Here is a 247,456-nt window from a genome sequence, read left to right as displayed (position 1 = left end):
GTTTTCTTTAAAAAAAAAGAAAGAAAGAAAGGAAGGAAGGAAGGAAGGAAGGAAGGAAGGAAGGAAGAAAGAAAGAAAAGAAAAAAAGGAATGGGCCTGGAGAGATGGCTCAGTGGTTAAGAGCACCCGACTACTCTTCCAGAGGTCCTGAGTTCAATTCCCAGCAACCACATGGTGGCTCACAACCATCTGTAAAGAGATCTGATGCCCTCTTCTGGTGTGTCTGAAGACAGCCACAGTGTACTTATATATAATAAATGAATAAATCTTTTAAAAAAAAAGGAATGCACATGTCCGGTGACTGATTTTAAGAAGTGTTCAGTAATCCTAGCCAACAGAGAAATTCACATAAGCTACTTTGTGATAGTGCCTCACTGGAGTCAGGTTTTCATCAGGAAGTCTGACAACCAAGTCTGGAGAGGATGTGGAGGGAAAGAGCTCTTACACATTGTTTGTTGGGGTGCAAATTAATGCAGGCAGGCATTGTGGAAACCAGTTTGGATACTTCTCAGAAATTAAAAAGTAGGGCTACTGTATATGTCCCAGCTACTTCACTCCTGGGCATATACACCAAGACCTCCACATCCCATCACAGAGATGTTTGCACCCCTACATCTATTGCTGCTTTATTCATTTAGCAATGACCTGGAATCAGCCTAGATGACCATCAAGAGATAAATGGATAATGAAAATTTGCTGTGTATATAAAAAAAATACCAAATGCACTCACAAAAGTTTCAGGAAAATGGGTGGATTTAGACATAATGAAAACTAAAGTCACACAATCTCAGAAGGATAAACATATGCCTCCCTCATATGCAGAACCTAGTCAATAATATATGTACACTTGTAAAGAAATGTGCATATGGGTACACTGTAACATGCAGAGAAGAGAACAAGAAAGAACATATTAGGAGATGAGGAAGGAATGCAGAAAATGGATGCAAGTTATGAGAGAGGAGGTAAAGCTAACTTCTAGTTCTAACTTTATTACGGATCTTTTGGGCTTGATGGTGGATAACTGCATAAAATATATTCAATAGTGAAAGGGTGAAATCTATGTATTCTTTTTAAATCATTGCTGTCAGTGTGTGCATGGCTGCATAGCCACCCACTGGAACAGGGGCAACCTTTCAGGTCAGGGCCCATATCTGAAGAACACTGACTACTCCTTCCCACAGACATCAACAGTTGCCAATAAAATGGAAGTTAATGCAGAGACTCAGAAATGGTCCAAATGTACAGAATAAGAGACTCTGGAGTACTCAGCCTAAATGGGAATATACGTCACACTCCTCCGTAAGGCTCTGGGATGAACTCAGAAGGAGCAGAAAGAGTGTGAGAACTAGACATAGGAAAGGATTGATTTGAAATGGTCTTCCAAAAATGGCAGGGCTGTTACACACATTCACTCACAGTGACTGGGACTGTATGCACAAGTCCCGCACAAGGTCAGTGGGTGCAAGTTATGAAAGGAAATGTAAAGCGAACTATTCTTCTAGTTCCAACTCAATTATGTATGTTTGGTCTGAAGACAATTGGCCTTAATATTACTACATTCAGCTTCTTAAGAGAAGTGCATTTTAGTGTTGTTCGTTGGGCCATTGATATTTAAGGAACAATATGGTACACACTTGCTCTGAATATAAACAACTTTTTGTTTTGTTTTGTTTTGTTTTCTTGAGACAGGGTTTCTCTGTGTAACAGCACTGGTTTTCCTGGAACTCACTCTGTTGACCAGGCTATACTCAAACTCACAGAGATCAGCCTGCCTCTGCCTCCCAAGTGCTGGGATTAAAGGCATGCACCGCTACTGCCTGGCATAAACAACTTAATTTTTTTTATCTTTATTAACTTGAGTATTTCTTATTTACATTTTGATTGTTATTCCCCTTCCTGGTTTCCAGGCCAACATCCCCCTAACTCCTCCCCCTCCCCTTCTTTATGGGTGTTCCCCTCCCCAACCTCCCTCCATTACCTCCCTCTCCCCAACAATCACATTCACTGGGGGTTCACTCTTGGCAGGACCAAGGGCTTCCCCTTCCACTGGTGCTCTTACTAGGCTATTCATTGCTACCTATGAGGTTGGAGCCCAGGGCCAGTCCATGTATATATAGTCTTTGGGTAGTGGCTTAGTCCCTGGAAGCTCTGATTGGTTGGCATTGTTGTTCATATGGGGTCTCGAGCCCCTTCAAGCTCTTCCAGTCCTTTCTCTGATTCCTTCAACGGGGGTCCTGTTCTCAGTTCAGTGGTTTGCTGCTGGCATTCGCCTATGTTTGCTGGCTGTGTCTCTCAGGAGAGATCTACATTCGGTTCCTGTCAGCCTGCACTTCTTTGCTTCACCCATCTTATCTAGTTTGGTGGCTGTATATGTATGGGCCACATGTAGGGCAGGCTCTGAATGGGTGTTCCTTCTGCCTCTGTTCTAAACTTTGCCTCCCTATTCCCTCACAAGGGTATTCTTGTTCCCCTTTTAAAGAAGGAGTGAAGCATTCACATTTTGGTCATCCCTCTTGACTTTCATGTGTTCTGTGCATTTAGAATATTCAAGCATTTGGGCTAATATCCACTTATCAATGAATACATACCATGGGTGTCTTTCTGGGCAGAGGGTGTTCTTGGTCCAGAAGAGTCCATCTGCAGGTCTGGTCTGCTGTCTCAAAGCTTTATTTATCAGCAGAGGTTAAAGTGGCCTTAGCAGGAGGGGTGGATGTTCTCTTGTTCTCTTGGGGAAGGGAGATTTCTTAGATTATGAGACCAGACCATCCTTTGGGTTCCTTTGTGAGGAGCTGTCCAGATCCTAGAGGCTGGCAGTTAGTATTGGCCTGTCCTTAGTTTAGGAGACCACACGACTTCAGGCTTCCTTATCAGAGGCTTCCAGGATCTGGGCAGTCTTCAGATCTTAGTAGCTATCAACATTCCTGCTCAGGTTCCTTAGCAAGTCTTAGGCTTTTGAGCCCACTGGCCCTTTAGTTATAATAAACACCTTATCAGAATATCTGTGGGAAATTACCTAAAATCGGACTCAAGATCATGAATGCCCTATACCACAGACATAGATGGACAAGTTTGTATCTTTCCAAGTGTCATAATTTGTTGAATAATAATAAACTCACAGCAGCTTTGTCAAGTGATCCCAATTTCCCTTGAGGGATGGCTGTTTGAAAACACAGGTTCTTTTGTTTACTTTTCATTAGTAATATTACTTCTTAGGTCATGCATCACACAAATTATTTCTGTATACATCTATGTGTACATTGCAGAATGGCTACAAAGAGTTAACAAAGGCCACAAAAGTGTTGGAGAGCTCAACTAAGCCTTTCTGGGGTAGCAGAGGAGAGATGGTACAGGTGCAGAGTCTAGAGGAAGCTTGTTTAGTACTTAAGAAACCTTGTTGCGGACACCGCACAGTCAAGCCATAAGGTCACAGGATTGAGCCAAGCCTCTGGGATGACTTAAGGTACAGAAACAACATCAAGATTGCAGTTTGAGAAGGCCTGGCCAGAAGTGGAGATAGCACTGAGCGGAAGCCCTTAAGGCTATAGGAGTCTCTTCCTGGCCTTTGATACACAGATCTGTTTGTTAAGTTGATAGTCTGGTGGGACTGCCATAATCTCTGTGCTAAGGTGCCTTCTTTGGTTGTACTTTAGATTTCCTGTACATGGTGATGTGTTGCCTAAGAACATTTTCATTCCGGTGTATGTTACTTTCTGGACATTGTTCCTTCCTTCCTCCTTACCGTTCTCACCTCCTGCTCCAGTTAGTCTCCTTTGTCATACCAGACAGTTTCACGTCTACCTTCCTGTGGTATACACATACCTGCTTGTACATCTCTATGGAAATTCAAAGAACAGTGTATGAGAGAAAATGTAGGTTACTTATCTTTCAGTCATTTTCCTGCAAACGATTCTTCTTTATGGCTGGAAAAAATTCCATCATGTATATATGCCACGTTTTTTGTTAATTCCTCTGCTATTGGGCATGGAAGTTGTTTTTGTGACTTACGTATTGTGAATAATGCTACAATAAACATCAGTGCTCCAGGCATTATGTTTAGTTGTTGCTCTTGGCTCCGGACTGTTTTGGCTAACTGCTTTCTTTTGTGTTTCAGTATGAGTTTTAAGTTTGTCACTCTCGTTATGGGAAGAATGTGATGGGGATGCTGATGGGTGTTGCACCGAGTCTGTAAAGTCCCTTGGCAGTATAGCCACTTTCACATACTGATTCTTTGAATTCTGAGCATAGGAAGCCTTTCGGTCTTCTTCAGTTTTCTTCTTCCGGGTTCCTAAGTTTTCATCATGCGAGCCTTTGCCTTCCAAGTTTAGGTTCACTGCCATGTATTTTCTGAGGAAATTATGAATAGCATTGTCTCCTTTATTTCCTCCATAGCTGGTTTGTTGGAGTATACGAAGGCTACTGATTCTTTTTATAAGAAATTTGTATCCTGCCAGTTTGCTGAGAGTGTTCATCAGCTCTAAAAGGTTTTGTTTGTTTGGTGGAGGCTTTAGGAACTTTTATGTATTAAATCCTACCATCTGCAAGTAGTGAAACTCTAACGTAGGATTCCCTCCCTTCATGCAGTCTGTGGGAGGGCGTTCCATCTATCTTTAGTAATCTGGTGTGTTTGTTAAGTCCTTGGGCCTGGTTTTCCTACATGGTTTGAATTCCCCTGTGGGGTCATTTAGTCCTAATCTATGTTAGTAAGTTTATAGGGTGGTACTGTTTGACTTTCTGGGGTAAGTACTGGGGACCTGTGCTGGTGCTTATGTGTGTAATGGAATGTGCTCACTCTGCCTTTGGGGTGGGTGGTTTTTATGGTGTAGTTTTTTAGACCAGAAGCACTATTGAAAGAGGAGTGCTTCAGGTCTTATCAAAAACCCAGGCAATATAAATTAGCAAAGAATAACAGATTGGTTTATAGTTTAGGCTACAACTAGCATGAAAAGTTCATTTCTTTTTCTCCAATATCAGTCTTACAACAATTTCTTTCAATATAACAAAAACTAGGAAATATCTATATGTTTAGCTATGGGCTAAGATATTGGAAGTGTGAAAAATATCTTCCTGATGCAGTGGATAGGTCTCCTTTTGATGTTAAACCTTCGAAATGCATCCCAGTGGTGCTGGGGATTTAGCTCAGTGGTAGAGCGCTTGCCTAGCAACCACAAGGCCCTGGGTTCGGTCCCCAGCTCCGAAAGAAAAAAAAAAGACTAAGATTCTTAGATCGAAATGCATCCCAGGCATAGGATTATATGAAGACATTATCATTTTCTAAAGTCCAATTGTTGGGTCCCTGTGAAATTTATAGCACTGAGTGGTGTATGAATTGAAGTTTCCCAGAAAAGCTACAAGTATGTTGGAAGTTCTGCAGATTCGCTCATTACAGGCTCCGGGTTAAGAAGAGTTGGAATGTTGCAGATAATGAACCAACATTATCTTGGATGATCATTATCCTCTTTGTCACTCCCTTCTCTATCTGATCTAACAAACTTCTGACTATCAGGGAAACCTTTGAAAGTAAAGTGACTTAGCGGGCCATTTGCTTCCTCTGATCCAAAAGCTAAGCATGCTCTCAGATAGCATCTGAAACCTGCAACAGATTTCTCTCTGCTCTGACTTCCTGTTGAACTGTTGTCACCACCAGTGTATTTTGTACATGGTTTATGGATTCCTTTTGTTCCATAACTAGAAGAGGTTCATAGAAACACTTCTGTGATAGAATATGTCATTCAGGACAACCAAAATTGTTCCTGAAACATGGTCACTAATTAGTAGAATAAGCTATATCTTTTTCCTTTTGGAATGGTAGTTATGATTTGTGCTGACAGAGGTCAACAAAAATACTGTTGTATGGACCTTCAGAAATCCTCTTCTCCATAAAAGAGGAAACAGTAATACTGCCACAAGTTTTTCAGGATTCTGAAAATTAACTGAAGGCTGACAGTAATGTAACAACATTTATCCAAGTAAGGTGAGATAAGCTAGGAGAATAGCCATGAGAGGCTTTTCTTGTTGCTAAGCTCTCTCCTCAGCTCCAGTGTGGATTTGAAAGCCAACCATCATAATAATAAACCATATCCTGGCAACCACAGGGGCAGCGACAATAGAGTTGGCATGGCTTCAAGGCTTCATTCTTAGAAAATGCTCATTATTTGACCTGTCTTTGATTTTCCTATACATTCTCATTCACAGAGCTTATCTCTTTTGTCTTCATTCAGAGCTTACACTATCTGTTTCCCATCAGATATCCACGAGAAAAAAAAAACCCACCACAGGTAGTTGTTGAACACTTGAGCTATCTGAATCCATAGCATGATATACAGAAACAGTTGCCTACTCATAAAAGGCAAATCTGGAGTGATAGTGATTTTGAAAATCTCTGATATGTTCTGGAAATCTAGAAGGCCACATTTATTTTTCCAGTGGTGTGTATGTTCAGTGATGATCTGGTAGACTCGAATTCTCATTTCTGGTGGGCTTTAGAATTAATGAAATCAGGAAGTAAAGCCCAAGGCAGAGTGCTACACAGCCTAATTCTTAAAGCATGTGTCTTCATTAGGTTTTTATTACTGTGATACAAAATTATTACCAAAAGTAATATGGGGAGGAAAGGGCTTATTTTGCTTTCCACATCACAGACCTCATCAAAGGTAAGAGAACAGAAACTCAAACCAGGTAAGAATCTGGAGGCAGGGGCTGATGCAGAGGCAGACCATGGAGGGTGCTGCTTACTAGGTAGTTCCTCATGGCTTACTCATCCTGCTTGTTTACAGCACCCATGATGACCAGGCCAGGGGTGGCCCCACCCACATAGGATTGGGCCCTCCCACAACAATCATCAATTAAGAAAATGGGCAGTCAAGCTGCAGGAGCCCTGTGGTCCAGACTGCGACTGGATCTGAACTGACCTGGTTAATCAGCTCCCTGCACCCAAATCCCGTGGGAGGGAGAGCTAGACCTTCAGAGGGGCAGACATGCATGGGAAACCAGAGGAGACTACTCTCTGCCCACATTTCTGACTCTAGAGGAAAACACATAGTGCCATCTGGGCCCCCTGTGCACAGGGACCCCGGAGAAGTAGGGGCAGGCCCTTCTGGTTGCTGCCCTCATGGAGAGCTGAAACCCACACTCAAGGAGCGACTTCACACCCAAGACCAGAGGTAAGACCAACTTTTCTTCTCCAAGTGACCTGCCTGGTGAACTCAGGACACACAAAGGCAAAATTCCTCGGGGACCGGACACTTCCAATGTAATGTAACAACATTTATCCAAGTAAGGTGAGATAAGCTAGGAGAATAGCTATGAGAAGCTTTTCTTGTTGCTAAGGTCTCTCCTCAGCTCCAGTGTGGATTTGAAAGCCAACCATCATAATAATAAACCATATCCTGGCAACCACAGGGTGCCCGAACCGAGTGGTTGTCTAGCTGGCAACCGAACCTCACTGATACCGGCCCATAGCTCCCTGCTCCCAAACCCCGTGAGAGAGAGAGCTGATTGCCAAGATATGTGGGCACTCCTGAGACTGCAGGGCAGGAGAGACTGCCACTTCTGCCCACCCCTGCCCACATCCCTGGCCCAAGAGGAAACTGTATAGTGCCTGTGGGAACAGGAAGATAGGGACACTCAAGCTGCAGAAACAAACAAAGAATATTAAAAGCAGTAAGGGAAAAAGATCAAGTAACATATAAAGGCAGACCTATCAGAATTATACCAGACTTCTCGCCAGAGACTATGAAAGCCCGAAGATCCTGGAGAGATGTCATACAGACCCTAAGAGAACACAAATGCCAGCCCAGGTTACTATATCCAGCAAAACTCTCAATTAACATAGATGGAGAAACCAAGATATTCCATGACAAAACCAAATTTACACAATATCTTTCTACAAATCCAGTGCTACAAAGGATAAGAAATGGTAAAGCCCAACATAAGGAGGCAAGCTATACCCTAGAAAAAGCAAGAAACTAATCATTTTCCAACAAAAGAAAAAGAAGACAAGCACACAAACATAATCTCACCTCCAAATAAGAAGATAACAGGAAGCAACAGTCACTATTTGTTAATATCTCTCAATATCAATTGACTCAACTCCCAAATAAAAAGACATAGATTAACAAACTGGATACGCAATGAGGACCCTGCATTCTGCTGCCTACAGGAAACACAGCTCAGAGACAAAGACAGACAATACCTCAAAGTAAAAGGCTGGAAAACAACTTTGAAAGCAAATGATCTGAAGGAGCAAGCTGGAGTAGCCATTCTAATATCTAATAAAATCAATTTTCAACCAAAAGTCATCAAAAAAGAAAAGGAAGGACACTTTTTAATTCATCAAAGAAAAAATCCACCATGATAAACACTCAATCCTAAATATCTATGCCCCAAATACAAGGGCACCTACATACATAAAGGAAACCTTACTAAAGCTCAAAACACACATTGCACCTCACACAATAATAGTAGAAGACTTCAACACCCCACTCTCATCAATGGACAGATCATGGAAACAGAAATAAAAAGGGACATAAACAGACTAACAGAAGTCATGAACCAAATGGTCTTAACAGATATTTGTAGAACATTCTATCCTAAAACAAAAGGATATACCGTCTTCTTAACACCTCATGGTACTTTCTCTAAAATTGACCATATAATTGGTCATAAAAAGGCCTCAACAGATACAGAAAGATAGAAATAATCCCATGTGTCCTATCAGACCACCACGGGCTAGCTGGTCTTCAATAACAACAAGGAAAGAACGCCCACATATATAGAGAGAAGTTGAACAATGCTCTACTCAATGATAACCTGGTCAAGGAAGAAATAAAGAAAGAAATTAAAGACTTCTAAGAATTTAATGAAAATGAAGGTACAACATACCCAAAATTATGGGACACAATGAAAGCTGTGCTAAGAGGAAAACTCAGAGCTCTGAGGGCCTGCAGAAAGAAACAGGAGAGAGCATATATCAGCAGCTTGACAGCACACCTAGAAGCTCTAGAACAAAAAGAAGCAAATACACCCGGGAGGGGTAGAAGGCAGGAAATAATCAAACTCAGAGCTGAAATCAACCAAGTAGAAACAAAAAGGACTATACAAAGAATCAACAGAAACAAAAGCTGGTTCTTTGAGAAAATCAACAAGATAGATAAACCCTTAGCAAGACAGAGAAGGTGTCCAAATTAACAAAATCAGAAATGAAAGACATAACTACAGAGTCAGAGGAAATTAAAAAAATCATCAGATCCTACTACAAAATCCTATATTCAACAAAAATTGAAAATCTACAGGAAATGGACAATTTCCTAGACGGATACCAGGTATGAAATTTAAATAAGGAACAGATAAACCATTTAAACAACCCCATCACTCCTAAAGAAATAGAAGCAGTCATTGAAAGTCTCCCAACCAAAAAGAGCCCAGGTCCAGATGGGTTCAGTGCAGAATTCTATCAGACCTTCATAGAAGACCTCGTACCAATACTATCTGAAATATTCCACAAAATTGAAACAGACGGAGCACTACCGAATTCCTTCTATGAAGCCACAATTACTCTTATACCTAAACCACACAAAGACACAACAAAGAAAGAGAACTTCAGACCAATTTCCCTTATGAATATCGACGCAAAAATACTCAGTAAAATTCTTGCAAACTGAATCCAAGAGCACATCAAAACAATCATCCATCATGATTAAGTAGGCTTCATCCCAGGTATGCAGGGATGGTTTAATATACGGAAAACCATCAACGTGATCCATTATATAAACAAACTGAAAGAACAAAACCACATGATCATTTCGTTAGATGCTGAGAAAGCATTTGACAAAATTCAACACCCCTTCATGATAAAAGTCCTGGAAAGAGGGGGCTGGAGAAATGGCTCAGAGGTTAAGAGCACTGTCCGCTCTTCCAGAGATCCTGAGTTCAATTCCCAGCAAACACATGGTGGCTCACAGCCATCTATAATCAGGTCTGGTGCCCTCTTCTGGCCTGCAGGCATACATGCAGGCAGAAAAGCTACATAATAAATAAATAAATGTTAAAAAAAAATCTTTAAAAAAAAAGTCCTGGAAAGAACAGGAATTCAAGGCCTAAACATACTAAAAGCCATATACAGCAATCCAGTTGCTAACATTAAACTAAATGGACAGAATCTTGAAGCAATCCCACTAAAATCAGGGACTAGACAAGGCTGCCCACTCTCTCCATACTTATTCAATATAGTTCTTGAAGTTCTAGCCAGAGCAATCAGACAACAAAAGGAGATCAAAGGGATACAGTTCAGAAAAGAAGAAGTCAAAATATCACTATTTGCAGATGATATGATAGTATATTTAAGTGTTCCAAAAGTTCCACCAGAGACCTATTAAACCTGATAAACACTTTCAGCAAAGTGGCTGGGTATAAAATTGACTCACATAAATCAGTAGCCTTCCTGTACACAAAAGAGAAACAAGCTGAGAAAGAAATTAGGGAAACAACACCCTTCAAAATAGTCTCAAACAATATAAAATACCTCGGTGTGACTTTAATCAAGCAACCTGTATGATAAGAACTTCAAGCCTCTGAAGAAAGAAATTGAAGACCTCAGAAATGGAAAGATCTCCCATGCTCATGGAATGGCAGGATTAATATAGTAAAAATGGACATTTTTCCAAAAGCGATCTACAGATTCAATGCAATCCCCATCAAAATACCAATCCAATTCTTCAAAGAGTTAGACAGAACAATTTGCAAATTCATCTGGAATAACAAAAAACCCAGGATAGCTAAAACTATCCTCAACAATAAAAGGACTTCAGGGGGAATCACTATCCCTGAACTCAAGCAGTATTACAGAGCAATAGTGATAAAAACTGCATGGTATTGGTACAGAGACAGACAGATAGACCAGTGGAATAGAACTGAAGACCCAGAAATGAACCCACACACCTATGGTCACTTGATTTTTGACAAAGGAGCCAAAACCATCCAATGGAAAAAAATAGCCTTTTCAGCAAATGGTGCTGGTTCAACTGGAGGTCAGCATGTAGAAGAATGCATATCTATCCATGCTTATCACCCTGTACAAAGCTTAAGTCCAAGTGGATCAAGGACCTCCACATCAAACCAGATACACTCAAACTAATAGAAAAAGTGGGGAAGAATCTTGAACACATGTGCACTGGAGAAAATTTCCTGAACAAAACACCAATGGCTTATGCTCTAAGATCAAGAATCGACCAATGGGATCTCATAAAACTGCAAAACTTCTGTAAGGCAAAATACACTGTTGTTAGGACAAAACAGCAACCAACAGATTGGAAAAAGATCTTTACCAATCCTACAACTGATAGAGGGCTTATATCCAAAATATACAAAGAACTCATGAGGCTAGGCTGCAGGGAGACAAATAACAAACCCTATTAAAAAATGGGGTTCAGAGCTAAACAAAGAATTCACAGCTGAGGAATGTCGAATGGCTGACAAGCACCTAAAGCAATGTTCAGGGGCTGGGGATTTAGCTCAGTGGTAGAGCGCTTACCTAGGAAGCGCAAGGCCCTGGGTTCGGTCCCCAGCTCCGAAAAAAAAAAGAACCAAAAAAAAAAAAAAGAAATGTTCAACATCTTTAGCCATAAGGGAAATGCAAATCAAAACAACCCTGAGATTTCACTTCACACCAGTGAGAATGTCTAAGATCAAAAACTCAGGTGACAGCAAATGCTGGCGAGGATGTGGAGAAAGGGGAACACTCCTCCATTGATGGTGGGATTGCAGACTGGTACAACCATTCTGAAAATCAGTCTGGGGTTCCTCAGAAAATTGGACATTGAACTACCTGAGAACCCAGCTGTACCTCTCTTGGGCATATACCCAAAAGATGCCCCAACATATAAAAAAGTCATGTGGTCCACTATGTTCATCGCAGCCTTATTTATAATAGCCAGAAACTGGAAAGAACCCAGATGCCCTTCAACAGAGGAATGGATACAGAAAATATGGTAACCTACACAATGTAATATTACTCAGCTGTCAAAAACAATGACTTTATGAAATTCATAGGCAAATGGATGGAACTGGAAAATATCTTCCTGAGTGAGGTAACCCAATCACAGAAAAACGCACATGGTATGCACTCATTGATAAGTGGGTATTAGCCCAAATGCTCGAATTACCCTAGATGCACAGAACACATGAAACTCAAGAAGGATGACCAAAATGCAAATGCTTCACTCCTTCTTTAAAAGGGGAACAAGAATACACTTGGCAGGGAAGGGAGAGGCAAAGATTAAAACAGAGACTGAAGGAACACCCATTCAGAGCCTGCCCCACATGTGGCCCATACATATACAGCCACCCAATTAGACAAGATGGATGAAGCAAAGAAGTGCAGGCCGACAGGAACCAGATGTAGATTTCTCCTGAGAGACACAGCCATAATACGGCAAATACATAGGCGAATGCCAGCAGCAAACCACTGAACTGAGAACGGGACCCCCGTTGAAGGAATCAGAGAAAGGACTGGAAGAGCTTGAAGGGGCTCGAGACCCCTTATAAACAACAATGTCAAGCAACCAGAGCTTCCAGGGACTAAGCCACTACCTAAAGACTATACATGGACTGACCCTGGACTCTGACCCCATAGGTAGCAATGAATATCCTAGTAAGGGCACCAGTGGAAGGGAAGAATCCCTTGGTGATGCCAATACTGTACCCCCAGTGAAAGTCATTGTTGAGGGGAGGGTGGTAATTTGGGGAGGATGGGGAGGGGAACACCCATAGAGAATGGGAGTGGGAGAGGTTAGGGGGGATGTTGGCCTGGAATCTGGGAGAGGGAACAACATTTGAAATATAAATAAGAAATACCCAATTTAATAAGGTTGGAAAAAATGTTAAAAATTTAAAAATGCCCCAGAAGCTTGCCTATAGGCCAGTCTTATGAAGGCAATTTCTCAATTGAATCTCCCTCCCTTCCAATGACTTTATTTCATGTCAAGCTGACAGAAAGTTAGCAAGTACAATTCACCCCTTATTAACTTGACACACAAACATATCCATATTCAGCTACCAACTGTCATTTGTTCCCAATAGCCCACATTAATTTTAATATCACAAATGAAACATTCCTACTTTGCAAATGCCAATCTTTTAAAATTTGAACACTTTAAAAGTTCAGTCTGTAAGTTATTCAGTCACTTTAAAAGTTCGAAGCTTCTCAAAAAGTACCCAGAGTCGGGCTGGAGAGATGGCTCAGTGGTTAAGAGCACCGACTGCTCTTCCTGAGGTCCTGAGTTCAAATCCCAGCAACCACATGGTGACTCACAACCATCTGTAATGAGATCTGATGCCTTCTTCTGGTGTGTCTGAAGGCAGCTACAGTGTACTCATACAATAAAAAAAAAATCTTAAAAAATAAAATTAAAAAAAAAAGTACCCAGAGTCTCTCTAAAATACATTCTCTACAAAAATCTGTTAATTGTGGGCTCCTGTAAAATAATTTTTAAAAAGTAGATAGCTTCATTCTCCAAGAAAGAATAGCCAGAGCACAGTTACAATCAATACCATACTCCAACACCAAATTTCAGTGTTTGACTTCTGGGACCCAATTATGGGTCATTTTCTTTTTCAACAGTAATTGTAAGACAAACCACGAAACAAAGTATGACTCTTACACAGAAAATATATAGTTCATATAAATGTTTGCTAACTAAATAATCGAAATAAACTATCAAAAAATATCAAATTAAGCTTGGTGGTGGTGGTGCATACCTTTAATCCCAGCAGTTGGTAGGCAGAGGCAGTTCTCCCATTGTGGTACTTAGTTCCACGAATGAGAGTTCATGGTGTATTTTAAATTACCAATATTTATGACACCAAAAATTCTATCATTTTTAAGTATTTAAATATTATCTAGGGGGCTAAAAAGATGACATAGTGGTTAAGAGCAACAGCTGCACTTGCAAAGGTCCTGAGTTCAATTCCCAGTACCCACACAGTGGCTCACAACCATCTGTAATGGAATCTGATGCCCTCTTCTGTTCTCTTGGGCACCAAACACACTAGTGGGACATAGACACACATGCAAGCAAAACACCCATACAGAGAAAAATAGAAGAAATAAATCTTTTAAAATATGTAGAATAGGGCTGGAGAGATGACTCAGTGGTTAAGAGCACCCGACTACTCTTCCAGAGGTCCTGAGTTCAATTCCCAGCAACCACATGGTGGCTCACAACCATCTGTAAAGAGATCTGATGCCCTCTTCTGGTGTGTCTGTGGACAGCTACAGTGTACTTATATATAATAAATGAATAAATAAAAAATATGTAGAATATTTTATGTACCAATATTGTTGTATTAAAATATAAAAAATAAAAAGCGGTCTTTTTCCCCACTAGATCCGGCACCGCAGTGCCCCAAGATATCTGGTATATATCTTGCCATAAACACACTTTCCAATTCCGCAGGGGCCCAGTGTCTCTAGCCGCTGCACACTTTCTTACACTTAAATTGCTACATGAAAGACCACACAACACAATAACCTGATCCAATTGATAAGATATAATTGCCCACAGAAGCATACAAAGCCCTGTACACATACATCCCATAGAAGCATTCATAACAACCTGTAAAGATATAGCGTGGAATCTTAACGTCAACTTACATGTTGTCCCGTGGCCACTCTGCCTTCTCCTGCTGTCTCTTCCTCCTTTCCATTCCAGTCTCCTCCCCTCCCCTCAAACTTTTCTCCCCTCATCCTTCCTTCTCGTCCAATGACAGGCCTCGTTCTATCCTGTACCAACCCTCACCTGTATTTTACAAATTAAATGGAGAGAAGGTTCTGAGGAAGTCACCTGAGTACAAAACTAGGCAACCGTCCTTGGGGCAGTGGAATTAGCATCAAAATACAGATAACTCCAGGGCAAACCAACCACAACATACCAACTTCAAAATATTTAAAAGCCTATTAACATAGAAACATGGAAAGAGTGTCAACTTTGACTTCACATTGGAGTTGCCTTCAGAGCTGTAAAATTTATGAATGGCTAAATATCCCTTCTGTAGTATTTTTTAAGATTTATTTATTTATTTATTTTTAATGTATATGAGTGCACTGTAGCTGTCTTAAACACACCAGAAGAAGGCATCAGATCACATTACAGATGGTTGTGAGCCACCATGTGGTTGATGGAAATTGAACTCAGGACCTCTGGAAGAGCAGTCAGTGCTCTTAACCACTGAACCACCTCTCCAGACCATCTGAGGTGGTTTTTTGATCACAATGGTTAGATATATGGCCTATGCACCAGGTAATTATAATACTAGCCATGCTGGGCCACTGAGTTTTTTTTAATTATATTTATTAGCTCATATAAATTGTACCAATAAATGGGTTCTATTCTGTCATTTCCACATATGCATATATCAACCTTTTACTTATTTTTCCTACTAGCATCTCCAAATCCCTTCTAATAGTAGTGCCATTCTTTGAAGGGGTCACTATTTGTCACTCAGGGTCACCACCCTGCTCACATTTGTTTAGTGCAGTTTACTCTCCACATGCTTCCAGTGCTCTGCAACATGATCATCATACTTTTACACTGGGGTTTCCTTGTAATGCTGCCTCTTTTTCTGGTTAATCAATTTCTGTACATTCTGTTTCTTAATCTGCTCCAGAAAAAAAAAACCCCTACAATGTTGATGCTACCATTATCTTCTAGTTCCTTATAAGATGTAAAGAAGTAAAAGTATCAATGTCATAGGTAAAATTTAAATCTATGCAATCTATACTAGAACATTGCTAGCATGTGATATCAGGCTCCCAGAGAAGCCTCTTTCTAATATTCTTTTTTGTATTTTTAATTTTTTATAATATAATATATATATTAATACAATATATATGTAATTTTTTCATACACACCAGAAGAGGGCATCAGATCTCATTACAGATCATTGTGGGATTTGAACTCAAGACCGCTAGGAAGAGCAGTCAGTGCTCTTAACCACTGAGTCATCTCTCCAGCCCTCTCTCTAGTATTCTTAACCACTCATCTTTATTAGTTTTTACCTCATTCCTTGGTCTTTCTTTTCTTGATAGGCCAGTTTCTGGTTGCTAGATAGAGACAATTATGAAAGAAGAAAAAAAAAAGGTCTTACCAGATGTCAAAGGCAAATTGTTTGTAAATATTGTCATGTGAGGAACAATTCTTCGTAATCTCTATGGCATAAACAATGAATATATTTGTGATAATAATTCAATGTTTATTGCACATTTTCTATATATATGTACACACACACATATATATGTAAGTTGCTAAATGCTATTATAAAACATTTCTACAAGCATCATCTCATTTCATTCCTACAATACCATGAAGGGGATTCTAGTAGCAGCTCTCAAAGTCTTGAACTTCTGGAAGTCAGTTCTAGGGATGAAGACATGGCTCAGTGAGTAAGAGAATATAGTACTGTGAGTTTGGCTCCCAGTAGCTACCTTAGGTGCACTTAGAACTGTCTGTAACTCCAGCTCCAGGCAATTCTGATGCCATAGACCTTGTGTGCACATACGCACAAATATGCATAGTTAAAATAAAAGTATATTTTATAAAACCTCAGTTCTCTATATCCATGCGTTTCACATTTGTGGATTCAACCAATTATGGGTTGAAAATATTTTAAAATTGTATTCAATGAATGAATACGATTTTCTTATCATGATTCTCTTAGCATTATACTATAAAAAGTACATAACATTTACACTGGATTAGATAGGATAAAAAAGAATTTAGACATTGGAGCTGGAGAGGTGGCTCAGTGGTTAAAAATGCTTGCTGCTTATCAGAGAACCTGAGTTTGGGTCTCACACACACACACACACACACACACACACACACACACACAAACACACACACACACACACAGTCATATATGTAAATAAATGAAAGAATCTAGAAGTCTGTGGAGGGGGATGATCATAGGTTTTATGTAAATATTACATCGCTACTTGAGATTAATGGTATCTGCTGAGGGTCCTGGAAGTAATAGTCTGTGAACACCAAAGGACAGATGCATTTAGGACTGATGCACACACACACACACAATATACATATGTACATTTTCTATTTTTTTGCTAAATGGATTTGTATTAACTGTATAGTAAACATCTTATTTTACTAAAACATAATCATTTACTGGATGCAAAACATATTCTGTAAGCCTCACAACAACCTTGTTAAATAATCTATCTGTGGAACAGCTATTTTCTCCTCATTCCAATATTGCATCCCAGAAAGAAGAAGGAAATATGTAAGAATCCAGAACTTGGTGCTGGAGTGGTGGCTTAATGGTTAAAAGTACTTGTCCTCTCACAGAAGATCCAGGATTGATTCCTAGTACCCACATGGTGACTCACAACCATGTGTAATTCCAGTTCCAAGGGATCTGTACCCACTTCTGGCTGTATGCATGTGGTGCACAGCCATCGTGCATGCACATAAAAATAAATAAATGAATAGATATCTCTTAAAATATCCTAAAGAAAGTACCCAAACTTGATAAGATCATAGAAGTTGCAAGAGTCAGAAGGTATAAACAACTACGTTGGAGGAAATGTTTCTTTGGTGGAGAACTTTGCAAGTTCTACTGGGAGCTCTAAGGATATAGATTTGTGAGTTATCGACCACACCCGGGCAAGCTTTTAAGTGACTGAACTGCCTTTGGGTCACCTATCCTCCTGTAACCGTCACTCATTCTTCTGTAAGTAACCTCAATACATTTATTGGTTCATCGATTTAGACTAGGAAAGGATATTTCTTCCATCTTGCCTCAATCCTCCATCTAGGACAAATAGATATTTGCTCACGTTTCTCCAGGAACATTCATACAGCAGCACCCACCTTTCCACCTACCCCTCCCCACAATACAGGAATAATGAACTAGAGAATTATAGTTGCTGTAATTTATAGAAGGCAGCTTCATTAAATGGAAGCTTTTATGTAACAGTTTCTTCCAGGATTAAAACATTCTACCCCGCAGGAAGCTCCTTAAGACAGAAGGTAAGCTACTCAAAATAGCTTCAGGAAGCCCATGAAACTGGCCAGATTTATTAGGACCCTCCATCCCACAGTAAGCAATACGAGCCAAGAGTCCCCGTCAGATGCAGCAGAGCAAGTTGCAAAAACTCTCAGACAACCCAAGCTATAAAGGATATTCTGAGACCAGCCTGGCTGCCTGAAAAAAAAAAGAAGCAAAAATCAGTGGAACTGCCTATAATATTTTAAACTAATTGAGGCTCTGGGAAAGGACACTTTCCAATCTTTTGATCTGCCTACAGGCTGGGCAATGTGCTCCATTCTTCCCGCTTTTGTAAGTGGTCACTCGGGGTTGGGGATTTGGCTCAGTGGTAGAGCGCTTGCCTAGGAAGCGCAAGGTCCTGGGTTCGATCCCCAGCCCTGGAAAAAAAAGAAAAAAAGTAAGTGGTCACTCATGCTGGGCTGGGTCATTTCTGCTCCTAAAAGGAACCCCTCATGCATACTCCTAATAAAATTTATTGGTTACCAAGTTGTACTCTGCTAGTATCCATACTTTGGTCTGTCAAGGGTTTCATATCTAGAGTGAGTACATATGTGTGTAAGAAGTCTTGTCAGCCAATAGAAGCTGAGATGAATTTACACTTCAGACAGATTTTACTAGAAAAAAAAAGTGATTACATCAAGGCCCCAAGCAACCAAATCTGAATGGAGACTGTGCCTTCTAGGTAGGAGGAAGAGCTTCATTAGGAGATAACCACCAAGGATTGTGGGAAAACATCCTGAAAGAAAAGATCTTTCCCTTCCCAAGGATTAGGAAAATTAACATAATTGCACAGTGCAATCAGATTTTAAGGGGGAAATACAATGACCTTTCATTTGCAAAAAACAAAGGGAGTATCTTGCTCTCAAAGGTTTTCAGTGGGAGGATTTCCATATCTAGTTTGCATGCTAGAAGTCCGGAAGGTGCTGCAGATAAGAGAGAATTACAGTTTGAGTCTGAGCAGTGGGAAGGGAGACTCATTTTGCTAGCAGCTTCAAGGCTAACTAAAATTCAGGTCTGTCAGAGTGCAAGGTCACAGCAGACAGCAGAATCCATGGCCTGATTTCCTGGAAGGAGAGTAGCTAGAAACTTCTGGGAGAGAGAACAGTTCTTCATGTTTGTGGTGACCCCCAATGATAAAATTATTTTCGTGGCTACATCACAACTGTAATTTTGTGACTGTTATCAATCATAATGTAAATATCTGTGTTGTCTGATGATCTTTGGTGACTCCTGTGAAAGAACCCAAGGGGTTGTGATTCACAAGTTGAGAACTACTGGACTACAGGTCTGTAATATACTGGTAGTGGCGTAGTGAAGATGGTATAGCTAAGACAACTTTGAGCTACAGTCACATGGTTGGCTCAAAGATATGGTCTTCCATTTACTGCTTTACCTGGTTAGCTTAGAAAACATATTTTTGTCTCAGGGAACTACTAATGAGATCTTATCACACACCGGCCTCTCAGGAATTCCTCATTCTGTTATTCCTTGGAGGACAAGGAAGTTCTTGCTCTAACACAGGCAAACCAGCCTCTGAGCCTGCTCCACACTACTCTCTCTGTGGCTTTTCTTCTGTTTTTCTCACCATCTTCTTGAAAAAACATGTCCTGTTGCTTTGAGATGGAGATTTGGCCTATTTTGGTTTTGAAGAAGAAAGGCTCTCCCGTCCATCTAGAGGAAAGTCAAGGGAGAAAGCTGGGGTAGAAACTGAAGCAGAGGCTATGGAGGAATGTTTCTTACGGGCTTATAAGATTCCTTTCTTATGCTTCCCAGGGCCACCTTTCTAAGCTGTCACTGCCCACAGTGTGCTGGGCCTTCCCATATCAATCTTTAATTAAGAAAATGCCCCGGGCTGGAGAGATGGCTCAGCAGTTAAGAGCACCTGACTACTCTTCCAGAGGTCCTGAGTTCAATTCCCAGCAACCACATGGTGGCTCACAACCATCTGTAATGAGATCTGATGCCCTCTTCTGGTGTGTCTGAAGACAGCTACAGTGTACTTATGTATAATAAATGAATAAATAAAAAAAAAGAAAGAAAGAAAATGCCCCATAGAGATGCCCATAGCCCAATACAATGGATGTTATTTCTCAACAGAAGTGTCCTCTTCCCAAGTGATCCTAGTTGACAAAATCTAAGTATCCCAGGTCTTGAACTTGATGCTGATGAGATCAGCAAGGAGTCTAGAGCTGCAGGGAACCTTACTGTCTCCTAAGAAATGGTTGTTATCTTTGAAAGAACTCCCAGGTACACAGAACTGAGCTTTGACACTTTTATGCTTTGCATAAATCCCTTATTGACAGATTGCTAGACCTCGTGAAAAGTGGACTTTTCTCTTTGAATCCTTGAATTTTCCTTGGTCTTTTTAACTCGCTGTCAGTCATTTGAATTATTTATCCCAGCAATGAGTGGTATCATCACTGAAGTGGAAACATCACCAGGGGTTTCATGTGCTCTCTCTGGTTCTGTCCTCTGTTGTTCCCGTGTGAAACTTGAGAAGCCTCATTGACTACACTCCTTGTGGATAGCACACAGATGGGGCTGTTATATTTGTTTCTGCCTCAGGCTGGTCCCCTCTAATGAAAGGATTTTGACATTTATTTCTGAATGAAAAAAGTAAAAAGGAAAGGAAAGGACATGACTGCTCCTACTTATGGTGGAGGAGAAAGTTTACTGTAGAGAGGTGGGAGAGCACAGCCAGAGGCAGACACACCTGGGAGAATCCAGAGTGGTCACGACCCCGAGCCATGTTGGGAATGGAGGAATGGGAATGGGAAGGGGAGAGGGGGGAACCAGGTATAGCACCCAAAAGGCCAAAGGTGCAAAAGGGTGAGTACCTGAAATATCTGGATTATATAGAGAAGCTCTGGGGGAAGGGCAGCCCAGCCCCTGGGCTGAAGAGTTCAGGGTCGATAGAGGTCAGGGAATGACAGCTATAGCAAGTAACAGGTGGGGACTAAAGGATGCTGGGAGAACCTGGTGGCCAGGTTGGCTTTGATAGGTTAAATAGACACTACAACAATTTGTTCAGGTTTTAAACTTTATTTTAATTTGGTTTTTCCTCTGATCGCCACAAAAGTACGGCTAGCTTTCATTTTGTTATTTTTTATGATTATTTACTTATTATATATGAATACACTGTAGCGCTCTTCAGACACACCAGAAGAGGGCATCAGATCCAATTACAGATGGTTGTGAGCCACCATGTGATTGCTGGGATTTGAACTTAGGACCTCTAGAAGACCAGTCAGTGCTCTTAACTGCTGAGCCATCTCTTCAGCCCTGTTATTTTTTTAAAAAAAGAATGCCCATATATTAAAAACTTCAGGGGTTGGGGATTTAGCTCAGTGGTAGAGCATTTGCCTAGCAAGTGCAAGACCCTGGGTTCGGTGCCCAGCTCCGAAAAAAAAAAAAAAAGAAAAAAAAGAAAAAAAAACTTCATTCACTGACCATTGGGGAATTCTAAGTATATTTTTTAAAAAATCAAAAGAGTAATGGGGAGGGGAACACCCATATAGAAAGGGAGGGGGAAAGGTTAGGGGGCTGATGGACTGGAAACTGGGAAAGGGTATAACATTTGAAATGTAAATAAGAAACACCCAATTTAATAAAATTTGAAAAAAAAACAAAATATTAAGGAAAATTCACCATATTAAAAAAATCAAATCTTTACCAATCCTACAACAGATAGAGGCCTTATATCCAAAATATACAAAGAACTCAAGAAGTTAGTCCTCAGGGAAACAAATAACCCTATTAAAAAATGGGGTTCAGAGCTAAACAAAGAATTCACAGCTGAGGAATGCCGAATGGCTGAGAAACACCTAAAGAAATGTTCAACATCTTTAGTCATAAGGGAAATGCAAATCAAAACAACCCTGAGATTTCACCTCACACCAGTGAGAATGGCTAAGATCAAAAACTCAGGTGACAGCAGATGCTGGCGAGGATGTGGAGAAAGAGGAACACTCCTCCATTGTTGGTGGGATTGCAGACTGGTAAAACCATTCTGGAAATCAGTCTGGAGGTTCCTCAGAAAATTGGACATTGAACTGCCTGAGGATCCAGCTATACCTCTCTTGGGCATATACCCAAAAGATGCCTCAACATATAAAAGAGACACGTGCTCCACTATGTTCATCGCAGCCTTATTTATAATAGCCAGAAACTGGAAAGAACCCAGATGCCCTTCAACAGAGGAATGGATACAGAAAATGTGGTACATCTACACAATGGAATATTACTCAGCTATCAAAAACAAAGACTTTATGAAATTCATAGGCAAATGGTTGGAACTGGAAAATATCATCCTGAGTGAGCTAACCCAATCACAGAAAGACATACATGGTATGCATTCATTGATAAGTGGCTATTAGCCCAAATGCTTGAATTACCCTAGATCCCTAGAACAAAGGAAACTCAAGACGGATGATCAAAATGTGAATGCTTCACTCCTTCTTTAAATGAGGAAAAAGAATACCCTTGGCAGGGAAGGGAGAGGCAAAGATTAAAACAGAGACTGAAGGAACACCCATTCAGAGCCTGCCCCACATGTGGCCCATACATACACAGCCACCCAATTAGACAAGATGGATGAAGCAAAGAAGTGCAGACCGACAGGAGCCGGATGTAGATCGCTCCTGAGAGACACAGCCAGAATACAGCAAATACAGAGGCGAATGCCAGCAGCAAACCACTGAACTGAGAATAGGTCCCCCGTTGAAGGAATCAGAGAAAGAACTGGAAGAGCTTGAAGGGGCTCGAGACCCCAAAAGTACAACAATGTCAAGCAACCAGAGCTTCCAGGGACTAAGCCACTACCTAAAGACTATACATGGACTGACCCTGGACTCTGACCCCATAGGTAGCAATGAATATCCTAGTAAGAGCACCAGTGGAAGGGGAAGCCCTGGGTCCTGCTAAGACTGAACCCCCAGTGAACTAGACTATGGGGGGGAGGGCGGCAATAGGGGGAGGGTTGGGAGGGGAACACCCATAAGGAAGGGGAGGGGGGAGGGGGATGTTTGCCCGGAAACCAGGAAAGGGAATAACACTTGAAATGTATATAAGAAATACTCAAGTTAATAAAAAAAAATGAAAAGACTAACTTTAATTTTTTACATAAATTTTGTTAAAATTATAATTTTGAATATTTTGAATCCTTGCATAACAGAAATCATAACACATTTGTAAAGGACTGATTTCTGCTTGTCTAGTGATAGATGCAACCTGCCTGGATCATTACATGCTCATGTATTGTTCATTGCTGCTAATGTCTTTAGTATCAGCTATGTTCCCAGAGATGCCACACTAATTCATAACTAAATAAATTCTTTGAAGGTTTTAAAAACTTGTTTTCCCAGTCATTTCTTTCCTCAACATCAGCTTTTCTCCTTACTTTATTTCTAAGTATTTGGGTTTTGATGCTATTATAAATGAAATAATTATCTTAAATTATCACTTTTTGGTAATACTGGACAGCAATACAGTTAACCTTGTATTAATCAGTGAACTACAATTTGCTAAACTTTTCTTGAATCTTTAGGGTTTTCTACATATAAGATAGCTTCCTCTGCAAGCATGTTCCTTTCCCAATTTTATATTCCCTTTCCTGCCTAATTGCTCCAGCTAGAACTTGTGGTCACTAGGACCTAGGGCCTTGTTGACTAGAAGTGGTGGTCATGCTGCTTAAGTTTGAAGTCTTACACATCCCTTGCTGTGCTTTAGTCTTTCTTCCCTTTCCTTATTTCATGATGAATGTGTGCTACATTCTGCTAATTGCTTTCTCTGCTATCATTTGAGGAAAAAAACCTCACAACATTCTGTTTCCTCCCCTCCTTAGTCTATTAACATGACATATACCATAGATTTCTGTATGGTGAGCAATTTATGTATACTGGAAATAATTCTCATTTGATGCATAATATTTCTAATATGCTGTTGAGACCCATTGCATAGTATTGAGTATTTCTATGTATATGAGTGTTTTTGCTCCATTCTCACTAATTGAGCATGTTGTGATGTCTTCTTTCTTCCTTATTTTTGTTCCAGCTCCTACAATATCCCTTCCCTTTCCATAGGATTCCCCAAGCTCTGCCTAATGTCTGGCTGTGCGTCTCTGCATCTGCTCTTATCAGCTGCCTAAGGAAGCCTCTCTAATGATGATTGGGCTACTATGCACCAATCTACAAGTATACCAGAATATCATTAGGAATCATTTCATTGCCGTGTGTGTGTGTGTGTGTGTGTGTGTGTGTGTGTGTGTGTGTGTGTGTGTGTGTGTGTGCGTGCGTGCGTTCATGTGGTGGGTGGGGATGTTAGTCAAGTTTGACTCTACCCTAGGTCCCTGAGCCATTCAGCTTCCTGACAATCCAAGCAGTCAGTATAGGGAATGGATCCCTCTCGTGGGTGGGGGCTCAATTTGAACCAGTCATTGATCACAGCAAGATGTGACGAACCACCAGTGCCCCATCACATCTTGCATGCAGGACAGGTATCAGTTTAGGGTTTTGTAGCTGGGTTGGTGTCCCAGTCCCACCATTGGAAACCTTGCTTAGTTACAGAAGATGGCAGGTTCAGGTTCTGTATCTTCCATTACTAGGAGTCCTCAATAGGGTCACTTCTCATAGATTCCAGGAAGTTTCTACTGCACTAAGTTTTTACATAGTCCTCTAAGTGTCCTCTTATTCCAGGTCTCTCTCCCTGTACTCTCTCCCTCCCTCCCCCACATGAAACCTTCTCTTCCCATCTCCACCTGCCTCCCAGTCCACCCAAAAATATCTATCCTGTTTCCTCTTTCCAGGGAGATACATGCACCACCCTCTCTGAGCCTTCCTTGTTACTTAGCATCTCTGGGTTTGTGGGTTGTAGTGTGATTATCATTTACTTAACAGCTGATATCCAGTTACAAGTGAATAATACTATGTTTATCTTTCTGGATCTTGTTTGCGCCCTGATATTTAATGCAGGCATTTATATGTCTGAACTACCCTAGAGGAGTGGATTTAGAACCTGGAGAGACCAGTCATCAGTTAAAAGCCAGGACTGCCTTTGTAGAGGACAGAGGTTCATTTCCTGTTAGATTATCTCCAAATGATGGTCTGCACTTCTCGTTACGAGCAGAGATTTGAGAGGGAGCAGATCAAAATGGAGAGTGTGGTAATAGAGTGTCTTCTGGATATAAGGGTCCCTCATTAGGTACAGGCCTCATTGCCTTGCTTCTTTGGCCTTTGTCCCAACATCCACTTCTCTTGTATGACTGCAGACATGATGTAGGGAGTCAGTTACTCATCTGGATAGTCCTAATGAAAGTCCTCTGTCATCATAATGACAACCGTCTCAGAGTCCTTCTTACTCTCTGTAGCCAGACTCCAATTTGGGTAGTTTACTGCAGCTAATGCTACTTCTCATGGTTTTACCATGTGTTTCAGACTTCACTTCTGTGTTCAGTCTGAGCTCTTTTATCCTCAGACTTCCAGATAAATGTTTGGAAGGCACTACAAATATCCAAAGAGACATACCAGTATTTATTTTGCATAATATTAAAACAACAGCGTTTCATTTTCAAAGTATTTCTAAAATTCATAGTAATGGGTGAAACCAAAATTCGGTGTATTTATAACTAAATTGGTTGTGTTAAACCTGAAATAAAAGTATTATAAGACCAATATTGGGGTTGGGGATTTAGCTCAGTGGTAGAGCACTTGCCTAGCAAGTACGAGGTCCTGGGTTCGGTCCTCAGCTCCAAAATAATAATAATAATAATAATAATAATAATAAGAGAGGTTTATATTAGGGGTTGGGGATTTAGCTCAGTGGTAGAGCGCTTGCCTAGCAAGGACAAGGCCCTGGGTTTGGTCCCCAGCTCCAAAAAAAAAAAAAAGAAAAAGAAAAAGAAAAAAAAGACCAATATTAAGCATGCTTTACTGTTCAAATTATTAGTATAAAATTTTAAAAGACAAATTATTATTTTGACATAATGAGCATACAAAATTAAGCGAAATTAAACAATAATGACAAGTCAAAAGTGGAATAAACTTGTTATTTAAAATAGGTAAATATTATGATAAGCAGGTTATATTTTAATGAGCTATTTTTAATAAAGAAGGCCTGACAATGTAGAACTATCGATCATAGTCATGACTAAGACAACATAATATAACAATATTAATTATCTAAAATTATTTGTGCAATTTGTGAAATTTCAATTAAAATGCCTTATAAATACTGCAAGGGTAGATTGCAATAAATCAACTAAAGCTTAACATATTCAGTAGAGGATATTTGTAAGCACTTTGCCAAATGGTAGACCCAGCTGGCTATGTTATCAAAAAGTATTCAGGTTTACTATCCTCAGAAATACATGTAGCCCAAGCCTCATGGATGGGCAATGCCAACATGATCTCACACAGCAACAATAAATTCATAGACATCAGTGGATAAAGTGCCTTTTTGAGAGGTTGAGAATTGAAACAGGTATTTCTGATATCTTTGTAGCACTCATGACCTAGCAGAAGTCCTTTGAGAGCAGAGGCCTAACCCGCATGACAGGTTCATTAACTGCTGTCCTATCTCCAGACCCAGAAATAGCTATTCTGTGGACTTAGTTTTCCCCCATTGGGCCTTAGTTCTTTTATGAGAACTATCTGCCAAGACACCTGGTAGGAGCTATGCTTATTTATGCCTTAGGTGACAGGCACATAAATCTCAGTCCTAGCCATAGACCTTGAAATCACCTTGAATATTGACTCTAATTCCTGTGATCTGCAACCTGAGAGTATTCCTGCCCATACAAGAACCCAGATGGAGAAACACTAGCTGAGAACATAAGGAGCAGTTGCCGACATCCTTCTCACAGCAGATCCTAAAATGGCCTTGTGTACTGGGTTTAACCCCTCTCACTTGTAGACAGTGAAGTGTATTGGACAGAGAGGGAAGAGCTTTGGGGATCCACAAAGGAAGAGAAAGAATGCCCAAAGGGATCAGTGACATGTAGGCAGTGTAGCTCCCTGGTGGAGGGGAGGAAAACAACTACTTCCAGTAGTTAACCCTGGTTGTCCTAGGCTCAAGGCAAGCTCATAGCTGACAGGACTCAAGCTCAGTTGGGGTCTTTATGAGACAGTTGAGACAATGACTCCTCTAATGCCTGGGTCATTAATAGAGAGAAATCCCATTTTGTCATATTATATAGCTTGGAGGCAAGGGACAGGTGTCACCTTGAGCTTGGATATTTATAAATATTATTATCAGCATAAAACATTATGTCTAGGGGTTGGGGATTTAGCTCAGTGGTAGAGCGCTTGCCTAGCAAGCGCAAGGCCCTGGGTTCAGTCCCCAGCTCCAAAAAAAGAAAAGAAAAAAAACATTATGTCTAATGTGAGTATTAAAAGGACAAGTAGAACTAAGACAATAAGCTCTGGATCTGATGTCTAAAACATGATTTAAAAGAATTAATATTAATCTGTACTAACCACTTAAAGCGTTGGTGAGGAAAAAGTAATTCTAACATACTCTAGGAGGTCAGAATGACTCTGATATAAAAGCCATAAAAAGGCACTGTAAGAAAAATGTATAAAGAGTCTCCAAAGAAACCAATATAAGCCCTGGGTTCGGTTCCCAGCTCCGAAAAAAAGAAAAAAGAAAAAAAAAAAAGAAACCAATATGAGCCCTTCCTCTTCACCTCATGTGTGAATGTGTGTGTGAGAGAGGGGCGGTGGAGGGGAGAGAGAAAGACAGAAATAGAGACAGAAAGACAGGGAGAGCTTTCTTTCCTCTACAATCTGGCAAAAATAAAGCTAAAAACACAGAGTAAACAAAATGTTTGCATTGGGTGACTGTGGGTACATTCTTATTGCCATTCCTAGACACCTAGACATATAAGTTCTAGTTTGGGTAGAAAAGGCATCATGTATTGGACAGTGATTCAAAGCACATGTATTCCTATGGAGAACCTTGTTCCAACCTTGCCATGCATTGCCTCCTATATATAGTATATAGTATATATAGTATATCGTATATATTCCTATGTGTAGTGTCTTTAAAAGCCCACTCCAGTGTTACATTAAACTAGCAGCTTCAGTGTAGGCTGTCCTTGTAGTAGCAATAATTCCACAAGCATAGAAACGTTGTCACATATGTTCATTTTACAAAATGAGTCATTGATCAGATATATTACTGTATGGGTTCCATAATGAGCTATAAGAATCTAAGTTTATATATAGAAACTCTGACCTAAGTATTGTATTCTAGAAAGATAACTTATTTGGGGGGAACCTTTTATTTTATTTTTATTATGTATAGGCATGTGCATCTCTCTGTGCGTATGTTGATGTGAGAATAGGTGCCTGTAAAGGCCAGAGGCATCCGGTTCTTAGAACTGGACTTAAGAGTTGGTTGTGAGTTGCCTAATGTCGGTGCTAGGAATTAAACTCTGGTCTTCTGGAAAAGCTGACAGTGCCTTAAACTGCTGAGCCCTTAAACTTCCAATCATGGAAAGACAAATCTCTTGAGTAATGCTACAGGTAGTGGGTGTGTCCAGCTCATTCTGAAGGACACAGGGGCTACCTACTCTGTCTTAACCTCACAGTTGGGTCCCACAGTCCCATCTCCAACTTCTGTCATGGGTGGACGGAATCCCGGGAGTCTACTGAAAGAAATAACTTTTATAGTTCCTTTAGATAAAGAACTCACTTTACAGTGACTGCTCCCAATGCTCAACCAACCTGTGTCTCATGGTCAATAATTAGATAGGAAAAGGTATAAAGTTTAAAGTTTATGTAAGTTCTGAGGATATTAAAGCTTCTGAGAATGTGTTTGAAGGTCTGAGAAAGAGTTTGAAGGTCTAGGAAAGTAAATGAGGTTGGTAATGCAAGTTATGAAGGCTAGAAAATGTGAAAAAAAAAACTTCAGACAGTGATAGGAAAGTGATTTATCTTTTTGTAAACTTAAAATGATTCTTATAAGCTTCAGGGAACCCGCCTCTCACAGGTCAAATGGACTCAAGATAATTACTGTCAACAGCCTCTTTCTCTCTCCACATGCCTATTCCTGAGGGAGGGACCTATTCCCCTTCCCTGGTTCTGGGAACCCCCTACACACACACACACACACACACACACACACACACACACACACACACACACACACTCTTTACAAAGCCATGGGCCTAAGAGTTTCAAATGTACACCCAAGAAAAAGGTTTTCTCCTTAAATTCCCTAACTTTCCCTTCTGCTCCTAACACCCAGGTGTTCTCTCAGAACCTGCATCCAGGAAAGCTCCAACACAGTCACCCACGGGTGCTCTGACCAGCCGCCTGCCGACTGCTTCAACTGGGACCATGCACTCCTATCACCAGAGGGTCCCACAACCTGGACAGCAGTGAAAGACCCAGCCCTTCCCAGACTTGGCCAACATTCCAGCTTTTTGCCAACACTCCATAACAGTGCCCCAATGTCAGCAGGAAGTAGTTATAGATGATATTCATTTATTATCAACAAAAGACTAGGATATTTGATTTCAGACCCGGGACAAGGAACTGAGGTGCATATTTTACATTTCAAAGCAGACCTGATCTCCAGGTTCTCCCAGCATCCCTCAGTCCCCATCCAGCATACTCTGCCCCCAACCTTGAACTTTCAGCCCAGGGGCTGGGCTGCCCTTTCTACCAGAGGCTCTTCCTTATATAATCCAGACATTTTGCAAACTCTTCCTCTCTGCCCCCTCCCCCTCCCCACCCACTTCCTTCCCCTCTTCTTATCCTTCTCTATCCCCTCTATTCCTCTCTCCTTCTCTCTTTTTCTCTCTTTCTCTTCCCCCCTCCTCCCTTCCCATGGTGACTTTCCTGGCCTAGGTCCTTAAACCAGCATGTAAGAGAATCTGTCTTAAATTGGCTCATTTCACTAATGGAGAGGTAACATCACACACACACACACACACACACACACACACACACACACACACACACAACACACGTTATGGTCATGGGAAAAACAGTGCATGTTTGGAACAAAGGCAGATAAGACATGGACATGAAATAAATGCCTCTTTGGCAACATTTAGAAAAACACAATGATCTCTTTTGCCTGAAATATAAGGCAAAGGGGCGTCCTAGGAAGATAGGGTTGAGGTCTTGGTGCCTTTCATCCTTCGTGAAAAGATGGAGTAACTAGGAGTCAAAAAGAAGAGCCAGATTTCAAAACTATTAGGAGTGCATTCAGGGAAAAGACTGAGCATATAAAAGCACTGACTTGAAAGCCTAGCAACCTGGGTTTGCTAGCCAAAAGTTACATAAAAGGAGGCTAGAAAACAACCAATTACACAAAAAGACATCCTCTGGCATCCATAGGCACATCATGGAATGAGCATACACACACACACACACACACACACACACACACACACACACACACACTAATAATAATAATGATACATGTTATTTTAAAATATTAGAGGTGAAATGAGAATGACTTACTCTTGATCAGACATTCGAGAGGGATAGAGAACGATGGATGGTGCATAAAAGTTTAAGCAGCTGTGTAAATGGAAGACCCAGATAAGAGACTTGAAGCCCAGGAAGAAAGTCTCAAGTCAAGGAAATTAAGACATGACAATAAACACATAGAGCAATGCTAATGAAAACCATGGATGGTATAAGATCATGGGGCAAGTGTGCGAAAGCAACATCAGGCTAAAAGATGGATGGAGAGGTTGGGAGCCAAGTGTGCCTCATGGGACATTTTTACTTGTGCCATTTGGAGCAAGTTTTTAACCTTTCTGAATCCATTTCCAAATGTTTAAAGGAGACAACAATAGGACTACCCCTCCCTTTAGTCAAGAGGAAATGCTAAAAATAACGCAGGGTTTAAGGTGGATTTCCTTGTAAGAATTCATGTTAATTAATTACACCATTTTCTTGGTGGTGTACTCCTTTAATCCCAGCTCTCAGGAAGCAGAGATAGTGAGGCAGAGACAGGCAGTTCTCTGTGAGTTTGTGGCCAGCCTCATCTATAGAGCAAGTTCCAGGACCGCAGAAGCTCTATTACATACAAAAACTCTATCTGAAAAACCAAATCAAATGAAAGCATAGATTGTGCTGCCGATGACACACACTTCTTCATAGCTTTATTTGCTAACCACTCTGGCTTCTACTGCAAATTAGTGACTTTTTTTGCCATGAAAATATTTCTTAAAAGCTTCCAAGTATAACACACAAAAGAAAACAATTTTATCTTTTAAAAAATGTCAGCTATCACATTTGTCCTGGCTACTTTTTGTCAACTTGACACAAAGTAGAAAGCCCTGTGAGAGGAAGGAACTTCAGCTGAGGAAAATGCTGCCAACAGATTGGTTTGTAGGTCACTCTGTGGAGTCATTTTCCTGATATAGGATCTGGAATGTTCTATAGATATAGGGTAGTATTGATGTAGATATAGAAGGGCCTAACTCACTGTCGGTGGTGCCACTGCTGGGCATGTGGTCCTGAGGTATATAAGAAAGGAAGTCATGGAAAGTGAGCCAGTAAGCCACATTCCTCCATGGCTTCTGCTCCAGTTCCTGCCTCCTGATTTCTGCTCTGAGTTCCTTGCTGATGGACTGTGCCCTGAGAGGTGTATGATGAAATAAATCTTTTTCTCCCCATGTTGCCTTTTTGGTCATGGTATCTTATCACAGAAATAGAAACTCTGAGACAGTACTCATGGTCTACTCCTAATTGTAGTTACTTCTTTTGAAAGATTTTTTAAATTGTGTGTGTGTGTGTCCATGTTCAAGGACAGAGACAGGAACAGGGCATTAGATACACTGTAACTGGAGTCACAAGTAGTTGTGAACCCAGCTCTGCTCCTCTAGAAGAGAAGGAAGCTCTCTTGACCCCCCCCCCCGCCCCCTGAGCTGTCTGCTCTAGTTCTTATAATTACTTCTTAAAGCACCATCTGTCATTAGAAATACAGCAGCAGACAATAAAACCTAACACCTTAGATTGCTTCCAGTTTAAACTATAAGCATGCCTATTTTTCAAATCCTATTTTAGGCAGTATAACTTAAAATAACAGGCATTCACAGTGACAGACATTTAATTCACCATTTTTAATTAAATGGAAAACCTGTTTCAAAAAACAAACTTATTTACATGGGGCACAGAGAAAAAGTCAGGTTACTTAATGACAATGATTCAGTCTCCGTTAATCAGTGACAGGCTGTGAAAGTGTCATTATCTGGAATACGGAAGAGAAGAAACAGCCTGCTACTTTGCACATTTGAATAGCTGCACTGACCAGCACAATCTTGAAAGATATCCTTAGAGAACAACAAAGTTTATCACATTTGCCCTTTCAAATCCCTAACACAAGTCAATAATTTGTTCTTGCAGCTGTCCTAAAGTCCTTTTTCCCCTGGGGAGCTGACAATGGGTATGTTAATCAATTCTGTAAGGCTGCCTTTAGACTAGGAGCCTCTCCAGTAGAAGGACTTGTTTCATCTCTCTGGCATAGCATTTCATCACAGGTGTGTGTAGAATTGACTTCGTCCTTAAATGTGTTCCATAGCCAGAAGTGTCCATGGTCCATTAATATCGATTACTATTATCTTTTTCTTTCTGGGCAGAATTCTGAAAATAAAGTGTCGTTAGTGATATTACTTGACTAGGATTGGCTTACTCTGAACGTTCCCTGGGACTTTCTCAGCAGTTTATTCATTTAAGCATAAGCTTTCTTTTTAACCATTGGAGATCTGTGCTTAAAGCTTAACTTCCAGAGCTTGCAGTCCTGGCATTTGACAAAACTAACGTTTAATTCTGTATCATTCAAGATGAAGAAGAATTGGCACCCACGTTTAGAACTCTTTTCTGTGGCGCTGGGACCTGGCCCTGGAGACTCATGCAAGCCAAGCAAGTGCTCGACTAGAGCTCTAGTCTCTGCCTCATACCTCTCTCTCTCTCTCTCTCTCTCTCTCTCTCTCTCTCTCTCTCTCTCTCTCTCTCTCCCCCCCCCCTCTCTCTCTTGCTTCAACACTAACATTTGCTCTTGAGGTAGGATCGCATTGTTTCAAATCTTTTCTATAGTAATTACATTACCAAAAAGTACCACCAATATCATTCTCAGAAGTCACAAGGAACACAAGTCACAGGATTCTGACAAAGTACCAAGGTATCTTGTTATACTGGCCTAAGTGGAGTGACTATCGTACAATAGTTTGCTTTTCCTTTAGTCCCCAATTATGGGATTAAGCCCTTGGGGTGTTGTTGTTGTTGTTTTTACAGATTTTAATCAAGGAAGATTTTACTGTTTCAAGTTATGTGCCTAATAATGCATATGCTGCTCTGTGAATGGTCATCAGCCAAATTTGCATGTAGTGCCTGCCACTTTGCTGTTGTGTCATGGTAACTTTATCACAAGAAATTGTTGCTGAAGATTCCAGAGGGGAAAAGTGTTGCCTGAATGAACTTTCACCACATAGTAAACATTCATGAATGCCACTTCATTTCCTTTTCTCAAGCAGTGCAGAAACAGTTAGATGCTTGGATAGAAAGGGCCGGAGTTATGGCATATAAACATATCTACCAACATCTATGAAGTCTTCATTTGAAATTACCCCAATTTCGACACCACCCTTTCTTTAATTAAGAACAGTATTCTATGTTAATCAATCTATATTCCCATTTAGTGGCCACAGAGGCAACTACCTGCAATTAATTTTTCTCTTGATTATGTTTTTCTAAAATCTGAAAAAATAAAAAAGAAAGATAAGACCAAGACGAAAATCACAGCTCATTTCACTGATGCAGTGGTGACAATGAAGAAACCTTGGACACATGTCTACACACTTTTTACACCAGAGAACTGAACTCAGCACGGACCACTTTAATGGAGTTTTGCTTTAGTATTATATTTGAAGTCATTCTCCATATCATTAACCACTTTGCATTAACCGTAATACTAAAGACTGCACAACATTCCAACCTTTCTTAGATTGTTTTAAAAACATCAACACAAACATTGCAGCATTGTACCTTGGAACTCTTTGCCCATATTTTTTCTATTTTTTATATTTGCATTCTAGAATAACTTCTTTCAATAACTGTCAAAATGGGGTTGCTTAAATAAAGAAGTAAGGACAGCTAGGAGGTGGTGACAAGGACTTTAATCCTAGCACTCGGGATACAGAGAGAAGCAGATAGCTATATATTTGAGTCTAGCCTTTTCTATAGAGTGAGTTCTAGGACAACAAGGGCTACATGGTGACACAGTGAAGCCCTATCTTGAAAAATAGATACATAGATAAATAAAATTGAAGGATTTTTGTCTTTATGTAGGCAAACTCAATAGTGAATCAAAAAGAAAAAGAAGTAAGGACCCTATGTGTTGGCAATCCCTAGGGCCAGGAGGATCACACAGTTTGTTTCATGAAAGAAGATAGCAAGGTGATTTAGCAGGTAAAGGTGCTTGCTGCCAACTCTGATCACCAAATTCAATCCTCGGAACCCATACAGTAGAAGAGAACTGACTCTTGCAAGTTGTCCTCTGACTTCCACAGAAGCACTGTAGCACATTGCACACACACATACATGCATACACATCCACACAAGATCATCACAAATGATTACAAATTTTAAATTAATTAACTGGTTACTTAACTTACAATGGGTAGAAGCTGCCCACAGCAGATTCCTAGACATGGAAAGGACTATAGCATCAGAGTAAAGATGGTAATGTGAGCCCCACAGTTCATCCTGCTTCTGGACCGGGTAAGCTGAGTGTGTCTTCTGAGTCCTGTGAGGATCCTTACTACAAAGGGGAGCATTTTCTTGACCTTCAGCGATTTTGGATTAATCTGTATTAAAATTCTGAACATAGGATTCAGTGGAAATTTCGGTGTTATGTCTCACGTCAGTGCTTCTGCTTCTTGTAGTCAGACACTTTTCTCTGTTGAAGTGTGAGTGTCTTTCAACATGTTACCTTCCTGATTTGGAATGGAAAAGCCAGCTATCCCTTTGCTCTGTCTCTCACACTTGTCCTGAGCAACTCTTAGGATGCCACTGTCAGACTTGCTTCTCCAGGATGAAAACAACAATGGGCATGGCTTTTGTACTGCAATCTGTGATATAATACTAATACTATTATTGTTATTATTATTATTATTATTATTATTATTATTATTAGAAATCTAGTATACAAACAGAAGTTGATCTTTAATGTAAAACAGGTGCTTGGGTGTATATTTGTGAATTCTTCCCCCTTTGTTCCAAATTAGAAGACTAAATAAATAAAAAGTTTTCTAGGATTGGTGATCCAAGTTTAATCCCTGGAATCCACATTGCAGAAGAACAGAACTTACTCCAAAATGTTGTCCTGTCTTTTTTTAAAAAAATGTATTTTCTGAAAGGCCTCCTAATTTACATCCTTACTATGCCAGCGCAGTTCAGACTGAAATAGTAAATTGTACGGATTTGCTTACATTTAAAATAAAAGAGATGATAAAATGTTTATAGTGGTATACAGACTCTATCTTAAAAAAGAACCCTCTAAAATACACTTAAGATAGAGTCTGTGGGGGTTGGGGATTTAGCTCAGTGGTAGAGCGCTTGCCTAGCAAGCGGAAGGCCCTGGGTTCGGTCCCCAGCTCCGAAAAAAAGAAAAAAAAAAAAGATAGAGTCTGTGTATTCCACGTTAGCTTCAAACTCACAATTCTGCTCCATACACTCCCTGGGAGTCGAATTATAGGTTCATGCCACCCATGCCCCATCTATATTTGTAGAATTCAGATCCCTGGAACCCTTTTAAATGCTGGGTGGGTGTGGCAGCTTGCATATACTTCTAGGGGCATAAAGACAAACCAGATCATAGGTGCAGTCTGACCAGTCCGAGTAGCCTGTATTAGCAAGCTCTTCATTCGTTTGAGATGAACAAAGTGATCAAGGAAGACCCTGGATGCCGACCTCAGGCTTCCAGGTGCACACGAACACAAGTGTGAGAGAAGGGCAGGAAGAAGGTGTGAGGAACCATCTTTGTCCATCTTTAACTTGGACAAAAAACAAAAAGTGGAGAAAAGGAGAAAACTTTCCATTGACGTCTTTTCTCCTAAGAAAAGGCATAAAGTAAAATCTTTATTTAGGACTCTGTGATCAGAGAAAACTTGAAACTTGTTAGATGGAATCAAGGACGTGTAGCATTTAGAGCATCTTTGGTTTCCAAAATGACTGCCTAGGAGGATCAAAAACCAATGAGGGGAAATAGGGCAAATGTCCCACAATTGGAGAGGGATAATAATGACATCAAATGAGAAATGTGAAAAGTTCTAATAATTAGTTATGTTGGTCAGCACCATTTTGTTTTCCTGGGACAATTGATGTTAGGTAACTGAGGTGTGGGGGGGTCATATGCAATTAAGAAGAGACCAGCATTATTGATGTAAAACCTTTCCTCAGAGTCAGTATACAGAGCACGGTCCATAGCAGGACCAAGGCTGCATCTCAAGGTGGTGGATGAACTTGGCAGCATGCAAACTGCAGTATTAAAGGAGCCGGGGAGAACAGCTAAGCCTTGGCATTGGCAGAGGCCAGGAGATACCACTGGTGAAGATACAGTCTCTGTTGCTGTACCCAGAGCCAGCCCCAGAGTTGAAGGGGTCATGGAAAAATGTTGGTGCTTGGCACCAAATAGCATGATTAGAATCCCTACAGATATGCCAGGCCATTGGTGAAGGCGAAGCTTCAATTATAGTGGAGACCATAGCATATCGGAGGCACCAGGACCAGGAGCACTTGCCATTTGCCAACAACAGTGGCAGCTGTAAAGTGGAGCTGGCCTGAGTCTACAAGTCTGCAAAACCAGACAAGTGGGGTGTGGTGAGAATTTTGGTTTCTTTAAAAACACAGACATGTTATGTGCATGTTTTTGTTTTAATCCCAGGTGTGGGATATGGGGCTGCTTCAGATTGTCCACAGATTTGTCTCTTGGTCCAACAGAGATGTGGTTTTGCCAGTTGCAGATAATTTGTTTGGGATTCTAGGGATACTTGAGAGGCTATATAAATGCTCAAACCCCAAGAGAGGCAATGGCTGCTGCTCCCTATCCCCTGCCCCCTGCTGATGTTTGCTGTTGGTTGCTGTTTGTTAAGTAGAACAAATTGGAGTTGCCCCATTGAACTCGATGCCCCTGATCAGCAGGAAGTAGTCTGGTAATAATGATATCTCCTTTCTCCTCTAACTTTCTTTCTCTCCTACCTAGCATGGGGTGTGGGGGGGGACTGGAAGGATAGAGAACGGTGGTAGGGGAAAGAACCCAATAAGGTAGCCAAAAGTCCAGTCTCAAGCCCTTTGGACTCCAGAAACCTGTGAATCGCAGACATCAGACATGAAGTTATTTACACGTCTGGATTTGCGTAATTGCTTTGCTTCGCTTCTGACTGTGTCCTGGTTCTTCCATCTTGAAATATTACAGAAATGGAATATTTCAAAGAAATTGAAACTTGAGGGGTTGGGGATTTAGCTCAGTGGTAGAGCGCTTACCTAGGAAGCGCAAGGCCCTGGGTTCGGTCCCCAGCTCCGAAAAAAAAGAACAAAAAAAAAAAAAAAAAAAAAAAAAAAAAAAAGAACGTGGAAGAAATTGAAACTTGGTATTTGAAGTTTTTTTTTATTGTGCATTTGTGTTTTGCCAGCATGTATGTTTGTGTGGAGCTGTCGGATCCCCTGGAACAGGAGTTACAGACAGTTGTGAGTTGCAGTGTGGGTGCTGGGCCTTTAAAAAAAAAAAAACAGTACTCTTAACCACTGAGTTATCTCTCCAGCCCTTAGCGTTGAAGCTTTAAAGAGCATGGGACTTTAAAAAATTGGAATGTAGGCCAGACAGATTTGGGGTTGAAGGTTTTATGGGTAGATTGAGGTCCCCTCCCCCCCTCTAGAAGTCCTGCCTGGCTACAAGAGTTGGCCACTTCAGTTTCTATATCCCCCTTCCCAATGTGGGTCTCCCACTTCTCTAAGGAGAAAGGGAGAGGACAATGGAGGGAGAGACTTGTAAGGGTAGGACTGGGAGGAGAGGAGGAAGGGGATGTAAAATGAATTAAAAAATTGAGAAAAAAAGCCAAAAAATTTGAATGTGTTTTGCTATGTGGTATTGATATTAATGAGATCTTGGGGAAGAAAGAAACAAAAGGTAATATATTGGTGTGTCAAATTGGCGTGCAGTCCCTGTTAGGTTTTAAAAGGGACCTCAACTGACACAGTACCTCCATCAGATTTCCTGCCTTTTTTTTTTCTTTTCTTTTTTTCGGAGCTGGGGACCGAACCCAGGGCCTTGTGCTTGCTAGGCAAGCGCTCTACCACTGAGCTAAATCCCCAACCCCATCAGATTTCCTGAAGCCAAGTTTGTAGGGCATTTTCTTTATAATTATTGATGTGTGAGAGCCCAGTATATTGTAGGCAGTTCCACCCCTAGGCTGCTTGTCCTGGACAATATCAAAAAGGAGGCTGAACAAATTATGAGGGGCAAGCCAGGAAGTAATGTTCCTTCCTGGTCTCTGCTTCAGTCCTGCCTCCATGTTCCCACCCTGCTTGAGTTTCTGCCTTGATTTTCCTCTAGAGTAGACTGTGAGCTGGACATGCAGACCAAATCAGCACTTTCTTCTCCAAGTAGTTTTGGTTGTGGTGTCTGTAAGACAGTACTAGAAAGTAACTAGGATTCTTCAGAACCAGTCCTCTGAACCATATATAGAGGTAGAATTTATACAGCTTTAGATGTGAGATACAGATTTACGAATACATCAGCTTACATTCAGCACCACAGTACTGTGTGAGATCTCATAAGACAATAGAGAGAGAACAGAAAGTTAAAGGGAAAACCCAGGGTGCTCTAATGTTTAGGGCTCCGGGAAATGGAAAAAAAGCAGTCTGAAGACCAGCCAGTGAAGTAAAAGTAAAATGGTAAGAGTAGTTCTAGATAAAAATCCTGAAGAACCCCAAGAGACTATCACCAGTCAATTAAACTGAATGCTACCAAATAATGAAGAAATTGAAGAACTAGACAATGACCATTGGATTTAGAAACATGGACATTACTGTAGATCTTCACAATCACCATTTCAGTGGAGTCACATGGAAGAGAAACAGGCTGAGTTATATTTAAGAATAAACGAAATCTCGGAGACTATTAAGTTTCCACGAGGAGTACTACAGAAACCGTAGGGAGAGTTTTTGGTTGGAAGCTTCTAAAGGGAAAGAAAACACAAACCTTATGTGCCCAACACAGTTCTTTCCACCTGATGAATGTGCAATAAATATTTCTTGAACTGAACTAAATTACAAGCAGTTTCTAGTCCCTTTCTCAGGATGCTGCGTTCAAGTCAGAGAGGTGGCACAGTTGTGGCGTATTGATCCGGTATGATTTCTGCAAAAGCAGCCAGGCCACATATTAAATGTACCCCCAAAATGCCACCTCTTAGTCATTTATTATTTATTAAGAATAGCCTTGTTGGGGCACCAGTGGAAGGGGAAGCCCTTGGTCCTGCCAAGGCTGGACCCCCCCCACCCAGTGCAGGGGAATGTTGGGGGTGGGGGTGGGAGTGGGAAGTGGGGGTGGATGGGGAGGGGAAACACTCTTATGGGGTAGGGGGAGGGCATAGGGGGCTTATGGACAGGATACTAGGAAAGGGAATAACATTTGAAATGTAAATAAAGAAATATATCCAATTTTAAAAAAAAAGAATAAAACCTAAAATGCCATCCCAGGCCAAAGTGATTGAATACATGAGGGAAATGCTCTGGTAGGGACCACGGTGAGCTCATGAGATCAGAAGACCACAGGTACTGATTATTTCCGACAGATCAATGGTCGATTGTATAACCGTTGTCTTCATAAATGTGGAAAATAATTTCATAGAGAGATTTCTTAATTTTTCAATGCTTGTAACTTCTTCAATTTAACACAGACATATGAATGTATATATAGCTGCACACATATACTGTAGGCTAAACAAAATACATCTGTTGACCACATTTAACCTATGAATTGTGGATTTGTGACCTCTGTTTTAGAGTAGTTTTGACTGTTGTTGCCAGACTGCCAGGAGTCTTTCTACTACAATGCCTGCTCTGATTTTCACTAAAAATACGAGATTGACTTCCTTTTTTTGTTTTTTGTTTTTTTTTTTTTTTACAAGAAATGTTTTGTAGTCAAAGTCTCTACCTTCTTAGCCACCTTAGGGTATACATAGAGAAGCCTGATACCATAATTATTTTCCTCTGTATTCTGTGCTACACGGCTAGTCAGTGATATCTCAGGACCTGGAGATCTCCTTTAAAATACAAATCCAATCTTCTTTCTGAATGAAAAAAGAAAAAGAAATATAAGAACCACATGACTATGGAGAAGATTTTTAATGTAGATACAAGGTTGAAAGCAGAGAGGGAAGAATCCTAGCAGCCTACCTACACGCAGCCTGGGCCAAGGTCAAGGGAGTGGTGTAGCCAAAACGGCAGTATTATGTAGGAATCAGTCTTAGGGAAAGAGAAGTGGAAGACCGCCCCTGGGAGCTCGCGGTTTAGGGGAGGGGGCGGGGTGAGAAATGCTCTATGGAGCCACAGGTACTTAGTAATGCTTCAAACTGGGGGAGCCGCAGGCGCTACTTCTCTCAGAGAACTGGCCTTGACTTCACTTTGATATGTTAATAGGCACTTCAGCCTGCTGTCTCCCGGATTCAGTGACCTAACACTTTACAGTCTAGCACTGCTAGCTGCCTTTCACATCAGTCGAGAATATAATTTTGTTTGTTTGCTGGATGACTAAATGAAAAGCCATATATAGTCAGTTCAACATTGCAAATAGTGCAGATACTGCAGGGTTTGACGATAAACAAGATACAGACCAAACTCCTAAGAAGTTTGTATAATCTAGTAAGGCAGCCTCTAAATAGCTATAGTCTTAAACAAATTGGAAGGTCACAAAAAAAAAAGATTTGAATTCGTTTGGGGCTACTAAATTGGTGGGGGAGAACATTTTTCAATTATTCGTTCATCTATTCTTTTGGTGTGTTTTATTTTTAGACAGGTTTCTCTGTGTAGCTCTGGCTGTCCTGGAACTTGCTCTCCTAGATCTGGCTGGCCTCAAACTCACAGAGGTCTGCCTGCCTCTGTCTCCTGAGTGCTGGGACTAAAGGCTAGTGCCACCACTGCCTGTCTGTCATTATATCTATTTTTAAACATGGTCGACAGAGAGAGAGAGAGAGAGAGAGAGAGAGAGAGAGAGAGAGAGAGGAGAGAATCAAAGACATACATGCCTTTTATAAATAAGTTGCCTTTATTATGCCTTAGAATATCTGTTACTTTACCCTTTGGCTAACGTTGGGGTTAATTGGTAGAAGCTGTGGCCTGCTAACCACGTGCTTTCGGGTTGGCATTTAAGATTTGCATTTGCTCACATAGGGTTCTTAATAGTTCCAGGGAGTAAAGTATTTTTATTGGAAACTTAGACCATCTAAATTAATAGAACCTTCTTTGTAGTGAGATTATATTCTTTCCCACCCCCTAGGATGCATTACTTCATTTAGATGCACAACCTCACAATGAGTCATTGCTATCATCATCATCATCATCATCACCATTATTAGCATTTTCAGATGAGAAAATAGAAGGACTGGGAGGTAGAATTACTTGTCTAAAACCACAACTCAAAGAAGTAGTAAAGCTAGGATTTGAACTTTAGTAGTATGGCTCTGAAGATGAGTACTTTCCCATTATTTTCTTAATGAAACTTGTAGTTAATTACGATATTGGGACGCACAGTTAAGCTAATCTGTTGGCTGTTAATTGGTCAGAGAGGAAAGAAAGGCAAATAAAGGAAAGGGCATTAGGTATGTACACAGGGGACTGTTTGAGCAATTTTATACCCTGACCTTGATGCAAGGTTAGCAAAGGCACTCATTTTCCTTCACCCGTACAGGGAAATAAGGTTATTTAGCACCAGGAAAATATCTTATAAAAGCAAGAATTCTTTAATCTTGTCTTAAGCCATTATCAACATGTTCTCAACTGCTCAGCCATCATATGTTCACTTACAGATGTTACCAGGCCAAAGTCTCCAGACTTCTGCTCGTGAATGCCCTGAATGTTAGCCGCTTATGTTTTTCATCTAGTGTGCTGTTATAAACTTGCAATGTACCTAGCCAAAATAAGAGGCTTCCATAAACTCTTCTCAGAAGAAGGAGTGAGTCTGGCAGTGGTGCTGCACATCTTTTTTTTTCTTTCTTTCTTTCTTTCTTTCTTTTTTTTTTTTTTGTGCTGCACATCTTTAATCCTAGCACACAGGAAGCAGAGGCAGGTGAATCTCTGAGTTGGAAGCCAACCTGGTCTACAGAGTGAATTCCAGGACAGCTAGCCAGAGCCACACAGAGAAACCCTGTCTCAAACAACAACAAACAACACAAACAAAAACATAATAATAATAATAGCAACAACAGTAGATATTATACAATAAATCTGTGAAGATACTGCTCATAATATCTTTAAATAAATATTGGCCTCACACTCTATGGCAAGCCACTATTCAGTATGCTAAGGATATTTAAATTCCTGCGCTCACAAGCCTCTGTTGGTAGAAACTTGCAAATTCCGGGCGCTGTAGATTTGGCTCAGTGGTTAAGAGCACTGGCTGACCCAAGTTCAATTCCTAGCGTCCACGCAGCAACTCACAACTGTCTGCAACTGCAGTTCCAGGAGGAGATCTGACAATATCACACACATACAAACAGGCAGGACACCAATATACATAAAATAAATAAATATACCAATATACATAAATAAACCATCTTTTAAAAAAGTCGCAAGACCTGTGTTCTGTGAGTTAACATTGGATATAGGATATGGAGGGAACAAAACAGAAAGGAAACACGGAGGTCAAAGTATGACACAGATCTTAGCATACTGAACTAAAATCACCAGCCACTGTGAAAAAGGTTGTTTTGAAATTGGTAGGGAGGGAGAGATCTTGTTTCCTGTAGAATGTGGATTCTAAATGCAATGGGAATCAAAGATTTTATAAAAGAAGTACCTCTTGTTCAGTTTGTTTTTTAAAACTGCTCCGCAAAAGCGGTTGTCTAACTAGAGAAGGATTTTAGGGGAGTCAATATAGAAAAGCAAGAGATCTTTGAAGAGACTCATTTAGTTGAGAGTCGGCAGCAGGCCAGAGCCTGGGAGGTATTAGGAACCCACGCACCCAGCAGTGGTCAAATGGACACATTTTAAAGACACAGACAAAAGGATTCTCTGAAGAATTGAAAGTGGCTGGAGAGGAGAACAGGGTCAAAGTTAGGCTCCTCGAGATGTTTTTGTTCTGAAACCAGGTGTTACCATTATCTGAACTGGGAAATGGCAACAAACGTAACTTCTTGTGAGTCACTGTGGGCTTCCAGTTTAAGATGGTAAGATTGGTCCTCCATGCTTTTCTGACTTTTGAGTTGCCTGATCCAGGAGTAGGGGGTAATGGTACTGGAAGGCTTTTTATGATTTGTTAAAGGTATCACACAGATTTCTGGGAATCACTACTGTCTCTTTTTCTAGGCTGGTCAGAAATTTGGAGACTCACATGGATGAAAGGTGAAGACATTATCCTCCCCTCCACCAGGCAGAACTGGAGAAACCCCAAGGCCAGGAGAGCTTTTAAGCCCCTTAAGTCTAGAAAAGTGCACGAGAGTGGGCGGTGCCAAGAAGGGCGTTCGTTACTGGAACTTTCTTGGAGTTCTGGCTGGCTAGGGAAGAGCTTTCACCAGAGACGAAGTTAAGAGACCGGGGTGTGGTGTGGTGTGGTGTGGTAAGGTTGGGCCTGGCTTGTCCGGAAAAGAGTTTGGGTGGGGTACAGTGGGCCAGCTTCAGGCCAGAGGTGGGGAGGGGAGGCCTCCACAAGGAGGTAACCCCAGCTTCAGAAACCCAACAAAAATGTCCGGGGCATTGTTAAAAAGGCCCCAGGATTCTGTCGCCCATCAAAGAGGGAGGAAAAGCTAAGTTGTGTGATGCAGCTTTAAAGGGGCTGGTGATTGACAGAATGTGTAGCAGTGGATGGGGTGGAGCCGCTGGGTGGGGTCTGGGACAGGCAGCTGGGAGAAACCAAAAGGGAAAAAAAGAAAACCATTGCCCCTGAAATCCTTAAGGCTGGGTGAGGGACGCTCGGGCGAATGAGGGGAAAGGAGGGTTTTAGATCTTACCACCACTCCCACCACGGGCTAACTCCCTCGTACCCTTCTGTCTCGCCTTAAGATCAGTAATATCGAGTGTACCGGCATCTCCCTAAGTCTCCCTGGGCTCGGTTCGTGGCGCAAGGCAGCAAGGACCCCGTGTGCGCGCTGCCCCTGGCAGGGGCTGCAAGGAGAGGATGCCTTCGGAGGCTCGGAACCCCAAAGTAAGTCCCTTTCATTTTGCCGGGCCACCACCTCGCCTTCTTTGGCTGCCCTCCCGGGGTCTCGGAGGGGGCGGGGACATGGCCTCAGTTCTGCCGGTGGCTCACTCCAGAAGGAAAGAAGGGTGGGGCAGGGTGGAGTAGGGCGGAGGAGAGGGGTGGAGGGTGGTGCTCTGGTGCCAGAGTGGCCACGCAGCCAGCTCGTGCGCACTGAAGCGTGTAGTGTGTTTACAGCCTCTATTTCCACTCCTGCTGTTAAGGCTTCGCTACCATCCTTCTGGCATTCTTTCTTTTTGTCACACTCCAGCATCCCTATCAGGTTGCTGAAACCTCTAGCTTGTAGCTGGGAGGGCTCCATCTTGCCTGGCTTCTTAAAGGGACAGCGCACAATTTTACCTAGGGGACGTCTATACTTGGACTGGAAATTTAGTTTAAAGAATATCAGTGCCTTACCTTGTTATAACACTACCTGTTTATTGGAAGGAATTTATGTGCCGAGGACATCTCCTCCCTCTCTCAGGTTACCCTTCAAACTTGTTCCTAACATCCAGTGGATTTTTTTGAAGGTGCAATGTGGGTATTCATGCCAATTTGCACATTAGTTACTCACAGAGTCAGTTGGCTCTGTAGTTTTTGCTGAAGGGTAGCATTTCGAATCAGATGCAACATGACTGTGTAGATGACTTTGAGCAAATTAATCAATTCTACAGATATTTATTTAATGCCAACTTCATTGCCAGTGGCAGATCATGCATGCACCTGGACACTGTAAGATTTCAAGACCCTGAAGGATGTTACTACTGACTCCTTTCTTAGCTTATGGTGGCCAAGATCTCCTCCCAGGATAGAGAGAGGAATGTTGAATTTGATTCTAACATTTGCCAACCATCCCTAACATATACTCTCTGAGTTCACATGTATTTCTTTCCGTCAGTGCTGGGAATCCATATACTTAAATCAAAGGAACTGGGAGCTCAGGTTGGAAAACATGTACCAAGTCAAAATGGCTTTAAAAGTAGGTGTGGTGGCGCGTACCTGTCATGAGAGGCAGAGGCAGGTGGATCTCTGAGTTCAAGGCCACTCTGGTCTATGTAGTAAGTTCCAGGACAGCCAGAACTAGAGAATGCTACCTTGTCTTGAAAAGAAAAAGCCCTTGGAAGAGAACAGGACAGAATTCTTCAGAAGGAAAGCTGAGGCCATCCTGAATGCTCTGATTTTCATGTTGGCGTCTTACCTGGTACATTGTTTTGGGAAGGACTGCCTCATTAGCTCCTTCCCATCAGATAAAGAAAGAGTTGGTATAGCAACGATTCATTAGTAAGGGCTTCTATGGACTAGTGACATCTTTTACATGCTTCTCTTTTGTTTCTGCTTAGGGAGGGTGGCAGGATTATGGATGGAACTTTAGTCCACAGACCAAAGAGATGAAAATGTTGTTGAGGTTTGAGGGCTATCAATTCACCATGAAATACTCTGTGTGGGTGTTGGAACGACCCAGTTCCCATCGGTCTGCAGTTAGCTGTCTCTGTATTAAATGTAAAGTCCAGAATCACTTCTCTAATATTCTGAATTTCACTACATCTCCACTACCAGTTCTCATCCAGGGATGGTGTCTGTTGTAGGTTCCTTGACAACATTTTATTTTTATTTTTTTTCCTTTTTTTCTCTTTTTTGGAGCTGAGGACCGAACCCAGGGCTTTTAGCTAGCTAGGCAAGCGCTCTACCACTGAGCTAAATCCCCAACCCCTCCTTGACAACATTTTAAAGCAAAGCAGAGTCCTCTATCCTTGGTAGATCATCTAAACTTGAAAACAGTCTTATTCCAAACAGCCCATATTATTGAGTTTGGAAAGGAATTAAGATAAAAAAGACTCAACATTTTTTCCCTATGGCCTCCTGAAAACAAAGGAAAGCACACATTCAACAGAAACACTCCTAGTTGATTTTAACTGTTTGGGAGTGTAGTCTTGTTATTGAGTCAAAAGCCACTTGTGCATGCCATACCCCTTGAACGGAGGGTGGGGAAGGAACTATGTGTTGATTCCACAGCCAGTATTCTGCCTTTGGTATTCCATACCACTTATTAGGGGCTGATATGCTTCTCTTTTAACATTTGATTGTCTCTTGGTGTTCATGGCTGGTTTGATTATCTTTCTGGGGAATTTCAAGTTGTATATATGGGAACTAGGACACTCTTAGCTGTCATACTGTTGCTGAAATGTGTTTATTGCCTTTATAGGACAAGGAAAGCTTTATGAATGTACTGAGAAGTACTCAAGGAAAAAGTAGAATTTTTCTCCAAGGGGTTTAAGAGGCTTTCCCATAGCACTTTGAATTATTTGGTGTCATTCTGCTTCCTTTTATTTAGGACAAGGCAAAGTGGTTTCATGAGAGATAATTGCAGAAACTAAACAAAAACTATCCAGGGATCGCTGCCTCTCCGTGTCCCTCCCTCCCTCTTTGCCTTCTTCCTTCCCTCTCCCTCCCTATCCCTTTGCCCCTGCCTCTGCTTCTCTCTGCCCTCTATTTCTGTAATTCTATAGCACTAGTTCCAACCCTCAAATTGCCTCTTGGAATGCCTAGACTTTCCTGTACTAGAAAAATGTGGACAGCTTTGGTTAAATCCTATTCTGGTTCTTACTCAGTCCTCAAGAGTAGGAAACTGCAAATGAGAAAATTGCAACACAAAATTATATTGTGTCACGCTAGTCATGTACTCATTTAACAAATGTATGCTAAGAATCTTTTCCTGTACCATTGCACCACCGTGGAGATAGTGAGAGGTGCTCTTGAAGGGGATAGACAGCAAAGATATGTGTTTGGTGAAGATCTAAATTAGTAGGAAGACAGTGTAACGTGTTAAGGAGAGCTAATATGCAATTTTTTAAAGAAAGCCTCTTTGATATGATAAAGAATAATATATCTCATGAAATAAGGGAGATAGCCACAAGAATGTTTGAGAAGACTGTTCTACTTGGTGTATTCCAGGAATAGCAGGGGGTACATATTGGCAGCTGTGAAAGCATATACCTGGTATCCCAGTACTTTGGAAGCCAAAGGACAGCAATTTCAAGGCTATCTAGAGGTATATAGCAAGGCTAAGAAAGTAAGGAGGTGAAGGGGGTAGAGGAAATTAAATATTGGCTTTATTCTGAAGGGGTTAGGCTGCATTTTTTCTGTTCTTTAATATTGTAATTTCCTTTGTTTTTAATTGCAATAGAATTACATCACTTCTCCTGCCCTCTTCCAGGGAATTTCTTCTTCCCTTCTGCCCATCCCCAGGTACTCTTTGTTTTAACCACTCCCACAAACAGATAGTGCCTTTTTCTCTGATTGTTTCTGTTACACACAATATGTATGCATATGCACAAATGTGTAAATATAATTGGCTGAGTACATTTTTGTTGCTTGTATGTAAAGGATACACTTTTTTTAAATGAAAACTGTCACCAATCATTTCAAATTCTACTTCACTAAAGAGTGTTGAACTGTTCTTGACAAAGTTGAAGTAGATTGTCATGGGTTTTGACTGTGATGCTCCTTGTAGAAAATCTTGGAAAAGCTTTTGCTGAATCGTTCATGCCAACTAGGACATAATTTTATAGTGGCTGTTATAAACATAATTATCTGAAGACGGTTTCAAACAAATGTGAAAATACTTAAACACAAATGGCTCCAGTGCATTTTAACAAAAAAAAATCACCATAAATTTATTAGCACTAAGAAAATTCTTAGCTTTAATTACAGAAGTGTCACAGATTTTATAGTGCTATTTATCATAAAAATATGAAGTATTTGCTTGGAAATCTTTTTAAACATTCACTACTGCCAGCACATTATTTCTTTTAAGTTAGTTGTTCAATTTGCTTTTCCCCAAGTCGTCCAAGTAGAAAGCTTCAAATTTAGATCTCTATTCCTAGCCTGGGGAACTCAGAAAGAGAATAATGAGAATGGGGTTAAAAGTGAGAGAAAAAGAACCAGCATCCAGACAGGAAAATGTAGCAAGAGTTTTAGCATCTCCTTTTATAATTTGGAAGTTCCATTTATTTTAGGCCTTGAAAACCCCCTTCTCATTCCAGATCCTCATTAGGGGGAAGGTAGGTATGTATGTTGGATGACTGACTGTATGTTCAATGTACACATGAAGGGCTGCATCTTCCCTAATAATTCTCAATTGGCCATATAGTAGACACAGTTGAGGAGTATATTAAGAAAATTATGATACCTTTGCTTATCGGCCTAAATTCAGATTAGGTTACTTTGGGAGTGACCTGAAAGAAAGGATTGTTTAAAAAATAGTCTTCAGGTAATTCTACTGTGGAAGCAAGGCTGCCCAGCACTGTCTTGGGTCTGAGGTTACTCTAGTATGGTAGCCAGAGCAGAAGCATCTCACCACCTGAAAACCTTTTAAGAATGTCAATTTTCAGCTAGGTGTAGTGGCACAAGCCTCTAATCCAGCACTAGAGGGAGGCAGAGGCAGGCAGATTTCTGTGGGTTTGAGGCCAGTCTGGTCTACAGAGTGAGTTCCAGGACAGCCAGGGTTACACAGAGAAACCCTGTCTCAAAAAAACAAAAAACACGGTCCCCAGCTCCGAAAAAAAGAACCAAAAAAAAAAAAAAACCCAAAAAACAAAAAACAAAAAACCAGAAAAATGGCACTGGAGAGATGGCTGAGTCGTTAAGAGCACTGACTGCTCTTCTGAGAGATCCTGAGTTCAATTCCCAGCAACCACATGGTGGCTCACAACCATCTGTCATGGGATCTGATGCCCTTTTCTGGTGTGTCTGAGGACAGCTGCACTGTATTCATATATAATAAATAAGTAAATCTTCAAAAATATTAAAAAACGAGAAAAAATTCAGGCCCTGCCTTAGATGAGCTGGTTCAGAAATTTTTAGAGGTGGGACCTAGTGAAAGAGATTTGAACAAGCCCTTCCGGTTGCTCATTGCTTTAGAATTTAAAGGTTCGCTCCAGGTCCAACACAACTGAGGAAATAATATACTGCTTTCAGTAAGAGAAGTTCCCGGCGCTTTTGTGTGAAAGGTGGGAAAAGTGTGCCTGTTAGCATCCCATGTCAGAAGCTCATTCCTGTGCCATCAGTGTTTGGATTGTATGCATCATCTGTCCACCCTTCTTTTAGCTTAAACATTCTTTGTTCATTGTGCACTATTTAATTTAATCACCATAATATCTTTGTAAGGTAGTCATTGATGAGACCCAGGAAAGTAAAATACTAAAGATCACATAGCTTGTTAGTGGAACATACATTTTCTCTTTTGAATCCTCTGGGATTTTTGTTCTGTCACCTGATGTCCTCCTGTTCTGTCTTCACTTTTTTTTTGTTCTCCTGCGCATCTGACCATGCCTGCATGATGTACTACCATGCACTAGATTCTCCAGTAAGCACTTTAGGTGCTTCAATACACACTCTCATCACAATAGTCCCTTGAAGCAGGTGCCATCATTTTTCCTGTTTTACAATTAGAGCACAGGAAAACCAAGCAACTTGCCCACGTTTCCAGAGCGTGCCAATGGTAGACAGGCATCTGGTACACAGTGTACAAAGTCTGCACATTGTTGTCTCATACTGCTTTATCTTCTGTGGTAGTTTGAATGAGAAATATGTGTGTCCCAGGGGCTTGGGTATTTGGACACCTGGCCCCCAGTTGGTAGGATTGTTGGCAGGTTGTGGATCCTTTGGGAGATGGAACCTTGTTAGAGGAAGCATATCACTGGGAGCAGGCGCTGAGTGTTTATAGTTTCATCCTACTTTCTGTTCGCTCTTTCTGCATAGTGTTGTGGTTTACGATGTGAATTTGAGCTCACTACTCTGACCACTGTGACTGCCGCTTGCTGCCATATCTCCCCACCATGATGGACTCTTCCCTTTCTGAAACCATAATCCCAAATAAGCCCATTCTTCTATAGACTGCCTTGCTCATGGTGTTTTGTCATAGCAACAGGAAAGTAACTGATACACCTTTCTAGCATATACTTTCTTTTCCAGCCTTAAGCACTTTCCTTGTTAACATACAGATTAATACTCACTTTTTTAAAAAACATCAATTGAAATCCTTACTGAAACTGCTCTTACCAGTTACTATATGCTCTATCCTGCCTAGTGCTCTAGTTTAGAACCTAGTTAACTGCTACACTCAGGGATGCAGGCTAGCCTTTCTTTTAGAGCCTCCTGTTCTTTGACTTTTATGTCAGTATTATTTCTTGGATTGCTACTTGCCGGATTGTTCTTTGCATTCTCTTCTCTTGCTGCTCTAGAATCCCTGTTTCTTGTTGCCACTTGTATGACGGTGTCTTTCTGCATGGCAAGTCTCCATTTTCAAATGGAATGTTTCTTCTGAACCTAGACCATTAACTGGTGAACATTTCAGCATCTTACATGTAGTGTGTCTAACACCTTTTATATGTTACCAAACCTTCCATTTTTGTCCTCTGATCAATGACTTAACAGCATCCATTGCCACTCTCTTTTCCTTTACTTTCCAAATTATGTTTATTTTTTCTTAATCATACCTAATGTGGCATATTAAAAGAGGTGGGTTGCTGTTCTGTCTGTCTGCAATATCTGTGTTCTCTGTTATGGGAGGAGTATATTCCAGCATGTGTTGGAGCCCTAACTTTTTCAGAACTTTTGAATGTGAGTGTATTTGGAGATGGTTTTATTTAAATAGGTGATGGAGTTACAATGAGGTCAACAGGATAGAGCCTAATTTAATGACTCAAAACATTATAAAATGAAAAATTTATACACAAAATTCACCCAATGGTGCAAAGTGGAAAGACAGACAGTAAAAATGAGAAGCTCTACCTAATTCCTCCCTCATAGCCCTCAGAAGAAATTTCTTCACCCTCATGGATTTCAAATTGTCTATGGAACTGTACAACAATGCATTTCTATTGTTAAATTAGTGTGTGATGCTTTTTAATGGTAGTCCTAATAAATTAGGATAGATTCCACTCTGTTTTACAATATCCGCGATTTTTAAACCTTTTCTGTTCAATGTTCAGAATCGTTCAGAGCTGCCCTATCATGGGATTAAATTCATCCCTCTTAATAGTATATTTCCATTCTGTCTACAACCTGTTATGTATATGTGATTTTTTTCCTTGTTACAAGTGTCCTGTTAAACTTAACCTAACAGCATTTGTTACCACTCTCTTTTCCTTTACTTTCCAAATTATGTTTATTTTTTTCTTATCATACCGAATGTGGTATATTAAAATAGGTGGGTTGTTGTTCTGTCTGTCTGCAATATCTGTGTTCTCTGTTATGGGAGGAGTATACTCCAGCAAATCGTATTGCTTAGATATGCCATGTTTTTTCAAAAATTCCATTCCTTATTCTTTGGTAGTCCCTTTATCTTGAATGTCTTTTATGGGCTATGAGCACTCTGTGGTGTTGGAGTGCTTACCCAACATGACCATAGTCCTGTGTTCCTAATAGGTTTCACCAGTGTAATAACCTAGTTCAAGCCAAATCAAGAGTATAAAGGCAGGCTTATTGAGAGGCTGCTCTTGGGCCAGTTCACTGATCTCACGGGTAGAAGTCAATGGAGCCGCATGCCCTTGCTAAAGAAGGGGTTTTTATAAGTCTTGGGCATAGGATGACTACATGTAAACTAGTATCTGTGGTTGTACCCGTGTATGATAAAAAAGCCGAGCCCCTGGCCTGGCACTGCTGTGTGTGGAGATGAGGAGAGATGTGGTCTTCTTAGCTGGAGTTCTCCATGCACACAGGCGGGGTTTGGAGATGAAGACTAAACAGGGTTTTTTAGTTTGGGCAGTGGTTCCAATTACTTCCCATCCTTAGCACTGCAAACAGTAGTATTTGATGTGCCTGACCTAGTTCATTTAATGTAACAACCTTTAAACTCCTCTCATGGTAGCAATTCGTATGGCTTCTTTTGAAAACCATTAATTTAAATCCCTTTCCCATTACTGATAAAGGTTTTGTTTGTTTTCGAGACAGTGTCTTACAATGTGGCTCCTGCTGGCCTGGAACTCACTCTGGAGACCAGGCTAGCCTCCAACTCACAGAGAGCCACCTGCCTCTGCCTCCCAAGTGCTGGAATAAAGGCATGTGCCACTACACCCAGCTTCATTATTAACAAAGTTTTAAATTTTAATTATTTTTTATTTTTGCTATCAAGGATTTTTTTTTTTTGAAATAGGGCCTCTCTGGTCTTGGTTGGTCTGGAGTTCACTATGTAGTTCAGCCTGGCCCCAGAGACATAGCAATCCACCTGCCTCAGCCTCATAAGTGCTGGGCGCAAAGGTGTGTGCTACTATGCCTCAGTGCTGTTGAGACTTTTAGGCTCTATATATTAACTCTTCCTTAAATAGACTGCTTACAAATATCTTTCCACTTTCCTAGGTTGCCTTCTATTGTTTACTTTGCTGTGCATACACTTTTTAGTTTGATGCAAAATCCCACTCATTTCCCTTTTCCCTTTCCATGCTTTTGGGTACCTGTCCGGAATTCCCTGCTTATTTCAATGTCTTGAATTTTTTTTCCTAATGGTTTCAGTTTGGGCTTTTATATTTAACTCTGTAATCATTTTGAGTTGATCTCCAACTGCACATATATTCAGTTTTCCTAGCATTGTGTATAGAAAGACTGTCATTGCTTCAATTAATTCTCTTAGAATGTCCAGCAGAAGTCTGTTGTCTGTAACTCTCTGGGCTGACTTTTATGCTCTCTTATTTCGTTCCATTAGTCTCTATATCTATGTTAAACCATTTTTTAACAATTGTAATGTGTTTGTGCTTTTATTCAGATTACTATAGCTTTATAGTATATTTTGAAGCCTGGAAGTGTGATATCTATTTTTTTCTTTTTCTATAAGATAGCTTTGAGTATTTAGGAATTTTTTTTGTTTACATACAAATTTTATGATTATTTTTCTATCCATGAAAAGAATGTCATTGGCATCCTAACAGAGTTTGCTTTGAATGTGTCTTGCTTTAGCCAGTGTGCATATTTTGATGTTGCTTATTCTTTTGATTGTGATATCTTTACATATTTTGAATTTTTTCACATTCCTTTTCTAGTTTTCATACTCTTCACCTCTTTGGTTAACCTTTTTCAAGGTATTTGAAAATGAGTGTGTGGAAAGCTGAATCTTTTAATAACATGCAGACACACACTCTCTCTCTGTCTCTCTCTCTCTGTCTGTGTGTGTGTGTGTGTGTGTGTGTGTGTATTATGTATGTATGTATGCAAGCACACACATGTGATGGAAGATAAAAGATTAAAACTGGGTCAGAGTTTAATTTCAGTGTATCTTTGGTTTAATTAAATCTACTCATATAGGGGCTGGAGAGATGGCTAATCAGTTAAGAGCACTGGCTGTTTTCCTTGGGTCCTGGGTTCAAGTCCTACATGGCAGCTCACAACTGTCTGTAACTAGTTCCAGGGAATCTTGCACCCTCACACAGACATACCTGCAGGTAAAACACCACTGCACATACAATAGTAATAAATTTTAAAAAAATCTATCATATACATTAACCATTTCTATTTATAATGCAAAATGAAAGAAACATTTAGTCCTTTATTTCATTCATTCATTCATTCATTCATTCATCATACAACAGAACCCTGTAGTTCTTTGCTACAGCTTGGGAACACAAACCTGTAAGACTCCAGTTTTCATCAGATCTCCTCAGCTAGGAGACAGACAATCCTTTATAACTTATTATTTACTTTTTGCTGGAGACCATGCTAAACCCTTTTGCATACTTTTAAATTAAATTTGCAGTAAAGTTATGACTATTGTTTAGATAAGGTTAGAGAGAAATCTGGCTTCTCTCTCAGCCTGTGACTGAATTGCTCTAGTTGGTCTCTGACTAACTGTCGTTCTGTTCTAATATTCTGCTTCCTTTTCATTCTCTGGCTCATTCAGTCTTCACCTGTGTTTAGCGTGTTCGCTCTTCAACCTGTCTCTGTACAACTGTCCCTGTAAAACTGCCTCTTTTTCCCTCTCTGCTCTGCTTCCTTAAGTAGCTTTCCTTTCCTCTCTGTTCTTTTGAGAGTTGGGCATATCCTATTCTTTCAAATCTTTCTTTGATTCAGCAGTTTGTCTGCCCCTCAATTAGACATCACTTTCAAACATGGATACATCCTTCTACAAACTAACTATATGTTCTTTGTTTGGAATTAAAGGTATGTACTAAGGCCTGAGGCACACCAAAACTAGAAGCAAGCTTTTTTTTTTCAGTAAATAGCATAATCTTGGAGTTGCTGTGTGACCAAATATTCTGTAACAAGTCAAGATGGACTACTAACTTTGGATCACAATACCATTTTAATGAAATAATGTGAAGAAATAGTGAGATAGACACTTCTTGACAGGTAACAATTCAAGGACCTATGCACCAATATCTGTGTGCACATGTCTGTGGTTTTAAACTATGTTTGCTCAAAATTAGAATTCATTGTCAATGTATAAGAGCTAGAGTTCCCGTTGGGTGGTGGTAGAGACAGAGGCAGGTAGATCTCCAAGATCAGGGCCAGTCTGGTCTGTAGAGAGTTCCAGGACAGCCAGGGATACACAAGAAACCCTGTCTGAAACAGTAAACAAAACAACACAATACAACACAAACAAAATAAGTGATAGAGTCCACATAAAGCTTTTCTTAAAATCTATCTCATCTCTATGGCTCCATAGCGATAGTTACCACAATATGAGCAGGAGCCTCTACTTTAAACATTTCATTTACTAATTGAAGTTAATATCTTTTGGTTATAATGTGACTAGATCTTTTATTCTTGTTTTTGTTGTTTTAAGACAGGGTCTCACTATGTAGCTCAGGTTGTCCTGGAACTCATTTTATAGACTAAGCTGGCCTGGAACTCACCAAGGTTCATATGTCTCTGCCCCAAGTGCTGGTCTCACTAGACCTTAAGAATGGACTGAGTTTATGAAATGGGAAGTTGTGGAGTGGTGGCATTCCATCTCTGCCTCTTGGCCCACTCTGAGACTGAATTGCTCTGTTTTATCACACACGTCTGCCACAATGGACTGACACCTCTTAAATCACATGAGCCAAGATAAATCTTTCCCTCTAATACTGGTAGTGTTAGTACTAACATTTTTACTAACTCAAGTCACCTGAAATATTTCTTTAAACCAAGGAAAATTCAGATTACATGAAAAGAAACGGGAAGTTGATATGTATCCAAAGTTTCTAATGAATCTTAGCAATCTCTCCATCAATGTCCTCTCTTTTAGATGGTCTTAGCATGTAGTGGGCAACAGATAGCTTCTTTGTCTGCTGAGTTCCTGTTACAGATGTTAATGGTTCATTTACATAGAAAGTCACTGGATCTCATCATTCAATTCCAAACTCACAGGACTTGGTTATACCTGGCTTCAATTACCTAAGGACTGCTCTATGTATCCGGAGGCTTCACCCCTTTGCTAACCAGTGAGGACTTTTCAGGGGATAATTTTCTCAGTCTCTGTTATTCTGTTATAGCAACAGGAAGCAGATGAAAATAAGTCTGTAGTATATAACATTCAAGCAATGAGTGATGTATGCTTGTATTTTCTACACTTTCTCCTGTTCTTTCCTCTTAAAACCTACTTGTTGATGAAACCATGGTTCATTTATCTTTCACTTTACCAAATCTTAGCGCATCTAACACCTCCTCTCCCCCAAGTCCTGCTTGTAATGCAAATTGAGTACAGAGCTCTGGGTTAGAGCCCGGGGAAGTACTTCTTTCTAATGTCTGAGTGGTACAGAAGCCCCTGAATAGATCACCCACTGTGCAGTAAGGACAGAGGAAAGATAACACAGCACCAACCTTGTTTTCTTTAAAGGTCAAGTGATTGCTATTTTAATATGTTGAATGGCTTTCTCAAGGTCACAGAGCTGGTTAGTGTCGGAATCCAGACTTTAATCCAACGACTGTTTCTCATGCAGTCTTTTATAGTCTCTGCTTGTAATCATTTCTGGAAACAGTTCCTTGATTTTGAATTGCTTTTTATAGCTCAACTTACTCTATGAAAGTACAGCAGCCTTTTGGTGTCTTGGTTGAACACAATTTTGTATTGTGGAATTATTACTCTATTTACGTCCAGGTTTCCTTGTAAATAGATTTAAGTCAAATTCTGACCATGTGGGATGATTGCTTTATGAAAGCTTTATATAACTTAGAAGCCAACTTACTACATTATTCATACAGTTTTTATTGGTCCAAAAGGAGAAGTGAGGCTGATTCAAATATTTGGAGATAACAATCATAGTTGTTGATGAGGGAGAGGTAAAAACTATTTAAAATGACCTTTCACTTAAAGCATGCCCACTGTATCTGATTGACACTGAGGTCCTCTTGTCCCAGTGCATAGAGGGGACAGTAGACAATTTACTCATTAGCTGAAGTAGAAAACCCACAGATTTTTACAGATAAGTTGTTCAGACTATTTCTTGCCTGGCCCTTACACTCAGAATACCTACAAGTTGGTGAATTTACTTGAGATCATTTGATAGCCCCACAATGTGACATTTGAGAACTTGCAAAGTCCTCTTCAGCATCGCTGGAATCTACCACTGAGTTCTTCCCTTTCAGCTGTGCCGTGTGGTGCATGTGTGCATGGCATGTTTATGATACCCAGTGAGTGGTACCTTTAATATCCTTCAAACTTCCTCTTGTTTTTAAAAGTGCATTTGGGGCACTTTTGTGTTAAATTTGTCCTTTTTTGACTCGGCCAGGGAATGTAAAATATAATATTCATGATTGGGTAGGTTTAACCTCGGGAATCTAATTTTGTATTTCAACCTCTGGTGGTCAGAAACATCACATTCATGGAGTGGGAAAAATATTCTAGCAAAACAGCCTCTTGTTGAGTAGTCAAGGGTCAGAACAGCACAAGCTTCTGAATGCCCAGTATTGTTGTTTTCTCCCCTCTGTGTAAATGTTATTTTGTTGAATCTACTTTATACAAACCTATGAAATTCCATTTTCCCGCGTTATGAAGTAAGTAAATGTAGAAATAGTGAAGTTAACTAAATTTCCCTGTTTCTTGGTCCCACAAGTAAGTGCTGTGTCATGCCATTTTTACTCACTGAAGTTAGCGAAGTGACAGATGCAGATACAGCAGACCTCTTTTTTTTTTTTTATAAGTATTCGAAGGCCATTCCTTTGCACTGCCTTACAATGAGCAGAAATTCAATCATAGACCTCCCATACCATTAGACTCAGAAATCTCAGAATGTCTTGGTCCTTTCTGCCCTCAGTGTCTACAGTATAAGAGAAATCCAGAAAATATTTGCTGACCGAAGTAATGAATAAACAAGTATATGAATAAATCCAGTTTTGGGGAATCATTGACATAGTTTGTAACATCTTGATAAGTTGTATATTGTTTTACATTTTTGTTGTCAATGCTATATAAATTATTTATGTATCTGTAGACTGATAAATGTATGCATTCAGAATTTGTTATCCTTATATTTACAGACTCACAAAGATATATCACATAAGTGAATATTCTTGGTTTCCTGCTATTGTAAAATCATACCATAAATACAATCTCAAGCTCCATTCATGCTACCAAACTTGGCCTCCTAATTTTCTAATGAAATATACATTCTTTCATGTCTCTTATACATGAACAGTCAGTCTGGTTCAAAATTTCTGTGCATAAATGACCTGTTTCTGTGATTACAGTGCAGGTACAACCTGAGGAGAATATCGATGGCCACAGAGTGGGTAGCCTAAAACAGAAATTCATTCTCATAATTCTGTAATGTAGAAACCTGGCATCAACATGCTGGCAGGGCAGGGGCCCACACAGACCACTCTAGGCTTCATGAACGTTTTTAGCTTCTTATACTCCTATGTATTCGTTGGCTTGTAACAGGATAACTGATGTCTCTGTGTTTTCATTTGTGTGTATTTTTCTCTCTTTTTCTTCTTCTTGTAAGGACATAATCATATTGAACAAAGGTCTGCTTTAATCACCTCATCTTGATTTTATCTGCAAAGTCATTATTTTCAAGTAAGGTCACATTGGCAAGGACTGATATCAACGTATCAAGAACATATTTTGAGGGATACAGTTCAACCTGTAAGGTCATGTTCTCTGGCTCCCCTGAATGCATGTCCTTCATACGGGGCAAATACTCTTCACCTATCCCAGTCTTCTCAAAGGCCTTAACCTAGTCCAAGCATCAGTTCTAAGTCTGAAATGTCAACTAAATAAAATCAGTACAAAAATCCTAAGTTTCATCTGTCATTCATTTCAATAAGATACGATTGGTTGAGAGCCCCCCAGCCCCAGGGGCAAAAATTTTTTTTCCATTTGCAGACTTGTAAAACCTAGAGGAAAGTCTGAGAAAACCAGGATAGGGACAAAACAGGCATTATCATTCCAAAATCCTTCAAACTAAAAGAATAAAAGGGGTCTTGGGGTCAAGGCAGGTCAAGGAACATTGTATTAGAGGTCAAAGCCTGAGAATAATCCTGTGGTGTGTTTCTCTGTCCCCTTGGCTTGGTAGCTTTATCATTCCAGTCAATGGGACGGTGACTCTCCCTCTCTTACTTCTGGAAATGAAGCGTTTAGCCCAGGCCTCTGCAACCATGCCCTGTCCCTTCACTTCCCTCTTTCATTTCTGCTCTTCTCTGTTCCTTTAAGTCAAGACTAACATGGTTTTCCTGGCATGGAATCTTCATAAACCTGTTATATATGTAATCCACAGAGATAGAGCTTCAAGATAGCCTTGTGGGAGAACACAACTCAACCCAAAACAATTGGATCTCTGTAAAGATCTATAATATCCGTGTGCAGTGTAAAGATGAGGCAGGGATCAATAAATACTTCTAGTGTGACTTCCTGTTTCTTGTTCATGCTAAGACATTTTACCTGGACATTGATGTATAGTCTTCTGCCTAACACATCTACTGTCAGTCCTGATGTTCTTAGTCTCCTTTCCTTCTTTGATTTTATACATCTGAAGACTGTCCAACTAGTATATTCTTATTACATATTTATATATTATGTGTATTATTTATATACATATTTGTGCTAAAGTATCCAACTATTATGTATTTATTTAGCTTATTGTTTGTTTCTCACTATTAACTACCCCTTCACAAAGGCTGTATCTTCTGTTTGTTAGTGTTCAATGGTTTTTCTCCAGAACTTGAAATGGTACATTGCCAGCGCACTGTGAACATTCAGTGTTTGTTCATGCAATGAGTGTACAGAGATAAAGAGGGTCTTTCTGGAGCATTAATATGATGGTAGGTATTTTTATCACATCTTTATATATTCATTTTTATTTTGTGTGTGAGTAGTTGTCTTCATGTACATATACATATCAAGTGCATGCCTCGAAGTCAGAACAAGATGTGCTAGATCCCTTGAAACTAGAGTTACAGATGCTTGTGAGCTGCCATGTGGGTGCTAGGAACTGACCCCTAGTCAACTGGAAAAACGGCAGGGACTCTTAATCACTGAGCCATGCTGGAGGGATTTATAACAGCAGATAAACAAGGGAGGACCAAGTAAAAGCATGTGTAAAAACCAGCTCCTTCAGTTTGTATAGTGAGACCAAGTGACATTAGCATCTCCCATTATGGTCAGTGCCAGTGGTTGCATTCAATTCATGGTTGTATTGTAGCATTTCTAATTAAGAAACTGTATGCCTTTTCCTTGGTGAGCTAAGAACTTGGTGCAGAAAGAGGGTAGTATTTCACTGGTTTTGGAAAGAGGCATGGCTATTGGCCAGGGAAAACAGTGAAGGGATGATAAATGTGAGGGTGTGGGTGTAAACCAAGAAAAGCAATGGCATACTGTAGCATCACTATAAATACCCCCCACAGTGTACTACACTATCTTAATCAACAGCAGCAGCAGCAGCAGCAGCAGCAGCAATTGCACCATCTGTTGCATTTACTACATGCCAGGCACTGTGCCAGGCAGTAGGGTAAGAATGAATATGGCTTAATATGTCCCACGAAGATATTTATGGTCCACTCGGGTGGGTGAGGCCCATAAGGAAATAGTTACAGCAGGCAGATCTGAATGCCCCACTTGAAGGGAACAGACAGATGATGAATCCAGGTTTAAGATGATAGGAGACAATGGTTAGAAAAATACTTCAGTGACATTTAAAAGCATATGTTGAGTTTTGAGGATGAAATTGTTGTCAAGGAAGCATTCCAGAGAAGGACAATTTATTTATTTATTTATTTATTTATTTATAATTAATTAATTAATTAATTAATTTTTTTTTGGTGAGGACAAGGATGGTTCTGAAGTCTACCTGCCTGACTCTAGTTGCCAAGAGTGCTAGAACCATGCTTGCTTGTTTTAATACCATTCTTTTTGCTGAATGCATGGTTGGCCACATGAGAGAAGTGTTAGTGCTTGTGGTCGCAGCGTGACACCTCTGAATTGAGACATTTGGATGAAACACACAGTCTGAATAAGTGAGCAGTTAGAAATTAGGATTGATTCTAGGCAGTATTTTGCATAGAATTCTCTTATGCATGATTCCCTTTCGGACACTTCTTTTACAAGTCCTGTGTGTGTGAGGAAACCCAGGCCCAGAGAGGACATCCAGGAGCTCTGCGAAGACTGTCTTTATAAATGCATAGCGTCTGTCATCTGCCTGTGCTTCCCATCCTTCTGTTTACCAAGATGCTCACTTGCCATTTGCTCTCTTCCATGCTCAGTCACAGATTTTCTAGAAATTGATCATTTCCCTTGTATACAGGGGAAATGGGATCAGAGCCTGAGCTTTACCCTTAAAGTATCCTGTATCCCACCCTTTAAAGATACCCTCTTTTGCTGGACACTGATGGTGCACGCCTTTATTCCCAGCACTCGGGAGACAGGCAGACAGATCTCTGTGGGTTCAAGGCCAGATGTGTATACAGAAAGAGTTCCAGCCAATGCTTCACAGAGAAACCCTGTTTCCCACCCCTCCCGCCAAAATAAATACATACAACAAAATAATACCCTGATGTTATTTAACATATAAATTGTATTGCTATACCATAAAATAAAGCACTGTTTGAAAAAAAAGAACATTTCAATAACTTCAACCTTAGAAACATACTATGGCCTTTTAGGATTAAGAGACTATTTGATCTCTTTTTTATGACTTTCTTTACTTAAACCTTCTCAAACTGGGTCAGATCCTTGCCCATACAAATGAACAAGTGTTAAAAAGAATATGAGTATTAATTCTAGGGAGAATGAAAGCTGATGTACAGAGAGGAGTTATAGGTTTAAGAAGTTCCACTGTGGATAGTAATTATAACCTAATGTACTAGCAGACACTACAACAGATTTGTATGATTATGTAGATTATATGCTATGGGCCAATACCCCGTGAATATAGAAGTGATATATGATGCTATTAACTAAACTACAAATTCCCTTTGACTTTCCCCATGTTGTCAGCTAATGTCCTGTTTTCTGTCCAATACCGAAATCCACACTGCATTTAGTTTTCGTTTTGTCACTCAATTTGGGATTATCTGATCTTATCTCTTGATCACATTGAGGTTCTGGATTGTCAGGCAGAGTCACACAGAACTGATAGGCCCTTATCTTTGTGTCATTTCAGACAGCACGTGATGTTACTGGAGATGTAACCCTGAATCACTTGGTTAAAGTTGTGTGCCAGATTTCTACAAGTCACCCATTTTCTCTTTGCCGTCAGAATAAATCCAGCCTACTACTCTAAATCTGGTCCACAGGGTAGCTGCAAAATCACCTGGGAGCCTGCTGAAAATATATAATCTCAAGGCAACTGCAAACCTACAAAATGAGGGTCAGAAAGTTGACAAACTCCCTAGTGTTCTTACTGTATATTAAGATTTGAGCCTTATCTAGAGGAATGCTCACACATGTGCACAAGGAAACCTGATAGAGTGTTCCCAGCCTCAGTGTAACAGGGTAAAAAAGTATAAACCATCTAAACATCAGGAGAAAATATAGTTCTAATATTTTGATAGCATATGAACTATACCAGACAACGAACCAATCATGTGGACAAATTGGCCCACATAATGTACACGCGCATGCACGCATGCACGCAGGAAAAGTTACTACTAAATTGGCTGACCCAAAGCACATATACAGTGCTCTATTTTTCAGAAAAGGAGCTGAATGAAATAAACATAGCTCATAGCAGTGGGTTTGACAAACTTCTAGGCAGTTACATGGATTTTCATTGCTTTAGTTTCTGTATATTTTCAAGTGACACACATGAATGAATGCAAAGCGGCTGAGTATACAGGAGTAACCACACATCATCCCTTCATAGTCCATGAAAAGTATCTTGAAAGCAGGGGTGAATTTATATATCTGCCACAGTGAACAAGAGCACCTTATTTATGTATCTTAGCTTCCTTTTTTATTTTTTTAAAAGATTTATTTATTTTATTTATATGAGTACACTGTAGCTGTCTTCAGACACACCAGAAGGGGGCATCAGATCCCATTGCAGATGGTTGTGAGCCACCATGTGGTTGCTGGGATTTGAACTCAGGATCTCTCAGAAGAGCACTCAGTGCTCTTAACCACTGAGCCATCTCTCCAGCCCGTGTCTTAGCTTCTTAATACTTGCTGTGCTGAATTAGGCCGAAATGGTTCTGTTTACAGTAGAGTTATAAAAACGCAGCAACAGTTGGTATCATGCAGCAACACTGCCATTCATTGACCTTTCATCTCACTTCTTTATACCTTTTTAAAAAGTTGGTTGATCGGGGTTGGGGATTTAGCTCAGTGGTAGAGCGCTTGCCTAACAAGCACAAGGCCCTGGGTTCGGTCCCCAGCTCTGGAAAAAAAAAAAGAAATTAAAAAAAAAAAGTTGGTTGATTGATTGGTTTATTGATTTAGTGTGTGCTTGTCAGAGTACAACTTGTGGAAGTTGGTCCCTTCCTCCCATCAAGTATATAGATTCTGGAATTTGAATGCAGGTTGGCAGGGTTGGCAGCAAGTGCCTTTACCCACTGAGCCCTCTCTTCCTTATTTTCAGAGGTTCATCGTCATGTATTCTATAGAGATAGCTCAAGATTATCTGTCATAGATATGAATTCCCAACGTTCCTAGGAAGCAGAACAAAATTGCAGTAAGCATTGCCAAGTCAATTAAAGCACTATCTTTTGGCTTTATTTTGTGTGGATAAAAAGATTGTGGCAGGTTTATGGGGATACATACATGCGTAAAGCTCTGAAGGAAAGAAAGGAAAGTATAACTACAACATTTTTGTTGCTCGTAAAGAAAGAAGTTCCAAGTCGGGGTAGCTAATGAAGGTGGTATGTGGTGGGTGTTCTCTGAAACACCTTGAGAGTGGCTTAAAGTGATGAAAATTATCCCCCAACCTCCAGGTCTTCTGATATGATTGGTCTTGGGTAGAGTGTGTGAACTGTGGCTGTGATTTTGCCCTGCAGCTGAAGTTGATAGTCATGGCTGTCCAGTCTTGTTTCTATAAGGACCCCAGGTGCATTATTTTGTAATAGCCCATCCATCTGAGACAGTAAAACAATAGTCAATCTGCTCACTTCTGTCAAGGACATGCAATCTCTGAACCAGTGTGAAAAGCACTCTTAAATAACAAAATTGCTGCCACAACTCAAAGGAATTCATTTCTCTAGGAAATATTGACAGCGATTATGTTAATTTTCAATTGATGCTACAACAATTTGCTATAAACCCAGTGATTCAAAACAGCATGGTTTATTTTATCACAGTTCTCAAAGTTAGAAGAAGGCTTCTAGCTTCTAAAAGCTTCATGTTCTTCCGCTGAAAGGCTGCCTTACTCCTCTTCCTTCTCTGACTCCTGCCTTCCAATTTAGAAGTACCCTTTGATTACCTTGGGCCCAGTGGAATAATATTACATACTAGGCTAATCTCAAATTTCCTTAACACATCTCTAAAGTTCCTTTGGCTATGTACACGAACATAATATCTTTACAAAGAAGTTGTAGGACAGGGCCTATAATGAATGTGTTAATGGTAACTCAGTTTACGCTTAGGAGTCAGGTGCGATTATTAGCCACAGAAGAGACTTGTTCAACATCACATAACAAGTGAGTGCTGAAGTTAGATTTCAAGCCCAGATGCATTTGAGTTTAGTGTCCTAACCACAGTGTGTGATTACTTTCCCTAGTATCCCTGACTTTAAGAGCTTAGCTGTTCATTCAGATGATATCATGGTCATTTGAGTACATTCCAAGTGTCAGATACCTTGATGCATCAGTAAACAAGCCAAGGCTTCTTATGTCAGTGGGTTCCTATTCTTGAGGAGGCTCCATGAATGTAAGGACAAAACAAAGTTAGTGAAAAGTGCTGCAAGGCAAACAGAAGCAACTGAGAGTGTACACAATCACAGGAGGGGTGGGTGTGCCATGGAGCTATTTATTACAAAGGGTCAGAGAATGCTGTACATGATTCGCTGAAAGATTAGTCTTAAGTGCCATATTCCTGAAGGCTGAACTCCTGCTGTTTTTCATGTTTAGTGAGTCCCAAAGGGGATAGGAACTTCACAAGAAAGCCAACAGAGTCAACTAATCTGGACTCTTGGGGCTCTCAGAGTGTGATCCATCAACCAAAGAACATGCACGGGCTGGACCAAGGCCTCCCTGCTCATATGTAGGAGATGTGCAGCTTGGTCTTCATGTGGGTCCTGAACAACTGGAGTGGGGGCTGTCCCAAAAGCTGTTGCCTGTCTGTGGGCTATGTTCTTCTAGCTGGGCATCTTAAGAATCACAATCTTGAAAGATTAAAATCCTGAATGTTGAAATGCTGAAAACAGGAACCCCCAAAGTGACAATTCACATGCAAAATAAAAAAAGCTACATGATGGCATAAAGCTGTATTCTGGGGGATTAGCCATGTAATGCAGTAATAAAGAAAAATATTGTTTGTGTCCATTGGCATTCACTGTAGCTGACAAATCTCTGGGAACTTGTATTCGGCCTGAAGAAACATGGAAGTAAGTGACTGGCTTGATGATAGTCCAGTGAGGTAGATTAAGATGAAGCACAATACTGCTGCTATTGAGTCACTAATACTGGGTTTTTAAATGTGTGTTCTGTGTAGAAGTACTTGTGTGATGGGTTTTTGTAAATTCATAACCGTACAGTCATGACACCAAAGATGGGACAAATAGAGAACTCATAGAAGAATCTTAAATCATACAATGAATATTCAGCAATAAACAAGATGAATCTTAAAACATTATATTTAAGAAGCAATGGGTAAATTACATATTACTTGCCTATGTATATAGGATGTCCAGAAATATTAAAATTTGGGAGATAAAACATATTTAATTAGAGCTGTGGGTGGAACAGGGATTCAATTGCGGATTCAGTGAATTGGCAATGAATACAGAAAAAAAAAACTGAGCAATAGGTTACTTTTTCTTTTCTTGAACTTGGGGTTGTACTGAAGGATTATCTCTTCCTCAGCCTGTGTCAGTTTTCACATTGGAATTTGTACTTGCTCTGGAACTCTGCTTAGCTTTTCTCTGGATTCAGTTTGCTGTCTCAATTCTTCCATAATTTCCCAAGCACCATGTTTTCCTAGCCCCCCTCTCTCCTCCTTAATTAATGCAAACATATTTTACTCATTTATTTACCACCTGTTAAATATTTATTACAATTCTTGGTTAGCTATTGCAAATACTGCTCTGAAACTGAGTGTATAAGCTTTTACATGCGATTCTGTCTTTGATTCTTGTATATACATTGAAAACTGACATGACTAGATGATGCCGTAGTACTATTTTTATTATTTATGTTTGAATGTTTTCATACAATGTTTTGATTTGATTTTTCTACTTCTCCAACTCCTCCCAGATCCTCCCCTTTCCTACTCACCCACTTTGTGTTCTTTCTCCCTATTAAAAAAAAAAACAAAACCAAATCAAAGCAAAAAAACAAAAAACAAAAAAAAGGCACATGTAAAACACATGGAGCCTGTTCTGTTGGCCTTCTGCTTCTGAGTGTGAGCTCTGTCATGGGGTGTGGATGCTGATACCCAGTGTCACTCAATTGGAAAATACTGACGTTTTTCCTTTCCCAACAGCTATCAATTGCAAATGGCTTCTTAGCGGTGATACTTTGTGCCATCCTTTTCTCTGTGATTTTGTCTGACTTGAACTAGTACATGCTGTTACAGTCTCTGAATTCATGTGTGCATCAGCCCTTGGTGTGTGGAAAATGCTGATTCCTGGGAGTCTTCTATCACCTCTGGCTCTTAACATTTTTCTGCTTCTTTTTCTCATAGATCCCTAATCCTTGAATGGGGAGGGTTGTTTGGGCCAGATGGACTCAGTAAAGTGTTCAATTAGACCTTCAATGAAGAACTAATAATTTTAGGCCCATATGCCTCATTCTGCAAAATAGAAGCTGGAAAGACATTTTTTCACTCTTTTTATGAAGTCATTATTACCCCGATACCAAAACTGCTCAAAGATTCATGAGCAACCAAAAAAAATGAAGATTAAAATTCCTTATGAATATTGTAGATGCAAAAATTCTCAAAAAGTAGTTCCACACCAAATTTAAGAACACATCTAAAAGATTATCCACCATGATCAAGTTGGCTTCACCCCAGAAATGCAGGGATGGTTTAGTGTATATAAATCAATACACTTAATCTACCACATAAACAGAGTCACTGGATCCCGTAGACCTGTAATTACAGGTAGTTGTGAGCTTCCTAACATATGTGTGCTAGGACGCAGACTCAGTCCCTCTGCAACAGTTGTAAGTGCTCTTAACCACTGAGCCATCTCTCCAGTACCTCAACATTTAGTTTTTATTGATAGGTTATGGTTGTGTTCATTTCTTGTCTTCTAGCTGAGATAAATGGCTCACTACAGGAGCACCTTAAAGAAGGATTTATTTGGGTTCACAGTTCTACAATACAGTTCCTATCATGATGGGCAAGCCTTAATGGTAGAAGGTGAGGCAACACAGATGAGTGCTATGCTGTTTACTTTCTGTTTAGTTCAGTGCAGAACCCCAGACAATGGAATGGTCTTACCTATATTCAGTATGAGTCTTCATACCTCAACTAATTGAATCTAGAAAACCTCTCACAGGGACAAAAATTTCTTTCCGTGTTGACTCAAAAATCAAATCTAGTTGGGAGAAGTTAAGGGGTGAATATGATCCAAAGTGTCATATGAAAGAATTAATTAAGATAAGTGTTAAATTAGTGTTTTTTGTTCACTTGGTCTTGAGAATTTTGGGTACTTTGTAACTCTTTATCAGACATAAGGGCTCTTCATTCAATTATTTCCTTTCCTATGGGTAACTGTTCTAGCTTGATGTACTCTCAGTTTTTCTGTTTTTGCTTTTCCTTGTATTTTCTAAGTCTTATCTAAGAAATCCTTAGAACCAAGTTACGGAATTTTCCTTGTAAGTTTTCTTCTAGTAGCTCTACAGTTTCCATCTTTAGATATAAATTATTCATTTCACTTTTTTCATATGACATGTAAAGCAGACCAGGTTTATTCTTCTCTATTAAGATATGTGGTTTTCGGGCTGGAGAGATGGCTCAGTGGTTAAGAACACTGACTGCTCTTCCAAAGGTCCTGAGTTCAAATCCCAGAAACCACATGGTGGCTCACAACCATCTGTAATGAGATTCGATGCCCTCTTCTGGTGTGTCTGAAGGCAGTTACAGTGTACTTATGTATAATAAATAAAAAAAATCTTAAAAAAAAGATATGTAGTTTTCTCAACATGATTTGTTCATGAAATTATCATTTATTTATACTGTATTTATTGTGACTGTCAAAAATAAAATTGCCCTTAAACTTTTGAGTTTATTATGGTTTTAAAAATATTTTTATTAATGAATGTATTGACATTTAGAGCAGCAGCATATTTTTTGTTCAATAACTTTTTATTGAATACTTTATGTATTTATACTTCAAATGTTATTCCCTTTCCTGGTTGCCCTCTCTCCCATCCTTTCTCCCCCTGCTTCTAAGTGTTCCTGCATGGTTCATAAATGTAGGTGTGCGCGCTTGCACGCGTGTGCGTGTGTGCACGCACACACACACAAACACACACTGATCAAAATAAAACATGAACATTCTAAAATTTAAAATGCATATTATATTTTTCATGCTGTTTGACTTGTTCCCTTATAAGAAGCTAAGTGGCAGAAATTGAGGTGGGTGCTTGGAAGAGTCAGCCATTGTTGCAGCATCAAAGAAGATGCTTTATGCTTGTGAATAACAGTATGTTGTGGGAAGAAAATCTTCAGGCTGTTCTGATCTCTGGCATCAGAAAGGAAGGTTGGGTTAGGGGTATTTTTATGCAGCATTGGGTTTTGTTGGTGTTATTATTTTGGTCCTGTTAGTCCAAGTTCAATATTTTCCATATCCTGTTTAAGTATGTTTCCCCTTTATACATGCATGGAGATATTCTTCAACTAATTGAAATAGTCTTATGCACTAGAGAAAACACACATAATCTGACTAAAAGTTGCTCTGAATTTGTCTAGAAATATTTTGTAAAATTAAAATATCGCCTATTTATATAATAAAAAGAATTTATGCATTGAATAGGGTATAGGATGGATAAGAGTCCTATCATCTGTATAATTTATGATTAAGTGCAATAAGAAAAAATTTGGTTTCAGGTTTCATTGGCTGAAAACCATTTGTGTATTGTTCATTTTTCTGATGGATATTCAAGACATTGTTAGTTTATAAGCAATGCCATACATTAACATAAAACCTGGATAAACATTTTTCAAAAGGTATTCTGAATAATATCCCCCCCACACACATTCCCCCACTACACATCTGTATATGTGTGTCAGGTGCTGAAATGAGTGCTGAGAGACTTCAGTGATCAAATCACACTTGGTCTTTGCATTAATGGATCTTATAGTCTAGTGGAGGAGGTAAGATAGCTAATAAGGAAGATAAATATACAACCTCAGAGCAGTCACCTTAGTGTAAACTGTGAAATGTGTTACAAAGGAAAATAACAGGGTGTAGTGAAGTGGGCTGACTAAAGGGAAGTCATGTCAAAAAGTGCTGAGGCCTTTGATGAAGTAGCATTTGAGTGAGAATTGAATGATAAAAGCAAACCTGCAAGGTGAGACTTGAGAGGAAGATGCTGTTACAGGAAGATTCAGAGCAAGACACTGAGGAAAGAATGAGTTACATATTGGAGGATTTCAGTAGAGACACACTGTGGTAGGAAAGGGACCAAGACGATGAGAAAGACAGGAATATTGGGCTATAGAATTTGTAATGAAATCTTTACTTTTTAATATAGATATTTCAGATTATAAGTATTTCTTTTGTTTTATTCTCATCTCACTGTTTCAAAGTTTTTCTTCACACATAATTTGGAATATGCCTATGACCTTTTATTATTATGGTAAGACGAATGTAATCTGTGTTTGAATGTGTCTGAAAAGGAGACTTTAATATACATTTAAATATAGTTTAAATAAAACTGTATACTTGCACACTCACATTTAAACTTCATAAATTATTCTTTTGAGCTTTATTTTTTTTTTAGCTTTTAGTTGACACAGGAAAAAGTCAGGAATAGAATATACTGCAGAAATTACAGAATTTTTAGTACTTCATAACTAAAACTACCTTTTAGGCAGCATGTCCCCGTTTTTCTAAAGCCTGCAGCTCTTTGCATCTCCGCTATCCACACAAAAATATAGCTCTCACCTCACTTAGAATAAGATATAGTTTTTCCAGGTCGTCCACTGAGCAGCACACTGACAGTTTACTGAAGTTTTTGTAATGGCAACAAAGAAATTCACAAATGAAGACTTTTTTTTAATTAAAGATAAGGTGGGAACATCCAGTAGGTAGGTTACTTCAAAGTGAGCGTCTACTCTAGGCCCAGATTCTATCTGGTCCCCTTAGTAACCTTGGGGTTGATGAAAGCTAAGTGTCTGTTTTTACATTTCAAAAAGGATTTGAATGATAGTCACAAGGCAATTGGGTCAAACACGGAAGTAGGCAATAAATGGCTATTAAGGGCTAAAGATAGCTCAAGATAATTTGGCTCCAGACCTGAAGCATTAACCTCTCCAGAGTCTCAGAAGTTCTCCTAATCAACTTAGTCTTTTATGTTTTCACATAGGACTGACTTCCCCGCCATGGGAAATTCAGTTCATACTACTTTTGTGTGTTTAACTTTATAGATTCTACATGTGAGAGCATGTAATATTTGTACCTGATCCTTTTCACTCAGTACAATGTCTGCTAGGGTCATTTCTTTCTTTTTTCTTTAAAGTAGATACTATTCCATGTTGTTTGTATCTGTGTTTGTGCACTTGCCATATCTTTATATGTTCCTTGATACTTGGATTGATTCTGTATGAATCAAATGAATAATATAACAGGCAGAGGGGGTAGATAATTCCTTTAGGAACTAGCTCAATTGCTGAGGATGTCTAAGCAGGAATGGGATGGATGACTGATATGGTAGTTCCATTTTTAATTTTTTGAGGCAGCTTCAAACTGTTTCTTATAAAGACTATACCAGCCTGAAATGTATGCTAGTAGTGAATACTGGTTACTCCCTTACCCCAGTTATTACAAAAATAAGCCTTCCATCTTTTAGCTACTAGCTATTCTAAACAGAGTGAGGTTCTGTGTATGTTGGTGCATGCTTAGAGAAAGGCAGCAACAACTTCAAAGCTATCAAATTGATCCTCATAGAAAGGCCAGCCAGGTCTACTGAGGAAGACCTCAATCTCAAAAGACCTAAATGAATTAAAATAAATAGCATGAGGTTATGTCTCAATTTTAGTTTTGAGTTGTATTTGCCTTGTGATGAGTGGTGTTGAATATATTTTTCTTGTACCCGTAAGCCTTTTGTATGTCTTCTTTTGAAAACTGTTTTTTCAAGTCATTTGTCCATTTTAAATTTGGTTATATTGTCTTCTTGTCTGTTTGCATTTCTTACATACTTTGAGTAGTAACTCCTTAGCACAATTCTGACTTATAATTTCTTCCATTTTGTAGGTATTTATTTACAGCAATGATTGTTTCCTTGTTTTTGCCGAAGCATTTTTGTTGCATTGAATCTTTTCTGTTTGCTTGTGTTCCATGTGCTTTTATGGCCATAGCCAAAGCACAGTTGCCCTTAGTGATGCCCAAAAGAGTTCTTTTCTTTTCTTTTTTTTTTTTTGGTTCTTTTTTTTTTTTCGGAGCTGGGGACCGAACCCAGGGCCTTGTGCTTCCTAGGTAAGCGCTCTACCACTGAGCTAAATCCCCAGCCAAGAGTTCTTTTCTTTGTGTTCTTTCCAGTGCTTTACATTGCACATTATATGCTGAAGTCTTTACTAGACAGTGACTAGATATTACATTTGAGGGTATAGTTTTATTCTTGTTCATGTGGATATCTAGTTTTTCCAATGCAATTTATTAAAGAAGATGTTCTTTTCCTATTGTGTACTTGACAACTTTATTGATGATCAATTGACCATAAAAGTGTAGATTAATTTCTTGGCTCTTTTTTCATTCATTTATTTCATTGGTCTATGTGTTTATGTATCAGTGTCATTCTTCTTATTGCTGTTATCATTATTGCTTTGAAATTGAATTTAACTTCACTAGTGTAATGCACTCAGGTCTGTGTTTTTATTCAGGATTTTTTTGCTTTAGTACTAAGGCAATGGCTGTGGGAATGGAGAAAGAAGTGTGAGCACGAGAGCCCATTTGACATTTATGTAACAGCTTCTGATAATTAATTAGACATGAGAAATGATCGAAAGAGAAGAGCTAAAATGACTTACTCAGTTTTGACCATGTATAGGTTGCCACTCACTGAAGTAGGAACACAAGGTAAAGGTGCAAGGTACATAATATTTCCATGGAAATGTCACCAGTCTAGGAAAAGTAGATACTTCTAAGAGAGGATAATTCAGTGCTTGGGGGAAATCCATAGTAGAAAGGACTCAAGTGTGCAAATTATTGTATCATCAAAGTACATAGCTGCAGGTTAAAAAGGAAACAAGGGACATTTTAGAATGCTTGATTTGCCTGGAAAACAGAGATGTGTAGAAGGACTACACTTCTGAGTAAGTGTACAAAGGAGGTTCATGGGGGAGTTCATATGAGTGAGTTAATAGACTCTGAATCATTTCCAGGCATAAGGAGAGACTAGATGAACTGAGTGCCTATTCCTAGTTAGGTGCCGTATGTGTTAGCTAATTAATTCTTGGGACAGATATTAACTTCTCAGCGTTTTAGGTAATTTATCCCTCCAGCAAGAATGATATAATCACATATAGGGAATATAGAAAGGGGACATTTGAAACAGGATGGGGGCAATGATAAGCTCAAATTGAGTTGAATTTGGGGGATCATGTTGACATATGCAACGAGATCAATTGTCATTGTCACTGTTCCTTACTTGTCAGTAAAATATTTTGACTATGGCTCCTGTCACTCACTGTTGAGTCAATTACAATGAATAATTGGCTGCTATTGTGGTAAAGGACAAATGATTACAGGATCCTGCATTTTGGTTCAGATTTAATGACAACTGGACTGAGAGTCTTGGTTGACTCAATTATCCACAACTTGTCTTGGTCCTCATTTTTTGGCTCCTCCAAGAAAATGGTGTTTTTGCTCTCTCTGTCAGCTATCAGATAGCTATAGTGATGAGTAGTCATGTTTGGGTCTTCAGCTTTGCTCCATGATCAGCATGTCTGCTTTTGTGCTAGTACACTCCTGTTTTTGTCACTGTAACTCTTCAATTTATTTTAAGATCCGGAAGAGTAATCCTATTGTCATTGTGATTCTTATCATTCTTTTTCTTGGGATCTCCTTGGGTATTCGGGGCCTTTTCTGGTTCCATATGAATTTTACATTTTTTCCCCTCTTTCTGTAAAAGATCGTTGTGGCTACTTTGATTGTCATTGCATTGAATTTGTACATTGCTTTTGACAGAATGGTCATTTTCACAATACTAATTCTACCAATTTATGACCATGGTGTGTGTGTGTGTGTGTGTGTGTGTGTGTGTGTGTGTGTGTGTGTGTGTGTGTGTTTGTAGGTCTTCCATTTTTTTTTCTTTTTTTTTTTCGGAGCTGGGGACCGAACCCAGGGCCTTGCGCTTCCTAGGTAAGCGCTCTACCACTGAGCTAAATCCCCAGCCCACAGGTCTTCCATTTTTTAATGTCTTCCTTCAGAAATTGGAAGTTTTCATCATAAAGGTCTTGGTTAGGTTTATCCCTAGATATTTTATCTTTTTTGATGCTGTTGTGAATGTGTGGATGATTTCTTTCTCATGGTCCTTCTTGCTGGATAAAACGTCTACTGATTTGTGAAAATTGAATTTTGATCCAGCACTTTGCTGAAATTGTTGATTGTTCCTAGAAATTCTCTGGTGGAACTTTTAGGATCTCTTATGTACGGTATCCTATCATCTGCAAATAGGGGTAGCTTACCTTTGCCCTTGCCTATTTCTTATGCCTTTAATTTCCTTTTCTTGCCTTATTGCTCCACTCCAGCGCTTTGAGTATTATATTGAAAAATGAGTGGACAGTCTTCTCTCATTCCTGATTTCAATGAGATTGCTGTAAAATTTTCTCCATTTAGGATGATATTGGCTGTAGATTTGTCATGTCTAGCCTCTATTGAGGTATGTTCCCTCCAGTCCTATTTCTTTCTAGGAGTTTTACTATGAAAGCATGTTGAATTTTGTTGAAGGATTTTTCTACATCTATTGAGAGATGATCATGTGATTTTTGTGTGTAAGTCTATATGATTTATTACATTTATTGGCTTACGTGTTTTGAACAGTCCCGTGTGTCTGGAAAAAGCCAATTTGATTGTGGTGGATAACCTTTATATTAAGGCATATATTCAATTTGCTAGTATATTATTGAGGATTTTTACATCTATGTTCATTAGGCCTATTGGCCTATAGGAGATTTTTTTTCATCTTTGTTTTTGTTTTGTTTTGGTTTTGCTCATAGAATGAGTTTGGGGGTGCTCCTTTTGTTACTTTTGTTTTGGGATGTTTTAGGAAGTATTGGTTGTAGGTCTGTTTTGCAAGTGGTTCTTTTATGATTGCTTCTTTGCATCTGCTCCTGACTTGTAAGATTTCTGTTAATAATGCTGTTATTGATCTAATGTTGTTTTTCTTAAATATAACTTAGGGTTTTTCTATTGTACTTTCTGGAAATTTCTCTTTGTCTTGTAATTTTGACTTGGTAAATCTAATATGTCAGGAGTGAAGGTGTTTCCTGTTAGACCATGCTTATTTGATATCCTGGGGGCCTCCTGTTCTTATATGTTCACATCTTCCTCAAGGTTAGTGAAGTTGTCTGCTGTTATTTCTTTGTGCAATTTTCCTCCATCTTTTACTTTATCCTCTCCTCAGAATGTGGACATTTGTTGCTTTCATAGCATCCTACATCTTAAGGCTGTCTTATTTCTTCCTTTTGTTTTTTTTAAACATATTGAATTTGTTCTTTGACAAAGTACATTATGGTGACTGCCACCACCCATACTGCCCCCGCCCCCCCAGCCTTCCTACTAGTCTTTTTCCCACATTCTTTTTGTTCGTTTGATTGGTATTTCAATATATCGAGCAGCTTTAGATGCAAATATTACTTCCTCTACCTGATAGAGTCTATTGTTGTGGCTTTAAACTCGATCTCAGGCTGCCTTCCAACTGTTGATCCTTTTTATATCATCCTCCTAAATTCTGGGATTACAAATATAAGCCACGACCACTGGGTTGCTTTAAGTTCCCAGTTGCTTTAAGTTGGTATTAACTCCTATGTACTGCAAAAAAACAGCTTCTCTGGTGAGGGCTGAGTAATGTACTGATCTATGGGTCTCCATTAAGAGTCATTTATTTGCTTTGGCGCCTTTAAATTCCTTACCAGGTATCATCTCTCATTGGGTTCTGTTTATATTTCTTGTGCTTCTGTGTTGAAATTTGCATATCTGGTGAATCAATTATTCCTACCTCTTTTGTGGAGTAGGCTTTGTAGTAAATTGCTTTTTTCTAAAGATAAATTTTGAGGTGTCAGTTTGGTATGTGTGTTACTAGACATATTTCGTTCGACTCAGAACAAAAAGGTCTGTTTGGGCGTGCACATTATGTAAAATAACTTTTATTCTCCTGAAGTAATTGTCCTTTCTGAGGTTTACTGCCTCAATCTGTTAACCTAGGCCTAGTCGTGGAAGCTTCTAGCCTCTGTACAATTTTATCTATGCCTAGAATGTTTTTAATCTCTTAGACTTAACTGCTAAATTACCTCACCCTTTCTAGTTGTTTCTGAACCCTGCCTGGCTGTTTCAACTCAGCTGTTCTGGTTCAAACTCCTCTCCAAGCTGACTGATTCAGTATGGCTGTGCTCTCTCAGACTCTCCTGAATTGTTCTGCTTGGCCTCATACTAATTTTGGCAACAAGTTCTCATCTTCCAGCTCATTCTGGTTCATTCTGTCTTCATCGTGTCTAACTTGTTCTCTCTGCAACATGTCTGTAAAACTCCCAGTAAAACTTCTTTTTTCTGCGCTGCCCCTTAAGTAGCTTTCCTTCCACTCTCTTCTAGGGAGAGTTAGGCATATCCTATTCTGTCAAATCATTCTCTGATTCGTCACTTTGTCTGCCACTGAATTAGACATCGCTTTCAAACATGCCTCCTTGAACAAACTAACTTTCCCTTCGTACACTCAGGAATCCTATAAAAGCACTAAAGGTGAAGGCATGATGTGCATAGGACTCGATGAAGACCCCTGCAGGCCCTGTATATTCTGCCTCAGTCTCTGGGTTTGTATGAACTTTGCTCATGTTGATTCTGATGGCCTTGTTCTCCTAGAGTCCTCCATCCCCTCTGGCTCTCACACTCTTTCTATCTCCTCTTCTGTGGGCTTCCCTGAGCTCTGAGGGGAGAGATTTGATTGAGATATCCCATTTACCCCTATGTCTTCCAAAGTCTCTCTCTTTCTATATAATCTGGCTGTCAGTCTCTCAATTTGTTCTTTTTTTTTTTTTTTTTGCCGTCAGTCTCACACTTTATTGTCATTGTCATCCTCTCAGTCCTTGACTGTGTACTTGTACGCAGTGGGTACAGCCGCTCCTTCCACTGCTGCTTCTTGGTCTTCAGCTTCTCTTCATGCTTGGTGAGCCGGCGGCGCATGGCTCCTGTCTTCTTGGGTCGCAGGTCCAGGGGCTTGTACTTCTTTCCCTTGAAGAATTTCCTGAGGTTTTCCTTTTGAGTCTGACTATTGACAGTGAGGACACGGGCAATGGATTTCCGTACGACTCGTATCTTGGAGAGCTTGGACGCGGCGCCACCTGTCACTTTGGCCACGCGAAGCTGGGACAGTTCCACCTTCAGATCATCCAGTTGTTTCAACAGCTCCTCCTCCTTCTTGCCGCGCAGGTCCGAGCCTTAATCTTGGCCATTGCTGTGATGTTCATGGCTGAGGCTGCCCGATTCGAGCTCAATTTGTTCTTACATGCTGTAAGAGGAAGCTTCTCTAATGATGGCTGAAGTAGGCTGATCTATTATTATTTGGTTTTACCCTAGGTCTCCGGGCTATTCTCTGGCTCTTGGTCACCCAAGTAGCATGCAGTATTCTATCTTATGCACTGGGCCTTAAGTGAAATCAGATCTTGGTTGGTTACTCCCATAAGCCTGTGCCACCATTGCCCTAGCCTATCTTAGTCAGGACATCATTGTAGATCAAAGTGTTTGTGTCTGGCTTGGTGTTCCTGTGTCTCCTTTGGTAGTGTGCAGAGTGCCTTTCTGTAACAAAGATGTTTGAAATATAGGGGCGAAAGCTCTATGTAGGCACCAGCATCTCCATGTGAAGATGTTGTCTTTAGCAATGGGGCCTTGCTGTCTGTGAAAAGCAACCTACAATCTTGGCAACACTCTGGGTTGTTTGGGTTTCCCATCAGACTTCTTTGGCCAACAACTCAATTAAATGTAACCTAATCCTAGTCCTAGAAGCTTCCTTGAGTGAAAAGACATACTCTCTCCTCCATTCTTTGTTGATTTAATCTAGATCATATATGCATATATTTTAGGAAGTTTCTACTATTATAAGATTTCCATACCACCATTCAAATGTCCCTTAATTTTAGCTGTTGCCCCCCATATTTCCTCTGTCACTGCCTTCTTTCCACCACTTCCCCACTTGTTCCTGCCTTTCCAGCTCACACCTATGCTCTCATAACTATTCTATTTCCCTTCCTAAAAGATTGATCTTTACTCTAAACTTACTGCTCTGTGGTTCTACGATTGTAGCTTGGTTATCATTGACTCCACAGCTAATATCCACAAATAAGTAAATATGAACTACATTTGTTCTTTTGGGTCTGGGTTACTTCATTCATGATGTTTTTTTTTTTTTTGTTCTATTAGTTTTGTCTGCAAACTTAGTGATGTCATTGTTAAAGAGCTCAGTAATATTCCATTGTATAAGTGTACTGCCTTTTCTTTTTCCCTTCTTCTGTTGAGAGGCATCTAGTTTGTTCCAGTTTCTGACACTTATGAATAGAGCAGCAATGAACTTGGTTCACAGTATCATTGTGTCAGGATGAAGCATCCTTATGCCCAAGAGTGGTATAGCTGGATCTTGAGGTAGGTCAACTGCCATCATCTTGAAGAAGTGCTGCACTGGTTTTCATAATGGTTGTACCAAGTTTGCACTCCCAACAGCCATGGATGTGTGTTCCTCTTACTGCACCTCTTTGTCAAAAATTGCTGTTGTCAACAATTGCCTTGTTTTGTTGACCTTAGCCCTTCTGATGGATATAAGATGAACTCTCAAAGTAGTCTTTGCATTTCCTGGTAACTTAGGATGTGGAATGTTTACTTAAGTGTTTGTCGGCCATTTGAGTTTCTTCTATTAATAGTTTTCTGTTTAAATCTGTGCCCCCATTTTCAATTAGGTTATTTGTTTTCTTAATATCTAGTTTCTTGAATTCTTTGTATAGTTTGGATATTAACCCTCTATTGGATGATGGGGTTGGTTAAAATCTCCCATTCTGTAGGCTGCTGCTTTGTCCAATAGTGTCCTTTCCCTTATAGAAGCTTTTCCATTTCATAAGATCCTGTTTAATTCTTAGTGCTTGCACTAAGGGCATTCTGTTCAAAAAATCTTCTGTACCAGTGAGTTCAAGGCTGTTCCCTGTTTTCTCTTCTATCAGATTCAGTGTACCTGGTTTTAGGTTGAGGTCCTTGATCCATTTGGAGTTGTTTTGAGCAAGGTGATATTTATGGGTTTGTTTGCATTCTTATGCATGCCTATAGTTTGAGCAGCATTGTCGAAGATTCTGTCTCTTTTCCAGTGTGTTTTCTGAACTTTTCTTTTTAATCAAAGACCTGGTATTCATAAGTGTGTGGATTTATATCTTGGTTTTCAGTTCAATTCCATTGATCACTGTACCTGTTTTTTTTTTTTTTTTTTTTTTTGGTTCTTTTTTTCGGAGCTGGGGACCGAACCCAGGGCCTTGCGCTTCCTAGGTAAGCGCTCTACCACTGAGCTAAATCCCCAGCCCCTGTACCTGTTTTTATGCCAATAAAATAGAGAATATTCTTACCATAGCTCTATAGTACAACTTGAAATCAGGAAAGGGTTGTAGGTTTATTTAAATTGCTTATGTGATCTGCAGTAAGCCTACTTGCTTCCCAGGGAGTGTCTTCTGGAGTTGAGGGCTGGGATAAAGCAGTGAGTGGCTGGAAGGCAATTTGGAGGGGAGGTCTGTATGAGTCACTGGAGATGTTTGTAGGGGCAAAAGCTGTTTGTGAGACTGGGATGTTAGATTCCGGCTGTTAATGTTTATGTAGCAGAGCTGTTTATGAGACTGGGATGTCAGATTTGAAGGAGCAAAGGGAGAGGTGATGATTTATAGTCAGCCTACCTGTTTCCCTGGCTGGAGAGGCTTGTGTGTTTAGAGTTGTGTGTTCTAGAATAGGGGGCTGGAATAAAGAAATGAGTTGGGGAGGGAGGTTAGTAGGGGAAGTTACGTGGGGTGTAATGGAGATGGGAGGCTCCAGCAGGTCTGCTGGAGAGCTGAGGTTGAGACTGGGGGGTTGGATCTGAAGGAGCAGATGGACAGATAAAGATCTGAAATCAGCCTACCTGCTTCTCTGGCAGGAGTGGCCTGCGCTTTCCCAGGGAGTGCCTGCTGCAGTTGGGGTCTGCAACAAAGCAAGAGTTGGGGGTGGGGAGTAAAGAGTGAGATAGATGTGAGATCCCCTGGAGTTGGGGGCAGGGAGGGCGGGAAAGGAGGCTGAGCCAGTGGTGTGCTGCAGCACTGAGTATAAGACTAGAGAAGAGGATTTGGAGGATCAGAAGGAAAGGTGGAGATCTGCCATTAGCCTGTTTCCCTGAGCAGAAGCCTGTGCGCTTCCAGGGAGTCTTCTTTCTTCTGATAATTTTAATAAATTAGTATCTTTAAGATAATTTCATAGTTTTATATAAGAGAACTTGTGCATTTATACTTCCCATTGCCCTCTTAATTCTTAATTGTCTTTCTGTTTTTGACTCCATTTCTTTTTTTATGGATTTTTTATTTATATTTCAAATGTTATTCCCTTTCCTGGTTTCCAGTCCATAAGCCCCCTATCCCATCCCCCTCCTCTTGTTCTATGGGGGTGTTCCCCTCCCCAGCCATCCCCCCTTCCCAACCCCCTGATATTCCCCTGGTGGGGGTCCAGCTTGGCAGTACCAAGGGCTTCTCCCATTGGTGCCCAACAATGCCATCCTCTGCTACATATGCAGTTGGAGCACAGGGTCAGTCCATGTATAGTCTTTGGATAGTGGTTTAGTCCCTGGGAGCTCTGGTTGGTTGGCATTGTTGTTCTTATGGGGTTGCAAGCTCCTTCAGCTCTTTCAGTCCTTTCTCTAATTCCTTCAACAGGGATCCCATTCTCAATTCAGTGGTTTGCTGCTAGTATTCTCCTCTGTATTTGTCACGCTCTGGCTTAGCCTCTCAGGAGACAGCTATATCAGGCTCCTGTCAGCATGCACTTCTTGGCTTCATCAATATTATCTAGTTTTAGTGGCTGTATATAAATGGGCTGTATACCCAGGTAGGGCAGGCTCTGCATGGCCATTCCTTCAGTCTCTGCTCCAAACATTGTCTCGATATCCCCTCCTATGATATTTCTGTTCCCCCTTGGAGAAGGACTGACACATCCACACTTTGGTCATCCTTCTTCTTGAGCTTCCTGTGGTCTGTGGATTGTATCTTGGATTGTATTCGAGCTTTTGGACTAATATCCACTTTTCAGTGGGTGCATACCATATGTGTGGTTTTTTTTTTTTTTTGTGATTGGGTTACCTCACTTGGTGATAATTCCTTTTTTCTTTAACATTTATTTATTTATTATATATAAGTACACTGTGAGCTGTCTTCAGACACACCAGAAGAGGGCATCAGATCCCATTACAGATGATTGTGAGCCACCATGTGGTTGCCGGGATTTGAACTCAGGACCTTTGGAATAGCAGTCAGTACTCTTAACCACTGAGTCATCTCTCAAGCCTAGGATGATATTTTCTAGTTCCATCCATTTGCCTATGAATTTCATGAAGTCATTGTTTTTGATAGCTGAGTAATATTCCATTGTGTAGATATACCATATTTTCTGTATCCATTCCTCTGTTAAAGGGGATCTGGGTTCTTTCCAGCTTCTGGCAATTACAAATAAGGCTGCTTTAAACATAGTGGGGCATATGTCCTTGTTGTATGTTAGAGTATCATTTGGGTATATGCCCAGGAGAAGTATAGCTAGGTCCTCAGATAGTGCAATGTCCCAATTTTCTGAGGAACCTCCAGACTGATTTCCAGAATGGTTTTACCAGTCTGCAATCCCACCAACAATGGAGGAGTGTTTCTCTTTCTCCACATCCTCGCCAGCATCTGCTGTCACCTGAGTTTTTGATCTTAGCCATTCTCACTGGTGTGAGGTGAAATCTCAGGGTTGTTTTGATTTGCATTTCCCTTATGACTAAAGATGTTGAACATTTCTTTAGGTGTTTCTCAGTCATTCAATATTCCTCAGCTGTGAATTCTTTGTTTAGCTCTATACCACATTTTTTTTGGTTCTTTTTTTTTTTTTTCAGAGCTGGGGACCGAACCCAGGGCCTTGCGCTTCCTAGGCAAGCGCTCTACCACTGAGCTAGATCCCCAACCCCTATACCACATTTTTTAATAAGGTTATTAGGCTCTCTGGAGTCTAACTTCTTAATGTCTTTGTATGTTTTTGAAATTAGCCCTCTATCAGATGTAGGATTGGTAAAGATCTTTTCCCAATCTGTTGGTTGCCGTTTTGTCCTAATGACAGTGTCCTTTGTCTTACTTTGCAGTTTTATGAGGTCCCATTTGTCGATTCTTGATCTTAGAGCATAAGCCATTGGTGTTTTGTTCAGGAAATTTTCTGCAGTGCCCATGTGTTTGAAACTTTCCCCACTTTTTCTTCTACTAGTTTGAGTGTATCTGGTTTGATGTGGAGGTCATTGATTCACTTGGACTTAAGCTTCATACAGGATGATAAGCATGGATCGATCTGCATTCTTCAACATGCTGACCTCCCCTTGAACCAGCACCATTTGTTGGAAATGCTATCTTTTTTCCCATTGGATGGTTTTAGCTCCTTTGTTAAAGATCAAGTGACCATAGGTGTGTGGGTTCATTTCTGAGTCTTCAATACTATTCCATTGATCTACCTGCCTATCTCTGTACCAATACCATGCAGTTTTTATAACTATTGCTCTATAATACAGCTTGAGGTCAGGGATGGTGGTTCCTTCGGAAATTCTTTTATTGTTGAGAATAGTTTTAGCTGTCCTGTGTTTTTTGTTATTCCAAATGAACTTGCAAATTGCTCTTTCTAACTCTATGAAAAACTGAGTTGGAATTTTGTTGGGGATTGCATTGAATCTGTAGATTGCTTTTGGGAAAATGGCCATTTTTACTATATTAATCCTGCCAATCCATAAGCATGGGAGATCTTTCCGTCTTCTGAGATCTTTTCGATTTCTCTCTTCGGAGACTTGAAATTCTTGTCATACAGATCTTTCACTTGCTTGGTTAGAATCACATCAAAGTATTTTATGTTATTGTGAAGGGCGTCTTTTCCCTAGTTTCTTTCTCAGCCTGTTTATCCTTTGAGTAGAGAAAGGTTACTGATTTGTTTGATTTAATTTATACCCAGCCACTTTACTGAAGTTGTTTTTCAGGCTTAGTAGTTCTTTGGTGGAACTTTTGGGGCCACTTAAGTATAAAATCATATTGTCTGCAAATAGTGATATTTTGACTTCTTCCTTTCCAATCTGTATCCCTGTGACCTCCTTTTGTTGTCTGATTGCTCTGGCTAGAACTTCAAGAACTATATTGAATAAGGAGGGAGAGAGTGGGTAGCCTTGTCTAGTCCCTGATTTTAGTGGGATTGCTTCAAGTTTCTCTTAATTTAGTTTAATGTTGGCTACTGGTTTGCTATATATGGCTTTTACTATGTTTAGATATGGGCCTTGAATTCCTGATCTTTCTAGGACTATTATTGTGAAGGGGTGTTGAATTTTGTCAAATGCTTTCTTAGTATCTTATGAGACGATTATGTATTTTTTTCCTCTGAATTTGTTCATATAGTGGATTGCATTGATGAATTTCCATATATTGAACCATCTTTGCATCCATGGGATGAAGCCTACTTGATCATGGTGGATGATTGTTTTGATGTGTTATTGGATTTTGTTTGCAAGAATTTTATTGAGTATTTTTGGGTCGGTATTCATAAGGGAAATTGGTCTGAAGATCTCTTTCTTTGTTGCGTCTTTGTGTGGTTTAGGTATAAGCATAACTGTGGCTTCATAGAAGGAATTCGGTAGTGCTCAATCTGTTTCAATTTTGTGTTATAATTTGGACAGTGATGGTATGAGGTCTTCTATGAAGGTCTGATAGAATTCTGCACTAAACACATCTAGTCCTGGACTTTTTTGGTTGGGAGACCTTTAATAACTGCTTCTATTTCTTTAGGAGTTATGGGGTTGTTTAGATGGTTTATCTGTTCCTGATTTCACTTTGGTACCTGGTATTTGTCTAGAAAATTGTCCGTTTCATCCAGATTGTCCAGTTTTGTTGACTATAGGCTTTTGTAGTAGGGTATGATGATTTTTTTTAAAAATTTCCTCGGATTCTGTTGTTTGTGTCCCTTTTCATTTCTGATTTTGTTAATTTGGATACATTCTCTGTGTCCTCATGTTTGTCTGGCTAAGGTTTTATCTATCTTGTTCATTTTCTCAAAGAACTAACTCCTTCTTTTGTTGATTCTTTGTATAGTCCTTTTTGTTTCTACTTGGTTGATTTCAACCTTGAGTTTGATTATTTCCTGCCTTCTACTCCTCTTGGCTGTATTTGCTTCTTTTTGTTCCAGAGCTTTTAGGTTTTCTGACAAGCTGCTAATGTATGCTGTCTCCAGTTTCTTTTTGGAGGTACTCAGACCTATGAGTTTTCCTCTTAGCACAGCTTTCATAGTGTTCCATCAGTTTGGGTATGTTGTGCCTTCATTTTCATTAAATTCTAAGATGTCTCTAATTTCTTTTTTTTATTTTTTCCTTGACCCAGTTATTATTGAATAGAGCATTGTTCAACTTCCATGTGTTTGTGGGTTTTCTGTAGTTATTATGTTTATGGAAGACCAGTCTTATTCTGTGGTGACCTGATAGCACGCATGGGATTATTTCTATCTTTCTGTACCTGTTGAGGCCCGTTTTTTGACCAATTATATGGTCAATTTTGGAGAAAGTACCATGAGGAGCTGAGAAGAAGGTATATCCTTTTGCTTTAGGATAGAATGTTGTATAAATATCTGTTAAGTCCATTTGGCTCATGACTTCTCTTAGTCTGTCGACATCACTGTTTAATTTCTGTTTCCATGATCTGTCCATTGATGAGAGTGGTGTGTTGAAATCTCCCACTATTATTGTGTGAGGTGCAATGTGTGCTTTGAGCTTTAGTAAGGTTTCTTTTACATATGTAGGTGCCCTTGTATTTGGGGCATAGATATTTAGGATTGAGAGTTCATCTTGGTGGATTTTTCCTTTGATGAATATGAAGTGTCCTTCCTTACCTTTTTTGATGACTTTTAGTTGAAAATTGATTTTATTTGATATTAGAATGGCCAATCCAGCTTGCTTCTTCTGACCATTTGCTTGGAAAGTTGTTTTCCAGCCGTTCGCTCTGAGGTAGTGTCTGTCTTTGTCTCTGAGGTGTGTTTCCTGTAGGCAGCAGAATGCAGGGTCCTCATTGAGTATCCAGTTTGTTAATCTATGTCTTGTTAATCTATCAACTCCCAATGGGGAGTTGAGACCATTGGTATTGAGAGATATAAAGGTATAGTAATTATTGCTTCCTGTTATATTCATATTTGGATGTGAGGTTATGTTTGTGTGCTTTTCTTCTCTTTGTTTTGTTGCCAAGATGATGAGTTTCTTGATTTTTCTAGGGTGTAGCGTGCCTCCTCATGTTGGACTTTACCATTTATTATCCTTTGTAGCAATGGATTTCTGGAAAGATATTGTGTAAATTTGGTTTTGTCATGGAATATCTTGGTTTCTCCATCTATGTTAATTGAGAGTTTTGCAGGATACAGTAACCTAGGCTGGCATTTGTGTTCTCTTAGAGTCTGTATGACATCTGCCCAGGATCTTCTGGCTTTCCTAGTCTCTGGTAAGAAATCTGGTGTAATTCTTATGGTTTTCCTTTATATGTTACTTGACCTTTTTTCCCTTACTGCTTTTAATATTCTTTCTTTGTTTTGTGCGTTTGGTGTTTTGTGATGGGAGGAATTTCTTTTCTGGTCCAATCTATTTGGAGTTTTGTAGGCTTCTTGTATGTTTATGGGCATCTCTTTCTTTAGGTTAGAGAAGTTTTCTTCTATGATTTTTTTTTGGTTCTTTTTTTTGGAGCTGGGGACTGAACCCAGGGCCTTGCGCTTCCTAGGCAAGCGCTCTACCACTGAGCTAAATCCCCAACCCCTTCTTCTATGATTTTATTGAAGATATTTACTGGTCCTTTGAGTTGGGAGTCTTCACTCTCTTTAATACCTATTATCCTTAGGTTTGATCTTCTCAGTGTGTCCTGGATTTCTTGGATGTTTTGGGGTAGGAGCTTTTTGCATTTTACATTATCTTTGATAGTTGTGTCAATGGTATCTTCTCCCCCTGAAATTCTCTCTTCTACCTCTTGAATTCTGTTGGTGATTCTTGCATCTAGGACTCCTGATCTCTTCCCTAGGTTTTGTATCTCCAGAGTTGTCTCCCTTTGTGCTTTCTTTATTGTTACTTTTCCATATTTAAATCCTGGATGGTGTTATTCAATTCCGTGACCTGTTTCCTTCTGTTTTCCTGTAATTCTTTAAGTGATTTTTGTGTGTCCTCTTTAAGGACTTCTACTTGTTTATGTGTGTTGTCCTGTCTTTCTTTAAGGGATTTATTTATGTCATTCTTAATATCCTCCATCATCATCGTGAGATGTGATTTTTTTTTTATCTAAATCTTGCTCTTCTGATGTGTTGATATATCCAGTATTTGCTTTGATGGGAGAACTGGTCTCTGATGATGCCAAGCTGTCTTGGTTTCTTTTGCTTAGGTTCCTGTGCTTGCCTCTATCCATCAGGTTGTCTCTGGTATTAGCTTGTCTTGCTGTCTCTGACAGTTGCTTGACCCTCCTGTAGGCCTGTGTGTCAGCACTCCCGTAGGCCTCTTTTCTTTCAGCTAGATCTGGGAGTAGAGTTCTGCTCCTGGGTTTGTGTGAACTGAAGCCACCAACTGGATTGTTTGGCACAGAAGAGTTGGTCTTACTTCTGTTCTCATGTGTGTAGGTGTTCCTGGCGACTGGCTTTCAGCTTTTAGTGCAGGCAGAATCCCTAAGGGTCCTGCCCCTGACTGCTCCTAGGTCCCTGTGCCCAAAGAGCTCAAAGGGCACTAGGTACGCTTCTCTTTGGTCAGGAATGTGGGCAGAAGTGGTTGTCTCCCCTAGGTTCTCATGATTGTCCTCACTTTTGAGAGTTCAGCTCTCTCCCATACCTTGACTCCATTTCTTTTTTTTTTTTTTCCTGATTCAGGTTTTTTTTTTCCTTTTTTTTTTTTTATTAACTTGAGTATTTCTTATATACATTTCGAGTGTTATTCTCTTTCCCGGTTTCCGGGCAAACATCCCCCTCCCCCCTCCCCTTCCTTATGGGTGTTCCCCTCCCAACCCTCCCCCCATTGCCACCCTCCCCCCAACAGTCTAGTTCACTGGGGGTTCAGTCTTAGCAGGACCCAGGGCTTCCCCTTCCACTGGTGCTCTTACTAGGATATTCATTGCTACCTATGAGGTCAGAGTCCAGGGTCAGTCCATGTATAGTCTTTAGGTAGTGGCTTAGTCCCTGGAAGCTCTGGTTGCTTGGCATTGTTGTACATATGGGGTCTCGAGCCCCTTCAAGCTCTTCCAGTTCTTTCTCTGATTCCTTCAATGGGGGTCCTATTCTCAGTTCAGTGGTTTGCTGCTGGCATTCGCCTCTGTATTTGCTGTATTCTGGCTGTATCTCAGGAGTGATCTACATCTGGCTCCTGTCGGTCTGCACTTCTTTGCTTCATCCATCTTGTCTAATTGGGTGGCTGTATATGTATGGGCCACATGTGGGGCAGGCTCTGAATGGGTGTTCCTTCAGTCTCTGTTTTAATCTTTGCCTCTCTCTTCCCTGCCAAGGGTATTCTTGTTCCCCTTTTAAAGAAGGAGTGAAGCATTCACATTTTTATCATCCTTCTTGAGTTTCATTTGTTCTAGGCATCTAGGGTAATTCAAGCATTTGGGCTAATAGCCACTTATCAATGAGTGCATACCATGTATGTCTTTCTGTGATTGGGTTAGCTCACTCAGGATGATATTTTCCAGTTCCAACCATTTGCCTATGAATTTCATAAAGTCTTTGTTTTTGATAGCTGAGTAATATTCCATTGTGTTGATGTACCACATTTTCTGTATCCATTCCTCTGTTGAAGGGCATCTGGGTTCTTTCCAGCTTCTGGCTATTATAAATAAGGCTGCGATGAACATAGTGGAGCACGTGTCTTTTTTATATGTTGGGGCATCTTTTGTTGACTCCATTTCTTAACCAAACTGCTTCCTATATTCAGGATAGATGAGCTTTTGCTGTGGATAAGATAATATTAAGGGCTGGAGAGATGGCTCAGTGGTTAAGAGCACTGACTGCTCTTCCAAAGGTCCTGAGTTCAATTCCCAGCAACCACATGGTGGCTCATGACCATCTGTAATGGGATCCGATGCCCTCTTCTGGTGTGTCTGAAGACAGCTACAGTGTACTTATATATAATAAATGAATAAATCTTAAAAAAAAGATAATATTAAAAACATTTTATTTATGTTGTTTTAATAACTAACTTCTTCACTGGAATATACTCCATAGAAACAGGGGTTATCTATAATCTTTAAAAATAAAAATTATTAATAAAAAATAAGTTTGGTACATACATTTATCCAGTAATATTAGTTGACTGAGTTGGAATCATGAAGCATCTGAGGTTTTTTTCCATTTGAGAGAGAGAGAGAGTGTGTGTGTGTGTGTGTGTGTGTGTGTGTGTGTTTGTGTGTGTAAGCCCATGGTTATTATTTCGAATCAGTTTTAATTATTCTTCCAACTTATTCACTGAGTCAGGGATTCTTCATCAAACCAAGTTCTTTTTTTTAATCACTTGATTTTTTTTTATTTATCATATTTATTAACTTGAGTATTTCTTATTTACATTTTGATTGTTATTCCCCTTCCCGGTTTCCTGGCAAACATCCCTCTAACCCCTCCCCCTCCCCTTCTATATTAGTGTTCCCCTCCCCATCCTCTCCACATTACCGCCCTCCCCCCAACAATCACGTTCACTGGGGGTTCAGTCTTAGCAGGACCAAGGGCTTCTCCTTCCACTGGTGCTCTTACTAGGTTATTCATTGCTACCTATGAGGTTGGAGCCCAGGGTCAGTCCATGTATAGTATTTGGGTAGTGGCCTAGTCCCTGGAAGCTCTGGTTGGTTGGCATTGTTGTTCATATGGGGTCTCGAGCCCCTTCAAGCTCTTCCAGTCCTTTCTCTGATTCCTTCAACGGGGGTCCCGTTCTCAGTTCAGTAGTTTGCTGCTGGCATTCGCCTCTGTATTTGCTGTATTTTGGCTGTGTCTCTCAGGAGAGATCTACATCCGGTTCCTGTTGGCCTGCACTACTTTGCTTCATCCATCTTATCTAATTGGGTGGCTGTATATGTGTGGGCCACATGTGGGGCAGGCTCTGAATGGGAGTTCCTTCTGTCTCTGTTCTAAACTTTGCCTCCCTATTCCCTCACAAGGGTATTCTTGTTCCCTTTTTAAAGAAGGAGTGAAGCATTCCCATTTTGGTCATCCTTCTTGAGTTTCATGTGTTCTGTGCATCTAGGGTAATTCGAGCATTTGGGCTAATACCCACTTATCAATGAGTGCATACCATGTGTGTTTTTCTGTGATTGGGTTACCTCTCTCAGGATGATATTTTCCAGTTTCATCCATTTGCCTATGAATTTCATAAACTCATTGTTTTTGATAGCTAAGTAACACATTTTCTGTACCCATTTTTCTGTTGAAGGGCATCTGGGTTCTTTCCAGCTTCTGGCTATTATAAATAAGGCTGCTATGAACATAGTGGAGCATGTGTCTTTGTTATATGTTGGGGCATCTTTTGGGTATATGTCCAAAAGAGGTATAGCTGGGTCCTCAGGCAGTTCAATGTCCAATTTTCTGAGGAACCTCCAGACTGATTTCCAGAATGGTTGTACCAGTCTGCAATCCCACCAACAATGGAGGAGTGTTCCCCTTTCTCCACATCCTCACCAGCATTTGCTGTCACCTGAGTTTTTGATCTTAGCCATTCTCACTGGTGTGAGGTGAAATCTCAGGGTTGTTTTGATTTGCATTTCCCTCATGACTAAAGATGTTGAACATATCTTTAGGTGTTTCTCAGCCATTCGGCATTCCTCAGCTGTGAATTCTTTGTTTAGCTCTGAACCCCATTTTTTAATAGGGTTATTTGTCTCCCTGCAGTCTAACTTCTTGAGTTCTTTGTATGTTTTGGATATAAGCCCTCTATCTGTTGTAGGTTTGGTAAAGATCTTTTCCCAATCTGGTGGTTGTCGTTTTGTCCTAACAACAGTGTCCTTTGCAGTTTTATGAGATCCCATTTGTCGATTCTTGATCTTAGAGCATAAGCCATTGGTGTTTTGTTCAGGAAATTTTCTCCAGTGCCCGTGTGTTTGAGATGCTTCCCCACTTTTTCTTCTATTAGTTTGAGTGTATGTGGTCAAACCAAGTTCTTAGTGCTATGACTAGTCTTCCTAGCTGGTTTAGGGGATCCTTTGTTTCTATCTTCTTTTTTTTTAAAGGACAGCAAGTACATTAAAGATTTATTTATTTAATATTTAGGACTAAGTACACTGTCACTGTCTTCAGACACACCAGAAGAGGGCATCAGATCCCATTGCAGATGGTTGTGAACCACCATGTGGTTGCTGGGAATTGAACTCAGGACCTTTGGAAGAGCAGACAGTGCTCTTAACCACTGAGCCATCTCTCCAGCCCCTTGTTTCTATCTTCTAAGGCTGGAATTATAGGCAGGCTACCATGTCTGCCTGGCTACTCCATCGGTTCTGGGAATTCAAACTCTAGGCTTTAACCTTTGGCAGGCATGTCCTTTTTTTTTCAATCAATTAATTCATTTACATTCCAGATGTTACCCCCTTTCATTTCCCCTCCCTACATTCCTTATCCCATTCCCCAACTTCTTTGTCTCCCAGAGCGTGCTCCGCAGCCACATCTCTTTTCCCTTGGGCCTCAAGTCTTTACAGAATTAGGCACATCCTCTCCCACCAAGGCCAGACAAGGTAGTCCTCTACTATATGTGTTCTGGGGCCATATGCTCCTTGATTGGTGGCTCAGTCTCTGGGAGTTCCCAGGGTCCAGATTAGTTGATACTGTTGTTCTTCCTATGGGGTTACCATTCTTTTGAACCCCTTCAATCCTTCCCCTAATTCCTCCATAGGGGCCCCCTGACTTCAATCCAATAGTTGAGTGTAAAAATCTGCATCTGTTTCAGTTAGCTGCTGGCAAGGCCTCTCAGAGGACAGCCATGCTAGTCTGTAAGCACATCATAGCATCAGTAATAGTGTCAGGGTTTGGTGACCCACTCCACCACAAGAAATGGATTCCAAGTTGGACCAGTCAGTAGTCAGTCTTTCCTTCAGTCTCTGCTCCACTTTTGCCCCAGCTGTATTTCTTTTAGACAGGAACAATTTTAGGTCAAAAGTTTGATGGTGGTTTAGCAACCCCATTCTTCTACTGGGGGGCTGTTCATTTACTGGAGGTGGTCTTTTCAAGTTCCCTATCCCCACTGTTGGACATTTCGGCTAAGGTCACCCCCATTGAGTTCTTTGAGCCTATTACTTCCCAGTCTCTTGGACTTTCCAAAGGATCCCCGCACCCCTCATCCCCACCCCTGGAAGCTGCATATTTCCATTCATTCTCCTGGTCCTCTGGTCTTCTCTCCTGTTTCTCTCCCCTTATATCTGATCTTGCTCTCCTTTTCTGCTCCCCCTTCCTTGTCCTACTCAGGTCCCTCCCTCCCTCTACCTCAGGTGACCATTTTGTTCCCCCCCCCCGTCTGAGATTGAAGCATCCTCACTTGGGCTTTCCTTCTTGTTAAATTTCTTAGGGTCTATGGGTTATATCATGGATATTCTGTACTTTTTGGCTAATATCTACTTATCAGTGGCATAGGTGGGCAAGCTCTTAACCATATGGAATATTTATAGCTTAGCACCTGAGTTTTGATAAGAAATAGAAACGAAAATACTTGCTTAATGGTGCAGAGGGAAAGGCTCTCTTGGTAAAGTGCCTGTTATACTAACATGGGTTTGGATTCCCCCGTATTCACAAAAATAGCCTGTAATCCCAGAACTGGAGAGATAGAGACAAAAGGATATCTGGTGCTTACTAGCTAGCCAGTCGAGGCAAATTGCTGAGTCCTGCTTAATTGAGATCCTGTGAAAAACTAATGTTGAGAAATAGTTAAGAGGGACACCCACGGTTGGCCTGCGACGTATACCTGGCATGCATGCATACATGCATTCAAGTGCACATGTGTGTTTGTGCATACACACACACACACACACACACTCACGAAACATGTGCACCTGTACCCACACATAGGTGTGCACATATACATACACACAAACAAATAATATTTACCTAACTACTGGATTAGTCAATACATATAGGATAAATTTATGTTTTAAAGTTCTCTGTTACTCATATAAACTATATTTTACCCCCTCCAATAACTTCAATTATATTTTCCCCTCTAACTTTGAAGATTCTATAGGATGATTGGTCTAACTAATGAAAATTTCTCTTCTAATATCTAATCGTTACCCCTATATACTTTCTGTGATACAATTTGTATATTTGTTTTAGCATGTAAGACAAAGAGAATGGTAACTACAAAGTCCTTGATACAAAGGGAAGTATAGATTCTCTGTTTTCACAAGTGGACTGATGTCCTGGAATACAGAAACTAAAGGGGAACATGTTTCAAAAAGAGATCAAAAGGGTAAAATTAATAGAAACAGAAAACATTCTTTGTTTTTAGCCTTCCCAAACCAGTCAATCAGTTCTTTCCTCTGTGCTCTCTTCCCTGATCCATTCAGCCTTTGAAAATAGTGTAGATGTTATTTTAGGAGCATTGGAGAGCTTTTCAAAAGGGATTATGACCAGGGATTTCTTAATGACCCATGCTTCAGCATAAAGGGAAGAATCTTCCTCTGTTTTGTGATAGAACAAGAACATATATAAGATAACTAAATAACAATATGACTGTATATGGAATACACAGAAATACATGTACATGGTTTGTAGTTATCTGTTATCATTATAAAGCACTAAACAGTATGATAAAGGACCACATTTTTTAAAACAAATACTTCTTTTTAAAAAATTAATTATTTTTATTTTATGTATATTGATGATTTGACTGCATGTATATCTTTGTGAGGGTGTTGGATCCCCTGGAATGAAAGTTACAGACAGTTGTGAGCTGCCACATGAGTGCTGGGAATTGAACCCGGGTCTGCTAGAAGAGCATCCAGTATTCTTTTTTTTTTTTTTATTAACTTGAGTATTTCTTATATACATTTCGAGTGTTATTCCCTTTCCCGGTTTCCGGGCAAACATCCCCCTCCCCCCTCCCCTTCCTTATGGGTGTTCCCCTCCCAACCCTCCCCCCATTGCCGCCCTCCCCCCATAGACTAGTTCACTGGGGGTTCAGTCTTAGCAGGACCCAGGGCTTCCCCTTCCACTGGTGCTCTTACTAGGATATTCATTGCTACCTATGGGGTCAGAGTCCAGGGTCAGTCCATGTATAGTCTTTAGGTAGTGGCTTAGTCCCTGGAAGCTCTGGTTGCTTGGCATTGTTGTACTTTTGGGGTCTCGAGCCCCTTCAAGCTCTTCCAGTTCTTTCTCTGATTCCTTCAATAGGGGACCTATTCTCAGTTCAGTGGTTTGCTGCTGGCATTCACCTCTGTATTTGCTGTATTCTGGCTGTGTCTCTCAGGAGAGATCTACATCCGGCTCCTGTCGGTCTGCACTTCTTTGCTTCATCCATCTTGTCTAATTGGGTGGCTGTATATGTATGGGCCACATGTGGGGCAGGCTCTGAATGGGTGTTCCTTCAGTCTCTGTTTTAATCTTTGCCTCTCCCTTCCCTGCCAAGGGTATTCTTTTTCCTCATTTAAAGAAGGAGGAAGCATTCACATTTTGATCATCCGTCTTGAGTTTCGTTTGTTCTAGGGATCTAGGGTAATTCAAGCATTTGGGCTAATAGCCACTTATCAATGAGTGCATACCATGTATGTCTTTCTGTGATTGGGTTAGCTCACTCAGGATGATATTTTCCAGTTCCAACCATTTGCCTATGAATTTCATAAAGTCTTTGTTTTTGATAGCTGAGTAATATTCCATTGTGTAGATGTACCACATTTTCTGTATCCATTCCTCTGTTGAAGGGCATCTGGGTTCTTTCCAGTTTCTGGCTATTATAAATAAGGCTGCGATGAACATAGTGGAGCACGTGTCTTTTTTATATGTTGAGGCATCTTTTGGGTATATGCCCAAGAGAGGTATAGCTGGATCCTCAGGCAGTTCAATGTCCAATTTTCTGAGTAACCTCCAGACTGATTTCCAGAATGGTTTTACCAGTCTGCAATCCCACCAACAATGGAGGAGTGTTTCTCTTTCTCCACATCCTCGCCAGCATCTGCTGTCACCTGAGTTTTTGATCTTAGCCATTCTCACTGGTGTGAGGTGAAATCTCAGGATTGTTTTGATTTGCATTTCCCTTATGACTAAAGATGTTGAACATTTCTTTAGGTATTTCTCGGCCATTCGGCATTCCTCAGCTGTGAATTCTTTGTTTAGCTCTGAACCCCATTTTTTAATAGGGTTATTTGTTTCCCTGCGGTCTAACTTCTTGAGTTCTTTGTATATTTTGGATATAAGGCCTCTATCTGTTGTAGGATTGGTAAAGATCTTTTCCCAATCTGTTGGTTGCCGTTTTGTCCTAACCACAGTGTCCTTTGCCTTACAGAAGCTTTGCAGTTTTATGAGATCCCATTTGTCGATTCTTGATCTTAGAGCATAAGCCATTGGTGTTTTGTTCAGGAAATTTTTTCCAGTGCCCATGTGTTCCAGATGCTTCCCTAGTTTTTCTTCTATTAGTTTGAGTGTGTCTGGTTTGATGTGGAGGTCCTTGATCCACTTGGACTTAAGCTTTGTACAGGGTGATAAGCATGGATCGATCTGCATTCTTCTACATGTTGCCCTCCAGTTGAACCAGCACCATTTGCTGAAAATGCTATCTTTTTTCCATTGGATGGTTTTGGCTCCTTTGTCAAAAATCAAGTGACCATAGGTGTGTGGGTTCATTTCTGGGTCTTCAATTCTATTCCATTGGTCTATGTGTCTGTCTCTGTACCAATACCATGCAGTTTTTATCACTATTGCTCTGTAATACTGCTTGAGTTCAGGGATAGTGATTCCCCCTGAAGTCCTTTTATTGTTGAGGATAGCTTTAGCTATCCTGGGTTTTTTGTTATTCCAGATGAATTTGCAAATTGTTCTGTCTAACTCTTTGAAGAATTGGATTGGTATTTTGATGGGGATTGCATTGAATCTGTAGATTGCTTTTGGTAAAATGGCCATTTTTACTATATTAATCCTGCCAAGCATCCAGTATTCTTAACTACTGAGTCAACTTGCCAGCCCCCTACATTTCTAATTAGATATTGATGGTTGCAGTCTAGCTCATTGTGAATACAGTTCTTTCTATTCCTCTTATTAGAGGAATACTTTCAACAACTTGTTAAACCCATTGATCCAATTTACTTCTGTCATTTGCTTATCAAACACTTCATCCCCTTATAATCTGTCTTTCCTTTTACTTCTTTTTATCTTGTCTAGTCTTAAAATAATTCTCTGTGACAGAAGGATAAAAAAAATCTTTATATAATGCAAGGTGGAAAAGAACCTTTTCTGTTTATACAATTTTCTGTTTACACCGTTTTGAACTTTCCTACTCAGGTTTTATTTATCTTGTTCTGAAGATCACCAAAACATGCCCTGCTACCTTATTATTATTAGTTTTATATTCCTTGGAGGATTGGGAAGCTTTTTACTTCCTTTCTACCCCTTTGAACCATGGAACAAGGTAGCCCTCCTTTCTTTTCATAGTGAAAAGAAAGGAAAGGGAAACATCAGGATTTAAAAGAAAGAAAGGAGGAATGAGGTAATTTATAAATGGTTCTATCAGACAATGTAGGTCCAACTCATACTGAGTAATTTGGGGAGAGTTTGATATCGTAACTACTTACAGAGTTCCAAGTAAGGGATAGGGAACATTGCAAAGGATATTATCAGTTCCTATATATAATAATAGCAAGTGATATTATTATTCATTTAACTCATAGGGCATACATAGAGAAGGATGCCTGGAAATCTCAGAATTAATATTGTCCTATTAGTTGCCACTGGACAGAGTGATGATCTTTGAATAGATGTAGCAATCAGTCTACAGCCATCTTTCCGGTTTTGCACTTGGAGAATAAACACTTTATTCTTCCTCCTTCAGGACTCCTGATGGTATTTCTGATTTGCTAAACACTGACAAAAGCTAGAGAAGGGGAGCCCATTTATTTACATATGCTGGCCACCAGGGTCATAGCCCAGAGTAGAGAGGTTTGAGGAGATGATCTGTAGGACAAAATAGAAAATAATGACAGTCATGACTCTCTATATAGAAAACAAATTGTGAAGTAGTTTTGGTATGAACAAATCACCTGCATGTGTCCCTAAAGATTTCTTTAGGAACGTATATATGTTGCTCTATAGGTAAATTTATTTACTATGTTGGTGAGTTAGGCATCACTGTGACAACAGAAACAACATAATGGAGGAGAAGTTGAGTTAGATTCATGGTTTCAGAGGGTTCAGCTCACCCGAAAGGAGACTTGGTGGCAAGAACAGTATAGTGCATGGTCACTGGAGTGTAAGATAGATAACATCATGTGATGGCAAGATCAGGAATCAGAGAGGCCAGGGTTAGAAACATTAGTGGGTTCTAACTCTTAGAGTGACCTTTTATCAGCAAGGCCCTCCCTAAAGGTTCCAAAGGTCCTTCTAGCATCACCTGCAGACAGTGAGCAAGTATTCAGCCATAATCCTTAAGAGAATATTTTGGATTCAAACAATAGCAACTCCTTTGTTTCAGAGTCAAGTTAATGATCTTAACAGAAGCTGCTCCAATGAAGACTTCCCTTGATTTTTATTCTCCATACACTTGCCTTTTTTTCTTTTGGTATTACGAGGTACTCGTGGTTAGATAAAAAGAAAGTGCCTTAAGCTCACCATTGTGAAGGTTCAAGGGCATCACTGGAATCTGTGTGGCAGTGATGAATGCTTTGTAGTTAATGGAATACCAATGACAGTAATACATGCATGTGCAGTGAGAAGGAAGCATCACGCAGACAGGAAGCCAATCAAGGAGGAGGAACCAGGTTTTCTTTTTTCTTTTCTTTTTCGAATCACTGTTGAGAACTATTTCAGCTCCTTAAGAGTGGCATCTGTTTAAGAGCTATGTATGTCTCTACTGACATAATCAACTTTTGACAGGCTCTACACCATAAAGGTCCTACAAAGCTCTTAACATCACCATGGTAGAAATCAAGCTTTAAAGACATAATGCTCTGGGGACGCGTTAATACTATATATAAACTGTACAAGCTTTGAAGAATTGATTCTTGTCTATTCTTGTTTACTTGTTTGATTTTTTTTACACAGGGTCTTGTTCTGGCTTTCAGGGTGGCCTAGAATTCACTGTGTAGCACACATTGACCTAAACTTGTGGCATAAACCTTTTCTCTCCTCCTGAGCCCTGGGATCACAGGCACAAGTGCTGGAAAGCAGTTTTAGATATAATCATGCATCAGTTGGGATAATAAAAGTGTTTCAACGAGAGGAAAAAATACAAAGAAGTAGAATGTGCAAATGTAGAATTATTTCGGAAATACTTATTTGTCAGACTGACATCTCTGCTGCACAAGGGGAAGCTGTTAGGTGGGGTTGGTATATGTATTAGTTACTTTGCTCTTTTCTGTGGCCACGTTCTTGACAAGAAATGGTTTAAGGAAAGAAAGGCATGCAGCTCAGGGGAATGCACTATGCCATAGCAGGCAGAGCTTTGCAGTAGGAGCAGAAGGCGGGCTGAATGTATTCCACCTCCACCCTGCCACAGTGGCTCACTTTCTCCAGCAAGGCTCGACCTCCAAAAGGCTCCACAACCTTCCAAACAGCACCACTACAAACATACAGAGGGCATTTCACATTTAACCTATATCCATAGTGCATCTGTTACTTTTAACATAACTGTATATATGGATTCACCTATAGACCATAGAATTGACCATGCAGAATCATAAGGCATATAAATGAAAAGATCTTGCAGTGCTAATCTTCATGTTTTCCCCATATACACACTGAGGCTTCTGCAGTGTAGTCATATTCATATATAAAAATCTAAGTTTTCCCTCTGTTTATGGTTATTTAACTATGCTATATTTTATTTATTTTCCTTTCATAGATATTAGTTTCCAAGTTTACCATTGCAGATAGAGCACTTAAGATTTCAAATGTGCTCTAATCAATTTTGAAAATACAAATTAAAACAAAGGTGAGCTATCATATCACATCCACTGAAATAGCCTTTATGGACATAACGTAGATACCAAATGTTAATGATACAGAGGAAAGGGTACCTCAATATCCTAGTGGTGGAAGAGTAAATTAGGATAGCCATCATAAAAACAGTATTCGAATTCCTTAACACAGATCCACATATTATGCTAGATAAGTATGAGATAGTTAAAGTTCATGGGAAAGTACCTGTCACAAATTTGGCTGAATGGATCAATTAAACTTCCTGTCATACTGCTAAAGATTTAGAAGCTACCATAGTAATTTGGAGTTCTTTTAAAAACTACCAACTTATCTTGTATAATAATTTAATTTAAAAAGTATGGATTCCTGGTGATACACACAGTAATTCTTAACTAACTAGACCATGGAACTGAGAGAACATGCCATCTATTTGCTATTGCAGATGAAAAATAGCAGGAAATGAAAAGTCTCATATGTAATAATGTATCTGTATACTTCACAAGTGTTTTATGTTAATTAAACCCTGAATATTGACTATGACTTTATGAAATAGATGCTATTATTATTATCATTCTGTAGGTGGGAAATGAAGGCATAAAGGAAGTCGTGGACTTGTGCATATGGGTTCTATTGGCTCTGATCTGAGGTCTACATTTTAACCAACTTTACTCAAGGTGGACCTGCTTACATTTACACCATGGTACTAGACTAGGTTCTCGTCTAGATCTTGGGTCTTTCTGTTGTGCAAGGATATATTTTGCCTGTCAAATCGCTTTTACCTTGTTAGTTATTTACCTTACGAGTTTATTTTCATATTTGTTACACAAATGTACATTCAAATGAAACATCCTAGGGCTCCATTATGAAAGCAAGCTCTTCACAGTGGAATACTTCCAGAGTTTATTAGCTGTTTGGGATTAGCTCTTTGGGATTACTATAGGAGTTGCTATAGCTCTTTAACATTTGTTGCTGGAGTAAACAACAGTGCCCAGAAATCTACTTAATGTTTTCAGTGTCAGTCAGAGTCTCCACTGAAAGAAATAGCAGCAAGACTCATAGAAATAAAATTTTCATTCATTGCCATTGTTTTCCTACAACACAGAAGCAGATAGAGTAGGACTTGGGACCTGCTGAGCTTACAGACATCTATGGCATGCCATTTAGAGCTAGGAGTTGGGACCTACCAAACTTGGAGACATATTCAGGCTGTGACCTTGGTGAACTTGCTCTACAGATGGTGTAATGGAGGTAAAAGATGATTTCAAAGCATAATAGCAGTAAGCTCAGAATAGAGCCTCCTTCCTTGCCCTGTTTGAAGCTACTGGCCAGTAATGAAAGCATTCATTCTCTGGAGGAAGCAAAAGACTCAGTAAGGCTTTTAGAGAAAAAGAAGGATGTATATGTGTCTAGTGTAAGGAGGGAGAATAGGGACAAGTAGTGTAGGGTATATCAGTGGATCTCAGGGTGACATTAGTCAGAGTGTTGTGTTAGCGCCATGATTGCTTTCAAATGAAAAATGAGCACGTTGTTCCTCAGTGCTCATGGGTAATGTTGGCAGTGATAATGCATGTGGCCTATTTTTGCTAGTGGAGGGTTGACTGTTTAGAGGTATTAGTGATTATTAGTGTCATAACTGTTTAGGTTTTTATAGGTACTGAATCTTTGTAGCCTAGGTCAAAATAGAACTCACCGCATAGAGCAAACTGGCCTTAAATTTGCCAGCGTCTAGCCTCAGCTTCCCAAGTGCTGAAATGACATGTGTATGCCATTGTAATCAGTATTACAATGATAGCCTAGAGTGGAATGGCTATTTGCCCTGGGGTTGGTTGTTGATCCTTTATTATCCTTACTTAATTCCCTCTCAAGTTCAAGGTAAAAGAACTTAAAGATTTATTTATTTATTTATTTATTTACTTATTTATTTATTTATTGTGGATGACTATGGGTGTTAGCTATGAAACTTGGATCCTTTGAAAGAGCAAACAGTGCTCATGATTCCTGAGCCATCTCCGCAGCTCCAGAAAAAGCTTTTTATCTTCTAACAACAAAAGTAAGTGAAAAGAGTGTTTGAGTGAAAGAATAGAATTCTATTTGCATTACTGCTTTGCTCTTTTCTCTGCCATTATCATTCTGTCCTAAACAGATTTTGAACTGTTCATTTATTATATTTGTTATGTTTTATTATATTATGATATATTTGTTATAATTTTGAAATGTTAATTTCCATGTTAATAACTACAAGTAGAAATAGGCTGCTTAGAGGAGAGAGTGAGGCCAGTCTTTGACATAACCGTTGGTTGCCGTGATGCTGAAGGCTCTGAGTAGCCGCTGCTTGTTGTAGGAATGTGTGTCTAACCAAAAGCTGTATTAGACAGACCTCTGTAGAGTAGCATAAGTAGTAGAATATTTATGTATCTAATACCTAATCTATATTATTTATTAGATTGTCTTGCAGTGCCTTCGCTTGTTAGCCCCATAGCTGTCTGCACTCAGGGGAGGAAAATAGCTTTAGCTCCAAGTCTTGGAAGCTCTTTGGCACGCTGTTGGTGATCAGTCCACACTAGAAGGCTGAAGCTGTGCACAGAGAGCAGCACAAGATGGCAGTAGAGGTTGCAGGCTCAAGCATTCATGAAGAGGATCTGTCAGGAAGGCAGCGAATTTTCTCTCAGATTTTTCACCAAAAAGTAATGTCAACTTTCAGGATGGCTCTTACCCTCAAATGCCCTCTTAGGGTCTCTTGGTGGATTCTAAATTGCCTTAAGTTGACAATTAGGACCAATAATCACAAAAGGAAAATGCAACAAGTAATTAATCTGAATTATGATGAAATTCTTACCAAATTTAGTCATTTGATATTCGTAGGAGCTTATATTGTCTAAGTCTCTAGGAATAAAATATATGGAAATGTTTACATATATATTTAAACAATATGTGATATATATTACTTTATTATCTATGTAGACAGAGATATCTGAACCATACAAATTGACAAGTTTCAATATATATTTTTACTGAAAATACTATTTTTATGTAATATATTCTGATTATAGTTTCTTCTCCCCTAATTCGTTCCAGATCCTCCCTACTTCCCCACCCATCCAATTCCATGACCCTCTCTCTCTCTCTCTCTCTCCTCTCTCCCCCCTCCCCCCTCCCCCTCTTCCCTCTCCCCCCCCTCTCTCCCTTCATACCCCTCAAACAAACCATAATGAAAAAGAAAAAGAAAAAAAAAACATAGGTCCTTGTGCGTGTGCATGGAAACACACACATACAAACCACAAAAAGACAAAATTGAAGATTATAATATAAAAGCAGAAGATCAGTAAGATTTTAAAAAGCCCAATCAAAGCAATATTAGACAAAATTTCTACAAGAGTTTTACTGAGTTCTTTTTTATTTGCTATCTATGCTGGGTATGTGTCTATCCTTAGGTACTTTTAATGTACCCTGCAAGATCCCGTGGAGAGAAGTAAGGTTTCCCTTGCAAATGGATGTCAATTAGTTTTGCTGGTTGTAGTAATCTAGATTGATCAGCATTGTCTTCTATATTATCGTGGCCTTTATGGTTTCTGTTGAGGAGTTTCCCTTTATATATGACTTTGTACTTCCCTCTTGCAGCTGTGAATGTCATTTCTTTGTTCTCTGTAGTTAATGTTTTAATTGTCACACGGAGTGGGGCCATTCTTTTCTGGTCTTGTATGAGGTTCTAAAGGCCTCCTGAGTCTGGAGTATCATTTCCTTTATATTTAGGGTTTTTTAGGGCCCCCGTTTAATTGAATATTTTTTAATGCCTTTAGTCTGATATTCTTCTATTTCTCTGATTTGTAAATTTTGTCATTTAATGGTGTCCTACAGAACTCACATTTTGGTTTGTTTTTTTTTTTTCGGAGCTGGGGACCGAACCCAGGGCCTTGTGCTTGCTAGGCAAGCGCTCTACCACTGAGCTAAATCCCCAGCCCCCACATTTTGTTTTATTACTGTCAGTATCTGAATGTTCTAATTCATCCATCTTATCCTTCCTTTCTGCTAGTCTGTCTTTTGCTTGAACCATTCTGTTGGTGAGTCTTTCTGTTGATTTTTTTTTTACTAGACTTACTCAGTTTTGCATTTTAAATTTTAAGTTGTATTGTTTTAGTATTTTATTGCTATTGGATTCTTTTTTTTTTTTTCCTTTTTCTTTTTTTCGGAGCTGGGGACCGAACCCAGGGCCTTGTGCTTCCTAGGCAAGCGCTCTACCACTGAGCTAAATCCCCAACCCCGCTATTGGATTCTTTATTGGCTTTATAAAGTCAGTTGTTTCTTTATATTCTCTTGGAATTTTTTAGAAGTTTATTTGTATCCTCTTTATTTTTATCAAACCTTCCTAATTGTTCTTTCTTATTCTTTGAGATTTTATTAAATTCACTGTATTTGGGAGCAATTAATGTGGAATTAGTATTTTTCAGGGGTGTATGTCATACAGTCTTGATTTTTTTTTTATCTTTGTTACATTACTGCATTGGAATGCACACATCTGTAGTTGTTCGTTGCTTGGAGTTCTAAATGAGCTGTATTTTTTATTTCAAGTATTTACAATATTTGCCTGATGGGGTTATGTAGACTTGAACTGTTTAGAAATTTGGCGTTTAGTCCATATGCTCAAGTTATCTGGTGTATTACTCCTAGAGAGTAGAATTAATTAGAGGCAAACCACTATTACTGAATAGGCCTGCCATGCAAATCTACTGGCTAATATACAGGAGTTCAGCTCATTTTAACATCAATAGCTACGGAAGTGGGAAGAGTTAATGGTATGTTATACTCAGATTTAGGGTACTAAGATAAAGACTGAACGCCAGCAAAGTGGGACAGTGAGTAAAGTGTTTGGGTAACCAGAGTTTAATCTCTGGAATGCATGAAAGGTGGAAGGAGAGAACTGACTCCATAAAAATGTCCTCTGACCTCCCTGTGTCCTCTAAGGTATGTGCAAACACCCACATATATCATATATACCAATAGTAGTAGTAGTAGTAGTAGTAGTAGTAGTAGTAGTAGTAGTAGTAGTAATGATTTTAGCAACATTAGAAGCTAAAGAGAAGTAGACAGGGCGAGGATAAATAAAAACTAAGTTAGGAGAGAGATAATGTTAAGGCCTATGATTTTAGGGATTTTTGAAGCTCTGGAATGCTGTCGTCAGGAAGTAAAGAGAGGAGGAAGGTAGGTATGGTAGTTTAAATGGAAATAGCTCCTTAGGCCCATAGGGAGTGGTGCTTTTAGTAGGTGTGACCTTATCAGAGTAGGTGTGGCTTTATTGGAGTATGTGTGTCAGTGGGGGGTGGGCTTGGGGGTTTCAGAAGCCCAATCCAGGCCCTGTCTGTCTCCCTCCTCTCTCTGCCTTTTACCCCGCCCCATTCCAGATAGAGAACTCTTGGAGTCCTTCTCCAGAACCAAGTCTGCCTGTGTGCTACCACTCTTATAATGAACCTCTGAACCTGTAAGGATGTTCCGACTAAATGTTGTCCTTTATAAGAGTTTCTGTGGTCATGGTGTCCCTTCACAGCAATAGAAATCTGAAGACAGTAGAGAAAAGAAAAAGAAGAAAAAAGGAACCAGTAGAGTAGAACATTAGATCTGGCTCAACAGACTGAGTTGAGAAATACAGAGCACGTGATACAACCTAACTAGTAATATACAGACTAAAACAGGACCCTTAGGAGAATGAAAGTAACAAATAAAAATAATTTAGATGATAAAATATTAGCAAGAAAAATAGGACAAAGTATAATAAAGTACATTAAATCATAGTGATCACACTAGTTGGTAGTGTTTGGTGGGATGCATTTTGACTGCCCCCCCCCATAATGTTTCATACAGTAAATTTCACTAATGAGGGTGATGTAATTTCTAATTGCAATTCAAGCTTATGAGATCAGATTTGGGTTATTCTTTGCCCCAGCAGCAATGATGGTTAGCCTGGCCCAGGTCTGCTCGGTTGAACAATGTAGTTCTTAGGTCTGGGGTTGATACTGTCTGGATCTGTGCTGTGTTAGGGAAATGAGCATGAAAACTAGCTGACCTCAGTGCAGTCTTAGCAGGAAGTCTCCATAGGCCTTGTAGTATTTCACTTTGACCACAGCTTCCATGACCAAGATGGATTTCTATGGTTTCTTCCCATGGAAGTGTGTAGGGCCCTTGATTTCACTTATATCTTGGTTCTGTAAGAACTCTTCCCTTGGTACATCATGAGGCTTATAACCTTGGCCATATGGTACCCACTGATCTCAGGCAATCTCCTTTCTGTGTTTCAAATTCTTGAGCTTCCAGGCCTTACTAATAGTTATGTGTTCATTCTTTGTTCATTCAGCTGTGTTCCTTCAGGACCAATGTGTTTGAGGGGAGACGCTTCCCTGGGTCTCCTTTGACGTCAGTGAAGCCCCATGGTGCTGATTTTCAGCCACTCATACTATCTTCCCCCAGGAGATCTCTCAGCAGACAGAAAAATTGATTATATAATATATGTGTACTCACCTGCAGTTTTTTTTACTGTCATTTACATCTTGTATTACTGTGGAGTATTTGTTGCAAGCACAGAACCAATACAATGGTACAGTATTTATCTAGCATTAATAGCTAAACTACATGTATAGATTTGTGAGTATTGATAAACATATAGTGTTTCGTTTTCAGCATTCTAGTATCTTCCAGAATAGATCTATTACCCTAAAAATTCTACATATATGCATATGTGTGTTGTATATATACATCTTAGGATGAACACAAGGTAGAGTTATGAGGAAAATGGAGAGAGGGGTGTATGCCATGTATACTCCGATACAATTTGCAAGTTGTAGGGATCTGTAAACCTGTATTTAGGAAATAGTCCTTTATAACCATGTGTATGATAGCAATGGTAGGTTTGATTGTCTTTTCATTAGGTACCTTAGAAAAGCAATGTAACATTTGCTCTTCATATCTTTAGGACTTTTTTTTTTATTTTTTAGGATGGTGTAGAGTCTTTAAGGTAGCAGGGAAGGAGGTCAGTGGTAGACTGAGGAAGTAGGGAGTAGGGATGGCCTGAGGATGAAAGATGTAGGTTTCAGGTTGTCCCCTGGTGTTCCCCAAGCAGACAAAGCAAGCCCCCTTTGCAGTTAGACAGTTAGCTTAGAGGTCTTCACAGAATGGAGGCCCAGGAAACCTATAGAGTCTTCTGGTATGTATAGGGTTCTCAAGATAGGCAGAAGGAGTCCTTCTAAGACTCGAGGGGCTACCATAGCCTGTAGTTTCCTCCTACTTCAAATTCTTTTCTACCTTTACACTGCAGTCACAGCCTTTGACCTTGGATGGTTTCTCAACCAGACAATGATCTCATTTGGAGCCAAGGGTGTTTTTACCAGCCCCAGGCAATTCTGAACATCTAATGCATTTTTCTCTTCCTCCTTCTTTAATGTTGACTGGAACTGGAATTTAATGTGTTAGGCCAGCAAATCCTTGGTCCTTCAGCAGTGGTTGCTAAGGACTTGCTAAATGGTACTATAGTACTAGTCCTAGTTATCTTACAATGTGTCTAAGATATTTGAGCATCTGAGTGGGTGAGGTCTTCCCACATCTCCCGTTGCATGTGTATCGTGCTTGTGAAAGCCACCTGAAACTTCTCCATGCAGGTAACATGCTTGTTTCAGCAGGCCTGGTCTTTTCTTAATCTCTCTGCTTGATGAATTTCACCATAATGTGGTCAGTTCACTGGTTTTACAGCTCCAGTAGCTGGTGGGGTCGCTGAGGTCTGTAGTTTTTACCAGAGTCTGGATGATTGGGATATGGTCTATATAGCTGTCCAGCGAGAACAGCCCTGAGCTGGTCATTTTCTTAGATTCCACCATGGTCTTTATGTCACTTGCAAAAGTTATGTGCTTTAACATGTCGGTGGCCACTACCCTATCGATGGTTGTCCATCTTGGGCCATCTCATGTAGTCTCTGCTGCTGGTCCTTACTGGGATGATATCACAGTTCTTTTCCCATAGCAATTTGAAGCCTACAGTGAGCTAACTGGTGGTTTTCCAGCACTGATTTGTCACAGGGAGGATCTTGCTTTTTGTACTTTTTCATTTTTATTTTTTATGGTTTTTGTGATACACGTATGTTTATGCACTATGTGTGTGTCTGGTGCCTGTAGAAGGTAGAGGAGGACACTGGGCCCCCTGGAATTGGAGTTACAGATAGTTGTGAGCCACTATGTAGGTGCTAGGAATTGAACCCAGATTCTCTGGAAGAGCAGCCCATGCTCTTAACTGCTGGGCCATCTCTCTGGCCATCTTCGTGTTTTAAAGGAAGGTGGTTAAACAGCTTCTCACAGAACTTCAGTGATTTTGGGTGGGGGCCTCTAACAGCCTTTGTTCACTGTCAGTTTTTAAGGTTATTGGGTTGTCTTGATTGACAGTCATCTGTTTTATTATTGTTCTTTGGTTTTTGCACAATGAGTGCCATTCTTTACTTCTACATGTTCTAAATAAAAGGGATTTTTAAGGTAGAATGACATTTTTTCTTTAATTTTGAGAATTTCATGCATAATTATGAGAAAATATGGTCATATTCTCCCTCATTTCTTTCCAACAAACTTCCCCATATTATAAACCACTAAGGTTAGTTTGTGTTGCCCTTGTGCATATGGATGTGGGTCTCCCCAGTGGAGCATGGCAAACCTACATCCTAACAAAAGAATGAATCTAGGTCAGCAACTGGTCACTATCAGTAGCACCTCACTATGCATAGGAGAACTTCAACTGCATATGTTCAGGAAGTTTGCCTGGTTCGATCTTGTATAGGCCTTAGGTAGGTAATCACAGCTGCTGTGACAGTCAAGACAGCTATCCTGTTGCCCTTACTCCCTGGCACTTGCATTCTTTCTGCTTCTGCTTCTGAGATGTTCCCTGAGGCTTCTTGTGTTAGGGTTAATTAGATGGTGGCCGTAGGGCTGAGCATTCAGTCTCTTAGTAATTGGAATCTGCACATTTTCAGCTGAAGGTAATATTTAAAAGGATATCACCTTTATTTAGAGAAGACAATAATATTCAGACTGAAATATTGTGAATGGGGCAGTGGTGGTGGTGCACTCCTTTAATCCCAGCAGAGGCTGGTGAATCTCTGAGTTCAAGGTGTGCCTGGGCTACAGAGAAAGTTCCAGGATAGCCAGAGCTAAACAGAGAAACCCTGTCTCAAAAATGAAAAGAAAAAAAAATACTCTCCTTCCCAAAAGCCCCCAAAATAAAACAAAGAAGTAGGCCCTAAACTATGGTAGTAGATAGTAATGGAAGATATAAAGGAGACAAGATTAGTTGTGGGCAAGGAGGAAGTGAAGGTGACTCCTCTTAAGTTTTGCCTTGGACAGTGGAGTAGGAAATGGTGCTCTTTGTATATGACGACGGAATCTGAGTGCAGACATTTTGTTGCACAGTGTATAAGCTTTTGGAATGTTCAGCTAGATGGCTCCTTCCCACTAAATCAGTCACCATTCCAAGAACACTTTGCTGTATTACAGTACCCTTATAAATTTGTGCTAAATACATCCTTTCTGGACTCTGAATATGTAGGTTAGTCTGGTTTGCCAATATTTTATTGTAGTAAAGAAAGTGAGAGTACAGAAATGACACATGCGCTGCTGTATTGAATTTCCTAAGCTAAACATGCATCTATAAACCACATCAGAGAAAACAGAAAATAACTTGCCTGTCAAAAGTCCCCTCTATTAGCTGCTGTATCCCAAAGGAAACAGCTATGCAGATTTTTAGCATCATATATTAGTACTGTCTGTTTATATACATATATAATCTAAATGGAACCATATGGTATGTATTAATTTATATTTAGCTTTATTTTTCTCAGCTTTATATGATTTACTGATGCTGTTGTATACAGCATTGGTTTGCGTTTTTTACATTGGTCTATAATATTGCATTGTATTTATTTTCATATTATCATAAATTTCCATTGCACATCTGTACCATAATTTAGTTATTATTCTACATTTCATGGATATGTGAGCTATGTGCAGTTTTGGTTATTAATGATGCTGTATGATTTTATATTTTAATAGATAATTTTGGTTGCAAGCACATTAATTTCTCTTGGGTATAAAAGAATTGAATTGTGTTACAGGTTACTTCAGTGTTTAGTTAGTGCTGCCACACACATCTCTCATGTGGCTTTATTCATTCTCCTTTTTCCCTACACGAAAAACTGTTTCTCTCATTTCCATTTTTGGCAGTTAAGTGTCAGAGATTGTAGAATTCTGTTTCATGTTCAGAAATACAAAGTTTTGAAATATTGTTTAATAGCTGAGTATGAGTATATTGGCTGGTTTTGTGTGTCAACTTGACACAAGCTGGAGTTATCACAGAGAAAGGAGCCTCAGTTGTGGAAATGCCTCCATGAGACCCAGCTGTAAGGCATTTTCTCAATTAGTGATCAAGGGGGAGGGCCCAGCCCATTGTGGGTGGTGCCGTCCCTGGACTGGTGGTCCTGGGTTCTATAAGAGAGCAAGCTGAGCAAGCCAGAGGAAGCAAGCCAGTAAGTAACATCCCTCCATGGCCTCTGCATCAGCTCCTGCTTCCTGACCTGCTTGAGTTCCTGTCCTGACTTCCTTTGGTGATGAACAGCAATGTGGAAGTGTAAGCTGAATAAACCCTTTCCTCCCCAGCTTGCTTCTTGGTCATGATGTTTCATCACAGCATTAGAGAACCTAACTAAGATAGTGAAATAAGATGTCTTCTAATGAAAGTGGAATCCAACATAATAAATACATCTGAACTTCAGGTCACTCAGTCTTGGCACTAACATTTGCCAAATGAATACTGTTCAGGATAGTTCTTAGTGTACACTTTTTGTAGCCTTATTCAAGATATTAAGAATTGGGTTATCGAGGTCCCATAGTTCTATTCAGAAGAATATGGAACCAAATAATGGAGCTTAGTAAAACTTCAAAACAGGAGCAGTCATTAGAATAAATCCAAATAATAGAGCCTCACATAAAACACATGAATTTAAGAATAATGTTGCAGCTTGATTGTCATCAGTGAAAATGCTGGATCAAGGACCTATATAGAATGCACTATATATTTCAAATTTCATATATATGTATGAGAAATGACAACACTGGACTAAAATGTCATGATAGATGTTTTTAGTTTTAGAATTAGCCTGAGGCTTGCAAAAATCCATGGGACATTTATTAAGAGAAATGTCTTTTGGTAAGAGCAGCGAGTTTATAATTATAATTCGTCTCATTCCCATTTCTCTTCTCCAGCTGCTTTCAGTGAAAGCAGAAATCTGGCAACCACTAGCAAGGGAAGAATAGGCTTGTCAGTTCTCTAAAGTCCCATTTCCAGAAAATTGTCATTATTTAACTTTTGTGGCAGCCCTTTGGAATGCCTCATGTGCAAATGTGTCTTTTATTGGTCTGACTGAGATCTTCTTCGTGTTTAATACTCTATACCCAGGGAAATTTGTCAGGAAAACCGGAGAAAGATTTATCACGGACACCCAAGGTAATATATTCAGTATTCAATTAAAGAATACTTTAACAAAAATACTTAACGAGACAATTTGGGCAAAGTGATGTCTACAGGAATACTGATGAGCATGCAATACACACAATCCATTTACACAACAAAAGATGAGGTAGGGAATTGGGACTTCTAAGAATAAAGTATTTCTAAATTAGTGAATTTATTAAAAAATAAAAGAAACAAAGGAATTAAGTTGGTATGTTGCAAGGTATTTGAGAGAAATGAAGTCAGTAATAGAAGAACAAAAAGACAGAGTGTTAGAAATTACATGATCCCCTCTGAAAAGGGTTTTGACAAAAATCAACATCCCTCATGAAGAGACTAAGGCTAGAAGGAATATAACTTAACACAACAAAGGCTATATATGACAGACTTTCCTATATACTAATAACAGACATGCTGAGAAAGATATCAGAAAAAAATCATCCTACTTATAATTGCCTAAAGCAAGTGTATATAGCAAAAAAAAAAATTAGCCCTTGATCAGAAATGAAAGACCTCTACAGTGGAACATTTAAAACCTTAAAGAAATTAAAGAAGACACTAGAACAATGGTTCTCAACCTTCGTAATGCTGTTCCTTATGTTGTGGTGAACTGCCTCCCCCCCCAATAAAATTATTTTGTTGCTACTTCATAACTGTAATTTTGCTGCTGTTATGAATTGTAATGTAAATGCCTGATATGCAGGAATATCTAATATGTGGCCCCCAAAGGGTTGTGACCCACAGGTTGAGAACTGCTGCACTAGAAGATGAAAAATATATTAGAATTATTAATACTGTGAAAATGGCATTGCTGCCAATGGTCATCTATAAGTTCAAAGCATTCCCTGTCATAATTCCAATAGTAGTCTACATAGAAATAAGTGAAACAGTCTCAAAATTCACATGGAAGATAAAGGGATCCATAATAAGAAGTTACAATGCTTGGAATATTGTGATGATACCTTATTTCAAGTTGTATTATAAAAATGAGAAAATAAAACTGGCATGGTACTAGCACAAAAACAGGCATTGTCAATCAGTCTTAATAAGCCCATCACTTATGGTTTCCTCACATCTCCTTGACAATTTTGAAGTATATATAACTATGATCTGCTGGTATTTATGCAGTGAAATGTATTCCTAATACTTTAATAATTTTATTTAATTAAATATAGGTATATAATTCCCCCTACTGTCTATATTTATATGTCTATAAATGAATAAGTATATGAATGCCACCTGCTGAGTATGGTTACTGTTTTGTCTGTGCTTGTATGTGTGTGTGTGTGTGCGTGTGTGTGTGTGTGTGTGTGTGTGTGTGTGTATACAATTTCAGTGCTGAGTACTTGGTGTTGGATAATCATTTGAGGTGCTTAACCCTGGGGAAGACTAATGCTCCCTCTCTTAGTAGTCTTTAATTGCCTGTACCTCTTCATCTGGGAATGGAGGCAATTTCCACCCCTCCACATTGCAATTTCCCTCATCCACATTTGCATGCCAATTGATGCTCTTACTTAAGCAAGCATATTGTTGAGATTCCATGGATATAGATTCCCTGGCATGTCTAGAAGACACAATCTTGCAACACATCCTAGTCCTCTGACTCTTACCTTCCTTCTGCCCCTTCCTCAGAAGTGTTAGCGGAGTGGAGGAGTTGTGTTGTTGTAGATAACCTGTGTTGATGATGTTGTAGTAAGTGGAGCTGGGCACTGCACACTCACTTGTTCTCGGCAACTGGACTAGTTATGGTTTTCTGTGGTCTCCACCTGCTACAAACATGAGCTTCTTTTCTGAGGGCTGAGAGCTGTAGGTTTTAAGGACAAGTATTTAGAATGTAGTTACAGATTATACAGCTTTTAGGAAAGTGACATAAGTAGGCTCTCCTCTGAGATCCATGCCCTCAATCGCCCTGAGTTGTTGGCTAGTTTTCCAGTTGTACATATGACTTTCCCTCCTGTGGACTGGGCCTTACCTGCTCATGTGGAGATGGAGAAACTGCAATTTTCCTTATCCACATTGGTATGTCAATTGATGTTCTTATGTAAGCAGGCATATTGTTGAGATATGCTTCAGAACTGTTGGAAACTGCCAAGATACAAGTGCCACTCTTGCACTCCTTCAGGACATCTTGCCATATGGATCATTGTTGTGGCTCATAGCTCGTATTGATTGTTTTTCCTCCCTTGGCATCTCACATGGCTTATCCTTAGGGAGGATGTTATTGGGTCCACCTGGATTGCTTCATGTCATGTGTCCAAAGTGTGTGGTTTCTTCAGCAATATGGATGCGCTTTCAACTCCTGGAAGACAAGCGATGGCAGTAGAAATAGTCTATATTGTTTTAGGAGTCCCTTTAACTCCTTGCTTGGCAACTGGGATTTTGTTAGTCTATAGCTCTTGAGGAGAATATTGCCTCTTGAAATGGTGCAACTACATTAAACTAACTCTCTCTTTCTAACTCTGTCTCGGTCTGTCTGTCTGTCTTTCGCCATATAATCATATTCATTATATGTAATTACAGGTGAATTTAATATGACCTATTAAGACGGTTTCAAACATCAGTAGTGTTATTTAGTCTTACTCTTCCTAGCTCTCCTTCCACCCCGTCCCCAGCTACAATTTCCCCTTGTGTTTCCTCACGTCGTCCAGCAGGTCCCTTATATTCTGCTATCCCCTTCCCTAGCCTGCTCCTACAGTCTCTTTTTACTTTCCTGTTTTATTTGGTTACCCTAGGTTATAGATACCGTCAACTGAGGATTTAGAACTAGGAACCACAGATGAGAGAAAATGTGGTGTTTGTCTTTCTCATTCTGAGTTAACCTCATTCAGTATAATGTTTTCTAGTTCTGTAGATTGAACTGAAATTTTCATGATGTCATTTTTCTTCATAGCTGAATAGCACTCTGTTATCTGTTCATCTGTTGAAGGACATTAGGTTGTTTTCATTTCCTGGCTATTGTGAATAGAGCAGCAGTGAACATTGCTGAGGAAGTGTCTGTGGAGAAAGGTGTTGAGTCCTTTGGCCCCATGCTGTGGAGTGGTAACTTGGCCAGGTAGTACATACATTTCTAACTTTCTGAGGATTCTTTTTTTTTTTTTTGGTTCTTTTTTTCGGAGCTGGGGACCGAACCCAGGGCCTTGCGTTTCCTAGGTAAGCGCTCTACCACTGAGCTAAATCCCCAGCCCCCTGACTATTCTTCATACTGATTTCCAGAGTGGCTGTATCAGTTTGCATTTCCCAAAACAAAGAATTAGGGTTCCTTTTTCTCCACACCCTTGCCTGCATTTATTTTCAGTTATTTTGTTAGTTTGAGCCATTCTAACTTGGGTAAGCTAAAATCGCAAAGGTATTTCTGTGTTCATTCCCCTAATTTCTAAGGATGACAAAAACGTCTTGTGACTTTATTTTACTTTTTTTTAGTCATTTTATTTTATTGAATTCTCCATTTTGGTCTAATGCTGTGGTGGTTTGGATATGCTTGGCCTAGGGAGTAGGACTATTTGGACGGGTGGCCTGGTTGGAGTAGGTGTGGGCTTGTTGGAAGAGGTGTGTCACTGTGAATATGGGCTTTAAGATGAGCCTAGCTGCCTAAATGCTGCCATGCTCCCACCTTGATGATAATGGAGTGAACCTCTGAATCTGTAAGCCAGCCCTAATTAAATTCTGTCCTTATAAGAGTAGCCTTGGTCATAATGTCTGTTCATAGCAGTGAAACCCTAAGAGAGAAACTCAATTTTTTTAAAAATATTTATTTATTATTTTTTTTATTATTTATTAATATTTATTTATTTTATGTATGTGAGTACACTGTAGCTGTCTTCAGACACACCAGAAGAGGGCATTGGATCACTTACAGATGGTTGCGAGCCACCATGTGGTTGCTGGGAATTGAACTCAGGACCTCTAGAAGAGCAGTCAGTGCTCTTAACCACTGAGCCATCTCTCCAGTCCCGAGAAACTCAATTTTTAATTTTGATTTTTTCTTTTATTCTTACCTTTTTGAGTTATTTGTATTTTCTTGTTATTAATCTTTTCTCTTATGTATACAAACACACACACACACACACACACACACACACACACACACACACACACACACACAATCACGGTGGTAGATTTAAAAGTAATGACAATGGAGAGCCATCCCTTAACTGATGACTATGCAAAAACCGAGATAGGCTATTCTAAGAAAGAAGAACTGACAAGAAGACCTTGAAGTAAAAATGAAAGAGGATATGTGACAGAGACTCAGCAGACCCAAGTAACTAGAACATGGTGAAGGAAGGAACGTATTAAAGGTAGGAGGAATTAATTTTGAGGACATGGTAGGTAGACAGTATTAGACTTTTAAAGCAAAACTCACCATTAGTCTCACTTCAGTAATGACCAAGGGGATAACATAAAGTGTTGACATTCGTTTTATCTTTTCTTCTTTCCATATGTATATCTGATGTGTGTATTTGTGTACACAGGTACATGGAGAGGTCAGATATTGATGCCAGGAATCTTCCTTTATTCTTTTTTCACTTTAGTCTTTGAGGACCTCAAAAACTCCTAGAGTTTGATGCTGAGTCTTATTGGGCTAGCCATTTTGATTCCCAGCACTTGAATGGCATCACTGAACTGTCTGTAACTCCAGTTCCAGGAAATCTGGTGCCCTCTTCTTAACTCTGTGTGCACCAGGCCACCAGGCACTTGGAAACATGCACACATACAGGCAAAACATGCATAAAAACAAGTAAATCTTTTTGGAGGGAAATGGAGGAGCAGTGGATTTAGGGAAGAGGGGAGGTGGATGGTGGGCAGAGTGGAGGGAGGGGAAACTGATCGGGATATATTGTATGAGAGGAAAGCAAAAGTAAACAAAAAGTTTGTTTAAATGAAAATTTGTATGAATATGTATTTTTGTATGTACATGTTTTTATATGTGTGTATATGTAGGTCATAAAACAAGAACAAGGATCATGTGAGGGAGGAAAAGGTTAAAAAATAGGATACTGTTATGCATGTAATAGGAGAGCAGAAGGTGGAAACTGACCAAAGCAAGTAGATCAACTACAGGATGGGAGTGAGGAGTGCAGTGGGGACAGGAGGGAAAGAGAATGAATGAGAACAAAATGCAATATCACATGCACTTGTGGATGAAGATCACATGATAAATTCCAACACTAACCTAAAAACATCTAGCTCTGTAGTCTTAATCTGTGCATTTAACAAGATGATGCTGTTAATTATTAAAAGTTGCAAGGGACTGCTGAGATATTTATAAAGGTAAACTTATAAGAATCACATCAGACTACTCAACAGAAAGCCTAAGGACCAAGAAAGCATGGGGTGTATTTCGAGCCTGAGTTCATATTATTTTTTTTTCCGAAGCTGGGGACTGAACCCAGGGCCTTGCGCTTGCTAGGCAAGCGCTCTACCACTGAGCTAAATCCCCAACTCCCTGAGTTCATATTATTACTAATTATTATTATTGTGTCCAGCAGATAGGATCCTTTAAAATGAATAGAGAACAAAGACTCTCCACCATAAGCAGAAACGAGAACATTTTTTATTGGATATTTTATTTACTTACATTTCAAATGTTTCCTGGTTTCCCCTAGGGAAACCTCCTATCACATCCCCTCCCCCCTGCTTCTATGAAGGTATTTCCCTCACCCATCTACTCACTCCCTCCCACCTTCCTGCCTTGGCAGTCCCCTACACTGGGGCACTGAGCCTTCACAGGACCAAGGGCCTCTCCTCCTATTGATGCCAGACAAAGCCATGGCTGGAGCTATAAGTCCCCCCATGTGTACTCTTTGGTTGGTGGTTTAGTCTCTGGGAGCTCTGGGGGTGTCTGATTAATTGATATTGTTGTTCTTCTTATGGGGTTGCAAATCCCTCAAGCTCCTTGAGTCCTTTCTCTAACTACTCTATTGGGGACCCCATTCTCAGTCAGATGGTTAGCTGCAAGCTTCCTCATCTGTATCAGTAAGGCTGTGGCAGAGCCTCTCAAGAGATGCTCATATCAGGCTCCTGTCAGCAAACACTTCTTGCATCCACAATAGTATCTGAGTTTGATGACTCTATGTGGGATGGATCTCTAGTGTGGCCTTTTCTTCAGTCTTTATTCCACACTTTGTCTCCGTATTTCCTCCTGTGAGTATTTTGTTACCCTTACTAAGAAGGACTGAAACATCCACACTTTGGTCTTCCTTCTTCTTGAGATTCCCGTGGTCTGTGGATTAATTGGAGTAATTGGAGCATTTGGGCTAATATCCATTTATCAATGAGTGCATACCATGTGTGTTTTTCTGTGATTGGGTTACTTCACTCGGGATGATATTTTCCAGTTCCATCCATTTGCCTATGATTTCATGAAGTCATTGTTTTTGACAGCTGAGTAGTACTCCATTGTGCAGATGTACCACATTTCTGTATCCATTCCTCTGTTAAAGGGCATCTGGGTTAACTAGAGCAATTTATGAGCACTAAAGCAGCATTTCAAAAGCTAACTGAAAAAAAAAGTCTTATGGTCAAAACAGGAAGTTAACAACCGAGGAAGTAACAATGCTCAACAAAATCTTTGCAAACTAAATTCAGCAACCCATTAAAATATCATATACCATAATTAACATAGTTTTACTCTAGGGTTGCAAAGATAGTTCAAAATGTGGGTATCTATAGACATAGTCTAGCACATAACCATAGACTATACAAAGCCCATATTATTTTCATAGATGAAGAAAATGAATTTGAGAAAATTCAATATCCCTTCAGAATGAAAGGCCTGAAAAATTTAAGAATAATCATACCTAATATAAGAAGGGCTATCTGCCGAAAACCTGTAGCAGACAACATGATTAACAGGATAAAAACAGACCATTTCTTTCAGAATCCTGACAAAATGTATCCACTCTCACTACTTGTGCTCAGAGTAGTGCTTGGAACCTTAAGCCAGAACAACGAGGCAAGGAAAATGACAGAAAAGGCATACAAGTAGAAAAGGAAGAATCCAAATGAGTGCCCCCCCCCCGGAAATTATATGCTTGTCATTTTAATACCGTAAGGAATACCCATGGAATCTTGTAGACTTGATAATCACATTCAACGAAATAGTAAACTTGATTAGGTTGGTTGTCTCTTGATGTTTAGTTTCTTGAATTTTTTTTTGATCTTCTATGTAACTCTGACCATCACAGAAGTCTGTATGTAGAACTCCCAAAGATTCACATACTCCTGTCTTCTAAGTGCTGGGATTAAAGTTTCTTGAATCCTTTGTATAGTCTAGACACTAATCCTTTGTTGTGTGTAAAGCTGGCAAAACATTTCTCCTATTCTATAGACTGCCTCTTAACTTGAGTGACAATTTCCTTTGCTACTGTACAGAAGCCTTTTAATTTCATGAGGTCCCACTTGTTGATTGTTCGCATTATTTCCTGAGTGATCAGAATCCTATTCAGAAAGTCCTTACCTGCACCTGTCTCTTGAAGTATGCTGTATTTTTTCCTTTGGGAGTTTCAGAGTTTAGGGTCGTATAGAAAGTTCCTCAGTCCCCTGGAATCGCTATTTTGTGGAGGATGAGAGATAATGTCTAATGTCATTCTTCTACGTGCAGATACCCACTCTTCCCAGCACTTCCTGTTGATGATGTATTTCCTCCAATGTGTATGTTTAACATCTTTGTTAAAAAAACTGGTGACAGTAGTTGCCCGGCCTTTTATTTGACTCCCTTATGCTGTTTTATTGCCATGCAGCTGTTTTTGTGACAGTGCAATGCTCTTTTTATTAAAATGAACGTGCAGTATAACTTGAAATCATGGATAGTGGTAGCTCCAATGTTGTTTTATTGTTCAGGATTGTTTTAGCTGTCTGAATTCTTTTGTGCGTCTACATTAATTTTATGACTTTTCCCTTGTTTCTATGAAGAATTTCACTGAATTTTTATTAGAGTTGCATCAAATCTATAGATTGCTTTTGGTAGGATACCCCTTTTCAGAGTTTTGAATTTTGTAGTCCAGGAATGTTTTTGTTTGTTTTGTTTTGGGTGTATTTCCTCAATTTCTTTCTTTAGTCTTTTAAAGTTTTCATTGTAGAGGTCTTTCATTTCCTTAGTTTTACTCTGGGGTATTTTGTTTTGGCTACTGCAAATAGAAGTTTCCCAGATTTTTTCTCAGTATGTTTGTTATTGTTATATAGGAAGGATACTGATTTTATGACAGTTTTTTATCCTGCCACATTGCTAGAAGTGTTTATTAAATCTAAGAGTATTTTATTGGAGTCTTTACTGTCTCTACTACATAAGGTCATGCCATCTGATACCCTTTTCCCCTTTCCTACTTGGAGTTCTTTAATTTACTTCTGCTGCCATTCCTCTCTTAAGACTTAGAGTGCTATAGTAAATAAAGCTACAAAAGTAGAACCATTTTTTTGTTCCTTATTTTAGTGGGAATTATTTCAGTTTTCCTGTTTAGTATAATCTTAACTATGTTTGTTGCTTACATCATTTTGTATGTTAACATATGGTTCTTTTATTCTGGGTTTCTTCAGGACTTTTAACATGAAAGGATGTTGGATGTGGTCATAATCCTTTCCCTGTGCCTATTGAGATGACCATTGTGATTTTGGTTGTTGAGTACCTTTATGTCATTTATAACATTTATTGATCGTGTCCCACCACTTGCTCACCATGTGTGCACAGCTGGCCTCGTGGGCTGGGGCCCACCATGGCTTAGCCTGGAGCATGGTACATGTGTTCACCTCTCTGATAGCTCCTCTCCCTCTTCCTCTCCCTCCCCCGATCCCTCCTGTCCCTCTTGTGGCTTCTCAACAAGAGGAGAATACAGGGTTTTGCCTCTCCAATATCTATTTCACCATTCTTTTATCTCTGGAATGAACACAACTTTATCATGGTAAATGATCTATTTGATACGTTCTCGAATTTGTTTTGCAAGTATTTTGTTGAGAATTTTTGCATGTTTTTCATTTTTTAAAGTTTGGTAATATCCCTTCTCTTTCCATTTTTAGGAATACTTTTAAAAGCATTGATGTTAGTTCTTTAACATCTGAGAAAAGTAAATCTATCTGGGCCTGAACTTTTTTACTTGAGAGATTTTTAAATTAATGTTTATGTCTCACAGCTTGTTATAGAAATGTTTATATTTTCATCTCATCTTGACATAATTTTGGTAGGTCATATGCATTTAGAAAATTATCCATTTGTTTCAGATTTATCAATTTAGTAGAATATACATTTTTGATATAAGACTTAATGATCTTCTGGATTTTAATGGCATCTGTTGTAATGGATCCATTTTTATCTAATTTTTTTTTTCTTTTTTTCGGAGCTGGGGACTGAACCCAGGGCCTTGCGCTTGCTAGGCAAGCGCTCTACCACTGAGCTAAATCCCCAACCCCTTTTATCTAATTATTATCTTTACTCTTTTTTGGTTAGCTAAACGGTTCTCAATCCTGTTTCTTTGTTTGAAAGAATCAACTATTTATTTCCTTGATTCCTTATACCGATTTTCTTTTCTTTTTTCATTTTGTTAATTTCTGCCCTGATGATGGATTTCTTTTCATCTACTGTTTGCAGTTTGTCTATTCTTCTTTTCCCAGAGCCTAAGGAGAACATTATGTTGTTTGAGATCTATTCATTTCTTAATGTAGATACTTAGAGATACAAATGTCCCTATGCTTTCCTTGTATCCCATGCGTTTTAATATGCTGTGTTTTTATTTCCATTTGATTCTAAGAACTTTCATCTTCCTCTTGACTCCTTCTAGGACCAGGCCATAGTGCTATTTCATTGCTCCATGTTTCTGTATGTCCAAGGGTTTCTTTTTTTTTTTTTTTTTTTTGGTTCTTTTTTTCCGGAGCTGGGGACCGAACCCAGGGCCTTGCGCTTCCTAGGTAAGTGCTCTACCACTGAGCTAAATCCCCAGCCCCATGTCCAAGGGTTTCTTTTGCCATTGATTTGTAGTCACATTATGATCAGCTAGAATGCAACAAATTATCTTGATTTTCCTGTTTGTTGCTGATACTAGTTTTATGCCCTTATACACAACCTATTTTGCAGAAAGTTCCACTAACTGCTGAGAAAATACACAAGCATCCTGTGGTGTTTGTATGGAATGTTCTGTAGATGTCTCATAGGTCTGCTTGATATAGGACACCAATTAATTTGCATATTTCTCATTTACTTTTTGTTGGTAAGACATCTCAGTTGGTAAGAGTGGGTTATTGAAGTTACTCACTACTGCTGTGACCTTACATCTAGTAATATTTTTATGAAATTGAGTGCATCTGTGTTCACAGCATATGTTTAGATTGCAATATACTCTTAATGACACTGGTAAGTGATTTTATCTTTTCTCACTAGTTTTTTTTTTTTTTTTGGTTCTTTTTTTCGGAGCTGGGGACCGAACCCAGGGCCTTGCGCTTCCTAGGCAAGCGCTCTACCACTGAGCTAAATCCCCAGCCCCTTTTCTCACTAGTTTTGTTTTGCCAGATATTAGTGGAGCAATGCCTGCTTGTTTGCTAATTCCTTTTTTCCTGGAACACCTTTTCTCATCCTAAGGTAATATTAAGTCTTTTGTAGTGAGGTGCATGTTTGGGGAGGGACAGCAAATAGATATTTCCTTGTTTTTATGTAATCTGCTTTTCTGTGTCTTTTGGCTGAGGAATTGAGACCATTTATATTAAGAATTGTTGTTGAGAACTGTGCTCCAATTCCTGGGGTTTGTTTTGTTGATTCTGTGGTGTCCTTGCCCCTCTTCCTTTCATGCTTGATTGTTCTTCCAGCGTGGTTTATTCTGTCCTGTGGTTTCAGTGGTGGAATTTTTTTCTCTTCTGTTTGAAGAACCCCTTCAGACATCTTTTGTTCAGTTGGGTTAGCAGTTATAAATGCTTTCAGTCACTTTTTATCATACAGAGTTTTTATTTCCCTTCAATTGTGACAGATAGCTCTGCTGGTTTTTGAGTGTAGTAGTCTCGGCTGGCATGTGTCTTTTAAAGTTTCAGTTGAATAATTCACTGTGATCTGAAAATATCTTTATATGTGAATTGTTGTTTCTCTCATTCCTTCCACTATATTTTCTTTGTTCTGTATATTTAGTATTTAATTATACCATGACAAGTGGAGATTCTTTCCTCGTCTTGGTTGTTTGGCACCCTAGATGCTTTCTCTTGTCCTATCTTTGGGACATTTTCAGTTCTGATTATTTTCATTTTGTTGATATTTTTATTTTTCCCTTCACATTTTTATTAATTTTTTGAGAATTTTGTGCATTGTACTTTCATATGTTTATTCCCCTTCATCCCAACTCCTTTCAGATTCATACCCACTTCTCAACCTACCCAACTTTGTATTGTTTTTAAAAACCCTATCAAGTTCATTTTGTCCTGTCCATATATGTATGGCTGTCCACCGAAGTATGATCTACTTTCAGGAGGCTGCATTCTTAAAGAAAATTGGGGTTGGGGATTTAGCTCAGTGGTAGAGCGCTTGCCTAGGAAGCGCAAGGCCCTGGGTTCGGTCCCCAGCTCCGGAAAAAAGAACAAAAAAAAAAAAAAGAAAAGAAAATTGACTCTCCTTCTAGCAACTGTTAACTGACAAAGGATCCTCAGTGAAGTTTGAGACTTCGTGTCCTCCTCCCCTTTTCATGCTTGGATTTTGTCTGGTTTGAGCTTTCATAGCTCTTGTGTATGCTGTTATAACTACCGTGAGTCCATATGTGCAATTGCTTGGCTGTGTCCAAAAACCACTGCTTGTAGTCATCCACCTGTGGCTCTTACATTCTTTTTGCCTCGTTTTCTAGAATGATCTATTGGACTTGGGGGGAGGCCCTATAATAAAGATTCCCCATTTGGTGCTAAGCATTCTCTCATTCTCTATACTATGACTCATTGTGAGTCTCTGTTCCTCAGCATCTGCTGCAAGAAGAGGATTCTTTTATGAATGTTGAAAATGCATCTATCTATGGGAATAATAATGTGAAGTCATTAGGAGTTGCTTTAACACTATGTTCATTTAGCAGAATAATGGTAGTCGTTTCTCCTCCTAGAACATATAACCTGACCACAGGTTCTTGGCCCTGTTAATAGTGCCAAGTAACAGTTTCATTTTTTGGAGTGGGACTTAAACTCAGACAGAAAGTAGTTGGTTACTTCTATAATGATCCAGTGCACCAGTGAACATGCTTTGCCAGGACAGAAATTATGGTTGCTCACAGGATTCCCAACAGGGTAAGATTGACTATTACTTTTCAACTCTGACAACATGTATAGCATTTTCAGTACTAGGAAAGTTAGCCAGTAGAGAAGAATCTTCTATTTGATTTCCAGCTTGACTTTCTGTTCTGATTCAAGTTTGTGGTATCTTTAGCAATCGAGTCTTAACAGTGGCAAGAGCCTGTAATGTTTAAGGGTCAATGGGACCTCACTGTTAATGATTCTAAAAGAAGGAACCCATCCTTGGCACTAGGGATTTTACTTGTTTGCCTGTGGTACCTAGTAGGGACATTGTTACCCCATTGCAGTGTACCTTCATTTTAACTCCTTTTACAGTAGGTTTTCATATGATTTTTTCAGAATATTTTTAGAATTTAACTATCTCTTATTTCTTCCTCTACCCTGCCTTCCTATCAACCACCCTATTTAATATTTTTGTTCTATTATTTTTGGTTGACCACATGTGTTTGTTGCATATATACTTACGATTGTGATATCCTGTTGGTGGAGTTCTCCTTTGCTGAAATGAATGTGGAGAAAGGTGAAGACTTCTTCAGTGCTGATTGGAGTAAAAACTAGTACAGCCACATGGAAATCAATGTGGGGTTCTCCCAAAATCTAGAAATAAATCTACCACATAATCCAGTTATATTACTCTTGGACATATACCCAAAGGACTCTGTAGCTTATTATAGAGATATCTTTTCATCCATGTTCATTGATGCTCAATTCATAATAGTTAAGAATGGAAGCAGCCTAGATTTCTATTAATTGATGAATGAATAAGAATAAAACTGTGGCGTATTTGCACAGTGGAATATTACTCTGCTATTAAGAAAAATACACAGTTGTGAAATTCACAGGTCAGTGATGGAACTAGAAAAAGTAATCGTGAGTGATGTAACCCAGACCCAGAAAGACAAATGGCACATGGTTTCCTTCATTTATGGATATTAGCATTGCTATGTGTGTTTCATTTGGAATACCCATAGGAATCAGAAAATCAGTAAGGAAGTGTGGGGATAGCTTTCAAGGGAAAAGATATAGAACTAGGTGGTATATAAAGTTAAGGGGATATAATGGAATAGAGAGTATTAAATTAGAGTTGGTATGAAAGGGGAAATATAAGACAGAATACAGGGATATAAGTAGAGATATCTAACATTAAAGTCCTTTCAAAAAAGTCATATGGAAAGCTACTACTGTAGAAGCTTCCTAGAGACAAATGCTGCTTTCCCCATATGTAAAATTTAGGGTTAAAATGACATGGAAATAAAAAAGAGGGGTATGAGAGAAAAGAAACAAGGAAAGAGGAAGCATAGATGTCAGGTGCCAAAAGGTATTGAAGGTCATTAAAGTATGTTATATGCTTGCATGCAAATGTTTTAATGAAACCTGTTAACTTGTAGTTAACTCTTCTATTGCTGTGAATAGACACCATGACCAAGGTAGCTTTTAGGAGAAAGCATGTAACTGGGGGCTTGCTTACAGTTTCAGAGGGTTAGTCCATGATCTTTCTGGTAGAGTGTGTGTTGGTATGCAGGCAAGCATGTTGCTAGAGCTGTAGTTCAGAGCTTACATTCTGATCAGCTGGCAGGAGGCAAACAGAGCAAAACTGGGACTGGCCTGGGCTTCTGAAACTTAAAAGCCCATCCCTCAATAACACACCTTCCCTGACCAGGCCACAGCTACTTCAACAAGGCCATACCTCCTAACCCCTCCCAAACATTCCACCAACTTGGAACCAAACGTTCAAGTATATATACATATGGGGGCCATTCTTTCCCATTATTTTTCCAAGAAATGTGTGCTGTGAAAAAAATAGGTTCTATTCCCCGAGAGCTTTTCATTAGTTCTCAAGTCTCAAAATGATTAAACATGTTGAGTATGTATAAGCTTATGTTTACTAGGGGCATCTAGATAACTCAGCAGGAGCACATGGTAGTACACAGCCTGAAGACACTTTGGCAGTCTGAGCCAAAGAATTCGATCACTATGATCCAGGGTGCGTACCTAAGCATACATATGGAGAGACGCCTGACAGAGACAGGCATGAGAATATGCAGCAACTGAGGAATTCTGAGAGGAAGCCTTATTCTTTTGTAGTACTGTACCTGAGTGAAAAAAAATGGTCTGAGAACTGATGAATGAGTAACTATCCTCATATCATCTCAGGGAAGAGTTCATTCAGATAACTTCTTCAATGAACTCACTTTTCTGCACATAATCAAATATACCCAGAGACTTGAAATTTCAAGTTTTATTCAGGTCAGGTGGTTTACGATTGTAATCCTAGCTAAGTGGGAGGGTAAAGCAGGAGGAGGATTGCAACTTGAAGGCTACCTATGGTTACAGAGTGAGGTCCAGGCTATCTCAAGCAACACAGTGAGACCCTGCCTCAAAATAATAGAAGTGTTGGGGATATGGCTCAATGATAAGAGTACTTAACTAGCATGCTCAAAGAACTAGGTTCTGTCTTCAGTATTGTGGGGGTGGTGTGATGGTTTGTATATACTCAGCCCAGGGAGTGGTACTATTAGGTGTGGCCTTGTTGGAATAGGTGTGTCACTGTGGGTGTGGGCTTTAAGACCATTATCCTAGCTGCCTAGGAGTATTCTGCTAGCAGCCTTCAGACGAAGACTAGAACTCTCAGCTCCTCCTGCACCATGCCTGCCTAGATTCTACATGCTTCCTGCCTTGATGATTATGAACTGATCCTTCAGAACCTGTAAGTCAGCCCCAATTAAATGTTGTCCTTCATAAGAGTTGCCTTGGTCATGGTGTCTGCTCACAGTAGTAAAATCCTAACCGAGACAGGTGGGAAAGAGAAATTTAAGAACTGAAAATCTCTGTGCCAGTATAGAAGTTAAGAGCTGGGGACATGGACCTTTGTTAAAATCAGTGGTTAAGAGCATTGCTGTATGAAAAACTCTTTCAGAGGACCTGGGTGTGATTCCCAGCACCTACATGTTGGCTAACAGACAACTGTAACTGTAGTTCCTGGGGATTGGATGTTCTGTTTGGCCTGTGTGGGCTCTGCATGTACATGGCGCATGGACATATATACAGACCAGATACTTATACCCATAAAAAATAAAAATTGAAAGTTTTTATATAGCATGTTTAAAGTTTTATGGTTGGTTTAAATGTCAGCTTGCCACAAATTGCAATCAACTGAGTAGGGAGCCTCATTGCCTTGATTGATGTGGGATGACCCTCCTAGACATTAGGCAGTACCTACTGGTAGGAGTCCAGATAAAAAGGGTAATGTAGAAGGCAGATCATTTCCTCCTGTTGTTTGCTTGGACTTTCCCCTGGCTAGTAAGTTAATTCCCTTGTTGTTGCTGCTGCTGATTCCTTGAGAGATAGGTAAACCAGCAATTCCAAGCGTTTGTTGACCAGGGTCCAGGGTCCCTACAGGAATCTTTTGGGCTTCTGTGCACCTGGCCTTGTGGACTGAATAGAATAGATACATTCAGTGCAGACTGAAAAGGGAAGATACTCCATCAGTGTGATGTGGACTTTTATCCCTCACCTTTAAGGTATAGTGTTATAAAAATCTGTTTATATTTTCTAGTTCCATCTATTTACATGCAAATTTCATAGAGTGTGGCTCTGTGATTGGCATGGAAGGTGAATAAATAAATTTATGGAAAAAATCTGTTTATATTTTGGTGTATAATATGATGTTCTAAAATACTCTTTTTTTAAGATTTATTTATTCTATGTATATGAGTACACTGTCACTTTCTTCAGACACACCAGATGAGGGCATTGGATATCATTGCAGATGGTTGTGAGCCACCATGTGGTTGCTGGGAACTGAACTCGGGACCTCTGGAAGAGCAGTCAGTGCTCTTAACCACTGAGCTGTCTCTCCAGCCCCCATGATGTTCTAATATGTATATCTCTCTATGTAAATATAATTTTTCAAGTTGAGCTAATTGACAATATATAACATAGTTACCATTTAATATGTATATGTATGCTGAAAAACATTTATGATATACTCTTCGGAAATTACATGTAAACAATATATTATTATTAGAAAATATTTATGGTGCCACCATTAGCTTGCCAGAACTTAAGAGAGGCAAAGTTTGGTTAATTATCTGGTTTGTGCCATAGCCCATGGATATTTTGTAAGAATCTTATTTTGTTTGGTATACTTTTTATAGGAAAAGCTACATGGCTAAAATCTTGATTTCTCAGTGAGCCATGTGATTTTGAGATGATAATGATGACTAGAGAAGGCACAAAATCAATCCAGAGGAAATAAGCATTTGGCACTCAAGTCCTAGAAACCCTTCGGCTTTGCTCATGATTTCTCTCAATGCACTTGAGTTAAAGGATTGAACTGGAACTGAATTTATCCTGGGGTAGAATGTTGGTATAGAGTGTGCAAGACTTTAAAATGTTCTGGTTTTAAAATACTTAACAGTTCAGAAGCATAATGTATTAGAATTTTCATCTCTTGCTTTTTTTCCAGATGGAATAACATGCCTTAATACATTTAGTAAATTCCTAGAATCTTTTTTATTTGAGACAGGGTTTGTCTCTGTACCCCTGGCTGTCCTGGAAATCACTGTAGACCAGTCTGGACTGGAACTCAGAGATCCACCCAGAACTCTGTTCCTGAGTGCTGGCCCTTTCTGATTGCCTGTACCCCTTCATATCCTAAAGTTTTGTGTAGGATCCAAAGACATTAATATATAAAAGTTCTCAGATAAATATGGCTCTCACACTCATCAACCAAACTTCTCTTTGCAACAGACAGACCAGAGTTGCTTACAGAAAATTACCACCAGGCAAAGTAAGTAATAAGAGAACAAGTGAGCATAGGGTGCGAAATCCAGCATAGGGTGCTAATATATCTACGGCACACTTCCTGTACCGAAGGCCGGGGAACACTATAGAAGAGAGCTGGGAGAATTAGAGAACCAGGACCTCTGCTGTGAGGGTGTGTATTATAAAATGGACAGGCAAGCTTCACTCATGATACCTCAACAATATGGCCACCTAAACAAGCCCTGTCTTGTGCTTTTGCAGCTAAATACTTTTTTTTTAGGTTTTGGTTTTTGTTTGTTGTTGTTTACTTATTTAAACAGTCCTGGAGGTTGTGTGGTTAAAGAGGCAGGTGCCAGCATCTTAGAAGGACTTACTTCTGGGTTCATGGAAAGCTATGTTTTCTTGCTATTCTGGCATAAGAAAAGTGACAAGAGAGTCCCCCTGTGGTGTTTTCCTGTAAGGGAAGAAATTCTGTTTATGCGGCTTCCGCTTTTGTGGTCTTACCACATCCACTGACATCCCTCTTAATACTATCACTTTGAGATTAGGATTTCAATGTGTGAATTGAAGATAGAAAGATGCAATATTCAGTACATAATAACTTTTGATTTGGTTTTTGTGTTTGAGAGAGGGTTTCTCTGTATAGCCCTGGCTGTCCTGAAACTCACTCTGTAGACCAGGCTGGCCTCGGATTCAGAGACATGCCCATCTCTGCCTCCAGAGTGCTGGGGTTAAGGGTCTGCACAGCCACCACCACTTGGCTACAGTTTTTTAACTAATTGTACGGGTTTAAAGAAGTTACTTCTCCTTTCACAGAATAGTTTACCTACCTGATAGGGCTATTGTGTGTTTAAAAGCTAGTCATATATAAGAAACACTTAATATAGTGCCGGGCACCTACTGCTCTGTGTAAATAGCTATCATTGTTATGATCTACTATTATGTGCCATAGGAAGCCAGCTCCTGAATTCTGTTACTTCATCAGTGGCTTGGAAAGTCAGATACACCTTGAGAACTCTGAAATAGTAAGTAGTATCTTCTTTTTTAAATTTTATTCTTAAAATGCGTTTCTTTTACCTGTTTTCATTAGTTCTCTGAAGTTTTTATACAATGTGTTTCAGTCATATTGACCTCCTCTCCAATTTCTCCCAGATCCCTACCTCCCTTTGCTACCCACCCAATTTTGTGTGTTTGCACCCGTCATGTCTAATTTCTAATATCCATATATTCGTGGATATGTGGTCTCTAACTGAACTGTGGTCAACTTAGCAGGGGCAATATTCTTCAGGAAATCTGCCTCTCCTAATGACCTAATGACCTTCAGTTGCCTCAGTTAGGGGTGGGACTTCCTGTGTCTCTTCCTTCTCCATTTGGGATGGCTTGTGCTTACATGGGGCTTCTATATACTGTCACTGTGAATTCATATATACAGCTGCTCTGTTGCATCTGGAAAATACTATTTCTGAAATATATTAATATATTACCTGCCCTTGTATAAAAACTTCAGAGAACTAATGAAAACAAGTAAAATAACTGTATTTTAAGAATCATTTAAGAATCGGTTATAAAGGTTATAAATGTACATGAGACCTATAGTAACTGAACTGAGCCTATGCTATTGTGAAGGAATTTTTAATGTAGCTTGTTTTTTTACTGCATATTTATTAATTTGTTGTGTGTATTTATATCTCACATTTGATCTCTGTGTATTGAATGCAGTGCTCAGAGGTTCGTAGATGGGTAGAGTTAAGAGAAAGATATAGAAATTCTTAAATGAGAAGACATTCCAAAGTAATAAGAGTAAGTTGAGCACAATTCGTTGTTGTAGGACACAGGCTCGTTTTCTTTAGTCTTTAAGTGTTGTTGTCATTAGAGCCCTAGGATCAAGATGTATTTGCAATAGTTTGAAGATTTGGGGGTATGAAAGAAAGAGGAAATCAGAGACCAGTTTACTTCGGAGAAAGCCTTCTTCCCTTGAGTCGGAGTCCTTTGTCACCAAAAGCTTGGGTTTCTATTGTTAAAGGCTGAAGAGGGGGAGGCTTGGGGGTCACCTCACAAGGCCTGGTTTCCTCAATCAACATCTTACCTTGGCTCTGTGTGATGCAGTGTCTACTTAATTTTCCTCTGTAGTTTTCAACCAGACCAATATTATCAGTAGTATTGATGGCATCTTTTTAAGTGGTCAGATGGTATTCTGTCAGTCTTGTCTCAAATACAAATAAGATTGTCTTTGAAAACTTCATGTTTAAAGAATTGGTAATCTACAACCAAGGGAAACAATATACTTTCAATGCAAATACAGCTTTGTGGTTTTTAGTCCTCCTATCTCTACCTTATTTTCAGCTTCCCTCCCTTCTTCTTAAGAGAGAGCACATTTCTGTGTCTCGATGTTTGGATGAAGGCCTGAGAGGAGATAATAGTTCCCCAGTTTATGTGGCCTTTACCCAGTCTCTCCATTTTCTTTTTTTTTTCAGTCTCTCCGTTTTCAATGTCACTGTGTACAATGTCATTGTGTAGTCCCCTAGGTTGTTGTATGATATGTATTAACTGCTCCAGAAAATGCCTTTGTTCATCCCTTCCTACCTGTATCCACTTTGTACACCTAGCTGCGCATGTCCTTTTGTTAAAGTCAGACCAAAAGAATCTCCTCTGCCGATTTCCCGTGGAGGCCAGGATATGATGAGTTATGGAGGGCGTGTTTCCAAGTGAGGGTTAGTGTTTGACATTTCTCATGTTTTCTCAAGGGCCCCTGCTGGGTTCTGAGCAAGCCACACTGATGGAAAGCTTTCCATTTAGTAAGCTCACATGTAAGGTTTCTTGCTCGTGTCTATGAAGGGGGAAAGGTCCAAGAGCATGAAAGGGGAAAGGAAGAGAGGATAAAAAGGAGACGAAAAGAACGGAAGTTTCCCAAACCATGGAAACAAAAGGAAAAGCAAATGTCTCGGGGCGAGGGTGGGACTGTTTTGTCTGTGCTGTCTTGTTTGTAGATAGCTGAGTCTTTCAGTATTCATGTGGCTGTAATTCTTTCACTTTGCCCCAGCATTTGTTTCTCTTAACCTAAATCTTTCTCTTAAGACAGAGCAGCAGAATTGTGATGGACCTTGTTATGTTTCTGTCTAAGTTAGTTTTTCAGAGGCAGTCTAGTAGGAGGATTATTAGAGAAGGGCCCCAAGACCTATGCTTGGCATATTTTAGAGTTAGCTAGAGACCTGCTGTTCCAATCAGGGCCTGATACCTTTTAATAGTGCAATAGTACCTACATAATTTTGAGGTACATTTAGAAGATGTCAAAAAGCAGGCAGTGCTTAGTAAAATGTGGTCACGTTAGGTGAAGAAAATGACCTATGTAATACCTTGAGATACTTCTAACTGAGCGGGAACTAGGAGGAAATAGTTTTACAGGTGTGGTCTTGTTGTGATTTGTTTGGTTTGATTGTTTACTCTAGTCTGAGCTGGCCTCAGACTCATTTTGTACATTTTATAGCCAAGGTTGGCCCTGAACCTCCTTCTTCTATATCTGAAGTTCTGAGATTATTCATATATCACCACCACTCCGCCCAACTTATGAGAAGTTGATATGTGCTTTTATTATGTAATCTTTGTATTTAGGCAATACTCAGTAGACATATCTTCAGTAAAAAGTTGATAATTTTTATTACTATTAAGATTGCCAAGATTGTCAGCTGAAGTGTTGATAATGTCACAAAGGTTTATGGCTGTCTGGCAGGAAATTAATACTATGGGTATTATACTGTACTCTGTGATACGGACTATGGGCCAAATGAGGGGAAAATAAAAACCCTAAGTTATGGTTCCTCGATCTTCTAAAAAGGTAGGACTCGTATACAGAAAAAAAGGGAACAAAATGTGGAAAGGTTATTTGTAGAAGGAAACATACTAAATGAAAAAGTTGGCAATTGAAAAATTGCAATCTGAGTTCCAAATCTGGCTCTACGATTTCTTAGCTTTGGGCCAAGTGGATTCATCATGGTGATGAATGAGATTTCTGATGTGCTGTTGGATTCCATGTACTAGCGTTTTGTTCAAAGTTATAGTATTTCCATTCAAGAAATGCCTTGCACTCTGTTGCATAGCTTTTCTTTTGTTGTTATGTCCTTATCTGGTTTTGGTATGAAGGTAAGGCTAGCTTCAGATTAACTTGAAATGTATTAAACATCTAGACATAGAACCTGACAATATAAAAGAAACCTTTGAGAACATTTATATTTTCATTGTATAGGCAATGGTGGTTGTTTTTTTTTTACATAACCCCCCAAAGCATAGGAAACAATAGCTAGACTAGACAAATGATATATACTAAGCTAGGGGGAAAACCCTGCTCATCAAAGGAAATAATTGAATGAGAAGGGCCTATGGAATAAAAAATATTTGACATTTATCTATGTGATAAATATTAATGTTATCCAGAATGTATAAAGGTCTTGGAAAAGCTAGTAAGAACACCCAATTATCACTATTTAAAAGGGCAAATTAGTCTGGAGAGATGACTCTGTTATTAAGTATACTGCCTACTACTTCAGTGGATCCAGGTTTGATTCCCCACACCCATATGGTGGTTCACAACAATATGTAGCTCCAGTTCCATGGGATCTGATCTCCTCTTCTGCCTGCTGTGACATACAGTGTACAGACATTCATTTAGGCAAAACACACATATTGACATAAAGTATTTTTTTGCTGTAAATAGAACCTTCTTTGGTAAGACTTATCTATTGGTGGAGGAGTAAGATTTGGAATGTAGGAAGAAATTATGCTGGTCTAGCAAAGTGGTTGTAAATGGACAAAGTCTTTGAATAGGTCCTCCTCAAAAGAAGAAGACCCAATGGTCATGAGATATATAATAACATGTCATGACGACATCATTAGTCATTGGGACAGTAAAAATCAATAATGAGATTAAAATAAAATAAAAAGCAAATTCTGGTGAGAATAGGGAAGAAAGAACTCTGATGCAGTGCTGATGGGAATGTAAATGACTATTACCATGGGAAAAATCAGTGTAGAGTTTCTTTAAAAAAAAAGTAAATGTACCAAATGATCAAAGTAGCCCTCTTCTAGGTATATACACAAAGGAATTGAAATCAACAGAGATAATTCAATATCCATGACTATAGTAGATACTATTAAATAGCTAGGATTGGGAAATCAGCCTTTGTATCTTTGTATCTGTCAACATAATAATAAAGAAAATAATGGTGTGCGTGTGTGTGTGTGTGTGTGTGTGTGTGTGTGTGTGTGTGTGTGTATGGTTATTATTCATCCTTAAAGGAAAATGAAATACTACTTAATGATACATTTTAAAAGTCATTTTTCAGTCCCTCATTTCATTTTCTTTTCTGTAATTCCATCCCTTCTTTACTTTTCTTCCATTGGTGGCTATCATGCCCTATCCTTCCCATCTCCCTGAATCCTCATCTCCTAATCCAAAAGCCACATATATTTGATAAGTGAATACATCTATGGGAACCAAGAAGTTAGGTAGGAGTGTACCTGCTCCCCTGACATCTCAGTGTCTAAAGAGACATCTTGCTTTTTTAACATGTACTTTTTATATTTCTTAAACTTTCTTGCCAAGTGTATGTGGCAGATAGATAGATCAATCCCATTAATTTACAAAAAGAGCCAGAAATCATGGTTAGTCCTGACCTAAAACTGGTGATTACTAGAAACAACCTCTGATTTAATTCTTCTAACTATCACACGGAAGCAAGGAATTTGGAAGAGGCCAGTACTGAGACTTTAAGAAGAAATTTTGCTAAGTTGGTGATGGTAGGATAGGTCTGTAATCCCAGCTGAGGCAGGGGATCACCTGAAGTTTGAAGCCAGACTGAGCTATAAAATGGCATTGAGGATAGCCTGTGAGATCCTTTGTCAAAAACAAATTGGCCAGCAAGGAGATGAAGGCACTTGCCACCTAGGCTGATGCCCCACATTTAATCCCTGGGACTCACAAGGTGGAGGGAGAAAACTGACTCCTGCAAATTGTTCTCTGACTTCTATATACACTGTACCCCACACATGTATGCTCCATACAAGTACCTGCCCCTTGCACCCCTACACATATACACACATGCACACAGCATACGCACACACATGCACACACACATACTGCAGTAAAAACAAAGCAAACAAAACAGAACATTATCTAAAGGAAGGAAATGTCAAAGAGGCTCTTAGAGTACCTATGAGATCTCGCTCATATTTTCCGAAGGTAAGAATCCTCACCATTTGTTCATTGAGACGTCTAATATGCCAAAGGTATCTATACATATTAGGAAAGTAATTATGTGTTGGATAAATTAGCTGAGGCTACACAACCTAAGCCCAGGCTACTTCATTGCCTTCTCTTAACCACTAGACTATACTATCTTTCTACCGGAAGAATATAAATTATTCATCAATTTTATGTCATATGATACATAGTACCTTTCACACCTGCCTCCGTGAGCTATAGAATGCTGTGATGTCTACAGAGAGAGGACAGACTGTTCTTCATCACCGGCAAGGCATTTCCCTGGAGCAACCACAGCATACAAAAGCCCCTGTGGGCTCAGTTCAACCAGATTCATCGACAGTGGAGTCATTTTGAGTGAGGAAAGGCGACATGATCAGGGTTCATGCAGTTTTTTTAAATCTTGGCTGTTTACTGAACACAGAGAAAATGATTCTCTTGTTTGATTTAACTGCATTGTTTTGGTGCCTAGTTATTCTCACTGGCCCCTTTAGAGTCAGAGAACCCTGTTAATGAAGATCAAAATCAGAGGAAGTTCAACTGTGTAGTTGGTTCATGAGTGGAAATATACTACAGCATCTCTTTTGAAGCCTCTTTTTGTTTTAGTTTTGTTTTGTTTAATATATTCTTTCATATATTACATCCCTACCATAGTTTCCCCTTCTCCCTCTATCACCCATCGCCTCCATCTCCCCACCTCCTTCCTCTCCATCCACTCCTCCTCCATTTCCCTTCAGAAAAGGTCAGGCCTCTCAGGGATAAGCAACTAAACATGGACTATCAATGTGCAGTAAGGTTAGGCATCTCCACACATATTAAGGCTGGTCAAGGCAACTCAGTAGGAGGACAAGGGTCCCAAAAGCAGGTTCAAGCATCAGAAATAGACCTTGTTCCTTCCATGAAGAGCCCTACGAGATCACCAAGCTATACAACTTTAACATTGATTCAGAGGATCTAGGTTATACCCAATCGAACTGCCTGATTGTTCAGTCTCTGTGAGCCCCTATGAGCCATGTTCAGTTGAATCTGTGGAGCGTGTTCTCTTGGGGTCATCAATCCCCCTGGCACCCTCAATCATTCCTCTCCATCTTCAGGGTTCCCAAATCTCTAGGTAATGTTTGTGTGTTGATCTCTTCATCTGCCCACATCGGATGCAGGAGCCTCTGACGGCGGTTGGGTTATGCACTGGCCTACAAGTATAGCAAATTATTAGTCTCATTTTTTGACTTTTTATTTTTAATACAAAGTGGGGTTTAGTCTAGCAGTGAACAGACTACTGCTGAAAGAACTCTGACATTGCAGTCAGCTAAGCATAGCTCTTTTCATGCCCCCATCCCCTACTAGGGAAGGATAGGATGATAACTTTTGTCTTTTTTTTTTTTTTGATTTTTTTGATACAGGTCCTTTTGAGTAGCCCTGGCTGTCCTGAAACTCTCTCTGTGTACCAGTCTGTCCTCGAACTCATAAAGATCCTCCTGCCTCTGCCTCCCTAGTGTTGGGATTAAAGGTATAAGCTACTACCACCCAGTTGATAGTAACTTTTGTTTACCTAGAATTATAAGAAGTGTAAAGTACAAAAGGCAGTGCATTGTAACATAAAACGTGAGACACAGCAACATCTCACTCACTCACACATTGCTGTAGTGTAGAGATCTCATGCAAATCTTTCTCATTTCCCTGAAAAAAAAAAGCCTCAGTAATATCTTTAATTGACTAATGGCCATCTCTCTTTCATATCACAGTTGTCCAAATACTGGGATAAAATATCTCAGCCGATGGTGACAACTAAAGAGAATAATTCTGTGTATTGCAGACTACACATAACAGTCTTCTCCATGTAGTTGGGGATCAGCCCTAAGGGTCTTGCACATGCTAAGCAAGTACTCTGCCGTGCAGCTGCAGCTCTAGTCTGTAGGGATTTTAACAGCAGTAATGAATTCTGTTTGTGAAGTTTGCAATGGATGATACTCCAGGAGATATTTTATATATGCAAACTTCCGGTTGTAGGAAATAAATGAGAATTGTTTGTGTTTACTCATGCATTTAACTTGTCTGGTATTTAGCCTCACTGAAGCACAGAATTCAAGATGCCATGGTTAGTACCAACCTACTCCTCTTTTTAGACTCCCCTTCTCAGTAAATTGCAATGTATTCTTGTATACCCACTCATCAGCAGTCACTATTGTCTGTGTGTAAGAGGTATATCAACAAAGAAGATTATCTCTATACATAAGAAAACAGGTCCTGGGTTGGGGATTTAGCTCAGTGGTAGAGCGCTTGCTTAGCAAGCCCAAGGCCCTGGGTTCGGTCCCCAGCTCCGAAAAAAGAAAAAAAAAAAGAAAAAACAACAACAACAACAACAACAAAAAAAAAAAGAAAAAAGAAAACAGGTCCTAAATTACCCCTTCTTACCACCATTAGGCTGCACTAGCTGGTCCAATGGTTCTTTTTCCTCCCTTACAGAATGATAGTGGTCTCTTAACTAGCTTCAACAATTCTGTCTTTGTTCCTAACACTTTAGCTAGAGGGACCCTGTTATACCTGAAAGGTAGCATATTGCTTTTCCTCACAAATCTTTCTATTTTCGTGTCTGACTCCAACCAAAAGTCACTATGCTTGCCCTGGTATGCAACAGTCTTCAGGCTTGCTCCCTTCTGTCACCATCTTCTACCTTTAATCTATTCACTCACTCTATTCAGCTCACTGGAACTTCAGACCTGACATTCGCTATGCTTGAATTCTTTTCTAATAGACACTTGGCTTCATTTCTACTATGTTTGCCACTGCAGAAGGGTCTGTTTAATATCCAAGCAATGTCTCAAGCGTTCCTCTTCAGATACACTCTTACTTTCTTTGGCATATTATATGTTGGTTATTGTCTATTTTCTCTGACTAAAATGAAACTCCTAGGGAATTTTGTTATTTGCAAGTGTGCCCCTGGTTCTGAAAAGGTGCCTGGTATGGTGTGGTCTCTTAAGTGCCAGGGCTATAGACAAATCATGAACTCTCTCTTGAAGAGTAAAAACTAAGATGAAGACTCATTGGTAGTTTTATTGCATTGTGCATATACATTAAAACCTCATAGTATATATTATAAACATACACAGTTTTGGCATTCATACCTTATTAAATTTGGGAACAAGTAATTACTTCATAGAACCTTGAGAAAGTAAACCATAAACTATTTCATATAAAACTCTTTGTGTTTGCATTCTGGGGAAGAAACATGATGCCTCAAAAGAAATAATATAAGATTACAAGGGGCTGCAGATGGTCCGGTAGCTTAGTGTTTCCTGTGCAACAATAAAGATCTGAGTTCAAATTCCAATCATCCACATGAAAAGCCAACCTAACCCAGTGCTTTGTGGGAGCAGAGACAGGAGGATCGCTGGAGCTTGCCAGATTGAGTAAGAGACTGGGTCTTGGGGAAATAAGGCAGTGATAGATGAGAAAACCCAGCACCTTCTTTGAGCCCCACATACAGCTCCCCACCCCCAAATGTGGCTATGCAACACACAGAGAGACAAAACACAAATACACACATGCATGTATGCATATATGAACTTGCAGATGTGTGTGCATAAATTAAAAATTTGGTTTTTTTAAATTTTTATTAGATATTTTTCTTTACTTACATTTCAAATGTTATTCCCCTTCCCAGTTTCCTGTCCATCAGCCCCCGTCCCCTCAGTTCCCCCTCCCCCATACAGGTATTCCTCCCAAAAAGACTGATGAAGTGGTTCTTTTGGTAAAAGCACAGGCAACCTGTGTTTGATCCTTGAGAACTGACTCTTGAAAGTTGCCTTCTGACCTCCATATGTGCATGCTCGCACTCCTGCACACATCATACACACACTAATAATAAACTAATCTTAAAAATAATTATAATTCTTACTGCCACACTAAGTAATTTTACATGATGCTGTGGGTATTTTTTTTAAAGAGGAAAACTTGAGGATATAAATCATGACAGTCTTTATGAGGAAGCAAATGTGTAACCTGCAGTTGGAGCCAAATCTTTAGTGATGAACCAACAGGAGAAAGATGGTGTGTGGGGTGGTACATTGACAAGGCATTCCACATTGTGAAGAGAGCAAATAGAAAAAACCATTGAAACATAAAAGACTAAGTTTGAAAGTTGAGAGACATTCCTGGGACTATATAATATGAAGCACACATGGTGGGAAGGGGGGATTCTTTTGCTCACTTTCTTCAAGAGAATTATCTTCCTTGTGCTGCATCATATTAAAAGACCCCATATGTACAACAATGCCAAGCAACCAGAGCTTCCAGGGACTAAGCCACTACCTAAAGACTATACATGGACTGACCCTGGACTCTGACCTCATAGGTAGCAATGAATATCCTAGTAAGAGCACCAGTGGAAGGGGAAGCCCTTGGTCCTGCCAAGACTGAACCCCCAGTGAACTAGACTATGGGGGGAGGGTGGTAATGGGGGGAGGGTGGGGAGGGGAACACCGATAAGAAAGGGGAGGGGGGAGGGGGATGTTTGCCCGGAAACTGGGAAAGGGAATAACACTCGAAATGTATATAAGAAATACTCAAGTTAATAATAAAAAAAAAAAGTGAATTCTAAGTGGAACTACCTCAGGCTTGTGAGGATGAAACAGACTAGTGTAGGTAAATTCCTTGTTCATATTCATGTATAATTAAGGATGATGATACATTGGTGTAATCATGTCTCATTGGACACATATAACTGGATTTCTTGACAAGATATTACTGAGAGAAAGATCTCCACATTTTAAGTATTTTAAAATAGTGCTAAAATTGAATGCAGGGCTTCACACATGCTTTATAAGGACACTAGCACTGAGCTTTACTTTCAGAGCATTTTTAAAATCTTAATAAATAATCTGGATCAATTAACATATGCTTCAACTGCACATGTACCTGTTTCTTCATACTTGTCTAAAACACTTCATTAAAGCAACATTTGCATTTATTAATAATACATTATACATCTTTTATTTCTTTTTTAATTAAAATTTTTATTGATTCTTTAAGAATTTGACATCATGTACCCTTATCCCACCCATCTCCCCATCCCCTCATATCTGCTCTCTCCCTCCAACCCTCCCCCGAAAAAACCAGACCAAAAAACAAACAAAAAAATTGCCTTGGAAGCTGTGATACGTCATGGTGTGTCACACAGTATACCCTTTAGGCCATACAATTTTACTTGCAAATGTTCATTGCAATGAGTCATTGATCTGGTTTGAGACCTCTGGCTTCTGCCACACTGTCAACACTGGATTGTCTCTGGGACTCTTCTTAGGTATCCCACTGTTGGCCTATGTCGTGGAGATCCCACAGCTTTGGATCTGCATGACTGGCCCCTTCATGTGCTACAGCAGTTCATAGGTGGGGTGGACCAACTCAGAGTTTTATTATGGTTTGTAAGATAGGATTTGTAAGTAGCCAGTGGGTTAATTGTCTGAGAGCTCTGCAATTTGTTCTAATGTAGCATGCTTAGTTATACTATTTCTCCTCCTCCTGTTCCTCCTCTTCTTTCATGTATGTGGTCATGACATGAGGTACTTCTCTTTTTATTTATTCATTTATTTATTTATACCCCAAATGCTTCTCCTCCTCCCAGTCCCTCCTCTTCTCCTCTAAGAGGGTAGGCTCCACCTTGGTATCTTCCAACCCTGGCACATCAAGTCTTTGCCAGATTACGTGCATCCTCTCCCACTGAGGCCAGACAAGGTAGCCATGGAGACTGAACTGCCTGTCTACTACATATAGCCTGGGGGTGGGGTGGGGTTGTCCCAGCCTGTATATGTTCTTTGGTTGGTGGTTCAGGTTCTGAAAGCTCTAAGGGTCCAGGTTAGTCAACTCTGTTGGTCTTCCTGTGGAGTTCCTATCCCCTTCAGGGCCCACAATTCTTCCTCCTATTCTTCCTTGAGAGTCCCTGAACTCCATCCACTGTTTGGCTATGGGTGTCTGTATTTGTCTGAGTCAGCTGCTGGGTGGAGCCTCTTGTTGGCTAACTTGCTCCTGTCTGCAAGCATAACGGCGTATAGTGTCTGGGATTGGTACTTGCCTATGGGATACATTGTGCATTTAAAGCACAATATTTAATTTCCATATTTATATATTTTCTGTAGTTTCTCTTGATGTTAGTTTTTCTGTTTTATTCCATTGTACTAGGATAAGATACCAGAAATCATTTCAAAAAATTCTATTTTTAAGACTTGCTTGATGGCCTAAACTGGGAAACTTCCACAGGCTGCTTAGAACAGTGTATTCCACAGCTATCCAATGGAGTATTCTAAAGCTATCATTTTAATCTACTTAAATATATTTCAATTTAATTCTGTTTTATTTACTTTTATTTTGATGGTTTATTTATTTATTAGATGAGTTATTGAGATTTCTCACAACTATTGTATGTTTAAAAATCAATCTGCTTATACCTAGTAGTTTAGGTTTGAAAAACCTAGATACTTGAAAGTTTAATACATACATTATATATATATGTATATATATACATATATATACATACATACATATATGTATATATATGCAATAATTATATTTTCTTGATGGATTATTCTCTTTATTAATATGTACTGAATGTCATTATTTTTTCTGACAAAAGTTTGGCCTGTAGTCTATTTTGTTAGATATGAAGATGGCTAGCCCAAGTTGCTTGCTGCTTCTCTGTATTTAATATAACATTTTCTATCTTCCTTTCCTTTCTATCCTGTCCTTCTTTGCCAGGGGGGTGATATTCTAGTTTGGTTTCTTTTCCTTTTGTAAATACCATGATCACAAGTGACTTGGAGTGAAGAGAGCTAATCGTAACTTCCATGTCCCAATCACAGTCTTCAATGAAGTGAATTCAGGGCAGGAATTTAAGACAAAGGCCTGAAGGAAAGAACTGAAGTAGAGTCTGTGGCAGAGTTTCTGGCTCACTCCGCCTTCCTTCTTTAGCCTGCTTTCTTATGTACCCCAGGACCACCTATCCAAGGTAGCACTGCCCATTGTGGGCTGGGCCTGTCTACATCAATAATTAGTTAAGAAAATGTTCGACAGACTTGTCTACAGACCGATCTGATGGAGGTCTTTTTACATTTGAGGGTTCTCTCTTCCCAGATGGCTCTTACTTGGGTCAACTTGTCCAGCAACTAAATAAGACCATTATGTTTGAAGGATAGCACACACGGTTGCATCTGGTTTTGAAACTCAAACATCCAGTTTTTGTCTGTTAATTTGTGGAGTCAAGATATTTATGTCTAGAGTTATTACTGAGAGAAGTGTGCGAGTTTCCACCCTTCTGATTCTTTTCCTTGTTGATTCTATTTGTTCTTTTGCTCTTTTTAGCTCTATGCCTCTGTCTGGGCCATCTCATTGAAAATGCTTGTGGGAAAGCCAGTCACCAATGACCTCCAAGTTAGGATAGCAAAAGAAAACCATAGTCATTCCACTTCTGTGAAATCATTCTGTGGTGTCCAGGTTCTTATCATTGTCTTGTTTTTTTTCCTTTTGACCTCTGATCTCGTCTGTCAGTCTCCTTTGCTAAATTGCTCATTTTACCTGTAAACTTTGGAGTCCTACAAAACTCAATCTTTATATCTGTTCTACATATATTCTCTTTTAATGAGAATCTAATCCCATGACTCCACACAACCAGGCATGTGATGGGAATGAATGTTCAGTTTTATACATGGAGCTAAACTCCTGCCCATAAAAATCATAATTTTTTATCTACCAGCTACTTGATTCTTGCTTTCCTTCCTTTATCACAAGGTATTTATGCCCTATAATCTTGTCCTTTTCACGTGGTAATTCCATCCTTTTATTTGCTGAGGACAAAAACCTCAAGTATTTTCTTTCTTTCACTTTCTGTTTGTTTGTTTGTTTGTTTGTTTTAGCAGTTGAAGAAATGTATCTATATTGGGGTTGAGGAAGCACAAGCATACTACAGACAGGTAGAGAAAATGACCCTCTGCAAAGGAGAGAAGAGACTTGGGAAGCTGAAACATCCAGTCTCCTTCTGAAGGTGTGGTTTTTAAGTCTGAAGAGTTTTCCTCCTGTAATTAGTTTGTGATTAGTTTGAAGAAGAGATAGGATAGTCAGTTGACCCACAACTGTTGCATAAGATGTCTGGATCCAGAGTGGAACTTGTTGAGCCAGTCCATCAACAGAGGGCCTGCTGATGGGAGACAAAACCCTACAAGCCTTTCTTTTAAGCTGCCAGGCTTTTGTCTCAAGTTAGGAGAGTGAGGAAGATGCTGACCATCTTGGAAATTTGACATCTTTATTACCTAGCTATTGCCCCTCTCCCTATCTGTCTGCCTAGCAGAGAGTCTGTTTAACCCCTAGCCTCTTATTCCCCCACTCCTAGCTGTCAGCCTAACTGCTCTCAGGGAGCTGGGTGGTGCTGACTACTCTTAACTGCTTCTCCCTAACAAGGGTATATGGGAGGGAGGGCAGCAGTCAGAGTGGCTCAAGGAGGGATTGATCTAAGGGGCCCTGATAGAACTTGCCCAGTGGTGATGATCCAGAACATAAAATAGCCACATGGTAGGAGTGTATGTCTTTGAAGCTTGCTGTATAGGAGGGTAGCATCTATAACATAAAGAAAGTGAGACTGCCATCCATTAATAGCAGAGTTAGAAAAATAGCTGGGTAGGTGTTGTGGGGCAGGGGGAAGTGGGATAGGGGGTTCTTGGAGAGGAAATCTGGAAGGGGGATAACATTTGAAATGTAAATAAACAAAATAATCAATAAAATTTAAAAAAAGAAAAATAGCTGGGGCAGTCTGGCCCTTAATTGAGGAAGAGAATAGGCAAGAAAACCATGTAGAAAATCCTTCACAGGCTTTGTCACAGGGATCAACAGAATTGATGATTTCTCTGTTAAAATTGTAAGGATTGAGGTGTATACCATGAAGGAGGCTATTTGTCTGGTTCAAGAGTTCAAGGAGGCTTTCATCAACCAGTTTAAGTTCAGAAGTCAGCTGTAGAGTTTATTCTACTGTTACCTCATGGGGAATGTTAAGAGACAAACTTCTGTGTGAAAAGTTACTCAACATCATGGTTAGCATAGGTTTGGTTTAATAAGGCAAGGCATAATTGTATATTGTGCACTATGTAGAAGGCTTATAGGCAGTACCTTATCATCAAGAGATGCCTCTGCCCATGTGCCAACTGGACCCACCAGGAGACGGATACAATATGGACCAAACTTGAATGAATTCCAGACTTTCTTTGCTGATGTTACAAACCAGACAACAGCATCTAATTGACTGTGAAAGGAAAAATATCTTTTTTTAAGAATTGTCCTACAATGTCCCAGGATATATTGAATATTTTCCCAAATCTGTGAATTTAGGAAGGCACCCAATAGCCTCCTTTAATCAGGGAACATGATTGGTTAGGACATAAGACCTCATGTTACAGCTGTGAAAAGTGCTCTTTTAGAAAGAGACAGTGTTGTCAGGAAGAGATAAATTAGTGGGAAATAGTCTTCCAAATAACATCTCATATGGTTAAATACGATGTCTAAGGACTGTTAAGTAAACATACTGATCACTTTAATCTTGGGTACTCTTTCCCAACAGGTGATTAAGAACATGTAGGTAGCCAAAATTTATCTTTTTATAACTGTTAGTGCGGGGTTGGGGATTTAGCTCAGTGGTAGAGCGCTTGCCTAGGAAGCGCAAGGCCCTGGGTTCGCTCCCCAGCTCCGAAAAAAAGAACCAAAAAAAAAAAAAAAAAAAAAAAAAAGAAGTGCAGCCTATAACTGTTAGTGCTAGTTGAAGATCTGGACCTAAGGGGTCACTTGTACTTCAGAAGGTCCTCTCTGACTCCTTTATCCTGTCTCTTAATCCATCTGTGTGAGGAGAAGTTAAAGGTCTTGAACATTATTTCATTTGAAAGTTTGGAGGAATTTTTTTTCCTCTCTGTTGACCATCCTCTTTGTAGAGTGGACACTGCATAGTGTCTGCTCAGTGTGGTCTCCTCTGAACAAGAAAAGAGGTGACTTTCCATGGTTATAAGACTTTTTGAGAGAAACCCCATTGTTGTTCCACAAGACTTAATTGATATTGGAGGCCTTGGGGATGAAGTCATGTGACATTTTTTTTTTAATATGACATTACCAAAGATGGCAGCCAAGTCTCATAGGTGTCTCTATCTTGATGAAGTCATCAGCCAAGCCACATGACTCTTTTCTCTCAAGATGTGCCCAGTTCCCTGATAAGGTGAGCCCACCATCTCCCATCAGGCCCAAGTTTAATCACAGTTTAATTGTGGACTTGTACACCCTTTTCTTTCAATTGACACTTTAGTTAGGTAAGTGTGGATATAGAAGGAGGCAATCCTATGGTGTCAGCAAGGAGGCCTCTAAAAGCAAACTAAAAAGGAAGGACTTCCATGGTCTCATCTCAGAGCAGCTTCTAGAGGGAGATGGAAAGTTAGCTTTTTTTTGCCACTTTGCTGATTCTTTTTTTCCCACCCTTTATCCCTTCAGTTTCACCCTCTTATCACTAGATAGGAAAGGATAGAAGGAAGAGAGATCTGTGAATATTTCTTTTTGTTTCTTCTTTGAAAAGGACTACTAGCAAATCACAACCACCACCACCCTCCCCCGAGTGACCAACAGCTACCAACCCTGTCTCTTAGGGCACTAGCATTTAGGTACCTTCTGAAAAGCTCCCAGAATTCAAAATGTCATACAACTGTAGAAATTATTTGCAGCTAACAAAACTCTGCCTCTTCTAGAGCAGGAGGCAATTCATAGTCAGCTGCGGTGGGCCGTCTAAAGCAGCCCCATATCCCACACCTTGGATTAAATGAAAGCACATTCTTACAATATTTTCCATGTTTTTAAAAGAAACCAAAATTCCAGAATTCTCACTATAGGGAAGAAATTTAACTACCATCCAATTTTAGTTCAAAACAGTAGAGGGTCTGTCTCTGTCTCTGTCTCTGTTTCTGTCTGTCTCTCTCTGTGTCTTTGTGTCTCTCCCCCTCTCTCTGTCTCTGTCTCTCTGTTTCTCTCTGTCTCTCTCTGTCTGCCTCTCTCTCTCTCTCTCTCTCTCTCTCTCTCTCTCTCTCTCTCTCTCTCTCTCTCTCTCTCTCATTGTTGCAGATATGAGATGCAGGCACTTAGGAATGTCCATAGGTCTGTTTGTTTCCAGGTATAGAGGTAGTTTCCAAATCTCTACTGGTCTTCCAGCACCCAGATCAGATCTCACTCTGAGCAGAATGAGACTACATTGCTGTGGAGCCAGGGCTTAGACTAGAAGTGTAGCTTTAGTACCTGTTTACAGGTCTCCAATCTCTGAACAGTTTAACTAGCTTCCTAGGGTATACAGACATTAGGGTTAGGAGGTCTGAAGGGCCAATCCTTGATAGAAAAAAAAAGAAAAGAAAATGTGCAGACTCTTCCCAAAATGGGGAAAGGATGCAGGCAGCTTAAGGGACGCACCTTCTTAACCTTTCAAGGTTTGACCAATATCTTGCTCACTTTCAAGAGTTGGTGGTTCTCAAAAGGAATCTTTCCATGAAGTTCCCAAAATGATACTGTTCAGGGAGCCTTGACTGGGTTTGTTTTTCTCTGCCTTTTAAAGGATTAAAAGGCAAGAAGAACAGGTAGTAGACAGAATCAGAGTTGAAAAAAGGCATTTATTTAGGGCAAGGAAGCACATGTATGCAGCAGAGTCTACACAGAAAACAACCTTCTGCAGCACAGAAGGGGGTTCTTGGGAAGGGGAAGAAAACCCAGAAGTCTTTTCTCGATTGTTTCTCTAATACTCTGCATGTTATTAGAAAACAGATCAGGTACATCTCCCTTCTGAATCTGACCCTATATTGCTACTAACCTGGCCTTATAATTGACTTAATGATCTTCTTACTTGCCTCTGGCCTAAATTGATCCCTTTAAAACATTGATTAGATGTTGTTTTTCTCCCAGAAATACCTTTCAATAGGTCATATAAATCTCAATTAAAGTTGTCTTTTCACAAACTCTAAGGTATTATGTACTCTAGCCTCTGACCTCAGTTACTGCTATTATTCTGTCCCCATATTGTTGTACTTTACCCACATTTTGTTCCTCCTCTGTGTCCCAGAATGTTCTAGATACAGTCGCCCTTCAAGGGTTAGCTGCCCCTTACCCCATGTTCTTGTATTTAACTCACATTTTGTTCCTCTTCTGCGTCCCGGAATGTTCTAGATACAGTCTCCCCTCAAGGGTTAGCTGCCCCTTACCCCATGTTCTTGTACTTTACCCACATTTTGTTCCTCTTCCGAGTCTCAGAGTGTTCTGGATACAGTCTCCCCTCAAGGGTTAGCTGCCCCTTACCCCATGTTCTTGTATTTAACTCACATTTTGTTCCTCTTCTGTGTCCCGGAATGTTCTAGATACAGTCTCCCCTCAAGGGTTACCTGCCCCTTACCCCATGTTCTTGTACTTTACCCACATTTTGTTCCTCTTCCGAGTCTCAGAGTGTTCTGGATACAGTCTCCCCTCAAGGGTTAGCTGCCCCTTACCCCATGTTCTTGTATTTAACTCACATTTTGTTCCTCTTCTGTGTCCCGGAATGTTCTAGATACAGTCTCCCCTCAAGGGTTACCTGCCCCTTACCCCATGTTCTTGTACTTTACCCACATTTTGTTCCTCTTCTGCATCCTGGAATGTTCTGGATACAGTCTCCCCTCAAGGGTTAGCTGCCCCTTACCCCATGTTCTTGTATTTAACTCATATTTTGTTCCTCTTCTGCGTCCTGGAATGTTCTGGATACAGTCTCCCCTCAAGGGTTATCTGCTCCTAGGTTTCTATTTTTTTTTTTTGGTTCTTTTTTTCGGAGCTGGGGATCGAACCCAGGGCCTTGCGCTTCCTAGGTAAGCGCTCTACCACTGAGCTAAATCCCCAGCCCCGGGTTATCTGCTCCTTACCCCATTTTCTTGTACTTTACCCACGTTTTGTTCCTCCTCTGTGTCCCAGAATGTTCTAGATACAGTCTCCTCTCAAGTGTTAGCTGCTCCTTGTTAATAATTTCCCCCTAATCTTCCTGTGAATTGATGCATTCTTTCCTCAAATGTGTGATCAAATGTAAATGTCCTTTAAATGTGCTTTTCTTTCCAGTAGTTTACTGTTTTAAGAAATTATCTGGTGAAATTTTGGAGTCTTGAAATATAATAGCATATCATCTGTAAATAGGGATAATTTGGTTTCTTCTTTTCTTGTTTACCTCCCTTTAATTTCTGTGTTTTTCTTCTTGCTTCAGCTAATGCTTCAAGCACTGTAGTGAAATGAGTGGGGATAGTGGGCGGAACATCTTATTTAATAGGAAGGCTTCCAAATTCTCCAAGTTTACAGGGAGAGTTTCCAATTTATTGGAGTACAAATTTTTAAAAATAGTATCATATAATACTCTGAAAATCAGATAAGCAAGGTCAACAGACCCATGGCCCAGTTAATGAAAGGAAAGAAAGAGGTGACCCAAATCAACAGAGTCAGAAAGAAACAGGGAAACATTACAACACAGAGCAAAAAATTTAGAAAAATATGAAGCATTTTGATGATCTTGTAAAGGACCTGGGTTCAGTTCCTAGCACCTATATCTTTAACTCCACTCCCAGTGGATCTGACACCCTCTTCTGACTTCCCAGGTTACCTGGCACACATGTGGTGTACATAAATGCATGCAGGCAAATCACTCATATACATTAAATAATTTAAAAACCTGCATATGACAAATTCATATTAATATACTGAAATGGAAAACCTAATCATTTCGTCTAAAATCAGAAACATGACCAAAGTTTCATTTTCATTTTCATTCAATTATAGTACTTGAAATTTTAGACAAAGAAATCATCAAATTATTGAGATCTGATTACATCTCAATTAAAAAAAAGACACTTAAAACTCTCAGAACTGGGGAGTTGTGCAATGGCTAAGAGCATTGGTTTTTCTTTCAGAGGATCTGGGTTCAATCCCCAGAACCCACATGATGGCTCACAACTGTTGGCTAATTCCAGTTCCATGGTCCTGATGCCATCTTCTACCTTCTGAGGATACTGTGTGCACATGTTACACGTACATGCATGGAAACAGAACACTCATACACATATAATAAAAGTTTTTTAAAACTTGAAAAAAGACCTTTCTCATAAACAATTTATGAGAAATTTCTGTATCTGTATGCATAGTTAATATGCCAGAAATTCGAACTGTATAACAAATCAGGAAAACAATCTCTCTCATATATATACATATATATACATATGTATATATATGTATATATAATATATATTCAAAATAAACTTAGCTAAGGAAGTAAGAAGACCTATAATAGCAATTATAAACTACTGAGAAAAAAAGCACAAGGGATGAGAAAACAGAAAGACTTTGCATGTTTGTGATATTATATTATGTTTCCTAGATTACTTATATTCTTTCTGCCTCCTCTCCTTTGATATTTCCCAAGACCTGACACTGAGAGAAAGGGCTTGATAACGATGTCCTATCTAGCACAGAACACTCACACTTATTCTCCAAATTTTGATCAGACTTTAGGCTCTGCCTTGAATGCTGCACACTGTGAAATGAACCTTCTCTGACTAAGGTTGAGAACAGCCTTGGTCTCTGGGTATAAATGAATGGCTCCATACTCACGAACACATAGGAAGCCCTAAATGAACTTAATGTGTTATTAATTTACAAAAGAAGAGGACGGGAAGTTGGGAGATAGGATTTTTTTAAAGCTATAAGAATACAACATAAGATCTATTCCCAAATAATTGTACAAGGTTTAAATAGGGAGAAGAAAGGGAGGGCAGAAGAGGAAGTAGGAGAAATATAACTAAGAACATTTGAAAGAGCCATGTGGAAACCTACTAAGGAGTTTAGTTGGAATACTCAAAGAATAATGCTTCTCCCACAAGCTATAGGTTGCCAATCAGAAAAGCTCAGTGCAATGTGTGGGACACATCCCATCAAGTTGTTTGTCAGTCCGAGAGAGCCCCCCAAAATAATAAAAGCTACTGCCATTGGTGTTGGTTGCCCATCAGAACTTTATGATGATACCTTCATTACTGAAAAACATTACACACTTTAGTCACAAGAATTGGAGAAATCAAACTTGATTACTTGGAAGCTTCTACCCTGTTGGCTAATTTTAATAGTATTGGGACATACCAGTCAAATTATAGAGATTACATATCTATAGTATTGGGACATATCAGTCAAATTATAGAGATTACATATCTGTATAGTGCTCAGGAATAAATGGGGCAGCTTCTGGACATGTTAGGATCACTGCACCCATGAACTCACAGCAGCTGTGGTTGTCTGCCCAAGACCTGCACAAGATCAAGCCAGTCAACAATCCAGAGTGAATGGGGGAGGGTTCACAAGTCCCCCTGTAACTGAGCTGCTGTTGACAGCTAATGAATTCTGAGAAAGGGACAGTCAGTTTTCTTTAAGGGTGTAGCCCTTGTGAGTTTCACTATACTCCAGTGGATAGCCCCACACTCCTGATACCATTGCTAGCACAAAGTATACTTAGTGTTGTATTTAAAAAAAGGATGCTTAGTTTGGGTGGGTTTGTAAGGAGGTGGATCTGGGAGGAGAATATGATCAAAAGTACAATGTAAGAAATTCTCAAAGAATTAATAAAACTTTTCTTAAAGTGGGGGACATGAAGTTGGAAGGAGGTGTGGGAGGAAGTGGGTGGAGTTGACGGGGTGGAGTAGGAGGTAACTGTAATAGAAATATATTGTATGCATATATAAAATCCTCAAAGAATAAATTAAAAATATAATTTTATTTAAGGAAATGATCTACTCTCAGTACATTTTAAGTATACAATAGGGCATTGTGTAGGCAGTATGGTATATTAGCTATCCAGAACTTACCTGGCATATCTGAAATGCTTAATTTTCAACTAATACTTAAATGTAAAATGTTGTACATATTTTCGAGTATTATGTAAGGTTTGATATATATATACATATATATATGTCTTGTACAGTGTTTAAATAAGGCTAATATTTATTTTTTAAAAATGACAATTTTCTCAAGGTGTAAGCTCCTCTTTTCCCTGGCCTCATTATCTACAACCACTGTAGCATTTTGCTCCTATCAAACTTATAGCTCACTATCCACCTTCAGCCTTCTTTCATTCCTGAGCTCTAAGCTCCTTGAGTTCTTATAACTATCATTCTGTACTAATATAATAAGTTCCACATATGAGTGAGGTGAGCATTGCTTCCATTTTTGTGTTTGACATATTTTCTCACCAACAGGATAGCTACATCCACCCATCTTGCTACAAGATATAAATTCCATTCTTTTCTAAAGTCATATTGTATAGATGGACCACAATTTCTTTGCCCATTCATCAGCTGTTGTTTCTATTAACTTCTTGGCTATTCTGTGTAGTGCTTTAACAAACAAGGAGTGTAGTAGACTCCCCGAATCATACGATAGTTTTATTTTATTTTATTTTATTTTATTTTTTTCAACCTTTAAAAGCCACATTTACTGTTCAATGTTATCATTTTGTGGATAATGCTAGAAATCCCAGATAATGCCAAAAATGACAGAACGTGTTATAAATTCATGCCAAAGCCTTTATATTTGCCCAAGTGTTGAGAGTATAGCTCAGTAGGTACACAGCATGCAGGAAGCCCTGGGTTGAGTCCTTTAGCACTGCATAAAGCGAGTGTGCCTGTGATCTTAGTATTTGTGATATGGATACAGGAGGACCAGAAGTTCAAAAATTCACTGTTCAAATCATTTCTCTTTTCTTCTCCTTTTTTTCTTCCTCCTTCTCCACTCCCCCAACCCCCATGCCCCCACCCCCGGTTTGAATTTTTTCTTCCATTTTTATTAAATTGGGTATTTCTTATTTACACTTCAGTGTTATTCCCTTTCCCGGTTTTCTGTCCATCAGCCCCCTAACCCCTCCCATCCCTTTCTTTATGGGTGTTCCCCTCCCCATCTTCCCCCCATTGCCGCCCTCCCCCCAACAATCTAGTTCACTGGGGGTTCAGTCTTAGCAGGACCCAGGGCTTCCCCTTCCACTGGTGCTCTTACTAGGATATTCATTGCTACCTATGAGGTCAGAGTCCAGGGTCAGTCCATGTATAGTCTTTAGGTAGTGGCTTAGTCCCTGGAAGCTCTGGTTGCTTGGCATTGTTGTTCATATGGGGTCTCGAGCCCCTTCAAGCTCTTCCAGTTCTTTCTCTGATTCCTTCAACGGGGGTCCTATTCTCAGTTCAGTGGTTTGCTGCTGGCATTCGCCTCTGTATTTGCTGTATTCTGGCTGTGTCTCTCAGGAGCGATCTACACCCGGCTCCTGTCGGCCTGCACTTCTTTGCTTCATCCATCTTGTCTAATTGGGTGGCTGTATATGTATGGGCTACATGTGGGGCAGGCTCTGAATGGGTGTTCCTTCAGTCTCTGTTTTAATCTTTGCCTCTCTATCCCCTCCTAAGTGTATTTTTGTTAGTTTTATTTTAATTGAGAGAAGCATCAACACTGTTTTCCATAATGGCTGTACTAATTTATATTCTCACTAATAGTGTCCATAAGTTCCCTTGCACCAACATCCTCATCAACATTTGTTATATTTAGACTTTGTATGTGTATACTTGTGTGTGCATGTGTGTGCTCATATACCATGTGCACTGCTTTCATGTATGTGAACACCAGACACCAGATGCTGTTTATGACTATACTCCACCTTGAACCTGGAGTTGGTTGATTTAGCCAGGCTAGCTGGCCAAAGGCCTTTCAAAATCCCCCTGTCTCTGTCCCCACTCTTCTTTAGTACTGGGGCTGTGGCAGTGCTTCATTGTACCTGGCTTTTGCATGGGTACAAGGGATCTTAACTCAGGTTATCATGTTTGCACAACATGCACTTTAGGGACTGAAACATGTTTCTAGCTCTTCCTTTGTCTTTTTGATAATAGCTTTTCTTACTAGAGTGCAGTGATGTCACGTTTTTACGTTAATTAGTTAGTTAATTGTATGCATGCGAGGGTATACAGAACATATGTGCCACAACATATATGTGGTGCTTAGAGGAAATTTGTGGCACTCTCTTTCCAACATGTGGGTACTAACAATCAACCCGGGGTCCTAAGGCTTATGGTAAGAGACTTTACCGTCATGAACCATTTCACCCACTGGCTTTGAATTGTGGTTACCCACAGATTAATTATGTTGGTGATATTTATGTCTTATTTTCAGAAATTTCTATTTTTGAGTTTTTTTTTCCTTTAAATTCCTAGCAACCTCTTGTTGGTTATGGGCATGACAAGTACTTTATCTGATTCTGGAGTTGACTCCAGTGTTTGCTGTGGATGTGTGGATTACCTTCCAGTCATTCTACTCTGTCACATGGGTCTGTGTGTTACGATGGCAGCTCTTTTTATGAATACAGCTGTGTAGTATATTTTGAAATCAGGTAACACAGTTCCTCTACCTCTGCTCATTTTATTCAAAATAGCTTTGTCTGTTTGGAGATACTTTGAGGTTCAATATGAACTTTAGAATGTCTTTTAGTGTTAAGAAATATGCTAATTAGAATTTTGATGGCGGATTGCAGTGAATTGTACATTATTTTGCAATATGATGTTTATCAATATTGTTTCTTCTAGTCTATAACAACGGAATATCTTCCAGTGTTTTGGAGACCAATTTAATTTGTTCATCCACATTTTATAATTTCATAATAGAGTTTTTTATTGCTGAAGTTAAATTTATTCCTAGCTAGTATATTATTTTAGTTATTGGTTTGTTTTATTTGTAACAAGTTCATTTCCATCATTCTTATTCTGATAGTTTGCTGCATATATTCTTATTCCCCTTGGTGTGTCTTGGAGGAGTACTTTCTGCAGGTCATGTTCACATGCAACCTTGATCCATCTTCTCTAATTCATGGCATATATCGTGTGTGAAACTTTTCTGTTCCTTGAGAGGAAGTTTTTATTGATGTTTCATACTTAGCTCTGCTATAGTACATGACTAAAAAATGGTAATTTATGCATGATTGTTTTCACCGTGGTAGTAAAAATATGTGCTGTACATTTGGGGACCATAACTAGCTGAAAAATTTGCACTCATTTATTTTGTATCTTGGTTGCATATTTAAGGACAACGAACCACATCTTGGTAGTGACTTCATATGTAGAGTGCATTTAACACCAGATCTTTCCTTAAGTTTCAACATTATGTGCTAAGAATCCCTTCTTTATATTTTTATGATCTGATTCTCAACTGGAAGCTAATTGTTTCAGGTTCTATATGATCAAAATTGTACAATCGAGTACTCTGCCATGCTATTCTCAATTACTCTTTAAAGATCTGAAGACTCATGAGTTAGAAGGGGATTTATTTTATTTTATTTTTTTTATTAACTTGAGTATTTCTTATTTACATTTCGAGTGTTATTCCCTTTCCCGGTTTCCGGACAAACATCCCCCTCCCCCCTCCCCTTCCTTATGGGTGTTCCCCTCCCAACCCTCCCCCCATTGCCGCCCTCCCCCCATAGTCTAGTTCACTGGGGGTTCAGTCTTAGCAGGACCCAGGGCTTCCCCTTCCACTGGTGCTCTTACTAGGATATTCATTGCTACCTATGGGGTCAGAGTCCAGGGTCAGTCCATGTATAGTCTTTAGGTAGTGGCTTAGTCCCTGGATGCTCTGGTTGCTTGACATTGTTGTTCATATGGGGTCTCGAGCCCCTTCAAGCTCTTCCAGTTCTTAGAAGGGGATTTATTAAGACCTGCAGTAGTCTATGGGCATTTTCTTCTGGAAATTTAGTGAACTTTCTGAACAGATGAAAATATGCCATTAAACCAACAAACCAACATTGGAAATGAACAAATATTCATTATTGTAGGCAGGTTATTGAAAAAGTTAACAAAGAGGGATTAATACAGGGACCAACAAGAAATGAGTTACACACTTAAGAAGTGTAAATGGTGGCTAGTCTCAAGATTCAAGGCCCCTGGTGACATCTGAGGTCAGTTGTTGCATATGTGCGGTGGTGGTGGGTTCATAATAAAGCTATTATTGGAAGGATCCTGGCACCTAATTGAGTCAGTAATGAGACTGCTAAGCAGCCATTTAAGCAGCAAACATAGTCAGAGGCAGAATCATTGAAGCAAAAGCAGAAAGGGAAAAATCTGTGCTAGTATCTCTATAGGAGAGAGCCAAGATAACCTGTTCCTAGTGGCAAGTGTAGAAGAACTTGAAGGTTGAAGTAAGTTCACTTAGAACTGTATAATACCCGAGGTATCTGCTCTCCCAGCAGTGCAGGCTAGTGAGTAGTTTGGGCTAGAGTGATTGGTAGTGGCTATATACTAAGTTGTAAGGAAATAATTACCCTTGTAATTATAAAATGTTTGGTGATAAAACTCCTAAGTAAACTGGCTGTTTCCTAGAGGCAAAACTAACAATATACATAAAATCAGTATCTCCTCTTAGTCTTCCTTCTATGTTATATGCACATCCCCATTTTATCTAAAGAACATATGCAAAAAACAAGAGAGCCAGCTATAGTTTCGTGATATAAAGAGTTAAACGTTGACCTAAGATGTTTACCAGTGCACATAATTGCTATTTTGCTCTAGTAGGAACAAGTCCTAGGAAAGTTAGATTGCCAGTAAGAAGTTTCTTTAATTGTACTATAGATGTTAGCAAGGTTAACCTTTCAGAAATTGGTCATCCTGTTCCAGTCGATAGCACTGTTTAAAGGTTTTTAAAGGTTTGGTTTGCCTTTCACCCGGACACAGTAGAAATGTGAGGTTAACTTGACGAGGCAGGTTAGGACGTGAGATAGGTGTATTAGACTAGGTCTTCACAGTGTTTAAAGGAATCTGGAGTGTTTATCGAAAGTTATAGAATAATTTTGAATGAGCTATCAAAAACAGTGTCCCTAAATGTAGCACATTTTAAATTGTCACACAAAACACTAAAATATTTTATTTGTGTAAGTGACTATACTTACATATCTGTGTATGGATAAATGTGCCCAGGCTTGCTCAGAGGCCAGAAGAGACTGTTAGATGCATTGGATCTTGTGATATGGGAGTTTTCATGCTACTAAGATGCTCACATTGTTATGTAGGTACTGAAATCTAAACTGTCTCGCTAGACTTCAAAATGACAGATTTAAGAAGCACAAACAATACAGTATTACTTTGTAAGATAAAAGAACAACGCTGGTTTGTAGCAGGCCATGAGCTGTGGCCTCTCCTCACTCTCTGCCTACATTTCTAGGGAACTAAGCAGATCTTGGTAGAACACCCTGATTTTCTCCCTCTTGTTGGCCCCATCAGGCCCTCTGCCCTCTCCTATCCCATCCTCATTCCTAAGTATCAGCTTCCAATACCTAGAAATGCATTTTAATCTGGAACCTCCAGGGCCATGCCTAACAGGATTCTAAAAGAATTTCCTACCAGACAATACACAGTCCCCACACTCTACTAAGAATCAGATAGGGCAATCAACACCAAGGAACAATACACTCACCTTGTAAAGACAGAAGCATGTATAGAATACATGTATAGAATTACAATCTTCCCAATCCCAGATGCCTAAGTGCCAGCTTAAAAACATAATCAATAAGAGGACAGTGTGTCTGTGCTAAAGCCCAGCAACCCTGCCACAGCAGGCCCTGAATAATCCAGCATGGCTAAGGCACAAGAAAAAGACCATAAAACAACCTGTAGCGGGGATTTAGCTCAGTGGTAGAGCACTTGCCTAGCAAGCCAAGGCCCTGGGTTTGGTCCCCAGCTCCGAGAGGAAAAAACAAAACAAAACAAACAAACAAACAAAAAAAAACAACCTGTAGGAAGATGATAGAGGTCCTTAAACAGAACATGAATGGATAGATGAATATGAATGAATTCCTTAAAGAAATCTATGAAAACATAAATAGTGGAAGGAAATGAACAAAACCATTCAAGACCTGAAAGTGAGTCAATTTAAAATAAACCAAACTGAGGGATGTAGAAATGAAAAATTTAGGAACATGAACAGGAAACTCAGAGGCAAGCCTCACCAACAGAATATAGGAGATAGAAGAAGGAAGAATCTCACATTTTGAAGATATGATAGAACAGATGGATACATTAAAGAAAGTGTTAAATGGTATGCACTCATTGATAAGTGGCTATTAGCCCAAATGCTTGAATTACCCTAGATGCCTAGAGCAAATGAAACTCAAGACGGATGATCAAAATGTGAATGCTTCACTCCTTCTTTAAAAGGGGAACAAGAATACCCTTGGCAGGGAAGAGAGAGGCAAAGATTAAAACAGAGACTGAAGGAACACCCATTCAGAGTCTGCCCCACATGTGGCCCATACATATATAGCCACCCAATTAGACAAGATGGATGAAGCAAAGAAGTGCAGACCGACAGGAGCCGGATGTAGATCGCTCCTGAGAGACACAGCCAGAATACAGCAAATACAGAGGCGAATGCCAGCAGCAAACCACTGAACTGAGAATAGGACCCCCGTTGAAGGAATCAGAGAAAGAACTGGAAGAGCTTGAAGGGGCTCGAGACTCCATATGTACAACAATGCCAAGCAACCAGAGCTTCCAGGGACTAAGCCCCTACCCAAAGACTGTACATGGACTGACCCTGGACTCTGACCTCATAGGTAGCAATGCATATCCTAGTAAGAGCACCAGTGGAAGGGGAAGCCCTGGGTCCTGCTAAGACTGAACCCCCAGTGAACTAGACTGGTGGGGGGAGGGCGGCAATGGGGGGAGGGTTGGGAGGGGGACACCCATAAGGAAGGGGAGGGGGGAGGGGATGTTTGCCCGGATACCGGGAAAGGGAATAACACTTGAAATGTATATAAGAAATACTCAAGTTAATAAAAAAAATATATAAAAAAAAGAAAGTGTTAAATCTAACAATTTTTGACACAAAGCACCCAGGATATCCAGGAAACTATGAAAAGACTAAATCTAAGAACAGTAGGAATAGGGGTTGGGGATTTAGCTCAGTGGTAGAGCGCTTACCTAGGAAGCACAAGGCCCTGGGTTCGGTCCCCAGCTCCGAAAAAAAGAACAAAATAATAAAAAAATTAAAAAATTAAAAAAAAAAGAACAGTAGGAATAGAAGGAGACAAAACACAGGTTAAGGACATAGAAAATATTTTCAAGAAAATCTAGAAGAAAAGTTCCTGGGGCTGGACCGATTGCTCAGTGGTTAAGAGCACTGACTGCTCTTCCAGAGGTCCTGAGTTCAATTCCTAGCAACCACATGGTGGCTCACAACCATCTGTAATGGGATCTGATGCCCTCTTCTGGTGTGTCTGAAGACAGCTACAGTGTACTCACACACATAAAATAATCAATATCAATTTAAAAAAAGAAAATTTCCTTGACCTAAAGAGGAGATGCCTTTCAAAGTACAAGAAGCATATAGAACACCAAATAGACAGGACCAGAAAATTCAGCATAATCAAAATATTAAATGTACAGAACAAAGAAAGATTATTAAAAGCTGAAAGGGGAAAAAAACCCAAGTAAGATACAAAGGCAAACCTGTTAAAATTATAACTGACTTCTCATTAGAGACTGTAAAAGCCAAAAGAACCTGGACAGATGTGCTACAGACTCTTAAGAGATGACAGATGCCAGTCCAAACTACTATACCAGGCAAAACTTTCAATCACTATAGATGGAAAAATAAGATACTCCATGATAAAGCCATTTAAAAAATATCTATCCATAAATCCATCCCTATAGGACAGAAGGAAAATTTTAATTTAAGGAGGTTAATTGCACCCATGAAAACACAAGAAATAATCTCATATCAATAAAACTAAAAGAAGGGAAACATTGACACCATCACCAGAACCACTACCACCACCAACAACCACCACCAACAACAAAATAACAGGGATCAGTAGTCATTGGTTATTGATTTCTCTCAACATCGATGGTCTCAATTCACCAATAAAAAAAGACACAGACTTACAGAAGGATGGGAGAAAACAGGACATTTTTCTACTTCATCCAAGAAGTACACTTTAACATAAGTACATTTTAGACAGAAGTTCAAGTTAAAGGGTTGGAACAAGATATTCCAAGCAAATGGACCTGAGAACCAAGCTATTTCATCTTAAAACGGTGTAGCCATTTTAATATGACTTCAAACCAAAACTAATCAGAGATGATAGCGAAGAACAATATAAATTCATCAAAGGGAAAAGCTACTAAGAGGACAATGCAACTACCTATTGACCATCCACACACTGGTAGTGGGAGACAGCCTACACAGGACCTACAAGGATCTGCACTAGGAGGTCCTTTGTATAGCTATTATGGTTTCCAGTTTTGTGTATTTATGGGATTCCTATGTGTGTGAATGAGTGGGTCTCTGATTCTTGTGCACTCTTTTGGACTCTTTTCCTTCTGTTTGTTTTGTCCAATACCAGTGTGTTAAGATTTTCTCTTATTTTACAAGCCTGTTTTGTTTTCTAATGAGAGACAGAAAGGGAATAGACCTGGATAGGAGAGAAGGTGGGAAAGAATTGGGAGGAGTGGAGAGAGGGAATCTGCAACCAGGATATATTATGTGAGAAAAAAATCTATGTTAAATAAAAGGTTTTTTAAAAATGAGTAAGCCATGAGGAACAAGTCAGTAAACATGGTTCTTCTCTCTGCTTCTGCTTCAGTTCTTGACCTTCCTTCCTTCCTTCATGATAGAGTATGACCTGAAAGTTGTAAACTGTAACCTCCCCCCTCCAAATGCTTGAGGGATTACCATGGAGACATAATTACAGAAACAAATATGGCACTGGCCCAAAAACAGACATATAAACCAATGAAAGAAAATTGAAGACCCAAACATGAGTACACATAACTTCACTGAATATTTGACCAAATAAATAACCTGGAAAAGAGAAAGTCTCTTCAATACATGGTTCTGGGAGAACTACATGTCCAAATACCAAAGAATAACATTAGACCTGTATCTGTCATCTTGCACAAAAACTAACATACAATAGGCCAAAAACCTAAACTTGAAACCTGGAACAATGCTAGAGGGAAATATAGGCAATATCTATCCTACATGGGGTGTGTGTGTGTGTGTGTGTGTGTGTGTGTGTGTGTGTGTGTGTTTATGTGTGTGTGTGTGTCTGTGTCTGTGTGTGTGTGTCTGTGTGTGTGTGTTTATGTGTGTGTGTCTGTGTCTGTGTGTCTGTGTCTGTGTGTGTGTGTCTGTATGTGTGTGTGTCTGTGTGTGTGTGTGTCTGTGTGTAGGATAGGACATTCTCAATAAGACTTAATTGCCCAAGAATCAAGATAAATATTTGACAAGTGGTGTTTCATAAAACTAAAATCTTCTGTACAGCAAAAGAATCCGTTGAGTAGAGAGGAAGCCCACAGAATGGGAAAGAATCTTTGTAAGCTATACATCTGACACAGGATTAATATCCAGAATATATAAAGAATTAAAATACCAAATTGTCAAAAAAATAACCAAAGAAACTAAAAAACCAAGTGACCTATTCAAAAAAATTGAGCCTGGGACCTGAGAAGAAAGAAAAATAGCTAAGAAATACTTCCAAAAGTGTACATGGATAAGGTGTTTTGAATAGGAATGACTTCCAGTTCAAATATTTGAACCTTGGTCTTTAGAGACAGATTAAAAAGTGTGGCATTGTTGGAGTGGGCGTGACTTTGTTGGAGGAAGTGTGTCACAGGAATGGGTGGGCTTTGGTGTTTACAAGGCCCAAGCCAGGCACTGTGAACTCTTCCTGCTATTGCTGTCCCCCAGAGGAAGAAGGGAAGTCCCCATTGCTGAAAACACCATCCACTTAAGACATAGAGTCCAGAAGCCCCTAAACTGGAGCAGACTCAAAAACCTGCTCCTCAAGGAATAGCCTTTGTGTTATCAGGAAATACCATTCGATATTTTTTAATGGATTTTTAAAATTTACATTTCAAATGTTATTCCCTTTCCTGGTTTCCCATCCATAAGCTCTCCTATCCCATCTCCCTTCCCCCTTCTATGAGGGTGTTCCCCTACACTGGGGGAGGGTGTCCAGCCTTGGCAGGACCAAGGGCTTCTCATCCCATTGGTGCCCAAGGCCATCTTGTGGTACACAGCCATTTGGTATTCTAAAGGAAGGAAACAACCAGCGATCCTACCTAGTTATAAAACCTTTGAAGCACAGTGAGGATCATCAGGATATAATATTCCTAAGGGTGCAGTAGTGGCATTCAGACCAGTGGCAGTAACCAACAAAAGGGGAGGTTGTGTCTGATACTGGAAGCCTAGACAGTGATCCAGGGCAAGTGAAGTCATGGATCTTGGAGGAGAACCTCCAACTGCTACTTTCCTAAATCAGCATAATCCTTAGATGCATTACATTATAAGTATTTGTCCTTCTATCCTAGTTACTTTTTTATTGCTATGCTAAGATACCGTGACCAAGGCAACCTGTAGAAGAAAGCATTTAGTGTACCCTTACAGTTTTAGAGGGTGAGTCTATGAGACTTATGGTGGGGAGCACAGCATCAGGTAGACAGGCATGATGGAGCAATAGCTGAGATCTTACATCTGATTCACAATCCACTCATAAGGCAGAGAGGGGTAACTAACTGGAAATGGCACAGGCTTTTGAAACTTTCAAGCTCATTCCCAGTGACACACTTACTCCAGGTCACACTTTTTCTTCCTTCCCAAATACTGGGGACAAATATTCAAATATAAGAGGCTAAGTGGGGCATTCACTCTCAAACTATCACATTCTGCTCCCTGGCCCCCACAGGTAAAATGCAGCTAGAACAACTTTAAAAGGTCCCATAGACTTTCAGTCTTAACATAGTTTAAAAGTCCAAATTCAGAAATGTCAAGGTGATCTCTTAATAGGTAATTCCCTATGACATTAAGAAAAAAAAAAGAAAATCGAACACTTCCAACATAGAATATACATTACTATTTCAAAAGGGAAGAATGGAAGGGGGGAATAGTGAGGAAATAGAGGACAAAAGAATAGTTAAAATCTCCTAATAGCCTGCATTTTTTTTATTAACTTGAGTATTTATTATATACATTTCGAGTGTTATTCCCTTTCCCGGTTTCCGGGCAAACATCCCCCTCCCCCCTCCCTTTCTTTTTCCCCTCCCCATCCTCCCCCCCTTGCCGCCCTCCCCCCAACAATCTAGTTCACTGGGGGTTCAGTCTTAGCAGGACCTAGGGCTTCCCCTTCCACTGGTGCTCTTACTAGGATATTTATTGCTACCTATGAGGTCAGAGTCCAGGGTCAGTCCATGTTTAGTCTTTAGGTAGTGGCATTTTTTAATGCAATCCAAGCTTCACTTCCCACAGCTTCCCAAAATGGCCTCCCTGGACTCAGAGGCTTGCCTTAACCTCAGAGGAAGATTCCAAAACCTTTACATTCCCATAACCTTCATAACTCTAAAGCTGGAACCAGGTGGCTGATGTTCCTAAGTTCTGCTGCCTGCTGGAGGTGGACTCTGGCCCCTTCCTTACACTGCATTTGCACAAGCTTCCATTTGTTACTCTGTAGGAACAGATAATTCCTCAGGCCTTTTGTTTTTGCAAGTTGCAGGAGTAGCTGGGTGGAGTCCTACCCTGAGGGTGTCTCTCCCTTTATTCAGTTTCGTTTTATCCTTTTCAGGCTTCAGCATAAACCAAGGCTTCAGCATTACATTTCCAAGTGTTCTTTTTTCTCTTTAAAGTGAGCATTTTGTATTTCCTTTTGGAAAGTACATAGGGCGGAAGGACTCAGCTTGTTCTCCAGTGCCCTGCCTGCCTTATATGCTCATATATTTGAATGCATAGTCCCCGTTGGTGTGGCCTTGTTGGAAGTTTGTCATGACGGGTGAGCCTCTTACGTCTCTTCCTCTACCTCCTAACTAAAAATTGTTGAAAGATTGGGACTGAGTCAATATTGAAAGACATTCGGGATGAAGTACACCTATAATCTAGCAAGTACTTGGTTAAAAAACGGGCAAGTTTAAGGATGATGTCATGGCTTAAATAAGATGAACAATATGCTTCATTCATGTTAGCTGCTTCTTCTTCATTATTAATTTTATTACTCTTATCCCGTTGTGTCCTTTAGAGCTATTTTTGTGTTTAGTTATTTACCACTAGGTCATGGTATAACATATGAATCTCAGTGGTGTAGTGGGAAGTAAATGGAGTATATACTATATTGTGTGTTAATGTGGTAGCCATTATTTTTAGCTGCTTCCGTGGAAAGAATTCCATGGAAGTTTTACAATTAATGATAGAAATAATTCCTTGCTATGAGGAGCAGCAAAAGGTAGTTGCTGTGTGTACAGCATCCGTTTCTAGCAGTCGTAGAACAGTAGCACAGGAACAGAGAGTGTGTGTTTCCATGGCCCCACAGTACTCCAAGTGTGGTCTCTGAAATAAAACAGCAGCATCTCCTGGAAACTTCCTAGAAATGAAAATTCCTTCCAGGAACTTACTATATCACAAGGAGGCTAGGATCCAAAATCTGGATTTTAGGAAGACGTTCAGATGAATTTCTATGCTGAAGTGTGAGGTACATGATCTGGAGGTTTAAGAACTGTCATGAACCTTAGTTCTGCAGGAGACACTCGTTTTTCACAAAGAGATGCTATTTACATAGCTTTTTATCTTACCTAATTAGTTCATGTTTCATGGACAGATTTGTATACTACCCTGCTCTTTTAGAAATAACCAATTTTGTTTTTATAAACAAGATATAATATAAAACTATCACTAAACTGGTGTGAGTTCATGTGAGGTTTGCTCACATTGAATCAGATGGCCTTGCTCTCCTGGTGTCCTCCATCGCCTCTGGCTCTCACACACTTTCTGCCCTCTCTTTTGTGGGTTCCTTGAGCACTGAGGGGAAGGATTTGATAGAAACTTCCCATTTAGAGCTATGTGTTCCAAGATCTCTGTTTCTCTCTGTTTGCGCGCACGTGTGTGTGTGTGTGTGTGTGTGTGTGTGTGTGTGTGTATGTGAGTGTGTGTGTGTGAGTGTGTGTATGTGAGTGTGTGTGTGAGTGTGTGTATGTGTGTGTGTGTGTGTGAGTGTGTGTGTATGAGTGTGTGAGTGTGTGTGTGTGAATGTGTGTATGTGTGTGTGAGTGTGTGTGTGTGTGTGTGTGTGTGTGTGTGTATGTATGTATGTGTTTGTAGGTACCTATAGAGGCCAGATGTGTCAGATCCCCCTGAGCTAGAGGTACAGATGGTTACCTGATGTGGATTCTGGAAACCAAATTCAGGCCCTGTGTAAGAACAGTACATGCTCTTAAGCATAGTCATCTCTGTACTAAGATGCAGTTCAGACACTTCTCTGAAAGGAATCTTGACTTTTTTGTTTCCTTTCCTAATGTACTGGTTTGTATCTTCAGTAAAAATAATGTAAGTTAAATTATATCTTCTTATTGTACATAATAAACCATATTGATTGTTTTATGCAGAGAAGCACACTATTCTGGCATGCTGAAATGGGAGCAGTAACACTGTGGAATTGTGGGGATTAGTTTTTAAGAAATCTCTACATTCAAAACATTCTGTAGTAAATACCTTTTTGGTCACCATGAAAAACATACATCTTGTTTTGTTTTATTAGTACAGGACTCACCCCCAATTCTATCATTTCAGCATAACACAATCAAGGACAGATATGGGTTTGAAAAAAGGATTGTTGTTTGGAAAAATTATATAAATTTAGAATTTCTTATTTGATATCAAAGGTCTTTTTTTGAGGATCCTATGATATGTCCTGATTTCTTTGAATCTAATACAGTAAATTAATACAGGAGGACAAGGTGGTATATGCCTATAATCCTAACACTGGGTAAGATGAAGTAGAGAGTTGAAAGCTAGCCTGGAGTACACATACCAACAGGGCAATTGGATTGGTAATTTTGATATGTGGTCTGTATAAATTTTACTTCTCTTTGCCTCAGTTTTTCCTCTGTAGAGACAATGGTGTTTACAAGGTTATTGCAGGGTGTTACTATTTGTAAACTGTTTTGAGCAGTGATAGGCACATAGCAAGCACCCAATTCAAACTTCAACTATTACTATTAGAGAACTTTTGAATGATTTCTTCCTCTAGCTCTTTTCCTAGTTCTCATTTTGGGAAAAGAAGCTTCTTCAAGTGACCCTTATTCCCATCAAAGCATTATCCAAATATCATTGGGAAACGATGTAGAACAGAGAGGTTAAAGATAAATGTGGTTCATGATGGAATGAATAGGTACATCAAAAATAGTTAGTTTGAGATCAGACCAAGTTTCACAAGAAGACCCTTTCTTAAAACAAAATACATGAACATAACATTTTTAAAAAAAAATCAATGATTTAGTTATCTAGTCATTGAAATTGACAAATATTTATTGAACAATTACTTTTTGCCCAAGGACTAAATTTGTATTTATAAGTAAATTTGATCTAGATTTTGCCTTCTTTCAATGAGGTTTGGTGGAAGAAGCAGATATAGAATAGATCATCAAAGAAATGCATAAGATACACAATAATTAATTGATTATTGTTGCTAAGGAAAACTGATTTGCTAAACATGTAAGTATAGAAGAACATTTTGTTAAGTTTTGTGAACTTTGGCTCACAAAGCAGTGTCTTCTTTTTAGATGTTAATTTATAATTTTTATTTTTTAAGAAAGTGTACATGTATGCTTTCTAGAAACATTACATGTTACATATAGAACATCACATATTTTGTTATATTTTTCTGTCTTGTTGGTGGTTTTTTATTGGATATTTCTTTATTTCAATTTCAAATGTTATTCCCTTTCCCAGTTTCCTGTCCATAAGCCCCCAATCCCCTCTCCCTCCCCTTCTTCTATAAGGGTGTTCCCTTCTCCATCCATCCCCCCTTACCCTCTCCCTCTGACAATTCCCTGCACAGGGGTCCAACTTTGGCAGGACCAAGGGCTTCCCCTTCCATTGGTACCCAGCAAGGCTATCCTCTGCTACATATGCACCTGGAGCCATGTGTCCCTCCATGTATAGTCTTTGTGTAGTGGCTTAGTCCCTGGAAGCTCTGGTTGGTTGGCATTGTTGGTCATATGGGGTCTCATTCCCCTTCAAGCTCTTCCAGTTCTTTCTCTAATTCCTCCAACGGGGGTCCTATTCTCAGTTCAGTGGTTTGCTGCTGGCATTCGCCTCTGTGTTTGACATGTTCTGACTGTGTCTCTCAGGAGTGATCTATATCTGGTTCCTGTCAGCATGCACTTCTTGGCTTCATGAATCTTATCTAGTTTTAGTGTGTGTGTGTGTGTGTGTGTGTGTGTGTGTGTGTGTGTGTGTGTGTGTGTGCACGTGCCACATGTGGAGCAGGCTCTGAATGGCCATTCCTTCAGTCTCTGCTCTAACTTTGCGCCATATCCCTTCCTATGCATATATTTGTTCCCCCTTTTACGAAGGACTGAAACATCTGCATTTTGGTCATCTTTCTTCTTGAGATTCACATGGTCTGTGGATTGTGTCTTGGGTAATTTGAGCTTTTAGGCTAATATCCACTTATCAGTGAGTATATACCATGTGTGTTTTTCTGTGATTGGGTTACCTCACTCAGGATGATATTTTCTAGTTTATTCCATTTGCCTATGAATTTCATGAAGTCATTGTTTTTGATAGCTGAGTAGCTTTTTATAGCTCCATTGTGTAGATGTACCACATTTTCTGTATCCATTCCTCTGTTGAAGGACATCTGGATTCTTTTCAGCTTCTGGCTATTATAAATAAGGCTGCCATGAACATAGTGGAGCACGTGTCTTTGTTGTATGTTGGAGCATCTTTTGGGTATATGCCCCAGAGAGGTATAGCTGGGTCCTCAGGTAGTGGAATGTCCAATTTTCTGAGGAACCTCCAGACTGATTTCCAGAATGGTTGTACCAGTCTGCAATCCCACCAACAATGGAGGAGTGTTCCTCTTTCTCCACATCCTCGCCAGCATCTGCTATCACCTGAGTTTTTGATCTTAGCCATTCTGACTGGTGTGAGGTGTAATCTCAGGGTTGTTTTGACTAAACAACCTGATGACTAAAGATGTTGAACATTTCTTTAGGTGTTTCTCAGCCATTCAGCATTCCTCAGCTGTGAATTCTTTGTGTAGTTCTGAACCCCATTTTTTAATAGGGTTATTTGTCTCCCTGCGGTCTAACTTCTTGAGTTCTTTGTATATTTTGGATATAAGGCCTCTATCTGTTGTAGGATTGGTAAAGATCCTTTCCCAATCTGTTGGTTGCCATTTTGTCCTAAAAACAGTGTCCTTTGCCTTACAGAAGCTTTGCAGTTTTATGAGATCACATTTATCGATTCTTGATCTTAGAGCATAAGCCATTGGTGTTTTGTTCAGGAAATTTTCTCCAGTGCCCATGTGTTCGAGATGCTTCCCCACTTTTTCTTGTATTAATTTGATTGTATCTGGTTTGATGTGGAGGTCCTTGATCCACTTGGGTTAAGCTTTGTACAGGGCGGTAAGAATAGATGGATCTGCATTCTTCTACATCAAAGCAGTGTCTTTATCAGGTCGCAAATGCTGATTGAAGCAATGCCACTGTGGAGAAAGACATTGGTTATTTCTGAAGGCCATTCTTGTAGCACATACTTAGTAACATTAGGTTCTGTCTTGAGACAGACACTTTTGAGAAATTTCTGACTTGAAATGGTCAGTCATAACTGCAGTTCAAGATGGCAAATGTTGCCAGGAAAACCAATTAGAGATTAAAACTTAATTTATATCTATCTGATTGTTTTATGTATATGTACAGGTGAAAACATAAAATTGACCAGGACAATAATGTATGTCTAACTCATATTTCCCAATAATAAAAGTAATTTATGATCATTTTGAAAAATAGTTTAAATTATGTAGCCCTGGCTGTATTGATAAAGTTAATTTACTTTCCTTTTTCTCTCTCCCTCCCTTCCTTTTCTTTTTAGCAGTTCTGGGGGGGATTGAACCAAAAACTTGGCTTCTCAGAATGAAGGAAGCTTATTCTCACTGCAATATATTACTATTCGTATTTCTTTCATATTCATATCCTCAGACAGGACCTTACTTAGCAGCCAAGACTGGATTCCAATTTGTGATTTTTCTGACTCTCAGGTATCTGTGATTATGGGCATGTGCCACTCTACATAGCTAAAAGCATAAATTCTGATGTCTGTGTATTGTATTTTTATGCTGCTATGATAGTATTGCTTATTGGCTAAATTCACATTTAGAGTTTATGCCTCATTGTTCTGAAACCTGGTACATATAAGATCAAGGATCTTGTAGTAGCCTCTTATAAGGCCTGTTTCCTGCTTTCAAGATGGTACTTTGTTGCTGCCCTTCCAGAAGGTGTGAGCATTTTCTTCATTTGGCAGCAGAAATGGAAAGGAAGCAGGGGGCAAACCCTCTCCCTTAAGCTCTTATATAAGAGTACTAATAGCTTTCTCAAGGACCCTCCCCCCCTTAATACCGTCAGCTTGGGAATTAAGGTTTAAATATATGAGCTTAGAGAGACTGCACACAAAATCTGACCAGCAGTGTATTTGTTATAATTGCATTCTGCAATTTAGCTACCTAATATCTTATTGTTGAGAACTAAATCTCTTCCCATTCTAAGTGTAAAGTGATCATCTTCTGTCTTTATTTCTGTTTTTCTGTTAATAGACTTATGCCTTACACTTAATTACCTGGTAAACTAATATGCTAAAGCATCTTGGTTTTTCTGAGATGGCTTCACTGATTTGGGAGTCTATAATTTGTTATAAGTAGCTGAGATAGCAGATAGCAACCAGTGTGGAAATGATGTTAGAGATGTAGATTGAGCCAGTAGGAATGAGAAAGGGGAGAAGGGAGGGGTTGGGGATTTAGCTCAGTGGTAGAGCGCTTGCCTAGGAAGCGCAAGGCCCTGGGTTCGGTCCCTAGCTCCAAAAAAAAAAAAAAAAAAAAAAAGGAAGGGGAGAAGGTGAGACATTTGAATGATAATAATGGAAAAAGTAGTATTGTCTGTATTTCTCCAGAGTTGAGTCTCAGGACCAATAAGGTGTAATTGAGTTCAACACAAACACAGGTTGTGAGTCCCTTATCCAAGTGCTTGGGAGTAGAAGTATTTTAGATTTCAGGGTTTTTTTCCCCTCGGATTTTGGAATATTTATATATTGATTGATATAATAATATATCTTGAGGTATGGGTTTTATACTTAAACATAAAGCATATCTTTGTTTCATTCTTATAGAAATAAAGGGTAATTTTATATAATATTGAATGAGAATGTATTTTTTGCATTTATATTTATTTAAGGCATATGTATGTGTACAAGTGTGCACACGTGGAAGTCAGAGAACTCATTGTGTGGAGTCAGTTGTGTCTCTTTATCATGCATGGGAGTTCTGGGTATCAAACCCAGTTCATCAGGTTAGTCAGCCAGCATAAGTGTGTGTTACTGTATTTTAACTACAATACTATGAGTGCAGGTGAGGGACATTTCCACTTGTCCTATCTAAGCTCTCAAAATGTATCAGAATTCAGAGCATTTTAAAGTTCTGGGTTAGGGTTTCTTAAGCTGTAATAGCAAAATGTACTAGCACTCACTCTGTACCAAGTACACATATTGTTATAGTACCTTCTTGGTGTCCTGCTTGGCAGCTTTTATATACATATACATGTACGTACACACACACACACACACATACACACATATATATGTGTGTGTGTGTGTGGAGGGATATATATATGTATATATATACATATATATACATGTGTATATATATATACATATATATATATATATTTTTTTTTACTACCATCGATGAAACTAAGACCCAGATAGTTTCTCTAAGTTGTCTGATGCTACTTAATGCTACTAAGTGATGAAAGTGGCATTAGCATGCAGACACCTAGCTCTAAATCTTAATTATTACATTGTTCTAGCTTTCACTGGTTATTTGCCATGGTATAGACACTACACTCAAAAATGAAAAACACGAAGAAATTGAACTATTAAAACTAAACTCCTGACATCAAGGAGCTCATCATCAAATGAGTGTGATTGCACCCAAAAAGATCAATTTAATAAAATGGCGTGAGTCCTATGAGAGAGGTATGCACCATGATGCAAGAAGCAGAAGAATGTCTTTTAGTACAAGTGGGGGTTCAGGAAGTAAGGCCAGGTGGCTTTCCCTAAGTTCTGCATTGAAAATGGCATGCCCTATTACCAAGTCTGCCATGGCTGTAGGAGAAACAGACAAGTTTGATTTTTATTTGTAGAGCAGGGTATTGAAATCCTCCTGTAAATCAGGTTGCCCATCCAATGAGTGAATTGTTCGACTAGGATAGTTAGATTCACACTGTCTTGCTGAAGAGCAATTATGTCTGAGTTACTCTCAGGAACTGCAACTGTATCTGTAGCATTATTTATGTATCAGCCTTTAAATGAACTTACTTTAATAAAAATGCATTTCTATGAAAATAGCATGACTGAAAATGGAAAGCCAGCTTTATTTGCCATAAATAGAAGGTAACCATCAAAATAAACACACAGTATGGGAAAATATTTATCTGTGTGTCACCCCAAATGGTGCTTCATGGCAGTATTGGTATACATGCCACATGGTGAAAAACACCGAAATAACATCATCAGGCCTCAACATTCTGTAACTGGGATGAGTAACTCTTGTGAGGATATGTGTCTCCCACATTTTATTTTCAGCATCCCTGTGCATAGTTCCTCCACTTGGCCACACAGCCCTGACCATTTCAGTTGTGTGTTTCACCCATGTAAACAGGTGTATCCCCATGGCATACTAATTAGACTCAAACCATTTATCTCATCATAGGCAGTGAGTTGCTGCTGCTAATCTGCCTGCCATACTCATTTACATTCATTGCTGTACTGACTTGAAAGAGTAATGCCCTGTCGTCCCTCCCTGTCAGGCTGCTTTAACTATGTCTGTCTTATTGACTTGAGGGATCTGCGACAATACAAGGCTCTTTGGCGAAACAGAGAATGAAAGAACTACAGGATAAAGCTTCAGCACTTTTAGTAGTGTGTGTTAAGAAAGATTCTAAGAACTTGCCATAGTTCTAAGCCCATTCAGATTTTTCCATTTTACCATTTGGGAGAAGCAATAAACTTATCCCAGGGTGTAGCTCAATCTCTTACTTGTTTGGGGGACAAATAGGCCATATCCTTCTATAGGATATGATAACTGCTTATTGTGACTCTGGGGACCTAGCTCTCCTGGATTAATTAGCTAAGTGATAAAGGAATTCCTATCCCATTTATGGATAATAATTTATAGGTAATTTCTTATGTTTGTTTGTTTAATATGAAAGCAAGAGTTCAAGTCTTATACTGACTTGGGAATATATATATTCTAGGGAAAAGGCCAAGGATATTACCCGTTTCCTGCAGGTGAGGCTGAGGTTCCCAGTTTTTCTGGTTTGACTTGGTTGCTGACTATAAAGGAAGGCTCTTCCTTCTTCCAATTTATGGGTGTGGTAACTTCTGTAGTTTAAGTGGTATGAAAATCCATGGGCACCCAACACACAGGAGCCTAACACATACAGTACCACACCACCACCACCACCACCAACACAGCTAATCAAGCTTTTTACTCATAAAGTTAGTAGCCTAGGGCACAACTAAACTTATAGCAGTTTGTAGGAGCTACAGCTTGCCTGGGATGGTATTCTCCCAAGAGGATTTCAAATTCTGGCCATAGGTTCCGGTGTCACTGGACATTCCTAAGGTGAACTTAATCATGCCTCTGGATGTCTTAGAGCAAACTATTTGGTTACTGTTTTTGTAAATCAGTGTGCTTATGTGTTTAAGGTAAGTAAATACAAAGACTATATGGGCCATTGATTCAACTTCTGCATCCAGAAAGTAGACTCAAAGTTCAGAGGTTCCATTGTTAAGAGTACTACCTCTTGTTAACCTTTGAGAACTTCCTTTATGCCAAGGACTGTGCTTTGTAGGGTATAATCTCACCAGAGCTGAGGTAGGATTTTTAAGGACTGATTGCTGATAGGACTATGGAGACAGTAAGAGAAAAAGTTTGGTTCCTTTCATTCTGGGAAAGAAACCCGGAAGTTTAACATCGATAGTCACTGCAGAAACCTCCTTTGTGTGTTAATCTTTTTGACAGTTCTGGGAAGTAAGAACTAACAGAATCTCTGTAAAAGAAATCCTTATGGAAACCGATGCTTAGAGAGGTGGAGAGCTTTCACTCAATGTCAATGATTATAAACCAGGCTTCCTTGTCTTTTGCCAGGTCTTCTCTTCTGAGCTAAATAGATAGACCTCTTCCGAAGTCCTTATCCTTTGCTGACAGTAACCTTAGTGTTATCCTCTGAAACGCAGGAGGAACTCAATGCTGGTTCAACATTAGCAGGAAGGCAAAAGGTCTCCTTCTAGCTGATCTTGCCAGGAGACAATACCCCCTGGGGAACTACAAAGAGGAGAAAAGAGGGGAGGGGAGGCAATCTTGTTCCCACTAGGTCTGAGCTATGTATTGTTTTGGGTGATAGCCTTGTTGTCTCAAGAGCAATAATAACATGAGGGGGCAGATTTTTCTCTTTCTGTGCTACTTGGCTTCCCTCCTTGGCCCCAGACTGCTTTACCCTGCTGGCCCCCCTCTGTTCCTTCCCCTGTCTTGTCCAGACCCTTACTTATCACCCACCCTGTTTTGTCGTCCTCTGCTGTACCTTTGTACCTTCTCCTTAGCCCAAGGCCTTGAAGTATTTGTAAATTGTTGTTTTTCTGTGGGAGCAGTGGGGGTAAAGGCCTCCTCCTGAGGCTTTTCCTCCTCTTCTCCCCTAGCCCTCATTCTGGGCTCTACTTCCAGTTTGTTACCTGGCATTCTGGAGGCGGAAGAGAAGCAAGAAAATGAAAAGGAAAAAAGGCAGTAAGAGCAGTATCTTGTGACACCCAGGTGTCTACAGACTTCTTGAAGGCCATCTTTTATTATGTCCAGTATGTAATTTAACACTCTGCTTTACTCATGTAGAGGAGAGTTCAAGCTGCTTCGTCTCCCTTATGCTTCCAGTGAAATGACAGATGTTGAAGATACTGAAGGTTGCTAGTTGCTTTATTTCTTAAGCTGCTTAAGTAAAGCGGCACCCATGGTGCCTTCTAGAATGAAGGAACACTACAACGTCTAGTTAGTTCTTCATGTTCACTCTCTCACAACTTCCTATCTGACATAAATGACCAAAGGGTACACCTAGCCTAGATAAAAGTATGTTGGTACTCAGTACGTTTCATTAACTAAATGAATGGAAAAGGGGACGAGAAAGATCCTTGAGTTTATTTATCCAAGGTTTAATCATTTACTTTGTTTTTTTCCCAAATCAGAATTTGCCCATCCAATACAGTTTTCTATACAAATGCAGTTTAGGCAGACAAAAACTGGGGTGTAAAAAAAATTAGATCTCCAGAAAAAACATTTAGCGAGAATATAAAATGTTCAGCTATCTTCAAGTGGACAGACACATCTTCTTGAACCTGCATACATTGAACAAAGAATTTACCATGACCAAAGGGTATACCTAGCCTAGATAAAGAATTCTAGTGGTTATTGATGGCAGAATTTATTACAGAATTCTACTTAACTTCGTTTTTCACATCACAAAAGTGTGTTTGTCTTTGATATAAACAGTTTTACATCCTTGAATCTAAAACCTTCTGTCATTACTGAAAATAGCCTTGGACTAGTGAAATATCCTTTTCTTAAAAGCAATATTTACTAGATTTTATGCATTAAAAACATAAGGATTCAAGGTATAATGTAACCTGTTTTAAAGAAGAATATGTAGAGTTGTACGTTATGTGGCTCCCTCTTAAAACATCTTGCCTTGTAAGTGAGGCAGGTGTGTAGGCAGTGGTGGAAATATGGTATAGAGAGATGAGGCATTTATAAAAACACCTATAACAGGGACATTGTTTCACATAGCATATACCTGCTGTTTAATCTTTGTCCCTTGATTTCTACAAATGAAAAAGATAGCACCAATACCTATGTATACCACTGTCAGAAAGTTTCAGTGAGGCTCAGAACAGAACAGAGTTCAGCACATAGGCACTGCTTGGTAACTATTGTTGATAATAATATCCAGCATGTACATTACATACCTACTAACACCTGATGCGTAACCAGGACTCTATAGTGTAGTAATAAGGAGAAGCACTTATAACAACACATTAGGTACCTTCTGGAGGTGCAGAAGGAAATGGTCAGTTCTTCCAAATGAAATAAGGAGAGGAGATGACCTTTACTTGGTCCTTTTGAAAAAGTGAGCAGAGGCCATGTCAGACAAAGAAGGTAAGGGCGTCGAAGGTAAGGTGTCTCGTGGCCTAGAGATTGGGAAAAGCCTGGGCTTATCAGGGATTTGGAATCCAGTAGAGCAGCAAAACCCCTGCTGCTTGAGATACAGGCAGGGTCCAGATCATCACAGCTAGTTAAAGGACTCTGAGCTACTGCCTTGAACGTTTGGGTAGTTGGTGAACTACTGGTGGAGAACCAATTGTTTGGGGAGGGAAGGAAAAGAAGACGTTTACAACATCTGAGCAGAAATAGCAACTAAGCAAATGGACATACATCCTGGGCACATACTAAGCTATCACCCTCAGGCTTTTTTTTTAACTCCTTTTCTTTCGAATCTGGAAATGACTGCATTCCTGGAAACTCAGAGCCAGAGAGGCTGAGGCAGGTGAGTGGTGAGTTTGAGGACAGCCTAGGCTGTATTAACCTGAGCTCTATCATAAGATTACCTCCTATTTCAAATAAACAAACAACAACAAGAAGAAACATCATGAGCTGGGAATCCAACTAAGTGGTAGAATGCTTGTTTAGAATACACTAGGCCCTGAACTCAATCTCCAGTAGTCCCTGATGGGACATAAAAATATAGTGCTACCTGCCATCTAGGGTCGTTTTGAGGAATAAAGGAAAATTGAAGATTCTAATGGTACCTGGCCCAGTGAACTGCCCATGTGGGGTGCTGAAAACATGGGACCTATTATTATTTTTCTTGCTTGGCTGCTCCTTCTGTTCCTCTGCGCGCGCGTGCGCTCGCGCTCTCTCTCTCTCTCTCTCTCTCGCTCTCCCTCTCTCTCTCTCTCTCTCTCCTCCCCCTCCTCTTCTTCCTTCCCCTCCTCTTTCTCCTCCCCCTCCTCTTCCTCCTTCCCCTCCTCTTCCTCCTTCCCCTCCTCTTTCTCCTCCCCCTCCTCTTCCTCCTTCCCCTCCTCTTTCTCCTCCCCCTCCTCTTCCTCCTTCCCCTCCTCTTTCTCCTCCCCCTCCTCTTCCTCCTTTCCCTCCTCTTTCTCCTCCCCCTCCTCTTCCTCCTTCCCCTCCTCTTTCTCCTCCCCCTCCTCTTCCTCCTTCCCCTCCTCTTCCTCCTTCCCCTCCTCTTTCTCCTCTCCCTCCTCTTCCCCCTCCTCTTTAAAAGAATTGTGGTAGGGAAGAGGCACTGGAAGGAGGCTGTGATTGTCTGTGACTTCCTGGGTTTCCCTTAAAATGAACTAGAGGCAGACTTTAAGGCTAGGATAAGGAAATGCTGGAAACGTGGTGGCTTCTATTCTATGGATCCAGTTCTTTAGGGATGTTAGCCAGTGCTTAGCTGAGAGATGTTCTCAGGGTTGAGAACTCTATTCTTAGAGAGCTGCTAGCTGGGAGACTCAGAAAGCCTTCCTGAACTCTCCTTGCCAGGGCTACTGGGTATTGGCAGTCCATGTTCAACTCATCTTTACTTCTTTCTTCTCACCTCCTATCTATTGCTAAAAAATTCACCCAGCTCTAATCTCCTTTCCTCTTAAGCTTCATCCCTAAAAAGACACTGTGACCCCTCTGTCCTTGCTAGTGTCACATGTTGCCATGGAGAACTGGGAGGGTTTAAAAAACCCGTTTACACTTACCATTTTACTGGCACTCCCCATTCTGCTTCCCTTTCTTCCTAGACATATCTATTCCCAATCACTGCACCCTTCTCAACCTCCTCTGGAGAGCTTAAATCCCGGTGGATAGGTGACCAAGTAGTATGCCTGAAAACCTCTAAGCCGAAGACTACTAAGGATGCACTGAAAAGGCTTTTAGTCCTACCTGCAGCTGCGGGAGGCCAACTGAGAAGGCCGCCAGGGGAGAGACAGCACCGAGCTCCTAGGTCCTGCCCCACCCCCTCCTCTGTCCCTCCGCCTTTTCTGCCCCACCCATATCCAACCCCTCCCACTCCACTCCCCTCTAGCGGCCACTTGTCCTTTTTAAGGAACTCCACCCTAGGTGGAGTCCTCGTGGTAGTCGCACCTCTCTTCTGGGCCTAGTCTGACACAGAAAGAGCTATGTACTCCATCTGCTCAGATTGCCTGGCGAGAGCACCAGGCTTTGACCCGCGGGTGCGGTATACCAGTGGGGCAGCCAGGTACCACCGAGAAGTCTCTCAGGCGCGGTCCTGCAGGAGTGCCTCCCACTCGCGTGGGAGTCCCTGCCTTGGGCCGGTGTTTTCCTATATATTTCGACCAATCGCAGGCGTCTTTTCCTCCTTTCTTTTTAGGAAGGCGCCGGGTGTGCAGCACTAACCGCTGCGTGGAGGGGATCCTCTGGCGCTGTCTCCTTGTGGGTCTTCACTGACTCCCTCCCTCTCTCTCTCAACTTTGCGTTCAAGTCGTGATCTAAGGTTTGGGTGCTTTGCTGGGACCCCGCCCGGACTCTCTAGGCGAAGGTTTGAGGAGTTCTGAGGTGGGTGGAGAATGGGCTTGGCCGGAACTGAATCGGTTGAGGTAAAAGGGGAACGCAGGAGCTTCAGCGCTGGCCACTTCGCCCCGGAGAAGCCGCTGTATTTTTAGCACAGGGAAGGCTGCAGTGGGAGGATTCTTTTTAGGAAGTCGGCTCCACCGCCCCGATTCGGGGCTTGGATGCTTGAAAGCTTTGTTTCCCTTGTTCTGAGGGTGGCCCAGCTGGGTCTAAATCGACTCCCTCCCTTTTTCGTTTTCCCCATCCTTTTCCAGCCTGGAGAAAACAGGGAGGTGGGGGACCAAGGAAGAGAAGGCTAAAGCGCGTTACCAGGCGCGCTGTCAGACATGGGCGGGTGCAAGGGGAACAGCTGCCTTGAGATCAGCTCTGGAGTATGAGTCTCTGAGAGGACTGCGTGAGCTCCGGACACTTCAGGAGTCCTCGGCTAGAGGCATAGGCGGTAAGTGACTCGGGGAAAGAAACACTCTCATGTCTTCAGTCTAGGTTCCGATCCCCCCCACCCCCCACCCCTCGCGCGTGCCAACCGCACACACCCACTTGTCTTTGGGTTTTAGCAGTGAAGTGGGATGGGGGAGATGAGCAAGCAGAAGGGGGTAAGAACATTATGTAGAATCAAATTAAACTCAGTGGAAAATGACTTCCCTTAAGGATCGTAGTGACTAAGAGGAAGGGTACTTCAGGGGGCCTTGTGGAAGAATTGGAAGGGGACACGAATGGATAGGTTTGTCTAGTTCAATCTGTCCTGTCTAGGCACTCTCGATCCTCCTTAAGTGGTAAGGTTTGTTTTAACCCTGTACATCCAAAGTCTCCGCGTGAGAGAAGAGGATTTGGAGGAGCACTGATCCCACTTACGTCACCCCCTCCCTTCCCCCAAGCAGTAGCAGGTACCTAGAGATGCTTTAAAAAAAAAACGAGGGAGGAGGGAAAGCGAAGAGTTAGGTTGGGAGCCTGTTCTCTTGGTGCTGACAGCTAGATCCTTTCTGCTAAGGAGCTGCTTAGGGCATGTCCCTCTTTAAGGAGGGGCTGGGCTTGGTTGCAGGAAGAAGCTAAAGCCCTATCTAGGCTCTTTAAGATGTGGCCAAGGGGTTAGTTCCTGTAGGTGGAAGATCAGCCAGAAATGCTGACTACTGGAGCAAAGGGACTTGCTTAGCCACAAGGTGAAGCTTTTTGTACTTTTTTTGACCCTAAGAATTTTGTAGAAACTAAACCATGTCCTAACAGGTGGCCAGGGGGAACAATACTTTATTTTCTCTAATATTGTTGTAATTGCGGAAAAAATTCTAAAGTACTAGTATGTCATTTAGTGTAATAGTGATGGAGAAAAAAGAAAAAGAGCCTCATCTCTAGAATTGGATTTTAATCTGAAGATAGTTGGTTTGTGATAATAAAAAGATGTACTTTGAACCCCTCCTACCAGCATGAACTAGTTGTATTGACCATGTACCTTGCTTTTCTCCTCTGAGGGATGCATATTAAAAATTCTTATTCAGAAGGTATATATGATACAGGCTGTTCCTACTCGCCATTCTTCACGTTCTTTTCCTACTCGGGTTTTCTCTGGCTCGCTGCTGGTAGACTTTGTACTTCGATGTCCTTAAAGCACATTTCAGATGAAGGGGAAGGAAGGCCTGTGCAGTTTGAATAGCTTGCTCAAAGACAGGCTAAAATATATGCCTTATTTATTTGTGATTTAACATTGTTCCCACTGGATTTTATCAGCTGCAAGAGAAAAGGCCACTAATCTGCCTATCTTCTGATTCTTTGGTTAGTTTAACCAAGACGATGTAACAAGCAAGACCTTTGGATATCAAACCAGTGGCTCACAAGTGACTTCATCCTCTTCAAAGTTTGGGGGTAACCCTTATGAGAGAGGCATTAATCCTTGGAAACTGTTGGCAAGGCAGGCTAGGCACAGTGCCTTTAGGTTAGCTTAGAGGACAGATAGGCAAGATGCAGGAAGGGTGGAAATACAACTTCCAAAGTGTTAAGTGACAAAAATAACTGCCCAGTCTGTTCTGAAGACCAAATTGCATAAAGGTTCTCCTTTCATAGAACTCTCTTTCTTTCAGAGCAGCCAACCTCAGCTTTGCTGTATGTGCATTTTAGAGATGGGCCTTTTAGTGGTTCCCGCTGGTTGTTTTTGGTTTCTTTGTTTTTTAAATTTCCAAGTTACCACTTACTGGCTATTAGTCTTTCTAGAATGACTATTTCTCGTGTGAGGAGGTGGAGTTTGGCTACTCCTTTGTTTTTTACTCTGGCAGGGGCCCAGTAATCTTTAGATGTTTTCTTTATTTCTTGTTTTATTATTTTTACTTACATGTTTTTGTATGTGTGTAAGTAAATGCTGCATGTGTGAAGAAGCTAGAATTATGGGTAATTGTGAGTTGCCCAACATGGATGCTGGCAACTGAACCTGGGTTCTCGGGAAGAGCAAAAAGTACTCTTAACCTGTAGCTATCCCTCCGGTGCAGTGCATCTATATGTTTACCTTGGTTTGGAGTCAGTTGAACTTTATGGGCTCACTTAAACTGTTGAATGAAGGAAGAATACCTTTTTAATACAGAATTCATTTAGCAAACTGACATGCTGAATGTTAGGTTCTGAGTGGAAAAAAAGGTGTTTTTTCCCCCTCAGCAGACATTGAAACCAGGATCTGGGATATTATTGGCGTTTTTAAAAATGATGACAGGGTGTAGTCAAGCTGGCATTGAACTCTCAATCCTTTTCCCTGAGCCTCCGGAGTGCTCAAACTTATCGGGACAAACTGTTGAAACCACTGAGAAGTTTTTAAAGTGTATTTTCTGTTTGAATTATTTTCTTTATCCTTCCACAGTATTCTCATTCTTATTTAAGTCCTACTAATGTCCCTGTCCTCTACAGATCTTCCTTGTCCTGCCAGCTATTGTTCAGATAGCACTATAGGTTCTTCTATAAGACAAATAAACTGTCTTATAATATGCTTGATTTTATGTGTCCTGATACGTATTTATAGCATTACATCCATCATTCATTCCTACTTAAAATTATTATGAAAACTTTATTTTCTTTTGCATCTGTAAATAGTGGTTTGAAGCACTACATGATTGTTCCTGAATTTTCTGGGAACTTGATCACTGTCTGCTGCATTTTTGCTTATTTGTATTTATAACTAAGCCCCCAGTCCCCTTTGAGACTCAGAGCTAGTGGATGACACTCAGTACCCTAGTGTCTTCATAGCACTTAACCTTTCCTTTACAACCTTTCCCCTTGCAAACACTTCGTACATATTTTGTGAGATTATGATCTAAGGTCTTACTCTTTTTTTTGTTTTTTTAGTTTTTTTTGAGACAGGGTTTCTCAGTACAGCCCCTGCTGTCCTGGAACTTGCTTTATAGACGGGGCTGGTCTCGCAACTCACAGATCTGCCTGTCTCTGCCTCTGGAGCGCTGAGCGTAAAGGTGCTCGCCAACACCGGTCCTGTCTAAGTTCTTATTCTAAACTGCTTTTTGGTAAGTGAAGAGAAACTGATCAGTGTAGTTGACTTAATGGATCATCTGTTTGGTTTTCTTTCTAGCTTACATATGGATATCATTTATTTTGATTTTATAAGTAGAAGTTAGATTTCTGATCTGTTTTTGAACCATAACTCAACTTTATCCCCTAGCCTCATCCCTTATTTCTAAAATGATGTGGTACTTAATGGTTACAAATAATGTATTGAAATGAAGAATTTCACCAGTTTTCTGGTTTTAAGGGTGTTTACCTTTTAATGTCATTGTATACCTGAAGGGAGAAAGGTAACAGGAAGTTAGATATAAGTCTCCAGAACTTGCTAGATGTTCTGTATAATATATTAAAAATGTTATCTGTGTATTTAGATTTTTTTAAAGTTCAATGTGGATTTTTTTTCTGTGTTAAGAATTAAAGGGTCTTATACATGCTAGTTAAGTGTTCTACCGCTGAACTACCTCCCTAACCTGTGAGAGTTTGAAGGTGCAACCATGATGCTCTAGTACCTTCTTTTAAGATATTTCAAACATGCCTGCTGGTAGTGGTGGTGGCATGCGGTTAATCCCAAAACTCTACGGGAGGCAGAGGCAGGTGGATCTGTAAGTTCTAGGACAATCAGTGCTACACAGAGAAACCCTGTGTCAAAAACAAACAAACAAAAAGATACTTCAAACCATTCACATTACCATTTCTAAAATAGAACCTATTTTTTTCACCATTAGACTTAACCAAGGCTCATACCACACTTTTCCCCTTTCCATCTTGTTTCTACAACTAGCCATTATGATTACCTTGGCAAAGTTACTTAAACTATGCATTTGAGTGTTCTCCTCTGTGAACTGGAGATCGTCATAGAAACTACTTGAGTGCCATTGAGGAACATAATTGCTTTAATCTTGTGAAAACACTTTCAGAATTTATGAAAGTATAGTAAGCAGTAAGAAAATGGGGTTTTAGTTGTGTTCTCATATGTTACCCACAAAATATAGGCTTTTCTGTCTTTCATTATCCTAAAATCTGCCACGACCTTAATTTTGGACAGAGGCTTAAATAATTACCCTTATATATGATTTGCAATTCACATAAATGTTTTGTTTGCCCTAAAAATTTTAAACTCTCTTTGAACAGATTATTTTATTTTTTCTTAATGGATGTATTTTGAATTGATGATGTTCTGTATAGCTTAAGAACTTTATAAACAAAAGGCTATACAGTGAAAATTCTTCTTATTCATTGTGGAGATATTTGAAGTATTTCAAATAATGAATACACACATATATATTACTCAACATTTTTTTGTTTTTTTTCATCTTTATTAAATTGGGTTTTTCTTATTTACATTTCCATTTTCCTTCCCTTTCCCGGTTTCCCGGCCATCATCCCCCTAACTCCTCCCTCTTCTCTTCTCTATGGGTGTTCCCCTCCCCATCCTCCCCCCATTACCACCCTCCCCTTAACAATCACGTTCACTGGGGGTTCAGTCTTGGCAGGACCCAGGGCTTCCCCTTCCACTGGTGATCTTACTAGGATATTCATTGCTACCTATGAGGTCAGAGTCCAGGGTCAGTCCATGTATAGCCTTTGGGTAGTGGCTTAGTCCCTGGAAGCCCTGGTTGGTTGGCATTGTTGTTCATATGGGGTCTCGAGCCCCTTCAAGCTCTTCCAGTTCTTTCTCTGACTCCTTCAACGGGGGTCCTATTCTTAGTTCAGTGGTTTGCTGCTGGCATTCGCCTCTCTATTTGCTGTATTCTGGCTGTGTCTCTCAGGAGAGATCTACATCCGGCTCCTGTCGGTCTGCACTTCTTTGCATCATCCATCTTGTCTAATTGGGTGGCTGTATATGTATGGGCCACATGTGGGGCAGGCTCTGAATGGGAATTCCTTCTGCCTCTGTTCTAAACTTTGTCTCCCTATTCCCTACCAAGGTTATTCTTGTTCCCCTTTTAAAGAAGGAGTGAAGCATTCGCATTTTGGTCATCCTTCTCGAGTTTCATGTGTTCTGTGCATCTAGGGTAATTCAAGCATATTGGCTAATATCCACTTATCAATGAGTGCATACCATGTGTGTTTTTCTGTGATTGGGTTACCTCACTCAGGATGATATTTTCCAGTTCCATCCATTTGCCTATGAATTTCATAAACTCATTGTTTTTGATAGCTGAGTAATATTCCATTGTGTAGATGTACCACATTTTCTGTATCCATTCCTCTGTTGAAGGGCATCTGGTTCTTTCCAGCTTCTGGCTATTATGAATAAGGCTGCTATGAACATAGTGGAGCACGTGTCTTTTTTATATGTTGGGGCATCTTGTGGGTATATGCCCAAGAGAGGTATAGCTGGATCCTCAGGCAGTTCAGTGTCCAATTTTCTGAGGAGCTTCCAGACTGATTTCCAGAATGGTTGTACCAGTCTGCAATCCCACCAACAATGGAGGAGTGTTCCTCTTTCTCCGCATCCTCGCCAGCATCTGCTGTCACCTGAGTTTTTGATCTTAGCCATTCTCACTGGTGTGAGGTAGAATCTCAGGGTTGTTTTGATTTGCATTTCCCTTATGACTAAAGATGTTGAACATTTCTTTAGCTGCTTCTCAGCCATTCGACATTCCTCAGCTGTGAATTCTTTGTTTATCTCTGAACCCCATTTTTAATAGGGTTATTTGTCTCCCTGCAGTCTAATTTCTTGAATTCTTTGTATATTTTGGATATGAGCCAGCTATCTGTTGCAGGATTGGTAAAGATCTTTTCCCAATCTGTTGCTTACAGTTTTGTCCTAACCACCGTGTCCTTTGCCTTACAGAAGCTTTGTAGTTTTATGAGATCCCATTTGTCGATTCTTGATCTTAGAGCATAAGCCATTGGTGTTTTGTTCAGGAAATTTTCTCCAGTGCCCATGTGTTTGAGATTCTTCCCCACTTTTTCTTTTATTAGTTTGAGTGTATCTGGTTTGATGTGGTGGTCCTTGATCCAACTGAACTTTAGCTTTGTACAGGGTGATAAGAATGGATCGATCTGCATTCTTCTACATGCTGACCTCCAGTTGAACCAGCACCATATGCTAAAAATGCTATCTTTTTTCCATTGGAAGGTTTTGGCTCCTTTGTCAAAAATCAAGTGACCATAGGTGTGTGGGTTCATTTCTGGGTATTCAATTCTATTCCACTGGTCTGTCTGTCTGTCTCTGTACCAATAACACCATACAGTTTTTATCACTATTGCTCTGTAATACTGCTTGAGTTCAGGGATAGTGTCTCCCCCAGAAGTCCTTTTATTGTTGAGGATAGCTTTAGCTATCCTGGGTTTTTTGTTATTCCAGATGAATTTGCAAGTTGTTCTGTCTAACTCTATGAAGAATTGGATTGGCATTTTGATGGGGATTACATTGAATCTGTAGATCACTTTTGGTAAAATGGCCCTTTTTACTATATTAATCCTGCCAATTCATGTGCACGGGAGATCTTTCCATCTTCTGAGATCTTCTTTAATTTCTTTCTTCAGAGGCTTGAAGTTCTTATCATACAGATCTTTCACTTGCTTGGTTAAAGTCACACCAAGGTATTTTTTATTATTTGGGACTCTTATCAAGGGTGTCGTTTCCCTAATTTCTTTCTCAGCTTGTTTTTCTTTTGTGTAGAGGAAGGCTACTGATTTATTTGAGTTAATTTTATATCCAGCCACTTTGCTGCAGGTGTTTATCAGGTTTAGTAGTTCTCTGGTGGAACTTTTCGGATCACTTAAATATACTATCCTATCATCTGCAAATAGTGATATTTTGACTTCTTCCTTTCTAATCTGTATCCCTTTGATCTTCTTTTGTTGTCTGATTGCTCTGGCTAGGAGTTCGGGAACTATATTGAATAAGGAGGGAGAGAGTGGGCAGTGTTGTCTAGTCCCTGATTTTAGTGGGATTGCTTCAAGTTTATCTCCATTTAGTTTAATATTAGCCACTGGTTTGCTGTTTATGGCTTTTACTATGTTTAGGTATGGGCCTTGAATTCCTGTCTTTCCAGGACTTTTATCATGAAGGGGTGTTGAATTTTGTCAAATGCTTTCTTAGCATCTAATGAAATGATCATGTGGTTTTGTTCTTTCAGTTTGTTTATATAATGGATCACGTTGATGGTTTTCCGTATATTGAACCATCCCTGCATGCCTGGGATGAAGCCTACTTGATCATGGTGGATGATTGTTTTGATGTGCTCTTGGATTCGGTTTGCCAGAATTTTATTGAGTATTTTTGCGTCGATATTCATAAGGGAAATTGGTCTGAAGTTCTATTTCTTTGTCGGGTCTTTGTGTGGTTTAGGTATAAGAGTAATTGTGGCTTCATAGAAGGAATTCGGTAGTGCTCCATCTGTTTCTATTTTGTGGAATAGTTTGGAGAGTATTTATATGAGGTCTTCTATGAAGGTGTGATAGAATTCTGCACTGAACCCGTCTGGACTTGGGCTCTTTTTGGTTGGGAGACCTTTAATGACTGCTTCTATTTCTTTAGGAGTGATGGGGTTGTTTAAATGGTTTATCTGTTCCTGATTTAACTTTCGTACCTGGTATCTGTCTAGGAAATTGTCCATTTCCTCCAGATTTTCAAGTTTTCTTGAATATAGGCTTTTATAATAGGATGATTTTTTGAATTTCCTCTGATTATATTGTTATGTCTCCCTTTTCATTTCTGATTTTGTTAATTTGGACAGACTCTCTGTGTCCTCTGGTTAGTCTGGCTAAGGGTTTATCTACTTTGTTGATTTTCTCAAAGAACCAGCTTTTGGTTCTTTTGATTCTTTGTATAGTCATTTTTATTTCTACTTGGTTGATTTCAGCTCTGAGTTTGATTATTTCCTGCCTCTACTACTCCTGGGTGTATTTACTTCTTTTTGTTCTAGCGCTTTTAGGTGTGCTGTCAAGCTGCTGATATATGCTCTTTCCTGTTTCTTTCTGCTGGCACTCAGAGCGATGAGTTTTCCTCTTAGCTCAGCTTTCATTGTGTCCCATAAGTTTGGGTATGTTGTACCTTCATTTTCATTAAATTCTAAGAAGTCTTTAATTTCTTTCTTTATTTCTTCCTTGACCAGGTTATCATTGAGTAGAACATTGTTCAACTTCCATGTATATGTGGGCGTTCTTTCCTTATTGTGTTTGAAGACCAGCTTTAGCTCATGGTGGTCTGATAGGACACATGGGATTATTTCTTTCTATCTTTCTGTATTTGTTGAGGCCTGTTTTGTGTCCGATTATCTGGTCAATTTTGGAGAAAGTACCATGATGTGGTGAGAAGAAGGATATCCTTTTTTTTTTTTTTAGGATAGAATGTTCTATAAATATCTTTTAAATCCATTTGGTTCATGACTTCACTTGGTCTGTCTATGTCTCTGTTTAATTTCTGTTTCCATGGTCTGTGCATTGATTAGAGTGGGGTATTGAAATCTCCTACTATTATTGTGTGATGTGTAATGTGTGCTTTGAGCTTTAGTAAGGTTTCTTTTATGTATGTAGGTGCCCTTATATTTGGAGCATAGATATTTAGGATTGAGAGTTCATCTTGGTGGATTTTCCTTTGATGAATATGAAGAGTCCTTACTTATGTTTTTTGATGACTTTTGGTTAAAAATCGATTTTATTCGATATTAGAATGGCTAGTCCAGCTTGCTTTATCAGACCATTTGCTTGGAAAGTTGTTTTTCCACCTTTTACTCTGAGGTAGTGTCTGTCTTTGTCTCTGAGGTGTGTTACCTGTAGGCAGAAAAATTTTGGGTCTTTATTGAGTATACAGTTTGTTAATCTCTGTCTTTTTATTGGGGAATTGAGTCCATTAATGTTGATATATTAAGGAATAGTGATTGTTGCTTCCTGTTATATTCATATTTGGATGTGAGGTTATGTTTGTGTGCTTGTCTTCTCTTTGTTTTGTTGCAAAATGATTAGTTTCTTGCTTTTTCTAGAGTGTACCTTGCCTACTTGTGTTTGTCTTTACCATTTATTATCCTTTGTAGTGCTGGATTTGTAGAAAGATGTTATGTAAATTTGGTTTAGTCATGGAATATCTTGGTTTCTCCATCGATGTTAATTGAGAGTTTTGCTGGATACAGTAACCTTGGCTGGCATTTGTGTTCTCTTAGGGTCTGTATGACATCTGTCCAGGATCTTCTGGCTTTCATAGTTCTGGCGAAAAGTCTGGTGTAATTTTGATAGGTTTGCCTTTATATGTTACGTGACCTTTTTCCCTTACTGCTTTTAATATTCTTTCTTTATTTTGTGCGTTTGGTGTTTTGACTATTATGTGATGGGAGGAGTTTCTTTTCTGGTCCAATCTATTTGGAGTTCTGTAGGCTTCTTGTATATTTATGGGCATCTCTTTCTTTAGGTTAGGGAAGTTTTCTTCTATGATTTTGTTGAAGATATTTACTGGTCCTTTGACCTGTGAGTCTTCACTCTCTTCTATACCTATTATCCTTAGGTTTAATCTTCTCATTGTGTCCTAGATTTCCTGTATGTTTTGGACCAGTAGCTTTTTCTATTTTACATTATCTTTGACAGTTTTGGCGATGATTTCTATGGAATCCTCTGCTCCTGAGATTCTCCCTTCTATCTCTTGTATTCTGTTGGTGATGCTTATATCTACGCTCCTTGTCTCTTCCTTTCGTTTTCAATATCCAGGGCTGTCTCCCTTTGTGCTTTCTTTATTGCTTGTATTTCCACGTTCAATTCCTTCACCTGTTTGTGTTTTCCTGTAATTCTTTCAGAGATTTTTGTAATTCCTCTCTAAGGGCTTCCACTTGTTTACTTGTGTTTTCCTGCATTTCTCTAAGGGAGTTCTTAATGGTTTTCTTGAAGTCCTCCATCATCATGATCAAATGTGATTTAAAATCTATATCTCGCTTTTCTGATGTCTTTGGATATTCAGTGTTTGCTTTGGTGGGAGAATTGGGCTCCGTTGATGCCATGTAGTCTTGGTTTCTGTTGCTTGGGTCCCTGTGCTTTCCTCTTGCCATCAGGTTGTCTCTGGTGTTTCCTTGTTCTGCTATTTCTGACAGCGATTAGACCGTCCTATAGGCCTGTGTGTCAGGAGTGCTGTAGACCAGTTTTTCTGTTTTCTTTCAGCCAGTTATGGGAACAGAGTGTTCTGCTTTCAGGCATGTAGTCTTTCCTGTCTACTGGCTTTCAGCTGTTCCTGTGGGCCTGTGTCCTGAGTCCACCAGGCAGGTCACTTAGACCAGAAAAGTTGGTCTTACCTCTGGTCTTCGGCCTGAAATCGCTCCTTGGTGCTGGGTTCCAGCTCTCTGGCAGCAACCAGCAGGGCCTGCCCCACCTTCTCTGGTGTTCTTGTGCACAGGGGGCCCAGATGTTGCTAGGTGTTTTCCTCTAGAGTCAGAAATGTAGTCTCCTCTGGCTTCCCAGGCATGTCTGCCCCTCTGAAAGCCTAGCTCTCCCTCCCATGGGATTTGGGTGCAGGGAGCTCTTTGACTGGGTCCCTTCAGATCCGGGCCCAGTCTGTACCACAGGGCACGTGCAGCTTGGGTACCTCTATCTTCTTGTTCCCAGAGGCCCTATACAGTTTCCTCTTGGTCCAGGGATGTGGGCAAAGGTGGACAGAAGTGGCGGTCTCTCCTGCCCTGCAGTCTCAGGAGTGCCCACATGTATCGGTGGTGAGCTCTCTTGCCCAAAAGGTTTGGGAGCATGGTGCTGTGGGCCGGGATCAGGAAGGTTCGGGCCCTCGGCTAGAAGCTGGAAGTGCCCTGTCCCTGAGGAATTTTGCCTTTGTGTGTCCTGAGTCCACCAGACAGGTCACTTGGAGCAGAAAAGTTGGTCTTACCTTGGTCTCGGGACTGATGTTGCTCCTCGGAGCCGGGTTTCAGCTCTCCATGAGGGCAGCAACCAGAAGGTCCTGCCCTGCCTTCTCTCAGGACCCTGTGCACAGGGGGTCCAGATGGCGCTAGGCGTTTTCCTCTGGAGTCAGAAATGTGGGCAGAGAGTAGTCTCCTCTGACTTCCCAGGCATGTCTGCCCCTCTGAAGGTCTATCTCTCCCTCACACGGGATTTGGGTGCCTAATATTTATTTTTGAGAATGTAATTTAATTATATTTTTCCCTTTCCTTTTACACACAAATAGTAATAATTCATTTTGCATTATTGTTCTACTGTTTTCTTTTCTTACTTAAAAATATACTTTTGAGATACTTCCCTGTATGTTCACCAAAATGTTCATTGTTCTTTTTGACTACTTTTTACTGTATGGTTAAGGCATGTTTTATTAAGCCAGTTTTCTATTAATCAACATTAAGGAAAATTTGAAATTTCTATAGTATTTCTAGTAGGAATGAAAAGTCTTAACTAGTATATATAAAGCTGTTTCAACAAAATCCCAGTAACTGGCTGCTTTAAACAACACAAGTTTTGGGTTTTTAGTTGCAGGGGCTAGAATTTGGGGATCAGGATCTCAGCATAGCCAGATGTACTGCGGTTGCTGCTTTCCTAACTCACATTGCTTCATTCTTGGCTGTCTACTTTGTATTAAGTGAAGAGATGGAGAAGCCTCCTGTATTTCTTCTTAGGGGACTGTTTTTCTGTGATTAGTGTGCTACCTATATGACCTCATTTACTTTGAATTATTTCCATAAAGGCCATGTCTCTATAAATTGCTTCCACATACAAATTTTGGGGGGGGGGGCAATCAAGCCACTTTGCCTAATCTCATAGTCCTAAAAATTAGCCAGTTGCCAACATTTTAAAGTTGGATTTCATTTAAAGTCTAGATTCCATTTTCTCCAATAATTAGATGAAAGGTAAGATTTTATACAATATTACAGATCAATGAGTCTTTGCAGCTGTGGCTTTTTATTCCTTTTCTCAGCTGGAACTTAACTGCTGTGCACCAGTTGTATTTGGTACACATTTTCTCTGATGATACCACAATTAGTGAGTTTGGTACCTTTACTCTCTTTATTAACAGCTGAGCTTACTGCGAAGGTATGAAAATACCTCTGTTACTCTTTTCAACTTTACCAAGCTATTCCAGAGTGCAGAGCTGTATTTTTTCATCTAAAAACTTATTTTTGAGAATTTTATACATGTATATAATGGAATATGCTCATATCCGCCTCTCTTCTCCCTACTTCCAATTTTCCTCCATCTGTTCCCCACTCAACTTCTGAGTCTAACTAACGCTACTACCCATTTGTGCATGGATGTGGAGCCATCTACTGGAAGGAGCATGTGTAACATTCTGATGGCCACACCCCCAAAGAATGCTCAGGTTCAGTAACTGTAGCTTCTGAGAGGTAGAGCCTTTTGGGCTTCCCTATTCACACTGGACTTTCTAGCAGGTCCTGTGCAGGTAACCACAGCTGCTGTTACTAGTTCATGAGTGTGGTGACTAGATCATGTTTAGAAGAAAGTATTCATATGTTTGGGTAGAAAAAGAGCGTCTATACTGAGCATCAAACCCAGACTCAGATCCAGCCCATCATTCCCATCTTACATGGCTCTGGCATTGCTTGATATCTCTGATCCTGTATTCCCTTATGTGTATACGGCATCCACAGTAGTGTACATTTTATTCTCGTATAAAAGAAAATGGAGCTTAGAACCACCATGAGAGGAGAGGACAAAATAGATGAAAACCTGAGGCTATGCTACTTGTCACCTATATAACTGAGGAGTTTACAAGTGACACTACAGAACTTCAACCTCTGGGATTGTTAAGATGAACTGATAAAAGTAATGATAGGTGCTAATAACTGGTTTGGATCTTTACAAGGTGAGTATATTTTTGTATCTTTTGTGATTTTTCTAAATGGAGTACACAGATTAAAGGAGTAATCCTTCAAACTCTCATGGAGATTTTATAGTTGCAGTATGCAAATCCATGTGTTTTATCTTCTTGACAACCACATGAAGGACAGGGTTAAACTTACGTATCTGTATTTTGCACAGAGGAAAGAAAATCCAAGTATAGAAAGGGTCAGCTAGTCGCCTAAAGTCACAGTGTCTCCATTGTTTTCACGGTGCTTCACTACTTGAAATGTAGGCAGCTACCATATGTTGGCAATCTTATTTTTTCATACTAAGGTTCACCCATGATATATGTTGTCAGCTTCTCTATTTGTCAGAGGATAGGAAGGGATGATATCTACTCAATATTCTCCTGAACGATTAGACTGTTATTTTAAAATTGCCCTTTTACGAGACCTTTTTTTCTCTTTTAGAAAGAAGGTGCTCATCAGATTTGGGGTACCATTATATTGTACTTGGACTCAGAGGACCAAAATTCTATTGATTCAGTCCTTCTAAACTCTGTGAGCTACGGCCTCACGGTTTGTTATATGAGTAATATAATGGAAATTATGAAGTTGTCCCTTTACCTATTTACCTAATGTTATACAGGTGGATACGTGATTCTTTCCATTGTCCAAATGCTCTATCTTCCTAAGGAACTAGGTTTCTGAGTTCCTTCTGACAATAACCAGCACATAGATTATTGTAGGACTTAAGTAAATAAGTATACAAGTGTTTACCAACACTTAGCACATCACTGGCCTGCGTCAGTGATCAGTGGGCACAGTGCATCTAGTTTCATTATGTTTCCCTTACTGGCCCATAATTTTCTGTGTAGACTAGGCTAGCCTCAAACGCAGAGATTCACCTCCCTCTTCTTCAGTGCTGGGATTAAAGGCCTGCACCACCATGCCTGGCCCAGTTGAAGCATTCTCAATTGTCAGATAGCCCCTGTATGCCGTTTGACTAAAATATTGTAATAGAGAGGGCAAGAAAGACTTTACTAGCTTTTTAAATTTGCTATCAGATCTTTTAAAGGTGGGCGTGGCCTTTAAATCTTAAAGGTATAGTTCTGTATATGTTTCTACCTGCATTCCACTCTGCTAAGTGGTAGGGGTACTGAGAGGAGTATGACTAGGGAATAGGGGAAATCTAAGAGAATATTTTCTGTGCTAAGTGTTGGTAAACACTTGTATACTTATTTACTTAAGTCCTACAATAATCTATGTGCTGGTTATTGTCAGAAGGAACTCAGAAATTCTTGCCCAATTCGTTAGTATTACAGAGTTTTGATCCAAACACTTCAGAAGGCAAGTCAGCGGATGGTGTTCTGAACCTGGGTTACAACATAACTGAGAGCCTGTTCAAAAATAAATGCAGTAGGAAGAGGGTGGTTTGCATATAAGGAACCAAGAGATAGCAACACAAAAGAGCAAAAATGAATTTGAAATCAATTATTTTTTTTGAAATCAATTATTTTATCTGTTGAATGTCAAGAACTAAGGAAACCATTCCTAGCTGAAAAAGCAATAACTCTCAAGGACACTTCTTTACAAAATAAAAGGAAGAATTTAGAGAATTTTGACAGTGGAAAGCTGTTGTTTCCAGTTTCATTTGAAAATGCAGAGGCTATGTTAGGCATAATACTACCACTTTGGACTCTCGGCAAGTCAAACACATGGGCACAAAGAAAAGACAGCAGAGAGCATTGATCTTAGAGTTACATGCTCATGAGTCACATTGTATAACTCGAAAATGCATCTTTCTTTGTCCACGTCAACTTGTCCATCTAGAAATGTAGGATTTTACATTATCGTTTGCAGAGCCCTAATGCTTCTATAGAGCCTCCCATGGTTAGAGCCATGGAGGAAAATATATATTAAGGAATAAGAAGTTAGGGCCAGATGAAAGAGAACTTTGACTTCGAGAACATTGTCTGAAATGATGGTAGCTATTCAACAAATTTCTGAATGTTTATCAGGGTAGTGATGGAAACGGAGCAAGGGGTCAGGTGTGGTACTTAACCCCTATAATCCCTGCACTTGGGTGGGCAAGGTAGAAGGATTGCTTGTGTTTGAAACCAGGTTGAGCTACGGGCAAATTCGTGGTAGGGTAAAACATTATTCTGATCTCATAGAAAGAAAGGGAAAGTAAAGAAGGAAGGGGGAGGACTTTTTTTTTTATTACGAACAAGAATTGGGAAAATGTAGATAAAATTGAAGAGGTTATGTATAAAACACGCAAGTGGTGCTGTTAATATGAAGTGAGACATGTTACAAGGAATAGCTAAGGGTTTTCCAATTCCTAAGTTGGGAAATGAGATGAGATGGCAGGAAAAAAAAAATCCGTGTTCGGTCACATAATTCTCTTATAATCCAGAGGGGGGCGCTCAATAGCTAGAAGAGCTTGATTGACTGCCGCCAGGAAAACCTGTAGGAGCGCAGAGTTTATTTCCTTTGCAGTCATAATGTCCTTGACAAGTTGTTATTTCTAGTGAGGACAAATTATAAGTCATCTGTTGTGTGGTCTTCAGTTCCTATGGGTTAAAACAAGGCAGGGTAGAGGAAGCATAAGTGTAATCTGAAATCTGACTACTTAATTTGTAGGTAAACTGTAGGTTTGGCTTTGATTCCTTAACCTCTCTTTTCGTCTCTACTGAAATTGAAATGTAGATAAACAAAACCCGTTGCAGAAGAAACCCTAGGTACTTTTTAATGGGATGACTTATGGTTCAAGATATTTGAATGAAGCCATTAGTACCATCTCTTTGTAAGAGGAGCATCTATTTATAGAGGAAGATGAAAACTGCTTTTAACTATGCTTGGCTTATAGATTTAAGATGTGTACACAAAAATGCTCTGCTGGTTTGGCTTTGTGCGTGCACTGCTTGGGTAAATATCCATACAGTCATTTCAGAGCCCTTAGCAAAAACAAGAACTGGACTGGGAATGGAAAGTTTTTTGAAACCATAGAACTATATTGGTAATTATCATAATAGAATACGTGGAAAAGGCTGGATTCACTTACTGTTTATAGAGGACATACAGGTAAAAACCAAGTGTACATGCCATATTGGGTTCAATATTTTAAAAGCTATTTTCCCCTTGTATCTTTTCTAGATATGGATAAATTCATAAACAACATGGATGTCCGAATTAAAACAGAAAGTGATTCGATGGAGGTATTCAAACAGGTGAGCTTTGTGTGTTGATTATCTCTTAAACATTGGAGAATTGAAGCTCCATTTTCAAATGACATGTACAGGAAATGAGAAGGGAAAAAGGAAGGTAGATTTTTTCCAGAATCATTTGAATGTCTGGGTTTGAGTTCCAACTAAGGAGTCTGCCTAGCCTTGAAGAAACAGCTTCATATTGTTCCTGTAGTCTTTAGTGAAGAGTCATTTACTCAGCACTGTCCCATATTTTAGGTATGGTGAAAATTGTGTGCTTTGTTTTATTTAATGTCTTCGGTAGCCATGTTCAACAGTGTATTAGGGTTCTGTAAAGAAGCATCCTGTTGACCCTATTTCCTTGTTAACTGTTTCCCTGGAGAACCCTGGCTAATACACTACTTTTGGGGTGTGTGTGTGTGTGTGTGTGTGTGTGTGTGTGTGTGTGTGTGTGAGAGAGAGAGAGAGAGAGAGAGAGAGAGAGAGAGAGAGAGAGAAAGAATGTGTGTATGTGTGTGTGAGGGAGAATGAGTGTGTGTGTGTGTGTAGAAAGAATAGAGACATGTGTATATATAATATATTACATAAAATATATTATATAAAATGTATTATATAATGCATTATATAATTATATATAATATATAGTATAATATATATATATATATATATATATATATATATATAGTTTTTAAAAGAAATTGGCTCCTATCATTATAGAAGTATGGGTAAGGCCTAAACCTGATGGACTAGATCAGCACACTATAGAGTTTTGTTTCAAGTCTCCAAACACTGTTGGCAGAATTCTTGTACCAAATGTGGTGGTGCAAGTCTATAACCCCTATACTAAGCAGATTGAACCAGGAAAATGGGGTTTTTTGCCCACTTTAGACTACATAAAAAGATCCTGTCCAAAACAAAACAGACAAACAAAACAGAAGCAATTTTGTCTTTCAATGTGAAAACTAGTCTTGGTGTCCTAGTTTGCGTCTCTGGTGTTATGATAAACAGCATGACCAAAATATAACTTTTGGAGGAAAGGGTTTATTTGTTTATACTTCACAATCAAAGAAGGCCAAGGGAGGAATTTGAATGCAGGAATCTGGAGGCCACTGAGAAAACACTACTTGGCTTCCCTTCCCTTGCTTTGCTTATAACCCAGGCCTCACCTTCCCAGTGATGGCCCCTCCCAAATCAGTCATTAAGAAATGCCCCCACTAACTGCTCACAGGACAGTCTGATGGAGAAAATTTCTCTATTAGAATTTCATCTTCCCAGGTATGTCTGTGAGGCTTAGTCTTCGTTTTATGAAGGTCTCTCATTATTGATTGAAGTCTCTTAACTTTATGGGAACAGCTTATTCCAATAGTCATGCAAAATATTTGTTTTATTGAGGGATAAAAAGAAACTGGTTGTGGTATCCCATGCCTTAATCCCAATACTCAGGAAGTAGAGGCACTCAGATCTTCATGAGTTCAAGGCCAGCCTAATCTACATATCAAGCTCCATAATGAGACCCTGTCTCAAAACAAAACAAAACAAAACAAAAAAACCCAAAAGCATCTAGAAAAATGTTTAACCAGACATCTGACACTACAACCCTGCTACATTGTCATATAACATTAAATTATCACCAGTCTCAATGTTCACATTTTACAGAAAAGAAAACTGGTTTTAAATGATGTGAAAAAGTATTTTTGAGATAGGTTCTTGCTGGAACTTGCTGTATAACTTTGGGTACCCTCAAACTCCTAGCAAATCTCCTGCTGGGCTCTTGGGTTCTAGAATTATAGGCATGGTATGATGCTTGTTTGTTCAGGGTTGAGTTATAAGGCATTACATAAGTGAGCCCCAAATACAGTCAGAGATATGTGGAAAAATCTGTCAAAATTGCATGTATATTAGATATCCAAATTTGTTTATTGTACTTATCTGATTCTTTTGCTCTTAGTAGCATGCCCATAGTGATGAATTTCTGTTCCTTAGTTTAGAAGTCATCTATGCTGTGTGTGTGTGTGTGTGTTTGTGTTTGTGTGTGTGTGTGTCTGTGTGTGTATGTGTGTATGTATGTGTTCATACATATGTACCTTTGAGGTCATTCCTCAGTATATAACTCTTGATGGCCTGGCACTCAGTATGTAGATTAACCTGGTCTTGAATGGAATTTGCTTCCCATTTTCCATCAGTGAATGATTGGTCTATTGCATATAATTGGATCTAAGTTACGTATGCATTTGGATGAGAATCCTCATAATGTTTTAATGATGTTAAACTGAATTTAATATCTTGTTTACCTTTGTAGCTGCTGCCATTTAGAAGCTATTAGTACATCAAAAACTTGCTAGTTGTTGCAAATTATCACTGGAGCTTTGGTCATAATAATACAAAATAATACTAAAAGAAAGCTTTCTAACTCAGGACACACGTGCTGCTCTCTGTTTTCTAGATTTCTGTAGACATACCTAATACAAGGGAGCATTTGGCTCTCATACTCTTTTAGGTCTAGTTTCTAGTTTTCTTGAAGTGGAATCTCTTGTTTGAAACTTATGAGTATCTTATTGTGTTATACATGTCCCTTCCCATGTATATCCTTTGATTTTTTAACATTTTATATGCTCGCTCGCTCGCTCTCTCCCTCTCCCTGTCTCTCTCTCTCTCTCTCTCTCTCTCTGAGCGTGTGTGTGTGTGTGTGTGACACATGCATGCATGCACGCACGCACGCACGCAAACACACACACACACACACACACACACACACACACACACACACGCACCAAACATTTTACTTTGAAAGTAAGCTGCATCAAGAAACTTTGCCCCTCAATAGCTGGGTATCACCTGCAAGTAATCACACTTTCCTCTAAAACTCTGTAAGAACTGCCACAACCCCTAATGAACAATATTTCCATATTAATATCTAGCATTTATATGGATGGATGTGTGTGCCATATATACATATCTAGCATTTATATGGATGGATGTGTGTGCCATATATACATATATATCCACATATGTACACATACACACCAAACATTTCAGAGAGATTTCCAATGGCATATTTTATTAAACTTCTTTTTGTCCACCAGGTTTGAAACTAAGTGTGTCTAATCCACACCACAGTTAATTTTCTCCAACAGTCTAATGCCCATAGATATCTAGTACACTCATACTCCTGGAATACTAATTTATTTCTATCAGTCATTCACATAGTTTTACTTATTTCTTATATTGTCAGCAGCAGCATAGAAATATCTCATATCTTATTATCAATGATTTTTATCTCTTAAACTTCACATTTACTATCTTCAGTTGTTATGTCACTTATACCTAACGTTTCTCTTACATTTTTCCCCTTTTTTTTTTTTTTTGGAGCTGGGGACCGAACCCAGGGCCTTGCGCTTCCTAGGCAAGCGCTCTACCACTGAGCTAAATCCCCAGCCCCAACATTTTTCCCTTTTTAAGATTTACTTTTTTAATTGAATGTAAATGTGTGTATTTATGTGGTTATGTATACTGGACTGCAGGTGCCCTCGGAACTGGAGTAGTTTCAGGTAGTTATGATCTGTCCATTGTGGCCAATAAGATAACAGAAATCTATTTTTGAGGAATCCTAGAAACAGAAGTCTCAAAACAAGTTGTTCTACTGTCCTGGACTACCAAAATGTTCATGTCAGAAAATAGATTCCTTGTCTTCACACATCTAGTAGGTGCAGAGATCCCTTGGCATATGATATGGCCTTATCACTCTGCTATCTGATTGTGCATTCACATCACTGACCACTAACTCCCACCTCCTAGGTAGTCCGGAATGGTTGCTTTAAGATCCATAATTCTGCCTATTGGTGACTTGTACCTTTAATCCCGGCACTTGAGAGGTAGAGGCAGGTGGATTTCTATGAGATCAAGGCCAGCTTGGTCTACAGAGTGAATTCCAGGATAGCCAGGGCTACAGAGAGCCCCTGCCTTAAAAAATTTCATAATTCTATTTGCAATGATCCTTTTCCCAAATTGGTGATATTCATTGATTCTGGGTACTAAGATGTGACCAAATTTTTTTGGATGACCACTCTTCAGTTACTTTTCAAATATATAATACAAGAATCCAGTTGTTAAAATAATTTTGATCATGTATCATTTAAAGCAATCATTTCCAAAAGAAATTATTTGCCCCTTTATTTTTGATTTCAAGCTGGATGCTAATTTAATTTCATGCTGCATACAAACAAATATCTAGAATTCATCTATGCATATATACATATGTGTATATGCATATGTGTATATTCTGGCATTTTGTCTCTGTTTTTGTGTTCTGGGAAAGGCTCTTATATAGTTTAGGGTACCCTGGAGCTGAATATCTTCCAGCTTTAGCCCCTTGAATTCTGAGATTACAGGTATATGCATTTCCGATCTTGAACCCCCCCCCCACTCCCGGTGCTTTTGTTAGTGTTCTAGTCTCTTAAAATTGTCACCTTCATTAGTATGTATAAAGAGGAACTGTCCAATAGTGCTTTATTTCCTAATGCCGTTGAGATGATGGGGATGTAAGATTCAAAATTCCTCTAGGTTTAGATTAAATTTAACCTTTTAATAATATTCATCTCCATCCATTTTTCTCTTAATATTGAAACACATCATAGCATTATTGGAGCAGGATTGGAATTTCGGAGGGTTAAACGTCTTTTCGACCAAAATAATGAATGTGCATAATATATGTGTACGCACACACAAGTGCACCCAGGCATGAAAATGATTAGTCTAAACCCACAGCAAAGCTAGAAGAGACCTGTGTACAAAAACAGCTTTTATCTTTCTCTTGGGGAGGAGCCTGGGTTTTATCTTGTTACCATGACAACACTCTTTCCTCTCCTTTCTACTTACTGGGCTGCCTGCAGTATTTTGTTCTTTCATTTTCTTTCTTGTCTTGCCTTCCTGCTTTAAAGCTCCACATCAGAGCTATTTCAAATAAATGAAAAGTAACAGTTTGGTTTCCCTCACTTGATTTCCCTTACTCTCCCGAAGCCAAGGCTGTCTTCATCAGATGTTCAAGAGCTAGTATTTTATGAAAGTGACCATTTTTTTCCCAGATTTCTTTGTAAAATTGCCTTTCTCTGTGATCTCTGGTAATTTGTCAGTAACAAATTTAAGAAAAATGCAGACTTCAATACTGTTTTTTTTTTATTAATTTATTAAAAACTGACTAGGATCCTGGACATTTAAGGAGGACTGTGGGAAGTAAAATATCCTTCACACCATTCCTAAGTTTCTGGCCTGTTCACACATAGCCTTCTTCACGGAAGCAGCAATACTGGGAGACTGTAGCTTCAAGCTTTACCATAACAAATGGGAAAAGGCAGCAGCCATTCTCTCTTTGGGGAGTGGTTAATTATTGACTAGTGGACACTCAAACCCTGAAACTGGCTCGCAGGATTGAAGAAGGAGAAACATATGTTAACATGAGAAATCTTATAGCAGAGCTTTACATCAATTTTCCTGTGGGCTTTCAAATCTGTAGTCATTGTATTCAATGACGAATAGAACGTGGTGCCCATCCTTAGTCATCCTAGTGAGTCACTGAAATCCTAGAGCTGTAAACTCATTGCTTGCGTTACTCTTCTTTAGTGTCTCCAACTAGGACCTGTTGTGTAGAACAAGAAATTAAAGCAGGTAGTGCATGGGGTTTGTGGTTTTTGTTGTTGTTTATTTTTTGTTTTACTTTTTTTGTACCATAGTGACTGTTTTATACAGAATATAGGAAAAATCGCCCTGCCTATCAAGATTCTTACTAAAATTATTTTGATTATATTTTAAAGATAATCATCAGTACGTGCAAACAAAAGCATTGCTTATGCTGCTGGATAGATATGGAATGATTATCTTTTTTCATTATTTAAATGTATGAGTTATTTAATTGTATCCCAATTGCATCTTCCTCTTCCTCCCCTCCTCTCAGTCCCTCTGTCTCCCCTCCCTGCACCCCACCTCCTTTCTCCTCAGAAAAGGGAAAGCCTTTCTTGGACATCAGCCTGCCTTGGTATAGCAAGTTGCAGTAAGACTAGGAGGATCTTCTCTTATTGTGCATAGACAAGGCATCCCATTTAAGGAAAAGGGATCCAAAGGCAGGCAACACAGTCCTAGACAGCCCCTCCTCCTGCTGTTAGGGGACCCACATGAAGACCGAGCTGCACAGCAGTTGGAATGAAAATAAGAAGAGCCTTGACAACTGCTCTCTAGTACATTCTCTTCAGACGCTTGCTCGGAGAAGCATTAACACCCAGGAAATACTTGTTATAGGCTGGATTCATTTCCACATAATAAGCATACATGAAATCAATATATCCAAGAAGGAAAACGTGATGATATTCTCTGAGGAAGCTACTAAAGCACTAAGGTTAAATAACTACCTAACATTTGTTTCAAAGCCATGGAGCAAGAGAGAGCAGTGATTTAAGCACCATTGCAGACAGTTTGGGTGGGAAATTGACAAACCAGGATGGATTGTTTGAACAGGGCCTGTAACATTCTCTTTCATCAGAGCAGTGAGTATGTCTTTGTTTCTGTACTTTCTTTGTTCAGTTTCCACTTTGGATGTTCTTTGTTTTAAGATTTATTTACTCATTATATATGAGTACACTGTAGCTGTCTTCAGACACACCAGAAGAGGCCATCAGATCCCATTACAGATGGTTGTGAGCCACCATGTGGTTGCTGGGTTTTGAACTCAGGACCTCTGGAAGAGCTGACAGTGAGTGCTCTTAACTACTGAGCCATCTCTCCAGCCCCATTTTGGATATTTTGGAATAATGTTTTCAGCAAAGTGAATTACTGTAGACATATAACAGCTCAGCGCGAGCCCTCCTGCTGATAGTGTTATCATAGGCATCACTCTTTGTCCTAGAAATGGCCTTGGCAAAAGAGAGAATTTATAAAATAGTCTCCGTTTTATATTTAAGACTCAGAATTTTAGCTGGAGAGATGGCTCAGCAGTTAATTTGTAGTGCTGTTGTTGGGTAGTTCACAACTACCTGTAACTCCAGCCTCTGGAGGATCTGACTCCTCTGGGGTACCTATTTGAAGAGCACATACCTACACACAGACCCACACATGCATAATTAAAAAATAATAAAAATGAATCTTAAAAGACTCAGAATTTTGGCTTTCGTAGAATTCTAGGCCCAAAGCATGGACTCTAGAAAACCCATTACAATTTTTAATTAGGTATTTTCTTGCTGTGTTTATTTATACATCAGCACCAATGATCTTATTAAAGAAAATACTGTGTAGGGCAGAGGAGATGCTCCAGTGGTTCATTGTTTTTGCAGAGGATCCTGAGTTCAGTTCCTCCTATATCAGGCAGCTCACAGCCATGGGTAACTCCAGGTCCAGGAAATTCAAGCTCCTTGTGCTTCTCCATATTCACTCTTTCATCATTTCATAAGTGAATTAATACCCTTTTGTGAAAGGGTGGTCAGTAAAATCTTGTTAGCAGGAACAGGGTGGAGGTGAATATTACAGCGATAAAGCCATCAGGATTGCTTTACTGGGGCTAAAGAGATGGCTCAGTGGTTAAGAGCACTTGGTGCTCATGCAAAGGACTTAGCTTCAGTTCCCAGCACCTTGGCTTTCACTGACACCTAGACTCACATGTGCATACCCATAGATGTATACATAATTAAAGATAAAAGTAAAACTTTTTTAAAAAGAATAAAAAAGAGAGAATATTACATCTTACAGCACATGCTTCTATTGGGACTTCAGTATCATCGAAAGCCATGGTAGAAAAAAATTAGTCAAACATACAAACCCACCTCTGGACATGGATGGCCTTCCTACTCTGCTAACAGATTCTTTTGATTCTACTTCTCCCAGTGAATGAATCTAGTAAGTCAGAGACACATAGGAATATAGGAAAAATGGTAGCTTCCATTGATTAGGGAGGTCCACAGGTCAGTAAAGCCATGTTTAGTAAAACAATAATTTTTTTAAAATTGTGTGTGTGTGTGTGTGTGTGTGTGTGTGTGTGTGTGAGTACGTGTATGTGTGTGTACACCATGAGTATGCATGTTCCCCCAGAAGCCAGAGGAGGGCATAGGATCCCCTGAACTGGAGTTACAGGTAGTTGTGAGCTACCTGATGTCGGTGCTGGGAACTGAAGCTGGGTCCTCTGAATGAGCACCACATGCTCTTAACCACTGAGCCATCTCTTTTGCCCCCATAAAGCAATCCTGATGGCTTCATTGCTATAATCTTCAACTCTACCCTACTCTTGCTAACAGGATTTTTCTGATCCCCCTTTCACAAAAGGGGGTTAATCCACACAAGTTATTGTTTGCTTTAGATAGTTATAAAATGGTGGAAGAAAGGATATGGAGAAGCACAATAAAAAAAATTAACACAAGGCCTGAGTTGACATGAGGCTTCTAAGTCAAGAAAACATTGTCTCAGCAAGCAGAAGAGAAAAGCAGATGGCAGTCTGGCTGAGTTCTGGAGGTTGAGTATAGATTTATTTTCTGTGCCTGTGTTCCTAGAATGTTCTTGGGTTGGTAGGGGTCTGTAAATGACGTCACAGCAAGAGGTCACTACCTGTTCATATTCCTGGTTTCTTTCAGAATTAAAGTCCTTGCTTTTTATCAATTAAAAATAATAGTTACTACTATGGTAGTTTTCAGCATACCTTATGTTTAACAAAAACTCTTTAATACCATCATATATTCATCCAGTAGAGACATTTCTCCTAATGTCTTACCAACACAGTTCTATTTGTGTCTTTTCTGGTATCCTTAAATGCAGCACTCCTCTATCACTGCTGTCTTGTCATTGGGCAGAAAGATTTGCCCGTGTCCCTCTACTCTTCTATAACCCAGACATTTCTTGAACTTCCCTTTAACTTCTTTGTGGCATGGCCATCTCAAGGGTTATTTTCATGATTTATGTTGCTTGGCTATTGTATACACAGTACACAGCATCCTGGACATCTGATTAGGTACAATTTTTAGAAATACTTTAATTAGGTTGGGACTTTATGTTGGATATTACATATTCAATACCCATTAGGATTTTTAACTGTCTTAACTGATGAATTTAAAACAAAGTTCATATATATTAATATGGTGCCACATAACAATTGGATATCTGTATACATTGAATAATGTACTTAAATTCCTCAAACATTTAGCATTTTATCATGAAATTTTCCAAAATCTTCTGTTTCTTAAATTTATATTTATTTGTATGCATGTGAGCCTATATGAATACATGTGCATGCAGTGTATTTGGAGGCAGAAAATTATGTTGGTTGCCTCTAAAATTGAAATTACAGGTTCCTGTGAGCTGCCATGTAGGTGCTGAAAAGTGAAACCAAGTCTTCTGCAAGAGCAGTAAGCATTCTTAATGGTTAGCCCATGATGTATGTAGCCACACAATATGCTATGAGATAGAATTCTAGGGTTCTTTGCTTTATCAAACAAGACTGGTAACTCTTGATCATTCTTTGCCCATCCTTCTCCCTTCCATTGTCCCAAAGCTCTGGTAGTCAAATTTTGTGCTCCCAACTTGTACAGATTGAGCTTTTATAAGATTCCACACAGAGTAGGATCACGCCATGCTTATCTTTCTGTGCCTCCATTATTTTTATTTAAAATATAGATCTCCAATTCCATCTTAGTTGAAGTAGTGACAGGATTGTAATCCTTTGGGGAATGAATACTATTCCATCATTTTATCAATTGCTGGACAGATTTCATGCATGTCTTGAGGCTATTATGAATAGAGCTTCAGTGAATATGGGTATGCAAATGTCTCTGTCTCTGTGCCTCTGTCTCTATCTGTGTGTGTGTGTGTCTGTGTGTGTGTCTGTGTGTTGAGACTAAGTCTTACTGTATATCCCAGGCTGGCCTCAAACTGGGAATCTCCTTTCTCCTCCTCTTCAGCCTTGTAATTGATGGGATTACAGGCATGCATTTATTTTTTTAAATATTCTATAATTTAGAATTTTGCCTATAAAATCAACAATTCTCCTGTATCACATTCCCTGTGCATAGAGCCTGCTAGTACACCAGTGCAAATAGAAGTGTTACTCTTACCCCTTTTCTCTCTGTGAGAAAGCCTATTAACTCTGACTCATCTAAAATGTCACCGTCTCCTCTAGATAGAACAAATTACCTACCCCCTCCCCCGCCCCAACAAACCCTTCTCCTGTTGGAAATGGAACCTGTGACTGATTTTGCTAGGCAAGTGATGTACAATCGTGCCACATCCACTTCCTCTTTTGTTTGTCTGAGGCTTCTTGTTCATATGTCAAATCACTTCATTTGGCATGATTTATAAGCTACTCATATTACCCCGGCATTATAGCTCATATGTACTTCTTAGCTGTGCCTTTTTCATAAATGCTGTCAGTGGACTTAGCACAATGCTTTTGCAGGAACATTGTGTAAAATGGTTTTTTTTTCCCCTTTCTTTCGTCTTTTCTTTTTATTTGAAGAGCTATTTTCTAAATGAATATTCTTTTATTGGATTTTTCAAGTGAAAATGGAATTTCATTTTAGATCTTTGATTGTGAAAAATTAAGCAAAGGATTTTTATTAGTTGTATGCTATCACAATACCAGTACTCAACAATGGCGCTTAATAACGTTCTCTTTCCTTTTTATTCTTTAGTGTATTACTATTTGATTTCTTTCAGCATCATGTATCTTTTCCATGAGAGTGGAGCTTTCATTGTTCCCATGTCTCTTTAAAGTACCAATGGTGGCTGTCTCCCCTTGTAATTGTGTTTTAGGTCACTGGCCCTGTTCCAACCAGAGATCCTTCTGTGAGAGGAGACAGAAGGAATATGACTTCTCCACCATTCCTGGCTGCCAGCCCAATGGAGAACCCAGCTCTGTTTAATGACATCAAGATTGAGCCTCCAGAAGAGCTCCTGGAGAGTGATTTCAACACGCCCCAGGTGGAACCAGTTGATCTCTCCTTTCACAAACCGAAGGCTCCGCTCCAGCCTGCTAGCATGCTGCAAGCTCCAATCCGCCCTCCCAAGCCACCGACTGCACCTCAAGCCATTATGGTGTCTACTTCAGCTGACACAGTCACTTCAGCAGCCATTCCTACTGTTCTCACTCCAGGCTCTATCCTGGCCTCCTCTCAGGGGACCGGTGGCCAGCCGATTTTACATGTGATCCACACCATCCCCTCAGTCAGTTTGCCAAATAAGATGAGTGGACTAAAGACAATCCCGCTGGTGGTTCAGTCTTTGCCGATGGTCTATACAAGTTTGCCTGCAGATGGGAGCCCTGCAGCCATTACTGTCCCACTTATTGGAGGAGATGGCAAAAGTGCTGGATCAGGTAATCGAGCAGTTTACTGTTTCCTCAAGTCACTGCACCTTCAGGGATCTTCCCTTCCTCAGCCTGTCTTGTCTCTTTTCACCATTTGCAATTTTGAGGGACAGTGTTCCAAAGGGGAATAGTCCTAATTATAGTTTTTTAAAAGTGTTTAAAAATAATTTCTGTATAATACTTAAGAATGAATAATGAGCTATATGTTTTGGTATGTATCTATAGTCTCAGATTATAGCTTGAGAATCTGGGCAGGATGATTTGAATCCCCTGCTAGTCTTGGACTACATAGCAAGTTCCATAGCAAGGTCACAAGTGTGGCCTGGTTTATATAAAGAGACCTATACGAAAGAACATATAATTGATCTCCTTTAGACCATATTTCTCAAACAGGGATGCATGTTCTTGAGTGAAATAATATGTATCTTCCTAGAATCTTCATATACTATTATCTAATGGTGTAAATCATTTAAAGCATTATAGTTAAAATATTGCCGATTTAAAGCAAAATGGAAGATGTGAACACTGAATTAAATTATAAACTAAAAACAAAAAAGTTTGTACTCACCAAGACACTGTCTATCCCCGTGACTTCATAGATTATTGTGCTGTTTTTTTCCCTGTGCCATTTGGTAGAAAAGCTTTGATAGAAAAGTCAACCTTCCTATCACTACCAATACTTAGGCACACTTAGCTCTGCTCACTCAGCACATCTTCCCTGGTCTCTGTCTCAGAGTCTCTGCAGTATAGTTCTATTTCCTGTGCAGCTCGTTAGTTGACACCTATATAACCCTCCTTTTAAGGCTTGATTGCTTTTAAGATGGTACTTGATTTCAAGAGTATGATGGCCTTTTCCTAACGGAGGTAGAAGTTCTCCAGAAGACTGTGTTCTGATGTGCCTGTGCACCTATCCAGAGACACCCACCCGCCACAGGGCTACCGAGCAGTTGTTAACCCAGACTGTTTGTTGAGCAAGATTGAAAGTGCTTGAATTTCATGTTACCATTGATCTGTGTTTTGTAGTACTCCTAGTTGAATCGAGCTTCTCACACGTACTAAATAAGTACTCAACTACTACACTCTCTTCTCCGCCTTCTTTTGATATAAAAAAAGAACCAAAAACAAACCTACCTTTTTTTTTTTAATCTATCTTTTTTTTTTCCGGAGCTGAGGACCAAACCCAGGGCCTTGCGTTTTCTACCACTGAGCTAAATCCCCAACCCCTACCTTTTTATAGTTTTTTTTTCCTTCCGGAGCTGAGGGCCGAACCCAGGGCCTTGTGCTTGCTAGGCAAGCGCTCTACCACTGAGCTAAATCCCCAACCCCTCCTACCTTTTTAAAATAGAGATTGAGTTTCATGAATTTGCTCAGAATGTCTTAAAACATGATGCCCAAGTAGATGTTGCACTTGTGATTTCCTTTGCTAATGTTTGAAGTGAGCTCAGAATTGAGAAGGTAGAAGTTAAGTCCTGTCTTTCATTGTCCTCAACACAGTTCCCTTTCTACAATTATATTTATCTTTGTTCATAGTCAGAAACGATAAAAAAAGTCTGTTGCTTCTGACGTGGTTTGAAATAGTTATCGTCAGCATATGTGTGATATTACAATCAGCCTTTTACTGTCATAAATGTTGGCATAATCCTAGGAATTCTCTCATGACAGGGAACTAGTGACAAACTTCAGTGCCTCCAGGATGTATTGAAGCTGTCTTTTCTGTAGATCCTTTCCCAGGAGTCTGAGGCCTAGGTTGTGTCCTTGGGAAGTTCACTAAAAGGACAGCTGCTCTCCTTTCAAAGACACCTCTGTCCCTTCCTATGCTAAAAAAAAAGGTTGAGAAGCTACTGCCTTCCTCTTCTTTCTTTTTTAAATGATCTACCTTATGTCCACTTCTCAATATGGGGCAAACCGGGAATCCTGAAATAATTATAGGGAGCAGCACATCCTGGTCTACAGTAACCCCCTTTCTTTGTTTTCAGTCAAAGTTGACCCCGCCTCCATGTGTCCACTGGAGTTTCCAAGTGATAGTGATGAGAGTGCAATTGAGAGTGGCTCTTCAGCCTTACAGAGTCTGCAGGGATTTCATCATGAGTAAGTACTTAACAGTGTGTGTATGTGTGTACATCCATGCATGCACACAAATGCCAAGTACATGTGCATGCAGGTACATATATGTATATGAAGATAGAATTAACAGGACACAATAGTAAAAGTTTGAGGAAAATAAAATGTGAACTAACTGCTTTTCCCAAGAACTATACAAGTGTGTACATACATGTGCATGTTTATACATGTTATAACAGTGTTACATTCTAATTGTATATATCATCAATTCTAGCCCTGAAGAAAAGGTTTTAATTTCCTATAAATTGTAATTTTGTAGTATTTTTCTCTGTAAGTTTAAAATAGCCTGGTCTTCTAATCTTAAAACGATTTGGAAGCAACTAGCTTGCATTGAGCAAAACGTGTAGGAAAAATGTATCTTGTTAAGCATAAGAATGGTACTTGTTCACACTGTTTGACAACGTAGTTACTCAAGGAAAACTTAACCACTTCCAGTGCTTTCTCAGGGAGCTGCATTTCCTCAGTAGAATGGCCAGGTTCGAAGAATGGCTTACAGGGTTCCAACTATTTCTTTTCTAGGGGGGCTAGCATTAAAATTTATACAAATGATAAGATGGTATAACACCACTGTAATTGGTCTTGTCTCTCTTTCTTTGCTTAGACCAGCGACAATGGTCCACATGCAGGGAGAAGAATCTCTTGACTTAAAGAGAAGACGGATTCATCAGTGTGACTTTGCAGGATGCAGCAAAGTGTACACCAAAAGCTCTCACCTGAAAGCTCACCGCAGAATCCATACAGGTCTGCCTTGCCCCCCTGCTCCTGTCAGTATTCCAGCTCCAACACATACTTGCATACATAGCTACTTTAAGATATAAACCTAGGGAGAGAAAAAAATCTACAAGGAAGAGAAGATCACTTATGGGGTTTGCCCTTTTGCATTTTTCTTATATGAAAACCACTTTCATAAAAAATGGTCTAGCAAAACAGAAAGCCTGATAGCTTCCAAGCAAGTATGCTGCTGTGCCTGGTTTTAGCAGTGCTAGGTATTAAACCCAAGGCATCATGCTTCGTACATACCAACTGAGCTCCTCACCAGCCCCTTAGATCTCTGTTTTGTCTGCCCTCAAACTTGCTATGTAGCTGAAGCTGAACTTGAATTTTGGATGCTTTTGTTTAAGGAATCTCAATCCTGTTTTCTATGGACTAGTTCACTTTTCCACCAACAGTATATAAGAAATCATTTTTCTCCATATTCTTTTCAGCACATTGTAATTGATTGATTGATTATTTATTTGTTGATTATAGCCCTCCTGACCAGGCTGAGGTTGAATCTCAATATAGGTTTCTTTTGTGCATCTGTAATGGGTAAACACTAAGTATTTTTCATGTATTTATTGGAGTATTTGTATTTCTTCTTTTCAATAGTGTCTGTTCACATTATCTTCCCATTTAGAGAGTGAATTACCTACTCATTTGCTGTTAACATTTTTTGAGTTCTTTGTCTATTTTGGACGTTAACTAGCACAGGTTTTTCTTTCATCTTTTGTTAATTGTGTCCTTTATTCTGCAGATGAATTTTAAGTTGTTATCCCTCCATGGGTTGAGTCTTGATTTTATTTCCTGAGCTATTAGAATCATTTTGAGGAGATTGTTGCTATGCCTACGTCTTGAAGTAGTTCACATAGTTTCCTCTAATAGTTTCAAAACAATAGTTGTGACATTAATTTCTTTCCCGTTTTGAGTGAGTATTGTTTAGTGAGCGCTAAGGATATATGTGTAGTGTTTTGCATGTGGATAGAACCAGTTTTCTCAGCACAATTTCAGGATGAACTTTTTTTAGTATATGGATATTATACATTACTCATCATTGTTACTAAATGTTTGAGCAAGCCAACTTTAAGGAAGAAAGATTTTGGTTCTTTGTTTCAGAGGTTTTAGTCTATGGCCACCTGCCTCCCTTGCTTCTGGTGAAACAGAGCATCATGGTAGAAGAAAGTGGCTCACCTCTTAGTGGTGTACAAGAGACACAGATTTAAGAGCATGAATGGATTAAGCATTGATCATGACCCTCACAATTCAGTCACTCCTAGCATTACCAACTAGGGACATAACCTTTTGAGGTTACTTGTACCAAAACATAATGGTATAGGTTGCTTGATTTGCTTTAGTTAAGGATTAGCTGGCTATAGATGTGTGGTTTATTTCTGGACTCTTTATTCTTTTGGTATGTGTGTCTGGTTTTCTACCAGTAGTACTATATTTTTGTTACTAATACTCTGTAGTATGTTTTAAAATAAAATACTATAGTACCTTCTGTTGTAGTAAATCTCTAACGCCAATAAGCCCATTCAGAGAACACACAACTCAGTTACAGTATTTATAAGCTGCATGCCTAGATTGGGCAGATCTACCACTACATTACTCTGTTCCCCAGCTATGAGATCCCTTGCTACTTGCGGCTTCTCCAGGCCATTGGTTCTGTTTCATCTTCCTTCCACCTCCTCTTTCTCCATCTCCCACTGTCTCCTCATCTGCCTCTCTTCTTCCTCTCTTCCCCCTCTCTAAAACCTCCAGCCTCACCTTTCCCTTCCACTGCCCAATCACAGGTTCTAGCCTTTATTTGACCAGTTAAAATGGGGAGTGGTTCACATGAAGTCGCCTCAGTACATGATCCACTTCTCATTTGAGCAGCCCATTGAGGAAGCAGAACTAACATCAAAATACCAACAGCACCAGACACTCCACAACAACCTTCGGCATTACACATTTTCTTAAGATTGTTTTGACTGTTTCGGTCTTTTGTGCTTTAATATATAAATTTCAAGATTTTCTTTCTATTTTTTGAACAATGTGATAGTGATTATATTTAATAAGTAGATTGCTTCCAGATATGTGATCATTTTATAATTCTTACTTGACCAGTCCAAGAAACTGGGAGGTCTGCCTATGTTGGAGTATCTAGCTACAGGTTTTGCTGTTGTTTTTGGTTTTCAGTGTTTTGTAATTTTCATTTTCTAGTCTTTCATCTTTTGATCTCCTGTCTCCTTGCCTAGATTTATTTCAGGATAATCTTATATATTTGTGATTGGGGTTCATTACTTTAAAAATGACATTTATAAAATTTTTTGTGTGGGGAGTGGTAGGCACTTGTGCCACAGGTATTTGTATGGAGGCCAGAGGACAAATTGTAGGAGTCTACCCTGACTCACAGGTCTCTCTTCCCACCATATAGATTCTGGGGGATGAACTCAGTTTGTCAGGCTTGGTAGCAAGCACCTTTACCAACAGAACCATCACAGCCTGTTTTTCTTTCTCTTTCTTTGTTTCTTATTTGTCTTACCTTATTACCATGCATAAGATTTCAGTAGTATATTTACGAAGAATGTTTCATTTTCATTACAAGAAGCTCTTCCAGTCTCTCATTCAGTATTATGCTGGATATGTACTTACTGTATATATAACCTTTATCAAGTAGCGATGTGATCCTCCTGTTCCTAATTTCGTCAAGACATATCTGAGTCCTGTCCCACATTTATTGAGATTATCCTGGGATATTTATCTTTGATCCTATTGATGTACTGTATTACATTATTCATTTGTGTACACTGACCCATCCTGACACACCAAGAGTAAAATAAAGTTAATCATGGCTTATTATTTTTATGTGCTATTTAATTCAGTTTGAAAATAATTTATTGGGGGATTTTTGTGTCTGTGTTCATCAAGGCTCTTGGCCTGTAGCTTGTTTGTTTGCTTGCTTTTTTTTTCTGATGTGTCCTCATCGGGTTTTGGTGTATATCTAGATAACACTGACCTTAGTTTGAACACAAGCTTCTTTTTTTTTTTATTATTAACTTGAGTATTTCTTATATACATTTCAAGTGTTATTCCCTTTCCCGGTATCCGGGCAAACATCCCCCTCCCCCCTCCCCTTCCTTATGGGTGTTCCCCTCCCAACCCTCCCCCCATTGCCGCCCTCCCCCCACCAGTCTAGTTCACTGGGGGTTCAGTCTTAGCAGGACCCAGGGCTTCCCCTTCCACTGGTGCTCTTACTAGGATATGCATTGCTACCTATGAGGTCAGAGTCCAGGGTCAGTCCATGTACAGTCTTTGGGTAGGGGCTTAGTCCCTGGAAGCTCTGGTTGCTTGGCATTGTTGTACATATGGAGTCTCGAGCCCCTTCAAGCTCTTCCAGTTCTTTCTCTGATTCCTTCAACGGGGGTCCTATTCTCAGTTCAGTGGTTTGCTGCTGGCATTCGCCTCTGTATTTGCTGTATTCTGGCTGTGTCTCTTAGGAGCGATCTACATCCGGCTCCTGTCGGTCTGCACTTCTTTGCTTCATCCATCTTGTCTAATTGGGTGGCTATATATGTATGGGCCACATGTGGGGCAGACTCTGAATGGGTGTTCCTTCAGTCTCTGTTTTAATCTTTGCCTCTCTCTTCCCTGCCAAGGGTATTCTTGTTCCCCTTTTAAAGAAGGAGTGAAGCATTCACATTTTGATCATCCGTCTTGAGTTTCATTTGCTCTAGGCATCTAGGGTAATTCAAGCATTTGGGCTAATAGCCACTTCTCAATGAGTGCATACCATGTATGTCTTTCTGTGATTGGGTTAGCTCACTCAGGATGATGTTTTCCAGTTCCAACCATTTGCCTACGAATTTCATAAAGTCGTTGTTTTTGATAGCTGAGTAATATTCCATTGTGTAGATGTACCACATTTTCTGTATCCATTCCTCTGTTGAAGGGCATCTGGGTTCTTTCCAGCTTCTGGCTATTATAAATAAGGCTGCAATGAACATAGTGGAGCACGTGTCTTTTTTATATGTTGGGGCATCTTTTGGGTATATGCCCAAGAGAGGTATAGCTGGATCCTCAGGCAGTTCAATGTCCAATTTTCTGAGGATTCTCCAGACTGATTTCCAGAATGGTTGTACCAGTCTGCAATCCCACCAACAATGGAGGAGTGTTCCTCTTCCTCCACATCCTCGCCAGCATCTGTTGTCCCCTGAGTTTTTGATCTTAGCCATTCTCACTGGTGTGAGGTGAAATCTCAGGGTTGTTTTGATTTGCATTTCCCTTATGACTAAAGATGTTGAACATTTCTTTAGGTGTTTCTCAGCCATTCGGCATTCCTCAGCTGTGAATTCTTTGTTTAGCTCTGAACCCCATTTTTAATAGGGTTATTTGTCTCCCTGCGGTCTAACTTCTTGAGTTCTTTGTATATTTTGGATATAAGGCCTCTATCTGTTGTAGGATTGGTAAAGATCTTTTCCCAATCTGTTGGTTGCCGTTTTGTCCTAACCACCGTGTCCTTTGCCTTACAGAAGCTTTGTAGTTTTATGAGATCCCATTTGTCGATTCTTGATCTTAGAGCGTAAGCCATTGGTGTTTTGTTTAGGAAATTTTTTCCAGTGCCCATGTGTTCCAGATGCTTCCCTAGTTTTTCTTCTATTAGTTTGAGTGTGTCTGGTTTGATGTGGAGGTCCTTGATCCACTTGGACTTAAGCTTTGTACAGGGTGATAAGCATGGATCGATCTGCATTCTTCTACATGTTGACCTCCAGTTGAACCAGCACCATTTGCTGAAAATGCTATCTTTTTTCCATTGGATGGTTTTGGCTCCTTTGTCAAAAATCAAGTGCCCATAGGTGTGTGGGTTCATTTCTGGGTCTTCAATTCTATTCCATTGGTCTATCTGTCTGTCTCTGTACCAATACCATGCAGTTTTTATCACTATTGCTCTGTAATACTGCTTGAGTTCAGGGATAGTGATTCCCCCTGAAGTCCTTTTATTGTTGAGGATAGCTTTAGCTATCCTGGGTTTTTTGTTATTCCAGATGAGTTTGCAAATTGTTCTGTCTAACTCTTTGAAGAATTGGATTGGTATTTTGATGGGGATTGCATTGAATCTGTAGATTGCTTTTGGTAAAATGGCCATTTTTACTATATTAATCCTGCCAATCCATGAGCATGGGAGATCTTTCCATCTTCTGAGGTCTTCTTCAATTTCTTTCCTCAGTGTCTTGAAGTTCTTATTGTACAGATCTTTTACTTGCTTGGTTAAGGTCACGCCGAGGTACTTTATATTATTTGGGTCTATTATGAAGGGTGTCGTTTCCCTAATTTCTTTCTCGGCTTGTTTCTCTTTTGTGTAGAGGAAGGCTACTGATTTATTTGAGTTAATTTTATAGCCAGCCACTTTGCTGAAGTTGTTTATCAGCTTTAGTAGTTCTCTGGTGGAACTTTTGGGATCACTTAAATACACTATCATATCATCTGCAAACAGTGATATTTTGACTTCTTCTTTTCCGATCTGTATCCCCTTGACCTCCTTTTGTTGTCTGATTGCTCTGGCTAGAACTTCAAGAACTATATTGAATAAGTAGGGAGAGAGTGGGCAGCCTTGTCTAGTCCCTGATTTTAGTGGGATTGCTTCGAGTTTCTCTACATTTAGTTTAATGTTAGCAACTGGTTTGCTGTATATGGCTTTTACTATGTTCAGGTATGGGCCTTGAATTCCTATTCTCTCCAGGACTTTTATCATGAAGGGGTGTTGAATTTTGTCAAATGCTTTCTCAGCATCTAATGAAATGATCATGTGGTTTTGTTCTTTCAGTTTGTTTATATAATGGATCACGTTGATGGTTTTCCGTATATTAAACCATCCCTGCATGCCTGGGATGAAGCCTACTTGGTCATGGTGGATGATTGTTTTGATGTGCTCTTGGATTCGGTTTGCCAGAATTTTGTTGAGTATTTTTGCATCGATATTCATAAGGGAAATTGGTCTGAAGTTCTCTTTCTTTGTTGTGTCTTTGTGTGGTTTAGGTATAAGAGTAATTGTGGCTTCGTAGAAGGTATTCGGTAGTGATCCATCTGTTTCAATTTTGTGGAATAGTTTGGATAATATTGGTATGAGGTCTTCTATGAAGGTTTGATAGAATTCTGCACTAAACCCGTCTGGACCTGGGCTCTTTTTGGTTGGGAGACCTTTAATGACTGCTTCTATTTCCTTAGGAGTTATGGGGTTGTTTAACTGGTTTATCTGTTCCTGATTTAACTTCGGTACCTGGTATCTGTCTAGGAAATTATCCATTTCCTGAAGATTTTCAAGTTTTGTTGAATATAGGTTTTTATAGTAAGATCTGATGATTTTTTGAATTTCCTCTGAATCTGTAGTTATGTCTCCCTTTTCATTTCTGATTTTGTTAATTTGGACGCCCTCTCTGTGTCCTCTCGTTAGTCTGGCTAAGGGTTTATCTATCTTGTTGATTTTCTCAAAGAACCAACTTTTGGTTCTGTTGATTCTTTCTATGGTCCTTTTTGTTTCTACTTGGTTGATTTCAGCTCTGAGTTTGATTATTTCCTGCCTTCTACTCCTCCTGGGTGTATTTGCTTCTTTTTGTTCTAGAGCTTTTAGGTGTGCTGTCAAGCTGCTGACATATGCTCTTTCCTGTTTCTTTCTGCAGGCACTCAGCGCTATGAGTTTTCCTCTTAGCACAGCTTTCATTGTGTCCCATAAGTTTGGGTATGTTGTACCTTCATTTTCATTAAATTCTAAAAAGTTTTTAATTTCTTTCTTTATTTCTTCCTTGACCAGGTTATCATTGAGTAGAGCATTGTTCAATTTCCAAGTATATGTGGGCATTCTTCCTTGATTGTTATTGAAGACCAGTTTTAGGCCGTGGTTGTCCGATAGCACGCATGGGATTATTTCTATCTTTCTGTACCTGTTGAGTCCCGTTTTTTGACCAATTATATGGTCAATTTTGGAGAAAGTACCATGAGGAGCTGAGAAGAAGGTATATCCTTTTGCTTTAGGATAGAATGTTCTATAAATATCTGTTAAGTCCATTTGGCTCATGACTTCTCTTAGTCTGTCTATGTCTCTGTTTAATTTCTGTTTCCATGATCTGTCCATTGATGACAGTGGGGTGTTGAAGTCTCCTACTATTATTGTGTGAGGTGCAATGTGTGTTTTGAGCTTTAGTAAGGTTTCTTTTATGTATGTAGGTGCCCTTGTATTTGGGGCATAGATATTTAGGATTGAGAGTTCATCTTGGTGGATTTTTCCTTTGATGAATATGAAGTGTCCTTCCTTATCTTTTTTGATGACTTTTAATTGAAAATTGATTTTATTTGATATTAGAATGGCTACTCCAGCTTGCTTCTTCTGACCATTTGCTTGGAAAATTGTTTTCCAGCCTTTCACTCTGAGGTAATGTCTGTCTTTGTCTCTGAGGTGTGTTTCCTGTAGGCAGCAGAATGCAGGGTCCTCGTTGCGTATCCAGTTTGTTAATCTATGTCTTTTTATTGGGGAGTTGAGGCGATTGATGTTGAGAGATATTAAGAAATAGTGATTATTGCTTCCCGTTATATTCATATTTGGATGTGAGGTTATGTTTGTGTGCTTTCATTCTCTTTGTTTTGTTGCCAAGACGATTAGTTTCTTGCTTCTTCTAGGGTATAGCTTGCCTCCTTATGTTGGGCTTTACCATTTATTATCCTTTGTAGTGCTGGATTTGTAGAAAGATATTGTGTAAATTTGGTTTTGTCATGGAATATCTTGGTTTCTCCATCTATGTTAATTGAGAGTTTTGCAGGATACAGTGACCTGGGCTGGCATTTGTGTTCTCTTAGGGTCTGTATGACATCAGTCCAGGATCTTCTGGCCTTCATAGTTTCTGGCGAGAAGTCTGGTGTGATTCTGATAGGTCTGCCTTTATATGTTACTTGACCTTTTTCCCTTACTGCTTTTAGTATTCTTTCTTTATTTTGTGCGTTTGGTGTTTTGACTATTATGTGACGGGAGGTGTTTCTTTTCTGGTCCAATCTATTTGGAGTTCTGTAGGCTTCTTGTATGCCTATGGGTATCTCTTTTTTTAGATTAGGGAAGTTTTCTTCTATAATTTTGTTGAAGATATTTACTGGTCCTTTGAGCTGGGAGTCTTCACTCTCTTCTATACCTATTATCCTTAGGTTTGATCTTCTCATTGAGTCCTGGATTTCCTGTATGTTTTGGACCAGTCGCTTTTTCCGCTTTACATTATCTTTGACAGTTGAGTCAATCTTTTAACCTCAATAAAGGGCTATCTTGAAATAGACTTCTTCAGGGTGCAGTGAACCCAGAGTGCCACATGGTGGCAGTACTTTAACAAGCTGATTATTCGTTTGGATGTAGTGAAAATAGGAATTCCTAGGAGAAATCCTTGAGCAACTATTGTCTTTTTCTTTTCTTTTTTTGAAGTGCTAGGGAATTGAACCTAGGGCCTTGTGCAAGCTAGGCAAGTACCCTGTCACTGAGCTATTACCCGTGAGCAGCTATTAATAAATTCTATACATAGCAAGACCCTTGTGAAGTATGGAGATGGGCTACCACTGTATTGAATAAAAGTAAAAAAAAATATATTCCCAATATTCTCTGAAATCCCATTCTCCTTTCTAGGTGTCAATAAACATGTGTAATCTTCCAGTTTTTCCCTTTTATTTAGTGAGAGAGATAGACAAGGTAGTCCTGCTTAGCTTAGAACTCATTATGTAGACCAAGCTTTGAACTCAGAGATCACCCTGTCTCTTCCTTATGGGTCTGGGATTAAAGGTATGTCCCACTACACTCAAGTTATCTTTAGTCTTAAGACATTCAGGTGTGTGTCAGTTTTTTGGAGGCTAATGCAAAAATGTCCAAATATTGAAATGATCAGTAATGAACATTTTTAATCAGCCAAATAGTTTCCTGGTACTACTCCAAACCTGTGAGTCAGGGTGGACTCACTGTTGTCCAATTATCTAATAGCGATATAATTAATTAGTGAACACTTGATAGGGTTAGTAGGTGTTAGCAGTAAGTTAAAAGAAACGAGGAATATATGATTGCCACCAGAAATTAAAATGACAAAGATATAAATGCCTTGGAAATCTTATAATGGGGAAAGGGGGGCGATAGAAGAACAACGACTGATAGAATATTTATTATTCATTCATTCATTCATTCATTCTACAACCCAATTGCTTCCTTCCAGCCCCACCCCCATGGAGTCTCTCCCCTCCCCCTCCCCTTTCCCTGAGAGGGTAGGGCCCCTATAGGTATCCCCCAACCCTGGCACATCAGGTCTCTGCAGAGCTAGATGCATTCTCTCCCACTAAGGTCAAACAAGGCAGACCAGTTGGGGAACGAATTCCATAGACAGGCAACAGATTTAGGGAGAGCCTCTGCTCCAGGTTTTGGTGGACTCCCATGAAGACTGAACTACCCAACTACACATCTGCTACATATGTGCAGGAAAGCCTAGGTCCAGCCCGTGTATGTGCTCTTTGGTTGGTGGTTCAGTCTGTGAGAGCCCCAAAGGTCCAGGTTAGTTAACTCTGTTGGTCTTCCTGTGTATCCCTCAGTCCTTCCCTCAACTCTTCCATAAGAAACCCCCAGCTCTAATGTTTGACTGTGGGTCTCTGCATCTGTCTGAGTCAGCTGCTGGGTGGAGTCTCTCAGAGGACAGTGATGCTAGGCTCCTATCTGCAAGCAGAACAGAGTATTTATTAATCATGTCAGGATTGATGCTTGCCCACGGGATGGGTCTCAATTTGGGCCAGTTATTGGTCAGTTATTCCTTCAGTCTCTGTTCTATCTTTGTCCCTGCATTTCTTTTAAACAGGACAAGTTTTGGGTCAAATTTTTTGTGGGTGGGTTGCTGACCCTGTCCTTCCATTGGGGTTCCTTCCTGACTATAGGAGGTGACCTCTTCAGGTTCCATATTCCCAATACTGTGAGATACAGCTGCATTGACTCCTGGGAGCCTCCCCCACTCCAGGTCTCTGGCACATTGTAAAGATCCCTCCAATCCCCACAGCTATATATTCCCATTCATTCTCCTGGCTCTCTGGCTCTCTCCTGTCTTTCCCCACACCTGATCCTGAAACCCCCATTCCCCTCACCACATCCTCTTCCACGGAGGTCCCTCACTTCCTCTGCTTATACTTTGTCTCTATGTTATTGCATGTCTCTGATTACAAAATGCATACTCCTAGTAGATGAGAAACAGAGAAGCATATTAAGGGAAATAACTAAATATTACTATGATTTGTAATATACATTTAAATCACAGTGAATATTTGTTCATATAGCTTATTTCTTTTAATTAAAAACATTAGACTGGGTGATGGTGGTGCCCAGCTTTAATTCCAATACCTGGGAGGCAGAAGTAGGCAGATCTCTGAGTTTAAGACCAGCCTTGTCTGCACAGTGAATCCCAAAATAGCCAGGGCTGTACAGTGAAACCTTGTCTAGGAAAGACCCCAATAAAAAATAGATTTATTTATTTTCATTTTATGTGTATGGGTATTTTGCCTGTGTGTATGTCTATACACCATGTGTTTGTCTGTGTCAGAGCCCAGAAGAAGGTATCAGGTCCCCTGGAACTGAAGTTACAGACAGTAGTGAGCCACATCTGGGTGCTGGGAATTAAGCCTGAGTCCTCTATAAGAGCAGCCAGTGCTCAGAACCACTGGGCCTTCTCTCTAACCCCAGTTAATTAACTTTTGCAACAAAAGCTCACTTAGAAACCCAGCTTAGCCTCAAATTCTTGACCCTCCTACCTCAGTTTCTTTAGTACTAGGATTACATGTGTTATGTGTATACACAGATACACACACACACACACACACACACACACACACATACACACACACACAATGATTTTAAAGTATTGAAGCAGTACAAAGGTTGTAAAAAAGGCCTCCTTGCGGCCTTCATCTTTACTTTTCTCATTGTTAATACTTTTTCTGTAATTTCCATTTTAATGTGTTGATATTGCTATTATCCTGAGTGTATGAGTGTATAAGTGTTTGGTATGTGACCTATGCATATAAATGGATTGTGCTGTGGTAGTTCTTCTTATACTATGCCCCTTCCCCATTTTCCTTTCCTTAGCATGCATGTCTCATGATAAGATCCAACTATAGCCTTAGACTCTGAGCATGGAGCTATTTAAAATACTTGGGTTTGAAACTCTTCCCCATTCCTTTTCATTTATGAATTTCTAACCTTACACAGAAGCAAGCTTTTGTTGAGTGCTCTTTCCACTGAGTCACCCGTTCTTATCTACATGGCTTTATTTCAGATTGTTCATTAGGAAGTATCAGATGATAGAACATAGCTATAATAGTGTAGTAGGGTAGCAGCCTGGCTCTGTGTTACAGTTTGCATGTAGAATTCCACCTATGGGCTCATGTGTTTGGAAACTTGCTCTCCAGTGAGTTGTGTTGTTTGGGGGAGGTGATGGAAATTCTGGCAGTTGGAGGTTAGCTGTAGGAAGTGAATCTCTGGGAGGTAGGCTTACAGCCCATACCTGCTTCCTAGCCTCTGTCTGCTTCCTGATATATAGGGCTGAGAACCAAGCTTAATGGAGTCTCTTGCCCCCATGTCTACTTTGCCCTAATGGATTATGTTCATCCCTCAAACTGAGCCAAAATAAGTCATTCTTCTCTAACTTGTCTTTTGTTCCCCGAAATGGGAACTATAACTAATAAAGTTCAGAACATACTGCTTAATATCAATCTAGGTTTTCTTTTGTTTGTTTTTTTCCTTCCTTCTTTGGAGACAGGGCCTTACTATATTGTCTTGCATAGTCTGGAACTCACTATGAAGACCAGACTGGCCTCAAACTTGCACTGTTCCTCCTACCTCTCCTTTCTATGTCTGGCCTTTACTGTCTCCCTTTTAAAATATTCTGAACAACCTTGTGAGATATTTTTGCTTCTGTTTAGAGTTGAGAAAATAGATTTGTCCAGGGGAAAGGGATTACTTAATATATGGGCAGCATGGTAAAGGCAGAATTCAGCAACTCTTTGAGAGCCTGTGTCCTCCCTCCTCCACTGTCTTAGCCCAACTTCAAAACTGCAAGCAGCAGTATGTAAAGGGCAATTTTTAAGTTTCTCACCACAAAAGAAACAAACAAACAAACAAAAAACAATATGTAAAGTCACACATGTGCTAGTTGGCTATATTTAACCAGTCCTGTAGTGTCATGACATATCATGAAACTAGTAGAAGACATGGAATATGATGTTTATTTGTCAAACCAATTTAAAAGATGAATAACAGCACTTCTTCAAGGTGATTGTATTACTTTCTGACTGAAGCTTTGATATAAATGTAAATTATGTATTTCTGTTATTTTTCTGGTAGCCAATCATCTCCTGTTTACCTTCCTAACATCATGTTTTTCTTGCAGGAGAGAAGCCTTACAAGTGCACCTGGGACGGCTGTTCCTGGAAATTTGCTCGCTCGGATGAGCTTACTCGCCATTTCCGTAAGCACACAGGCATCAAGCCGTTCCGGTGCACAGACTGCAACCGCAGTTTTTCTCGATCTGACCACTTGTCCCTCCACCGCCGGCGTCATGACACCATGTGAATATCACAGGCGACAGCAGACGCGCTGCACCAGTCTCCTAAGTGTGTGCTGAAGTTGTAACTATGTTTGCCTCTTTGACTACAACTTGCCCCACGTGATTGGGGTTCGAACAGCTTACTGAGCCAGGTTAATGAGACTGGAAAACAAGTTAGCTGATCTCCCATGCGGCTCTTCATATTCCGCTTTCACCTCTCCACTGTCCAGACTTCAGTTTTTGCAACCTCTTCCTGGGTTGAATTCTAGTGCGGCGCCCATGGCTGCCCTCCCTGATCCCTCATGCTATATTATAGACATTTTTCCTACAATAACAAACAAAACAGGAATCAAACTCAAGGCTGTGAACAAACATCCGCTGCTCCCCCCACCCCCAGTTTTCTCTTGTTTTCAAAAACCAGTACTTAATGTCACTTAGCAATGTCCTAAAATGAGGGGTATTTTCAAAGTTGTAGCTACAAGGGGCATAACAGTAGAGTTGGTTGATCAAATTTACAGAAACTTGAGTCTGAAATACAGTCTCAAGCTAACCATGAAGGTTTTGTAGATCCAGTTTTACTTGTTCTTAACAGTTTGGTTTACAGGCAGTGCCAGCCCTCCTTTTGAAGTTCATCAAAAGCAATGAAGGGATTCCTTGACCTCCTTTTCCTCCTCATGCTCCTTTAGAGTGAAAGGTTTTATGGCACAATTCCATTCTTTTTAGGTTATGTTTGGACAAATATTCAAAGCACAGAAAGAAAGATCAGTAGGGAGAAATATTCTAGGAAAATATGTGGGCAATGACAGGCAAGAGCAGACCTGGGAGCACCCTGTGAACAATTACATGGATAAGGTGTTAGAACTGCTGTTAGTCCCAAACCTCATTCAGAGGGCAGCCTGTTGAGACAGCACTTTCGATGGGCTACACTGTACTGTTTATTCTTTTGTTTACATAAAACAACCATTCAGCGTATTACCTGATGAGAAATTGCACACTGAGCACGTTATAGAGAGGTGAGGGGTTGCACTAAAGAATTTTGTTTACTTCATGCCATTTTGGGCATTCATTCTTCCGCTTCTAATGGGAAGGAAAGGTTTTCTTTCTGACACTAACATATAGAAAGCATTTTGATGTTTTACAACTGTTATTAATACCCAAGCCATTTATTTTATTTAGACATAACAGCAGGATGCATAATATACATTTGGTTGCCCAGTCAGACTGTTCATAATATTCTCTGGGGCATAAAACCTTCTGTTCCTGGCCCTGGACCTCATATCTACCTCCTCGTGGCATATTTCCTCTCCTGGGGAGAAAGGAGAGGGGCTTTGTATTGGTAGGATTGGACGCAGCCTCTCGCCTAAAGGTTTTCTTCATACGAAACCTTTATTTCTTGGCAGATATTCAAAATGTTCTGGCTTGAACACTTTAGGTTACTACCTCCTGTGGCTGTACTAACTAAAACCTAGAATTCTACCATTCAGAAGGGGTCCTGTCTACTTCTACCCATCCCTCACGTTTTACAGATGAGGCAAATACGGGTCAGATTCTTTCTCCAGATAATTCCTTGAGGCCTTATAGACCTGTATACTCCTTCTCCCAGGGATCACACTAGTAAACCAAATTAAAGAAAAAAAGTTATGTGATTGGTTGCAATATTTGTCCAATTTTATGTTATACTTCAGAAAACTTAAGTCACTTAAAATTCATATATATTTGGTGACAAAGTAAGTAGGGCGCGCTTATGGTCATGGCCACTTAACACCGGGCACATAGTGTTTCAAGTCTCATTTTTGATAACTCTAGATTTGTTTTAATTTACCTTGTTTCAGTGTCTTTCCAGAGCATAAATTCTCCGTAAGTTAAGGCCTGCATGTACTTTTCAACATAACATGTAGGTTTTATTATTACCACTTTCGTAAGGGATTTTTCCTGACTCTGGGGGTACAAGTTCCAGGCTGTATACTAATTAAGCACCCATCAACATCTAGGGCTAGCCTACTGATGGGGACCACAGTGTAAGACAGATGTATTACTACCACACGTGGGCTTATGCTTGCAATCGAGTAGTTGGTACAATATTATAGAACAGAGTCCAAAGGGTTGTGTCCTTTTGTTCCACTTTGGATCCTAAATTTGTTTTCCAGAGTTTGGAATTGGCACATGCCCCTTAGACTTCAGGATATGGAGACATGTTTATTAAGGAGCACTATGAAATTATAGTACTCATAAGGGTGATCAAATGAGGATCCCGGATACTGATGTTCCTAGCATCTCTGAGCCTTTATTCACGTATGTTTCTGCAGAGTCATAATAGACTCTGCAAATGCTTTGTACATTGTCTTTAGCCAAGAACCAATTCTAACCATATTCTCTTTGCTCTTTTTGTCCCCAAATGGCAAAAATCTTTCCAGTTACAAACATAATCTTTACAACTGTGTCATGATTAAGAGAACTTCGCAGAGTAAAATGAACACAAACACAGTACAGTGCAGAATTACTGCACTAAAAGCACATAAAAGTTTGCTAGTCAGTGGAATAGGAAGGAAACCATTGCATCTCTCTTGGTTAACATCTGAGATTTAACTAAGTGTAATGGGCTTACAATGCCCAAAGACTGCTAGGATGACATTTGCCTAGGATAGGGACATTTTGTAAGGATGGATAATATTCAGGAGTTTATTGTAGTGGAGTTTCTCCTTCAGTAGACATCTGGCAACTGAACAGAATCATTGAGAATTGCCATTGTAAAGTGTAAGAAATGTAAACTGGTTTGATGGATTAGTGGAGTTCATTATGTACAAACCCACAAATGTCTGTAGAGAATTTCTTTTTAAATAAACTTTATATGTTGTAGCTCTTTTTTGAGATTTTCAGGAGAATGTGAAGGTAGAACAGAGTTCCTGTTTACTCCACATTTTACATTAGTTTGGTACACTTCTTACAATTAGGGATGCATTAATATTAACTGCAATCCATGCTTTAGTTGACTACCTTGGCTTTTATCTGCTGTTCTTTTTTTCTGTTTTAATATCTCCTTCAAAATACAACATTGTATTAATAATCACAGCTCCTTAGTCTCCTCATTGTGATAGTTTCTTGGAGTTCTTTGTTCTCAAGGACCTTGGAGTATGTTCTTCAGTTGTGATTTGATACTCTTCTCATCAAAATTTTCTCATAAAAAATCTAGGTTAATGAAAGTCAGGCATGGTGACATATATTTTCCTTTTAATCCCAGCACTTGGGAGGCAAAGGCAGGTGGATTTCTGAGTTCGAGACTAGCCTGGCCTACAGAGTGAGTTCCAGGACAGCCAGGGCTACACAGAGAAACCCTGTCTCAGAAAACATTAACCCAACCTTCATAGGTTAATGGATTTTGGTCCAAACAACCACATGAGTGAGTTACTATTTTTATAATGTCATATTTCTGTGAGTTATTCTTCATATTATCCTTAGTCACATGACTAAGATAGTGTATATGAGATTTCTCCCCTATACCCTTTTTCCTATCATACTGAAATCTTTGGAAGGAAGTTACCATGCTCAGTCCACACATAGAGAAGTGGTGAGCTATGCACATGTACTTGAGAGCAAGTGTGCATATGATTATTTTGGAATTCTTCTGCATGGGAGCTTTGCCTCCTCTCCATTTGTTTACTTGCATAATTGTTTATTTTTTCAACATGGATCACTGATATTTATTTTATAGTTTTTCTTATAATCCAATGCAACTTTTATTTTTGTTGCCCAAATTGTAGTTTTAAATGTTTGGAGTGATTTTTAATTGACTCTGAAGTCTTTTTTTTTTTTTACAAACCCCATCTTTTTTTCAGCATGTAGTTAATTTTTGGTGTTGCAAGATGTTCCAGGCTTATCTTGCTTTTGTTTTATGGAGGACAATTCTATAATCAGGCATTTTGTCAATAAGTTCTAAGTTCTTTTACTAAAGAATTTTATCAGAAACCAAGATATAGATACTATATATGTTTGCTATTTTGGGGATATTATTTCTTCAAGTCCTTCTCAGTCAGTAGAACAAAAAATATATGCATATATTAAGTTTTTAATATATGCACATGTCTATAAACATTTCCACATAATCATCTTTGTGATGATTTATGAGTTTATATTATGTCCTCAATCCTTATCTGTATATCTTTCCATTCTATCAGCAAGAACCATAGCTCCATCTTCTGCCATTTATTAATTGATGACATCCATGTTAATGCTAATGAAGTACATATTAACAGTGTCTTACGTGTTATGCTGTATACCCACAAGAAAAATCAATCAACTAGAACCCGGTGCTTATATACATGACAGGAACCTTTTTAGAACTTCAACTCTGAAACAAAATGATCTACAAGATTCTTGAATTAGCGATAATCTGTATTCTCAATTCTATCCTAGTCCCCCAATGCTTTCTCATCCATGTAACAAACCATCGGTGATTGACCTAGCCTTGCATAAGACAAGAGAACATGTTGATCCTCCATAGTATGTTAATTCCTATATAAAGGATCAAAGAGAAAGCAGCTGCCTGGGTCTAATTTGAAGAAACACTTAGCACTGTCTTTTTCTCTGCTGAAAATGGATCTCTAACAACTGGGAAGTACTCTGATTTGCTTCTCTTCTGTATTTTCCCCAGTTTTTAGGCAAGTCATATCACCTCTCTGTGCCTCTATTAACCCATCTCGAAATGGGGATCCACATATCTACCTCACAGGAGTGTTGTGAGGCTTATTAATAGATGTTTTAAAAATGTAATCTCTAAATGAGTAAGAAAGTATTATAATCATTGCTATGATGATAATTAGAGTACCCTATATGCATCCTAAGGAAAAGGAGATTAGCCTCATTGTTAGTAAACAGCTAAAATTAAGTCAATAAAAGATCAATGAAGAGTGGCCACTGGAAGCAAGATTATTTGTTCTGTTACCCTCACTTTCCCTGTATTCTCTAAGTAGGATTATCAACTGTCTGTTTCCAGACTCAAAACATATGAGGTTCTAAAACAGTAGGAGGCAAAGTACATTGTCATTTTCAAATTCTGTTTTTTCTCCCTTTCTTACTCTGGTTGGACTACATTACGTAGAACTTTGTCAGAAGCACAAAGACAATTTCTCAAAGGGTTTCAGTCTTTGATCAGTTCTGTTCTATCAGTTAAAATTTCTCTTTCTGCGCGTACTGTACATTGAACAGTCAAGGTAGGAGGGGAGTGGGTGGGATGGTTGGGTTGGGCGTGGACTGTGAGAGAAGGGAAATTACTTTCCATTTCACTTTCCATTTCTTTTTTTCTGGTGGCGGGTTTGGGGCAAGGGAAGAGATACTATTTTGTTAACAAATTCTTCTTCCCTTCCAGTAGATGTTTCCTGGGGTCAGTACAAATAGCTGTGTTGGACCTTACTTTTATAACTATGTTGTATACAGTGTTGTTTTCATTGTATTTCTGAATAAAGGGGGAAGAAAGTCTCTAGTGTTGGCCATCCCTGTTTTTGACAGGAGGTCACAGCAGGAGAGCAGCACCCGAAGCTGACTCTTTTTATGGTGGGGAAAGGAGCCTGCAGTGAAGGGATTTATTGGATTTTTGTCATTCTTTAAAGAAGTTATAAAGCAGTATATTACGCATTAGTCTCTATGACTCTTCTGTTTGTGCCTCCTTATTTTAATAGTGCTTTAGAGCAGCACCTATTTTCACTCCATTTTATACTTGTTCCTGTTGAGGTGTGGTGTTGAGCAATCTCTCATATACAAGTCTTCATGTACCTGAAGAGAATTGCCTCAGTAAGCATGGCTATCCAGAGCTTACTCTGATGTAGCTCAGTGGGGCACTCCCATTGCAGCTTCCAGGCCAGGCTGTGTGCTTGAGTACTAAGCAATCTTGTTCTGTCTGATTACTGTACTTTTTTAATAATAAAAATATTTTAAACCAGAAACCATGGGTTTTGTGTTAGATTTATCTTCTCATTGTATTTCTTCATCATAAAGCAAATAGCTTGTTTTCTTTTCGAAACTGACTAAAGTTGTTGCCTAAAGGTGGTGGTTCCTTCCTTCAATCCCAACACTTAGAGGCAGAGACAGGCAGACCTCTGAGTTGAAGGCCAGCCTGGTCTATAGCCTAAGTTTCAGGATAGCCAGGGCTACTACACAGAGAATCTCTGTCACAAAAAGCAAACAAAGTCGTGATGGAAGCACTGTATAGTACTGTGAGGCCACAAAGGAAGTCAGACTATCTTAAAACATGGCTTTTCCTGCTTAGGGATGGGTTGCCCTCCCAATTGTTGCTGGTACAATCAGACATAATCATGAATAGGACCTGATGAAAATTGCATATGCTGTGTTTTTGTATTTCCTATATAGGATCCCTCAAGATTTTGGCGGGGGGTGGGGAGATGGTGGAGGGCTATAGACGTTACGTAGGTTTTCCTGCCCGGGACCTGTTGTCTTTGCCATTTTAGTGTTTTAGGAGGAAGTCAATAGGTAAAGGAGGGTATTTGGACAGTTTTCAACTTACAAGACATCTCAATACAACAGGAGTTCTGAGCAGACCCCCCAGAAGAAGTCTCATCCAAAATGTTGGTATTGCAAAGAAACATTAGGAGGAGGGTAAAAGACTGTGAAAGAGATTGAAACCAGGAATGGCTGTTCCCTGGGCTGTCAGAATGGGGTTTTCACTACAGATCCTAAACACAACAATTCACAGAGCTTACAGATTTCCCAGCACTATTTATTTTGTGAGAAGCAAATAGTATTATGAAAGTATCATTAAACAGAGCTTTATAAAATGACACTGGGCAGCCATTCAGGTAACAGGATACGTGAACTTTGAGCGCCTCCACCGGCTCATCAGAAGAAACACCTGTAATGAGAGAGTGAATGACCACTGTTTTGTGCCTGGTGGCTTACCACAGGTGACAGATGACTATTGGACAGTTTCCTCATTTGCATTTCCATTCTGTCACCTGGTAGTCGTGGAGGTCATTCCTTAACATCCAACAGCTTCCACCAATGTAAGCATGCACTTGTCCCACCTTCAGAACACTGATTCACAGCTACCGAACCTGTGCTTCCAAAATGGAAATCTCTTACGGCCTCCAATGAAGCTTTTTACCTTTCCCAGTTTTTGCATTGAGACTGATTGTCATTACATTGTCAGGGGTGGATCAGAGGTGACTCATCTCTGCCTCTGTGCTGCCGCTGACACCAGTACCTACAACAGCTCCCTTGTATCCTACCAGATCCCTGCTGCTTTCAGTGTGTAAAGGTTTAAAGGTTTCTCAACCTTCCACCATCTCCACAACTTTTTTTTTTTAAGGTTTCAAGTCTTTGTAAGTGCTCTTTGTTGCTGGCTGCCTAGTAGAGAAATGGCAAGTTTAGGTGTCTAGGAGAAACATTTTTTCTTCAATCTAGATTATCATTAAGACTTTGGGAAGGAGTGAATAAAATTTATATCTGTAGTTGAAGGAATAGAGTCAGTCCACATGAATGCACTCTTCTGACTGAAAAGAGGACATTCATTGCTCAGATCTTCTGAAGCCACCACTACTCTGACCACATGGTGTTCCCCTTCCTAAGAAGTGACCCCCATCTTATTTCAATGAGAGTCATGTCATCCCTCTTCATTTTAAAAATAGTTTTTACTATTGAATGTATAAATAACCCCATCATTCCTCCCCTTTCCTTTCCCCAAACTCTCCTGTATATTCCTCCTTGCTTTCAAATTTGGGCTCTCATTTTGTTAACTATTATTATTATATACATACATATCTCTAAATACAGTCTGCTCAGTCCATAGAATATTACTTGCATGTATATGTTTTTGGGTCTGACCGTTTGGTATTGGCTAACCAACTAATGTATTTGTTCCCTGAAGAAGACTGTTTTTTCCTGCTCACAGCACTCCTTAGTTGCCTGTAGTTCTTTGTCTAGGGTTGAGGCGTCATGGCTTCCCCTGCCCTCCACATTAGCATGTTCATGCCTTGTTCAAAACCTCTTCAGACTTTACAGATGTGGCTTCCGACTTTTCTAGAGGATACAATCTCAAAACAAATGCTCTGTTGTCTGGCTCTTATGATCTCTCCCCTTCCCTGTATCAATGTTACCTGACCCTTAGGTACAGGAATTGTATTATAAATATATCTATTGGGACTGCACTCCACAACTTGGCATTTTGATTGGTTGTAGCTTTCTACAGTGGTCTCCATCTGTTGCAAAGAGATTTTTTTCCTTGATGAACAGTGAAAACTATACTTCCTTGTATGTATAAGGATAGATGTATTTATGACTTATGCTGGTTTATTAAAGGAATGGTTGTAGGTTCTCTTCCATAATCCATGACTTCATTTGCTAGTTTTCCAGTATCAGGTCCGAGCTCCCTATTGTTGAGCAGGGCTTAAATCTAGTTAGAGATTTAACTGTTGTTTCCAAGGTACAAGTGCCACTACTGAAACTTGGTGTTATGCAGCCATGCTGGTGAATGCATAGGAATCACAGCCACAGCTGGGTAGGGCTGTTGGTTGCTTTCCTCCTTTGGAAACTTCCATGGCTCCTTTTTACTGAGAGCCAGTACTCCGGGAGGAGGCTTTCAGGTAGTTCCAGCCTAGGGGCTGTCTTCTACTTTAACAATAATCATATCACTCCTCTCAATGAATGCAAGTACAACCTTTACTTTTCTTGTTTATGTACCTGAAACATGTATAGGTTTGTACCTTGATTCCTTTACTCAGAATTATGTTTGTGAAATCCATCCATGGTGGTATATGTAACTCTAGTACATTTATTTTTGTTACTGTGAGATATTTCATTATATAACTACAATGAAATAAGTTCGTATCTACTCAATATATACTATCCCAAACAGGTTATGGAGTTCCCCGTACGTACACTGAGGTGTTTGGTTTTTCCTTACACTATTTCAAATCTTAAATGTAAAAATACTTAAAGAAACACAACTTTGGTCAATGTTCTCCTAAATGTCTTTTGATGTCCATTTGTAAGAATTTCTCTTAAGGAAACTATCTAGGGAAGGGAATTCTGGTACATAGGACAATTGATTTTTAAGCTTAGCTTGTCAATGTAAAATATTTTTCAATGTAATTTTGCCAATTTATTTACTTATAATGTGTGAGGCTTTAAATCACAGCTCTGATAATGTATGTCATCATTTGTTTTTTTAAGGGATTCCTGGGAACAGAAGATGATGCATGTAGCATTACTCATGCTAGCTGTATAATAAAGATTGGAGCCAGGTGTGAAGACTCTCATCATGTTTTAATCTTCACGTTGCTGACTTGGTAATTTAGATCGTCAGATTTTTAGTGTTGGGCTATTGGTTTTCTTTGTAGGATGAGTTCACGTTGACTGTACTTTATAACAAATACTGTTTTACACCTTGGAGTTACCACTCCAGTCTTCATTGTTTTTGTTATTACTGTTGTTTTATCTTTTATTCTTCTCTTTAAAAAGGTTTATTTTTATGCACATTGGTATTCTGCCTGCATGTCTACGTAAGGGTGTCAGGTCCTCTGCAATTAGGGTTGGACAGTTGTAAGAGTGGATGCTAGGGCTTGAACTCAGGTACTTAACCTCTGAGCCATCTCTCCAGCCCCTCATTTAAAAAAAATCTTTCCAGGCTGTAGTGGTGCATGCCTTCCTCAGCACTCAGGAAGCAGAAACAGGTGGTGGATCTCTGTGAGTTCAAAGCCAGCCTGGTATTGTTTCTCGGCCTTTTGGCTAAGATCAAGTGTAGCAAAGCCAGCCTGGTCTACAGAGCAAGTTCCAGGATAACAGAAACCCTGTCTCAAAAACAACAACAAAATTCTTTGTACAGTGTGGTGAACATTTTTAACAGTAGATTATTATGCATTCTAAAAGTCCTAAAAATAAATTTCAAATGTTCTTACTGTAAAAATGACTTAAGGGAGTACATATATTAATGAACTGGATTTAATTACTTTAGGTTTGTAAATTATAATATGACTTTGTACCTTATACTTATATATGGTCTTATTTTATAGTACAGGCTGGTTTCAATTTTTTTCCATCATTATTAAATTGGGTATTTATTTATTTTTTTCTTTTGTTATTTTTTGGTTTTTTTTCTTTTTTTCTTTATTAACTTGAGTATTTCTTTTTACATTTCGATTGTTATTCCCTTTCCAGGTTTCAGGGCCAACATCCCCCTAACCCTTCCCCCTCCTCTTCTATATGGTTTCCTCTCTATTCATCCTCCCCCCATTACCACCCTCCCCCCAACAAAAACGTTCCCTGGGGGTTCAGTCTTGTCAGGACCAAGGGCTTCCCCTTCCACTGGTGTTCTTACTAGGCTATTCATTGCTACCTATGAGGTGGGAGCCCAGGGTAAGTCCATGTATAGTCTTTGGGTAGTGGCTTAGTCCTGGAAGCTCTGGTTGGTTGGCATTGTTGTTCATATGGGGTCTCGAGCCCCTTCAAGCTCTTCCAGTTCTTTCTCTGATTCCTTCAACAGGGGTTCCGTTCTCAGTTCACTGGTTTGCTGCTGGCATTCACCTCTGTATTTGCTGTATTGTGGCTGTGTCTCTCAGGAGAGATCTACATCCGGTTCCTGTTGGCCTGTACTTCTTTTATCTTGTTTGGTGGCTGTATATGTATGGGCCACATGTGGGGCAGGCACGGAATAGGAGTTCCTTCTGCCTCTGTTCTAAACTTTGCCTCCCTATTCCCTCCCAAGGGTATTCTTGTTTCCCTTTTAAAGAAGGAGTGAAGCATTCCCATTTTGGTCATCCTTCTTGAGTTTCATATGTTCTGTGCATCTTGGGTAATTCAAGCATTTGGGCTAATATCCACTTATCAATGAATGCATACCATGTGTGTTTTTCTGTGATTGGGTTACCTCAATCAGGATAATATTTTCCAGTTCGATCCATCTGCATATGAATTTCATAAAGTCATTGTTTTTGATAGCTGAATAATATTCCATTGTGTAGATGTACCACATTTTCTGTATCCATTCCTCTGTTGAAGGGCATCTGGGTTCTTTCCAGCTTCTGGCTATTATAAATAAGGCTGCTATGAACATAGGGGAGCACGTGTCTTTTTTATATGTTGGGGCATCTTTTGAGGATATGCCCAAGAGAGGTATGGCTGAGTCCTCAGGTAGTTCAATGTCCACTTTTCTGAGGAACCTCCAGACTGATTTCCAGAATGGTTGTACCAGTCTGCAATCCCACCAACAATGGAGGAGTGTTCCTCTTTCTCCGCATCCTCGCCAGCATTGGCTGTCACCTGAGTTTTTAATCTTAGCCATTCTCACTGGTGTGAGGTGAAATCTCAGGGTTGTTTTGATTTGCATTTTCCTTATGACTAAAGATGTTGAACATTTCTTTAGGTGTTTCTCAGTCATTCGACATTCCTCGGCTGTGAATTCTTTGTTTAGCTCTGACCTCCTTTTTTTTTTTTTTTTTTTTTTTTAGAAGAATCTCAGGACATTTATTTCTTCTCCAGGTAGATGGATCTTACTGCAGAATAAAATCTACTAGGTCTTCGTTTTTGCTGTTCTACATTTCTTACATTGAAAACAACCCCAAAACATTCATTGAGTTCAACCTCATCTGCTGTTAGTATATCTCAAATTCTTCATTCTCATTTGTATGGGAACATTCACAGTTTCCTGCTTATTCTCCACTCTTTTTTTTTCTTTTTTTTTTTATTAACTTGAGTATTTCTTATATACATTTCAAGTGTTATTCCCTTTCCCGGTTTCCGGGCAAACATCCCCCTCCCCCCTACCCTTCCTTATGGGTGTTCCCCTCCCAACCCTCCCCCCATTGCCGCCCTCCCCCCATAGACTAGTTCACTGGGGGTTCAGTCTTAGCAGGACCCAGGGCTTCCCCTTCCACTGGTGCTCTTACTAGGATATGCATTGCTACCTATGAGGTCAGAGTCCAGGGTCAGTCCATGTATAGTCTTTGGGTAGGGGCTTAGTCCCTGGAAGCTCTGGTTGCTTGGCATTGTTGTACATATGGGGTCTCGAGCCCCTTCAAGCTCTTCCAGTTCTTTCTCTGATTCCTTCAACGGGGGTCCTATTCTCAGTTCAGTGGTTTGCTGCTGGCATTCGCCTCTGTATTTGCTGTATTTTGCCTGTGTCTCTCAGGAGCGATCTACATCCAGCTCCTGTCGGTCTGTACTTCTTTGCTTCATCCATCTTGTCTAATTGGGTGGCTGTATATGTATGGGCCACATGTGGGGCAGGCTCTGAATGGGTGTTCCTTCAGTCTCTGTTTTAATCTTTGCCTCTCTCTTCCCTGCCAAGGGTATTCTTGTTCCCCTTTTAAAGAAGGAGTGAAGCATTCACATTTTGATCATCCGTCTTGAGTTTCATTTGTTCTAGGCATCTAGGGTAATTCAAGCATTTGGGCTAATAGCCACTTCTCAATGAGTGCATACCATGTATGTCTTTCTGTGATTGGGTTAGCTCACTCAGGATGATGTTTTCCAGTTCCAACCATTTGCCTACGAATTTCATAAAGTCATTGTTTTTGATAGCTGAGTAATATTCCATTGTGTAGATGTACCACATTTTCTGTATCCATTCCTCTGTTGAAGGGCATCTGGGTTCTTTCCAGCTTCTGGCTATTATAAATAAGGCTGCAATGAACATAGTGGAGCACGTGTCTTTTTTATATGTTGGGGCATCTTTTGGGTATATGCCCAAGAGAGGTATAGCTGGATCCTCAGGCAGTTCAATGTCCAATTTTCTGAGGATCCTCCAGACTGATTTCCAGAATGGTTGTACCAGTTTGCAATCCCACCAACAATGGAGGAGTGTTCCTCTTCCTCAACATCCTCGCCAGCATCTGTTGTCCCCTGAGTTTTTGATCTTAGCCATTCTCACTGGTGTGAGGTGAAATCTCAGGGTTGTTTTGATTTGCATTTCCCTTATGAGTAAAGATGTTGAACATTTCTTTAGGTGTTTCTCAGCCATTCGGCATTCCTCAGCTGTGAATTCTTTGTTTAGCTCTGAACCCCATTTCTTAATAGGGTTATTTGTCTCCCTGCGGTCTAACTTCTTGAGTTCTTTGTATATTTTGGATATAAGGCCTCTATCTGTTGTAGGATTGGTAAAGATCTTTTCCCAATCTGTTGGTTGCCGTTTTGTCCTAACCACAGTGTCCTTTGCCTTACAGAAGCTTTGCAGTTTTATGAGATCCCATTTGTCGATTCTTGATCTTAGAGCATAAGCCATTGGTGTTTTGTTTAGGAAATTTTTTCCAGTGCCCATGTGTTCCAGATGCTTCCCTAGTTTTTCTTCTATAGTTTGAGTGTGTCTGGTTTGATGTGGAGGTCCTTGATCCACTTGGACTTAAGCTTTGTACAGGGTGATAAGCATGGATCGATCTGCATTCTTCTACATGTTGCCCTCCAGTTGAACCAGCACCATTTGCTGAAAATGCTATCTTTTTTCCATTGGATGGTTTTGGCTCCTTTGTCAAAAATCAAGTGACCATAGGTGTGTGGGTTCATTTCTGGGTCTTCAATTCTATTCCATTGGTCTATCAGTCTGTCTCTGTACCAATACCATGCAGTTTTTATCACTATTGCTCTGTAATACTGCTTGAGTTCAGGGATAGTGATTCCCCCTGAAGTCCTTTTATTGTTGAGGATAGCTTTAGCTATCCTGGGTTTTTTGTTATTCCAGATGAATTTGCAAATTGTTCTGTCTAACTCTTTGAAGAATTGGATTGGTATTTTGATGGGGATTGCATTGAATCTGTAGATTGCTTTTGGTAAAATGGCCATTTTTACTATATTTTTTATTTATTTATTTTTTTTATTAACTGGAGTATTTCTTATATACATTTCGAGTGTTATTCCCTTTCCCGGTTTCCGGGCAAACATCCCCCTCCCCCCTCCCCTTCCTTATGGGTGTTCCCCTCCCAACCCTCCCCCCATTGCCGCCCTCCCCCCATGGACTAGTTCACTGGGGGTTCAGTCTTAGCAGGACCCAGGGCTTCCCCTTCCACTGGTGCTCTTACTAGGATATTCATTGCTACCTATGAGGTCAGAGTCCAGGGTCAGTCCATGTATAGTCTTTAGGTAGTGGCTTAGTCCCTGGAAGCTCTGGTTGCTTGGCATTGTTGTACTTTTGGGGTCTCGAGCCCCTTCAAGCTCTTCCAGTTCTTTCTCTGATTCCTTCAATAGGGGACCTATTCTCAGTTCAGTGGTTTGCTGCTGGCATTCGCCTCTGTATTTGCTGTATTCTGGCTGTGTCTCTCAGGAGCGATCTACATCCGGCTCCTGTCGGTCTGCACTTCTTTGCTTCATCCATCTTGTCTAATTGGGTGGCTGTATATGTATGGGCCACATGTGGGGCAGGCTCTGAATGGGTGTTCCTTCAGTCTCTGTTTTAATCTTTGCCTCTCCCTTCCCTGCCAAGGGTATTTTTTTCCTCATTTAAAGAAGGAGTGAAGCATTCACATTTTGATCATCCGTCTTGAGTTTCGTTTGTTCTAGGGATCTAGGGTAATTCAAGCATTTGGGCTAATAGCCACTTATCAATGAGTGCATACCATGTATGTCTTTCTGTGATTGGGTTAGCTCACTCAGGATGATGTTTTCCAGTTCCAACCATTTGCCTACGAATTTCATAGACTCGTTCTTTTTGATAGCTGAGTAATATTCCATTGTGTAGATGTACCACATTTTCTGTATCCATTCCTCTGTTGAAGGGCATCTGGGTTCTTTCCAGCTTCTGGCTATTATAAATAAGGCTGCAATGAACATAGTGGAGCACGTGTCTTTTTTATATGTTGGGGCATCTTTTGGGTATATGCCCAAGAGAGGTATAGCTGGATCCTCAGGCAGTTCAATGTCCAATTTTCTGAGGATCCTCCAGACTGATTTCCAGAATGGTTGTACCAGTTTGCAATCCCACCAACAATGGAGGAGTGTTCCTCTTCCTCAACATCCTCGCCAGCATCTGTTGTCCCCTGAGTTTTTGATCTTAGCCATTCTCACTGGTGTGAGGTGAAATCTCAGGGTTGTTTTGATTTGCATTTCCCTTATGAGTAAAGATGTTGAACATTTCTTTAGGTGTTTCTCAGCCATTCGGCATTCCTCAGCTGTGAATTCTTTGTTTAGCTCTGAACCCCATTTCTTAATAGGGTTATTTGTCTCCCTGCGGTCTAACTTCTTGAGTTCTTTGTATATTTTGGATATAAGGCCTCTATCTGTTGTAGGATTGGTAAAGATCTTTTCCCAATCTGTTGGTTGCCGTTTTGTCCTAACCACAGTGTCCTTTGCCTTACAGAAGCTTTGCAGTTTTATGAGATCCCATTTGTCGATTCTTGATCTTAGAGCATAAGCCATTGGTGTTTTGTTTAGGAAATTTTTTCCAGTGCCCATGTGTTCCAGATGCTTCCCTAGTTTTTCTTCTATAGTTTGAGTGTGTCTGGTTTGATGTGGAGGTCCTTGATCCACTTGGACTTAAGCTTTGTACAGGGTGATAAGCATGGATCGATCTGCATTCTTCTACATGTTGCCCTCCAGTTGAACCAGCACCATTTGCTGAAAATGCTATCTTTTTTCCATTGGATGGTTTTGGCTCCTTTGTCAAAAATCAAGTGACCATAGGTGTGTGGGTTCATTTCTGGGTCTTCAATTCTATTCCATTGGTCTATCAGTCTGTCTCTGTACCAATACCATGCAGTTTTTATCACTATTGCTCTGTAATACTGCTTGAGTTCAGGGATAGTGATTCCCCCTGAAGTCCTTTTATTGTTGAGGATAGCTTTAGCTATCCTGGGTTTTTTGTTATTCCAGATGAATTTGCAAATTGTTCTGTCTAACTCTTTGAAGAATTGGATTGGTATTTTGATGGGGATTGCATTGAATCTGTAGATTGCTTTTGGTAAAATGGCCATTTTTACTATATTTTTTATTTATTTATTTTTTTTATTAACTGGAGTATTTCTTATATACATTTCGAGTGTTATTCCCTTTCCCGGTTTCCGGGCAAACATCCCCCTCCCCCCTCCCCTTCCTTATGGGTGTTCCCCTCCCAACCCTCCCCCCATTGCCGCCCTCCCCCCATGGACTAGTTCACTGGGGGTTCAGTCTTAGCAGGACCCAGGGCTTCCCCTTCCACTGGTGCTCTTACTAGGATATTCATTGCTACCTATGAGGTCAGAGTCCAGGGTCAGTCCATGTATAGTCTTTAGGTAGTGGCTTAGTCCCTGGAAGCTCTGGTTGCTTGGCATTGTTGTACTTTTGGGGTCTCGAGCCCCTTCAAGCTCTTCCAGTTCTTTCTCTGATTCCTTCAATAGGGGACCTATTCTCAGTTCAGTGGTTTGCTGCTGGCATTCGCCTCTGTATTTGCTGTATTCTGGCTGTGTCTCTCAGGAGCGATCTACATCCGGCTCCTGTCGGTCTGCACTTCTTTGCTTCATCCATCTTGTCTAATTGGGTGGCTGTATATGTATGGGCCACATGTGGGGCAGGCTCTGAATGGGTGTTCCTTCAGTCTCTGTTTTAATCTTTGCCTCTCCCTTCCCTGCCAAGGGTATTTTTTTCCTCATTTAAAGAAGGAGTGAAGCATTCACATTTTGATCATCCGTCTTGAGTTTCGTTTGTTCTAGGGATCTAGGGTAATTCAAGCATTTGGGCTAATAGCCACTTATCAATGAGTGCATACCATGTATGTCTTTCTGTGATTGGGTTAGCTCACTCAGGATGATGTTTTCCAGTTCCAACCATTTGCCTACGAATTTCATAGACTCGTTCTTTTTGATAGCTGAGTAATATTCCATTGTGTAGATGTACCACATTTTCTGTATCCATTCCTCTGTTGAAGGGCATCTGGGTTCTTTCCAGCTTCTGGCTATTATAAATAAGGCTGCAATGAACATAGTGGAGCACGTGTCTTTTTATATGTTGGGGCATCTTTTGGGTATATGCCCAAGAGAGGTATAGCTGGATCCTCAGGCAGTTCAATGTCCAATTTTCTGAGGAACCTCCAGACTGATTTCCAGAATGGTTGTACCAGTTTGCAATCCCACCAACAATGGAGGAGTGTTCCTGTTCCTCAACATCCTCGCCAGCATCTGTTGTCCCCTGAGTTTTTGATCTTAGCCATTCTCACTGGTGTGAGGTGATATCTCAGGGTTGTTTTGATTTGCATTTCCCTTATGAGTAAAGATGTTGAACATTTCTTTAGGTGTTTCTCAGCCATTCGGCATTCCTCAGCTGTGAATTCTTTGTTTAGCTCTGAACCCCATTTCTTAATAGGGTTATTTGTCTCCCTGCGGTCTAACTTCTTGAGTTCTTTGTATATTTTGGATATAAGGCCTCTATCTGTTGTAGGATTGGTAAAGATCTTTTCCCAATCTGTTGGTTGCCGTTTTGTCCTAACCACAGTGTCCTTTGCCTTACAGAAGCTTTGCAGTTTTATGAGATCCCATTTGTCGATTCTTGATCTTAGAGCATAAGCCATTGGTGTTTTGTTTAGGAAATTTTTTCCAGTGCCCATGTGTTCCAGATGCTTCCCTAGTTTTTCTTCTATAGTTTGAGTGTGTCTGGTTTGATGTGGAGGTCCTTGATCCACTTGGAGTTAAGCTTTGTACAGGGTGATAAGCATGGATCGATCTGCATTCTTCTACATGTTGCCCTCCAGTTGAACCAGCACCATTTGCTGAAAATGCTATCTTTTTTTCCATTGGATGGTTTTGGCTCCTTTGTCAAAAATCAAGTGACCATAGGTGTGTGGGTTCATTTCTGGGTCTTCAATTCTATTCCATTGGTCTATCAGTCTGTCTCTGTACCAATACCATGCAGTTTTTATCACTATTGCTCTGTAATACTGCTTGAGTTCAGGGATAGTGATTCCCCCTGAAGTCCTTTTATTGTTGAGGATAGCTTTAGCTATCCTGGGTTTTTTGTTATTCCAGATGAATTTGCAAATTGTTCTGTCTAACTCTTTGAAGAATTGGATTGGTATTTTGATGGGGATTGCATTGAATCTGTAGATTGCTTTTGGTAAAATGGCCATTTTTACTATATTTTTTTTTATTTATTTTTTTTATTAACTTGAGTATTTCTTATATACATTTCGAGTGTTATTCCCTTTCCCGGTTTCCGGGCAAACATCCCCCTCCCCCCTCCCCTTCCTTATGGGTGTTCCCCTCCCAACCCTCCCCCCATTGCCGCCCTCCCCCCATGGACTAGTTCACTGGGGGTTCAGTCTTAGCAGGACCCAGGGCTTCCCCTTCCACTGGTGCTCTTACTAGGATATTCATTGCTACCTATGAGGTCAGAGTCCAGGGTCAGTCCATGTATAGTCTTTAGGTAGTGGCTTAGTCCCTGGAAGCTCTGGTTGCTTGGCATTGTTGTAGTTTTGGGGTCTCGAGCCCCTTCAAGCTCTTCCAGTTCTTTCTCTGATTCCTTCAACGGGGGTCCCGTTCTCAGTTCAGTGGTTTGCTGCTGGCATTCGCCTATGTATTTGCCGTATTATGGCTGTGTCTCTCAGGAGCGATCTACATCCGGCTCCTGTCGGTCTGCACTTCTTTGCTTCATCCATCTTGTCTAATTGGATGGCTGTATATGTATGGGCCACATGTGGGGGAGGCTCTGAATGGGTGTTCCTTCTGTCTCTGTTTTAATCTTTGCTTCTCTATTCCCTGCAAAGGGTATTCTTGTTCCCCCTTTTAAAGAAGGAGTGAAGCATTCACATTTTGATCATCCGTCTTGAGTTTCGTTTGTTCTAGGGATCTAGGGTAATTCAAGCATTTGGGCTAATAGCCACTTATCAATGAGTGCATACCATGTATGTCTTTCTGTGATTGGGTTAGCTCACTCAGGATGATGTTTTCCAGTTCCAACCATTTGCCTACGAATTTCATAGACTCGTTCTTTTTGATAGCTGAGTAATATTCCATTGTGTAGATGTACCACATTTTCTGTATCCATTCCTCTGTTGAAGGGCATCTGGGTTCTTTCCAGCTTCTGGCTATTATAAATAAGGCTGCGATGAACATAGTGGAGCACGTGTCTTTTTTATATGTTGGGGCATCTTTTGTGTATATGCCCAAGAGAGGTATAGCTGGATCCTCAGGCAGTTCAATGTCCAATTTTCTGAGGAACCTCCAGACTGATTTCCAGAATGGTTGTACCAGTTTGCAATCCCACCAACAATGGAGGAGTGTTCCTCTTCCTCAACATCCTCGCCAGCATCTGTTGTCCCCTGAGTTTTTGATCTTAGCCATTCTCACTGGTGTGAGGTGAAATCTCAGGGTTGTTTTGATTTGCATTTCCCTTATGAGTAAAGATGTTGAACATTTCTTTAGGTGTTTCTCAGCCATTCGGCATTCCTCAGCTGTGAATTCTTTGTTTAGCTCTGAACCCCATTTCTTAATAGGGTTATTTGTCTCCCTGCGGTCTAACTTCTTGAGTTCTTTGTATATTTTGGATATAAGGCCTCTATCTGTTGTAGGATTGGTAAAGATCTTTTCCCAATCTGTTGGTTGCCGTTTTGTCCTAACCACAGTGTCCTTTGCCTTACAGAAGCTTTGCAGTTTTATGAGATCCCATTTGTCGATTCTTGATCTTAGAGCATAAGCCATTGGTGTTTTGTTTAGGAAATTTTTTCCAGTGCCCATGTGTTCCAGATGCTTCCCTAGTTTTTCTTCTATAGTTTGAGTGTGTCTGGTTTGATGTGGAGGTCCTTGATCCACTTGGACTTAAGCTTTGTACAGGGTGATAAGCATGGATCGATCTGCATTCTTCTACATGTTGCCCTCCAGTTGAACCAGCACCATTTGCTGAAAATGCTATCTTTTTTCCATTGGATGGTTTTGGCTCCTTTGTCAAAAATCAAGTGACCATAGGTGTGTGGGTTCATTTCTGGGTCTTCAATTCTATTCCATTGGTCTATCAGTCTGTCTCTGTACCAATACCATGCAGTTTTTATCACTATTGCTCTGTAATACTGCTTGAGTTCAGGGATAGTGATTCCCCCTGAAGTCCTTTTATTGTTGAGGATAGCTTTAGCTATCCTGGGTTTTTTGTTATTCCAGATGAATTTGCAAATTGTTCTGTCTAACTCTTTGAAGAATTGGATTGGTATTTTGATGGGGATTGCATTGAATCTGTAGATTGCTTTTGGTAAAATGGCCATTTTTACTATATTAATCCTGCCAATCCATGAGCATGGGAGATCTTTCCATCTTCTGAGGTCTTCTTCAATTTCCTTCTTCAGTGTCTTGAAGTTCTTATTGTACAGATCTTTTACTTGCTTGGTTAAAGTCACACCGAGGTACTTTATATTATTTGGGTCTATTATGAAGGGTGTCGTTTCCCTAATTTCTTTCTCGGCTTGTTTCTCTTTTGTGTAGAGGAAGGCAACTGATTTATTTGAGTTAATTTTATACCCAGCCAGTTTGCTGAAGTTGTTTATCAGCTTTAGTAGTTCTCTGGTGGAACTTTTGGGATCACTTAAATATACTATCATATCATCTGCAAACAGTGATATTTTGACTTCTTCTTTTCCGATCTGTATCCCCTTGACCTCCTTTTGTTGTCTGATTGCTCTGGCTAGAACTTCAGGAACTATATTGAATAAGTAGGGAGAGAGTGGGCAGCCTTGTCTAGTCCCTGATTTTAGTGGGATTGCTTCGTGTTTCTCTCCATTTAGTTTAATGTTAGCATCTGGATTGCTGTATATGGCTTTTACTATGTTCAGGTATGGGCCTTGAATTCCTATTCTTTCCAGGACTTTTATCATGAAGGGGTGTTGAATTTTGTCAAATGCTTTCTCAGCGTCTAATGAAATGATCATGTGGTTTTGTTCTTTCAGTTTGTTTATATAATGGATCACGTTGATGGTTTTCCGTATATTAAACCATCCCTGCATGCCTGGGATGAAGCCTACTTGGTCATGGTGGATGATTGTTTTGATGTGCTCTTGGATTCGGTTTGCCAGAATTTTGTTGAGTATTTTTGCGTCTGACCTCCATTTTTAATAGGGTTATTTGTCTCCCTGCGGCCTAACTTCTTGAGTTCTTTGTATATTTTGGAAATAAGCCCTCCTCTATCACTTGGAGGATTGGTAAAGATCTTTTCCCAATCTGTTGGTTGCTGCTTTGTCCTAACAACAGTGTCCTTTGCCTTACAGAAGCTTTGCAGTTTTATGAGATCCCATTTGTCGATTCTTGATCTTAGAGCATAAGCCATTGGTGATTTGTTCAGGAAATTTTTTCCAGTGCCCATGTGTTCCAGATGCTTCCCCACTTTTTCTTCTATTAGTTTGAGTGTATCTGGTTTGATGTGGAGGTCCTTGATCCACTTGGACTTAAGCTTTGTACAGGGTGATAAGCATGGATCGATCTGCATTCTTCTACATGTTGACCTCCAGTTGAACCAGCACCATTTGCTGAAAATGCTCTTTTTTTCCATTAGATGCTTTTGGCTGCTTTCACAAAATCAAGTGACCATAGGTGTGTGGGTTCATTTCTGGGTCTTCAATTCTATTGCACTGGTATATCTGCCTGGCTCTGTACCAATACCATACAGTTGTTTTGTTTTGTTTTGTTTTTTTTTATCACTATTGCTCTGTAATACTGCTTGAGTTCAGGGATAGTGATTTCCCCTGGAAGTCCTTTTATTGTTGAGGATAGTTTTAGCTATCCTGGGTTTTTTGTTATTCCAGATGAATTTGCAAATTGTTCTCTCTAACTCTATGAAGAATTGGATTGCAATTTGAATGGGGATTGCATTGAATCTGTAGATCGCTTTTGGTACAATGGCCATTTTTACAATATTAATCCTGCCAATCCATGGGCATGGGAGATCTTTCCATATTCTGAGATCTATTTCAATTTCTTTCTTCAGAGGCTTGACATTCTTATCATACAGATCTTTCACTTGCTTGGTTAAAGTCACGCCGAGGTATTTTATATTATTTGGGACTATAGTGAAGGGTGTCATTTCCCTAATTTCTTTCTCAGTTTGTTTCTCTTTTGTGTAGAGGAAAGCTACTGATTTATTTGAGTTAATTTCATACCCGCCCACTTTGCTGAAGGTGTTTATCAGGTTTAGAAGTTCTCTGGTGGAACTTTTGGGATCACTTAAATAAACTATCATATCATCTGCAAATAGTGATATTTTGACTTCTTCTTTTCCGATCTGTATCCCCTTGACCTCCTTTTGTTGTCTGATTGCTCTGGCTAGAACTTCAAGAACTATATTGAATAAGTAGGGAGAGAGTGGGCAGCCTTGCCCAGTCACTGATTTTAGTGGGATTGCTTCAAGTTTCTCTCCATTTAGTTTAATGTTAGCAACTGGTTTGCTGTATATGGCTTTTAGTATGTTTAGGGATGGGCCTCGAATTCCTCTTCTGTTTAGGACTTTCATCATGAAGGGGTGTTGAATTTTGTCAAATGCTTTCTCAGCATCTAATGAAATGATCATGTGGTTTTGTTCTTTCAGTTTGTTTATATAATGGATTACGTTGATGGTTTTCCATATATTAAACCATCCCTGCATGCCTCGGATGAAGCTTACTTGATTATGATGCATGATTGTTTTGATGTGTTCTTGGATTCAGTATGCAAGAATTTTATTGAGTATTTTTGCGTCGATATTCATAAGGAAAATTGGACTGAAGTTCTCTTTCTTTGTTGCGTCTTTGTGTGGTTTAGGTATAAGTGTAAGTGTGACTTCATAGAAGGAATTTTGTGGAATAGTTTGGATAGTATTGGTATGAGGTCTTTTGTGAAGGTCTGATAGAATTCTGAACTAAACCCATCTGGACCTGGGCTCTTTTTGGATGGGAGACTTTTAATGACTTCTTCTATTTCTTTAGGAGTTATGGGGTTGTTTAAATGGCTTTTCTGTTCCTTATTTAACTTTCATACCTGGTATCCATCTAGGAAATTGTCCATTTCCTGCAGATTTTCAAGTTTTGTTGAATATAGGCAATTGTAGTAGGATCTGATGATTGTTTGAATTTCCTCTGATTCTGTTGTTATGTCTCCCTTTTCATTTCTGATTTTGTTAATTTGGACAGACTCTCTGTGTCCTCTGGTTAGTCTGGCTAAGGGTTTATCTGTCTTGTTGATTTTCTCAAGGAACTAGCTTTTGGTTCTGTTGATTCTTTCTATGGTCCTTTTTGTTTCTACTTGGTTGATTTCAGCTCTGAGTTTGATTATTTCCTGCCTTCTATTCCTACTGGGTGCATTTGCTTCTTTTTGTTCTAGAGCTTTTAGGTGTGCTGTCAAGCTGCTGACATATGCTCTCTCCTCTTTCTTTCTGCAGGCACTCAGAGCGATGAGTTTTCTTCTTAGCACAGCTTTCATTGTGTCCGATAAGTTTGGTATGTTGTACCTTCATTTTCATTAAATTCTAAGAAGACTTTAATTTCTTTCTTTATTTCTTCCTTGACCAGGTTATCATTGAGTAGAGCATTGTTCAATTTTTTATTTTTCCAAACAACCAACTCTTTGATTCTATCCATTGTTCCATCAATCTCTGTTCTGTTCTTTTAATATGTTTTCAGGGTTTGTATTGTTCTTACTTTTCTAAGACTTTGGGGTATGTCATTAATTTATTCTGATTTTTCGGTGTAAGCCCATGTACCAATTATCTGCTATTATCACAATTCTAATAAGGTGTGTTCTCATTTTCATTTCATTCTTAAGCATTTTAAGTTTTCTTCCTGTTTTTGTCAATGACCCACTAGTCATTCAGGGGTGTATTGGTCAGCCTTAATCTATTAGTTTCTTCAGGGTTTTGGTATTGGTCTTTTTTATTTCCAATTTTGTTACACCATGATCTCGAAAGATGCATGAAATCAGTTCATTTCTTTTCCATCTATTAAAACTTTCTAAATGGTTAATATTTAAAAATAAAGTTTATATACCTGTCTGAAAACCCTTTGATTCAAAGATGAAGGTTGGCTGTAGAGTATTTACATAAAGGTAAAATATTAGAAAAACAAAAGCTAAGGAGTTACAATTATTATCAAAGTGAGAGCACATTTAAAGAGTCGCCTTGTACGAAATAGCCACAGAGAGGAAAAAAGCATCATATTGCTTATTTGACTTGTAACCTTTAGATTTCCCCATGGTATTTCAATCTTTGCTTTAGTCTAGATTGAGGATTCTATTTATCACTATATTTTTGTGAGTCAAGAAAACTCTTAGGAAATAATTTGTTAACTATCTATGTGTATCTCAAACATCAATGAGAATGACTAGCAAATTGATCATGTGTAGCCAAACATCAGTGTATCTGGGAGATTCATTTGATGGGATATAAAGGGTGAGATACCTTAAAGTAGAATCCCTGAGAAGAAAAAGAGTTTCAGAAGAAGAAGAAAGGCACAACAGAGTTAACTTTGTAACTACATTGGAAACTGACATTTTCTCAAGAAGGCCCATCTGTGTGGCAGATCCTGAAAACTGATTAACTTACTAGAACTTCATGATTTGTGGAGAGATGGAATGTTACAGATCAGGAGCCAAATCATCTCAGGCTATCTTGGTCCACATAATGGGCATTTATCCCTAGCCTCTCTATCTGATCTAACTTTGTGGCTGTTCGGTAAAACTTCTGGAATGCATTGTTACACTTAACAGACCACTCATTTCCTTCAGTCCTAAAGTTAAAGCAGTTAAAGATTGCATCTGAAACCAGCAGCAGAAAGCTTTCTGCTCTGTTAGAACCCACATACGTAATGCTTCCACCTGTGTGGCTGGTAAATGAATTGACTTTTGGTCTCCTTTTATTCTTTGACAAAGAAGTTGTAACTTCCTACAGTGGCTGTCATTCAGTACGTTCTAAGTCTGTGTTCCTGGACCACGGTCAGAGTGGGTGTTGGATCCACTGAGGCTGTGTAGCCAAAATTGGTTTTGGAGGCTTAAGAAATAGGACAGTGGAAGAGCTGGCATGAATTGAATATATAGAAAGTGGTAGAAACTTAAGAGTCAAAGGATGGGAAAGGGTATTCCTTGTGAACAGAAGCAGAAATGGGTGGGGTCCCTGTTCTATTATCATATATGGCAAAGTATATTTCAAAACGAAATTACTCAGAAAGTGGGTCTGGAGAGATCACACAAAAGAACAGACTATTTACTGTTCTTTCAGAGGACTGGAGTTCAGTTCCCAGGACTCATGCCAGGTGGCTCAGCTCACAACTGCCTCTAAGTCCAGCTTCAGCAGATCTAACCTTCTGGCTGCGAAGGCATGTGTACTCACATGCACATACTTACATGCAGACATGTGCATTTACACATAATTAAAAGCCAGTCAGTTCTTTTTTAAATGAGACCAAAAACAGATACAGAGGAAATACTCCAAGAAGAATAGGAATGTAAATAGCTACGCATTGACTATTCATGCCCCCATCTTTATAAGCTAAACAATACTGACTGTAAAGATCACTGTCACCTCAGGACAGTAAGAGTGCTATATCCCCACCCCCTAATAAACAGGCTGTCTTAGGGTTTCTGTTGCTGTGATAAAACACCAAAGTCAAAGCAACTTTGGGAAGGAAAGGGTTTATTTCAGCTTAGACTTCCACATCACAGTCCATCACTGTCAGGGCAGCAACTCAAGGCAGAAACCTAGAGCTTAAACTTGAAGTAGAGACCTTGAAGGGATGCTGTTTACTGGCTTGGACTTGCTCAGTCTGCTTTCTTTCTTTTTTTTTTTAAACATCTTTTTTTTAAAGATTTATTTATTTATTATATGTAAGTACACTGTAGCTGTCTTCAGACACACCAGAAGAGGGCATCGGATCTCTTTACAGATGGTTGTGAGCCACCATATGGTTGCTGGGAATTGAACTCATGACCTCTGGAAGACCAATCGGGTGCTCTTAACCGCTGAGCCATCTCTCCAGCCCTCTGAGCCATCTCTCCAGCCCTCTGAGCCATCTCTCCAGCCCCAGTCTGCTTTCTTATTGCACCCTGGATCACCAGGCCAGGGGTGGCACTCCCCACAGTGAGTTGGCAACTAAGATTACCTTTCCCCAAAAGACACTGTGCTTCTCAATCCAGCTCCTCATGTTGTAGTGACCCCTCCATAAAATCATTTTCGTTGCTACTACATAACTGCAATTTTGCTGCTGTTGTGAATAGTAATGTAAATATCTGCTACGTGACCTCTGTGGTAGGGTTGTTTGAGCCCCCCACCCCCAAAAGGGGTCAAGACTCACAGGTTGAGAACCAGTGCTTTTGCTGGTATCGAGGTGACAAAACACTATTCAGTGTTTCTTTAAGAAAACATGGAGAAATATTTGAGTTAAATAACTGTAGATGAAAGAGACCAAACACTGCTGGGTAGTCTTCTCAGCAGCTTCAGAACTTTCTGTAAAAGTAGATCACATAGTGGACCTCTAAGCAAGCTTTAATCAACAGAGGAAAATTAAGATAATCTCTTGTGCTCTGTCTGAGTACAGCCAGAAAAATCTTGAAATCCGCTGTAAGAGAAACTGAAGAGCATGCGCAGGTTTATGGACGATGAATACAAACACAGGTGACAAATCAGAAGAGAAATGTTAAATTCCTTAGCATCAAACAAAATTGAAAACACAAGATACAAAAGCCTGTGGGACATGGTGCAAACATTGGAAAATGAGAAGTTTCTTTCTACAAGTGCCTGCATTAGGAAAAAGAGTGAGCAATGTCTCTGAGAAATAACCTAACAGTGAAATTTGCAGTCTTAGAAAACCAAGAACATGGAAACTTAAAGTCAGATGATAGAAATAGTTATGATTAGGGCAAAGATTAATACAAAGAATCAATGAACCAAAGAATTCACTGCTAAGCAAGTTTGACTACCCCCTAAGCCAAACTAACAAAATGGGAGAGGACACAAATTAATAAAATTAGAGACAAAAATGACCACATTACCACAGAAACTAGTGAAATTGAGAAAACCTTTAGGACTTGCCTTAACGTCCCATATTCCAATAAATTGAGAACCTAAAGAAGTTAATGAACTTTTAGTTGCAAAATTAAACCAAGACAAGATAAACAATTATAGCTGGTTCATAATAAGCAATGAGGTTGAATTAAAAAAACCTCAAACAGTGTCCACCCAGTTGGAAATTCCATTAGCTCTGTAAAGAATTGCAAGTGCCAGAGTTTCTCAGACTATTTCAAAGTACCATGGAAAGAACGCTACCAGGTTCTTTTAACAAAGCCATTATGAACAATGGTAATACCATATTGAGATAAAGGTACAAAAATAAAATATAAAAGTAGCTCATAGATGTCTCTCAACAGATGGATACATAATCCAAATGTGAGTCATATATACAATGGGATTTTATTCCATCGTAAAGAAAAATGAAATTCAGAAAACTTTCTGTTGAGTTGACCCAAGCTCAGAGAGACAAGTATGATAGACATTTTCTTACATGTACAGTCTAGCCTACAACCGTCAAATATGTGAAGAGGGAATAAATATGGGGGAAGGCCAGGGAAACTATAAAGAAGAGCCCATGTGGCTGCAAATAGAGGTTCTAGAGGGAGGGATAAAAAAAGACAAGAGGACAAAGTAAAAAAAAAAACAGAGCAGAGAAAAGGGAACAGGAAAATGAGGAGAATCAGCCAAAATCAAAGTCATTTTAGGAAAAGAAAATTATAAGCCGGTGTCTCTGATGAACGCTGATGAATACAAAAACTCTCAAATACTTGACAACTGAATACAGCTGAGGTTTTCAAGAATCCTTCAAAAATATGAAATCAGAAAAGGGTTTTATTTTTGGCAAAACTCAACATATTTTTATGATAAAAAGACTTGGAGAAACTAGGAATATATAGAAGGAACTATCTCAGTAAAGGTCATATGTGGATTATCTATAATTAACTGAACAGGAGAAAACTCAAAGCTTTTCCATCGTGACAGGGATGCCCACTCTCTCCACTCCTGTTCAACGTAGTGTGTGGAGTTGTAAATGGAATAACACAAGAAAAAAACAGCGAGGAAACAAATGGGAAAGTAGAAGTCCAAGTATCCTTATTCATAGACAATATGATTCTATATGTAAGAGACCATCTCTAAGGGCTCCACCAGGAAACTCTCAGAACTGTTTGAAACTTTCAACAAAATGGCAGAATAAAAGAAAGAAAGAAAGAAGAAAAGAATCATAAAACATCTGCAGTTTTCTTATATACAGATAACAAGAACACTGGGAGGAAAATCAGGACAACACTCCCATTCTGAATAGCCTCAGGAAATCTTGAAACAAACTCAAGCAAATAAGTGAAAAACCATGGCATGTACAAGTTAGTATAAGTTCTCCAGGGCATGTGGGCACAACTGAGACTGCAAATCTACGTTTGTCTTAGGAACCAAGCAGGCAGTATAGTTGGTGTTAGCTATGGCCACCATTTTGAAAAGTTCTGGTAGTTTCCCATAAAGCACAGTCATCAGGATTGTGGAATCTTGATGACTAAGGTGACTTTTCCCCCTGATTCCTACCACAACCCCTCTGCAGGCTCCCTCCTAATGACTAGCTGGGAAGATGTTATCAATCACCTGACATTCTTTCAGTCACTACTCACAACTCACCGACTCACCGCACTTTATCAGTCTTAACAAACAAAAGTCCATTTTGGGCCCTAAAGTAACCCTTCAACCTCCTTTCCTTGCCCTTCACCTTTTTCTCTCTTATCTCTAGGCTTCTACATGGGTAGATTTTTGCCCCAAATAAAAACCTGCACTCTTTTATTTAAAAAATGAACCTTTATTTAAATATTTTTTCATACAATATATTTCGTCATATCTTTCCTCTTGTCAGCTCCACCCAGATCCTCTGTATACACTGAACTTACATGTTTGCTCCCTTCCTCTCTGTTCCTGTCTTTCTCTCTCTATGTCACTCTGTCTCTCTTGGTCTCTCTGTCTCTCTTTATATATATCTCTATGTTTGTTTCCTCTCCCTGTGTCTCTCCCCATGTCTCTCATCTTTCTATGTCTCTGTCTCTCTGTCTTTCTGTTTCTCTCTCTCTTTCTCTCTCTCCCTCCCTCCCTCCCTCCCTCTCCTTCTTTCTCTTCAGCAGCAACAACAACAACAAAACACAAAAACACAAAGCCTGAAGTCTTAAGTGGTTTATTCTGTGGTCTCTCTGACCTTCCAAGTCAGAATAAGGAATGACTCAGAGCAGATCTAGCTGTCTAGCAGAAATAACAATTTTCTAAAGAGACATTTGTGCCCTTCCTTTTGGTTGTTAGACTACTGAGACATAGAAATCCAAAGAAACTGGAATTTTCCCTTAAGTCTGCTGAGAGATGAAAAAACCTTGGGGTCTGGTGCTAGTCAGAGGAGGATCTTATCTGCACAGAAAAGATTTCACACAGTGCTGACTCCCAGTTTATTTAAGAGATTAGAACTGAGACAATAGTGATAGGTAGGTGGGCCAGACCAGGATAAGAACTGTTTGGCATACTCTGTTCCCTAAACTTAAACCCCATGTTTGTACCCTAAAGATAAGTTTGGCATAGGGGAATCATGAGACCTTTTTCATCCCAAAAATGGCTCCATGAAAATATTGTCCTTTTCTGCTTTACCATACTCCACATTTCTTTAATGGTACTATGGACCCTGCTTATTACAGGGGGCTGTCAGAGCCCAGGTTCAGATCCTAACTCTGGCAATACAATGAGTAGTAAGTCTATGACACCTGAGTTAGTGTTGACTTCCTCTAAAGAGACAGCCACTACATAGATTTAGCACATTTTTGCCAGTCAGATACAACCATGGTAAATCTTTTGGTTGTTAAGAATAAAGTATTGGGCTAGAGAGATGGCTCAGCGGTTAAGAACACTGACTGTTCTTCCAGAGGTTCTGAGTTCGATTCCCAGCAACCACATGGTGGCTCACAGCCATCTGTAATAGAATCCGATGCCTTCTTCTTGTGTGTCTACAGTGTACTCACGTACATTAAAAAAGACAAAATATCACTGGCTTTTTGGCTAAA

At 39.8% G+C, this 247,456-nt stretch overlaps 1 protein-coding gene and 1 pseudogene across 19 annotated transcripts; one reads left to right on the top strand and one right to left on the bottom strand.

Moving 5' to 3' along the window:
• The first annotated feature begins 43,732 nt into the window (after nt 1-43,732).
• On the top strand, nt 43,733-240,882 carry Klf8 (KLF transcription factor 8). Of its 19 annotated transcripts, none has more exons than XM_087599566.1 (9): nt 43,733-43,848; nt 44,292-44,433; nt 127,228-127,300; nt 190,675-190,748; nt 201,498-202,059; nt 204,027-204,138; nt 204,773-204,912; nt 217,344-217,566; nt 226,677-226,748. In XM_087599566.1, the coding sequence occupies exons 4-8, from the start codon at nt 190,677-190,679 to the stop codon at nt 217,523-217,525; spliced, it is 1,068 nt and encodes a 355-aa protein (XP_087455692.1). In that variant the 5' UTR covers nt 43,733-43,848; nt 44,292-44,433; nt 127,228-127,300; nt 190,675-190,676; the 3' UTR covers nt 217,526-217,566; nt 226,677-226,748.
• On the bottom strand, nt 47,079-76,891 carry LOC147998163 (large ribosomal subunit protein uL29 pseudogene; annotated as a pseudogene).
• Nucleotides 240,883-247,456: the final 6,574 nt, after the last annotated feature.

The sequence above is a fragment of the Rattus norvegicus genome, chromosome X (genome assembly GCF_021556685.1).
Source record: "Rattus norvegicus strain SHRSP/BbbUtx chromosome X, alternate assembly SHRSP_T2T, whole genome shotgun sequence".
NCBI lineage: Eukaryota > Metazoa > Chordata > Mammalia > Rodentia > Muridae > Rattus > Rattus norvegicus.
The sequence above is the reverse complement of the archived record's forward strand: the minus strand, read 5'-3'. Positions and strand labels throughout refer to the sequence as shown.

Bases quoted from the DNA above. Each gene is read 5' to 3' on its own strand.
- Klf8 (XM_087599553.1), top strand. From the start codon at position 173,887: ATGTACTCCATCTGCTCAGATTGCCTGGCGAGAGCACCAGGCTTTGAC. The intron at 190,749-201,497 runs GTGAGCTTTGTG...ATTGTGTTTTAG, and splicing joins CGATGGAGGTATTCAAACAG to GTCACTGGCCCTGTTCCAAC. The intron at 202,060-204,026 runs GTAATCGAGCAG...CTTTGTTTTCAG, and splicing joins TGGCAAAAGTGCTGGATCAG to TCAAAGTTGACCCCGCCTCC.